The sequence below is a fragment of the Pseudonaja textilis genome, chromosome Z, assembly GCF_049901715.1.
Source record: "Pseudonaja textilis isolate UNSWEBS1 chromosome Z, rPseTex1.2, whole genome shotgun sequence".
Classification (NCBI taxonomy): Eukaryota; Metazoa; Chordata; class Lepidosauria; order Squamata; family Elapidae; genus Pseudonaja; species Pseudonaja textilis.
The window spans coordinates 130,663,181-130,919,077 of record NC_142008.1 but is presented as its reverse complement, the minus strand read 5'-3'; the positions used below and the strand labels follow the sequence as shown (position 1 = coordinate 130,919,077).

Here is a 255,897-nt window from a genome sequence, read left to right as displayed (position 1 = left end):
TATTCATGCCAACCACAGGAATCTTCTCAATAAACCTTTAGCACCTACTATGGGTTAGATAAGGATCAATGGAATTGAAGGAGTTGGACTTAATAACGAGAAACAAGATGATTAGGGGACTGGAGGCTAAAATATACAAAGAATGGTTGCAGGATTTGGGTATGCCTAGTTTAGCTAAAAGAAGGACTAAGGGTGACATGATATAGCAGTTCTAATATTTGAGGATCTGCCACAAAGATGAGGGAGTCAAGCTATTCTCCAAAGTACCTAAAGGCAGAACAAGAAGCAATGGGTGGAAACTAATCAAGGAGAGAAGCAACCGAGAACTAAGGAGGAATTTCCTAACAGCGAGAATTAACCAGTGGAACAACTTGCCTTCAGAAGTTGTGAGTGCTGCACCACTGGAGGCTTTTAAGAAGTGACTGGACAGCCACTTGTCTGGAATGGTATATGGTCCCCTTCTTGAGAAGTGGGTTGGACTAGAAGATCTCCAAGATCCCTTTCAACTCTGTTATTCTGCTTGTGTTTATATAAGAATTCTAGGTTGATCCCTGCCAGTTCTCATACAGGATAGTCCCAACTTTCAACCTAATTATCCCACAGTTGTGAGGATAAAAGATACATTGCTTATCTGTAAGTGTATGAGAAAGTGGGGTGTTCTTCCTCACAGCCTATGGGTAAAACTTCGTTAAAATATTTTGTGTGGTCAATTGACAGTTTGACCATCGTAAAACAAGGTTATGTGACTGTGACATGTGGCAAACAGTCATAAATGTAGCTGTATTGCTGAATGCCCAAAGTGCAGTCATGTGGCCGCAGGGAGACAAATAGATCCAGGTTGTAAGTTTCCTTTTTCAGATAGGCTGTAAGTTGAGGACTACCTATTAAAGTTTTGGAAGGGCAAGGAGGGAGAGACCTTGAGAGATTCCCAATCCACTATCCGTCATGGTTTTTCTGTCCTTCCCAGTTGTCTGATTGTTTTAAAGTCTTTAGATCAGGGATGTCCAACCTTGGCAACTTTTAAGGCTTGTGGACTTCAACTCCCAGAATTTTCCAGCTAGCCATGGGCAGGACATTCTGGCTGGGGAATTCTGGAAACAATGTCCACAAGTCTTAAAGTTATCAAGGTTGGACATCCTCTGCTTTAAATGATGCAATCCATACATTCTGTTCAATTGGCCAATAAATCGGTTAGCCTTCCAGTATCTTAATGGGCTGAACATACCTTAGGTTTTCTTGCCTTATCAATGGGAATGTTAATCTTCCAGAAGACCTACATTTGATCTTCCACGAAGGTGAGGATCTCATGTGCCAGGTCTTCCACTCTCTGAAAGAAAGACTGCAAGTGATTTTGTTTGTTCATTGAATTTCTAAGCTGGTTGACTGCAGAAAGCTCCAGAACAGTGCTTTTTAACCATGGCAATGTGAAGATGTGTGGACTTCAACTCCCAGAATTCCCCAGCCAGCGAGAGAATCCACACATGTTCAAGGTGCCAAGGTTGAGAGATGCTATCCTAGAATGTTACACGAGAAGTCTTCTTTCAGGATGTTGGACTAAGTCCAACTTTTATTTCAGGAATCCTTAGATCAGTTTCAACCTGCCTCATAGGAAGCTTGCAATGAGTTGGAATCTATATCATGAGGAAGGTCCTCAACTATGACAATCAAGATATCCAGATGAGCTAACTGAAACAAATTGTGGATGACAGCCATGTTTTTGTACATTAATTCAATTGTTTGGATCCACAAAACCCATTGAGCTGTAAATTAACCACTAAAGGTGCAATAAATATTGAGCCATAAACTAGCCAATTGCATTGGCCTACTATGCTCTGTGCACTCATCCATAGACTCTTTTGAACTCCATGGGGAAGAGAGGATACAGATTCAATAAGTATGTACACTGATCTAGGATTCACACTTCAAAGCGTGATTTCTTGTAGTGTTAATTCAAACTACCCTTTGCTGTTGCTTAGCTGTATTTTGTGGAATGACAAAATAGAACCACAATTGAGCCCAAAATTTCTGTTGCTAAGTGAGACATTTGTTAAGTGAGTTTTGCCCCATTTTATTATCTTTTTTGCCACACTTGAATCACTGCAGTTGATGAGTTAGTAACCCCCTGGTTAAGTGAATCTGGTTTCTCCATTGACTTTGCTTGTGAGAAGGTCGCAAAAGATGATCACATGATCTTGGGACACAGAAATTGTCATAAGTATGAGTCAGTTGCCAAGCATCTGAATCTTGATCCCATGATCAGGGGGATGCTGCAAAGATTGTAACCATGAAAAACAGTCATAAATCACATTTTTCAGTGCTACTGTAACTTTGAACGGCCACTAAATGAACTATAGTTAAGTCGAGGACTACCTGTGACATTTCTTTTGCACTCACGCTATAGCTTCATTAAGCATGGCAATTATAGAGCTACAAAAAAGAAGATATGTTTTATTGATTTAGGACAGAACACATCCCTAAGCAAATGTCCGTTTTAGGGCACAATGAAAGGAGAGGATAGTTTGCACTCAGGAACTGAGATTTTAGGCACAAAAAGAATGCAAGTAGGTCAAAGTTCACCTCTTTCTGAAAACTGCCCCACTTATTCCCACTTTTGCCTGCCTCTCCTCCTAATCTGACCCTAGTACGTTCCTAGTACATTTGCTTTCCTCCTAAGCTGTTTTGCCTTCTCCACACATTTGTGACATTAAAAAAAAAAGATGTTATCCCACAGTTGCCATCTTGGCTTTTTAAAACCCCACCCTACCCCACCTTATGACACCCATAACCTATTTTCAGGTGGAAAAAGTTCTCGTTCCTCGGTGGTCTCTGAGCTTGGTTGTTTTCTTGAAGGCAGTTTCATTACCCAACTAGGTATCATCACCGATGCTAAAGGGAAAGGGGTTTGCACCGATAATGTTACCTAGTTGGCTAATGAAACATCTGCAAGAAAACAGCCAAGCACCAAGGACCCCACCGTTCAACCCTGAGCTACAAATATTCTCCTTGATTGGTAGAAAAATTATTCCCTCCAAATTGGTTCATGTCTTCAAGCTCATATTGCAGGGGTTTTAAGAATTGGCAGGCAAGCTTCTCGGTCACGCAGGCACTGGAGATGCCAATTTATCCCTTTGCTAGAGATTCCATTTTCACTCCAGATCGTCCCTTGCTTCTAATTTGTCAGAAGAGGCTGAGAAGTTCTGGCCAAACTGTTCAGGAGCCAAACTGGTCCAGAAGTCTCCAGTTGGTGACCTCTAGTCTATGTTTCTCTAAATCAGCTGTACACCATCTTTAGGGCTGCAGCCTGATTCTTGGCCATCTTTCCCAATCCTTTTCTGCAACAAAGGAGTAAGATGGCATCTTACTTGGGTTCAGCCTTTCCCCTGGAATGACATAATGGAAAAGAGAAATGTTATCTCACTGCATCTGGGTGAGTTGAGATCACCAATTTCGGGGAATCCACCGCTCTTCCAATCCACCTTAAATCCACCTTAAATTCCAATCCACCTTAAAAGATCTTCCTCCCCCTCCCTCCCTCAATTGCATCTCTCGGGGTCCCCTGGGTGCGAGGAAGGGAAAGAGAGGAGAAAAGATCTGTGCATTTTAGAAGTGGGGGGGGGAGAGAAGGAGGGGGAGGCGGGTTTGGCTAGGAGATGCAGAGAAGGAGAGAGAGAGAAAACAGGCGAGGGAGGAATAAGAGAAGGGGAGCCCGAGAGGAAAAGAAGGAGAAAGAGAAGGAAGGAGGGAGAGATCTGAAATAAGGCAAGAAGACCCCCCCCCCCCCCAAATAAGAAGTGGGGGAGAAAGAAGAACGACTGAGGAGGACGGCAGAGAAAAAGCTGAAAGAGGGATTGCAGAGAAGGGGAAGGTGGAAGGAGAAGAGGAAGAGTGAGAAAGGGGGGACATAAGGAAAAAAAAGGGGGGGGGAAACAGGTGGAGAAAATAAAAGCGAGAAGAGCAGAGGGAAGGAAAGCAGAAGGTAAGCCGGGGAAAGAAGCGGGGCAGCGCGGAAGAAGCTAGTCCGCGGGGAGGCAGAGAGAGGCGGTGGGAAAGAAAGAAAGAAAAGATAGCGACAAAGAAGTAAAGTTAAGGGCGCCTCGCGGACAGCAGCAGAGTCTCCTTCCCGCCACCCTCCCGATCCAGCGCCAGCGCCCCCCAGCCGAGAAGCGGGCAGTCCCGCCACTCCGGCGCCTGGGGTGGGGGGAACGAAGCGGCGGAGTGGTGGGGGATCTCTTCCAGCCGCTTTCCCCGCTCCCCCCCCGGCGCGCAAACTCTCACGGCCGGAGCTCCTTCGCTTCCCCGGACACCACCCGAGCATCTTCCGCATTAATTGAGGTGGGCGGCGGGGGGGGGGGAGTTGGTGGTATCCCCAGGAGAAAGGGCGGGAGGAAGAGGAGGAGGAAGATGGAGGCGTCGAGTAAAGAGACCTAGGGAGCCGGAGAGCGAGAGGGCATGGAAAGGGCAGGGGGCTTCCGAGGATGAGGGCTCGCTCGCGGGGCGCATAAGAGCCGGCCGCCAGGAAGCTCGACTTCCGTCTCTCTCTCCGGAGGCTGTGAACGGGGTCTTTGCGGCGGGATGCTGAGGAGGGGGCAGCTCCGGCTTTAAGCCCCTCTTGACCCACCAGGATGTGGACCGGACCTGGCAGGGGGCTCTGCTTCCTGGGAGCACCGGGGCTGCTGCTGTTGCTGCTGCTGAGAGCAACTTGTACGGCTGGTAAGAGAGAGAAAGGTATTGGGGGGGGGAGATTAGCTTGGAATGGATTTTTTTGGCTGGGGAGGGCGGGTGGGAGATTGAATTGTTTGCTGTAAGTAGAAAGGAGGAACAAAAGGATGAAGCCAGTCCCAGTGGAACCACAGTCAGGGGTAACTCTCTCACACCTCTTCCACCCCCCCATCTATATACATACACAATTTTTTTCATTCAGATTTGGGAGCAGGTGAGTGCATCTTCCTCCCTCTTTCATAAAAAGACCCTCTCACTTATGGACACTGGTTAATCAGAGATGAAATCAATCAACTGTTCTGAGGGGAAATGATTTCTCCCTCGCATTCTTTCGGTTGCCTCTAGCTTTTCATCCATCTGCTGTATGCATCTTTTAAAACACCTGATCGGCCACAGTTTAAACTGAACCCCAGGCTAAGATCCCACCTGGGCTGTCCTGTTTCAGCCTCGGGACACGACCTGAAAAAGTAGCACCAGTGGAGAGGCAAAAGTGTTTCTGAGCATGTGAAGTTTCTTTCTCCACCTTTCATACTGTTGAGGAGTAGCTTTGATTTGTTCTCATTTTGGGGATGTTTCCAGGGGCTGGGGGTGTAGCCTGCCAGTCCAGGTACCTTATTTCAGCATTTGCAATTTGGATTCTGGACAGTCTGTTCAGGAAGGAAGGACAAAGAGAAGGAAAAGAAGTTTAGATAATCTTCATGGGAAGGAGTGGCAAACAGAGAGGAAGATCTATGCCATTTCTTTGCTCCAGTCCTCTCACCAACTGCCTTTGCTAATTTACCATTTTTTCCCTTTCATTTCCCCCTCCTCCCTCCTTTTTCTAGTGCAATTTGTTCCTGCAAAAACCTACGAGGACTGGTGGGCATACAAGGAAACACTTCATGGAAGCTTTGTGCCAGGTACAAAATTCTCCATGCCTGGATAGTGGTGGTGGAGGATGCTCCAAAGAGTCGCTTGCCTTCCTTAGATGCCCTCTTGAGGTACCCTCATCCTAGATGTTCCATCTAGGTCTGTGACCTCTTCGTGAGGGGGACGTTTTCCACGAGTTGACTTTTCTTGTGATCGAAACACGTATTGGGGCCATTGAATATCCCTCATGTATAATACATGTCTTTATTTTTTTGTTACAACATCCTATTGACCAATGCACTATGAATATTGTAAAGATCCATAGCTGAATCTGAACTGGTATTTATCCTTTTGGCTGATGATTTCAAAGAGGGTTTAGCAGAAAACACTTGCTTTGAATTCAGAAATCCAGCTAGAAGATTCAAAGAGTGACTGAGAAGGAAACTTATGCTGGAAACTCTGCTGTTACTCGGTTTCTTCCAACATGGTGCCATGAAGATGTGCTGGATGATCCTTTCCAAGATTCCCTGATGGCATGGAAATTTTGGGAAATGTAGACCAGCACATTTGGATTTTACTTGGTTTGGGGGACAAATGACCCAATCATTTAAAAGGATCTCCTTAGATTCTTAAAGCTTGGCTAGGGGGCAGCACCAAGCCAAATTTGGCTAATTTCAAAGGGCTTAGACGAATTGAACCTGGCTTGTATTTGCAGAGCAGACTATTAGGAAATTCTAAGGAATTTGGCTAGTCTGGAGAGGCAAAAATAAAAAAGCTTCCAAGATAGGTGGCCAACTACCCCAGTATTATTGTGAAGAAATAAATATGGCAGTTCCTATAAAGGCACTAGGAGTCAACCTTGACTGCAAAATAATAATAATAATAATAATAATAATAATAATAATAATAATAATAATAATAATAATAATAATAATAATCCACCTTTAGCTTTACTTGCCATTACGAAGGTTAGAAGGACCAAGAAGACAGACTGTGTATCAGTTGTTTTAATATTTATATTTGTTTTGGGGGAAATGGTTCTATTTATCTAGGGATCCTTCCGTGATAATAATGCTGAAGCCACTACGAGGCCTGTCACACTGACCTGCAAACCGTTAGCATCGCTGCCAGAAATGACCCCTTACTCTGATCCATCTAAGCATACTTCAAAAAAAAGGGCGGGGGGAGAATGGGGAATTGTCATGAAGACTATTATGGAAAGATGAAAATCTTCTGACCCGGCAGGCAATTTGATATCTGCAGACAGTTCAAAATTGAAGTGTGTAGGAAATGACCAAATGAACGATAAGAGAGGGAAACAAACCAGCAGGCTGATAAAAGGAACTGGATTGCTGGTCCATATTCTTGGTTAAGAATTTTTACTCCTGGGATGACATTCCTAAGCCCAATGTTCAAAGTTTGCACTTTTCCATATCTCAGCCAGAACCAACACAGTCTTGCACATTGGCCCCTTTGATAAATTCTGCACTTCCTTTATTTGACAGGAAGGCATGTCTACCCCCTCATCAGTTGACATAAGACAGCGTGTCCAAGGACAGGCAGCATTTGATAATAGTGGGGAAGGGATGCAGGGGTGCTTGGGGAGGGGAGAGTGACAACACATTCAATATGTTGGCCATAGTCGCGCTCAAAGCTCCTACCGCTTTTTTATTATGCTACATATGCCATGTACGTAAAGAAAGAAGTGATATTTTTATTATATGGTGGGGGTGACCACAATATTGATTTGGGGGCTCTCTCCACATAGATTCCCTTGGGTGTCAGTGGGAATATTTCCCTTGATCAGGACTGGTCTGTTGGTTGGTTTCTCACCCTTCTGTTTGGAAGCATTGATGGCTTTCCTCCCTCTCCTCCCTGCTCCATCTCATTTCTCACCCAGGGTTAGATCACTTTCCTTTTCTCCTTCCCCCTCCAGGTCTCCTGGCTTCTTCCAAACTTCCAAAGATGGTGGTGGGGGAAATCAATTCCCCGTTTCAGTTTAGGCAGATTTAGCCCATGCAAATTTGGAGCGCATCTGCATAATTTATTCTGAGCTCAGGAGTGGGGTTTCCTCAGCGCAGAAATTTGGCACCCCTTCCCGGCAGCCCATTAGAAGGGAAGGCCAGAGGAGAACAGCTGTCTCACGGGTGACCTCTCTCTACGTCGAAGGCTGAGGACGCCTCGCAGAGTCCCAAGGGTGGTGGTGCCGACCGAGGAAGAGGGATGTTGTTGTGGTCTTCCTGTGAGGGAGGGGATGCGCTGGGGGGGGGAGAGCACTACTGCGCCGCAGCTGTACACAGTGCAGAGCTAAGGTGGGGGGCTGGGCTCAGCTTGGCAACTGCAAGAGGCTGCATTAATATTTAATATCTCCCTTGCTTGTTCCAGCAATGCAGCGAACAGGAGGCAAAGAGAAGCAGTCACAGTAGATGGGTGGGTGGGTGGGTAGCTGGGCTGTTGGGATGGGTTTGTGAATGTGGGGCAGAAAAACAGGGGATTCTATTCTTCCATTCCCCCACCTGCTTGACCTGCCTGGGGGAAGGTGGCAAAAGGAAGAAGAGGCAAAGCCCTGGTTGGAAGAGGGGGCGAATTAATAATTAAATGTACACATATAAGTGAGGATACAAAGATCTGCCAGAACCATCAAGGGACTGAGGCTGAATCAAGCCAGCAAACACACATACAGAAATGAGGTATGCCTAGGAAAGACAGCCTAGAAATATAGTTTGACTAAATGGCATGCATACACATTTTCTCTATTATTAAAAAAGGCATCCAGAGAGAAGGGGGCATTTGTGCAGGCACACATTTACTTCGGTGTGTACAGTTCGTGTGTATTGATTCTAATGCACCACCTGATGACAATTTGCATTCTATCGAAATAGCACGGTCTTTCCCATCCTGGTGGGTTATGGCTCCTGTGATCCTTGGGCTGGGGATGATGGACATTGCAGTTAGCACAACTGGGAGTATCCGTTTTGGGACTGACTGAGGCAACCCAAGAACAGATAGAATATCATGCCTATTCAGTGATATCTCCTAAGGCAGCTCAGGAATGGTCCCTGCAAATTAGAAATACATGTTTCCTCTGCTGATTTTATACTTGCAAGTACAGAAGGGTCTTCAGGGAAACGTGGCCATTTCAGACATCAATGCCCTGTTGCTGTCCTTCAGTGCTTCAGATGTAATCGTACATTGATTTGCAACTCCATCCAGCTTCTCGTCTATATTGTGCTTTTTCATATTAGCTATGTGCACAGATGCAACCAGATGAGGAGGAAAACACTGAAGTGCTTGTAATCTTCCTTCACCCGCCCACACATACTGGAGGCTGTTTTCAAACAAATGCACACGCACGCACAAACACATGCACAGAGGTGCATTTGCTGAATGGCTCCCCTGATGCCAACACTCTCCCTTGTCTATAATTGCTCCCTAGAGAGCCAGGGATAAAAATATTTCCTTGGCTGGGAGAATATGTTTTTTTTTTTTATTGCTTGCTCTCTCTCTCTCTCTCTCTTTAGGTCCTCCGTTCTGGGGTCTTGTGAATTCAGCATGGAGCCTCTGTGCCATTGGCAAACGCCAGTCTCCTGTGGATGTCAACACAAGTCAAATGATTTTTGATCCCTTCCTCCCTCCTCTCCGACTGAGCATTGGCGGAAAGAAGGTGCGTCTGGGTCTCCAAGGTTGATGGAAAATAATTCCCAGCTCAGCCTGCCTTGTCTGAGGCTCTCCACTAAAGGTGGAATTGGGGCATTGCCTCTCCAAGCCTTCTGGAGGGCACCAGGTTGGGGAAGGCTATACTCGCAAGCATCAGTGACCCAGGAGTGCAGCCATTATCGTAAAACAAAATGAGTTGCACTAATGGCTAATTTCTGTGGCACCTGAGTGCAAGTAACTTTACCCAGCACTGAAACCTTTGGATTCATTCCAGAGTTTCTCATATTACTTGATGACAGAATCTGAGATCGGCCCTTTTGTTTCGCCCTCCACAGCTAAATCCCCAAGGTGATGTGCAAAGATGAATCTACTGGGAATTTCCTGGGAAGATCCACTCCTTCCCAATCCCTCCCTGGGCTCAGAATTCCTAAAGATGTTTTAATCGCTCCGAGGTTCATTTCTTTGGAAGTAGGCTGTGGGGAAAGAATGGCGTTCCAGCAATAAAGAGGAAGTGCGGGTAGTCCCCAAGTTAGGACCATATTGAGACCAGGATTTTGATTGCTAAGCAAGGCAGTTGTTAAAGAAGTCGTGCCCAATTTTGATCATCTTTTTTGCCCTGGTTGTTAAGCAAGTCAATGCAGTTAAGTGAATCATGTGGTCATTAAGTGAATCTGCTGCCCCTGTTGACTTTGCTTGTTGGAAACCGGCTGAAAAGGACATAAATGACAACCACATGATGGCAGAATGCTGCAATTGTTGTAAATATGTGCCAGTTGCCAAGCGCCCGAATTCTGATCCTGGGGATATTGCAACAGTCATAAAATGTGAGAACTGATCATAAATCTTTTTTTTTTAAATGCCACTGTAACTTTGAATAGTCATTAAACAAATAGTTGTAAGTCAAAGACTACTTTTATATTCTGCCATTCCTTCAAGAGCTGAAGGAAGTGTACATAACACTCCCTCCTATTTTGCCCCACAATCCTATATGGCAGATTGGCTGAGAGAGAGGGACTGGCCTAAAGTCCCTCGGGGCCTTTTACAGCTGAGGGAGAACTGGAAGCCCTCTCCAATCTCAACACCTTTGATATACTGTTGTATATAACAAACCAACTGCTTGTTGTTAAACCAAGTTTGAAGAGTTTCGCAAATCCAGTTTATTCCAGGATTGAGGGGTTTTTTTGTTTTTTGTTTGGCCTTCCACCTGCCTGGTCAGGAAAAGGAATTAACATCTTTTCTGCCCTCACCAGAATGCTGCCAATTGTTTTTGTCACATCTCACATCCGGGTCTGTTAAAAGGTCATAGTGAACCATAAACTCGGCTTGTTGGGCAGTCAAATTATCATACACATCCATTTTATGATCTGTAACCAACCAAAGTTGAACTGTCAAGACACAAACATCACAGAAGAAAGTTGATCTGTAGAGAAAGTACTACTTTACATGACCCTGTCCAAACTGGGTGCAAGGTGCATTAGTCAATGCGGAATAAATTTGATATTTAATAGACAACAATAATAACAAGAACAACTGTGTTGCTTGGAACATCATACATTTTAAGAAGATACTTGGTTGATATCTAGGAAGCAGCAACCTGTATCAACCATTAGCACCAGTCAGTGATATTTGTGATTCATTTTTAAATGTTCAGTTGACTGGGTTTCATGTTTAATGAATAAAATGATGATGATGATGATGATGATGATGATATTGACGATGATGTTGTTGTGTTCCAAATGATGATCTGTTTGTATTCGAAAGTCCCACAGGATCTTCACCTTTTTAAAGTTGTCGAAAATGAGAAAGTGAAGATTTTGTGGGACTTTCGAATACAGACAGATCGTCATTTGAAACACAACAAGCCAGATATCACAGATGTTGAAAACTGAAGAGTACAATTTATTGATATCACTGTACCAGGAAAGGCCAGAGTAGAAGAAAAAGAACTGGGGGGAAAAATCATGAGATATTGTGATCTGGCCATTGAAACTATGCGATTATGGATGAAACATGTAACAGTAATACTCGTTGCCATTGGGGCACTTGATACCATGTCCAAGAATTTTACAAAATACATCAAGAAATTGCAACTTCGTGCAACTTCATACAGTGGAAGTGCAAAAAACTGCACTACTTGGAACATAGTACTTGGCTGATTTCTAGGAGTCTGGCAGCATCCCATATCAACCATTAGTGCCAGTCAATAATATTTGTGATATATTTTTAAATGTTCAGTTGATTAAGTTTCATGTTTAATTAATAAAAAATGTAGTAATAGTAGTAATAGTAGCAGCAGTAGCAGTAGTAGTAGTAGTACCAGTAATAATAATAATGGATCCATTCCATTTCCAACAGGCACTAGTTCCCTCTCTCCCACACCCAACCCTTGCCACCAACAGCACTATGGAGGACTGTTCAGTCATATCCCTCATTAATCTCTGGAATATGGAGGAAATGAGGGTCAGGTTATAGCTAAGTCTCTTCTTCAGTCCATAGGCTGGCAGGGCTCTATGGTCATCAAGAAACCCTGGAAAATGAAGCAGCAGAAATTATGGCTGAAGTGCAGGTGGTAGAAAACAAGAAAACGAGTGGAACCAAACATAACACTACACATAGTGATAACAGTGGCACAATGGACGGGTCTACGACAGTTTGCCATAGCCAACTTGCCGCGGGATAAGTGTTACACTAATATAGAAGAAAAAGATGAATAGAATCATTAAAGAAAGGATGCCAAAAGAGGGAATGAATAAAACGTGAATGATAAAAAATTAAATAATTTTTAAATTATTTTAAATAATTGAATTGAATTGTCCGCAGCGAGTTGTCCTGTGGCAAGTTGGCCATGGTGAGTTGTCCCATTCCACAGTGGAATGCCTTAAACTGGTCCTCTTGAAGGTAACCTGTCCCCTTCAGGGACAGGATGGGACTGAAGATGTCCTCTGGGAATGCCACGACAAGTGTGCTAAACATTTCACTGAAAAAGTCAGCTCACACTTATTCCACTTCGGGAGAAGACAGCAGGACATGGTCTTCAAGTTGATCTGGAAGACTTTTCAGCTTTGCAGATTGAGGCTGAAGTCTGACCAGCCACAGATTGAATTGTTACTTTACTTGGCTTCTTCAGACTGTTAGAAGTGGAATAAGCAATTGGATTTGGAAGACGGATGATGTCCCTGAGGAAGAAGGTGATGCCTTCTTCCTTGAAATAGGTGGTGATAATGCTCACTTTTTATCCAGCACTGATAAAGACCTTCTCTCCCAAACATCGATATTTCCTTTTTAGGAAAAGTTTTATAGACGATGCTTACATGGCAGCTGCAGGTGATTCTGGAAGGAGCACATCATTCTGGATACCCTGTATGTGATATGGAAACAGCCTCTATTGTCGCTCTTTGTGTTCTGCAGATTAGTGGAACCATGTACAACACAGGCCGGCATGTCTCTTTTCGTCCAGATCCGGTACAACTGGTTAATGTTTCAGGAGGACCTCTGCCGTATAGTCACCGGCTCCAAGAAATAAGACTGCATTTTGGCAGTGAAGATGGATTTGGCTCAGAACACTGGATAGATGGTGACAGCTTTTCTGCTGAGGTGAATACAATTCTTGGTTCAAACAGGATTAACACCACTGAAGATGTCCTTTGTAGATTTACTTAAGGTTTCATCAGGGATGTTGATGGGAGGGTGAGGTTGATCAAAATCTGCAAGAAGGAAAGAGTGGCAAGAAAGAGAGAGAGAGAGAGAGAGAGCAACGGAGAGGGAGGGAGGGAGGGAGGGAGAGAGATCTAAAAACGTTCCTTTTTTTACATTGGCCACTCTAGGACTTTGCTTCTCTGTTGGGAGCAAGAAGAGACGGTAACTTACCTCCTGATAGTCCTCTTTTTTTTTTGTTTGCGTGACTCCGCTGCTGAGGAAGGGTTAGTTTAGTTTGTAACAACCTCAGGGCTTTCTTGGGCTAAAATTAATCTCCCATAGCTCTGCAGTTGACTGCATTGTAGTGTTCAGCTACCCATTAGCCTCAGTCATTTAAATAAATTATGCAAACAGGGCCAATGTATACATACTAGCACTGAGATTAAAAATTAGTTTCGCTTGTATTAGAATGCAAATTTATCTCACATTTTTGGGTAAGCAATACCACACATCAACTCAGAATTATTGTTGGACTTAGCTGCACGTGGTTTGTTCCTCTTGTTCCTTGTCTTCATCTAATGAGAACTTTTAATACCAGACCATGATAGTACAAAAATACACTAAATTAGGAAGAATTGTTTGCAGTAACTGTATTAAGCAGAACTGTAAATAAAAATGAATGTTTCAGGAAGTATGAATTAAGAAGAGATACAAATTCTGGAATGGATTTCAAACAGTTCTGAAACTTAATGAATTGAATTTGGTAGATCTGGAGAAACGAGAAAATATTTGTTTATTTATTTACTTAATTATTTATTAAACAATTTTATATGACTGGCCAACTCATACAAAGGTGACTTTGGGTGGCTCACAACATTAAAAATTCACAACATAAAAACCCACAACCCCCCCCCACACCCATGTCATCAGCAACACAATCAAATCAACCTGATGGACTTTATCTCCATTTGTAGTGTCCAGGCCCCTGACAAAACCACTTCTTCGGGGCCTTTTGGAAAAGCAACAGGGTGGGGGCAAATCATACCACGGGGAGAATGATGTTCCCTATAGAGGGTCCATCACCAAGAAGGCCCTTTTTCGTAGACTCACCAGATGTACATTTCTACTACAGTAGATGGGGCCTAAAGCACACCCTGGCTTCCCATCCCAGTAAGCTGGCTGGATCTGATAGGGGAAAGGCGGTCCTTCAAATAGCCTGGCTCCAAAGCCATGTGTAATATTTTTACTATGTAAAACTGAATTGGAAAGAATCCCTTTTTCCTCTTGCCTTTCCCCTTAGGTGCAGTTGATCCACTACAACCAAGAACTCTATCCCAATATTTCAGAGGCTTCACGCAATCCCAATGGTTTAGCTGTCATTTCTATCTTTGCCAATGTAAGTGTCTTGCTGTGGCTGCTAGGGGACGCCAGATGGGACTTGAATAGGCAAGGTGGGTGGGAAGTTAGGCAGCAAAGAGCAATACCTTGGATGTATTTCCATTTGCAGATTGGACCAAATCCTAACTCTTTCCTGACCAGGCTGCTAAACCGAGAAACAATTACCCGGATCTCCTATAAAAGTAAGTGGAACAAGTATGACAGATGTGGATTATACAAGGAAGTTGTTTGCAAAGGTAGCTGAGGATTCAAAATTTAAATTTTTAAGACTGAAGGGGACTGAGTGAGAATTAATACAACATATTTCAACATTCTCTTGAAATATTCATGTTAGCAAAGCTTGACTGTGTCCAGTAACTTGTTGACCTTTGGCAAAAGATTCAGGGAGGATATGACTGTTGTATATGACAGCATGAATGTTTTGAATACGCGCTTCTGTGGCCAAATGGTAGAATTGCTACTTTTGATGTGCTATTCATTAGTATTTACTTATTTATTTAGCATATGGCATATTATTCATGGACTTGCAGTATATATTAACATTTTGCCTAAATTTAAAAACACACACACAATAAATCATGAATGTTAAAAAGATCTATATTCAGATACCAATGTCTAACTGATTCATTAGTTTCTTGGAAGTATTCAGAAAGTTCACAATCGGTAACTAAATGGATCTCCCCAGTTCTGCCTACATTGTTAAGGTAGCCATGATACCTATTTCAACAGATGACGCTTATCTTCTACACGACCTGAGCCTTGAAGACCTTTATCCAGAGACATTTGGTTTTATCACTTACCAAGGATCCATGTCAACCCCGCCATGCTATGAAACCGCTACCTGGATTCTCATTGACCGTCCCATCAATATTACCTCCGTTCAGGTAGGTCTCTAGGACAAATTCTCTTTAATTCTCTTTTTGTCAGTCCCCCAAGCCTACCTTCCCCTGCCCCCTTTGACCCCCATTTGCTGTCCTGGTGTCCTCCATCATTCCTGAACACTTGTTTCCCAACCCTCTGTTCTTCAGATTCACTCCCTTCGTCTTCTCAGTCAGAACCTCCCTTCTCAAATTTTCCGGAGCATGAGTGACAACTCGAGACCTCTCCAGCCCCTTTTACACCGAAGCCTTCGGGGCAACCGAGACCCACGGCGCCCCACTAAACGTTGCAAAGGAGCCTCCTACAGGCTACATGGTATGCGACCCGGAAATTCCATGTTAAGACTTCTTCCGCTACACTCCCATTCCACTTCTTTATCCCTCTTCTTTTTTAAGTTTTCCTAAAAGTTTCTCAAAGTGGAAGATCTTTTTCCTTTGTACCCTCTCAAGTCCCTTGTTTGGTTGAGTTGTAGGGACTAATTTCAGAGCTGAGCAAGGCCTAAACCTGAATCTCCCTTTCCTCCACTAGCTTTCATACAAATAGAACCACTGTTTGGGGGGCTGCACATATTCAGATGATCGAAAACAGATGCAAAAACTCTTGGCACTTTAGTACCAACTAATGATCATCCATATGTTTGCAGTCCAGATCTTGAGCTGTAACAGGGATCGCCAACCTTTTAGACCTCAAGGTCCACCAAACTCATAATTTTAAACTCCGTGGATCACTATTATGAATTTTGACTGACAGTGGCTTGCTGACGTTGGTGAGAAAGTCAGTCCCATATTCCAGAGCTGCGGTAGTCACAGGACTGGCCCTTTGGTCATCCCAGAGCAGCTGTTCCTCCACCCAGATGCACGGACCTGTCATGGACTGGAGGAGCTTCTCTGGGATGACCAAAGGGCCAGTCTTGTGACCAGCAGGTTGGCAGGCCATGTGGTCGGTGCAGCCTTGTGTTCCCGCGCACACAAGGAGGAAGTGCTTTGGAGAGGACCACCAACATTTTCTCATGGACCACCAGTGGTCCCTGGCCCACCACTTGGTTACCACTGAGCTATAACATTATAGGGTGTGGCTTGAAATGTATAAGCTAGACTGCTGCTCTCAGATGTCACCAGCAATGTTGTCACCTTGAACAGACAATCCAATTGGCTTATAACTGGGAAGGGGGAAGTCTATTTTGTCCTTTATCTGGGGAAGCAAAATGGTTTATCCCAACCTGAAGATAAGAACAATTGGAAAATAATTTGTGGGGCCCCTGTAACATAGAATTTTTGATGACTCTGCCCCATCAGGAGCTAAACCTGTCAGATTTTGAAGCCTTTGTGAGACCAATGACAACCAGGCTTAATACGTATCATCCTGTCCTGCTTGTCAAGAGCAAGGAAGGATCACTGGACATAATATATACAATATTTATTTGTTTGTTTATTTATTTGTACAATTTATTGGCCTCCCATCTTACCATTGGGTAACTCTGGCGGAATGGGGCAACTCAACACAGCCAACTCACCACTGTCAGTTCACCATGGCCATCTCGCTGTGGGACCCTCACGTTTCGTTCTGTCCCTCCTTTGGCATCCTTTCTTTAATGATTCTACTCCACTATTTCTCCAATATCAGTGTAACTCTTGTCCCGTGGCGAGTTGTGCCATGGAGAATTGGCCATGGAGAATTGTCCCATGGGGAGGTGGCTGTGGAAAGTTGGCTGGGATGAGTTGTTATAGACACAACTCTAGGTGGCTTCCAGTTACGTACAAGTTAAAACATAAAAAGTTAAAAACAAACCTTAAAACCAGGGGTGAGCGGGGGCGGACAGGTGGGGGATGGGATCTGCTATTACTCAATCAACCACTTCTATTGTGCTGTTTACTCACTGGGGGGCACCAAGCCGAATTGGCAAAACCATTTCTTTAGGCCCTTATGAAAAGATAGGAGGGTTGGGGCCAACCTCCTATCCAGGTTGAGGGGCAAAATATTCCAGAGGGCTGGAGCAACAGCAGGGAAGGCCGTCCTCCTGGACCCCACCAGCTAGAATAATCAGGCTGATGGGACCCACAGCATTCCTCCTCTGCTGCAACAAATGGGATGGGACAATCCCAGTGGGGTGAGATGGTCTCTCAAGCAACCTGGACCCATCCTATGAAGAGCTATCCTCCTCTATCCACCTTGAGCCCACCAGGTGTATCTCCACCCACCTACCAAAAGCAGCATTCTCCAACCTCAAGAAAGGGGCAAGGGGCAATTGGCCACCTACTTTCTGCACTTCATTTCATTATAGGCCAACACACACGTTTAGTGTGTTCTGTGCCAAGCACAACTCCATTTTTCCAGTCATTAAACATTATCCTCCATGTCCATTTCAACCTAGGCTGCCCTACTGGGAAAGAACATTTGGAGTTTTTTGTCTATTTTTCTTTCACTTATTCACATTCTTTTCTCTTTTTCCTTTTTTAAATCAGCCTAACGAATATGACCCAAAATGGGAAAATGACAGAAAGACAGGAGGCTGGTAGGAAAACAGGAGAGGCCGCAAGAAGGCTGTGTATATATGGTTGCACTCATGGGAGCAAGCACGGCAAGGAAACAAACAGATCTTAAATTTCTTGACAACTGTAAAAAAAAAAGAGGAAGAAAGGCCAATTTCCCCCCTCCTTCCTTTTCCCAGTACGGATGTATGTCCTATTTTTCATGGACTAAAAGACCATGATGTTTTTGGCTTGCTAAAGTTTCCCTGTCGTGCTTCCAAGACCTTTGGATCCAAGGCATCTCTTTGGATTGAGTGCAAAGGCTTGGGTGAAATTATGCAAAGTTTGTCAGTTTTCCTTTCTCATTTAAGCCAGAGCAAGAATAGTGAAAGGGATGAACCAGTGAGATGTTCGTTTCAGGAAGCAACAATTGCTCTGTGGAGGCAATTAGAGTAGATGTTACATGTAGTCCTTGACTTACCATCACAACTGAGCCTAACATTTCTATTGCTAAGTGAGAGACATTTGTTAAGTGAATTTTGTCCCACTTTACGATCTTTCTTGCCACGGTTGTTAAGTGGATCACTGCAGTTGTTAAGTTAATGATGCAATTGTTAAGTGAATCTGGTTTCCTCATTGACTTTGCTTGTCAGAAGGTCACCAAACGTGATCACACAAACCTGGGACACCACAACCGTTGCCAAGCCTCTGAATTTTCATCATGTGGTCGTGGAGATGCTGCAATGGTTGTAAGTGGGAAAAATAGCTTTAAGTCATTTTTTTTTTCCAGTGCTGTTGTAACTTTTGAAAGGGTATTATACAAACTGTTGTAAGTTGAGGACTACTTTTACACTCTGAAGAAGATAACTTTGAAAAAGTCAAACTTATCAACCAATAAGTCAGAGTTACTTTTTTCTTTGATATTATTAGGCTGGTTTCATACAACCCGTTAAGTCTTCAACATTGCTTAATACTACAGAGATATTGAGTTGCTCTGATAAAGAAGCTCATTCGGAATATTGTGTTGTCCTGGTCACCCAATACATAAATATGGTGTTTTTCAACCTTAGCAACTTGAAGACTTGTGGACTTCAACTCCCAGAATTCCCCAGCCAGCATAGCTACACTAAAAAAGGCTTGGATTGTTTGCAGCGCAATAAGCTGGGAAAAACCCAGTCGTAGTCTTAATGCAACAGTTCGCAACTTGTCTGACAACTTAAAGATGTGTGGACTTCAGCTCCCCAAAGTTTTTGTTTTCTGAATAACACACAAATAAGTCATTCTTCCAGCCTCTTCAGAGGTCAGAACAGTTAGCTTGAGGATTGGGATGGGACTGGGCTAGGTTTTGGTTACTAACATAAATAAAAGGCCCTCCTGCTTGTGTCTTCTGAAAAACGATTCTCAAGATCTGCTTATTTATTTGTTTGGTTGGTTGGTTGATTGATTTGTCAATCGCTTACAAAATAATAGGTATAAGTATAAACATGAGTAAGAATACAGAAAATAGTTATGATTAAATGGGGACAATAGGACAGGAATGGGAGACACAATGAAGCACTTATGCACACCCCTTACAGACCTCTTAGGAATGGGGTGAGGTCAATAGTGGATAGTTTGAGGTTGAAGGAGTGGGGGTTTGAGGATGTAACTACAGAGTCAGTTAGTGGATTCCAGGCATTGACCACTCTGTTGCTGAAGTCGTACTTTCTGCAATCAAGTTTGGAGCAGTTAACATGGAGTTTGTCTCTGTTGTGTGCTCTTGTATTGTTACGGTTGAAGCTGAAGTAATCATTGACTGGTAGGACATTGTAGCAGATAATTTTGTGTACTACGCTTAAGTCCAACCATAGGCGGAGTAGTTCAAGATTGTCCAAGCCCAAAATTTCAAGCCTGATGATATAGGGTATTCTGTTCCGAGCAGAGGAGCATGGTACTCTTCTCGTGAAATACTTCTGGACTCGCTCAACTGATTCGCATTTTTGCAAGGCAGCATAAACCTGTGAAATGGCAGGAGAGGCCCAGCAGAGGTTAAACGCATTTAATGTAATTTGAGCCCTCTTTGTAATAGAAATTATGCACCTACAAAATTAAAAAGGAGGCCACTTAGGCCACTCAGTCCCCTCTCCTGCTTTGTGGGAGAATGAAAATTAAAGTGACCCTGACAGATGAGCAAGAAAATTATTTTCCAAGATTGGGGCAGGCAGCAGGAAAGGTTAGCCCTAGGGAATGCGGCTGAAACCAAGGAAATAGCTGTTGCTAATTCTTTTCTTCATCTCTCTCTTCCCCTTCCTTTTTGCAGTGGATGGAACACAGCCTCCCAAACCAGGCATGTAGTTTCGCTGCAAGCTCCTGAACGTCCGAGTGTGTCCGTCGTTCAAAGTTCAGTGTCTGACTGAGGAAGCTACAACCTCCCATCTCTGAATGACTGCCACAGCTTCCATTGTGGGAAAGGCACCATGTGGGGTACCAGGGAACCAGGCTGGAATACTTGCCTTGGGATGTTTGGAAAACTCTGATTACAATAGGGTTGGGTTGCCAAAAGTTTAAACAATGAAATGAGGGCTATTAATTTGCAGTATACAGCAGGTCTTCCCCAACATTATAGCCTAATATTTAAAGAAGGCGGGAACATCCAGAAGTGTGAGGACTAGAATCTTTGCGTTGCCTCCTTGCTAAACCAATGCTGTCTATTCTGGAGATCAAATGTATTCAAAATCTCTGCCAAGCATAAATGTCAGGTGGAGGCAATGTACCGCAAATTATACACAGAGCTAAAGTGTATCAGGTTGTATTCCCAATACTGAATGCACCTTAGAATTGCAGACGAATATCCTTATACTAGAGGGACCCCAATATGTTTGGGGACCCCAATATTCTGAGACCTGCAGGAGCCCTGGGAGTCAAAATTATAGTGGGATAGTTTTCTCTGATACGTAAAATGCCTTGAATCTCAGGAAGTTTAAGAGGGGGGAACTGATTATGTGGTATAACCCCACAAACGGCAAGCTTCAGTTGTTCTTTTTAAGAGTTAACTTGAAACTTTAATCTGGGTAAAACTTGAGAGAATCTGGGGTGGAAAACAAAACAAATGTGATATCCCTCTCCACTCTATCCTGGGGTGTGTGTGTGAGAGAGAACTGATAAAATATGGGATTATCATTTCATTCTGAATGGCCTTCAACAGCCCTAACTGTAAAACAGCAAAGGGAATATTTTTATTGCCAAACAAACCCACCTTTTGAATATTGATGAATATTATTAACTTAAGAAAAACAGTGGTTTTCCAAACAAGCTTCGTTTTCTTTGGAGTGAAATTATTTCATTGAGACAAGGGCTTAATCTGTCACAACGAGTGGCAGGGCCCAATTCACACCATGTTGGAATTAGTTACACAGACATTCAAGAAAGGCCAAGAAAAATTGGTGGTGATTAAAGTGCTGCCCCCTTTTTTTTGATGTATGTGCTATAAACACCACAGCGTAAAAGGGGGTGGGGCTGCAAGGCCAAAGCTTTGGCTTCCATCTTGACTTTTTTTTTTAACAGCACCACACTTTGGTGCCCCGATACATCGTAAAAACTGTGATGGCAACAGAAATGGGAGTAACATATTGAACATATTTGCCTTTTCTTCTGAAAAGCAGTGGAGATTCCCAGCTTTCATCCTTCTTATGTAGAGACACATTTATGGCCATGGATGCCACAAGAAAGCTATCAACATGATCATAAATGCTCAGAGATACAATTTCTCCTTTTTCAAATGAAATAAATTCAATCCTGAAAGAGAGGGATGAGCCACTATTAGGTGTCACAGAATTATTGGAAACAAAATTATTAGAAAAATCTAGATTAGCGCTCCCCAGGTTGGTTTCCACAGCAAGGAATTTGAGGACATCTTCCTCCTTCATCTGTAGAACATCAAGGCCTCCGGACATTGTGAAAGTTTCCTTTTTAAAGCAACGAAAGGAAATCCGAACAATAATGTTGCATAGGAAACCTTCCTAAGGTTGGAGAAACAGTGCGAACAAAATAAGCAACCTGCAACTTTCATTCTCCAGGGCCAAAATTTTAAAACTATCCAGTGACATCATGGCCTTGATCCTTACTTAGAAGTAGGAATATATGTACATGCACACCTATATACTGTACATGCATATACATACATAGGAAGTGCTGCAATGCTCACATATCAATAGAAGAGAATATTTGTAGCTGAGGGTTGAACTGTGGGTTCCTTGGTACTCTCTGAGCTTGGTTTCGTTTTCTTGCAGATGTTTCATTGCCCAACTAGGTAACATCATCAGTGTTAGAAGAGAGTGGGGTTTCCTGTCTGTTTATATACAAGTGGCTTGCCCTGTGAATGTTGGTGGAAGTGTTCTTGGTGGTTGCTTGATTGTGCTTTGTTTTCTACAAGAAAACAACTAAGCTCAACAAAAAACAAAGATCCCACTCTCACATTCTGTCTCTCACATACACACTTACATGCACATACACAAACAAAAATGTGCCTTTCCCCTACACTATACAGAGAAAGCCGACTCTTCCTTTGTAGACAGAATTCTGTGCTGATATGCAGACTCACATACGGTAGTTTTTCAATGACAACCCCTACTCAGTTCAGAATTAAGATTCCTTATAACAGCTTCATGGGGAGTTGTTTATGGATAAACTCTATGCACAAACTATGCTGGGCATTTGGAGATCCTGATTAAAAAAAATATCCACCAAAGCTCAAGGGGACCGTTGCAAGTACAAAATTAATATACCAGCCCTACGGCTGTAGGCTTTTTGCTCTATAATGTTTATAAAAAGCCCCTCTAATCGTCTCCCAGAACAATTGATAAAATATTATTTTACACCCACCCACTCACCAATGTGGTATAATGAATGATAGTTGAAATAAAAAGATATTTTTATTGGCATCAAAAAGATAGAAATGATCCCAGATTTGGCCCTCTGGGTTTTTGCCTGCTTGAAATAACACATTTGGAATCTGATTGAACTGGCAGATCAACCAAACTTCAAAATAACCAAAGGATAGCCTTTTTTGCTAATAGATAGAGTGCCAGATAGACCATGTGATATCCCCTTTGTGTTCTGAATCTGTTTCTCACTGCTTCTCTGCAGTTCTCTCTTCTTCCCTTGCAAGTAAACTAGTCCTGATGTTCACAAACACTTGAGTGGGAATCATATCTGCTATTCATTCACAACTCTCCTCTACAACCTCAACCCTCTTTGAGAATCATGTCTATTGGTCACCCCACCACAACCCTCTCTCTGTTAAATACTCATCCTGTTCACATATCTGAATTTAGCACTGCAAGTGAAAATGGGACTTCCTGAGGTAGCATCAGGTGGGATTCTACCAGTTCGCAACTATTCAGTAGAACCGATTGCTAACATTCTAAGCAGTTCGGAGAACTGGTTATTAGAAGAAATTACTGGCCTAAACCTGTAAGGAAGGCAGAAAGGAAACATTCTGGTGTTGCTTACAGAAACTGCCTCTCCGTTAACCCTTATTACATTCTTGGCAGGACTAGACTTCCTATCTAAGGAACTTCTCTGGAGTTTTTTTTTCCTTCCTTTGCTTGTGTGGAGTGACCATTCAAAGTTACAATGGCACTGAAAAAAGTGACTTATGACTGTTTTTCACACTTATGACTGTTGCAGCATCCCCACAGTCATAAGAGGCCAGGTGAGGAGATGCGTGCCTCGATGTGAATGATATTGAGTTGGCCACGCCCAGCCAATAACATGACAACCAAGCCATGTCCACCCAGTCACATGACCACCAAGCCACACCCACCACCTAAGCCATGCCCACAGAACCGGTTGTTAAAAATTTGAATCCTACCCCTAGATTTTGTCTCTTTTTAATTGTGAGGTCCTCTCCATCAGTTTTCTAGTTTGGAGGAGCACAGAACAGACAAAGAAAATTCCATAACTCATTGATTAAATAATCCAGGGACGTCACCAAAATTTCAATGCATTTGAATCCAAAGGAGGATTTTTCCATTCCTGCCTCAGAATTAGAAATAGGGTTAGATGAAGATCCAAATTTGAATTCTCATCCCATCTCAGGATTCACTGGTGACTTCAGATCAGTCGCATCTTAACCTACTTCAAACAAGAAGAATAAATCACTTTAAATTTGGTAGAAGAATTATCAGTAGAAATCTAACGAAGGGTTTTTTTAATGTAGAGTTGTACAATTGTAGTGCAAAACAGTGATTTTCAGCTAAGACAAGGACTTTCCAGAAGGCCAGGAAACAACTTCTGAGGGTGTCTAGGCTTAAATGAGTACCTCTGTTGCAGAGGTGGTTTTCAGCAGGTTCTGACCAGTAGCGGAAATTTTGAGTAGTTTGGAGAACCAGCAGATACCACCTCTGACTGGAGATTTTACAGTATCCTTCTCTTGCCACACCCACCAAGCCATGCCCACCGAACTGGTAGTAAAAAAAAATTGAATCCCACCACTGCTCTGTTGAGTAAACTGGTCTCGAATGCAAGGCTGAGATTAGAAATTGTGTTTTGATTATTCCTTATTACTATTCGTTCTGCCCATCCATAGTATATCTGCTCTAGCCTTCCAGCACATTGGGATTCACAGCAATTTAATTGCCTCATGAAGATCTGGCAGCAGTTGCTTTTCCAACATTAAAAAAGGAAGCACCTGGTGGATTTTAAGATTTACATTCTGCAGAACAGAAATAAATGGTTAAAGTGACCTTATTAACTACTGCTCCCATGGGGCTAGTCATTTCCTGGTGCAAAAAGCAAGAACTGAGAAACTGGGCCATCAGAAATAATTATGTGTAAAGCTGTTACCCCATAAGACAGAATTACCTGAGGAAAAAAGAATTAAGTATGAATCAGCCTAAGATTTAACCAGTGGGAAAATCCATAAAGATGGATTCTACTGCCCTCTTGTGAAACTTGTTCCTAATGAGAGCTCTGGACTCTGAAAGTGGGGGGATTAGGTGCTGTTGTCTAAGATGCAGAAGCTCTCAGCCACAACTGCATCTTAGAAAGATGCTCAAGTGGCAGGAGAAAAGAGGAAGGCATCAAAAACTGGCCTGTTGTGATATAATGGCATCTACTTCTGTAAGCTCCGGTACCAAGACAATTCAGTTTTCCAACTTCTTACTCTTTACTGCAACCTCCTATGACACCCCCAGGAATCTTTCTCAGCATTGCCTATCTCCAAGAAATGTAACATTATCAACCCCAGGATGACAGATACCCCCAAATCATGAGTATGTCCCCTCATCCTTTCAAATTTACCTCTGAACTGTAAAGTTTATTTAGTTAAAATCCACATTCTCAAATATGTAAGTACTAAGGAGTTAACTGCTTGACATTAGTTTCTAATATACTGTGTAGCTAATACTGTAACTTAAATTCATTCAAAGTTCTTCCCCGCCATTAGTTCACTAATTATCTGACTTTTCTGGAGTGTAACTCCAGCATACCGATCTAATACTAGTCAAGTGTTACCCTTGGCTGAATAAAAGTGGTGCTGCTCCTTTTTTAGTGTAAATACCTGGTCTGTCCTTGGTCTCCTGTCGGGCAGAGTCTGTGGTAGACTATTACCATGACAAAGGAGAAGAACTGTCATGGCAACAGGAAATTTCTGCTTGTTCCCTGAAGTTCTACCCCAGGTGGCTACAGCTTCAGACAATGGAGTCAGTTTTATCTCCCCAGGAAAACAGGAATCAGAAACCAGTTATGAATTGAGGAGCTTATGTGATCATCTATGCTTCTTTAAAAGAAAGAAGCATTGGTTGCCTGACTTTATTTATTATATTATATTTACAATGCAATTTCCATCAAGGACAAGGAAGTTCATAGACAGTAGGTTAGTCTTCCCTCCAGGTACTAACCAGATTCAGATGTGCTTGATCTCAGCAAGATGTTCAGCATCATGTATGTTCAAACCATATCTTGAAACTTAAGATATCAGCACTATAGTTTGGTTACCTCTGATATCTTAATCCACCCCATCCCACATATTCCTGATCTCTAACTTCCTGGCCTTAATAATTATCCCCTACTCCCATTCTTCTCCCATGAAATTCAGGAGAACCCTCTAAATAACTCCTGTACCTCCCATAGATGCTCCTACTAATCTACAACATCTTGCACTAAACAGTGAGTATCCTGATAAGTCACTATTTAGTCCAGTGGAGGGCATCACCTGGAAAAAGGCAAATTTATTTCTTGTCCCATGGAAAAGTGAAACTTAAATCTTGTAGACGCTCATTGTAGACTTGGTCAAAACATTCACTCTGTGCCTTAGTCAGGTGATTCTTCCAATCTCCAGAAATCCCTAGAAACCAAAACATAAAATAATAACTCATTAGAGTCAGACATGGTGGGGAAGTATTCTATGGTATTTACTCAAAAGAAATAGGTGACTTTCCCCAAATAATTTGCCCTGAAATATAAGAGTGTCATCTTAAATTGACCAAGAATACAAAAATAGAGATAGACAATATTTTTCTGTCTAATCTTAGTTTTGGGGAAGGTTATCTTAAAATCAGGGTGGTTCCCCTTAGGGATAAATGCAGACCTCTTCTTGTAGCTCTTAAGAAATATTGAGCAAGTAGGACTGTTCTTGACATTTTAATTTTTATGTTTGGATTTTTAAATTATTGTTTTTTTCTTCCACATGGAGGAAATGCATTCAGAAATCCTAGTTCTACAGAGGGCTATCATCTGGCCCTTGGTATAGAAGTCTTAAGAATGTTGTCATCAAGATTACTTTGTTGCTGTTTTTATCAATGCAGATATCAATATAAATATAAAATAAAGGAAAAGGTGTGTGTGTGTCAATTTTCTTAACTATTTTAGTTAAGCAGGACATCCCATAGTACAACAAACTTTGGACTATAAAACTAGGGATCAGTGTCTCCACCCTTCCACTCCTACTGACAGGAACTGAGATACCTTGAAGAGTTGAGTCTCTGCTTTCCAAGAACAACATTGTACCCCTAGGTAGATCAACTTGAGCCAAATTGTTGATCAACATCAACTGAAAAGCTTTGACTACACTTCTGAAGATAATATGCCCCAGGCTGATTTGTTGGCCAGAGAATGGCAGAACGCTTGATTGTATGATGTTAATATGTGTATGTCCCATTATAATTAATTTACTATATTTTAAAGTGTTTTTTCACAAACCTGGTCCCTTGCAGACAAGCCAAACTCAACCCACAGGTGCTTTGAATCCTAAGAGCCCAAAGCAAGTGAATCAGGCTGAAGGAAGCGAATGATTGAAAATCATTTGATTACAACACCGGATATGAATAAGGTGGCATAAATGCTTCCAAAGAAATGCTAAAGAGAGTGTGATAAGTATCTTGGAAAGGAGCTGAAAGAACTGGAAGGACAGAAGAGGATTCTGCCAGATCTTATAGCTCAAAATCTCTGTAGCTGGCAAGGAAAGCAACGAGGTTGAGTTTATGTGAAATAATATATTCCAACCTTGACCATCTCTGGGTTTGGGACTCCAGCTCCCAGAATCCCACTGCCAGCATGGCCAATGATAAGAATTCTTGACATTGAAGTCCATACCCCTGAAAATGGCCAAGGTTGGGAACTGCTGCCCTAAAAGATCACCCTGGTTAAGGCAAATCCAGATGGCAGATGATTCCCCTTTCCATCCCTTCATTACCTTTGCGAAGGAAAGCACTTTTCTTTTGGTTCATGATGAACTTCGGAGTGAGTGAGAAGTTGGACATCTTATTACTCTTCATGGATTCAAAGGAGGCATTCGCAACCACAGAGTCAATGGCTGCATCATCTAAGACTTTGCCTAAGAACTGGCTGATACGAACAACACTCCCTCGCAGATCCTGGAGAACAACCAAACAAGACAACCTGAAAACTACCCTGGGTGGCACACACCTGGCATCATTGAAAGTGTTTCAAACTCATTTTTAACTAGCATGTTTATTCCAAAACCATCAATGCCCTTACACTGATGGAGAAACTCTAGTCCAGAGAGGGGACCAAAACAATTGTGCCCCCAAGCCTTTACCACAATATTGTTTTCAGAATGCTTTTTCAATAAAGCATCCAAAGTCATTAACTAGATTTATACATAGCGCTGAGCAATGTTTAACTGGATGTCTTTTAATCTGCCCCAATGGATTATGTCAACACAACAAGCCAAACCAGAACCAGACAAATGGAGGATTAAGTACAAAGTCAGCCATTCTTTCCCCCCCGCCCTCAAAATTGGTTTGAATGGTGCTGCCTGAGTCTGAGAAACTCTGGATATAAAAACCCTGAGACACTATCTTGACACAATAAATGTGTTAATCCCTATTTCTACCCTGGAAGACCTAGCCAGTCATAATCATCTCTTTTTCACTACAACCTGGATCATAAAGTACTTACTATTATGGCCACTACTGACTACTGTTGTATACAGTCAGGCATTTTGATAGCACAGATTCAGTCTTCTTCATTCCCTTCTTAACTGGCAGAGTATTATGTTAAATGGACAATTGAGTTATACATGTATTAAGCTTGGCATTTCTATAACATATGCATTTCATAAACATACACAGTTTAATTGAAGACAGTATCTATAATATGGGGCTGAACTGTGGAGTTCGTGGTTCTCTCTGAGCTTGGTTGTTTGTTCACTGTTTTATTGCCTAACTAGGTAACATAATCATTGTAATTAGCAGCAAAAACCCCATGCACAACTTGTACTGAAGATATTTCCTAGTTAGGTAGTGAAATGTTTCCAAGGAAACAACCAAGTTCAGAGAACACCAAGAACACATACCTGTATGACAAAATTAATCATATGTTTTCATCTAACCCCAAAAAACTACCAAACCTAGGTGGTGTGATCAGTTTTTGGTTGAATCTTTCATGGAAATAAATAAAATGGGATTAACTGATTACACTGTAGTTGAATTAATCATGGCTTTGAGTGCTGTGAGAACATAGGCATTCAAAGGCACTGTGATTACTGAGCAAACAAGAAAACTTGACTCATAAATATACTTTTCTTGAAACATAGCAAATAATATACTGTTATTTATGAACATTGTAAGCTGCCCAAAGTCACTTGACAGTGAGTAGATGAATAATAATTCCCTCATAAACTCAGTCGGTAGTCTAGCAGAGAATAATCTACATCTTCATGGCACAGACAGGTTGGAAGGTCTCCTCCACAGACATTTTGGAGAGCATAAAGCATCGAATTAGCCAAAGATCTGTGAAAGCAGGACAGTCATCTCTGCTGATTATCACCAAAAGAATAGTGTGAGAATTCCCACACTTTTTAATTACCTTCAGAATCTGACCATCCCAGTCAAATCCAGGAATCGGCTACCCCTAGTTTTTGTATCTCTGCATCTCATAAAACCTAGTTGAACTGACAAGCCAAATAACATAATAACAACCTCTTGCAACTCCTCATATGTAATGAAGAAGAAGTTCTCTTTGTCCTTCCAGTTCATCCAACCTTTAACATGGTCAAACCAGGATCCAAAAGGCACTGTAATTACAAGAGGAAATAGATGGGAAGATTGGGAGAAAAGTAGACATACGGGAAGGGAAGAAGTCCAAAATTTATTCTACACCCATTCACTTACCATCTCCTTTTAGAAAACACTCAAGAAATTGATCCAAGGTACCAGGGTCCTTATAAGGATGAAACATTGAAGCAAAATGATAGAGGGACACCAAGACATCTTTGGGGTTCCTGACTGTGTAGATTATCTATGCACAGAAAAATGTGGGATGGTTGGAAGATGTGAAAAAATTAGACGCAACCTCAGAAAATAGCAGAGCTCATGTGAACAAACATGTCCTCCTCAAAATAGATTCTATTCCTTTCCCTGGTCTGCTAGTGAGTGATAAATGTAGGTAGGGCAAAATAATAATTATAATACAGGCAGTCCTTGATTTACAACCATAGTTGGGCCCAAATTTTTCATTGCTAAGCAAAGCAGTTGTTAAGTGAGTTGCACCCCATTTTTGCCACAGTATGAAACACTGAAGTTGTTCAGTGAATCCCACAGTTGTTAAGTAAATCTGGCTTTCCCCCTTGATTTCGCTCATCAGAAGTTGGCTGGAAGGCCCCAAATGGAGTTCACCTGACCCACAGGGCACTGCAACCATCATAAATATATGCTGGTTACTAAGCACCCAGATTTTAGTCATATGACCATGGGATGCTGCAACGGTCATAAGTGTGAGAACCGGTCATAAGGCATTTTTTTTCAGTGCTCTTGTAACTTTGAATGCTCATTAATGGTTGTAAGTTGAGGATTGCCTGTAATTGTTTCACATCTAAAGGGGGACCACTAGGAATGGAACATGAGGCCAATGAGAAGGTTTTCCCCGAGTTTGCTGAACTCAGAGGCCTCATTCAAACTCTGGTTTGCTTTAGTGCATGAGATCAATATTTAAAACTACCATTTGCCATAGAGGCAGTATTCATTGCTGTTTTCATGGCCTGTTTCTGATTTGGTTTGCATCCCACCCAAGACTCTGTTCAATTTACAGGGATATCAGCCAAACCACTAACATCTGCTCAACTGTAAAATTGATTCTGGCTTGTTTCTGGTTCACTCTACAAACCAAAGTTTTTTTAAAACAAAAACAACAAAACCCCTCAATGATAGAATACACTACACTGGACCTCAATCCTGACTGTGCTCAGTCACCCGAGCTTACTAATAGAGCAATGATCAGAGTTACAGTAAGATGGAAACCTGCCACGAACATAATTTCCCTCTTACCTTAGCTTTGGAATCGAAGAAAGACTTGGCAAAAAGATGGACAGGCAGGTGGGAGCTAATAATGCGTGGTGACTTGTTGGTCAGAGCTGTCCTATATCCTATCACTGTCTCGAACCAGGGACCTCGATCCCAATTGGGTATGGTTTGGCACCAGGTAGGGTCTCCGTTGTTACGGATGAGACTTAAAATCTCCAGCATCCACACTGTTCCTAAAAAAAGTCCCCACCATTCCAAGAAAGCCGTGCTTAATCCATCTGAATTCTGGTTACTTTATGCCCTTCATTTTATATCTCTATATCTCTGTCTGTCTATCTATCTATCTATCTATCTATCTATCTATCTATCTATCTATCTATCTATCTATCTATCTATCTATCTATCTATCTATCTATCTATCTATCTATATGCATACTTGTTTTCGTAGATTTTCACGGGTACAGGTATGTAGGTCTAGGTGTGTTCGGGTCTTTTCCCGGGTAAGATTAAGAGTATCTTGGTGACGTTTCGGCTGGTGTGCTGGGCTGGTTGGCTGCACTGCTGCTGTTTGATTGGGCCAACCAGCGCAGCACACCAGCTCCCCCCAGTATTTATAGAGAGACGGCAGCTCCGATCACACACTGCTTGCACTGGCACGAAGCCGAAAACACCAGCCTGAGGATGGCGAGTGGGACCTCGCCGAAACGTCACCAAGATACTCTTAATCTTACCCGGGAAAAGACCCGAACACACCTAGACCTACATACCTGTACCCATGAAAATCTATGAAAATACACACACACACACACACACACACACACACACACACACTCCATCTTTCTTGAATAAAAATCAGCGTGATGTATAGGTAGCCCTCAATTTTGGTCTCAAAATTTCTGTTGTTAAATGAGATCTTTGTTAAGTTAATTTTTGCCCCATTTTGCCACAGTTGTTAAGTGAATCACTGCAGCTATTAATAAGTTAATATCATAGTTGTTAAGTGAATCTGGCTTCCCCATTGACTTTGCTTGCCAGAAGGTTGCAAAAGGAGATCACATGACCCCGGGACACTGCAACCGTCATAAATATAAGTCAGTTGCCAAGCGTCTGAATTTTGATCACGTGACCATGGGGAGGCTGCAATGGTTGTCAGTGTGAAAAATGGCCATAAGTCACTTTTTTCTGTGCTACTGTAACTTTGGACAGTCACTAAATGAACTGTTGTAAGTTAAGGGCTACCTAAACACAGCTGTATTCCTCTAAACATGAACAAGGCTGGTTACATTTCAGTCAGAAAGTTGCATCATGTGTCTTCATGCCATTAAATTGGTCTAGAGGTAGTCCTTGACTTAGGACCAGTCACTTAGCGACTGTTTGAAGTTCTGACAGACCTATCAGGAGGGTACTTGCAACCTGGATCATGTGGCAACTTGCAGTCACTTAAACACTTTGCTGTTCAGCAACTGGGCCTCATTATAAAGCCCGTTTACATAGTCCTGCTGTCGTATGTCATTTTAAGATAATTTTACTGAAAACTAGTGTTAAGTTTTCGGTTTTCTTGAACTATTGATTCACTTAACACCATGGTATTCATGACATGATCCATTATGACTGTAGTTTGAGAACTATTTGTAAATCTCTTAAAACCTTGCTTGGCTACCTTGATAGCTATCTGTTCTCTTAATATTTAGCAAAAACAGGCCAATCACCTGAGGTCTGGATGGAATTGCCCAGGCCTAATAAAATCAAAATTAGAACAGCTTTTCCCAAGCTAGATGTGTGCAGCAATAACCACACCAGTTAGGGAATTATGGGAGTTGAAGTCACGCATCCGGGGAAGATATTGATGAACTAAGCTTATTTTCAATATTTTCCTTCTGTTCTTCCCTTGCTTTATTAGGTGAAATTCAAACAGGGCTTCCCAAAAATCTATAGAATCCCAATTGTACAATTGCTCAACTTAATTCTGAGCAACAACAAAAATTGCTTTTGTATATACATAATCTCCTTTTTATCTCAGCAATTACATACAGTAATTATGTACATCCTTGTAGAGTACTATATTAATAGTTCTTTGAGAGAACTAAGAAAATTCCTGCCTGTGAAAGCGAGGAGACCCCTCTCAACTGACCTCACTTACTGTCTAATCTAGCGTTACTTTATCTTGAAAATTAAAATGCATAGAGTTTAAGTCCCAGAATTCCCAACCAGCCATGCTGGAGAATTCCGAGAGTTGAAGCCACAAATCTTAAAGTTGTCAAGGTTGAAAAACCCTGGTTTGATCTGAAGCTTGTTGATGCTTCTTTGAGCTTTTTAAAACTACAAATATTTATTTTTATTTATTAGCAAAGTGGTACAAATGCTTCCAAAGGATGCCATGAGTATTATTATTTAACCTCATGCCAGGTAACACCAGCTATTTGCCTCTCTATCCTGTGCTTTATTAAGAAGTTCAAGTTGAAATATTTTACAAACTACAGTAAAATATTAAAACAAATTTAAAAGTTTTTATCTATTTTAAATGTCACATGTTAACTGCTAGTGCTGTCTGCTGTTGTTTTTTGTTCTTATTTTTCCAAAAGCAGTGTTTTGTAAAATTGTTTATGCTGATACTAAAAGTTAGGTCCCATATGGAAACTGAATGGGACACTAACTCTATTTTTCTTTAAAAACACATGACTTACTTTCACCCAGTAATCTGAAGCATTTTCCCTCCCACAAGTAGCCCAAAACATTCTACCTGATTTCTGATAAGTGACATTGAAAATATCATCATCTCGGACTTGGAAATCCTTTTCTACCATCTGCAACACAGATTCTGTATAGATGACTTGAGGAAAACTGATCCCTTTATATTGGAAATACTCCTTGAACATCTTGAGGCCCAGCAGATAACCGGAAAGGTTTGAAAATAAGTGTGAAACTTGGCAGCAAAACCAAATTCAAAGGATTCTTCCTTTCAGCCAGGAGAATTAGTTGTGTCCTCTGAAAATGAGAACAGATTTATGAATGTTTCACAACGAGGAAGAGAAAAGGCATGGAATGGCAGACAGAAAATTGGAACTCAAATCGTCTTGGTTCACGGTCTACTTGCTACTTTAAGAAGGAAAAAAAAAACCCTCCAGACCTCCCAGATATGTCCAATTACAGCTATAACAGCCAGATTTCCATTTGGAGGTTATGGAAAGCTAATGTGCTGTGGCAAAGTATTTCTTCTCCCTCATTAGCCTTTTTCTTTTTATTTGCTCTGTCTTGAGGCAATAAGAATTTGTTTGAGCCTTCTCTCTCTCACACACACACAGAGACAATGGGACCTAAACAGCTTCTTTCGAAGCTTAGATGCTATGTGTAATTCTCAGGCTTCATTTTAAAAAAAATAGCATAAAAATCCCTACTGGAACAAATTAAAACCTCATCTAGGATGTAATGAGAATTTCATTCACATATGGGTTATGGTTGATGTTGTTTTAATAAATTACAGAATTGGTAACTCCTTTTAAAAATGAGACAAAAACTCTAAGCTTTTTCTGAGCAGCATCTGATCCTATTAGGGAGTTGTAACCTACAACAGATTCTGTGCTAGAAATACATTATTCTATCTACTGCGTTTTGGCTGTTGCAGGTTAGTGAGAATTTTGCTAAATTTGTTTTTAAGATAAGTGCTTCAAAAAAATCCACACGTTTATGTATAAACAGGATCAAAAGTAATGTTTTAGGTATATTTCATTACAATGCAAGATTGAAAATACTAGATTACTTTAAAAAAATACAAGAGAAAGCAAAATTGATAGATTAATTCATCTTCAGGTTTTTGTGTATTTCTATCTGTACTTCCTGAAAGGAACTAAGATTGGAATTCCTTCTTCCCTCAGAAGAACCCTGTGAAATAGGTTAGCCTGAGAAGTAGCAATTAACCAGAAGTTACTCAGTGAGTTTCATCACTAGGTAGAACATTGAATTGATTTCCCCATCCTGTTCCAACATTACTAAATGTACTACTGTTCCATCACTAAACCACCCTGGTACACTAGCTATGTCTTGTGTCTAAGGGCTAGTGCTGTTAGAGCAGATAGTTCTAGAAAGCTTAAACATAACAGAAAAAAGAGTTGCCTTGATTGGGTGCTTAATAGCATTAGAATATAAATTGTAATAACAATAATACTTTTAAGATCATCAAACAACAACTTCTGCCTACCCCAAGCCTAGGATAAGTGATTTAAAAATGCCAAATCCAGTGTAAACATCTGGCTGATTGGGCAGCCATTTATAATAATAACAATAACATTAAGAGTGCAGATAAAGTAGTTCAGCAAAAAGACAGGTAGTTCTCGACATATGACCACAGTTGAGCCCAAAATTTCTGTTGCCAAGCAAGACATTTGTAAAGTGAGTTTTGCTTTATTTTATGACCTTTATCCCCACAGTTGCTAAGTGAATCACTGCAGTTATTAGGTTAGTAACACGATTGTTAAGTGAATCTGACTTTCATGTTGACTTTGCCTATCAGAAGATCTTAAGAAGTGAACACAAGATCCCAGGACACTGCAACCATTATACATATGAGTCAGCTGCGAAGCATCTGAATTTTGATCACTTGACCACAGGGATGCTGCAACTGTTGTAAACGTGAAAAATGTTAATTAGTCATTTGTTTCAATGCCATTGTACCTTTGAATGGTCAGTAAATAAATTGTTGTAAGCTGAGGACTACTTGTATCCAAATATCCTTCAAGTTGATATCAAGCACACGAAAATCAAGAAGAAGGTTAGAAGTGAATACATCATGAGAGTGTGAAGGTCTGAAACTACAAATTTAGGGCAAGAAGTACCATCGAGGCAATTAAATCTGGGCACTTCCAAGCATTAGATACACAGCTGGAAGAGTGGAGCTTTTAGTTCTACATAAGAAGACTCGAAAAATAATGACAATGAATCATGTCCTTCATTCATGCAGTGATGTTGACAAACTACTTACCAAGGAGTATACGTGGGCATGAAATGTTTCAAGTACACCAGATAGCTGAAGAAATAAAAAGGGCATTGGGAGAATATCTGAAGGATAGTAAAGAATATGCAGTGAGGTTGGTATACCACAAAGCTTACTAAATCCCAGAGAAACCAAACTAGCTTATAAGAAAGACTAAATGAAGAATTGAAAAAGACGTGACAAGGCAAAGTACTACATAGCAAGTTTCCAAAGAAAAAAACAACCCTAACAGGCAAAGGAGATAAAAACAAAACCTAACACTACTAAGAGCAGGAAAGCTGAAGAAAGTGACACAGGGGCTAATTCTGGCTGTACCAAGCCTTAAGAACAAATACATATAAAGTTGGAATTGAGAAAACAACAACAGACAGCAAATGTTGTCTCTGCAAAGAAGCTGAAGAAACAGTGGACCACCTACTTAGTTGAGAAGATTGCACAGACTGACTACAAATACCCTGTTTCTCCAAAACAAGGCCTATCCCAAAAATAAGCCCTAGCATATTTTACGCATGCACATAATATAAGCCCTACCCCCCCAAAATAATCCCTACTTAACAGCTTGTACAGCTGGCCGGCCACCCATTTCTCTGGTCGCTCATGATGCCACAGCCATGAGGCAAGGTGGGCGTGAAGAGTGGAGCTGCCCCATGCACCTTGCACCAGCTTATCTCAGGGCCCTACATCCATGCCTGACACTTGCCTTACACCAGCAGGACCAGCAATTATCTGCAACAGGAACCCATGTGGTTGCTGGCCCACTTCTGCTTGTTTGCAGTTGCAACAGAACAGGAAGCTGAGTGCTGTGCTGGTGCTGCAGCTGCAAGGCGAGACAGGTGTCGAGGCATTGATGGCCTGGCTGCAGGGGCCCTGAGGTCAGCCAGTGTGGGGCGTGTGGGGCAGCTCCAACCCCCACCTTATGGCAGCAGCACTGGCACACTGTACAGCCTCCTGCCCCGCCATGAGCAAGCAGAAGAAGTGGGCCTCCTGTACATCGGGGAAAAAATAAGACACCCTCCCCAAAGTAAGCCCTAGTGCTTATTTTGGGGCCCAAAAGAAAATAAGACCCAGTCTTATTTCTGTGGGAACACACTGGCATGACGAAAAGAGCATGTAATATAATAGCAAAAAAATTCACTTTCCTGCAAGCAAGAACTGGTTGGAACAAGAAGTAGACAAAGAAATAGAAAATGAAAAAATTATAATGCTCTGCAACTTTATAATACAAACAGACAAGTACCTGTCACATCACACCCCCGACTTAAAAATTGTTGATAAGAAAGACAAAAACGTCCACAGTGGACATGGCAGTAGCTGAAAAAAAGAGACTAGAAGAGAAAGAAATTGAGATGTTCACAAAATGCAAAGACTTTGAAACAGAAGTAGAATTATCGTAGCAAAAGAAAGCAAAGGTAGTACCAATAGTAAAAGACTCCTTGCGTGCAATCCCAAACATCTGGAGCACAATTGGCACTGACAAAATCACCATCAGACAATTGCAAAAGGCAGCTTTACTCGGAACTACATACATTCTGCAACAATACCTGTAATACCATCAAAGAACATGATCTGCCTATGTCAGGTCCTTGATAAGGATAAAAATGCCAAATCTAGTCTAAAAGTCTGGCTGACTGTGCATCTACCCAGCATAATGCTTCAACTTGTTCCTTATTTGCCCTGGCACCTTGTCCTCTAAACTATTTTGCTCTGGAAATGGAAGTCAACTGGAGTCAACTTAAAAATCATGGAGTTATGGTTTTTCCCCACTTCATTCTTTTTCTCTAAAGCCACCTGAAATAAGTTCCACATTCTGGTTAGATGTAACACGAAGAAGTACTTACTTTTTTTTCTGATTTGAACCCAAGCATCAAACAGTTTTGTTGAATGACCCTATCATCTAGTGTTGATGTGTTGAGAGAAAGAGAGAGAGAGAGAGCAAGAGAAGAGATCCTTTGCCATCTGCATCACTGAGCGCCAAAGACAGGATGTGGGATGAAAGCACGCCCAGCACAGGAAAAGCTTTTGATTTCTACTTATTGTAATCAAGCAGGATTCCCTGAAGGGTTGTTCCCCTCCTTCTCACCCAAAACAAGCACTGAAGTGACATTGGAAAAATTAGGCATCAATATTTCAATACTTAAGAGAAACTCGCCCTCCCAGTTGCACCTGACCGGGAGAGGTCTCTTCCCACATGCTGTCATAAATAATACCAAGGGCAGTGATGACTTCCTCCACGGGAGATGTATCTGGGCATTAAGGCAGCTTTTAGCAAACCAGGGAGATAATGCCATTAATATGTCTTGACATCCACCCCATACAATAAAGAAGCTATAGAACATAAAAGGATGTTTTGATTCAGCTACTCAGCAAAACTGTCTTCTGTTTTTCTTCCCACCCACCAGCCACACTGTTAAAGAAAAGACAAGAATGTACAACAATATACAACAAGGATGTGAGGGATTATAGGTGGATCTTAGATGGAGAGATGCAAAAATATGCTTGAGGACAATTAGAGGATGCAAGAATCAGAAAGAAGGAGGCTTCATACTTACAGCTGTACTATCTAATTGATATTAATTACCTTTTGAAGTTGTATTCATAACTAGAATCATTTAAGCATGGTAATTAGATATTACCTTATTCGAATTAATCTTCATGGAGAAACTCATGCAGTTTTCTCAACAAGGAGATGGAAGTGCTTCCCATGGTCTTTTTCTAAGATGTTTTTCCAAGTTCCCAGATTAGATTACAAAGCTGGGATGCCTTTCATCCAAATACTAAACTAAATCAGACTCTAATCAACTTATTTTATAAGATCGGTCAAATGTAAACAGAATCATAGCATTGTTGACCAGTTCATTGAACAACCAGTTGGTTGTCCCAAAGGTGTTTCTTCCAAAAGGCAACTGGACTTTCTGTGTATTTTCTTTGAAAACATTTTGCTTCTCATCCAAAAGGCTTCTTCAATTCTGAAGAAGAGAACTGAAGAAGCTTCTTGGATGAGAAATGAAACATTTTCAAAGAAAACACAGAGAATGCCTTTTGGAAAAAAATGTTTTTGGGACAACCATGAGCTGGATCTCCATAGACAAGTGGTTTGGTTATTTATGATTTATTATATTAAATTACAATTGGCTGGGTTCACAAAACAGGTGGTACCATAAACCCCAATGGGCTGAGTCCATATAACATATTCAAGTGAAACCAAATGTAACTTATAATAACTGAACATTAAGTGCAAACCCAGCTCCCCAGTTGCATGAGGTTTACTCCATCCATCCTGCAGGAAACCTACTACTCTACTCCCATTGTGGCTGGGGATTTTCATCCACTTTGGTTTCAGACAGGAATCGGGCACCTATTCTTCTATACGAATAGAAAGAATAAAATAGGATAGGGATACAATGGAATGGAATGGAATGGAATAATAATAGAACAGAACAGGAGTAGAGTAGAGTAGGATAGGGTAGGGTAGAGTAGAGAAGAGTAGAGTAGGATAGGGTAGGGCAGTGTAGGGTAGGGTAGGGTAGGATAGGGTAGAGTAGAATAAGAATGGAACAGAACAAAATAGAATAAGAACAGAACAGGAGTAGAGTAGACTAGAATAAGAATGGAACAGAACAGAACAGAATACAATAGAATTCTTTATTGACCAAGATTGATTGGACACATAAAGAATTTGTCTCCAGTGATTGCTCTTGGATATGAAATTCAGCTATGAGTCTGATATGCATTCAGGCAGAATTATCAACTGATGGGAAATATCACAACCAGATGTGCCACTTCCAGTGGCTGAAGCTATGGTTTAAGATGCATATCTCAGCAACTAAAATTTATCCTGGTAGGAAGAGAAACACGATTATCTGCCAACCTTCAATGACAGGAGACTAAATAAATGTTGCCTGCTGCTGTTAGAAGCAGAGCTATAGAGATTGGTTGAAAAACTGGCAAACTTATTATGTGGCAAATTTTCTTTTTGAATCCCTAGGCTTTTACATACAAATGAGTTGTTGACTGGATTAACTCACTTCATTAAGCTGTGATTTTTTAAAATTATGGTTTACCAAATAAACTGCAATTGGCCAGTTTTACCCAAACTTAAACCAGACCTAAACCAATAACACCCTCTGTTCATCCCAGAGCTTAGGAGCTGAACTATTGTATGACTGCTCTCCTTTGTATAAGCAAACAATTAAAAGTGGGCCTTTATTTTTGGCCATGCCCTCACTTGCAAAACTCACGTTATCTTCCAAAACAGGTTTGCAGTTATGAAGCATGAAGTAAATAGGTCACAGTAAAAGACATCTGTGTAAATAATATTTGTTCACTCAATTGCACCTTGCCCTGTGATGGAGGGCAGAAGGAACATGGATGCCTGAGGTGAGACTAGATCTACTGCCATCAAAAGCCTCCTCCGACATCCGGTTTGAAGGGCTTCCGCGACAGACAGGAATCCGTGATCGTGCGTGGTTTCTGCCTGGGCTTGCCGCTGGAGCGCCCCAAGCCGGCTGGTTTCAGGGCTAAGCCACCCTGTAGAGGTGGTGAAGAGGGGGCAGACCACCAGCAGGGTCGAGGAGAGCCGCATCTCTCCTCCTCAGCTGGCCATTACTCCCTTTGCCGAAAGCGGTAGGAGCGGTGGTCAGAAATGTCCACCTCAAAGAACTCAACCGGAAAAGAACGTACAGGAGAAAGATAAGAAGTGAAAGTTTTGGCTGACTGGGCTAAGTTGAAAAAGCAACCACTAAGGTACCCTGGAATTTAAATTTTACAAGAAATAACATCGCTCCCAAAGAAGAGTCGGAAGCAGCAAAAGAAAATGAAAAGGGAAAGGTTTGGCTTTTTTTCCCCTTCTCTCTCCTTCCTTATAATGACAACTAAAAGACTAAGAAATTGGAAAAATCTGCTTTGGCATCAATAGGCAATTAAGCTGAAAATATAACTAAATGCCAAAGGGACAATAAAGATTTCTGGACATTAAAAACTTTTTCTTCTATAAGAGGAAGGGAGAGAAAAAGAATAAGGGCAGGATCTGGAAGAGGGAGGAGACTGCCTGGACTTTAAAAGAATCTAAAGTAAAATTTCAATAAGACTTCTAAAAGATACATTTTAACTGAAACTTTGCAACTAAATAGTAACCCCAGGAAGAGAAAGTGGGGAAAAAAAGAAAGAGCAAAGAGAAACAGCTTGTGTGTATTTGGATTACTTGGTGACTTTTGGATTTTTGGTTATTATATTTGAATGGCTAAAATCAATCAGGTGGTTATTTAAAAATTTCTACAATGGTATCACTTTTGGGTGAATTGAAAAGAAGAGAGGGAAGAAGGAAAGGAAAAGAAGTTACAAAGGTCCGGAGCAAGATATAAAGAAATAGGACCTATTTAGAGATAATGGGTGAAAATCTAACTGAAAAAGGGATTCTGTAAGGGTACATAAGATTGTATTGTTATATTTGTAATAGAAATAACTTTAGAAAATTGGAAACAACATATGATTAGAATGAGGGATAAAATAGTTGGTGTAATTTAGTGAAATATTTGTGAATAAAGTAAATGAAATAAAATAAATGAGAAAATTGAATTAGGAAGGAATGGGAACATTTTAATTAGTCAATGTTTTATAAAAGAAGTGAAGGTGGGGAATTAACTATGGAAAGTTTATAATTGCTCCCATAGAAGTATGATTTAATTGAAAAGTAACATGAAAAATGTTAAGACTTTGGTAATGAATATTAATATTAATGATAGAATTGAATTGGAATGGAATGTTGTCCTAATTATATACATTTATAATTTTTTCTTTTTTTTTCTCTTTCCAAGAATACTGTGTGTAGTTTAAGAATGTACCAAGCAGAATCCAAATAGAAGTTATGTATTATATTAAGTATTATAGCTTTAGGGGAAAGATATAAAGGCGTCATATTCCAATCAGTAACTACAGGAGAAATTTTGTTTAATGAGAAAAGATACTAGACAATTGAAACAGGACAGACAAAAGATATAAATATATTTAAATATAAATATAAATAAATTTGAATTGAGATGAAATAAAATAAAATTGAGAAAATTAAAAGAGGGAAGAAGCCATGTAGAAAATGTAAAATAGTAATAAGATATGGAATAAAATATAAAAATGAGCATGAACCTGAATTTGTGTCTGTACGAAGAAATATAACCTGGGATTATGCTGTTTTCAAAAAAGATGTTTCATTTGTATCTCTTCTCTTTTTGTGAAAACTCAAATAAAATTTACACACACACAAAAAAAGCCTCCTCCCCATCTTCTGGGGGGCTACCATCAAAGCAAATGGAAACCAGCTTGACCCCATTCAAGAGCCACTGCCAGACATGAGGGAAGCCTCCTCTAGGATCACAAGAATAAAAGGTCAAAAGAAAAGGAGGAATCTTGCTTCCTCCCATCTGAAGAATGAAATATTTTAAGGAATATTAAAAAGGCAGAATATTATATTTCCCCAAAGGGAGAAATAGAGAAACATGAGGCAGAAAGCAACCCCCACCTTTTCTTAATAGCCCACAGCAGATGTCAGCACTTGAGATAAAGATTTATTGCAAGAAGCCAACTATCTAGGTGGCTCTATTCATAAGCTAAGCAAATACTGCAGGCAGAAATCCATTCAAAACAGGGTGTCTTGAAACCACTTGCAGCAAAGTTCAAAGCTAACAAAAGCAGAATGATAGGATTAGAAAGCAGCCCCTCACCCAAGATCCAACACAGGAGAATATTTGTAGTCCAAGGTTGAACTATGGAATCCTTGGCACTCTCTACATTTGGGGTTTTTCTTGCAGACGTTTCATTACCCAACTAGGTAACATCATCAGTATTAAAAGGGAGTGGGATTTGCTCTCTGTTTATATACAGGTGACTTGTCCTGTCGTTGTTGGTGGGAGTGGTCTTAGTGATTCCTTGATTAGCAATAAGACTTATATACCGCTTCACAGTGCTTTATAGCCCTCTCTCAGCGGTTTACAGAGTCAGCGTATTGCCCCTGACAATCTGTCTTCTCATTTTACCAACCTTGGAAAGATGGAGGTTTGAGTCAATCTTGAGCAAGTGAGGATTGAATTGCTGGCAGTCAGCAGAATTAGCCTGCAATCTGCATTCTGTGCCACCATGGCTCATGTTTAGACTGTTGTTAATATCGAGATTAATAATCAAGCAGTAAACAATGCCCCAATCAAGGAACTATCAACTCAAACAATCAATCAAACAATAAACAAACAAGATATGTACAGTAAATACATATTTGGGGAAAGTACAGATTCCCCTCTCCCAAATGTAATTCTTTTCCCTTCATAGCAATCATTGTAGATAAGCTAGTGAAATTTCGAATAATGTGGGAATTTGAACCTGGTCTTTTCTAACCAAAAAGCAAGCAAATGGCTTGCTGGTTAACTCCTTCTTCAAGGCTTCCAGGTATATTTCCAGCCACCACTGATGAAAATAGTGGTTTTTTCCTTCCATTTTGACACAGGAAAATCTCCTCCCAAAAGATTTAATCTCCTTTTAAACAAGCAGAAAAACCTCAAATTCTCCTTGACATACAACAGTAAGAGAGCCTGCCCACCTACCTTGTGTGTGGCAAATGCTGCAGATGTTAAGTGGATGCTGTGGTCATTAAATGAACACTGCAGTCGTCAAGTGAATTTATGATTCACTGTGGGTGCATTTTTGTTAAAAAGTGGAAGTAGCAGTAGTAACTGTCAAAAACCACAGGATGCTGCAAATGGCTGTAAATTTGCCATTTTATCGAATGCCCAAAGTAAAGGTCTGACCATCAGGACTTCAAATCCAGGTTGCAAGTCCCCTTTTTTAGGGTCAGTCTGAACTTCAAACAGTCACTAAATAACTGATTGTAAGTCAAGGAGTACCTGTATGTGAATCATCTGTATGCAAACCCGCTGACGACAGCCCTCATCCTTCCTCAAAATTTTGAAAACAGACTCCAGTTCCTCAAGTTGTTGACTTCTAATTCAGCTGTTGCATCTCTGGAGTTCTTCAGTAGGCCAAGTACTTAGATCAATTCACTGTTCTGTCTGTGGCTTCTTCCAAAGTGCCTCCCACAAGGGTCTCTGACAATTCGCTGCAGCCAACTTGCCACGGCCAACTCACCATGGTTAACTTGCCACAGGCAACTGGCTGCGGGACAAGAGTTACACTGATTTCGAAGAAATGGTAGAATAGAACCATTAAAGAAAGGATGCAAAAGGAGGGACAAAATGAAATCTGAATGACAAAACTTAAAACATTTATTTATTTTAAATAATTAAATTGAATTGATAAATTGTCCTATGGTGAGCTGTCCCGTAGCAAGTTGGCCATGGAAAGTTGTCTCACAGCAAATTGGCTATGGTAGTTGGCCATGGAGAGTTGGTTGTGATGAGTTGGCTGTGGAGAGGTGGGCATGGGGAGGTGATCCCAGCAAGTTGGCTGTGACAAGTTATCCCATTCCACTTCCACATGGGATGAGTGCAGAGCTGAATCACTGAATCAGAGCCGATTTCTTTAAAAGCCTCATCCCCGTGGCATAGTGGTTAAGGCACCGGGCTAGAAAGTGGAACATTGTGACTTCAAGCCCCGTTTTAGCCATGAAAGCAAGCTGGGTGACTTTGGGCCCGTCGCTTTCTTTCAGCCCAAGTCATTTTACAGGATTTCTGTTATGCGGACAATAGGAGGAAAGCACATTGGATATGTTCGCATCCTTGAGTTATTTGTAAAAAATAATAAAAGCAGGATACAAATAAATAAATAAACAAACAAACAAATAAATAAATATAAAATAAATCCTGGAAAGACAGATAATTCATTTTTTTTCCCATCTCAGGAACTATGTCACAGATTGTCAAATGGACTGTTTTGGGGAAAGCAAAAAAAAATGAGCTTATGACTTATGGTTTTGATGATTAGATAGGATATATTATATAGTAAGAAGAGAGGTGTGTTAAAACTACAGAGTAATAAGTAAACTTATAATTGTATTTATAATGGCTATAAATAGGATTGAAAGCCCCTTCTTTGTATCTTTTTTCTTTCTTTTCTGTTTTTCTTTTTTTTTTCTTGTACTTTTAGCCTTTTCTGATTTATTTCTTACTTTTTATCTTCTTTTAATTACTTTATCTTAATTTTTAATCTTCCTGTTAATTATTTTAAATTAAAATTATATAAAGAAGGAAGGATGCCTCAAATTATCAAACAAAATACATCTTCAAAAATATTAATGCAATTAACTTGTTATTGCATAGTGGGCTTCAGTAGACAAGGTGCAGACCAGCATAGCTACAACAGCATTTATTGACTTAAACTGGAACTGAGGAACAGCAGGCAAATGCCTGTAATTTATACTCTGGGCCCACGGGGGGTGGGGACCAATCGTAATACTTGAAAAAGCCCACCTAAAACAGTTGGAGTTTACAGTTAGGGTAATCTAATGGTTAGTTTCACTTTAGCAGGGCTTAACACAACTATATACTGTATATTCCTCCCACGTGGATATATAGTCTTTGAGATAGGCCAGGGGCGCACCAATCCTGGTGGACTGCTGCAATGTTACTGGAAAGTATGAGCTCCACTGTTCCGGGTGAGTAATATTGAACTCATTGAGCCTTCCCAATTTAGCCATTTTGAGAAGGCCCCATGGTCCTGGTTAATTCCTGTACTGTTGCAGTTGGACCTGGGCTTCACTTCAGAGTCCCAGGGATGGATCCCTCAGGTACTTCTGTGCCTCCAGTGGGTTTTACTGGCAGGTAGGACAGGGAGTGTGGTCCTATCAGGCATATTTACCCAGTCTGACACCCAGTGATTTCAGCATGCCTCCAATGTGGCTTACTGGTAGGCAGGGGTGAGGACTAGTCCTGCCATGGCTTGTTACCTAGCCTATCACCCAGTGACTTCAGTATCTTGGTTAGCAGCAGCTCTCTCCCCTGCAGCATCCCACCTTTGTCGCCACTATTGTGTAGTAGGCTTCAGTAGGCAAGGAACAGACCAGCATAGCTACAACAACATTTATTGACTCAAACTAGAACTGAGGAACAGCAAGCAAATGCCTGTAATTTATACTCTGGGCCCACAGGACCTTAAGCAATCATAAGACTTGAAAAAGCCCACCCAAATATGAATGTTCTAAGTTTCCCTCCAAAACAGTTGGGAATTAACAGTTAGGGTCATCTAAAGGTTAGTTTCACTTTAACACGGCTTAACACAATTATATAGATATTCAACACATAACACCTGTTTCATTATTTTAATGGATTAAAAGAATGGTTCCTCTAGCAACTACCATAAATAACTGCAAGTTTTATTATGCAATCATCCAGTCTCTTTCGTATTATTTTACCAACTACATTGTCCACAATAAAAGTTTTCAATAAAAGCTTCGTGAACTAATGCCCAGCAGATCAGTTTCTAAACTGCTGGGTTTGCTCAGATATCCCATCTCTTTTCTTTTTAGTAGAGAAAAGCTGAGAAAGAGGGAAAGACAAAATAACTGCATGATGATTTTTGATTACTAGTGCCTTTAGGGAGCAACTTCAATCTGAATCTAATCCATCGTATTTCACTGGTAACATTAGGATAAACAAAGGAATTGATATATCAGCATAATCATTATTGTTGCTGCTCTTCCTGGCTAATTTTATCTCTGTCTGCCCTTTAGCTGACAATCCCTTTTTCTTTGCTATAACTTAGGGACTTGTAATCTTTTTCTCTGGAAAAAAAAAACCCACCATGTTTCTTGAGACAAAAGCATCAACCTCCCCCACTCCCCACATTCCCCAGAAGAGGCTGCAAATCTCAAACAACCTGGCAACCCTTTCTCCCACAGGCTATTCTCTGGAGAAATTAAGACCAAACCTTACAGTAGTCAAAATAAACACTCCGGCTCTATTTCTGTTCTTACCACTCTAGCAGCTTTGCCGCTCTAAATGTACAGCAATTAGTGCATTTCCCAAAGTTACTTGCCTGGGGAAAAAAGATGCTTGCATTTGGTGAGCTGGCTAGATGTCTTTGGAGACCCAAATCTCTAGTCCCAGGGGATAGATATTTCCAACCAGCTTGCCCTCCCCTTGATGATCAGGTGCTCCTACCAAAATGACGAAATAATCCCTTGTTCCCAGAAGAGATTCAGGCCAGTAAAAGAAACATACCAAACAGCTCACATAGAAGATCTTGGGGAAAGATTATGTTAACTCTCCACTTCTCTGGGGTTAGAGAAGCCATCTTAATTCCCTAGCCAGAATAAAAAGTGATCTTAATCAAAGGACAGTTTGGTCAAGTGGTTATGTAACTAGGCTAAAAAACCAAGAACAGTAAATTCTTATCCCTTAGGCATGAAAGCCAGCTGACTGTCTTTGGGCCAATTACTAGGAGACTGTGAGTTCTAGTCCCACCTTAGATATAAAAGCTGTCTGGATGACTTTGGGCCAGTCCCTCTCTCTCTGTTGAACTTACCTCATAGGGTTGTTGTGAGGAAAATAGGAAGGCAAACGAGTATTAGGTATGTTTGTCACCTTGAGTTTTTTTTAATAAAAAAATAATAAAGGTGGGATTATAAATAGATTGTGTACAGTACAGCTGTCTTTGGAACCCTCTCCCCCAAGAATTACCATATGGGTGTGCAGAGATATCCTTTCCTTCCAACCAACCAAGATAACAGCAGTTTAAATTAAAACTCTGAGAAGTATAACATGTACTTACATTTCTAAACTACCTCTCCCATCCCAGAAACTTCAAGGCTGAAAACTCCAATGATATTTTTCTGAATGAGGTCACTATGCCATGACCAATACTCAGTTTTTATATACCAAAAACAAATATAGAAATTGCCCAGTTCCCCCTTCCTGGAAAAAGCTATCCTGTGACAATTACAAAATTTAGGCAACAGGGAGATTGTGCAAAGAGTTCATATATCATGTTTCTCCTTGCTACCACCCACTCTTCATCCAGGTGCTTGATTTTTATGAGTAGCTGGGTGCAGAATAAATTCCAGTTTATCTATAGCGTGTAAATAATAGTTTCCTTTCATCAATCCATTTCTGTGGGCAAATTTCCTCCTCTTTCTTTACAATAGACTGAGAATCCATCATCACTTCCAGCTTTTGCAAACTAACAACTTTCAGGTGTTCTAGCCTACCTGGCTAGTGGTGAGAAAAGGCAGAATTCATGGCTTATCCTCCCCCAAAGTCCCTTAACCTACTTTATATTAGGGCTCTCTCTTCTCTTCTCTCTCCGCCTTTGTCTTCTTTTTATTCTGGATTTCTCCCATCTCCCTCTGCTCCATTTTTCATTGTTTTTCTTTTTCTTCCCCCTTTTTTTCTTACCTTTTCTCACTTCTTTTTATTCTTTGCTTCCATCTCCCCTTCCCTCTTAAAGAAACAAACCCTGAAGCTTTCCTACATCTCCCTTTATTCAAGAGATAAAGAAAATGTTGTTTTGGACAACATTTTGGACAACAACATTCCAAGAGCATTGACATACACTTACCTCTTGCACATACCTTAACCTTTACACTAAATCTTGGATGCTACACACCTAGATACAGTCAACCCATCACAATCTTCACCTCATACACACTGGAACCTGATCCAGCCTTCTGCAGCTTCCTACAGGTACTCACCCCTCTGAATCACAAACAGGTTTATTGAAGACAGGTGTTCTCTCTTTATACTCTTGCTTCAAGCTTTGATATGGTTGCCTATCCCACCCACAGGATCTCTTTCCCGCTTACCTGGATTGTGCACAACTGTTTGCCCAGTTGATACCTAGGAGATGTTATAGTTCTAGCATTTTCCCCAAGGTTATACAGTTGATTGACTGTAGAGATTTGCACCAAGAGACTATTGCAGTGCTGGGTGTATTGACTTCTTGGAAAGAAATTAGATGGTTAGCATCCATACCATGCAGGTAGATGAACAGGTAGATGGAAATGTCTCTGGCATTGTAGTTGCAGGATCCAATCATAAGAAAGGAAGATAATGTGTTTTAATTTACAAAAACACATTGAATTAAGGGGGGGGGGAAACCTGCTGAAATTCTTTGTAATATTAAAAGGAGGTTGAAGGGATAAAATCTATACAGGTAGTCCCTCACTTACAACCATAATAAAGCCTAAAATTTATGTGGCTAAGCAAGATAGTTGTTAAGTGAGCTTTGTTCCATTTTACAGTCTTTCTTGCCACAATTGTTAAATGAATCCCTACAGTTATTAAGTCAGTAACATGGTTGTAAAAGGAATCTGGCTTCCCCATTGACTTTGTTTATCAGAAGTTGCAAAAAGGTGATCACCTGACTCCAGGACAGTGCAACTGTCATAAATACATGCCAGTTGCCAAGCATCTGAATTTTGATCACATGACCACAGGAATGCTTCAATAGTCATAAGTGAACTTATTTTAGTGCTGTTATAACTTTGAATAGTCACAGAAGGAGGAGGAGTTGCAAGTTGAGTGCTTCCTGTAAAGTGGGGCTGAGTTAAATTCCCCATATTTCTTTGACATATTGGCGGAGGGTTTCACATCTTAAAGGAAGTGTAATTGTGCCTAGTAAAAACCAGGGCAAATGCCCAATATTATTTCCTTTTCTTTGAATTTTATTAAAGTTGACTATAAGATCAAATACAAAAGAAATAAAACAGAAAGAAAAAAGTAGTAACTTTTGTAAAATGCAAAAAAGTTATAGCGTCAACGTTTTGCTTTAACATTTCTAAATGTTTCAAGCCATTTCTATAACAACAAAGTCATTCTAATCATAAAGCCTAAAATTAGAATTTTATTTTTTTTCAGCTTTGAGTACAAAATCACAAAGCGGTTTCCAAATGGAAACTGAACTAGATATTAAGGATATAAAATGGTCCATGTTGCCATCTCCAGCGACTCTTTACCATCCATTCTTCCGCTAAAGGAATTGGTGTACATTTCCATCTTTGTGCATATAAGATTCTTACCACTGTCAACATATATGCCAACTTTAATTCCAAATCTATATTTAGCATGAATCTAATCACTTTTGATTCCTATTGGACCAGAATGATCTGTTTTTTTCTTAATATCAAATGGTTATCAAGGAGTCTCTGTCTCTCCTTCTCTCTCTATGACTTTCAAAGAAGTACATAGAGCCAGCTTAGATGGTTAAATTTAGACTTGCCATCAAGTTAAGTGGAAATGTCTCATTTATACAGATACACCGCTAGTGATGTCGTGCAACATCATGCAGACTTCTTTTTATCTTCATACTTTCAAATTCATGATTAATTCAGACATCATATCCCAGATTCCAAGATTTAATTCCCATCCATGCCAGGAAAGATAGGCAGCTGACAAAGAAAGTCACAAGGTCAGAATAAAAGTGCATGTGCTTAAAGATGCCCTAAAATTTCTAGTGCACTCAGAAATGAGATTTCTCACCCCACCTGCCCTCTTTATTGCAACTGTCTATTCCAGAGAATAATACACAGATACAAACCAACATCAGAAATAGCAACATTCAAAACCAGTGCCAGAAGATTTCAAATATCTGCAGATGTCAAAGTAGATCTTCTTCAACTAAGGAACATCAAAGGGAGATGCTGGCCTGAAATTGCTGAACATATTGAAAGTCAGGAGGTCACAAAACTAGTTCGGTCCTCCAAAATAGAGGTAGTCCTCCACTTACAAGCACACTTGAGCTCAAAATTCCTGTTGACAAGCTAGACTGTTTTTACATGAGTTTTGCTTCATTTTATGAGCTTTCTTGCCACAGTTGGTAAGTGAACCACTGCATTTGTTAAGTTGGTAACACAGTTGTTAAGTGAATCTGGCTTCCCCATTGACTTTGCTTGTCAGAAGTTCACAAAAGGGGATCCCATGATCCAGGGACATTGCAACCATCATGAGACAGTTGTCAAGCGTCTGAATATAGTAGAATTGAATAGAATTCTTTTTTTATTTTATTTTAATAAAGTTTATTTAAGTTTCATATATTTAAAACATTTAAAAAGAAACAAACAAATATATGTGCGGTATTCAGCTTTGTTTGGGTATTTTCCCACGTCATTATAGTTGTGCTTTTAAAATTGTAGCAACGTTTCGGCAGAATCTCATCTGCCATCATCAGGCTTCTGTATTCTGTTCGTCTGTGAGTCAAACTGTTACAGTTGTTTCAGTTTTAAATTTGGGGCTAGCCTACTGCTGTGCCAGAATGGTTTTTTCTTCATCCTAATTGGTTGGGAGTCTTGGTCTGTGTTTATTGGTCTTGGAGTTTGCTGTGTTCTGCTTGATTGGTGTTTCTAATATCTTCTGTCTGTTTTGTGGCTCTTTTTGTGTCTTGATTGGCTGGCAACATTGTGTTCCTGTATTGGAAGCTTTTAGTGCAGCTTGGCTCCAAGTAAATGGAAGGCTAATATTTGTTAGGAAGCTAGGTTTCATCTGGGTGCCTGGTTGGGGTGTGTTTGAGCTGGAGGTATCAGGGGGGATCTGTTTGTGCCCAGGTGTTTGCCTGGCTAGTGGTGTGGAGATTTTTTTTGTTTGTGAGTGCAGGCTTCCAAATAATTGACAGTATGGTGGAATCATCTCTTCTATTCATGCTTTCAGGTCTTTTTTCAATCTCTATGGCTTCTCTAATAATTCTGTGGCTGGGGTTTTCTATAGTGGCTAGGGTTTTGGTGCCATTGAAGTTGATGCTATGACCTGTGGCTTTCATGTGTTAGACTAGTGAGGAAGTGTGTTCCAGCTTTTTTACTGCATTTTTGTGTTCATCCAGGCGGGTACTTATTCTTCTATTGGTCTGTCCAATGTATATGGCCGGGCATGATGCACAGGGGACTTTATATATGCCTTGGTTTTCCAGGTCAATTTTATCTTTGGGGTTTCTAAGGGTGGCTGCTATTTTTCTGTCTGTTTCGAAGGCAGTCTTGATGTGATGTCTGTGTAGTATCTTACTAATTTTGTCTGTAGTACTCTTATGTAGGGCAGGACAGCTGTTCCATAGGTCTGTTCATCTTCTAGGTCTCCATTATGTCTCCGTGTGTTTTTGTGGATCAAGCCGGTGATTTTGCTTTTGTGGAAGCCGTTGGCTGTCAGTACTTTAGTCAGGGTGCATAGTTCAGTCTTTATGTGTGTCTTGTCTGCCAGGCATTTGGTTCTAGCAATTAGTGTTTTGGCCACGGAGTTTATCTGTACTGGGTAATGGTGGGATTGGGCGTTGAGGTAGCGGTTGGTGTGTGTTTTCTTCTAGTATATGGTGTGTCCTAGTGTGCCATCTGTTTTTTTGTAGATTAGTACATCTAGGAATAGTAGTTGTTTGTTCGTTTCCGTTTCCATGGTGAACTTGATTTTGGGGTGTGTGCTGTTTAGGTGTGTTAGGAAATTGTTTAGGTTTTCTTTTCCATGGGGCCAAATCACAAATGTGTCATCAATGTATCTTAACCATAGTTTGGATTTGTGGGTGGCATTAGCCAGGGGTCTGGATTCAAATTCTTCCATGAACAGGTTTGCAATGACGGATGACAGTGATGATCCCATAGGGGCTTCTTCAATTTGCTTGTATCTTTGTCCGTTGTATATGAAATATGTGTTGGTTAAGCAGTGTTCTGTTAGTTCCATGAGGTGTTTAGCTGGTTGGTATTTATTTATTTATTTATTTATTTTAATTTTTTTTAATTAATTTTCTTTTTTTTATTATAAATAAATTTTATTGAATTTACAATTAAAAACATATCGACATTACATATACAAAAGGGAGAGAAAAAGAAAAAAGAAAAAAAAACGCTCGGTCTTACAAACCGAAAAAAGTTTCTTTGTTTCTTTCTTTCTTTTATATCAATTTTTATTAATTTTCAAAGAGAGTACACAGACAAACAAAACATAAGACATAAGAACATAAAATATCTTTTCTAAAAACTGCTTAACAAAACAAATAAGACATCTCATTTAAGTACAACATAGTTCTAAATTATCACGTTTCCACACACAATTTAATATGCATCTTATATATTCAACTCCATATCTTATTACTGTTTTCCAACTTCTCACTGTTTCTTCCTTTATTTCTGTTCAATTTTATTCATTAAACTTATACTTTCATGTATTTCATATTACTATATTTCATATTATTACTATTTCATATGTTCTTATCCAACATCATTACTCCTCAATAAACAAACATAAACTAACAAAACACATAACATAAAAACATAAAACTTCTTTTTAGAAAGTAGCTTAACCCCGGGTTATAACTTTTTGTACAGACATAAATCAAATTCATGCTCACTTTATATACTATTTCGTATCTTATTTAAAATTCTATATTTTCCATATATCTTCTCCCCTCTTTTCACTCTCTTAATTCTATTTTATTTATTTAATCTCAATTTAAATCATTATACTTGTATCTTTTGTCCGTTCTTTTTCAATTATCCATTTATCTTTCTCTTTAACACAAACTTTTTCCTGTAGTGACTGGTTGAAGTATGACACCTTTCTATTTTCCCCCCAAATTTAACACTTAAAATAATACATAGTTTCTATTCTGATTCTGCTTAGTACATTCTACATAACATTTTAAAATATAAAACATAATAATCTTATAGTATATTAAAAATAATGTTCCATAACAAATTAGTTAATTAAACTAACTACACATTAATTACACATTCCCTACAGTATTCTATTAACAAATACTAAAATACAATCTTGTGTACTTTTGCAGAATCTCTTTTTAGATTATGTTTTACCCTTTATCTCTGAAAAAAAAAAGTTTATTAACATCTTGTTTTAAGCCTTTAGAACTTCCCTTCACTTTATCCCTTCCTTCCTTGTCAAATCTAACCTTTTTACCCCCCTCTCTCAATCTCCAGCTTTTTAGTCTCCCCTCTCTGTTGTATTCCTCTTTTCTGTTGCTTTCTATCATTATATCAATTTTTCACCTTACTTTTCCCTTTCTTGGGTTGTTTTTTTAGAACTTAAATTCTTCGTTTTCTTCTCCTTTTTACCCTTTTTTAAAAGCATATGTCCATTAAAGATGGCTTCTTCTTCATCATCCCAGCCTTTTTCTTGTTGCATTTCCTGATAAGTAGAAATCGTCATTTCTAAAAAGCAAAGGATAGATCCAAAAAAACCCTTGCCTTCTTCTTCCTCTTCTCTTAATTTTTCAAATTGCATTTTCAGTTCTTCAACAGATACCATTGTGAAAGAAAAAAAAATTTAAACAATCCAAATGTTTTCTTAGTCTTTCAAAAGATAGTTAAGGTCCCAAAGTCATCAAGGAATCGAAATCAGCGCAATCGCCACAGTCTGTTTCACTTTCTTCTACTTTTCTCTTCCTAGGGCAGAATTCAATTATACAATTCCAAGGTATTTTTTGGAAGTTTTATTGCGATTTAATCTCTAATCTTATAAAACTCCAAGCAGTCTCTTTCAACAAACGTTAGTATAAATCATTTACCTCTCTTCCTTCCCACTGAAAGCAAAAAGATTTTAATTTTTAAATATCAGTGTTTAGAAATCTAATGTCCCCTTGGCTTCAATTTTGAAAGTTAGTACCTTCTGCTGCCAAAGCGGGTATTTCCGATTTCCATCTGCTGTCTCCGTGGGAAGGAAAGTGAGGAGAAAAAAAACTTTCCCTTTACTTTCCACCGCAGCTTAATGATCTTCTGGGAAACAATATATCACTTAAAAGGCCAAAGTCCCAGAGTATTCAGATGTTAATTGTCATCCCGGTTCAGCCAAAAGCTTTCTCTGTCTTCACTTCCTCCTGCACATAACTTGTCCGGCTGAGAGGTTCTTTGTGACGGCCATTGCTGACCGTCACTCCACCACCTTTGGAAAAGGGAGTTAAGCCGGCTGGGAAGTGGGGGTGCGATATCCCCCGACCCCTGCCCAGATCTCCCCTCTCTTCAGTTATCCCTACAGGATAACTATAGCCTCCTAATCCAGTTGGATTGAAGGCACTCCAGCAGCAAGCGCAGCAGGGATCGCGCACAAACGCGAATTCCTGCTGCCTCCAAAGCCTGACAAACCAGAAGGGCGCTGGTTGGTATTTATTTTTGATGATTTCAAGAGTTTCTTTTATCGGGACTTGAGCTAATAGTGAAACCACATCGAAACTTACAAGCAGATCTTCTTGTTCCACGTGTATATCTTTGATCATTTCCAAGAAGTGGTATGAGTTTTGTACATGTGAAGCTGCTGTTTCAGCATGGGGCTGTAGCTGTTTTGCTAAGTGTTTTGCTAGGTTTTGTAATGGTGCTCCTCTGGAGCTGACTATGGGGCTGAGAGGTATGCCTTCTTTGTGTATTTTGGGGAGGCCATATAGTTTGGGGCATCTGGAATATTTTTCTCCTGGGATGATCGTCTGTTGGATTTCTTTGCTCATGTGGCTGGTTATAATTTTCTTCTTGGCTAATTTTTCCAGATATGTGGTTGGGTCCATGTTTATGGGTTTGTATGTGGAGTCTTGGAGTAGGTCTGTCAATTTTGTTTCGTAGTCTTTTCTATCCATTACTACTGTGGCATTCCCTTTGTCTGCTGAAAGTATGATTATGCTGCTATCCTTTTTTAGGGCTTGCAGCACTTTTAGTTCTTCTTTGTGCAAGTTGCTTTTGGGTGGTTTGCTTGTGCATAGGATGTTAGGACCTTGGTGTCTTATTCTATCAGCTTCATCTGTATTTAGTTTAGTTAGGCTGGATTCTACTGCACGTATGATGGATTTTGTGGGGATTTTGGGGGATGCTATAGCATAATTGCTTAGGACATCTGTTTCTGTTTTGGTGAGTTCTCTGTTGGAAACATTATATACTAATTGTTTCAGGTGTTGTTGTGAGTTGTTGGGGGCTTTCTTGTCATGTTCTAATTTCTTTAGTTTCTTCAAGAGTTTGTCATTTTTGTAAGTGGTTTCAGTTTCAGCTCTCCAAGTTGTAAGTAATACAAACCCATAAACTCCTCTGAAGGGACAATAGACAGTTTCAAATTTTGAGCATAGCTTATTCAAATTTTGAGCGTAGCCACTATAATGTGCAAGATTAAATATTGATATTTTTTTTCTATTTTTGAGACTTACATACCAAGCAAAAAGGTTTTGGGTTCAAGTTTTACATCTTGTTTAGTTACATTTAGAATCCAATTTTTGATATTTTTCCAAAACCTCTGGGCATATGGACATGTCCACCATATATGAAAGTATGTTCCATGGATGCAGTTACACTTCCAACAGTTTGGGGGGAGATTCGGGAATGGAATGGAATGGAATGGAGTAGAGTAGAGTAGAGTAGAGTAGAGTAGAGTAGAGTAGAGTAGAATAGAATAGAATAGAATAGAATAGAATAGAATAGAATAGAATAGAATAGAATAGAATAGAATAGAATAGAATTCTTTATTGGCCAAGTGTGATTGGACACACAAGGAATTTGTCTTAGTGCAAATGCTCTCTGTATACATAAAAGAAAAGATACATTCGTCGAGAGTCAGGAATCATCAGGTACAACACTTAATAATGTCATAGGGTACAATAAGTAATCAAATCATACTAGGAAACAGTCAATATAAACAAGCGGCATACAAGCAGCAAAGTTACAGTCATACAGTCACAAGTGGGAGGGGATGGGCAATAAAGAGTGATGAGAAGATTAATAGTAATAGTAATGCAGACTTTGTAAATAGTTGGACAGTGTTGAGGGAATTATTTGTTCAGGGAAAACCTGTCCTTGTGTCTAGTTGTTCTGGTGTGCAGTGCTCTATAGCATCATTTTGAGGGAAGGAGTTGAAAGAGTTTATGTCCGGGATGTGAGGGGTCTGTAAATATTTTCACAGCCCTCTTTTTGACTCGTGCAGTATACAGGTCCTTGATTGAAGGCAGGTTGGTAGTAATTGTTTTTTCTGCAGTCCTAATTCTGCAGTCCTCTGAAGTCTGTGTCTGTCCTGTTGTGTTGCAGAACCAATTTTGATCAATTGACCACAGGGATGGTGGCAATGGTCGTAAGTGTGAATGGCCATAAGTCATTTTGTAATTTTGCAAAGTCACTAAATGAACTGTTGTAAGATGAGAAGTGCCTGTAATTCTCTGGCTGGGAGGGTCTTCTCTAAATCTTTGGGGGAAGGGATGGGTAATAAACACTTTTTCCACAAAGAGGGCAGGAGAAAAACATGCATAGGGCCATCTGATCATCCGTCAAAAGTTTGGACTCTAAATTCTCAAAAATGGCCATCGTGACTTGGGAATTCTAGGAAATTAAATCCTCCCAGGAAAGGCTGGCATTGATGCCTGAAGAGAGGGGGCTCAGCTAGTACATTGCTCCAGGGCCCATGGAGCTCAAAGGGGGGCCATGAAGAGGAATTGTTTTTTAAATTTATACAAAACCAAATTTTTAAAAAAGAAGAACAGCGGGATGGTGAGTCAACCTGGATGCGCCCAGGCAGGGGCGGGGACGAGGAGGGGCAGCAAAACACTTCCAAGTTGCATCAAATCAACTCATTAGAGATCAAACGGCAAGGAAGGAAGGCGTTTCCTTCCCACACTGCAACAGCAGCAATGATGGCTACTCCCTCCACCTCCTCTTCTCTCTTTCTCTCCAGTTCTTGAAGAATGAACTTCCACTTCTCTCCTTGTTGAAATCCTTCACACCAAAAGGAAGGAGGCGCCACTGTTGGCTTATTCGGGCAAGAGGTGGCTTTAAAACCCCAAAGGATAAACTGGTGGGTGTGTGTGTGCAAGGGAAGCACTACTTTTCTTTCATTTGTATAGACCAGAGGGAATCATTCTTCTCCCAGTTGGAAAAAAAATCTACTTGTGGACTCCAATGCCACTCCTTCGTACTTCGTCCGCAGCTTTCAAAACCCCCACCCTTTTATTTTAAAACGAGCCTCTCCGTTAGTTGGGACCTATGTCGCTGCAGGGAGTAAATCCATATGGTGGTGGGGAGGGGGAGGGGAGATGTTTTATGAGGGTCATGTTAACTTAATGTGTAGGTGAGGGGGTCCATATTAGTCTTGTTCCAGCACTTAATAATCCTCTTGGCAGCCCTGCTGGCATTAGCTACAGCCCCAATCATATACATATACCCTGTTTCTCCAACAATACGGCCTCCCCCAATAGGAAGTCCCAGCCTGTTTTATAGGCATGAAATGAAATTAAGCCCCTCCCCCCAAATTAAGGCCTATATTAAAACATGTGAAATGGGGGGGAATGGTGCGGGGAGCTTGCCGTTAGGAAGTACTCTTGTTGCACACCTGGATATGGTGCTGCCTGCATTGACCCCGATACAAAGTGCCCCACCAATGCCGAGGTCAACATCCAAGCCGTCGCCGCCCACCTGCCCGAAGATGCAAGGGGGGGGGAATTAAGTCACCCCCGAAAAGACAGCCTAGCCATTTTTTCGGGGCTCAAAAAAAATAAGACCCGGCCTTATTATATGAGAAACACAGTAGGTAACCTTCCACTTACCAACACAACTGGGGCCAGAATTTTCATTGCTAAGCAAGTTGGTTGTTAAGTGAGTTGAGTCCAGTTTTATGACTTTTGGCACAGTTGTTAAGCACATCACTGCAGCTGTTAAGTAAATCACTTTGCCAATAAAGGAATAAAAAGAATATCCTATCTTATCCTATCCTATCCTAATTCTGCCAATCCAGCCTCCCCTTTTGAATTTACTTGTCAGAAGCCAGTCTGGAAGATCACATGACCATTGAATATTGCAACCATTGTAAATTCATGCTGATTGCCAAGCGTTGAATTTTGATCATGTGACCATGGGGATGCAGTGATAGTCCCAAGTGAGAGGATCAGTTGTAAGTCACTTTTTTCAGTGCTGTTGTAACTTTGAAAGTTCACTGAAGGACCAGTTGGAAGTCAAGGATTATTCATCCATCCAGTTTCATGTTTGAAACTGCCCATACAGATCCATAATTCCCATTCAGAGTGGATCAAGTGCTCAACTGAAATAAGAGCCGAGAATTATTTTAATGTATTTCTCAGCATTCCTATGTACTGGGTCATTGACTTCAATGGAGCAAAGAATTCATTAGCACAAATTGCACACAGAAAGGAAGGCAAGGCTCCAATAGACTGTCTCCCACCCACCTTCGATCCTCTCCCAGTCTCCCAAAGGCCTGGAAAGGCATCCCTTAAAAAAGAGAAAACCTGTTCACTTAGGGAGAATGGCTTTCATTTTTTAAAAAATGCAAGGTACATGACTGTAAACATTGAAATCCTAAGTCTTTTCCACAGGGGCTGACTTGAGGTGGTTTTCTTCTTATATTTTCTCTTTAAGTCAAGTTTAACTGGGCGGACCCTACAGTTTTGTCTTGAAAGAAAAATCCTCTGCAAAACAGAAAAGGAAAGTGGGGCAAGAACAGGACAGCATTTCAAATGGGACTCTGGATGAGGAAATTTGTAAAAATCTTGAGACTCACATTAATTGAATAAGTGCAAAGCAGAATTTAAGCTGTACGAAAGCTACTAGAAGAGAGACATTATTGTGGCTGCAACATCCCAAGATGCTGTCACTTTTCTTTTTACTGCTCTTTCTCTCACCAAGTGACAGGTCTGAGTAAGGAGTTCTTAAATATATATATACAGCTTCTATATATATTTTAACCTCCTTCTTTCCAACAAGACCGCATTACTTCTTGACTCAATATTTCTTGACGTTATTTTGCACTTAGCAGGGGCTAACCTGCCCAATGCTTTCTTCATCACATTTTATGCAAAAGTAAGGACCAGCTATACATGATGCCATTTGGCTTCCAGACCAAATGTTTGAGTACTTCAAACCTTAGGAGAAGCACAGCTAAACTTACAGCCCACAATTTTGATTATAAATCATGATGGAATAAAACAGATCATCACATGATTCATCACCTATTTTGCAACTGTTTTTAAGTGAATGAGGCAGTTTTAAAGCAAACACCATGGCTATTAAGCAAATGCCACAGATGTTCAACAAACCCATTGTTCGCTATGGGCCGTTTTTGCCAGAAATAAACACCAGTTTCCAGAAAAAAATATTGTGAATTGCAGTCACACGGCACAAGACACTGCAAACTGCTGTAAACATGGGTCAGTTCCATGCACCCAAAATGCAGTCACAGGTAGAGAGGCCTGAACATCAGAACTTTGCATCTGAGTTGTAAGTCTGTATTTTGCGATCCATTGTAATTTTAATTGGTCATAAATCAAGGCCTGCTGTAGATCTGAACTGCAAAAATCCAGATTTCCACTAGATAGCAGCTCACAAACACATACCTCTTTAGAGTTTTACAGCACAGAGCTGGTAGCCTTATAGAATCCATTCAAACATAACTACTGAATTTTGGCATTGTTTTCTGCCATTCTGCCATTGTCTCACCACCATCATCAAAATTAATCTCTTTTTCCTCCCCAAACGAAAAAGACCGAAAACCCTCCTAGCCCCATTTATGTGTACAACCTTATACTGTTACTCTTCCACCCACTGTAGTCTTCTTTCCTCCCAAAAGATTAGGTGTGGCCCCCTTCAGCCCACAAATGTTTGTCTGATCTTGATCTTAAGACTTTAATTTCTTCCAGAATGACACCCAACATTTTCTCCGCCCATGTTTCATCAGGTAACTAACCAGATAGAAAGCAAGATACAAATTTTAAAACTGCACAACATGGAGGTTTGTTTACTATGGAGCACTGAGTTCCAGCAAAAGAATTACTTTCCTGTATCTTTCAAAATTTGCCTTTGCACTTGTCTTCGATCCATTGATAACTTAGTTGTGACCAAGATTTTCTGTCTCATTAGATTTAAAATTATCATGCAAATTACCGTTCTTGGAGTTTGATTCCACCTCTTTTATAGTTACTGAATTTTTCCATCTTCATAATTCCTGTCAAGCATTGAGAAATTTAGAGTAATGAATTTTGAGAAATGTAGATAAATGGAGAAAGAAAGAAAAAATAGAATTCTAAAAAAACTAAGGAGAGATTAGAATGCCTCTCCCTTTTTCCAGATTCTCCTGCTTGATTCAGATCTGAAATATTAGATTAGTTTCCACCTCACCCCAAATCTATTATATCCCCCATAATATCCATTCTATCCATTAGTTCCAGCTGTGAAACTGTAGTGTATTTCAATGCTTCTTTAAAAGAATAGTCTCATTTAAAAAACATCAACTCTCACCTTCAATTTGATTCAAAAGTCATAATAGACACTCCTTTTTCACATCCTATTTCCATGCCGCCTTTGTTCTTCATGCTGTCCAGCAAATTAGAAGGTTGGACTGTATATACATTCAAACATTCAAATCGCGTTGGGGTCTCTTATAGAATGAAATTTCTTGTCCCTTCAGACCACTGCATTAGGATAAGTCAGTCCTAGGATCATTCTCCGGGCCAAAGAAAAATAAATGGACACATATCCAACATTGAAAGTGGCAACATTCAGAAATCAGCAAGGAATGTTTCCATCTCCCAGGTCACCCAGTTGCAAGAAATGAAAGCTACCATTCTTTAACAAAGAACTTAAAAAGGAGATGCTAAAGTAAAACTGAAGAACCAGAATTTGTATGATTCAATTCACTTAGAGCTCAACCAACTCATTACTAGGGCAACACTTGTCTGTAAGGTTCTCACAAAACATAGTCTGCTGATAATAATTTGGAAAAAGGTTGGGGAAAGGTTTGTGAGATAAAAATCCTGCTTATTGTGTACTAATCCCACTCATTTCCTTACTGTTAGCTAGCATTCCAAAATATGTTGTGTACATTTTTTGATGAAATTGGGGTTTATGGTAGGTATTTTTTTGTTTTTCTGAATCAGAACATGCAGCAACTAAGTCTCAAGTGTGCAGAGCTCACCTTTTTAAATTGTTTCCAACCTTAGTTTAACAGAATCAATTCTGGCCACTGAATTATCCAAAGGAAGACCTTATCTGAACATGGATTTGATGACCAATGAGGCTTGTAATTCACTGGGACTTAATTTTTTTTCTTTTTTCCAATATTCTACCTTATCTTTCTTTTCCAGCAATAACTTTTGGAGAGATGAAGTAAGAGCTTCTTTTCTCTTTGCGCTAGGAACCAAACTTCCACACAAACATGAGTGTAGAAGGTTGAATCACATCGATACTCCTTGTATAAATAACATTTAGTTTGCTTTAAGGGTTTGGCTGGACATGTGAAGGGAGAAGTACAAATATGAGGTATCAATACTATTTTTCCATCCTCATATTACCGTGGTGTCATGCAAGATCCTCAGCTTGATGTTTTGGACGTCAACAACACCCACAACTCTCAGACAGGCTAGGGAAGTATAGGGTTACCAAATGTACATGTCTTCCTTTTTGTTCTCATATCTCAGGTCCAACAAGCATAGCCCTTAAATCAAATATTGTTCAGCTTTTTTTTAATATTATTATTACTTTGGACTGAGTTAACAACACTCATTTAAGCTTTCATATATTACAACCTTGCATATTGTCTGATTCTTTCCTTCCTTCAACTGTCAACAGGTTTGGCAGTCTAGATTTACACAATTTAATTTATATCCTGAATTCAGCTATAAGCTTTATTCCATCCCCTTCAAATTTACTGTCATTGTTGTCTGTAGATCACATGACTTATACTTTTCTAAAATGTCAATTCTATATTATTGCTATCATATATTCTTGAAAATAAAGACACATTGGAAAAATGTTGTAATTGAAAAACCCATCTTTTTGCTGCTGGAAAAAATAATTTTATATACACACGGGCCTATATTTTTTTTTCTTTCTTCTTTTTTTCCAATTTTCACTTTAGTTTTTGTTGCAGAGGCCAAGAAAAAGTGTGTTCTTTTCCTAATTTGTCCTCTTATCTAATTGTCCATGCCATCCATTGTTAGATATCAATGATTACAAAAACCAAGCTAGAAAGTCTGGGTGATTTTGTGTCAGTCCCTCTCTCTCTCCCCAATCCACTTTACAGAGTTGTTGTGGGGAAACAGGAGAAGAAAGGAGCCCTGTGTGTTTTTGCTGCCTTGGTTTATTATGTAAATATAGGGCATGAACAAGCAAATTAACTCGTGGGAAGTTAATACAACTTTTGAACATCGTTTAATGAATAGTGACTTTGGACAAACAATTTTATTTGAAACATATATGAACATATAATATTAGATTAGATCAATATTCTTCTCTTCTCTCCCCCCCCCCAAAAAAATATATTCTGATGCCGGCCTTTCAGCTACAATATTGGAAGAAAAGTAAAACTACTAACTCAAAAGCGCGTTTTTATCCATAATGATTCTCTTCCAGGACCTCTTTGAAGGAAAAGTATTTATATGCAGCAACTAGGGCCCAACTTCTGGCGGAACATCTTATCATTTTCCTCCGGTTTCAATGCTTTCCAGCATAATCCCCCATCTTGGTTGTTGGGAACCTCGACTGCAACCCGCTCCAACTTTAACCGTGCCACCAAAAGAAATAGGGCAGTTTCACGTCTATCGCCATTTTGGATCGGAAACGAGGTTGCGGGAGCCAATGGAGAGCGGCAGCAACTGCAGCCGCGTTTTCTCGCAGGTATTGATTGGCAAGAGCGCGTGGGTCTTAACACGTTCTGGGCAGGTAGTTTCATATTTGCAGCTCTAACCCTTTGTCTTTCCTTTGCATCAGTGATCGGGTTTGTAGTTCTCTAAACACAATCGTCTCCCCTATAAGAAGGCCTTCCTGATGCATTAACTATAATTCCCATGACTTTTAACCAGTTACTGGAGTCGTAGTCCAGCCACAGATTAGAAAAGGCTGGTTGATCCTGGGAACCGTGCACAGTTGCTGCCGTTTGTATTCGGTTTGTAACCCGCCTGATTCTCAAAGCAACACTTCGAGACGTGAGGTCGATTAAGCAATTGCAAAGAGAGGAGCAGAATCTTGTGGAGCTTTAAAAAAAATCACCAATGCAATGCATTTCTTACCCTGCAAGTCCTGTTCATCAGAAGCGTAACACCTTGGGACGAGAGAGGGAAGTGTATATTAAACACCTTGGTTTGTGGTGGGAGGTGGGAATAAGAAATAAAATGGAGCACATGCCGATCATGATAATTGACAGTAGCCATTCACAAAAATCAAAGTTATCTTGAGCATTAGAGTGCTTTTGCCACCTGAGAGATTAGTGCTATCTAACTTTTAATTCATATCCAAATCCCCCAGGCTTCCTCGGATACACCATGCAATTGTGATGCACACACTGAGCCAGAGATGAAGGTGTCTGCCAGATCCACTCCAGCTAGAAGGAAGAAAAGGCTGAGCTGTAAGCTCCAGGATGGCTTTGGTATCTCCTCTGATCTTTTTGCATAGATATGCAAGAAATAATAAGCAGGACCAGTGTTTCTCAAGCTTGGGAACTTGAAAATGTGTGAGCTTCAACTCCCATAATTCCTTAGCCAACTCCTTAGGAGTTGAGGGCCACACATCTTCAAGTTGCCAGGGTTGTGAAACATTGAGCAAGAGGCTTTGACAATGTAGCTATTATCCCTGAGGAGCTACTTTGATCTGCCAAGGCTCTCTGGGAGCCATACATTCTGTGTCCCCGTTCCCCCCCCACGTTCCCCCGCCATCCTCATTGATTTTATTTTTCATTTAAAATATTTATGGTCTAATTAGGAGGTCTTGTGGCAGTTTGCAGCTCACAAAAAAAAAGAGAAATTAAAATCAATTATAACTTACTTTAAAAATACAGAATAATAACCACCGTAATACTGATTGAAACACACTAAGGAGAAAAAGGTGCTGTTAGGCCCTGGATGCTTGAATCTCAAAAAAATGGAGTGAAAAGCCAAATCTTTGCCTGGCACTGAAAGGCTGGCCATGTCAGTGCCAGCCTAGCATTCTAGGAAAAGAGGATTCACAAACTGAGATGCCACAGCAAGTGAAGTTTCCCTCTCACATGCGCACATATTTCTTCTAACATGGGACATCAACCAGCCCTTTCCCTGCAAATCTTCAGATTTGATTATTATGAGAATCTCAGGCAGTCCTTGACTTACAACAATTCATTTAGTGTCTGTTTGAAATTACAGTGGTGCTGAAAACAGTGATTTATGATCATATTTCACATTTATAACCATTGCAGCATGATCACCTGATCAAAATTCAGACTCTTGGTAAGTGGTTCATATTTATGACAGTTGCAGTGTCCCGGAGTCATGTTATCTTTTGTGACCTTCTGACAAACAAAGTCAGAGGAAGCCAGGTTCACTTAACAACTGTGTTACTAACTTAACAACTGCAATGATTCACTTAACCATGACAAGAAAGGTCATAAAATGGGGCAAAACTCAAATGTCTCGCTCAACAACAGCTATGTTAGGCTCAATTATGGTTGTATGTTGATTGCCTGTATTTTGTACATAATATCCTACCTCTTCTCTTCTCCACAACAATCGTATGAGGTGGGTTTATTTATTTACTTGTATCCCATCTTTATTATTTTTACAAATAACTTGAGGTGGCAAACATTTTCAATATGCTTTCTTCCTTCTATTTTTCCCATAACAACCCTGAGAGGTGGGTTGGGATGAGAGAGATTGACTGGCCCAAAGTCACCCAGATATCTTTCATGGCTAAGGCAGAACCTGAACCCACAATCTAGCCTAGTGCCTTACTACTAGGCCAAAATGGTTCTGAGAGGGAGTGATAGGCCCAATGTTGCTCAGTCAGCTTTGATGCCTAAGGGAAGATTAGAACTCATGGCCCCCAGTTTCTAGTTCAGCCACATATGTATACCTGTGTCAGCTACTAAGGCCCAGAACATCATTACTATAAAAAAGGCCAGCCAGAAGTGTCTAGGCAACTACTGTAGTTTTCATAGAATTAATGTGAGGTAATGCCTGAAGGATATCAAGCATCACATATTCTGCATAGTAAACAGCTTCTAAGCTATCTCCACAATCAAAGAATGGATTATAATCCCTAAACTATCCTGACCTGGTTTATGTATCATATTAAATTTAACCACGGCGTATTGAATAAACCACCACTGGCTGGGTAAAAACAATGCTAAACCTCCAACAAATGCACCATTGTGTATTTCACGAAATCAAATATAAGGGGCAGATCATAGGACCAGTAAGATATTTATAGGCCAATCTGGAGTTCATTTGACAGATACAGATTCAACTTCATTTAATCATTCATTTAGTGATCATCTGAAGTTACAAGGGTACTGGGGGGAAAAGTGATTTATGAGCAGTCCTTGCACTAATAACCATTGCAGCATTCCCATGGTCACATGATCAAAATTTGAGTGCTTGGCAACTGGCATGTATTTATAATGGTTGCAGTGTCCCAGGGTCATATTATTGTCATTTGTGACTTTCCCAGCTGGCTTCTGACAACAAAGTCATTGGAGGAAACCAGATTCACTTAACTAAATCATTCACTTCACTGCTATGATTCACATAACAACCATGGCAAAAAGGTGATAAAATTGGGGACAATTCACTTAACATCTGCCTTACTTAGCAATGGAAATTTCTATTCAATTGCCATGATTTGAGGACCACTTATATGTTCAGGAGTACACAAATTGGCACATTTGTTCCTTCTATCTTCATCTAGAGTGGTGGAGATTAAAGAATTACTGGTAACCATGATTAGATCAATCTATCAAAAAAATTAAGATGGCAGCCACAACCATGTAAACAAAAACGGGTAAGGCTTTGATTGCATAGTTGTGGCTCCATCTTGATCAGGGGTGGGCAACAATGGCTCCTTTACAAGTTATGGACTTCAATTCCCAGAATTCCTGAGCCAGCCTCAGGAATTCCTGAACCAGCCTCAGGAATTTTGGGTGTTGAAGTCCACAGGTCATAAAAGGGCCATAGTTGCCCACCACTGACCTTGATTTTGTTGATCTACCAGAATTAAGAAAAAAGGAAAGCAATTGGATTCTAGTTGTATCCAAAGAAGAAAAATTAGGCTGTCCCAAAAAACTTTCTGGCGTTCTCATCTTTCATCTACTTCAGGCCTCCACATCATAGTACTCTGCCAGTCTAGTGGACTTCAATGTTTTAAAATCAGCCAGCAGAGCCATCAAGTGGGAGACTATGAGAACTGAAGCCCAAGGCTTCAGAAAACGGAGATTGGAAAAGGTAGCTTTGTTCCTCCCCCTGTCACTCCCTTCCTTAAGCTTTGAGCAAGGACTTTGTGCGTCTCAAACTTTCATTTCTCTGCACATCTGCCAAACCAGCTGCTAAAGATTGGTTGTCAGCCAGTAAATAACATTTGTCACTCCCACTGCAGAATGCAGCAGAATTACCTGCTCTGGGAAAGACAACTGATTAATTAAACTTACAACCCTGCTGATATCAAACAGTAACTTGCTGAGAATAACAGCTAAAAACAAATAGCATTTATTTTGCTGTTTTTTACCACATAATAAAAGTGAACGCAAGAACACAATTTTTAAAAGATGCAACCATTGATAATGTTCACATTAATCTTAGTGGTCTAAACATTTTTTTAAAACTTCACTTGGTAAGAGTTCTTAGTTATAAAAATAGGCTTTATTTTAATTACAAAGAACAGAGTACAAGTAGGACTTATTTGGGAACTGCTATACTAAGATCTCAGTGGCTCACAATATATTCATTTGGATAGGAATTCAAAGAGGTTTATTTCATCCCTCCAGCAATTTAGCATTTATCTGACTGAGAAATGTCACAAGCTGGCTCATTTTTTATTATTTATTAATAGATGCATTCTTATTTTCTCTGGGTGTCAGAGTGGCACATATATCAAAGCAGAGTCTCTTCCTTTCTCTTATCTTCACAATTTCTGAAGATGAGAGTGACTTGATTTCATCACCTGCTTACTCATTTTAATTAATTTTTCTGCTGTTTCAGGGCATAGTACATCAACAGAGCCACATTTTCATACTACACTAGGCTAAAATGGGCCTGGCTAATTGTGGTAAGATGTGTTGTGTGAACATCAATCATCCTAATAACTGGCCTGTTATCCAGACATGCCTTTGGGAAAATAGCTTTGTCACTCTGATTCTCTCTTGTCCCAATTCAGCACTTAAGCTCTATAATTCTTGAAAGGAACCGTATTGTGGAAACTAGCATAAGTTAAGTCCTTGACTTACAACCACAATTGAGCCCAGAATTTATGTTGCTAAGTAAGAAATTTGTTCAATGACTTTTGCCCCATTTTACGACTTTTCTTGCCACGTTTGTTAAGTGAATCACTTCAGTCATTAAATTCGTAACACGGTGGTTAAGTGAATCTGGCTTACCTATTGACTTTGCTTGTCAGAAGGTCACAAAAGTTGATCCTGGGGTCCTGCAACCGTCATAAATATGAACCAGTTGCCAAGCATCCGAATGTAAACCATATGAATATGGAGATGCGGCAACGCTCATAAGTGTGAAAAATCATAAGTCACTTTTTTCAGTGCTTTTGTAACTTCGAATGGTCCACTAAGCGAATTGTAAGCTGAGGACCAGCTGTAATTGTTAAGCAAGTCGTACCGTCAAAAAGTGAATCCAGCTTCCTCCATTGACTTGGCTTGTTGGAAGCCAGTTGGAAGATCACTAATAGCCATCGTGATCCTGTGACCCTCCAACTGTTGTGTAAACACATGCAGGTTGCCAAAGCAGCGGGATTTTGATCAGGTGACAAAGCAGATGGTGTGACTGGTTTGAGGATCAGTCATAAGTCGCTTTTTTCAATGCTGTTGTAACTTTGGTCGCTAAATGGACTGTTGCAACTCAAGGACTCCTTGTAATGGTAATTGAGATGGGTGTCAGTGGATTCTTAGGTGGTGGTGGTGTTCACTTGCTAAGTTGTTTCTGACCCTGTGGACCATAGCATGCCAGGCCCCCACCTGTCCAATACTGTTCTCCCAGAGTTTACCCAAGGTCCTGAGAGATGCTTAACAAACGCATGACAGTTTAAGCACTTGGAATTCCTTCTCTCCATAGCAGAAGCTGCCCCATGCCTTGGTGACTTGACCTTAGCAGGTGAGGGGACAAACCGTGGCAGCCAACCTCTCCTCCATCACCAGCCCAGCCCATTGGGAGCTCTGCACGATCATGCTCTCTATTGCATCCCTGAGGAAGCAGCGGCTCTGAAGAACCTGGTGAGGAAGCTGAAGGACACGGTGTCCCGCCAGAGTGAGCTCGTCTTCAGCCTGCAGAAAACCGTAGAGGACCAGGAACTCCAGTATCGGGAACTTCAGGTAAGGGCCAACCCTGCATGTAACGTCTATGGAGATTCTCAGTCATCCGGGTTGTGTTTGTCCCCAAGGTGCTTTTCCAAGAGGACTTTCGTCTTGGAAGATGTTTCGCTTCTCATCCAAGAAGCTTCTTCAGCTCTAACTAGGTGGTGGGGAATGAAAGGATTTATATTCCTTGTAGACAGCTGGTCATTTGCATTCATTTAGAGTGCCATTGAGGCCACTTGGAGGTTTGTCTGTGGCCTCAGGGTCACCTGAGTAGTGAAACATCTTCAAAGAAAAACAAGAAAGTCCAGTTGCCTCTTGAAAAAGCATTTTTGGGACAACTGTGCTGAGAATCTCAAAGCTATGCCCTTTGGGATGAACACCCTTGAATGGTGCGGGAGTATAAACAGATTTCCAGAAAAATTGCAGACTGCAGGAACCATTTATGCTTCGATTTGAGATGGAGACAATACAGAGTCATCCCTAACAGCCTGCACCTGTGTTCAACAATGAAAAGGCACGGGGCAGAAAGCATCCTGCAGAAAGCACAGCTCCGCAACACAAGCCTTTCTGTAGTTCCAAGAAGGCTTCACACCAATGTGCAACTACTCAGGTGGTCCTAAGGAGACAGACGAGCCTCCAAGTGGCCTCAATGAGTCTAAATCAGGGGTCCCGAAACTTAGCAACTTTAAGACTTGTGAACTTCAAGTCCCAGAATTCTCCAGCCAGCTATGCTGGCTGGAGAATTCTGGAAGTTGAAGTCCACAAGTCTTAAAGTTGCTAAGTTTGGGGACCCCTGCTCTAAATGAATGCAAATGACCAGCTGTCTGCAAGGAGTATAAATCCTTCCATTCTCCACCATCCAGTCAGAGCTGAAGAAGCTTCTTGGATAACAAGTGAAATGTCTTCAAAGAAAAACCAGAACGTCCACTTGCCTCTTGGAAAAGCACCTTTCTAGCATGTAATATACCAACAGTGAGGTGGTGAGGAAAGGGAAAAAACCTGCAATGTGGCTTTTGGCCTTGTTTCCAGGAAAAAGCAGAAGCCAAGAAATGTCATGTTCTCACTGATCTTGAAGCCCATATTTCTCAACTCGAAGCCTGGAACCCAAACCTGTGCTGCCAACAGTACCAGCTGGAGCCTCGGGGGCCACGTTTGCAGAAGGATGCCAGCAGTGCCACCGCCCTCTCGCTGAGCGATCAAGTGAGGGGGCAGCTTGAGGACCGAGCGCGACATGATGTCTTCTCCCTGGAGGGTATCAAGACTAACAGCAAGTGGTTGAAGTTCTACACGGGCTTTGATGGATACCCTCGCCTCAGGGCCTTCTTGGACTTCCTCCAGGAGGGGGAGAGTCTGGAGAATGGCCCTCCCTATGTCCTCAGCCCCGGGAACCAGCTCTTCTTGGTGCTTGTTCGGTTGCGCTTGGGGTTGCTTCTTCAAGACCTGGCGTTTCGCTTCCGTATCTCTGAATCCACAGCCTGCCGCTACTGGCTGAGCTGGATAGAGTTGATGGAGCGGAAACTACGACAGGTGAGTGGCTGTTGCCAGTGCTTCCTTCCCTTTCCTTTCCTTTCCTTTCCTTTCCTTTCCTTTCCTTTCCTTTCCTTTCCTTTCCTTTCCTTTCCTCCTTCCTTCCTTCCTTCCCTTCCTCCCTCCCTCCCTCATCCCAGTCACCTTGAGCTGTCCTAAATATCTTGAGCTAATGTCTCATGGTTGAAAAAGATGGGAATTGTTCAGATACCGAAGCAGCATAGAAAAAAAATGAAGGACGATAGAGAAGCTCCAGACTGATGGTGTGTGTCGGTCTGTCCTTATCTCTCTCTGATGATTTCAGTCTTCTTCGATGGCTGCTTATTGTATTTATCTGAATTTCTCTCAATCCTCAAACAGTTTGTCATAATGGGAAAATCATCATTTTATCTTCCTTTTCTTCCTTCCTTTTTTAGGAGAATTCTTAAACTGAGGATTATCTGCCTTTCAGGTTCATAAAGTCATTAGTTCATCATTTAACTCAGGCTACCTTCCATTAGTCTTTCAAGAAAGTCTTTCCCCTGGAGATGAAAGCTTGAAAGGTTGAATTTTGGGTTAACTTGTGGGTGAGGGGGAATGCATCAGTGGCCTCTGAGAAAAAAATACTTAGATGTTAAATGCACTAAGATTATTTATATGCAAAAACTTTATTTTCCGTATGTGGTGGACTTTAATTTTTCCTTTGAAGGAAGGTTTCTCAACCTTGGCAACTTTTAAGATGGGTGGTGGACTTCAAACCCCAGAATTCCCCAGCCAGCATAGATGATTGGGGAATTCTCGGAGTTGGAAGTTCACCCATCTTAAAATTGCCAAGGTTGAGGAACACTACTGTGAAAAGATGCTATTTATAAGTTGTCAGTATATTTGTCTCCCAATTAAAAAAAAAACTTGTTCAAGGAATAAATGTGGGGGGAAAACAGTAACAGGAGCGGAGCTGAAGTTAAGAATTACATTTAGTTCCCAAAGCTTTGCTACAGGGCAGCTGAAAAGATTAGTTTCTTTAAATGCAGGTCTGCAGTGTCCCCTAGTGGGTCAGGCTATAAAGCACATAGCATCCTACTTATCCAACCCCATATAATTATGTATTTTCCTTCTAAAATCAAACTTTAGGTTGTAGCACACCCCCATCCCTGGAATTATGAATAAAAAATCGTTTCTTGTTTGATCTTGGTTTGTATGTGTGCCTTTGAGTCAGTTTTCTACTCCTGGCAACTCCCTGGATAAGAACTTGCAGTTTTCTGGTCAAGGTTTTTCCCCACAGTGGTTTGTTTCCCTTGCCTATGTCCTAGAGCTGAGAATGAGTGACTGGCCCAAGGTCACCCAGCTGGCTTAGTACCCAAGACACAGTCTCTTGGGTTTCTAATCCAGTGACTTAACCACTACCTCAAACTGGTTCTTCTGTTTGAGCTGCATGGTGCCTTAAATCTGAATTACATTCAAGTATCATTCAAAATTAATGGAATATATTAAATTGCCACAAATTTTTTCTTTTGATTTCAGTGAGAGTTAAATCGTTTCCCTGGACTCTTTTATGCATTTATGCTCCAGTTTTCAAACTCTTCCTTAGTCAGTCAAAATAAAAACAGGACGTCCACCGATACCCCTTCTCACAAAGTCAAATTTATGACTATCTGAATGTCACTGAATATTTTTCTGGACAGTGTACGTTCTATCCTGGATCAGGGTCCCTATCATATTTATCCAGAAGCATTAGATCAGAGATGTCAAGATCTGGCCCGCAGGGCCGCCTTGAAAAAAGCAAAGGATCAGCCCGCGGTGCCTCTGCCAGCAAAAACAGAGCTCAGGAGGGCCACGGCCCTCACGAGCTCCATTTTCGTGGGCAGAGGGTTGCAGGAGGCCGTCACAGTCGAAAACTGAGGTCATGAGCCCATTTTTGCTGGTAGAGTGCTCAGGCCACCATAGGCTCCCAACACGAGTGGCCCTCCAAAGTCAAACACAACCCTGATGCAGCCCTCAATAAAATCAAGTCTGACACCCCTGCATTAGACGGGAGGAAAGGCTTAGATGAGACTTTCCTCTTAACGGTTGGGGCATTGGGTGAAGACAGAATCCCATACCAACTGTGAACAGTTTCCTATTCACAAATCACACTAGTGATCCACTATAGCTTGCAAACTATTTGGTTGTAACTAGTATCTGATCAAAGTTACGTTAAACCTTGGCTTAACAAGAATTATATTCCAAATAAATAAACAGGACCAAAATGAAACTTTTAATAAAATGTAAATATTACTCCCGTATATTTGTTTAGCCCTTTATCAAATTAAACCAGTGTTCTTTAAACATGGCACTTTTAAGAGGTTTGGCTTCAACTGTTGAATTTAATTCAAAGGATCAACTGAGTTGAAGTCCACAAGTTGCCAATTTTGGAAATCTCTGGATTAATCTTTAGGTTGCGGAAGCAACAAAAAAGGGAGTTGCGTGGTCCTCTCAACCCCCATTCTGGGGGATAAAAATAACCCCAAACCATTTGTTTTACCATTATGGGAACAGGCGACTTTTTAGTTGAATCCCAACGATTGCTCATGTTGCTAACCATCCAGCCTAGCTCATATACCGCCTCCCCTCCTATCTTTTTGACTCTAGGTGCCTATTTAATCCGTGGGCGTACAGCAAATGAGTTTTTACTTCTTCTCACCCCTGGCAGGTTCCAGTTGCCTTTAACCAGCGCTACATAGATGCCTTCAAGCCACAACAGCAACTTCAACATCATGACATGGTGCTAGTGGCTCTGGACTGCGCAGAGCTTTTTTTCGAAACCCAAGGACGGACGCGAGGCAAACGAGGTGGCTTCCGGAGTCCCCGGGCCCACTATTCAATCCATGGATCTGCTCTGGCTGCACCTAGCGGCTTCCTCACTTTCAGTGCAGGAACGGGCTGTGAGTTGCCCACACTGCCTCCATTCCTGCAAGCGGGACCTATAGAGCTGACGGCTCAGCAAGAGGCTGCCAAGAGGCAGGTCCTGAGTTTACGTAGCCTGACAGACAAGGCTCTCAGCTTCCGTTTCCTGCGCCTGGTTCACCCTCAGAACATGGAAGACCAAGTGAGGAGGGCCTGGATCATCTCCTGCTACTTGGCCTGCCTGCTGCATGAACCCATGGGACTAACCTAGAGCAAGGATTCCTGTATCCTCAAGACACTATCTTAATAACACCTTACTTTCCACATTTTGATCACAGGACTGTTCAGAGACGAATTCCTCCTTGGAGCTGCTTTCCTTGATCATGGATAAAAACAAAGGCAACATTCACATATTACCTATCCAGTCCAGCAATCCAATATTTCAAAACCTCTCCCAAATTGTTTTCCTGAATTAACGTTGTCATGCTTTCCAGTTCCCTTCCTGGAAATTTGGGGGGACTGGTTTGGGTTTTTTTTTCCTCCCCTTTCATTTTTTGTCAATCTTAACTATTGGTAACTGCCTGGACAAATCCCTAATCTTTTCTTTGCTGTTTTCAGTAGTCTGACACTGCATTTTCCTACGGCTGACAGAGTAGCTGGCCCCAGGTTACCAGCTAGCTTCCTATCCAAGATAGAATTAGAACTCAGTCTCTTCTTTCTAGCCTGGTACCTTAACCAGTACTCCAAACTGGTTCTCTGGGTCTATGTATCTTCTTTTTAAAGCAAAGTTTTAGCTTCCAGATTCAAGCATGATAAATTTCATTCCTTTTTTTTTCCCAGTCTGTTCTCTCACTGAGTTTCAGAAACTGCCTCTAATTCTGGGTCATCATTGGCTACAAAATTAGTGCTTAAAGACTAGGTTGGCAAACTTATTTTTATTGGGGGGGGGGGGATCTTCTAAAGAAGTCTCTATGCTCTGAAATTTATTGCAATTTCAGAAGGTTTTCAAACCACCAAAGTACCACTTTTATCATGCTTATCTGATCCTTAACTAGCCAACATTTCTATTAAATATCTTACAATAATTGCCTTTTTACGACCCTGCTTACCATGAGTTATTAATTACAGAAGGTAAGGATTTCTTGGGAGAAGAATGTATTTTAAAGTGAAACCTTGAATTCTGTTGACTCAATAGGACCTTGCCTGCTCGACTCTAGGAAAAAAACCAGACGCTGTCAGAATATTAATTTGAGCAAAAAAATTTAATTGATTCATATTGGCTTTTACTTTTATGAAACATTCTAGTTTTTGTAGCCTCGACTGGCACGGCGACCTCGAGCACGTTCAAACTTTCGCCCCTTGGATCGGACATATGGCCTGGAAAAAGAGAAAGGGGGAAGGTTTAAGATAAATGGCCTATTGCATACCACTTTTATCCAGAGAACAAAAACATGTATAAGTATTTTGAAATTCAAAAAAAGCCACAAAATGGGGCTTTCTATTTCCAGTCACTTTTCTTCAGCTCCCTAATCCAACAGGATTCTCTCTTAAATGGAATAACAAGTAACTATAGTTTCTAGTTTTCAAATTGTTTAATTTTTAGCCTTTAAAAATTCCTCTAATCACAAGAATAAATGTTTAGTGGGATTTTTCTTATTCCTAAAACACCTAGGTAGTAGATCATGGGAAATTATGCAAGAATAGCAGCCTAAATTGCAGCCCAAACCTGTTAAAATAGTTCAATGGCTGCAGATGTTACAAAGCACAATCCCATTTTTTCACATGGTAAACTTGGAAAAAATCCCTTACGGGGTGGGGGAGGTGTCAAACGGTGGCCCACAAATTGTGTCACATGCAGGCCACGCCCATCCCAGCTCCGTTAATGGGGGAAATGTTGCAAAACGTCACATGACAGCCATGTGACGCCAGGAGTTTGACACCTGTGTCTGAATATATTACATTTAACAAGTAATTGTAAGTCATAGCTTTTCAATTCATGTTAAGCATCTCTTTAAAGTTACTGCAAAATATGCAAATGTAGGAACAGTAGTGTATGAAAACATGTCATAAAATTTCTATCCTACTTTCCAGAAAAGCTAGAAGATTTACTAACATTTTCTGAGGTGATCTAAAAATATAGTGAAATTCAAAAGAGACAAAAATATCTCTTTCAACTTCATTCTGAGCATGTGCAAATTTTTTCCCCAAAGAAAAATATGAGAGCAGAGCTTTAGCTAATAATTTGGTGTGGTAAATTACAGAACCCAGTGTTTGCTCAGGAATTTAAAGCAGACTTTTTTTGTTCTGGCAAATGGAGAAAACTAGGCAAAAATCCTCAGCTCTCAATTCTAAGAACAAATTTCTCACTGATAACATTGTAAAAGTCTTAAGGATGAACAACTGTTACACAAGTAGTCCTCAACTTACACTGGTTGCTGAACGACCATTTGAAGTTACAAGTTTGTAAAGCACTTCTGGCTATCATAAAACGATGTGCCAACAGTCACATGATTGCATTTATGGCGCTCAACATATCGCTGAAATTGGGACTGGATTTCCAGTCCTAAGTCATTGGGATGATTAAGTTGAGGCACCCAAGTGACTAGACACAATTTTACATCCTGTGACAGTCGTTACGTGAATCTGCAGTTGTTACGCAAGCCTCATGATGATAAATGTGAAAACATTCTTCTGAATGGGCATTTTTTTGGCCAGAAACTGGTAAATAGCAAACCATGGTCATGTGATTGGAATAGCACAACCTGAAATGCAGTCACGTGACCCTACATGGGTTGGCGCACCGTCTTTTGACAGCCAGAAGTGCTTTACAAGCTTGTAATTGCAAATGGTCATAGTTACAAGTGGAGTACTACCACCTGTATATCCAAGACCTAAGAAATAACCTTGCCATGCCGTTCTAGTATTTTGGGGTCAACTTGTGCACTTTCTCAAATCTTCCCAGTATATTTAATTGTTATGGGAAACTTTGAAAATGCCTTCCAATTACAACCATCACCCTGGAGCATTAAGTTAACCGACCTTTCCAGGACAATCATTGGACTCACTCAGAGCTTTATGTGAGTTCAGATTTCCTTGAATATCTGAAAACAGTACTTCACAAAGCATCCCTCCTTGAAACAGCCTCGCCTTTCAGAATGCTCAACACAACTGACCGACAAGTGGCTGTTCCTGAATGTGGTGTATGCACAGGTGCATAGTGGCTGTTCCAGAAGTACCATGAAGCTCCCAGATATGCAGGGGAAGGACTTTGATAGTGTTTCCCGCCCCCACCCTTCCAGAAGATACTGGCTGCTGCGTGGCCTGGAAGACACTTCTTCTACCTCCGTACTTTGCTGTGTGTCCCCTTTCAAACAAGGTAGACACAAAACATCAGAAAGTGTGTGAGCTTGATCAGGAGAAGCAAGAATTAGAGCTAGTCCTTCACTTACAACCATTTGTTTCGTGACCGTTCAGTTACAACAACACTGAAAAAAAAGTGACATGACTAAGTTCTCACATCACCATTGCAGCATTCCCCTGGTCACGTGATCAGAATTTGGTCACTCGGCAACTGGCATGTATTTTCATGAGGGTTGCAGTGTCCTGGGGTTCACGTGGTCGGTCCCCTTTTTCTGACCAGCAAAGTCAATGGGGAAGCCAGATTCACTTAGTGACTGTGTTACTAGCTTAACTGCAGCAATTTACTTAACAGATATGGCAAGAAAGGTCGTAAAACTCATTTAACAACTGTCTTGCTAAGCAAGGGAAATTTGGGGCTCAATTGTGGTCATAAGTCAGGGACTATCTGTACACTTAGAAACCCAAAGAGCTAGTGCAGAAGAGCAAAAAGCACAAATTCTACTCAAATTAAATCTTTTAAAAGGAAGTCATGACTTTGAAAATCAGAGATAAAGTAGGGCAAGAGCAAAATGCCCAGAAGAAAACCTAATGGTCTGGAATACTCACTTAGTGTGGCTGTGTGGGGTGCCAGGAGCCTTGCCAAAATGCCGATAAACTTGGCGGGCCTTTCTGGGTCCTGCAGAAAGCAAATTCAGAGAGATCTTTTCAGTCAGGCTGAGATAGCAGCAGCATTAATAAATACCAATAAAAGTTTCACTACTCTTTAAAGTATAATGTCCTCTCCAAACTTACCAGAAAGTAAAACAGTTCCCTGGCCCTTAGGGGCAGCCATGGCTAACTGGTCAAAAGTCATGATCTGGCCTCCAGCTTTCAGGATGCGTCGGCGGGCTCCCTGTGTGACTCTGAGGGCACAAATCTGGGGAAGAGGGGAAAACCCATTTTGCAACATGAGGATCCTCAAAGCCAAAAATAAAAAAAACCAAGCACGGGCAGTCCTTATTAGCTATGGGAGTCATTTTTATTTTTGTCCCATCTTTATTATAGTACTTTAATAATAACTCAAGGCATGAATATATCTAATACTCCTCCATCCTCCTCTTTTCCCTACAACGCTCGTGAGGTGGATTGGACTGAGAGTGAATGACTAGTTCAAAGTGACCTAGCTGGATTTCATGACTATGGTAGGGTTAGAACTCAGAGTCTTCTGGTTCCTAGCCTAAGTGTCTTAACTGCTACACCAAACTAGCTTATCCACATTTGGAAAATATAAATGAGACAATGTCGCCTATCCATAATTTTAGATTATTTTGCACATAGATAAAATAGCAGACAAGCTTGTGCACAAGTAACAACATTCTTGACTGTTTCCATTGTAGTAACAGATAGGAATTTAACCCACACAAATGATAAAACATTTATACTTACCATTTCATCTACATCTTAATTGTTGTAGCTAGAAATCAAATACCTTTAATCAATTGACTACAATGAGACAACTCCATGATTAGTCAGGAAGCTAACGTTCAGAATATTTAAAATATTTTAAAGAAAAACACTCATAAAAATTGCATTTCTGCTTTGGCTAGAACCAGCAGCAAAGCAATTTATCTATAAAACAAGCATTCGCATTCTCATTCTCAAGCAAACAGCTTTGATAAATGATAATCAAACTCAATTCAGGGGTTCTTATGATGGATAATTGATACTGTAAATATTGTTCAGCGTTTACTATATACTCCTATATATAGAATTTTCCTCTAGTTTATGAAATCTGATCTGTCAAGAAATCCATCTCCTCCCATCTGAAGAATTACTCCACCAGTCAGGATACCTTCAGTTTAGGAATTTCCTGGATACGAACATCATCCGTCACTGTGCCCACCACAACAGCAGTTTTGTTTTCCCGCCCTTCGAGCTTCATTTTACGGATCTAAAGAGTAAAAGTGTGATTATATTAGTATGCAGTCCTGACCAATTTGCCTTTATCAACACAGGTTTCACTGGTCCCTTAGCAGCATTTTAGCTACAATCTACCTTAGGAAGGAGGGGAATATCCCTGTGCTCTGAGCTTCCTTGCTTTCCTGCAGACATTTTCTAGCTGGATAGCGAAACATCTGCAGGAAAACTGAGCTCAGACACCAGCAAGGATTCGAGTTACTAATATTCTCTTCTACTGGAATATTACTAATGTTCTCCCCTTGAGCTCATCATTGATACTAACTTTCTTTCTTCCTTCCTTTCTCTCTCTCTCTCTTTTTCCATTTGGTCAAAGCCACAAAAGTGGCACCATCTCTTCCTTTAATAAGAAAAGAACAATGGCAACAACAAGACAAATAGAGAGAAAAGGCTAAAACTGAGGAGTAACTGAGGGACAAGAAGGAAGAGGAAGAACAATAGAGAATTGAAGATTCTGCACTTACCAAGCGAGACACGGACAATGGAGGCCGGTTGGTGCGGCTCATGAATAGCCGTTTGAGGATCACCTTGTTGAATTTGGCATTGGTGCGGCGAGCCAGGAATCTGTAGAGCTGAGAAGGTGGAAATTTCCAAATATACTGCAATCAAATATACTTTCTCCCTGCCCCAAGCTACCTGGAAATTAGCCTCAAATCCAGAGCATTTTATAGCCCACCTCATTCAATATAAGACTTTTGCAAATAGAAGCCCAGCCTTTACTCCAAACATCAACACAAAGAACAGCCCACTATCTCCTAATATTGCTTGGATCATTATGGAAGAGGTCACTACCCAGGCTACTTAATGGAACCAGAGGCAAAATGCTGGATTGAGAGGGGACAAAATCGAAATACTTAATTGCATAAGCATACCCTGGGTTATCCTGTATATACCAACATAGATTCAAGCAATGAATGGTCTAAAATTAAATCTAAACACTGCTAATGGATTTCCACAGAGAATCATATCGTGCAAACATGATTAATAATACCTACAACCTTTATATATACAACACACTGCTGTCAAGTGTAACTCACCCCCCCCACAATACTTTATGTCTTTACATTTCTTCGTATAAATGCAAAACTTGGCTCTCACCTTGACTAAGAGACGAAGATAAATATCCTGACTCTTGGGCTCCTTACGCCGAACCTTACGGTCCTTGTTGTGGCGAATATCAATTCCCTGGTAACAAACGAGAAATATTCAGGTTAGTGGAAATATCTCATATATGCCCTTTCCCTGACAAAATAAAAAAAATATCTTGTTTCTTTATACAAGTAGTCCTCGACTTTCAACTGTTCATTTAGTGACCATTCAGAATTACAAGACTTATGACCATTTTTCACACTCACGGCCTTTGTATCCCCAGGATCATGTGATCAAAATTCTGACGCCTGGTAACTGGTTCATATTTATGACCATTGCTGTGTCCCAAAAGCAAAGTCAACGGGGAAGCCAGATTTACTTAACAACTGGCTTATCAACTGCAGTGATTCATTGTGGCAAGAAAAGTCATAAAATGGGGGAGCGGGGGGAACCTCACTTAACAAATATCTCATTTAAAAACAGAAATTTGGGGCTCAATTATGGCCATAAGTCAAGGACTATCTGGATTTTGGTATTATATTTAATATATAAATTTCTGGTGTCAAATAAGAATTTAGCTTGGACAAAATCAAAATGTTCTAATTAAACTCTAATCAAGATCTGCAAAAAATCAGGGACTGCTGCCAAAGCAGGTATCTCAAAACTTCTGATACGTTTGTATCAAAAAAAGGGGGGGCGTGCATAAGCGGACCAAGGTGCCTACCATCCCTGTCCTATTGTTTCTTTTTATTTTTCTTATATGTATCCATTTCATGTATTCATAACTATGTTTATACTTATAGCTGTTATCTTAAAATCGCTTGACAAATAAAAAAAAAATCTGCTCTCCCGTATAATAACATCTAGTCTATAAGGAACACGTTTGTTCACATGGTAAGGAGGCTGGGTTGACAAATTTGACAGGATAAGCTGCCATTATTCACTCTAGCCCCTGCCAACTTAGCAGTTTGAAAGCATGAAAATATTCGTGGTCTCATTAACGGGGACATGAAATAAGTCCCAAAACTGGGCATCCCTCAGGCAATGGAGACATCACTGGCTGATCCTGATCCAATGCACAGAAGCTCTTTGGTGCTTCCGACATGGAAGGTTAGTATAATATCTAGTCTATGAAAAAAAAATCTCAAGACTGAGAGCATTAATTTGCTTCCCTATACAGGTAGGCCTCAACTTACGACCATAACTGAGCCATTTCTGTTGCAAAGTGAAATAGTTGTTAGTTTTGCCCCATTTTATTACCTTTCTTGACACTGCTGTTAAGTGAATCATTGCTGTTAAGTTAGTAACACAAACAACAATAACAAGTAATAAAAGCCGAGGCCCTTTATTCTACTATCACTGTTTTATAATAGTCACACGGCACCAAAATTACACTTTTCCTGCTTTAGAGGATATTTGAAGCAAACTTTTGTGACACTAGACTCCCCGTTTTTGTATCTAACGTTATTTTATCATAACCAAAATTAGGTGAAACTTAAGAATTCAACCCGGGCTTGTCGCGCGCACGGGCCTCTTTCTCTGCCTGATCTTTAAAGGAGAGCCCGCAACCTGGGCGCTTTCTTAGGCCCGAACGCCATCCCCTAACAACAACCGCTTTCTGCGGGCAGGCCTCCCTAGTATTGGGGTTCAATCCTAGGTCTCCAGGATTTGTATGCTTCCCTCTTTACCAGCACGACACAACCTGCTCTCCAGGCTGCTCCCCCGGAGAAGATTACAACCGATTCAATATCCCCGCGCCCTTCCCTCTCAAGCCTTACCATGATGGCGTCGGCACCGTCAGAAAAAAAGAGACCGGAAAAGGCCGCCGGCGCGCAAGGAACGATGGGAACGAAAGGATTGCGCTCGGGAAACGGAAACTCGGGTAATTCCACCTCTCTATGGTGATATTAAGACCGCCCATGTAACGTAAGGCAGATTAGAGCCACGTTCCTTTGTCAATAAAGCAAGCTTCCGGGTTATCTATTTGATTAATTACATCTCGTTAGAGCAGAGGTCTCCAAACTTGGCAACTTTAAGACTTGTGGACTTTAACTCCCAGAATTCTGGGACTTTAAATGTTTTAATGTTTAAATGTTTTAGGGCTGTGAAGAACGAAATTGCCCTGATCCAAAATGGCCACCACCGCATCCCTCTTCTCGAGACATTCTGCGTTCTTTTCATTTATTAAAGATGGCAGTCCTGGAGGAAGCTGGAAATTTCTTTCTCCCTTGACGTTGCCCGAAGCTCAAATTCTCCGTGTCCCCTCAGCAAAACTTATCGTCGCTGAAAGAAACAACCTTTTTAAAGAACTTTTAAGAACTCAACATTTTTTTGTAACTTAAGCACCTTCGTGAGTGCTCATCCCTTAATTAAGATGGCCACTTTGCTGTTTTATATCCGCGCTGTCGTCAAAGATGGCAAAACCACCCACCAATGTCTGAGGAGGGGGGCGTTGAGGGCGGGACTGCTACGGTTTGCTGACCTCTGATAGGGCAGGAGGAACCTTTCCTCACCCCCATTGCTCATCCTTCCCCAGGTAGAAAAGAACACTTCCCGGCGTAGCATGCGAAGCAATGTACAGCTCAGCGCAGAGGCGAGAACTGGGCTTGGGAAGCGGGAAGAAGAGCAAAGGGGGATGGCGTGAAAAGAAGTGTGGGAGAGGTCCTGAAGACTGGACGTTGTCAGGGGTAGGGAGACCTTGAGAAGAGCCCGGGAGCTTCTCCTCCCCACGGATTCCTTCGTAAGGTCATCTGGCTTTTTGGAGAAAGCGTGCCCGGTGAGAGGGGAATAGTCCTTTCTGGGGGATATATCTCAAACGTCCTTCCCCCTCGCAGCATAAATGTATATTTGTGTGTGTGTGTTATAACAATGGCCACCTCTGGTGCTCTCCTCAAGGTTTTTTTTTTTTTTGCTAAATAGCTTTGTAAAACGATTTCCCTGGTCTCCCCTTTTATGACACTCTTGCAAACATTTGTGAGAAGCTGGGTTTTTTTCTAAACCTAGGGATTGGAAACAGCTGGGCTAAACCGGCAAACGGGGTGCCTTAATAAAAGTACTTTATTTCCGCTTGCCGCTAGTTGATGTCCCTGCATTCTCTTTCCAAACCCAACATTTATTCTTTGTATTCCTTCTTTTTTCATTCCTGAGTGTCTCCTAAATAGATCAATATTTTGTTTAACTTTTCTTATTCTTTAATTGTTCTTTCCTTCTCCCTTGTCTGAATTTTGGGGAAGCAGACTTCTAAAAAAAATCTTAAAGGAAAGAGAAAGAGTTTACTAAAAATGGTTTGTTTTTGTGATCAGCTGGTTTCATCAGATTCTTACAAGTTGGGCAACTTCCTAGTTAATATTTAAATATCTTATCTAAAGGTAAAATCATGCCAAAACAAGATTTTCTACATATGTTTTTGACGAAGCACCTGTTTTGCTAAGAAAAGCCTCTTTTCAAACTTACTAACTCTAGCGTTATACCAAACCTGTAATGAGTCAGACAGGTCTGTGTTCATTCCTCTAGAATTTGGATGACATTTTTCACAAAAGTTGAGTTACGTACATACCTGTATTTTTCCTCTTGTTTCATTTCCTTGACACAAAGATTTCTTGCTCAATAAAAGCAATTAACTCTGGAAAATGCTTAAGCGCTAGTGAGGAAGGAAGTTTCTTGATGAAAGAAAGTTGCATTGGCTGCCCAGCTGACCTAAAGAAAATCTGCACTAATGGGAAGTTTTTAAATCCTGCTTCTCAAATCTAGGGTGCTGGGAGGAGTGGTGAAAAAGGAGGTTAAGTAGTGGCTGGAACCAGCTGTTTGACATATATAAAGCACAACAGTAAAGCTGGGGTTCCATGACAAGATGAACCTGGTACTGAAGACTTGTCGAGAAGGTTCCGAGGCCATCCTCCATGGAGAGTTTGGAGCCTACCCCCCTAAGGGGATCCGCTATGCCCTCAGCCTCACCCGGACTGAATTGCATATCCAGCGTCTAGGTACCCAAGCCGGACACTGATCAACGGACTGTGATACGGCTGATAGATGTGGTGGGTTGCCACACACTGCGCAGCCACACGGTAGCAAACCAGTCAGCATTCTTCTGCATCTATGCCTACCCACTGAAGAAGAAAAAGGTAGCAGTGGGCTCAGGACGGGCCCGGCAACGGATTGCAAAAACTTTTCAAGTGGACGGAGCAGAGCGCTACAAGGACAACCAGGCTCTGGCTGAAAAATGGGCAGCTGCCATCAAGTGCCTAGTTCTGGAGATTCCAATTTCCAGTGAAACAGGTAAGGGGGTGCTTTGTATTGGGAAGTATTGCCTCTCACCTGGAGAGATGGCAGATACTATCTGTTCCTATGTGGTGGCGTTCCTTAAAACTGTTGTTGTGAATTGCAAGTCTTATGTATGTTTGTGTGTTTATCAGTCTTTTTTTTTTAATTAAAGCTTATTGGGCGAGAGTTCATAAACAGGTTCTTATCCTGATAGGATTTTCTAAATGATAAAGAATAAAAGTATGTTTTTTTTTTAAATGTAGGAGAGCCCTCAGGGTAGCTCAGGAGTGAGATGAGTGGCATATAAATTTAAATAATACAGTATTGTTGTGCAGGCCTGCCACACAATTTTATGAGATATCTGAAAAACTGAACATCATCTTGGAATATGCCTGCCAGCAGATGTGTCAATCTTTAGTTAAAGAAGTCAAAATTAATCAGTACAAGTTCTAATGACCTAGAGTATATAAATCTATTTCTGTTGTCTTAGAACATTTTGCTAACTCTTTCCTTCAGTTTCTTTCTAAATTATCTTTACATCATACTTGCCACAAGATTATTAATTATCAATATTTTCATAATATCATAATCTTACTTTCAAATTTCAGGGATTACAAAGTAGATTAATCTCCCAATCTACAAATCCCTGATGTTGGATTGCCCGCAGAAGATGCAAACTTGCATTCCAGGGTGTTACTAGCTTTTGAAATGTTTGGTAATTGAGATGGAAGCAAGTTGTGGCTTTTCTCATATTTGAATAAAATTATTGCTGTGTTGACCTGCCTTTATATAATGGAAGGCAACTCCCATCAGAAATCAGAGGTAGTGAAGCTGAACCTTCCTCAGATTGCATTGTATTAGACCTGTCTTCCCATTGAGCAGTTTTGACTGCTGAAATTGTCATGTTTCTCTGCAATTGCGTTTTTCCATTCTTATTATTGTCCATTCTTCCATTCTTCCATTCTTATTATTGTCTGCTAGAAGTAAGAGGATATATTTTATTTATTTACTTATTTATTTTGTCAAAAGCTTACAATACAATAGAAATAAGAATAAACATAAGTTTAAATATAAGGAATAGGAACTAATAATTGGGGACAATAAGACAGGGGCGGTAGGCATGATTGGGGGCTTATGCACAATATGTGCCCTCTGTTTTTCCTTTTATATAAACAGCCTAAAGACATGTTTTGCCAACTTAATGAATTTTCTGTTTAAAATGTAAACATAAATGTCCTGGGAAGTATACAGTCAAATGTTGCAATGCCCACACATTCCACACTCAAATGTGTTTAACTTGCAATTCATGTAAATGGAAAATGGAAGAAGATCTGTTTATGTTGAACAACTTGCTTACAAACTGCAGCTCTGAATTCAAATGTGTTGAATTCAGTTCTGTAATTTTCAATCAGCACAGCAACTTTAAAGAATACAGAATGTATTGTGTTCAATTAAGTAATATCAGAATGATGGTGATTCTTCACTGAGTATTCTTGTTTATCAGCACCACATAAAACAGCTTATTTAATGTGTAGCAGAGGGACAGGACAGTCAAATAGAAGAGAGAGAGTCCTTGATTTTTGACGGGTCAGTCAGCAAACATTTGAAGTTAAACATGATCTCCCAAAAGACACACACAGTCCAGTTCCAATGGCTGCTGTCCCTATGACCACATTTCGAACACTTGGCAACTAGTCCACATTTTTGGCCAATTGTGGTATCCTACAATCATGTGACTGGAATTTACTATGTTTTTAATAAAATCCAACATTTACTTCTGGTTTTCAGCAAAAACACCCCATAGCAAATGATGGATTTGTTTAACAATCATGTATCAAGGTTCCGAGTAATGCACCCAAATAAATCAGAACTCCAAGGCAGGCAAGCCTCTCAAAGAACATGTTTATTAGATGCATCATGTCTGCACGGCCAGTCAAAACTAACTCTGAAGTTTCTTGGGTTAATAGCATAATTAAAAGAGTAACTGTTCCCCTCTCCAAGTGTCCCAAATCACATCGTGCAATTAAAACAGTCCTCTCCCCTTCAACTGTCACATGCTGGGATGACCTTGGTTCCCATGGAAAGGCTTGTTTTATCTACAGAAAGTCTATCTACTTTACCCGACCCCCAGAGTACATGGCAACTCTGAAGCACCAAAAGATGGCTTCAACCGTGGAAGACCCCCAAAGGGGTCAGGTGTGTAGTCGGGCTCAGGACCCCAGAGAGTGGCTCCAGATGGAGTGGAAAGTTAGGATTGTAAAGTTGTGTTGGCCATATGATGGCTTTACAACCATGATGAGTGTAATTGGCAGACTTAATTGTGGTGTAAGTCTAGGACTATCCATAAATGGCACATAAAATTAAAAGTTATGAAAGCATGAGTGTTGGCTACAGCATGGATGTCTAACTCACTCCATCATGTTGCTGTCACGTGACATTTCATGATGTTTTTCCCCTTCGTGGGGTTGGGGTGGGCAAGGCTTTCACATGACATATCCGGCCCGCAGGCCGCCAGTTTGACATCCCTGGGCTACAGAATAGAAGTATTGATGAGGGCTAATACTAATAGTTGAATGATTACATGAGTTAGAGCTGTGCATCAGATATTATGAAAGTTCAAGGAAAAGATTTAAAAGCTTCTAACTCCAAGAGAAGATTGCATGCTTTAAATACCTTTTATCAAACGGAATAACCCCCCCACCAAAGGTGGCCTCAATGGCTCTCAGAGAGAGTGCTAACAACCAGATGGCTGCAGAGAAATATCCTTCCATCCCTTTTCCACCAGAACCTAACCTTCCACCACCACCACCATCCAGTCACAACTGATGAAGCTTTTTGGATGAGAAGCAAAACTATTTCTTTCTCAAGGAAAAAAACAGCTCAGTTGCCTTTTGAAAAAAAAGCACCTTTGAGATAGCTATGACCTGGATGACTGAGAATCTCCATAGACAATTGTTGCCCCCAAATGGCTGAGTTTCTAACCTCTAAACCAGGGGTGGACAACTGTGGCCTTTTATGACCTGTGGACTTCAACTCCCAGAATCCCTGAGGTAGCATGGCTGGCTCAGGAATTCTTGGAGTTGAAGTCCACAGATTGTAAAGGGGCCACAGTTGCCCATCTCTGTCTAATCAAAGCCTGTTCATGCCAAGTTCAAATGTTCTCCAAGACTTCACAGTTCACAACATGCGGTTTAGCCTAGCAGTGCCTGATTTAGCGCTAGCTGAAACTAGTGGGTGACCTTTTTTTAAAGGACGAAGAACATAAAAATACAGCAATCTCGCCTCCTTTCGCATCTCGCTTTACACATTCCACAAAGAAGTCAGGAATCAGCTGACTGCAAGAAGAATTCTCAAGAACCAAATCAAAATAATTGCTGCTCCATAAGATGCCATACTTTTTGTACAGAACTATATGCCCTCTTAGAATACAAGTGTTTGCTTTCAGAGTTTGGTACCAGGAGAAGGAGCAGGCTTTCTAAAGGATCGTGATGATAATGCATTAAACACAGACAGCTGTACCAGCAATTAAAAAACTGCAGAGGAAATGCTGAACACTGCATAGGAGGGCCAGTATTAAAAGGGAATTTGTCTGAAAGCACATCGTCCACCCCCATTCATTTTAGTTGAGAAGTGGTCAGAAATTTCTATATGACACATTACCCATTGCTGACGGGTGGCTAATGCATTTACTGCTAGAAGGTTTATATGATGCTTTTATGGCGTGGTCAGTGGTTTTGTGGAAGAAGCGTGGCCTGGCAGGGAAAAAAACACACTATGCAGATTTCCTCCTTACTGTGTGATATAGAATTTGTGCTTTGAGTACTTCCTTCAAATGATGCTAAACAACTTTTATTGTTTAACTTATGAATTTTATTCACTCCCCAGATTCTTAGACTTGTTTGGTTAGACAATGTTGTTCTGTTCTCCTCATCCAGAATATTTTGTGGACAGGCTAAAATCTAAAGGGTTGTATTACGCTAGGAATTCAACCTACAGGCTCTTTCGTAATATCATTTCTGTTGACAGTAAATCTGTCGCTTCTGCTTTTGTACCAATGGTATGTTTTTCAACTGAAGTTTTTAAAAAATGAAGAATTTCAGCTACTCAGTCAAGTTGGAAAAGGTGTAAGGAAGATAAGTGTGAGGAGAAAAAGCAGCCCTTTAACAGTCAGTTGGAATTTTTTCTGTACATGTAATCAAAACACAAATGAATCCTGAAGGCAGGTGTCCCTCTGAGCTAAAATCTGTACAGTATTGCATACAAAAGAAAGTATATTGGTAGACACATTTTATATGTCAAGAATATAGACTGAATTTCATGATGACACAACTTTGTTGAAACTTGCCAGTGTCTGGATGGAAAGCTACCTTGAAATACCTGTGCACCCTGAAAGAAAAAAAGGCCTACAAATCATTATTTACAAAGTTCCAAATAACTCAGCCTTATAATTATAGCATTATAGTGATGGAAAACCCTGTTATGCTAGCAATACTTAGAATATTGTATGTAACATTCTGCCACCAAAGCTCCAGTATATAGGAGAGAAGTCATTGGAGAACCATTTCTATCCTGATACTCTCCATTGTGTATATACACATACAAACACAGGCATGCACACACAGAGAGACTACTAATAGGTCTCCACATGGGCTCCCATCATCATGGTAAAGCCTAAGGGATGGTGTAGATCCTCAACATGGCACAACTGGTATACCGTATACTGGAAACTATCCCCCAAAGACTAGAACAGTGATCTCCAAGCTTGGCAACTTTTAAGGCTTGTGGACTACAACTCCCAGAATTCCTTAGACAGCTGGCCAGCTGAGGAATTCTGGGAGTTGAAATCCACAAGTCTTAAAAGTTGCCAAGTTTGGAGACCCCCGGCTTAAAACACAGGACTGTTGCCTCTGATCTCCTTGGGTATAATGGGACTGACATTTCCATCGCTTAGCAATGCAGTTGTAAAGCACAACATTGTGTGACCGCATTGCTTAGCGACAGCAATTCTGGCATTCCCTGTTGCAGTTATTAAGAATTGCAGATCATTAAGCAAGTCCTATCTGGTTTGGGAGAGTGCGAGCAACCAATTGGAACAACTTGTGACTTTTCCTACTGGCTTCTTCCATTGATTGGCTGAGGCGGATGATTGCACAAATGGCAATCCTTTGATTGTGGGGTGCTGCAACTGTCATAAGTCCAAGCCAGTTGCCAAGTGCCCAGATTGCGATTATGTGTCCACTGGATCTGTTGGAACATTTTGAAGACTGTTCATAACTACAAGTTGTTCAGTATCATCATAACTTCGAGCAGTCACTGAATGAATGGTCATTAAAATAAGGACTACCTGTACTTATGGAGCATAAAGCAGAACGTTGGTGGAAGGGCACGTTGGTACCTCCTTTCTCTAGTCTCCAAAACACACAACACAAGGATTGTTGTTGATCTTTGTATGGCATGCGGAGAAATAACAGAGACCAGCAGGAAAGACGTGGGCGTTGTCAGCATAAAGAAGAAACAGCATTTATTTTCAATTGTATTTAATCATATTGTCTATGGGGATCAGTATAATTAAATAGTCTCTGTATAATACATGGGATAATTCAGTTACTTGAGGGTGATCAAATTGATTGCACTCAATCCTATACATTTATTGATGGAATTCTCCTCATAGTCTCCAGGAGAGTTTCCATTTCTGTCATATTAAGAGCTACTAGTTGCTGCCAACTTTTGAAGGGTTTGCATCTGTTGTGCATCTTCTGTCCTTGGAAGAATCACTAGGTATCGATCTATAAAACGCTTTGCTCTTGCTTTGCATATTGTGACCTGAGAGAGTTTCTAGTAGGGTTCAGGGATAGTGACATTTGGGCTGCAGTGTATCCAGACCCCATTGGCCTATCAGCCTAGGCAAGAAATGGTGATGCTAATTTATAAAAAGCGGGCATTTGGGAAAAGAAACCAGAAGTGGAAATTGTTTGGTTGTGCTCATCATATAAAGTGGAAAATGGGGGAACCACATATTTTTCTGAATAGGAATTGCATTTCATTAAATGAAATCGCTGGTCTATTGAGGAGGGTGTAAAGGTGTAAAAGTACAGATAGACCTCGACTCACAATCATAATTAAGCCCAAAATTTCTGTTGCGTAGCAAGACAGTTGTTAAGTGAGTTTTAGGACCTTTCTTGCCATAGTTATTAAATGAATCACTACAGTTGTTAACTTGGCAACATAATTGTTAAGGGAATCCGGCTTCTCCATTGACTTTGCCTGTCAGAAAGTCACAAAAAGTGATATGTATGCAACTGTCATAAATGAGTCAGTTGCCAAGAGGCCGAATTTCATTACATGTCCATGGAGATGCTGCAAAAGTCATAAGTGTGAAAAATGATCATGTCACTTTTTTCAGTACTAGTGTAACTTCCAATGGTCATTAAATGAACAGTTCTAAGAAGAAGAAAAAACTACCTGTATAGGAATTAAGCATCTTGAAGCATGTCTCCTGACTTTGTGGGAGACTAACAAAAAGTTGTGTTGCATGAAAATTGCTTAGCTAGTTTCAGTGTCATTCTTTGGGCATGCCAGTGTAAGTTTAGTAGGATTTGTGAGTTCAATGTGTTCTGTAACAGGTAACAGATTTGTTTAGTTAGATACCATGATAAGGAATGTTCAGTCAAGGAATTGAATTATTGCAGAAAATACAGGTGAAACTCAAAAAATTAGAATATCGTGCAAAAGTTCATTTATTTCAATAATGCAGCTTAAAAGGTGAAACTAATATATGAGATAGACTCATTGCATGCAAAGAGAGATAGTTCAAGCCGTGATGTGTCATAATTGAGATGATTATGCCTTACAGCTCATGAAAACCCCAAATCCACAATCTCAGAAAAATAGAATATTATATGCAATCAACAAAACAAGGATTGTACATAGAACAATATCGGACCTCTGAAAAGTATAAGCATGCATATGTACTCGGTACTTGGTTTGGGCCTCTTTTGCAGCAATTACTGCCTCAGTGCAGCGTGTTATGGAAGCTATCAGTCTGTGGCACTGCTGGGGTGTTATGGCCTTCAGCTCTTCTGCATTGTTCGGTCTCATGACTCTCATCTTTCTCTTGGCAATGCCCCATGGATTCTCTATGGGGTTCAGGTCAGGCGAGTTTGCTGGCCAATCAAGCACAGTAATCCCACGGTCACTGAAACAGTTTTTGGTGCTTTTGGCAGTGTGGGCAGGTGCCAAGTCCTGCTGGAAAATGAAATCAGCATCCCCACAAAGCTCGTCTGTGGAAGGAAGCATGAAGTGCTCCAAAATCTAATAGTTAGCTGCATTGACCCTGGACTTAATGAAGAACAGTGGACTAACACCCAGCAGATGACATGGCTCCCCAAATCAACACAGACTGTGGAAACGTCACACTGGACTTCAAGCATCTTGCAGTGTGGGCCTCTCCATTCTTCCTCCAGACTCTGGGTCCTTGGTTTTCAAATGAGATGCAAAAGTTGCTCTCATCAGAAAAGAGGACTTTGGACCACTGAGCAACAGACCAGTTCTGGGTTTTTTTAGCCCAAGTAAGACGCTTCTGACGTTTGTCGTTCAGGAGCGGCTTGACAAGAGGAATACGACATTTGTAGCCCATGTCCAGGCTCTGTCTGTGTGTGGTGGCTCTTGATGCACTGACTCCAGCCTCAGTCCACTCCTTGTGAAAGTCCCCAACACTTTTGAATGGCCTTTTCCTGACAATCCTCTCTAGGCTGCGGTCATCCCTGCTGCTTGTGCACCTTTTTCTTCCACACTTTTCCCTTCCACAGCACTTTGGGAACATCCAACTTCTTCTGCAATTACCTTTTGAGGCGTTCCCTCCTTATGGAGGGTGTCAATGATGGTTTTCTGAACAACTGTCAGGTCAGCAGTCTGTCTCATGATTGTGATTCCTACTGAACCAGATTGAGAGACCATTTAAAGGCTCAGAAGCCCTTTGCGGGTGTTATGGCTTAATTAGCTGATTAGAGTGGGAGACTTTGAGCCTAGCATATTGAACCTTTTCACAATATTCTAATTTTCTGAGATTGTGGATTTGGGGTTTTCATGAGCTGTAAGCCATAATCATTACAGTTATAGCAAATCACAGCTTGAACTATCTTGCTTTGCATGTAATGAATCTATCTCATATATTAGTGAATTCTCTCATCCTTGTTTCTACTGTGGGATTTTACCCTCATTTGATCCAGGTTATTTCTGCTCTTACCCTTCACCTCACCCCACATATTTCTTATATTTTGTGATAAAGCCACCCAGAGTCACTTCTTCTTAGATGCCATGTTAATGTGATCAATAAAAATAAAGCTCATTCAGTCAGAACCAGGCTTCTGGGAATCCCTTCAGATTTCTATTAGCTTTTCAACACCTGCATGAATCACTGGTGAACATTATCTGGAAGTTTGAGTCCAGTTCTTTTCTATTGACTTTGTATTTTAGGATATTGCCCTATGTCTTAATTCTAGTAATGTTGTGTGAACCATCTTTTGAGGTTGCATTGCCTTTAAAGGCCCTACAAATATATGAAATAAATCTTGAATTAAATACTAAATAATTTTTTGAATTAAATAATACCACAACAGAGCCATGATGGCACAATGCAGTATTGCAGGCTAATTCTGCTGACTGCCAGCAGTTCGATCCTGATTGGCTCAAGGTTGACTCAGCCTTCCATCCCTCCGAGATTGATAAAATGAGGACCCAGATTTTGGGAGGCAATATACTGACTCTACTAACCACTTAGAGAGTGCATAAAGCACTGTGAAGTGGTATATAAGTACTATTGCTATGGGGTTTATTGCTCAAAAAAGCTACAAATGTATTCAGGAGCATTTTATTCCTTGTTAGTGATTCCTCAGCAGGGATGGGATTCTACCAGTTCACACCGATTCACTAGACCCAGTTGTTAACATTCTAAGCAGTTCAGAGAACCGGTTGTTAGAAGGAATTATTGGCCTAATCCTGTAAGGAAGGCAGGAAGGAAACATTCTGGTGTTGCTTACAGAAACTACCTCTCCGTTAACCCTTATTACATTTGTGGCAGGACTAGACTTCCTGTCTCAGGAACTTTTTTCCCCTCCTTTGCTGGCACTTTGCTTGTGTGGAGTGACTATTCAAAGTTACAATGGCACTGAAAAAGTGACTTATGACCGTTTTTCACACTTATGACTGTTGCAGCATCCCCACAGTCATGAGAGGCCAGGCGAGGAGATGCGTGCCTCGATGTGAGTGATATTGAGTTGGCCATGCCCAGCCAATAACATGACCACCAAGCCACGCCCACCAACTAAACCATGCCCACAGAACAATTGATTAAAAAATTTGAATCTCACCCCTGTTTTTCAGGTCTTCCCATCTCCCTCAAAGCAGTGTCCAGAATCCTTTGTCAGAAATGGTCCCCAGATAGGGAAAATGTGGGTCCTTTTTTATACAGATTAACAGAGTTAGAAGGGACCTGTGGGTCATCTAGTCCAACCCCTTGCCCAAGCAGGAAACCCTACACCATTTCTGACAAGTGGCAGTCCAATTTTTGCAATGGGACAATTCCTCCTGCTCCATAACACTGTTTTCTCCTGGCTTCCTTCTGGAGGGCAGTTAAAAGGAGTTATTTGCTACTTAGATTGTGATTTCTGTTGATGTACAGGTAGTCCTCTAGTTCATTTAGTGACCATTCAGAATGACAATGGCATTGAAAAAAGTGACATGACCATTCTTCACATTTATGACCATTGCAGCATCCCCATGATTTATATCTGGATGCTTGACAACTGGCTCATACTTATGACTGTTGCTGTGTCCCAGGGTCATGTAATCCCCTTTTGCAACTCTTCTGACAAGCAAAGTCAATGGGGAAGCCAGATTCACTTAATAACCATGTTACTAATTTAACAACTACAGTGATTCACTTAACACATGTGGCAAGACAAGTTGTAAAATGGGACAGAACTCATTTAACGAATTTCTCACTTAGCAGCCAGGCTCATTTGGGATCATAAATTGAGGATTTAACCTGTATTTCCTTTCCTCTCTACTGTAGAAATTCAGGGTCTTGAAAAAGGGGGATCAAAGTATAACTAATGGTAATAATACAGATAGTCCTCAACTTATGAGTATAATGGTGCTTTCGCATCACAGTTTTAAATCATGACAGTTGTAAATCAGATCACTCACATGATTGATCTGATTTCACTACCTTTTCTTGCTGCACTCATTAAAACAATTGTTCACTATGGGCCATGTTGCTGAAAAGTGGAAATAAATGCCAGTTTTCAGCAAACCTTTGTACAATGCAGTCACATGGCCAAAGAATGCTGTAAATGGCCATAAATGTGGCCAAGTGCCTGGGATCATGTGGCTGAGGAGGAGGTAATCACTGGAACTTAGCTAAGACAAGGACAACCTGTAAACAAACACAGGAACAGCTTGTTCTTCCTTTGGGAAGTTGCACTACACTGCCCAACTGCTATACAAGAGTCCATGATTACCTGGGAGACATCAAAAGACACAGATGCATTATGCAGAGTGACATAAGCCAAGATTCCATCATAGAATCCTAATCCTGAGAGTGTTATGTTTTCTGCATCCCACACAGTGCTGCTGGCATTGCAGTTTAATGGTGAGAAACTCCACAGGAGCCTTTCAGATTGGAGCCAGACTCTCATTTGCAGAGTCACCAGTCTTTCAGTGCAGGGAGTGCTGCTTTCTGGGTTGCGGCTCTTTCTCACAGCAACTGTAAAGGAGAAACTAAACAGGCGTCCTCTTGTATTTTATGGGGACACATTCACTTTTCAAAGCTTGGAGACTTCCACTGTGCAAGAGTGACCTTCACCCAACAAAGCAGGCCAAGAGAGGAGAGGACAATATCGCTTCCTCTCAATACAGGTAATCCTCAACTTACGACCAGAGCTGAGCCCCAAATTTCTATTGTTAAGCAAGACAATTGTTATGTGAGTTTTGCCCCATTTTATGACCTTTCTTCCCTTACAGTTGTTAAATTAGTTATATAGTTGTTAAGTGAATCTGGCTTCTCCATTGACTTTGCTTGTCAGAAGATTGCAAAAGGTGGTCAAATGACCCCAGGACACTGCATCGGTCATAAATACATGCTAGCTGCCAAGTTTTGATCATATGATCGGGGGATGCTGTAATGGTTGTAAGTGTAATAAATGGTCATAAGTCACTGATTCTCAGAAGGTAACAAGATGACCCCAGGACACTGTAACCTTCATGAATATGAACCAGGGGTGGGATTCTACCAGTTTGCACCTATTCACTAGAACTGATTGTTAACATTCTAAGCAGTTCGGAGAACCAGTTGTTAGAAGGAATTACTGGCCTAATCCTGTAAGGAAGGCAGGAAGGAAACATTCTGGTGTTGCTTACAGAAACTGCCTCTCCATTAACCCTTATCACGTTCTTGGCAGGACTAGACTTCCTGTCTTTGGAACTTCTCTGGAGTTTTTTTCCCCTCCTTTGCTAGTTCTTTGCTTGTGTGGAGTGACCATTCAAAGTTACAATGGCACTGAAAAAAGTGACTTATGACCATTTTTCACACTTATGACTGTTACAGCATCCCCACAGTCATGAGAGGCCAGGCGAGGAGATGCGTGCCTCGATGTGAGTGATATTGAGTTGGCCATGCCCAGCCAATAACATGACCACCAAGCCATGTCCACCCAGTCACATGACCACCAAGCTACGCCCACCAACTAAGCCATGCCCACAGAACCAGTTGTTAAAAAATTTGAATCCCACCCCTGATATGAACCCTCACTAAATGAATAGCTGTATGTCAAAGACTACCTGTATTACATCTCTGCGCCCAGTTTTGCTTTAAGTTTTTCCTGCTTGGCTTTCTGGCATTAGAACCAGACTAGGAATGATTGAGAGTAGGTCCAATACAGGTAGTCCTCGACTTGCAACAGTTTGTTTAGTGATGGTTCAAAGTTATAACAACACTGAAAAAATGATTTATGGCCATTTTTCACACTTACAATCGTTGCAGCATCTCCATGGTCACATGATCAAAATTCAGATGCTTGACATTTGATTTATATTCATGAAGGTTACAGTGTCCTGGGTTGTTACCTTCTGACAAACAAAGTCAATGGGAATTCAGATTCACTTAACAACATTATTAAACTTAACAGTTGCAGTTATTTGCTTAACTGTATTAATAAAGGAGAATATCTCTCTCTCTCAGAGTTTAAATGAAGAATCCTGATGCTCTCTGAGCTTGGCTGTGTTTTTTTTTTTTTGCAGATGTTTCATTAGCCAAACTAGATGATATTGTCCTAGTTTCAGTAATGAAATATCTGCAAGAAAAACCAAGCTCATCGAGCATCAAGGAGCCCTCTTAATGACTATAGCACAAAAGATCATAAAATGGGGCAAAACTCACTTAAGACATGTCTCATTTAGCAATTAGGCTCAATTGCGATCATAGTCCTGGACTGCCTGTATATCTGGAAGGTGGGAAATTGGGTAAGGTCACACCTTAAAAAAACAGCAGAAGGGTGCCATGTAAAAAGGAGAGGGTGGATTTCACTTGGCCGCTTCTCGGATAAAGGTTTGTTCCACTTCAACTCTGATGAAAGTCAAAGTAGAGCACAATGTATCTAGTCCGTGTGGCATTTTTCCTGTGTGAAAGCAAACAGAATTGCATTTCAAATTATGGGGTTTCAAGCTATATCACTACAGAAGTGATTGCCTAACCCTAGAAATGGGGAAATTTATTATAATTACAATGTATAATTATTTTGTTTAATATCAATAATTGCTGGGAGGTCAGATTTTTCTATATGGCCCCACCCATTTCTTTGCCTTGGCCCTGCCCTCTGTTTCAAGCACCAACCAAACTTGCTTCTGAAAGACTTAAATGCCTGTTCAGTTCTCACCTCTATTGTTACATTGTGTGCATCTAAAATAAATATTGGGAAGAGTTTCTTCCACAAACCAGCATCCTCCTAGAAAACCTTTGCCCTTCTCTGAGGCTCATCTGACAGGAATTTGGGGAAATGATGAGATGCCATGCTTTGTGGCATTCTGCAAATGTCCTTGCTTGCTGTCAGTGCATTACAGAGCATGGGGCATTTAATTAAGTTGGAATTGTGCCAGGTTGTTGCACTTAAGACAGCATGATAAAATAGATAAAATTGGGATCAGCTTCCATCCAGAATCATGTTTTTCAACCTTGGCAACTTTAAGATGTGTGGACTTTAGCTTTCACTCACAGAATTCCTCATGGCTGGCTAGGTAATTCTGAGAGTTGAAATCCACAAGTCATGGTTGCCCTAATTAAACCAGTTTTAGGTACCACTATAGAAATAGGATGGGCATCTGCCATGTATTCTAAGACAGTCCAGTCCTGACTGACCAGAGGGTTAAACTGTATGATTTTAGGAAAGTATTAAAATCAGAATTGTTCAAGAGGGCTTTTGACATTTGAATACATCTATCTAGTTATTTATTTCTTGCTGGTATTAGAACTTACATTTTTCATGTTCTTTTGTGATGTTATTTTTGGATTTATCTTTTATTTGATCAGTTATACTTTGGAGGTTTTAGTACAGATTTATACCCATTAAATCTCAGCTGTGGGCAGTGACTAAAGTTGAATAAATAATTATCTCTACGATCTTCAAAATCTGATTATATAAAATATTGGCAAATACCAATATGTAATTGCCTAACATGTATATTTGTGCTTTTGAAAATTCATATCTCTATAAAATTTGATTATATATTTGATTAATGATTATGGAAGCAATGTTTGACCTTTTGCTAACATGGCATGGCCTAGATCAGCAAGTTCTCCATACAAATGCCAATCTCTAAATCATGTAAAAGGTAATAAACTGCCCTTGCATTTAGAAGAGTTCTCTATGGTACCTAGTTTCCATCAGTATTGTCTTCAAAATTCAAGATATCTGAAGTCCAGATCTACTTCTTAAATAAACTTTTTTAAAAAAATTTTTTAACCAAACTAATATGCATGATGAGACTCTGCAATCATACAAACAACCATCCCATCTAGGAGAAGAAATTCCAAAATTAACTCTGATAAAGGCAGCAAGAAATTGCTGTTACATTTTTTTTATTTGTCTAATTTATATAACTGCCCATGTTATAAGTAAGTGGCTCTGGGCAGGTTATAACAAAACTAAACAAGTATCTAAAATCAGTATTGTTAACAATTACCAGAAGATTTAAAAGCTATAAAAACAGCCCCCCACAATTCACCTGTCCTGCAGGATCCTCAGGTCTGCTGGCATAAACAGGTCTTGAGGGACCTTCAGAAGCAATGGTGAGGCTATCCTCACTTTATGAGGTAGAATATTCCACAATGCGGATGCCACAAGCAAAAAAGGTCCATCGCCTAAGGCCTGCCAGATGTAGCTTCCTAGACAGAAAAAAAAAACCTATATTATTATTTAGACAGGTCTGTGTACCAGATTACTGAGGAAAAAATATTAAATTTTCACATCCACTCCTCATTTACCAATATTTAGCAAATTCACCCACTCCTCATTTAGCAAATACATCCACTCTTCATTTAGCAACTGACTTCTGTTCCATTGATTAGTCTTTAGCTGAAATGTTCACTGAGTGAAACACAAAACTGAGCAAGAGAAAGACACTGTAAAGATTACTAATTGTATCAGGTGCAAGAAATTAGGAACCAAGGTTGTTCAAATGAGTACAAGTTTATTCCTTGCTGTCTCAAGAAGAATCTGAACTACTAATTGTCAAGGCAAATTTGCAGTAGATAAGAGTCAACCCTGGACTTAGATCTCTTGTGAGCGCAAAGGGATTCCAAACTGATGATATGCTTGACCCCCTCCTTCAGGCTCAGCCTGGTCACCTCCTACAGATTGCTGCTGTCTCTTTCAGATAAAGCTTTCTCCAACGACTATGTCAGTATGACTCAAACAGCTGCATGGCCATAAAGTCATGCATTGGTCAGAAAACGATTTTTTTTAGTACTGTATTTGCAAATGGTCGCTAACTGAAGTGGTCACTAAATGAGGAGTGGATGTACAAGTGATGGTATGGTTAGACCAAAGTTGTAAGGAAGTCTATTCAGAGTGCTGATATCAAAAGAGGAATTTCTTGCTTTATGAGAACTCATGCAAGGGAAAGATGGAGTAGGAAAAGTATGAAACAATTTAAGAGTTGAATTGTCAAAATAGAAATTGATATTTTAGAAATAAGTGATTTCAGATACAGCAGATTAGATCACTTTAAGATGATTGTGTGATTCATAATTGAAGGTATGTCATCTGCAATATGAAAGAATAAAGTAGAGAAATTTAAAAATTTAGCATTACTAAATATGTACAGCCCTTGGTTTTAATCCAATAAATAAAAGGAATATGTTTATTAGAATTAGTGAATATCTAGTTAATATCTATATTAGGGAAGCAATAATGGTGCATACTGGTGAATTATATGGCAAATTGCAAATGGAACTAAAATAAAACATCAGGAAAGCATATAGTATCACCAGTGGTGACTAGAGTAAAATGAAACAAATTGGAAGTACTGAACAGGAAGATTTAGATTAAGTAAATAAAATATTGTTCAATACTTGCTTCAAAAAACATAATTATTTGACAATACACATAATGAAATCACACTGGGATCCAAATTTGGAAAAATGCAAGTCAGTCAGAATATTTTCAGGTGCAGATTGAAACAGACATAAATTATTATTACCAGAACAGATTAAACAAGATTTGGCTTGGAAGTCAGAACCTAAAATCAATGAAAAGCAGATTCACGAGGCTTAAATTATGACATGAACGGTTCTGGGAGAGATTAGATATATTTTAAAAGTTGTGGGGGTGATCTCAAAAATTTTGAAGTGGAAAAATTCAAATGGGTTTTAGAATGAGCTATCATGGCAGCGGAAGAAAGTTGGAGGGCAGAAACCTTGGATAAACCGGAACAGGACAACAACAGAAAATAAGATGGTTTCAAGATTAAAAATACTACAGCTAAGAAAGAATCTCAAGAATACTCTATAGAAGCAAATGAAAGATGAAAATACAGGTAGTTCTTAGCTTATGAACGGTTGCTTAGCAACCATTTGAAGTTCCGTTGAACCAATTGGGGGAGTGGGGTACTTATGACCCAAATTCAAAGTCCCAATGGTTGTCTCCTGGTCATGTGACCTTACTTCTAACGGTTGGCAAGCAGGCCACATATACAGCCAATCACAGTGTGCCATTGGTCATGTGACTGTTTTACAACCATTTTGCCAAAAAACAGTGTTTATTTCCAGTTTTTTGCAGAGCCACACTCATACCAACATAGTTTGCTTTATGATCGCCACAAAAAGGTTATTAAAATCAGGTTGGTCACATAACCATTTTACATCCTTCATAACTTATAGCCATGATGGCTATAACTATCTGTTCTACAGTATAAAATGCTTCACAAAAAAAATGACAGAGGGACAGAATCATATGCAGAGAGATTCAAAAATATAAATGACAACCTTAGACAATAAGGTACAATAGACAATTGCTCTAATGTCAAATTGTCATATAAGAATAGAATAACTGTTGGAAGGGACCTTCTAGTCCAACTTCCTGCTTAGACAGGAAACCCTATATCGTTTAGGACAAATAATTATCCAATTGCTTCTTAAAAACTTCCAGTGTTGGAATTAAGTAAATCATCACATTATTATCAAGTAAGAAATCATTAAGATTAAATGAATTACTATTGAATGTGTAAAGTTGCAAGAAAAAGATGTGGGGTCCTTGGTGATCTCTGAGCTTGGTTGTTTTCTTGCAGACATGTCATTATCCAAACTAGGTGACATTATCAGTGCAAAAGAATTAAAATTTTAACCTCCCTATATCAACCAATGTGAATTAAGCCATGCAGCCAAGAAATTGGGTAATGTACAAATTGGGTAATATTACATATCTATACCAAAGAAATTAGATGCAAAATAGTATGCACATTATTGAATTAATTCCTTATGGAAGTCAAATTTCAATTAAGTACGTACAAGGAAGAATACACAATGTATTGAGAAAGAAAGATTAAATAGCCAGACAGGATTCCAAAAAATAAAGAATGTCATAGCAGAGAGCTAACACAGGATAAATAAAGAGCAAGAAAACATCTTTGTTTTCTTCACAAGAGCAAGGCTGTTTATATAAGGATGTATAAGGCTGCCTTACTCACTCAGTATGACTCTGGACAACGTACAGCATAAACATAGAATAATATTTTTATTTATCAAGTTTCTACCTCACCCATCTCACAAGTGATTCTGGGCAGTTTACAAATAAAATAGTATAAAACACATCTAAAAGTACAGTTAAAAACAAAATTAAAAACAAGGTTAACATTTACAAGTTAAAAGTAATACATCAATGTTAATGATAATTTAAAAACTAACCACAACTGATGTATACATACAAGTGTTAACATGTAAAATGGTACAGAAAGTATTGTAGCAATCATATTAAAATGTAGACTACTGTGAAGCTAATAAACTTATTGATTTTATTCTTATGAAGAAGCTCTTTATGTAAAAAGAACATGTGCTAACAAACTGAATTTAGAGAAATTTATTATTTAGGGAAGGGAGTGAAATGAGGACATACCTCAACTCCATGTTTATTGAGTTGTACACTGAATACATTATTAAAAGGGCAGGACTAGAATAGATGACATCTGAAATCAAAATAATATTAGTATTTTGCCTCAGGCAGGATTTGAACTAAACAATTTCCTGGTTTCTAGCATAATGATCTAACCACTACCCCAACTGGCTCTTAGCAAATTCATACTTGACATCAAAGAACTGAAGATGGTAGTATTGTTTTCTTGGATTTAAGAATATATACCAATGGATAGTATAGTGGTGAAATAAAGAGGAGTTTTGCCTTCCCCCTAAAATCAATAACAGATCAATACAAGATCATGATAATAACAGTCGGAATAGTTAAACCAACAGTCAGAATGGATCTGGAGACAATAAGAATCTGAGAAACCAGATTCTAGAGCAGAGGTGTCCAACCTTGACAATTTTAAGACCTGTGAACTTCAATTCCCAGAATTCCCCAGCCAGTTGGCTGGGGAATTCTGGGAATTGAAATCTACAATTCTTAAATACCTTCACCTTGCACTGGATTGAGGCTGATTTTAAATAGTCATGCATACAAATTCATCAGTACATATGTAGATATATAGATCTTGTATGTAAATACAATATAATTCGGCACATTGAAAAATACCATTCAGGCAGCTTTCAAATGCTCTGAGGTTTCAGCGTAGTAATGCTGAGTGTCTGTGACCTAAAATTAGCGGATTAGCTGTAGATCCTGAGAAGACCAATCAGTTACTTGGAGCTGCAGGCTTCAATTTTCAGGATTAATCTGCCTTTCCTTCTTGCCCGCGGTTTGGAAAAGTTGCTTTTATCTCTTGGGTGTAATTTGAGCAGGAAGCTTGCTCAATATGGAAGGATTGTAACTACTGTGCTGGCATTTTTAGATGCCTTCATGAGAAACCAGACAGCAGACTTTGCTTCCTAAAACATGAATTTAGCTAGTTTACCAGAGGAAATGCTGAAGTGATGGGATGATTTTCCTTGTATTCTAGGAAGATATCCCGTAGTGAATATAATACTATACAGATAGTCCTTGACTTACAGCCATTTGTTTAGTGACCGTTCAGAGTTACAGTGGCATTGGAAAAAGTGACTAATGACTGGTTTTTACAGCATCCCGATGGTCACGTGCTCAGATTTTGGTTGCTTGGCAACTAGCACGTATGTGTGACAGTTGCCTTGTCCCTGGGTCAGGTAATCACCTTTTGCGCTCTTCTGACAAGCAAAGTCAGTGAGGAAACCAGATTCACTTAACAACCGTGTTACTAACTTAACAACTGCCATGATTCACTTAACGTGTCGAGAAAGGTGGTGTTGGAAGAAATGTCCATCTGGATTCAGTTCCAAGTGGGGAAAAAGACACTGGAATCAAGTTGCTTGGAAAGAAAGAAGGTTTACTAATGAACAGGATCGCATGCCTTGGAGCTCCTGGGCGAAAAGGGAAGAGATACTGAGAGTGCCAGGGATTTTATGCCCTCTGTTGGGCTTTGAATTTGAGCTTGTGTTCTAATTTGTTGTCATAGTCCCATGGGGCCATGCAGGGGTAACTTTGTAGGTTGTCTTTTGAGTCCCAGGCTTGGTTGACTCTTGTTGGTTGACGATGTAATGAAAGGGCTTTTGCCAATTCCTATTATGGCTCTGCCTGAAGGAGGTAGATCTTTGTTATGTAGAATAGACTGGCCCAGGCCTTAATGGCCCATTAATAAAGGGAGGGGGCTGAGTTTCTACTTCTCTTTTAGGGAAATATTCTGCCTTTTTAGTATATCCTAAAATATTTCATTTTCCCAGGAGAGGGGTGGGCTTTAACTGCCAACAGTGGTATAATGGGGGCCAGACTCACTTAACAGCTGTCTCACTTAACAAAAATGAAATTTTTGGACTCAATTGCAGTCCAAATTTGAGAATTCCCTATATTCAGATTTTCTTCAATTCAGCCTCGTAATTGACTAAATTTTTCCCCTTTCAGGCATGCACCTAGGTTTGCTTTCTTACAAATCTAAATGTTGACTGTGACCAAATTTTAGACTGTTCTTCTCTCATAGCTATCAGTTTCTCTGCCCTTTGTACCCTTACACCCACTTAACTTATCTTTAGTATGTGCACAAATTAGAATATCAGGAGCTTTTGCCACTAGTCCCTTAATGTGTACAATATGTGAAGTCGATTTTATCATAGCAATGGATTTTGTATTTTATACTTTAGTTTTGCACTAGGTTGAACATAAATCCATAATTACTTATCCTGATGAGGACGGCAGAAAATATTGTTGGTAGTTTACTTTCTTCTGTCCAGGACATAACATATAAGCGCTGTTTGAGCAGGGTCCTCAGTATTGTCAAGGATGCTACACATCCTCTCTATGGCCAGTTTTCCTTGTTACTTTCTAGGAAGGAGCTTCATGGTATCTGAAGCAGAATATCTGGATTCAGCGTATATGGAGTTCCTCAGTCATCCAAAGGTGCTTTTTCAAGAGGCAATTAGACTTCCTAGTTTTTCTTTGAAGATGTTGTGCTTCTCATCCAAGAAGCTTCTTCAGAGCTAAAGGATGAAAAGTGAAACATCTTCAAAGAAAAACCAGGAAGTCCAGTTGCATCTTAAAAAGCACTTTTAGGACATCTGGATTCAGTCACAGCTTTATTCCATATAGTATCAACCCTGTGAATGCTCAAAGTCCCCTCTTTCCACTATATATTGAAAATGGACAGTGGTGTGTGTGTGTGTGTGTGTGTATAGCATGTGTATATGTGTATTATGTACGTGTATGGGTATATACTTTTTTTTAAGAGTGGGCAACAGAATTTCATTTTTAATATATGCCAGTGTGCGCACAGTAAATAAAGCTTGTCTGTCTGTCTGTCTATCTGTCTGTCTATCTATCTATCTATCTATCTATCTATCTATCTATCTATCTATCTATCTATCTAATTTTCTCAGGGCTCCTTGGAAATCAGAATGCTTAAATCTCCTTGTTGTCTTTTCCTACCTTAAGAGATTGACCATAATCTACTGCCACGTTCCCGCCGCCTGCTCCTCTTGCTCAACCCCTTTGGAGGCAAAGGTAACGCATTGCAGTGGTGTCAGAGTCACATCCTTCCCATGATTACTGAGGCAGATATCAGCTTCAACTTGATCCAAACAGGTAAAGCTCCAACAGAGGGGGGGGAAAGTGACCTTAAGAATACTAGATGACTTTATCTCTTGATGGCCTTCTCCATGCTGGTACCTTCCAGATGCCTTAGGGTTGCAGCTCCCAGAATCCCACTGGCCCTGCAAGTTGGAATTATGGGAATCAAAGTCCATATGCATCAGAAGACCAGCAGTATGGGGGAAGTTGTCCTAGGAAGCAAATCATAACCTATAATAATTCCTTTCAAGGGATTAATTTTTTGGAACCATCATGGGTAGAACAAGAATGCAAAACTGATTTAGGGATATATTCAATGACTATGGTTTTCCAGGATGCCAGTGGTGGTGATGAGGATGATGATATTCTTTGCCCTTTTTTTAACTAGAGCAATCCTTATTTGAACTAATTTCTTATAGTAGTTAAGGCAGCAAACTAAAAAAATCAAGAGATTGTGAGTTCTAGTCCCGCCTTGGGCATGAAACCAACTGGTGACCTTGAGCCGGTGATTCTCCTAGGAAGCAAGCAATGCTGAACCACTTCTAAAAATTCTGCAGAGGAAATGGCAGGGACTTCTTCTTGTCCAGGCAATCACTAGGAGTCAACTCTGACTCACACACACACACACACACACACATACACACACACAAAATCCTGCTTATATTACGTGTTTTGATTCTTTTATATATCAAAGTAGTGAGAAACAATATTTTTTGGCAACTGTGGCCACAGAGCATTCTAGGACAAAAGAAAAGAGTTGAGACACCATCAATTCTTGGATCAAAATGGCAAGATTTGTCTCCTCTCACCCTTGCCGCATGTGGCGTAGATCTCTGGTTGATTTATCTGGGTGTTGTTAAGTCAAGTGGTAGAGATTTCCCACTTCCAGTTTTTTTAACCATGAGAACAGCAGAAGAGCTCTAAATTTGACTGGTTTACACTACTGAAAAGAGAAAGCTAGAAATAGGGAAAACTAAGAGTGGGTTGTGGAAAATATAATGTGAGCTCAGTCAACTTTTAACATCCCATGTTGATTATGAGATGGAGAGGAAAACCCAATATTATTGAAATGAAATCTAATTTAGGTAGCCCTTGGCATATGACCATACTTGAGCCTAAAATTCTGCTAAGCAAAAATGTTAAGTGACTTTTGCCCAATTTTACAACCTTTTTGGCCACAATTAAGTGAATCACTCTAGTTGTTAAGTTAGAAGTCGATTGTTAAGTGATTCTGGCTTCCCTGTTGACTTTGCTTGTCAGAAGGTTGCAAAAAGTGATCACATAACCCTGGGACACTGCAACTCTCTTAAATATATGCCAGTGGTGAAGCATCTGAATTTTGAACATGTAACCACAGGGATGCTGCAATAGTCGTCAATGTGAAAAACAGTCATTTTTTTCAGTGCCATGTAAGTTTGAACAGTGCCCAAATGAACTGTTGAAGACTACCTGTATTCTGCACTGTGGGTTAAGGTTGGTGCACTTACTTTATTGCTAAATTGAACCAAGATGCTTCAAAAAATCATCAAAACAGAAGGATAGATGTGTGTTTACTATTCATGTTTTCACCAGGTTAATCTTGGAATGATAGTGGAATTAATCTCCAAACAAAAAATAGATTTTGTTGTGTGTAGAAATGGCTGCAACCAACAGTTCTCCAAAGAAATAAAGCCACAAGTTTTGATGCCCCATTCTTGAAAATAAAAAATCCAGCTGCTAAACTCAATACTATTCTCATTCATTCATATAGTGATCTATGGGGAGAGAAAACATGATGTCTTCTTGGCAGACCCACATATTTAAAAAAAGATATAAAGAAAACTAACAGCTAGAGGATTGGTGAGATTCAATGAAATTGTGCTAAATAGAACATACTTTTTTTTCTCACAAGATGATATGCTTAGTGGATCACAGTTTCTTGTAGAAAACAATGAAACTATCATAGACAATTCTATGTAGCATAAATCATAGACATCTGTGAGTTAGATTAGCGAAAAGAAATCTCAAAATTCAGCATTAGCTATTAGAATTTGGTATATCTGCCTTTGCTTCAGGGTTCTCCAGAGGGCAGGATTGACTATATCTGCAGAATGATCTAGAATGTACTAGGTTTTACCAAATAAACCTGAAGATCTTGTAACATTTGAGAACAGGGGTGTCCATAAGAACACTTATACAAGAATGGAGCAGCTGTGAGGGTATTTTTTTGGGGGGGAAAGTATTTCTCCAGCCAAGCCTTCCCTAGGAAAACTTTAAAGAAATACAATTTCCCTTCCACCTCTGTCCTTCTCTCCAGTGTTTTTCACCACTGAGAATAATTATGCTTCCTGCTGCTGATGTTGCATGTAACATCATAAACACAAAACACCTCACCCAAAGCTTTGCATAATCACTAAAATATGATTAGAATTTATTGTTCAGCAAAATGTGGAAATTACAGCTATTTCTTTATAGCCCAGATTTTCATCCACAGCACTAGTCACACACCACTCTGTACAATAACTTCAACCATTCAGTAATTAATGCAACAGCGTCTCCATCCCATATATTTATAAACAGCCATTTCCTTGTCACAGAAGACAAGTCACAGTTGTCTCCAGGAGACCAGACACTGAAGAGGCTGTCCGGTCAGAAAACAAGAGTTGAAGCTCAGCTACTTAATTTTATGCCTGTCCTTGTCTTCCCCAGAGAGACAGAACCATGCCCGGGAGCTGGTGCAGAGCATCTCTTTAGATGAATGGGATGGTATTGTGGCCATTTCAGGAGACGGACTCCTTCACGAGGTATGGTTCAAACAACAACAACAAAAAGACAATTCATAGCTCCTGCTCAAAACCACTTCTGGTTACCTGTAGAGCTTCTTTGTTGCTTCCCTTAAAACTGGAAAAGCATTAAGTTCCCTGGTCTATTTGGGTGGGATTTGGAGAAGAAAATACCTCTCTCCTTCCACCTTCTATCCTCACTGTGATAAAAATCAATCATCATAATTATTTCAGGGAACTTTTCACAAGCCAATAGCTCAATTTCTAAACAACATTTTGTGTACTATTATTATAGACGTACTCACCTTCCACTAACATATATTTATGGCCAAGTTAAAAATTTAAAGATAGCTGTGAAAACGTATAAAGTGGGAGTGGGGAAAAGACGCTAATTGAGAAAATTGGAATTTCCTGGATTTTGTTTTGTATTTTTCTATCTATGTCTTTTTGCTAAAATCTGGCTTTTAGGTTTAATCTATGTAGTGCACAGGCAGACAGATCAGCCAAAGATTTTCTGTAAATAGTGCCTTATTCCTGAGACAGATTTTTGCTACATTAGCTCATCCTTTCCTCAATTGGCACTCTCCATGTATGTTGAATTTTAATCTCCATATAAAAGAAGTCCTCGTCTTATAGCCACAATTGGGAACAGAAATTCCACCTCTAAGCAATGTGGTCATAAAATAGTCGTGCCCAATTTTACAACCTTTTTTGCCCTCATCATTAAGTGAATAATGCAGTCAAGTAAATCCAGCTTCTCCCATTGACTTTGCTTGTCAGAAACTCTGCTGAGCAAATCCTCAGCCCAAAGTGTGGTTGTGTGACCATGGGAGAAACAGTCATTTGTAGCTTTGAATCTGGATCATAAGTACCCCTATATAGGTCATAGTTTGGAACAGCCACTAAGTGATCAGTCATTAGTCGAGGACTACCTGTATTCACCCTTCTCTGCTTCCCTTTCAGGTTATTAACGGTTTGATGGAACGCCCTGACTGGGAGGAAGCAGTTAAAATGCCTCTTGGGATTCTTCCCTGCGGATCTGGGAATGCCGTGGCAGCTGCTGTTAATTATAGTGCTGGGTAAGTGAGAAAGCTTCACTAAAATGTATACAGTGGGGTATTCCAAGGCTCTTTCTTAGGCCCAGTATTCTTCAATATCTTCATCAATTATTTGGATGAGGGGATAGATGGGGAACTCATCAAATTTGCAGACAACACCAAGCTGGCAGGAATGGCCAACACTCCAGAAGATAGGCTTAAGATACAGAAGGATCTTGACAGACTTGAACACTGGGCACTATCTAACAAAATTCAATGATGAAAAAGGTAAGGTTCTGTATTTAGGCAAGAAAAACCAAATGCACAGGTGTAGTATAGGTGGTACCTGGCTCAATAGTAGTAACTGTGAGAGGGATCTTGGAGTCCTAGTGGACAATCACTTAAATATGAGCCAGAAGTGTGCTGCAGCTGCACAAAACCCCCAATGCATTCCGAAGTTGCATTTATAGAGGGATAGAATCAAGATCCCATGATGTGTTATTACCGCTTTATAAAACCTTAATAAGACCACATCTAGAGTACTGCATCCAATTTTGGTCACCATGATTAAAAAAGATGTTGAGACTCTAGAAAGAGTGCAAAAAGAGCAACAAGGATGAGTAGGGGACTGGAGGTTAAAACATATAAAGAATGGTTGCTGGAATTGGGTATGTCTATTTTAGTGAAAAGAAGGACTAGGGGTGACATGATAGCAGTGTTCTGATATCTCAGAGGTTGCCACAAAGAAGAGGGAGTCAGGCTATTCTCCTGATCACCTGAGGGCAGGACAAGAAGCAATGGGTGGAAACTTAATCAAGGAGACTGAGGGGAAATTTCCTATAGTTAGAACAATTAATTTCTGCTCCAAGATTGAATGCTCCAACATTGGAAGTTTTAAAGAAGAGATTGGACAACCATTTGTCTGAAATGGTATAGGATTTCCTGCCTGAGCAAGGGGTTGGACTAGAAGACCTCCAAGGTCCCTTCTAACTCTGTTATCATGTTTCTGTTCTAAAATCCTGGGAAGGGGCGGCCACTGTCCATCATGATCTTAGCCTTGCAATTAGCCCAGTAACCCAAGCTAGAAGGTGTCAACATTGAATCTTGTGTTCTCTAAGGTTCAGTCCTTGGATAGGTGAACCTAAACCATGCAAGAGTATCAGGGAGCATGCATAGAAAGTCTTCTTTCTTCTCCCACAAATAACAACTTCGTGCCTGCGATTCATAAGCGAAGCTTGCAGGACATGGCTTTGAAACGGATCCCATAATTAATTAGATAAAAGTGGCCTGTTTGAAAAGATGCATAAGCATTTATTAGGGCAGAGAGGAGCACTGACATTAATTGGCCTGCTTTGTGGTGTGGGGTAATGAGTATCATAACCATTTACTAAGTTTCTATCCTGCAAAGCTCCACCCATGTTTCACCCTCCTAATAACTTGTAAGGATCTTGACAGTGAGCAATACTTGGCTGATCATGTCCGGCCTGGCTCCTACTTGGATGGGAGATTGCTAAGAAATAGCAGGGCTGGGTGTTCGAAGAGGATACAGAATTAAGACAATAACATCCCACTTCTGAAATATAACCAAGAAAAAGTGCATTACCAGAAGTTGAGCTTGATTCAGAGACTTTCCCTTTAATTCTGTACTTACCATTTAAATAAGAATATGTTGTTTTTCCTTTTTTTTTTAGATTTTGAAAAAAAGGGGAAAAAATGGATGGGTTAAGTCTCTATAAGAATGTCAACATTTTCAAGCCAAACAGGATGAAATGTTGGTCTTAACCTCCATGTACTTATTTATGTATCACATTTTTACACCACCCATCTTATTTAAGTGACTTTAGGCAGTTTACAATAAAAATTACTCCTCTAGATTTGAATAGAAAAAGCTTATACAGGCTTAAGTCTCCCCCCAAAGATCTTGTGATTAAGAACTGATACAAAAAATCCCCTCTTATTTACTAATAAATAATAACAACAACCTTCCAGTGTAATGTGAGGCTAGAATGAACGGTTCAAGGGAGATTTCTCTCCAGGTGGGGATATGTATGTCTTGAGAAGTATGAGCAAGTGACATATCCTCTGAATCAAATATTATGACAAATGCCTAATTACGTTGATCAGGGACCATTACCGTGTCTGTAGGCAGCCCTCGCCCCAGAAGATAAAAAGCAAAGTTAAAACCCCAAGTGCATCCTCCAGCTGTAAAATGATTGTCCACCTATTTTGTTTCTTAAATTTGCAGGTAAAAGCAGCAGGTAGCCCTCAACTGGCAACCATTTGCTTAGGGATTGTTCAGTGTTGCTGAAAAAAATGACTTGTGACTGTTTTTCACATGACCATTGCAGCATCCCCATGATCACGTGTTCAGAATTCAGATCCTTGGCGGCTGACCCGCATTTATGATGGTCGCAGTATCCCAGGGTCGTTTGATCCCCACTTTTGTGACCTCCTCATAAGCAAAGTCAACGGGGAAGCCAGATTCACTTAACAAATGTGGCAAGAAAGTTCGTAAAATGGGGCAAAACTCACTTAACAAGTTTCTCCCTTAGCAACATAAATTTGGCCTCAATTATGGTCATAAGTCGATGGCTATCTATATATTGTTTCTGAACGCTTATTCACTGCTGATGTCCTGCCCTTTTTGCCCTTTTGAAGAGATGGAGATTGGTGGATTGCATGGCACGGCCATCCACTTGACAGGTGACCGGGAGCAGTTTTCATTGTTCTGTCTCTGTTTTTTTGTCCCATTGGCCAGGTTTGAGCAAGTCTTGGGCCAGGAGCTGCTGACAAACTGCACCCTTCTGCTCTGCCATGGGGCAGTTTCTCCCTTGGACCTGGTCTCCATCACACCTTCATCAGGCTCCCGTGTCTTCTCTTTCCTGAGTGTCGCTTGGGGTTTCATTTCAGATGTGGACATCGAAAGTGAGAAGTATCGGCACATGGGCCCAGCCCGGTTCACCTTGGGGACCATGGTTCGCCTGGCTTCCCTCAACACTTACCGGGGCCGGCTGTCCTATCTTCCTGCTATGGGTTGTGCAACTCATCGGCCGATTTTGCGCAGTATCACCGTGGCTGCCAATGGGAGCCTTCCCTTCCAACGCCTGCCCCTCCACCGCACGGTGTCCGATATGGGCCTTTGTGAGGAGCGCCAAGCCTTCTGCTATCGTGAGATGGAGTCAGCTGAGGAGCCCACTCCCTCACCCAGCTCCCCGCCTTCTTCTTCCAGCTTCCAAGCATCCAACTTCAGTTTTGAAACCTTGTCAGAAGTGACGGTAGACAAGGAGTCCCAGCATACCGGTCTGCCCAAAGTTCTACCAAACCGGTTGCCTTCTGCCCGGCAAATGCATGGTCCTTTGGATGACTTTCTGGCCCCACTTGAAGAACCGGTGCCCAAGTCCTGGGTGACGGTGGAGGATGATTTTGTGCTGGTGTTGGCCATTTACCAGACTCATTTAGGGGCAGACCTCTTCACCATGCCCACAGCTGGCTTTAATGATGGTCTTATCCATCTTTGCTTTATCAGGGCAGGTATCTCCCGGGCAAGCATGATTCGCCTCTTCTTAGCTATGGAGAAAGGCACCCATTTTGATCATGAGAATCCTTATTTTACGCACCTCCCTGTCCGAGCTTTCCGCATAGAGCCTCTCACTCACAAGGGAATCATCACTATTGATGGGGAACGAGTGGATTATGGACCCATTCAGGGACAAATCCATCATGGGATTGCCAACTTAGTTACTGGGATCAACAGATCTAAGCTGTCTACCTTCTGATGGGATGTGTTAATTCTCTTACAGAGACTTAACAGTTCTAATTGTGTTTCCTTCTATCTGTCCTTCAGCCACTAGAGGGCAAGCTGCTTAAAATGACTCATTACCCTTCTAGGCTTTTGAGCGCACACATCATATATCTTAATCAATGCATCTAGAGTGTTTTAACCATTGCTTTCCAAGAGATGCAATAATCTAAAGATGACTTCCTTCCTTCAACTCACTGCCTGGACAGGCCACTTCAGGATTTTCCATCGCTCAGAAGCCACTGGACTCCAAGTCTCTTGATTTGAGTGAGGTGGAACACAAATATAAAGTCCTTATGTCTATTTCTAATCCCTCAATTATTCACCTGGGATTTCCATAATTCCACCCAGCATTTCTTTCTGTCATACTTTACTAACCCTAACTTAGCTCTTCTTATAGGGCTTAGAGGCACCTTGGCAATAGTCTTTCTCACTACTGAAGGTTGGAAACAGTGAGCAGCCATCATTCTATCCACTCTATATTTTTGCCAATACTTTAAAAATCCTGGTTTACTTAAAGCTGTAGGGCCAGGATGATCGTTTAACTCTAGAAGTCCCAGAAGAATTGAACCCTAAAGTCCCCTCTGTCCTTTAGAACTGAAATTTGCCTGATTTTTCAGCACTTGATTTAAAACACTGAACTTTGCATTTAAGAAAAACTTTAGGTTCCACTGGTGAAACGTGCTTCCTCTGTGCCCTTTCTCCAAACGGCCAGTCAGCCTCCTTCCTATTCCACATTTGCTCACATTTCAAAAGAGCTAAAGGATGGGGACTGAGCAAGGCAGACCCTGACGGTTCTGCCCTTGACGTGCACTCTTGATAGGCTACCTATCCTCCATATAAACTCGAGTTGGGAAGCTTAGGTCCTTCCAAATACTGATGGACTACAAAACCCATCCCTGATTGCTGGTCATATGGGCTGGGGCAAAGGAATACTATTTGAAGACCACAGGTTTCCTTTAGCTTCCCAGCCTATAAATACAGGCTGGGAGAATTATGCACCTGAAACTGGACATTGAATGTACTGGGTAACTTGCTAAATGCTGTTTGTTGGAGTGTTTTGTTGTCTGTTTTGTTTAGATACATTAATTAAGGCCAATTGTTTTGTCTTCTCTCCTGGTTTACAGGGGGTTGCACTTGGGTGGTCCTGCTATTTTTCCTCTCCATGGATGACCAAAGCTGTATAAGGAAAGGAAAAGGGCCCTGTTTTCTGAAACCTACAATTGTTGATTTCTAACCAGCTTATGGTATGCTAGAGGGAGCTTGAAGTACCTTCTCCCTTTCATATCATGACTTAAAAGTGGCTTCATTTTAGGAATACACTGGATGAATGTAACTGGATTTTTCTTGTGGGAAGAATTGTGTTAAGGTGGCTGTTTTTTCCCTCCCCACCATGTGGGGGCTAACAAGAAATTAAATTAAACTGTAATAGATAAGTGTCTGATGTGAGACAATGCTTATAATATGTGTCCTCTTTCTCTTTCTTTCTCTGTTGTAATTAATTTCAAACCAGGAGATCAAGTTGGTTAACTTCTCCCTTGTCCAACTTTTCCCAAGTTCATGCAGTGATAATCTCTACGGCAAGTAATCGCTTAAGATTGGATCTCAACTCACTTCAGTTTCTATGCCAACTTTAATAGAAACTGGCTGATTTCAAAAAGCTTTAGCAGGAGTGCCTGATTAATACTTCAATGAGAGACCACATTGGAAAGCCAAAACCATAGGAAAGCTGGAAAAATATCCTGAACCTGGGAGAAAACAGCAAAACTACTTCTGTAACATTTCCAAGAAAACTGCACGGACATAAATACTCCAGGATTCAACATTTGGCCTTCACTGACTTGAGCATGGGGTTATTCTGTAAACATTGGGAAAGATAAACGTGAAGGCATGAGACTTTCTCCTTCGTGTGGATGATTTTGGACATCTACCGTGCAAATTTGGACATGTCCTGTTGCATCAGCCTTTCTTGGCTCTGTCATCAAGCTGCAAGCTGGAAGAAAGCACGCAAGTGAAGCAGCAGCCTAAAGGATAGCTGTTCCTTGTGGTCAGTCTGTCTTCTGGGAGAGTTGCAAGAAGAGGACTGAACAGACAAAAAAGATGACAGAGTAAAGGGGAGGCGGGGAGCGGTTATGAAAGCACAGAATCCAGCCCATAAAAACAAGAGGACAAGGCCAGGAGCTGATACCTTGGGTTGTATTTCATTAACCAAATCTTAGAAGCTTAGGCATTTAGGCCCCTGAGCCCAATCCTTCCGTAGTGCAAAAAAAATCCAAATTAAAACATCCCAGATAGGAGGCTGTGTAGAGTCCAGCTAAAGTATCTAGCAAAAAAGAGCTATCGCCTTCCTTAGTCAATAAGCTTTAATACTGATTATCTCTTGTTAAGAATCCTTTTTCTCATGTTCAGTTGAAGTCTGCTTCCTCATAACTTAAATCTATTACCTCATGTCCCGCAGATTGAAATGAGAGCAAGCTGGTCTTGGACTTTCCTACTCGGGCATTTGAAGAGAGCTACTAGATCTCTGGTCCATCTTGTCTTCTCAAGACCCAGTACTCCCGTTTCAGTCTTTATTCTCAGGAGTTAATTTCTATCTCCATCCACACCCCGCACTACCACCAGGGAATAATCATAGTGTAGCTTTGTAGTTGCCTCAGTTACAAGCATCCTGATGATGCTGGGTCTACAATAAGGATGAGCAGAGAGTAGATTTGGATCCATTGATCAATTGTAGATAGATGGGGGGTGGGGGTGGAATTGTTTAATATTGGCGGCAGCAGGAACAAAGTAACAGCTTCCCTTCCTTAATTTTAGGAAGTGTGCTGGAAATGAAGCAAACCTAGCAAAATAGGGAGTTTTTGGGTGGAGAGTGACCCATATAGTTAATCCTGGACTTAGGATCATAATTGAGCCCTCAATTTCAGTTGTGATGGTCATACATTGGATTACCACATGATTACGGACAACCTTCTTTTGCAGAGGTGATTAAGTGAATGCCATGGTGGTTAAGCAAAACCTATGCTATGGCTGGTTGTTGTTTTTTTTTTTTTTTGGGGGCGTGTTGCCAGAAGCTCGAAATAAAGGCTGGTTTTCAGCAAATATGATATAAATTGTGGTCACATGACCGCAGGATGTTGCAAATGATTAAATGCAGGCTGGTTGTAAATACCGATAATACAGTCACATGATCTTGGTGGTGCCGGGGGGAACGGGGACGGACAGATGTTAGAACTTGAAATCCGGGATACAACTAGCCTTTTTGAGCTCTGTTGTAACTTCAAAAAGCCGCTAAGTGACTGGGCATACGTCAAGGACTACCTGTACATTCCCTTTCTGAGTGCCACCACAAATTCCTTCTTTTTAAATTGCATCCCAATTGAGGCTTTGATTTTCTGCTAAGAGATTTGCTTGATGGAAGGGAAAAGAAAAGGCTAATGCAAGTCTAAATCCCTCTCTCACCTGGACCATATAGAGAGGATCTCAAAGTGTGTCAAAAAAAAAAAATGGCATTGGGAACATGATGGCAAAAGTCACCGCTGCTGGGCTCCAGGTGACTTAGAGCATGTCCTTCCCATGGAGGAGACCCTTTTTCTCTCCTTTTAAAAGGCCATAATTGTTGCTAACCTCCATGGCGGTATATTAAACCCCTCTACTGCTTGTTGCTCTTTAGCAACTGAAATATTTATAAATAACATTGAACAATGCATAAAATTCCTTAGCTTGAACCTGGCTATGAAAATGAGAGGTTGAATAGTTACCATGAAACATTTGTAAAAAAACCGTTTTGCTGATATTTGGCCCCTTCATCCCCATGTTGTAGAAACATCTGAAATGGGTGTGCAGCTGCTAGCTGAATTGAGTTATACTTTTTTCATGGGGTTCTTGATTTCAGAGATGGTGCAAATGGTGGAGTAGCGTTTCTCCACCGTAGCAGCTTGAAGACATGTGGACTTCTACTTCCTATATTCCTGGGTCAGAAGGGCTGGCTGGAGAATTCTGGGAGTTGAAGTCTGCCCATCTTCAAGTTGGCAGGATTTGAGAAACACTGATGTGGAACATGCAACCTGATTCCCTAAGGCAGTGATGGCCAACCTTTCCGTCCTCGCGTGCCAAAAGTGTGCGCTCGCACACATGCCAGCGCCCATAATGCATGCGGGAGGTCCCACACCCCCTGCGCATCTGCACCCCCTCGAATGCGCATCGTGCTTTTCTGAACATGCGTACGTGTCCCCACATACCCCATCCCCCGCACATGCGTAGCAGCTACCCAACGATCAGCTGGTGGGTGGCGCATGCGCCTGTGCAGTGGACTTTCTCTGGGGCGAAGGCTCGCGTGCCAGCGAAGATGGCTCTGTATGCCACTTCCGGCACATATGCCATAGGTTCACCATCATGGCCCTAAGGTATCCTTTGAAGACATCTTACCCCCATTTGAGTGTCCCAATGAATGTTTTACAGTTCCGATGTTTTCCAGTTACAACCCTGATTCAGGGCACTGGAAAACAGCTAGGATCAGCTGGTAGCAGGAACATGAAGTTTTTCTGGCTGTGCTTTGGAGAAAAGGAGATATTTTGGTCCAGATGTCTTGATTGGGCACCCCTCTTCTCAATTGTCCTTAAGGATGGAGCATTTCCTGTGCTCATCTTTCTTATCCGTGTGGCCAAGGATGGTTGTTGCCAACAGCCAGGCAAGAAAGCCAGGGAGCTTTGAAGGATGGGCTTCTTTGAGGTTAAGGGCCCTGGTAGATAAAAAATCCAGCTCTGCTTCTTCTGCTGAGTTAACATTAGTATTACTGTTCTGACCTCTTCGGGAATATTTTTGGCCCTGGTGGCATGGAAGATCATTGAGGGATCTTTTATTTCCTGGACCCATCTCATGTGCAAGGAGCAATATCAAGTATTGTCTTTATTCTGTTAATTGCAGTTAATTATCTCGAGAAGGATACTAGACATGCTCTCAAAGTCATAATATTAACTGCTTGTTTTCTTATATATGCACATAGGAGTAATTCTTGGATTGCTTAATTGATTTTGAAGCCAGTAGAATTGTTGAATTCATCTTTCCCCCACTTTTCTCACTTTTTCCTCTTTCTATGTATACATCTGTGCTTGGGTGCTGGTACTTGCCTTGACCTAATGAAGATTTTTGTTGAAGTCTAGAATGCGAGAAAATGCCTCTCTCTTTGCTGCTAGCCGTATAAGCCCCCTCCTACTTTGGTCTTGGGGCAGGATAAGAGCGCAGTTCAAAATAAAAAGGATAGCAGGCAAGGCTGTGTATCTTCATCTGGGATTTGCTGTAAATTTTGGCTTCCCAAGAAAGCTATTTTTAAGCAAGGTTTTACAGTGAAACCCTGTTTTCCTCCCTCGCTTCTTCCCTTCCTCCCTCTGTCTCCTCCCTCTCTCCCTTCTTTCATCTCTTTCTTCATCTCCTGTCCATCCATTCCTCCTCCCTCCATGTCTTCCATCCACTTCCTTCTTTCCTTCCATCCATCCATCCAAACCTTCTTTTCAATAATTCCTTTCTTTCTTTTTAGATGCCCTTTCTTTCTTGGCCCTCTCTCCCTTACTTTCCATCTTCTGTTTTCCCAACCAAATTCTTTTCCCAGAGATTGATCCTTCGTAGGCCACTTGAAATTGGTTCACAGGCAGCATGGAGCTTATTCCTGTTCCTGCCTCTTGGCAATTTCAGAAGTTTTTGGTAATGGCAAAAATGTGAATCACATTTCTAAAAAAATATCCTGCAACACATGCAATTGGTAATGGGCACCATCTGAAGGCTTATTTATAATGTGTTAATTTATTATTTGATTTAAGACAGTCTCCCAGTTTCTAGCCTGATATTTTAACCACTACACCAAACTGGTTTTCTGTAGGTTTTTTTATTATTTATTAATTATCCTTTCCCAAATTATCCCAGACTGTCCCACTACTTGGGTAGTGTTCATGTTTATCACACACACCACAGCTTTGGTGTATGTAACCCACAGAGTGATTTGTGTTTTAGTGTTGCTGAAATGAAGCAAAGTTAAAAAATGGGGAAGAGGTGTAGGACAGGGGTCCCCAACCACCGGTCCAGGGACCGGGAGCGGTCCCAGTCCGTGGAACAATTTCTACCGGGCCGCCAGTTTGCTGGGCGCCACCATCTTGTTTTGATGAAAAAGTGCTTCTGGTGAGCTTTTCCGGGTAGAAAGTGGCGTTTGGGTGCTGAAAGAATCCTCGCGCCTTAGTTTCATCGAGGGGGGGGGCAGCTTCGAACAAAACTAAGGTGCAAGAATTCTTTCAGCACGCATGACAAGGTGAGCTGAGCGACCGTCCCGAAGCCCATCGACACAGGTACAAAGGAGGAGTTGAAGGTGGCGGGGAGAAGCGGGGGACGGCTGGCTGGCCGGTCGCTCGGCTCGGCTTGCCATGCGTGCTGATGCCGGTACCGGGCCACAGATGATTTTGTGATGCCGGGCTGCGGCACAAAAAAGTTTGGGGACCACTGGTGTAGGAGACCTCTTAAAAATAACTTTTCATTCCCCCACCCCAATGGAAGAAAAGAGGAAATAGAGATTAAATGTGTGGCCAAATACTTAGCTAGTTATATTATTCTTTGCAATTGGAATAGAAGACATTGTAAAAAGAATAAAACAGCTGAAACTCAAACTGCTGACAGCTGCTACAATGTTATGATTGCAGAGGATGCTGGGAAATGTAGTTTGGGTGAGTAGGAAGTGGGCTTAGTTCCTTTCAGTTGTTTCAGTAGATGACATTTGAAATTTTTGTTTTCTCTTCTTACAATCCCATTGCCAGCCCTAGGAAACATTTCCACACCAACACTATCATTTCCATTTTGGATGGCCCTATTAAGTTTGCGTGAATTAAAACTTGGCTTGTAACCCTTTTCTGTTTGCAGAGGTTTTATAAATGTTGCAAATGAACACAGTCTTCTTATTCTTGTATCTTATCCTTTCGACAGTTGAAAAGGCTTGCTTTTCTGATGCAATTCTGTCTGGTCAGTGCAGTTTAAAAGATATTTGTTTTTCACCCATCTCACTCCCAATTGGTAAAAGGCCTTTTTGCTTAGGCTCTGGAATGCAATGCTCCCACTGAGATTAGATTATTATAATTCTACTTTCTAAGGCTGCCTTTAGAGACAACCTGGAAATAAAACCTCCATGTTGTGGCTCTTTAATTTGTAGCTCATTTTTAAGTGCTAGTTTTGGCTTACCAATTTTAGCCAACATTCAGACCCCATCAGTTGCAAAGAAGACCCCTGGTTTTTTTTTTCTTCCTGCCCGCAATATAACTCAAGGGCTTGAGACTCAGCAAAGGGTCAAGTTGAAAAAACAGTTTTTCCAATAATGATCTCACTTCCGGCAGAATAAACTTCCAGCTGGGTTTGGCAAGCTCCATTTATTGCATGTTTTTAATGGAGTGGTTGATTATTTGTTCATGGGTTGTAATGTTTTTCTAGGTCACACATTTAAATTGCCTGTTTTTGCCTGTTTTGCATGAAGGCTTTGTTGTTTGCATTATCGGGAAAGGGGAAAAAAAAAAACACGGAAGTTTTTCTGGCTCCCAGATGACTTGGAAATGCCAAGAATTGTGTACCAAGCTGCTTTAGAAACGGTGAGCAAAAAGGAGAGAATGGCATCAATGCATCTCCTTCCATTAACAAATGCTGCTTTTTACGTTTCTGGCCTTTCACTGTAAAACCCTCACTGTAAAATCCAGGATATGGTGCCATCAGGATAGGCACATCTTAATTACAAGCCATAATTCTCTCTTTCCACAGCATCTATTTATTCTTGTCCCTGAATGCATTTCAGCCTTGCCTGTTTGTTCCTCCATCTCCTTCCTAGACAGTCAACAACTGTGTAACAGAGGCTGTTCTAGTCTCATCCCTCCCCCGCCCCAACACACACACTTTCTAGCCAAGGCACTTTTCTGATCCTTCAGCTGTGGGGATCTTGTCCTCGACACATAACAACTGGAGAAAATGGGAGAGGGAAGTAATTTGGGATGTTTATCCGTCTGAATGTGTTGTAGAGTTTAAATATTTTGTCTCCAGCTGCCCCTGCTGTGTTGCCTGTCAGCTAAATCATGTTTCAAGTGAATATTCTACAAATCAGTAAAACAATAGCAAAGCAAAAACATCATAATGCAATAAAAGCAATAGTATGAAGCCTCTGGTCTTTGTCTTCTTGTGCTGACTTGACAGAACAGAGGGACATTAGTTTCAGGTCAGATGACAACATTCTCCAAGGGTTAGGGTTGGCTAAGAAGTAATATAAGTAGTCCTCAACAACCATTTTTTTAGCGACTGACATTGCAACACCACTGAAAAAAAATCGAAACAAATTAAGGAGAGAACAAACCTAGAATTGAGATGTTTCCTGACGGAAATGATTAATCGGTGGAATGACTTGCCTTCAGAAGTTGTGAATGCTCCAACACTGGAGGTTTTTAAGAAGAGACTGGACAACCATTTGCCTGAAATGGTGTGGGGTTTCCTGCTTAAGCAAGGGGATGGACTAGAAGACCCCCAGGGTCCCTTCCAACTCTTTCTGTTATTCAATTAAACCAGTCCTCAGACAGCTGCATGGAGTTAAATGCATCATCAGCTTAGAATCTTTACATTGCCACAACCGATCCAAATCCAGCCAGCCTTGAATTTCATTGACGCTTATCTGGTGCTGATTCAGATTTGAAATATAGTTGATTAGATTCTTGTATATAAGCTTGAATAATAAATCTAGTCAACTAAAGTTCAAATTTGAATTGGCGCTAGATAAGAGTCAGTGGAATTGAGGGGGACTTGAATCATGTATGGCAGGGGTCCCCAAACTTGGCAACTTTAAGACTTATAGACTTCAACTCCCAGAAATCCTCAGCCAGCTATGCTGGGAGTTGAAGTCTATAAATCTTAAAGTTGCCAAGTTTGGAGGCCTCTAATTTATGGCAATATAAGGACTCTAAACTGATAAACATGTTTAATTCTGCTCCTCAGCTCGGCCTGCTCTTCTACAAAAAGCCCATTATGACATATGTCCAAGCTACCTGAGGAACCATCTAATCTCAATGGGATTAGCTCACCTCACTCAGGTAGAAGGCACCTGCTGCAGACCCCATTCACCAAGGACTTTCAGCTGATGGGATTCTGGAAAGGCCTTTTTTGCCATGGCTCCCACTCTGGGACATCATGTTCTTCAAGGTGAGATCCACCTCTCCTCTTGGCCTTCCAAAAGGGCCTGAAAACTAGCTCTACCATTTACTTTTGGGAACCCCAATGGAGGAGTCTGGCTGGAGTATTCTAGGAATTGAAGTCCACAATCTTAAAAATGGGGAAATTATGCCATACTGTACTGTGTTGAGACAACCTAGAATGGCATTTAATCTTTTTAGCAACCACATCACACTGTCAATTTAGTTAGCACATCTGTTGATGCCCCTAAATTATTTTCACACTTATTTTTACCTGTCTCCTATCTGCACCTCACTTGCTCCTACCTCAATGCAGAATTTTATATTTATGGGTAGCTTGCTTCCTTTATCTTCGGGCTCCTTTCACTCTCCTTGTTCAAATTATTCTGGATGTGGCTCCAGTCCTTGACATTTTTTTGGAGTGCAAATTGAATTACCACCTCTTACCACCTTCATCCAGGTCTATAAAGATGTTCAAAGCAGCAGTATGCCCAAGATTCATTTTTAACTTCTCCCCTGAACGATGAGCTATTAGGAACAGCAACATCTATCATCTATTAATCCTTTTTTATAAGCTTTGATGATTAGAAGTCTGTTGACTTTAGACGAGTTTAATGGTTAACTATAATGAGAGGCTAACAGCTTGTATGCTTATAATCAAATCCAAACCATAAATAAATCTCGACTTAGCAACCATTCATTTAGTGCTGTTTGAAGTTAAAATGGTGCTGAAAAAAGTGACATGACCATTTTTCACACTATCATTGAAGCATCCCTAGGGTCATGTGATCAAAAAATCAGTTGTTAGAACTAATTAAACATACGTTGTCTATCTTAGAAAAAGAAGAATTGGAACAGTGTATAAAGAAAGCAAACCAAAACTTTTTCGAGAATGCGAACAAACCAGGAAGGTGGCTAGCATACAAATTGAAGAAACAGAAAGAAAAGAAATGGATCAACAAATTACAAGATGAGAAGGGAAACGTTTGCTACCAAAATGAAGACAAAAAATATAAAATTCAGGCCTTTTACAAGCAATTATATAAAAAAAACAGAGGAAAAATATTCACCAATACCTGGATAAGGCTGAACTGCTACCAGAAGAAATAAAAGATATGCTTAATGAAGAAATAAGAATTCCAGAACTAATTGAGGCCATCCAAAAACAACAAGAACAACAAAGCTCCAGGGTCCAATGGACTGCCATCAGAATTGTATAAAGAACTTCAGGATAGTCTCTGCTCAATGCTAGTAGAGGTGTATAATGCTGTTCTGACAGAAGCGAAGGTATCACCATCATGGATAGGGGCCAATATAGTGCTGATCCCAAAGAAGGATACAGACCAAACATTAATCCAAAATTATAGACCAATCTCATTACTGAATACAGATTACAAAATATTTGCTTCTATAATAGCTGAACGTTTGAAAAGATTCCTTAACACATTTATACGTATTGACCAAAATGGCTTTCTACCCAAAAGGCAGATAAAGAATAATATGAGAACGATGCTTGACAAATTAGAATTTTATGAAGCACATAATGAAAAACAAGTGGCACTCCTTTTCCTTGGCTCAATAGCAGTAACTGTGAGAGGAATCTTGGAATCTTAGTTGACAACCAGCTAAATATGAGTCAGCAGTGTGCAGCAGCCGCCCAAAAAGCTAATGCAATCCTAAGTTGTATTAACAGAGGGATACAGTTAAGGTCAAGGGAAGTACTAATATCACTCTATAAAGCCTTAGTAAGACCACACCTAGAGTACTGCATCCAGTTTTGGTCACCACATTATAAAAAAGATGTTGAGACTCTAGAAAAAGTGCAGAGAAGAGCAACCAGGATGATTAGGGGACTGGAGGCTAAAACGTACAATGAACGGTTGCAGGAACTGGGCTCGGCTGGTCTAGTGAAGAGAAGAACCAGGGGAGACATGATAGCAGTCTTCCAATATCTGAGGGGCTGCCACAGAGAGGAGGGGGTCAAGCTTTTTTTCTAAACCACCTGAAGGCAGACAAGGAATAATGGATGGAAACTGAACAAGGAGAGATTTAACCTGGAAATAAGGAGAAACTTTCTGACAGTGAGAACAATCAACCAATGGAATAGAAGTTGCCCTCGGAAGTTGTGGGAGTGTCATCACTTGAGACTTTCAAGAAGAGACTGGACTCCCATTTGTCAGAAATGGTGTAGGGTCTCCCGCTTGGACGGTCGGTCGGACTAGATGACCTACAAGGTCCCTTCCAACTCTGATTATCTGTTATCTGTAATCCTAGATACCCAAAAGGCATTTGATAACGTAAATTAGGAATTTATGTTACAGCAAATGGGACATACGGATTTTGGGAGCAGATTTATAAACATGTTTAGGGCAATACATAATATATACAAAACATGTTTAAGGCAATACATAATGTATACAGAACAAAAGGCCAAAGTAATAATTAATGATGAGGTGACATGAGGTTTTACAATACAAAAAGGTACAAGACAAGATTGCCCATTATCCCTGTTGCTGTTTATTTTAACATTAGAAGTGTTGAGAAACATTTGAAAAGAAGAACAAATTAAAGGATTGGAAATCAGACAAGAACAATATAAACTACAAGCCTTCGCGGATGATCTAGTCTTCATTTTAGAGGAGCCTCTAAAGTCTGGTGTGAAACTTATGGAGGAATTGGCAGAATATAGAAAAGTAGCAGGCCTGAAAATAAATAAGGCAAAACTAAAAAGGTGGTCAAGAATATGACAAATAAACGAAAGGAGGAATTAATGAAAGAAATGGTTATTCAAATAGTGAAGAAGGATAGCAAAGAAATACCTAGATATATATTATATATATATTAGATAGATTATAGATGATAGATAGATAGATAGATAGATAGATAGATAGATAGATAGATAGATAGATAGGCAAGGTGCATAACTCTCAGAGAAGACAACTATACTAAATTAATAAATTAAGAAGGATTTAGAAAGATAGGACTTGCATCTTTCCCTAATGGGCAGGATAGCTGTTCTAAAAATGAATACTTTTAGAGTATTCCAAAATATTATATATTTAGAGTATTCCAAAAATACTTTTTTTATTCCAAAAATATTCCTATAAAATTAGAGAAAAGCTTCTTTAAGAATCTGAACCAATTAATGTCAAAATTCATATGGCAGGAAAAGAGGCCGAGAATTAAGCTGAAAGTAATGCAGGACACTAAAGAGAAAGGAGGTTTTGGCATCCCTGAATGGGAGTTATACTACCAGTGGCAACACTCAAGTGGCTAAAAGAATGGATCACGTTAAGGAACAGAAGATTGCTAATGTTGGAAGGTCATGATATTCAAGCGGGCTGGCATGCTTTCCTGTGGTATGAAAAAAATACAGCGTATAAATATTTCCAGAGACACTAAGACAGGCACTATTAACAGTATGGAATAAAATTAAACACCAAAATTATATGGAAACCCCTATTTGGCTCTCCACATTAGAAAGTCTAATACATCCAAATTTGATAAATAGGGAGAAAATTGTCACATATAGAGACATATTGAATGAGCAAAGAAAACTGAAAACCAGATCAGAACTGATAGTACAAGGGGTAAATTTGGAGTGGTGGTCCTATTTACAAATACGAGATATGCACAGGACAGAAAAACATGGATCTAACAAACCTGCACAAACTTCTAATAGGGACTGATGACAAATTAATTAAAGTGCTGTATAGATACCTATTAGAATATAAATTAGAGGAAGAGCATGTTAAAGAAACAATGGTGGCATGGGCAAAAAAAATTGGATATAACCAGGAGTTCGCACCTATGCTCTAGAACCGGTTATTAACATTCTAAGCAGTTTGGAGAACCAGTTGTTAAAAGAAATTACTGGCCTAATCCTGTAAGGAAGGCAGGAAGGAAACGTTCTGGTGTTGCTTACAGAAACTGCCTCTCCACTAACCCTTATTACATTCTTGGCAGGACTAGACTTCCTATCTCTGGAACTTCTTTGGAGGTTTTTTTTTTCTTCCTTTGCTGGTACTTTGTTTGTGTGGAGCACATTCAAAGTTACAATGGCACTGAAAAAAGTGACTTATGACCATTTTTCAGACTTACGACTGTTGCAGCATCCCCACAGTCATGAGAGGCCAGACGCAATGCATGCCTCGATGTGAGTGATATTGAGTTGGCCACACCCAGCCAATATCATGACCACCAAGCCATGTCCACCCAGTCACATGACTACCAAGCCATGCCCACCACCTAAGCCACACCCACAGAACCAGTTGTTAACAATTTGAATCCCACCACTGGATATAACATCAAACTGGTCAAATGGCAGAATATCTGGACAAATAATAAGTTAACAATGGCTACGGTGTATAAGGAAAACTTAGACAAGATGTTTACAGGTGGCACCTCCCCCCAACAAGGCTTGCCAAAATGTATAAAAACTTATCACCAAAATGCTGTAAGTGCAAGGTACATTCTATCACATGTGGTGGACATGTAACTATGCAAGGAAGTATTGGAGATTTATACAGATATGGGTGGAGCAAATGGTGGGAGAGCATATTCCATTTAAGCCAGAATTATTTCTCTTAAAAATAATGACAGAAGGTTATAGGAAAGGCTTAATATATTTAACGTATTGACAGCAGCAAGAATAGTATACACACAATATTGGAAGAATGAAATCATACTACCAGAAAGAGGAAAATAATGGCTTGTGCAGAATCGGATAGGCTATCATTAGAATTGAAAAACAAGGGGGAATCAGATTATTATGAAACATAGAGTAAGTTTTATTAGCGGTTGCAAAAAAGAAGGGAAGGTTGGAACAAAAATAGCTAGGATGAATAGAATCAAAAAGTAAATATTGTATCCATAACATGAATGTTAATGGTCTAGTAATATTTTTGTATGCACTGTGTTGTATACTTATAGTTGTAAAAGTGTGTGTGTGTGTGTGTGTGTGTGTGTTGTTTAACAACTGGTTCATATTTATGATGGTTGTGAAACATTTTGACACACACATGATTTCAAGAGCTGAATACTTTTCAGTGGTCAGGAGGTAGATGAACAACATTCAGGGTGGAACACCAGAACTCTCAAATATGGAACTGTAATTTTGGTGGAGCCATGGCAAAACTGGATTTTTGTTATTTTTCCTGAGGTTTCAAAGTTTAAATGTTTAAACAACAACCTCTGCCTATCCCAGGTTCTTAGGAAAGACTTGTTAGAAGAATACCAAACACAGTCTAAACATCTGACGGTGCAACCAACAAAAATAACAACAGCATTGTTAATGGATCAATGCAATGACAAACAGCAATGGGGAGGACATTCATCATCATTGCTGTTTGTCATTGCATTGATTTCTCTGACAACAATACTGAACAAGTTAGACCATGACTATGAAACAATAAAAACATCTGCCAGGCTCTCTCGCCTTCTTTTCATGGATGATCTGAAGCTGTGTGGAAAAAAACACAATATGAAATAGGTAGAATCATTGGTCAACACTGTCTAAATATGCAGCCAAGATATTGCAATTAAATTGGGACTGGACAAATGTGCCAACCTTATCAACAACAGAAAAAATAGTGAAAGCTGAAGGTATCCAAAAAAATCTAATGGAAATAACAAAAAGAGTCTGAATGAAGAAGACCACTACAAATACCTGGGCATTCTTCATGTTGAGAACATCAGATACATTGAAGTCAAGGCGAAGGTTAGGTATGAATACAACAGGAGAGTGAAGAAGATCTTAAAGTCCAAACTCAGCGGAAGAAACACCATCAAGGCAATTAATACCGAGACAATTCCAGTTATTAAGATACACAGCTAGAAAAGTGAACTGGACTTCAAGCAGAACTAATAAGATAGGAAGACCAGAAAGATAACAACAATGAATCATGCCCTTGTTTGACAGCAAGGAGGATACGTGGGTGTGGAATGTGGCAAGAGCATTAGACAGATGAAAAAGAAAGAAGAGCATTGGAAAAATATCTAAGACGCTGAAGAAGATGCACTGAAGCTAGTGCACCATGGAGGCTGGTGGTCTAGAAGTGGAGCTCTCACCTCACAATCAGAAGGCTGTGAGTTTTGACCCTGGGTAGAGGCTAATATTTGGAATAGACTCTCCTGCTCAAGCAGGGGGTTGGACTAGATGGCCTCCAAGATCCCTCCCAATTCTGTTATTCTATGAAATTAGCTTATAAGAGAGACTACATTAAGAATATTTTTTTAAAAAATGGCAAAATATTAATGGATGGTACAAAGAAACCCCTAATAGGCAAGGCAGATAGCAAGACTTGGCAATGGCTAAGAGCAGGAAAGTTGAAGAAACGGTAAGAGGGCCTTTCAGGTTGCAGAAGGCCACAAGAACAAATCCATACAAAGTCAGAATTGACAAGAAAGTGATTTTTCAACTTTTTAGATTAGAGGCTCCCTTTAGTTATTTTTCCTTTTCTTTAATATATATATATATATACTCTTTCCTTTTTAACTTTTATTACATTTTGCCTGGGAAAGGAGGGGGAAAGTGAGAACAAAGAAACTTTGTAACACTGCCAACTAGAGGCTTGAAAATATTTTAGTTGAAGTTGAGAGAACTGTGAAAGACTCCCTCTCAAGGACACTGCAACTTGATAAGATAGAGGGAAGAGCATGGGAAAGTGTTATTACAGGTGTTCTTCTGGATTTCTATCAACAATTGAAGTTTGGCTTTGAAGCTTGTGGAGAAGAAAATTATAACAAGAGCCTTGGATAATTAAACAAAGTGCAGTGTGTTCTTTTTAATTTTTAGTTGTGCTACCCCTCCTTACCAGCTCTATTCTACTCCTTTCTTTTTTTAAAAAAATCCTTATTTTTGTAATATTCCTACTTTTGCTTTTTATTTTAAAGGGAAAGCCTCGAAATTTTTCCTCTTTCTTTTTTCATTGGGATTTTTGCTTTTTTCATCTATACTTTTGGTTTATACTTACGTTTTATTTTTATTTTTGAGATTCCTTAATTGGATTAATGTGTGAAGAACCTGAAGAATTTTTTCTCTCATCTCTTTTTTTTATTATTATTGGGCTTTTTTCCTCTTATTATTTTTACCTTTTTTTCTTGGACCACAATTGACTATTTCATAATTGGATTAAGGTTCAGAAGAACCTGAAGAATTCTTTTTTTCCCTTTTTTAATTACTACTGGGCCTTTTACTCTCTATCATTTTTATTTTTCACCTTGGATTATAATTGGCTACTGCAACTATTGGATTAAGGCTTAAAAGAATTAGAAGATTTTGAATCATTCAAAATGAGTAGGAAACTCATACCTTCTGGCGCCTCAACTTCTACTTCCGCCTCCCCACCATCTGAAGGGCAACGTTTAATTCAGATGATGTTAAAGCAAGATAAAGAGCAAGAAAAAGTGACTCTACAGATGATTATGCAAGGAATCCAAGACCTTAAAACAAAATCAAACACTATTGAAAAGAGAATAGAGAACATTGAACAAAGAACAGAGAACATTGAACAAAGAACAGAGAACATTGAATAAAGAACAGGGAAGACCAATGAAAAAATTGAAAATATCCAACAAATGATGGTGAAGTATGACGAGAGTTTCCAAAAAATTGAAGAAGATAAACAAAGAGACAAGAAGATTGGCAACATTGACAGTAGATTAACAATGGTTGAACAAGATAAAAGTGGGATGATGAAGTGGGAGATGGATAGATCAGAATTTTATCTCGGATTTCAAAATATAGAAGAAAAAGGACAAAATCTAGCTGTGATAATGATAGAAATACTGGCTGAAGCTTTGGAAATAACAGAGGAGAAGATGATGGATGGAGTAGATGAGGTGTACCAAGTTTTTACAAGGTATGCAATGAGAAATAATCTACCAAGAGAAGTCCACATCAGATTTACAAAAAAACCCATCAAAACACAAATATTACAAGTGGCAAGAGAGAAAACGTTGAAATACAAAGGCAAGGAGATTGTGGTTTTAAAACAAATACCTAGAAGAGTGAGAGAGATGAGAAGAGAATACTGATTCCTGACTAAAATGTTATTGAAAAAAGAGGTGAATTATAGATGGCTGATTCCAGAAGGACTAATGTTTACATGGCAAGAACAAAGACATAGAATTGATTCAATTGAGAAAGCAGAATTATTCTACGCAGAATTTTTTGGAAGGAGAGAGGAAGTGGCAGAAAAAGAGATTTCATTAATTGAATTCCAAGAGGATCAAATGGAGACTGAAAAAGAAGAAGGCGCAGTAGGTGGACAGGTGGAGATCAAAGAACAACGTGAACCAAGATCTACGAGAGCTGTCAAACCTAACTACAAAATATAATCATGGAAGAGAAAAAACTGATTATAATGAATACAAATGGACTTAATTCAGCTGTCAAAAGAAGGAAAAATTTTCATAAATTAGAGAAATTAAAATTTGATATAATCTGTTTACAAGAAGTACATATTAAAAAACAATATGAACAATTGTTGGTACAGCCAAAATTAGGGAAATTATTTACTTCTTTGACTCAATGTAAGAAAAGAGGAGTGGTTCTATACATTAAACAGACTATCCCAGCCAAATTGATTTATACTGATGAAGATGGAAGAGTATTAATGGTGGAAATAATGGACAACAATATGAAAACACTCCTGATTGCAATTTATGCTCCGAATGATAAACAAGAAGAATTTTATAAAAATTTACATATGAAAATAATTGGACTGGACTATGTCAATATAGTTATGATGGGAGATTTCAATGGAATTGTAGACAATAAACTGGACTATACAGCAACAACAGCAAAGCAAAACAGAAAGACTCTCCCTAAATCTTTTTTTAAAATGACAGATGAAATAAACTTAAAAGATATATGGAGAGAAAGAAATGCTAAAACCAAACAATTTACTTTTTATTCAAATAGACACTTATCATGGTCCAGAATAGATATAATTTGGATCTCAACAGAATTAATATCTAACATTCAAGAAACAAACATTGAAACAAGTACCTGGGCAGACCATAATCCAATGACAATTAAATGGAAAGGACAAAAAAGAAGATCGAGATGGACGTTAAACAATACTATTTTAAAGGAAAAAGATTTTACACAATGGATGGAGAAAGAATTGGCCTTTTTCTTTAGAGAAAATAAAAAAGAAGATACTTCAATCCAGAATGTCTGAGACACAATGAAGGCATATGCTAGAGGCTTGATAATAGACTATATAAGGAAAAAGAACATAAGGAAAAGGCAAGCCACTAAAGTTCTAGAAGATGAGCATAAAAGACTTGAAAAAGAATTACAGAAAATGCCACAGAAAAGACATTAAACTAAAACTGGATATAATCAAGCATAAAATGGGTCAAATAGAAGAATTGGCACAGAAAATTAGAAGTGCCAAACAGAACTACTTTGAAGATGCAAATAAACCAGGTAGATGGTTAGCATATAAATTGAGAAAGGAGAAAGAATCAAGGAAAATATTACAGTTAATAGACGACCAAGGCCAAGTTTGTTATGGCAATAAAGAGAAAAAGGAAATTATTCGAGACTTCTATGGGCAACTATATAAGCAAGAGAATATTGATGAGGAAAGAGTCAAACAGTACCTACAGAATGCTAATTTATCTAAGATACCTAAAGAGATTGAAAAAATGTTGGAAAGTAATATAACAATGATGGAATTAACTGAAGCACTTAAGAAGCAAAACAATGGAAAAGCACCAGGTCCAGATGGGTTTCTGGCAGAATTTTATAAAACACTACAAGAATCGCTGAGCCTTCCATTGTTAGAAGTTATGAATGAAGCCATGTTAAATAAGAAAATACCTAAAACATGATCAGAAGCCTATATTACATTTATTCCAAAAGAAGAGGCTGATCCATTGCAAATTAAGAATTATAGACCTATTTCTTTACTAAATGTAGATTATAAAATATTTGCTTCAATTTTGGCAGAAAGACTTAAAAAATACTTAACTTTATTCATCCAGATCAAAATAGATTTCTGCCAAAGAGACAAATCAAAGACAATATGAGAGTAATTCTGGACACTTTGGAATATTATGAGGCACATCCTGAGAAGGAAATGGCTTTGATATTCTTAGATGCGCAAAAGGCATTCAATAATGTGAATTGGAGATTCATGTTATTATTACTGGAACAGATGGGTTTCACCAGAAAATTTATTCAAGCAATAGAAGCCATATACTATAAGCAAACGGCAAAGATAATGATAGAGGGAGAATTCACAGATTCTATTAATATAAGAAAAGGTACAAGACAAGGATGCCCACTATCACCTTTGCTATTTGTATTAACTTTGGAAGTGTTGAATAGAAATGTTAGAGATGATAAGGGTATAAAAGGAATGAAAATAAAAAAGGGAGAATTTAAATTGCAAGCCTTTGCAGATGATTTGGCCTTTATTTTGGAAGACCCCTTAGAAACAGCTCCAAAACTATTGGAAAAGATAGAGACTTATGGTGAGGTGGCTGGTTTGAAAATAAACAAAGATAAGACAAAGATTTTGACAAAGAATATGTTAATAAGACAAAGAGAAGAACTGGCAGATCTATTGAAAATTCGAGTCACGAATAAGGTTAAGTATTTGGGGATACACTTGACACCAAGAAGTAGTACATTAAAAGAGAACAATTACATTAAACTCAAACAACAGATAGCGTTAGACTTGATGAAATGGGAAAATCTACAATTGTCATTAATAGGGAGAATCTCAACAATCAAGATGAATATTTTACCCAGAATTTTATATTAGTTTCAAACAATACCAGTTAGGCTTGGAAAAGACTATTTTGAAGACTTAAATAAAATTGTCTTGAAGTATACATGGTAAGGTAAGAAAGCGAGAATAAAGTTAAAACTTTTACAGGATGCTAGAATTAGAGGAGGATTTGGTCTGCCTAATTGGGAGTTGTACTATCAAGCTGCAAATTTGATGTGGGTTAAGGAATGGATAACATTAAGAAAGACCAGATTGTTGACGCTAGAAGGACATGGTTTGTTGTTGGGCTGACATGCTTTTCTATGGTATAAGGGAACTAAAACACAGGGCTATTTTTAAAAGACATCATATATGGGAGTCTTTGTGGTTAAATTGGGAGAAGATTAAAAGACAATGTTATTTGAAAATTCCAGTCTGGTTATCGACTATTGAAGCATTTTCCTATCCTATAATACAAAAGAAGGAACAAACAGTTAGATATGGGGAAATTTTGAATGAAAAGGGTGAACTTAAATCTATGCAAAAATTAGAGGAACAAGATATAAAGATGAATTGGTTTTCATATGCGCAAATACATTCAAGGTATGATGAAGATTTTAAAACAGAAGGATTCTATGATAAATTGACTGACTTAGATAAGATTTTGACAGGTACTGATGAAAAGGTGATTAAAAAAATTATATGGTTATTTATTGGAAATTAAAGTAGAGGAAGAACAAGTTAAAGAAACTATGATTGCTTGGGGGAAGAATTTTGGATAAGGGATTGATTTAGAGAAATGGCAAAAATTGTGGTCTCAAAATTATAAAATGACAATGTCAACAGCATATAAAGAATATTTGTATAAGATGTTTTACAGGTGGCACTGTCCCCCAACAAGAATAGCAAGAATGTTCAAGAATAAATCTGAAAAATGCTGGAAATGTCATCAGATACCTGGCTCATATTACCATATGTGGTGAACTTGTGAGGACGCTAGAAAATATTGGACTAAAATTCGCATGTGGTTGGAAAAATGACAAAGAAACACATAGACTTGAAACCAGAGATCTTTTTATTGGGAATTTTACCTGATACATATAGTAAAGATTTGAAATATCTGATTGTAAATGTATTAACAGCAGCTAGGATTGTATTTGCTAAAAACTGGAAAAATGAGAAAATACCATCGCAGAAAGAAATCATTAAGAAAATATTGGAATGTGCTGAAATGAGTAGATTGACATTTGAAATTAGAGAACAAGAGGATAAACAATTTTATAAAATTTGGGACCTTTTCTACCAATGGTTAGATAATAAAATACAATAATTGAATATCTAGAATTCTAGGAAATAATGAATATATAAAGATATATTTCCTTTTTTTTGATATCATAGCTATAAAATGTTTTCAGGATATGGTATGATTATATGATTTGTTATAAAATAAACTAAGTAAATTATAGTTATCTCGCAAAGCATGTATGAATAAAATTATAGTCAAATGATTGTTTAATAGTGATACTAGGGCAGGGGTGGGCAAACTACGGCCCGGGGGCCACATCCGGCCCGTTGGTCTTTTTAATCCGGCCCGCCGAAGATTGGTACAGAATTAAGGTTTGATGTGAATGATTGAATGATTGCATTCATTTTATTTTGACTTGTAATGACAGGCATTTCAACACCAGGTGGCGGCCTGTGTGTCAAATTTTAAAAGTCAATGAGGCCACCGAGCCAAAAAGTTTGCCCACCCCTGTACTAGGGTATTTAATTTCTGATTGATAATATGAGTTATTATGTAATGTAACTGTAATTGAGACTACGACATGAATGCACAAGAAAAATGGTAAACCAACCAACACACTGTATATTTATGAAAGAAAGCTGGATGCTTTTATGTTTTGTTTGTTTTGTTTGTCTTTAAAAACCAATAAAATCGTTTTCAAAAAGAAAAAAAGAATTGACAAAAAAGCAATAGACAATGTCACCTGTCTATTGGACCACCTGAGGGACCAAACTCAGTTGCTGCAAAAAGATCACAGATCATACAGACTGATTACAAACAACAGCACCACAAATAGCAGCAATGCTTAACAATTGTTGGTAAGAAAGACAAAAAAAGTCTGGATATAGTAATAGGCATCTTGGGTGCTATCCCAAAATAACTGGAGCACCACTTGAACACCATAGACATTGACAAATTTGCCATCAGTCAATTGCAGAAGGCAGCTTTACTTGAAACAGCTTCCATCCAGCTATGATATCTATAACACCGTCAAACATCCAGATTTATCTATCCCAGGCAAGTGGATAGGACTCGATAGGTAGGCAAAAATGCCAAACCCCATCTGAACATCTGGCTGACTGTGCGATTAATAATAATAATAATAATAATAATAATAATAATAATAATAATAGTAAAATGGGGTTGAACTACAATTTTTGTATGTTCCATGTCTCTAAAGAATGGAAAAGATTTTGTTGGAGGGGTATCGTTCCTTTCCCTCTTTTATCATTTATCCCCTCCCTCATTTCCTGCCTAAGCAGGGGGTTGGACTAGAAGACCTCCAATGCCCTTTCCAACTCTGTTATTCTATTCTATCAAATGTACAATAAACAAGAGACCTAGAATTGTAATTGTGACTTTAGTCACAAGGTGGCAGCCATGCTGTAGATTAATTTTTTATTTTTTTTTCAGCAAATGTTAAAACTGTTTGTAGAGAAAAATCAAGGGATGCGGGGGGTGGGGGCGCAGAGACTGAGCATAAATAGGAACTTACAAATAAAATGAGCTGCAAAAACTTTGTTGTAGCTTTTTTCCACAGTAGGAAAGTTTCCTTCTGTCCTTTGGCCTTTTCCAGTTGAGGGCTTTTCTTGTAAGTCAGCCAAAGGCCATACTAAACCCCTTTATAGAAATCCATAGGTAGTCTTTTCCTTTTCCAAACTCATTTGGACCATGAAGATGAGCCATCATCATTTAATGTAGTAGAATGTTAGCCATATTGGGCTTGAAGTTGGTTTGGTCTTGGTTTCAGGTGGCATTCATACCATGTATCTTATTTAACTGTGTTGACTGTGATTATGGATGATTTATCTTGCGCTACAATAAATAACAAGGGGAGGTTGATTGATTTTGACTCATCTCTCTGTTTCTCTCTCACACACACATACACAAATACTGTTCAGAAGTCATGGCTTGTTTTGAACATGGCTTATTAAAGATTCAATGTATTCCGAATCATTTTATAGATGAATCAAGTTTACATGCTTTGTGGTTTGCTAGTCAGTTCCCGTTTTGCTTCCTCTCCCTTTTTTCAAAAATGGATTTGTATTTTTCTCCAGAGAATTATTTACAGTTTGGGTCAGAATTTTATTTTGTTTTGTTTTTTAAAAAAATAATAAACAAGAGGAAGCATAAACCATCAGTTCTACAGCTCCTTTTAGCCAAATGCTAAGCCAGTGATGTCAAACCTATGATACGTGTGTGGTTATATTTTCGATGATGTGCCAATGTTAACCAATATCCGTCAACAATTATTCTTGAAAGCGTGCCCCCTCCTCACGTGATTTTCGAGGCTGCGGCGGCTATGTGAGAACGGGAGGTCTTGAGCAGCCTGCAGACCCTAAAGTCAGGCAAGAAGTCAGTTGCTTTTTCAGTGCCTCCAGTCTTTGAAAATTGGACAAGAATGGGATGTGCTTTGCATAGATTTCAGAGGCCGTGGAGGAGCATGCTCCAAAGCCACTTTAAGAATAAAGGTCTTGGGCAATCTGGAGCAGCCTTGGATAGGGGGACTGTCAAAAGAAAGATCCTGGGGAGTGCTGAGTTATTGGGGCAATTGTACTATTCCCCAAAACTTGGAGGACTTGGGGAATGCTGAAAGGAGGCCTTTTTGGGTGTGGTGGCTCTAGGACTGTGTTCAAAGCTTGGGCCTCTACTTTAGGCCCAATTGAGTGCCACTCACTCACTATTCAGGGTAACCTAGATGGGGGGGATAGAAAATTGCTCTGTGTATATGTGTGTGTGTGTGTGTGTGTGCGTGATATGAGAGAGAGAGAGAGAGAGAGAGAGAGAGAAGGAGACTAGTAGAATCAAATAGGCATTTTCTAAATTTCTATTTAAAATGTTTGGACCTCTGGCCCAGTTAGTCACGCATCATGCTCTGCCTACAATTCCCCATGCCATTTACGGGTTAGCACAGTTTAAGTAGCCAGAGATTGTCGCTTGCTTAAAAGAAAGGCATACTATATGAATGTTTTAATTTCTTTTGACTCTAACTGGGGTTTTCACAACATATTCCAACTTTTGACAAGGTCCCATCATAATAGTTATTTGGATCTGCTTACACTTTTCAGATGCTGAATTAATATTATTATTACTGTCTTTACATAGCTACCTTGCTTGACTTTCTAATTCATGTGGACTAGCCACGCAACTTTCCCACTGCAACAGTGACTCTGCGAAACAGCAAACAATTCACTTTTAATACAACGGGATGTTGTTGCTCTGATAGTAAGAGCAATTGTTTTTATCACTTTCAGGCTTTCTTTGTGAATGTGTTTTCATTAAAGGATTACCCTCTCCACAGTAATGTGAAGTGGGAGGCCATGACCCAAGTTTGACATATTGCTACATACTTGCCAAACATGGAGTTAGAAGTGCTGTTGCTACTAGTTGGTCCCCTTTCTAATCTGGAGTTCAACTACTAGACTTGAATCCTGTTAGTTATATGGAAGAATAACCAGCAGAAAATGGGCGTTGCAGGATAGCTCATGAAGTTAAGGAGTTAGGAGCAAGTCACTTCCCTGTTATTGCCAAAAGGGTCATGAAAAGGGTCTTTGAAGTCAACAGGAGTGAAGACCCTTTGAGACTGTAGTTTTATTACACCCATGTAGGACAGTGCGAGACACACTTCAAAAGGTTGCCAAAGGCCACTGCTGCCTGGAAGGCTGTGTGTGTGTTGAACATATCTACAGGGATGAGAATGACAAGTCAAAAGAGAGGCTAACGTGACCCCGACAGCAGCAGCTGAAGACAGTTAGATTTGGAATTGTACTCAAATCTCAATGCCTAATATTTTGTCTAGAAGCACAGAAGCCGGAATTTGAGACAAAACATTTTCTGTCGTCAAGCTTTATGTAATGATATATGGCGGTGACCTTGGGGAGTGGGGAAGGAAGATATGCTAAGGAACAATCAGATAAAAGAGACTGCATAGCCCAACATTTCATAAAGGCCAGAGAAAAAAACATTAGAAAGGAACAACCCCAACTTCTCAGGCTGAAAAAAAAAAAAAAGGCTGCAAGAGATCTGCACTACCCGACTTGCAAGATTCTGTTACAATAAAGTAGAATTAACTCATCTGGTTATATCTCCTGTCTGGCAAAGTTGGCATCCATCTTGCAAATCTGAAAATACAACTTTCCTCTTTCTCCTTACAGCCAGAGGAGATTCCTTTCTCTCTCTCTTTGCCCGTTATGCAGTTGCGGGCTATGCCTTCTCTTATCTGATTCTTCTTCATACAGCTTCCTTTCTCCCTCCCTCATCTCCCAAGGCCACTTCTATACAGGTAGTCCTCCACGTGCAAGAGTTCATTTAGAGACTGTTCAAGGTTACAATGGCCTACGACCTGTTTTTCAGTTACGACCTATGAGCTGTTTTTCAGAGTTACGACCTTTGCAGCATCCCCAGGATCATGCGATTAAAATTCAGATGCTTGGCAACTGGTTCATATTTATTGTCAAGCCCAAAATTGACATATGTGTAGCCATTTTATTTAGGCTTAGTATATATTCTTTTTCTTACTTTCTCTTTCCTGACTATGGGGGAGTGGAGATAGAGTTGTTTAGGCTAGGTGATTCGTCTTCCCGTGGGAACACGAACTGACCGTGTTCAGCCCCCTTGAGGTGGAGATTTATGACATCAAGCAATGTTGAATTACTTCTATTGGAAAATATGACTTTTGGGGGTTGTTTCTAACTTCCAATATTATGTGGTGTAATTCGAGGTTGTGTCAGATCTGGAATTACCATGGACTTTGCCAATTTGATGCTTTCCTAAATAAACGAAACTGTTTTGGAAGATGGACTTTTTGCTCTTTTCATTTTAAATGGATTTCATCACTTGGAAACCTGACACTTATGACCATTGCTATGTCCCAAGGTCATGTGATCGATCCCCTTTTGCGATCTTCTGAGAAGCCAAATCAATGGAGAAGCCAGATTCATTTAACAATCAGGTTACTAACTTATCAACTGCAGTGATTCACTTAATAACTGAGGCAAGAAAGGTCACAAACAGGGCAAAATCCACTTAACAAATGTCTCACTTAACAACAGAAATCTTGGGCTCAATTGAGGTCATAAGTCAAGGATTACCTGTATACTATTTTATTGTGGGACATCCCAACAGAGTGAGTGTGGGCTTGCAATGTCCTATTCAGGATTTGATCTGATCAACCCTGACTGGTTTTAGCTATGCTTCTGCTATACCACATCTCCATTCCTTGCCTAACAAACTCCACAAACTGGGAGAGGTTGAATTTTTCCAGAGATCAGGACACCTCTGTCAAGTCTCAACCAACTGGAAAGACGATATTAAAGTAGGGTCCACCAATCTGTAACTTGATTAAGGACCTTTTGGTCCTACAGATAATGCTGGATCTCTTCCAGGTTTTAGCCAGCATTGATATATTTTAGGATAACGGGAAGCATTCAGCATTCAGAAGGCTACAACTTTAAACAGTGCAAGCTCTGTCTTACAAGACACCCTACATTTACCTTTATTCCATGCATTTAATGAAATGTTACTACACAGCAATTTATCTACAAAGATCGGAATCATGCAAATCATGGTATTGAGCGGTCTTTGGTGCTCTCTTGAGTTTGGCTGCAGACATTTCATTACCCAAATCATAATTGATTACCCAAATGAAGTATCTGATGATACTTCATTTGGGTAATGAAACATCTGCAAAAAAAACAGCCAAACTCAGAGAGCACCAAAAGACCACTTATTTCAACCCCGAGCACAAATATTCTACTTTATTGGTAAACCATGGTATTCCCTGGCATTATGGGAGCCAAGGTTGGCCTTTGTCGAAGCAAAAATAGGAAAGAATATTGAGCTCTTTGAACTTTGGTGTGTAGGAGAAGATTCCTGACTGTACCACGAACAGCCAAAAATACAAACCGAGGACTCATAAAAGAAATCAACCCAGTGTTTTCATTTGAGGCACGAATGACCAGGTTCAAATTATCCTACTTCAGACACGTTATGCGAAGATCGTATTCCCTGGAAGAAGACTCTAGTTAGAGTGATGAGATTAAGAGTAAGGGCAGATCATCATGGAGAAAATCTCAACAGTCACTAAGAGTCTGCAATGATTTGATAGCAGGTAATCATTACAAGTAGTCCTCAACTTACCACTGTTCACTTAGTGACCATTCCAAGTTACGACGGATGGCCATTTTTCACACGACCGTTGCAACATTCCCCATGGTCATGTGATCATCTGGCATGTCACCAGATTCACTTAACAATCGTGTTACTGACAACAACTGCAGTGATTCACTTAACAACTAGGATAAGAAGAGTTGTAAAATAGGCAAGACTCACTTAACAACTGTCTTGCTTAGCAACGGAAATCTTGGGCTCAATTGTGGTTGTTAGGATTACCAGTATGTGGCAACATTGTATGTTACTCTTTCAAGTGTCACAAGATGCTCTTATTACAGCCAAGTTGCTTTCCTTGTTCACGTTCTTTCCCATGCATATAAACATTCCCCCCCAACCTTTATAGAAAGGGAATTGTAAAATTTAAATCAAAAAACAAAACAAAAAGGAAAGTGGTTGTTTGATCCAAAGCCAAAATTGGCCCAGCCTGCAAAAATAGAAGCTGGTACAGCACAAAGGAACTATCTCATGTGTATGTCTGCATTACATCTACAGACAGGTATGTGAACAGAGAAAGAAAATTTATTTGGTGATTGCATTTTGTAAAATCCCATCTTCCTTTATTCCTCATTGCGTGTAGCATATCATTGTAAACATCTTTTGGGAGGGTGGGAGCGGGTGGAACTGCCATCGAGCCCTCTCCAAAAGTTCTTAACAACACTGTTACATGGAAAATTAAAAAGATTAGGAATCTCTCCAAAAGAGATTTTACACGTTTGTCCAGCATTCCCTTTCTGTACGAAAGAACCATTCTTCCCTTAATAGAAGAACATAGTTTAATCTCATAAGTCTTGCCTGGAGTGAATGTGGCTGCGTGTATATACATATACACACACATAGCAACCACACATTTTGTCTGTTTTACAAAAAAGAGATGAAATGAAACTATACATATATATATATATATATACCTATATATCTATGTGTGTGTATGTATTCATATAGATTTCATATTTAGAAGGGACACAAATGAGGTCTTGTGTTTTATCATTTCTGTACACATGATACCACACTGGGCAGTGCTGGGGGAAACAGGTGCAGTCACTTGCCTTTTTTAAAACTAAAAACAGAATAATATAACTGTAACGATTAAAACTAACGACCCCTAGCTTTGCCATCAGATGTGAAGTCCCCTTCGGCCAAGTGTGGAAATAAAATGAGTGACCAACCCGTTTGATTTAATTTGGCATTCTATAGACAGAGGAGTCTTGATGTTTACTGATCTCAAAAACAAGGATTTTTCCATTCAGGGAGTCCAAGACTTTGAGGGTTCCTCAAGAGGGCCATGTAAAGTCATAGTGGTAGGGATGAGTCCAGAAAACCTGGATGTCATGTCCACTTTTGTAGCTGGCTTGCCTGTCCCTTAGTCGTAACCCCACAGTCGATGGATGAAATGAGAAAGGGTTAAACTATGTGCAATCATCTGCTGAAAAAAAAACTATTTGTGTGACCAAGCCTAGGCACTAAGATCTGCCTAAAGGGCTCCTGGGTCATCCATATCCAAGTCCCATCCAAATGCCACACAGAACAGTGGTTTGCAGACATTATGGTCTCTGGTTGAATTGTCCTTTGGATCAAGAGTTCACCTACAAGTCAAACCCTAAGATACAGGTGTAGAGAGAATGTGCGTGCACATGTATGTGTTAGTGTGTGCAATACATCTTCCAACATGCTACAGAGCCCTTGTGTCTTCCAGGTATCTATGATGCCCAGCTCAACATCTTGGCTGCTGTCCTGTTCTGGGTGAGGGGCGGGACATGCCCACCCAAGAACTCTCCTTTTTTGCTAACCATGGTTAGTCCCTGCAGGTGGAAAGTGCTCACCGCAGATCTTTCCCTCGTTCCAAACATCTGTTGTTGGATTATTTGTTTGCCTGGTTTGGGAAGAGAGGGGGTCTGGGTTGAAAAACCAGGGTGGCCCTACCACCTCAGTGGCGGGATCTTGGAGAAGAGCACAGCGCCCTACTGTGGATTTTACAAGGTGCCGTGCTGAGATTCATATTTAGAGAGGATGCTGCGGTAGCGGCTTAGTTCCTGGCGGATATTGGCCACTTCTTGCCGAAGGACTGCGTTCTCCTTCTCCAAAAAAGCTGCCCGAACAGTGATTTGATTCTCTTTCAGGCGGCGAGCATCTCTTGAGCGTTTTGCTGCCTCATTGTTCTTGTACCGCCTGTTCCAATATTTTTCATCCTGGTTTAATATGAGGAAAAAAGTGGGGGGGTGGGAGAAGAAAAAAGTGACGTGTAGTAACTTTTTACAGTAGCACATTTTAAGTAACACATAAGCATTGTACAATAGATAATTCTGACAATTTCCCACAGGACTCTGGATCACTTAAATGTCCGTATGCAGTTCCTACATGGACTTGACAACAGTTGGCCCTCTATCCAATTCAGGGCAATGTTGGTGCTCTATGAAGCAATGCCCTGTATATGATTGCAGAGGATACCCATGGTCAAATCCCGAGTCAATCACAAAAAGGCACTGTGAATGAGTGACTTGAAATCTAAGTAAGGTTTGCCTTGCCCAGGTAGCAGACAGCCTTAGTTGATGATCTGGATGATCCAGGAAAGAGCAAATTCTGCCAGGTAGAATTTGGATCTGGCAAGTGAAGGCTGTAAATGCAACCATATCCCAAAAGGCAAGACTTTTAGATGCCTGCAGAGATTTAACTCTTAAAACATTAAACATACCGTGACTTGTATCCTGATGACTGATGGAGCCCAAAATTTATGTTGTGAGAAATTTGTTAAGTGAGCTTTGCCTCATGTTACAACTTTTCTTTGTATATTTGTTAAGTGAATCACTGTAGTTGTTAAGTTAATAACATGGTTGTTAAGTGAATCTGGTTCCCCATTGACTTTGCTTGTCAGAAGGTCGCAAAAGGGGATCACATGATCCTGGGATACTGCAACCGTCGTAAATATGAGTCAAGCATCCGAGTGTAGATCACACGAACATGGGGAGGCTGCAACGGTCATATGTATGAAAAATGGTCATGTCACTTTTTCCAGTGCTGTTGTAACTTTGAATGGTCACTAAGTGAACTGTTGTAAGTTGAGGACTATCTGTACAGTAAATTAAGCAACTCAACAAAAATGGTAAAACGATAACAGATAACCAAAAAAACCCAGACCTATTCAACTTCCATTTTGACTCTGTCTTCTCTAATTTGAAAAGCTGAAATGAGGGAGCAGGACTGAGATAAAGCAAGGAATTACAATTAATCCTCGATTTACAACCATAACTGAGCCCAGAGTAAGACATGCTGGCTGTTAAGCAGGTCACCCCATGCACAGCTTTGTAACCTTTTTGTCGTGGCCATTAAGCAAATGCTGCAGTCACTAAGCAACAGCCACAGTCACTAAGTTGTTAAGCAAATGCCTCAGTTGTTAAGTGAGCTCATTGTTTCCAATGGCTTGTGTTTGCTGGCAAAAACAATAAATTGTGGTGATGCTATGGGCCAGTTGCCAAGCGCCCAGATTATGTGACGGTGGAAGGTGGAGTGGGGGCAAGGGGAGGCTGCTGGAAAGTTGTAACCAGATTCTAAGTACCTTTTGAGGGGGTCCATTGTATCTTTGAAGAATTGCCCAACTACTGGTCATAAATTGAGGACTATCTGTAGCCTACAGTATCGGGCTCCAAAGCAGAAAATATATTTGAGAGCAGGTGTTGCTTGCTCTAACTGTGGGCAGCTCCTTTATTCTTTTACCTGGATTCCTTGTTGCTATCTTCCTAACTCAAACACATCTTTCCAGACCAGGAAAAGTTCTGAATGCACCTGTATTGGATCCAATGGCACCTTTTACACTCTGTAACCAACTGATTACGCACATCCGTAATAGTTGGTTACATTTCTACTGAAGAAATTTGTTTGATGGCCTGGTTGAACCATTGAGGAACCCTGGAGGGCTGACTGATCTAGTGACTGAAGAAGTACACACTTATCCCTATCTTCAAAAAAGGGGGAAAGGAGGATCTAAGAAGTCACAAACCTGTCGTTGATACCTGGGAGAATTCTAGGGATCATAAAGCGATTGATCTATAAACACCCTGAAAACAATGCAATAATTACCTGAAGTCAAGATGGCTACTTCAAGAACAAGTTTTTCTAAATTTATTTTACTTATTTTATTCTAGCTTCCTTGTAGATTAGGGGAATGGCAAAGAGGATTATTTTCAGATTACACAACTAATAGTTTCACTACATCCTACACAGGTCAGATTCCCCAGTCAAATTTGCAGCCAGTTCTTCAAGGGCATTTGCACTTGGGGGAAAAAAAAAACCCAGTGAAACCAAACCAACTGGTTTGGAAAAGATCAATGAATGTGATCCTGGAACAAGGAACCAAGTTCTATAAGGACAGAATGGAAGAACGGGGCACAGCCCTATAGAAATACTTTAAAGGGTGTCATGCGTGAACAGTACAGCAGAATATGGAGTGCTGGATTTACATTACAAAAAGGCTTTGTAGATCAGAAACACACTTCTAAAACACTTTGGCAGTAGAATATGACTCTGGGAGATGGCTTGTTTTCCTTCACAGATGCATTCAAGCAGAAACTGAAAACCAGATTAAGAAGAAGACTTAATCTGGTTTTCTGTGCTGAGCAGGGAATTGGACTAGATGGCACTAAATATCCAATACCCAATCTTTCTTCAACACGGCCTGCAGATGTACAAGATTCCACTCAGAATTCTTAGCAAGGGACATGAAGGTGCCCCAGGTCTTCGGAATGAGGGTGGGATATAAATCAATAAAGAAACAAATGCCAATAAAGGCATTCTGACAGCCAAGGGATATATATACACCACTGATAAGGACCCCAGTTTGGGAAAAGCAATCAAATGAATACCAGATGAAATCCTTCAAGGCAGTGGTCTCGAATTTTTGTGGCACCAGTTTCGTGGATGACAATTTTTCCACAGACTGGGGTGGGTGGGGATTGATGGTTTCACACGCAACCTAGATCCTGCGCATGCACAGATGACGGTTCGCTTGCCTGCCCACTGCTTGCATGGCCCGGTTCCCTAACTAGGCCATGCACCGGTACCAGTCCATGGCCTGGGGATTGGGGACCCCTGCTTCAAGGTGTCTGACCTTTTCTAAAAATTCTCATTCTTTCTGTATCATTCCCCTCCCCCCCGCCCCATTAAAAAAGCCATTACAATGGAGGGATAGGACTAGGGAGATGGGAGTACAAATCCTCCCTCTACCATAAACCTCCCCTGAGATTCACTCCTGTTTTTAGCCTCACTGTTGTAAGTAGGCCTAGGTTTAGGGGAAGGCCTAAACCTCCTATTTTCATTTCCCTGTCTTTAGGGCCATGGACATTTTGAAAATACTTAGACCTAAGCTGACCAGCTCAGGACCTCCCTGCTGTTCATTAAACCATGCATTTTCTTTTTAGCCTGGAAAAGGTCATAGAGGTAGTCTTTGACTTAATGTTCACATTTGGAACCAAAATTTTAGTTACTAAGCGATGCAGTTGTTAAGTGAGTCTTTAAGTGACCAGATCTGTTTTTACTGGAACTGGGTATGTCTAGTCCGATGAAAAGAAGGACTCGGGGTGACATGATCAAGCAGTGTTCCTATATCTCAGGGGCTGCCACAAAGAAGAGGGAGTCAAGCTATTCTCCAAAGCCCCTGAGGGCAGGACAAGAAGCAATGGATAGAAGCAACTAAGGAGAAATTTCCTGACAGAAAAATTAATCAGTGGAACAAACTGCCTCCATAGGTTGTGAATGCTCCAACCCTGGAAGTTTTTAAGAGGAGATTGGATAGCCATCTGTATGAAATGGTGTAGGGTTTCCTGCCTAGGCAGGGGGTTGGACTAGAAGCCCTCAAAGGTCCCTTCCAATTCTGTTATTCTATTCTATTCTATTCTATTCTATTCTATTCTATTCTATTCTATTCTATTCTATTCTATTCTATTGTCAAGCCCGAAATTGACATATGTATTTTAGTTAGGCTTAGTATATATTATTTTTCTTACTTTCTCTGTGGCAGTCATGGGGGGAAGAGTTTTGGGCTTGCCACATTTTTAAGGAGGGGAGGAGTGGAGATAGAGAGAGTTGTTTAGGCTAGGTGATTCTCCTTCCTGTGGGAACATGAGCTGACTGTGTTCAGGCCCCTTGAGGTGGAGATTTATGACATCAAGCAACGTTGAATTACTTCTATTGGAGAATGTGACTTTTGGGGATTGTTTCTAACTGCTAATACTGTGGAGTAATTCTGGAGTTGTGTCAGATCTGGAATTACCATGGACTTTGCCAAATTGATGCTTTCCTAAATAAAAAAAATGGTTTTGGAAGATGGACTTTTTGCTCTTTTCTTTTTAAATGGATTTCATCACTTGGAAACCTGACATCTCATCTCATCTCATCTCTTCTATTCCTGTTTCTATTCCTATTCTATTTCATTCTATTCTATTCTTCTACTGTGATCATTAAGTGAATCGCATGGTCATTAAGCAGATCCACCTTCCCCAACTGACTTTGCTTGTCAGAAGCAAAGTAGAAAGGCGGCAAATCATGATCATGTGACTGCAAGATGCTGCAACAGTCATAAATGCAAACTGTTTGCCACGCACCACATTGTGATCATGTGATCACAAAAGTGACGTGATGGTCATAACTTCAAGGACCCGTCATAAGTCCTTTTTTCCCTAAGGCCATCATAACTTCGAAACTATTGTTAAATGAACCTGTCAGAAGAGAAGGACTATATAAAAAGCTGTTTAAAGAACAGCTGGGCCTGCGCTGATCTAAACTCCTCCTCCTAAATCATTTTCAACCAACTAAATAGTCCCTGTATTTATTATGCGTGCAATGAACACATAAAATTGTTTATGATCTTGTTTTTATTGCTTGGTTTGTGAGTAACTTTGTACTAGTTTGTGAGTAACTTTGTTCTCTCTTTATCTGAATAACATACTCCCTTCCTTAAAGAAACATCCAAGCTATTTCAACCACGTGAAGGAGAATGGGAAAATGAAAGCGAAAGGTCTCTGAACCCCAAAGCAGCGGCCTATCCTTGTTCCCAGCTCACCTTCTGATCATCAGGAACCTGTATTTTCCGGGCCTTTTTCATGATCGGCTGGGGCTTAAGCTCCTCTTCTGAGAACCCGATGCTTGCGAGGGTCAAAGGTCTCGTGGCCTGGAATGCTGGACAATGCCAAATCAGCAGGGTCAGGGTCAAAATTCATGAGGACTTCCACAGCCTCGGGATCTACTGGGCTGGGTGTGCTTCGGGAAACTGGCGTGATAGGACCTGAGGCAGGTTAAGGAAGAAGGAGGGTGAATTTTGCACAAAGAGAGAAAGCATCAACAAAAGTTACCTGCGGGTCCCCCCCTACTCCTTCCTGATGATCATATATCCAACCATCCCCTTTCTACTTCCCGGTGCCCCTCAACTTTTCAAGAAAGGGATTAACAGATATTGTGGAGAGCAACCCAGTACATTTAAGTGCTCCCGAGGCAACTGCACAGACCACAAAGATCAAAGGGGCTGAGGAATTTATGCAGGTTAAACAGCACCCGAACAACCCCATTGAAGTAGAGATGGGTTTTCTGGTGCACTCCATGTCTGACAGGACCCAAGAAACACTCAGAAAGAGGGCATAGCGACAAACTTGTTCAGGCCACCCCAAATCAAGGGATGGTTGATTTAAAAAGAGTGTTTTTCCACTTCAACAACTTTAAGAGGTGTGGACTTCAACTCCTAGAATTCTGGGAGTTGAAGTCCATATCTTTTAAAATTATTGAGATGGAGAAACACTGCTTTAAAAGCTTATTAAGTTACTCTGCCTGGAAAAATCAGGGGATGTGGCAGGGAAGGAGAAGGTTATGTTGTGCTTAGCAGAACCAGAGGTGCCTTGAAGTTGTGCAATGGATGAGGAGAGCACTTGCCAGGAAACAGGGACTCTTAACCCTTAACTCTCCCCCAAGTCCTCAACCTGGAATGCCACCCCACCTTCTAACTCCAAATTTCCTGGTTCCCCCCTCCCTCTTCCTCAAGATTTAGGACCTAGAAACTAGAAATGTAGGTCACAAAGCAATATAACCTTCATAAATTATAATGTGGAGTTTTAAATGCCCACACCAACAACAACCTACAACTCAATCAGATGCTAAGCCCCCATCCTGGAGCCAAAAGCCCCTTTTGTACCTACCCTCCATTTCCTGTTCTAGCCAACGTTTTCCCTACCAGCATTCAAGCTTTTCCTTGTTAGCAAACCATCTCCTCTTTCTCTGTAAACAAATCAATGCTGTCTTTTTCCCTTCTACTGTAATAGAGCAGAGGAACTCAGGTGCTCCTGCCTGCTGGAGAACCCAGGTACCCTGGTTCCCCCTCCCCCAGACATCTGCCGGTCATCCCTTCTAATCTCCCCCGCTTGGAGACCCCAAATGACCGCCCTGCTGGAGTGCTCCACCCGCCTCCCTTTGGAGGAGAGCCCCACAGCTATTCCGCCCCGCTTTGCAAGCCCCTGCGGCTGGCCCCTTGTGGGAAACTGTCCGCTGGGAGAGCCACACAGTCACCCCTAAGAGAAGCCCTGCCTGCCTGCCTGCCTGCCTCACACCGCAGCCCCACGTGCCTGCTTGCCCCGCCCTGCGCTGAGGAAGGGGCAGGCTGCCAGCTGGCAGGAGCGATGAGAGCGAGAGCGCAGAGCCCAGCCGAGCGACATGTGTTCGCAGAGGCAGGGTGAGAAACGTGAGCGAAAGCAGGAGGCTCCATGCACAGACACGAGACTGGGCCTTTCCCAGCAGGGCGTGGTTGACACAGGGCTCTGGCACACCAGTAACACGGGATTCCCCGCAGCCTCCTGGCACGCTAGGGCAGGGCCTCTACTCCAGGACACGTGCAAACACATTCAAACATGCTCTTTGAGGTGGCAAAGAGGGGAGGGGGGGAAGAGACCCACAGCTGATGCTCAGGAAAGGAGAAAACTTCATCCCCAGGAGTTCTCCCTCTTAAACGTGGAGGAAAGGCCTGACGTTTTAGGTTCTCCAGGTTACGGGGCAGTGTTTGTGCAAAAGAGAGGCTTTTCTGTTTTTAAACATTGGCTGCAGTATTCAGGAATGCTAACATAGCTGATGAAGCAACAAAGGTGGTGGTGGAAGGATACGTGGTAGAGGGCAAATATCAGGCTTCCAGGCTTCCTGGAAGGCAAAATATTTTTTAGATGGGAGAGAATATTTGTAGTTTGGGGTTGAATTGTAGGGTCCTTTGTGCTCTCTGAGCTTGGTGGTTTTTCTTGCCGGAGTTTCATTGTCAAACTAGGTGACATCATTAGCGCACTGATGATGTTACCTAGTTTGGTAATGAAACATCTGCAAGACCACCACCAAGCTCAGAGAGCACAAAGGATCCCACAGTGTGTTTAGAGGATGGAGTGACTTAAATGTAAAAACATTTAGAGAGGGGAGGCAATTTGTGTTTAATGTTCTGCCCCTTCCCCACTCCCCCCAGATATAAGAGAGCTCCGGGTACTTTCTTTAGATTTAAATAAAAGAGAAAAATATTTGCAATGGACTTAAATCCACTGATTAATAGATCTGGGTGAATAAAACTATATATGTGTTCATTTCACACAACGTGTTCAAACAATTAAAACTATATGGCATAATGTAATGGCCTGTGCATAAGATGATGGCTTGATTGTCTTTCCATGCTGGGCCACCAAACTCCATGGAGTTTTAGTGTGTTGTGAGAATTCAGCTTATGTCTTACAAGGAAGAGATGGAGCATTCAGAAATGCTGGGTGTTCCAATTAACATTGAGCTAACTGAATTAGAGAAAGTGAAGGATTATAATTGAGAAGAAACTTTATGGGAGGTGGGGGAGATAGGAGGGATGGTGTGTTGTCGAAGTTTGAGGGAGACATATATATTTATCAATTATAGGAATTAGAAATTCACTTGAAAACCTGCATCATCTTGAATATCAGTTTAATTGCATCACTTTTGCACTCTACTGATGACATTGTCTGACGGGATCAAAATATTAGTGATGTGCAAATCAACCTGGAGCACCACTGGTCTGAGTCCAGAGCAGTGTCTCTCAACCTCAGCAATTTTAAGTTGTGTGGACCTCAATTCCCAGAATTCCCCAATCAGCTATGCTGGGAATTGAAGGAATTCTGGGAATTGAAGTTCACACAACTTAAAGTTGCTGAGGTTGAAAAACATTGCTCTAAAGCACAATTCTGGCGTTGCATATCCTCCAGGGAGCTCCAAACACTATGGATGGGATCATCATCCCCATTAACTTGCACTCTTGATATTTTTCACCGTAAACTGTAGGCACCAGTTTTCCATCCAAAACTCTGTAAACTTCCTCCTTTCCTCCAACTTCTCAACAATCACACTTCTAAATGGAAGCCAAAAAGCAATATTCAGAATCAAACCTGGTACATCACTTTCTAAATATTATTCAACTCAAATTTCTTATTATTCTGTTTTCAAAAATCCACACACTCTATCTTTCTATTGGGAATCAGAACAGGGCTCAGTCAGAAATGAAGTCTAAATAGAATAGAATAGGATAGGGTAGGGTAGGGTAGGGTAGGGTAGGATAGGATAGGATAGGATAGAATCCTTTATTGGCCAAGTGTGATTGGACACACAAGGAATTTGTCTTAGTACAAATAAAAATAAAAACAATATTATTACCACTCTGAGGTGGGGTTTGCACAATGCAGTGGATTTGGTTACAGAATTAATCCATTTTCTGATAGTGCTGAACCATAAACTATTCAAACAGGCTAGACTTGTACAACATGCTAATCCTTCTACTAAAGCCCTAAACAAGGTTAATACTAACCAAACTTAGCATGTTGTGCAAATCCAGAAAAAGAAATGGAAGTTTAGAAGTAATTGTTTTCAGCATGGGAGTTGAACACAATACCCAATTCAAACTTCTCAGACATCCCTGGAGCCTATGAGACTGTTAAAGTAATAGTAAAGTTGAGTTTATGCATTAATTTGCAATGTTTTTACTGTTGTAAACTGTCTTAAATCTCCATCTCTTTCTATGTACTTTTTAATACAGTGATTCTATTATAAAATGGGATTTTCATCCATTGGATCAATTCTCAAGAGGTGTATCTCTAGCTGTATGGACTTCATCTGCCAGAATTCCTTGAAATATCTATAATTAAAATTCCCTGACTGGGAATTCTGGAAGTCCACACATTGATAAAGACTTCAGTGAACTTTTGATGAAGTCAGGGTAAACCTATTTTCAGAACATTGTAACTTTAGTTGCTTCTAATCTAGATTATTCCATAAAATCTGTTTTCCGATCCTCTCCACCATAAAAATAACTTCAAACTTCTCCGAAATTCTAAAACTTCCAATAGGTAGAGAAAAGAATTCTTATAAAAATCAAGATGGGATTAAAAATAACGTTCCTTCCTGGGTGCATGGTGTGTGCTAGCAGTACACAATTCGTTGTGTACCAGTCTGTATTTGGCATGTGAAAACTAGACTAGGAATGAGAAGTTAACTTCTCAGCAGCCAGGAGAAGGCTGTCACTGCTACCACAACCAGAAGGTAGGACTGAAAACTATTTACAATTAGGAGGAGATGAAACTGAGAGTTCTTGCCACAATTAGGGAGGAGCACGAAACTGCCTTCCTTCCCCCCCTCTAACCCAGTGAGGGTGCTACAATATTTTTTTTATCACCTCCACACCACTGCTAAGCCTGCATAATACACCATGTTTCAAAGAATAGCCTTTCTGAAGTTATCTGTGGAGATTCTCAGTCATCCAGGTCGGTCATAACTGTCTCAAAGTTGTTTTTTCTCCTTCAAAACGGTTGTGTTTTCCTTGAGGAAGAAGAAGGAAAGAAGAAGAAAACATTTTGCTTCTCATCCAAGAAGCTTCATCAATTCTGATGAACCTATCTTTTCATTCCCCCCACCATCAGAACTGATGAAGCTTCTTGGAATGAGAAGGAAAATGTTTTCTACTTCTTTCCAACTGTCTTTTGAAGAAAAAAAAAAAGCACCTTTTTGTTAATCCAACAATAAATATATTTGTAATAATTTTAGGGTTCTTTTTAAAGTAAGAACTAATCAAATAGGACATACAAGAGTAGCACAAGGGTCAAAATATTTTAAAATTGAGATCTGGAGCAGAGGGAAGAAAAAAAACGTACTTTTCTCTGCTCAGCGCACTAAGTCCTTTTCTCTTCATATAGACTTAGCCACAGGAAGAAAAGTAGCTTGGAAGGAATGATTCAGAAAAGAAAAAAAAACCCTACATACACTCTTCTCTTTTGGTGCTCTTTCATTGCAAATCATGGCTTCCACAATCTATTTTTGTATAAAAAATGCTTGGTTACATGCATCCATTTGTAACCTGGATGCAGGTCCCCAAATCTTTGTCTTTAAAAAAAATGTAAATTACAATATGACGTTGCCCCTTACAACTTCAAAGGACAAGTTTAAATTATGCTTTCTTGTTATCCCATAGAGCAGGGGTGAGGTACAATAGTCTCTTTATGACTTGTGGACTTCATGGCTGGCTGAAGAATTTTGGGAGTTGGAAGTCCACAAGTCATAAAGGGGCCATCGTTCCCCACTTCTGCCATAGGGGCACTGCAAAAGGAAAATAAAACAAGGCATATAGCAATGCAACTCTAATTTGTACTCTAGCTTTATAATGGTGTTCTTTATAATACTATCAACAAATATTTGTGTGGGCAACTAGGTTTTAGGCCTACAATCAGTGTGTGCTGGTTGTGACATCTAAAATATTTGGAAGCTGAGGAAAAAAACCTAGACTGTGGGGTCCTTGGTGCTCTCAGAGCTTGGGAGACGTTTTATTATCCAACTAGGTAATACCATCAGTGCATATGTTACTTGGTAGAGTAATGAAATGTCTGCAAGAAAACCACCAAGCTCAGGGAGCAACAAGGATCCCCACAGTTCAACCCTGAGCTACAAATACTCTCTTCTATAGAAAAAACAGACTTGGAGAAAGAGTTAAAAGGATATTCTTACATTTTTCTTACAAATCTCATCCCAAAAACGGGAGAACCACAGGAGCCAATCACTAAGTTTTCACCTTTTCTTCCCCTATTCACCATCTTCTTGCCCAATGTACAGTCAAATTTACCTGTCTTGCTGCAGTTTTGGTCATAATCACTGCCAACTAGACCTTCACCAGATGAAGAACAGGCTGAAGACGATGACGCACAAGAAGCCGGCCGACTAAGATCCACCACTACCCCACTCGAAGGCGAGGCGGTGGGTTGGCTGCCTGGGGAATAGGACTGATGGGCTGGACTTGGGGGCAAACCATTTTCCAGCAAAAATTCATCCAAGTCGACATACTCAATCTCATTATAGGGCAAGGTGCGTTCCCACAGCAGGGACCCCAGATATGCACAGTGCCCAGGTCTTGAGACGCTCAGATCGTCCTCCATCTTACGTTCCTTGTCTTTGATCACACCTGCAAGGGAACAGAAGCAGCAGGGGAGGGCAAAAAGGAGAAACGCAGGTTAAAGAACAAGATGTATGTATGATCTAAGAATAGGAATGTACTGAAATGCGATCAAAAACAAGACAGGCAATTAACTGGAAAGTCAGAATCTGGAAAATTAGACCAGAATTTGCTCATGCTGCGAGGAGAAGGCTGAAGGTGGAAAATCTGTGATAAGATGCTTAAGGAAACTGCAGTGCTTTCAGAAACAAAGTGGACTTGGACAAGAAGAGTTGTTAATTAATGAATTAATAATTGTTTCCCTGATATACTACATATTAAAGCTTAAATTTTGTACTGTAAAGGGACAAGGGGTATATCTGGCCAAAGCAGCTTATAATTAAAAAAGAAGGAACTAATGTGAAGAGGAAAGGGGAAAATAATGAATGAGTATAAATTACAGCTACGCATATTTAAGCCATTCAGTCAAAGGTGATATTCTTTTAAAAAAGAGGTGGGGCACTATGGCCCTTTTATAACGTGGACTTCTACTCCCAGAATTCCTGAGCCAGCATGGCTGGCTCAGGAATTCTGGGAGTTGAAGTCCACAAATCATAAAAGGGCCGTTGTTCCCCCACCCCAGTTTTAAAGGAAAATACGATTCAAAGGGAATGCAAAATGCCTTTAGCAATGATAAGATCCTTTCCCAAACCAAACGTTAATCCTTCTTCAAAAGCAGAAAACATTAAACCACATCATCTTCCAACTCCAGCAAATTAAAAATGTTTAGCTCCAATTCCATTTATAGTTCTCTAACCTTGCCTTCAGAAGTTGTGGGAGCTTCATCTCTGGAGGCTTTCAAGAAGAGACTGGACTGCCATCTGTCAGAAATGGTGTAGAGTCTCCTGCTTGGGCGGAGGGTTGGACTAGATGACCTATAAGGTCCCTTCCAATTCTGTTAATCAATCTCTCCCTCTCTCTCTCTCCCCTCCCTCCCTCCTTCCTTCCCCCCTCTCCCCCCCTTCCTCTCTCTCTCTCTCTCTCCCTCCCTATCTCTATCCTGAATTTTTGGAAATGGCAATACAGGTAGTCCTTGACTTACAACCATTTGCTTAACTACTATTCAAACATATAACAATCCTGAAAAAGATAGTCTTCACACTTATGACTGTCTCAGTGATTACATGATCAAAATTCAGGCACTTGGCAACGGGCAAGTATTTACAATAGTTGCAGTGCCCAGGGCTCATATGATCACCATTTGCAACCTTCCAAAGGGGCTTTTGACATGCAAAGTCAGAATGCGGGAAGCTGGATTTGCTTAACAACAACAGCAAAAAAGATCATTAAATCAGGCATTATTCACTTAAAAATTGCCCACTTAGCAATGGAAGTCCCAATCCCAATTATGGTCATAAAGTGAGAACTTCCTATATGTAACTGGAGGCTTCAGAATACCAAATTTCCCTTATCATGCCTAGCCTCCCTACTTAGCGCAAGATTATTTAACAAAGTCAAGAAAGGATATGTCTGGAAGGGATATGGAATGCGATGTAAAAAATAAAAATGTTATTATAAGTTATTATAATTTGCCGGTTAAGTAAATTACACTTAGCACAGGTCTGTTTGAATCAAAGAGATGGCTGTACCATCAAGTTACGTACAGGGATTAAAGTGTGTCAAGTAAAATAATCATTCCAAGCTAATAATCACCACAACTGAACAGATAGTTCTCGAGTAAGAACAGTTTATTTAGTGAGCATTCAAAATTACAATGGCACTGGAAAAAGTGACTTATGAACATTTTTCACACTTACAACCTTTGTAGCATCCCTATGATCATGTGATCAAAATTCAGATGCTTGGCAATTGCTTCATATTACGACTGTTGCTATGTCCCATGGTCCTGTGATCCCCTTTTACAATCTTCTGACAAGCAAAGTCAATGCCAGATTTGCTTAACAACCGTACTACTAAATTATCAACAGCAATGATTTAACAACTGTGGCAAGAAAGATTGTAAAATGAGGTAAAACTCACTTAACAAGTGTCTCACAACAACAGAAATTTTGGGCTTAATTGTGGTGGTAAGTCAAGGAATACAGCAAAGATTTTTACAGGTGTAGCTCCATTATTTCAGAGGAAGAAAAAGTTGGCTTGATGTTAGAATATAAGATTTGGAAATATTAATTTAGGCCATCCATCTGCTTGTTCTGTTCAAAGATTTAAAGGTTCCTGAACAGATGGCCTTCCAGCTTTGGCTTGAGTGCCCACACGAGAAACCCACCACATCTCAGCTATGGGCTTCCTAATATTTTCGTTGTTTTTTAGTTTCTCCTGATATTCACTTGCATGGATGCAATTCTGGCAGTTTTTGTTAAAGTATTTACCATTTACCAAGAGCTGCAGTGGCGTACTTGTTAGAATGCAGTACTGCAAGCTACTTCTGCTGATCACTGGCTGCCTGCAATTTGGCAGTTCGAATGTCACCAGGCTCCAGGTTGGTCACCAGGCTCAAGGTTGACTCAGCCTTCCATCCTTCCGAGGTGGGTAAAATGAGGACCCAAGTTGTTGGGGGCGATATGCTGACTTTGTAAATGCTTAGAGAGGGCTGTAAAGCACTGTGAAGCAGTATATAAGTTTAAGTGCTATTGCTATCACCATCTACCATTTATGATACTTAGACTGAAACCACCTACCCACTGCATTCTATAATTAAGGCTTTGTTGGAAACTATTCTAATTGTACATTAGTGCTTCTCAACCTTAAGATGTATCCTAGGAATACATCTAGGAATTCTGGGAGTTGGAAGTCCACCCTTCCTAAAAGATGCTGAAGGTGAGAAATGCTACTTTTCAGGGACCCATAAAATCAGAGGCCCACTATATAATCCAGATTCCAAGCTTTTTAAAGTTTTAAAGTGGTTATGCAAACCAATAATCCCATACGTATGGGTATCTGCAAGAGGGGGAAAGGGACAAATGAGGGGGAAGAAAAATAACCAGAGAAAATCACCACACAAACACCATAACTTACACCCTTGCATCGGATATCAGGATGCAAATGCATAAAGAGTGGCAGCTGTGTGATGGTGTAACCAGGCACATGTTGGTATTTTGCCATCTCTCCTGTTTGCTGTAGATAATGCTGTCCCACATTCTACCTCTGATCTCCTTGGTGGCTTCATGCAAACTCAAAATGAAATTTCCCCCGGGTTAATCGGCAGCTGATACCTTAAAAATTTGACTTTTTTTTTTTTTTAATGTGCAATGCGAAAATCTGTTTTGGGTTCAAAGCTGCCTGCTTCTATCATGTTGCTTCAGTCAATTCTGTTCTGAATTTGGAAGGATCCCAAATGATCAGAACAGCCTGCTTCACCCTTGAAGCAACTGCCTCAGATTAAAAACGGGAAAAGGTTTCAGATCTGAAAGATTCTCCACTCCCTTAGTAACAAATTAAGGATGCCAAATCTTTCCCTCTATCTTTCTGCCATTGTGCCAATCTTTGCCAGGATTTGCATGATTGCTCTGGGGTGGTTTTGTTTTGTTTTTTTGCATTGCAGACTTGGACATGTATCTGCTCCTGTGCTGGATCACGTGTTTTTATCTAGCTTTTTAAATATCTGGCAGCGAGGCCAGATTAAAATGCTCCTAATCTATGGTTGTGGTTAAAACGAAGGACTGAGAAGCAAGGACAACTGTAGATCACTGAGGCTGTAAAATGCAATCGCTGGTATCTGTAGTGTAAAACTGCTGAAATTTGCCCAGGACTAATCTTCACTTTCTCCGCCCCAAGGCCTGCCTGTTGTTCAGCAGCAAAATACAAGCGCGGCTTTACCCCAGCTGACCCCTGCTGCGCTCAGCCGTATCTGATCGGCTTCATCAGTGCGCCTGTTCCTTTGCTGCCCCTTGCCAGCCAGAAGCTCAGAGGAGGCAGCCGGGAAGGCGGCTCTTTTCGGAGAAACTGGCCTTTCAAGGGAACTCACTTCTCAGTGAGTTTAATACAGGCACACACCTCAGAACCATTAATCTAGGGAGACGGTATGGCAAAAACAAGCATTTTCTGCCTGAGGCTAATCCCTGAATCCACTGGGTTCAGATATTATTCAATTTGCTCCTGCCTAGGGGCGAAAGGGATCCATTTTCCACCACCATCACCACATACACGCTGCCCCTTTGGTTGCCCCAGTGTTTACAGCAGACGTTATTCATGAGTGGGCTCAAATAGAGGATAGTGCCAGGAGGTGAGTGGGAGAAGATACAAACATTTCTTCAAACGTCCTTGATGTGACACCTACCATCTACCTACCTACACACACACACACACACACACACACACACACACCCCTGCACCCTTTCTCCACTGCACCTGGGCTGTCTGTGTTCCCTCCTCAAAACACCAGGTCTCTGGAAGCATAGGTGATTGTCTGCTTTATAGGTGCCCAACCCACATGACGAGGTTCAGACAGGCCTGGGAGTGGTGCTCCATACCTGAACTCTTATGCTGCCTGTACACGTGGAAGAGTAGTCCAGACCCAGCTGATGGGCTGTGGCGACACCAACCTGGCGCCCCGAAACTGGGCGAGTCACTCCCAACGCCCCATGATTAGATTAAACCCACATACAATTCCCAACTGTGAAGAGATGCCCCATACAGATTGATCCTAGAATATTTTCTCTCTTCCCTTCCTCCTTTTCCTCCTCCTCCTCCTCCTCTTCTTCCTCCTCCTCCTCCTCCTCTTCCTCTTCCTCCTCCTCTCTTCTTCCAATGCCTGGATCCACCCACACAACTACCTGAAACTGGCAATTATGAACTGCAGGATGAAATCTTGACTCAGTCACGGGACTCATCAGAACAATCCGTGGCCATTTTTTTAAAGCCTCAGTTTTCCCCATCTGTAAAATGGGAACAATGTACTACAAGGATAAAATGCCTGCAGAAGATAAAGAACAGCAAAGAACAGGAGAAAGAAAGAATACTGCTGATATTATTTACAATATGGGAAATGATACAGTGGAAAATAAAAATAATAAATATTGTCTTCATTCCTCCTTTGCCTTTAGTCCTGGTTCTTAAGCATGAAGATTTTTCCTGTGTTACCCTAAAATTACCTCCTAAGCTGCTTCCTCACTCCCCCAAAATTTCCCATAAATCCTCCCCATGGCCAATTTAACGTAAAGCTGGACTTCAGCATGTGAGCCTCGTTTTCTAATTCTGCCCCACTAGCTATTGCAGGGGTGAAAACTGTTTCAGAATACAAAGTACCTCAAGGCTGAATTCACACAATATATTTAACCTGCATTATTCCTAGGTATGTATTATATATGTACAGTAAACAGAACCATCAGGCAATCCTAGCTTAGGGTCCACATAATAATCTCACCCATAAACCACCTAAGATACTACTTTTGTAACTAATGTGGCTCAGGATATTTGGGGATCAGATGCTAAAAGGAATATAATGAAATGGAGCAGGGAAATAGCTAATGCTGACCATTCAGGCTGTGGCGCCATGCGGAGTGAACACAAGATTTTTTTTTAACAATTATTATTATTTTGAACCCAGGCTCGGCCTGCCTGCGGCAGTCATATCCCAAACAAAATAATCAAACCTCCAAACACAGAAGCCAGCACCAAGCAGCCTTCCCTGTGGTTGGAGTTATCAGGAACAAACTGAGCCCCCGCCAGCCAGCGAGCCAGCCAGCGAACGTAGACAACACAAAGAGGAAAAAAACAAGAGCAGAAGGCTCTCCAAAGCAACATAAAATCATGCACGTGGCAGGAAGAAAAAAACGTCAACAACAACCCTTGAACGTTAATACGGATGGTCAAGGTTAGCATCCGCTCCTGAAATCCGAGGGGAGGAGAGGAGAGGGAGGAGACGCACGTGAAAGAATATGTCCCCCAATGCAGGCATCCCTGCAGGACTTCTTGGGGGAAGGGGGGGCTTAAAACACGCAACGGTCTCTCCCCTGTGCACACACGGATCTTGTCTTAATGAGGGTTGTGCAGCTAGGAGGAAAATAAATATTAAATAAGGATTAAAAGGGGAGCCCATAGAAGATTCTGCCCAGGTAGGCGAAGGGATCCAACGGGCACCCTTCAAACCTTGATCTGGCTTACCAGCTGCCCATCCCCACATCATGGTCTCTATGCCGAGATGCCCACCATCTGTATCCTTCTGTCCATCTCTCATCCTGACTGCTGCTAAACTAGAATATAAATGCCAGTTTGTGGAGAGCAGGCGCTCCCTCACACTTTTCTACCCCCTCCCCTCCCCTTCTTTCTCCTGGGGTGGGGGGAGGAGTTTGCTGACCCCGGGGGGAAATGTTGTGATTGTCCCCACAATATCCCGGCTGCTGCCACCTCCACCTCCCTTGCTCGCCCGCCCGTTGTCTGATTGCTCGTGTGAAAAGTCTTAGAGATTGTTTCCTGGAGCGAAGCTCCACGCCGGCACGTTTCGTTCCCTCCTGCTGTGTCCCGTGGCTGAGCTGTGTGCAGCTTTAAGGGATTTACTGCTGCCAGCCAGCAGATGTAAGTGTGTGTGTGTGTGTGTGTATGCACGCGCATGTACAGAAACACCCCTTGATGGATCACCCTGGAAAACCCTGACTAGTTGGCATTTCTCCAGCAGCAAAACTCCAGGAATCCTGGCTCCCCAAACCTTCTCTCCGAGAGAGCCTTAAAAGATCCCCCTCCCAGCTCAGAAATCCAAAATCTCTCTGCTAATCCTCTCCTGGTCCCCTCCTGCAAGGAGACCAGGACAGCCATTTTTCCACCTGAAAACCTGATACCCTCCCCCCACCAAGCCTCCCATAATAATTATTTTTTTTAAAAAAAAAACCCTGTGATGATCCTGGCATGATGAGGCATTAGGGGGGGGATTAGAAAACACTAGAATTCCCAAATTCCGTTTTAAAAAGGAAGGAACCGCAACGGCAGGCATGGCAAGTCCTTTTTAAAGATGTCATTTACAGGGAATGGGGAGAAGGGTAAGTTTTAGGCTTGGAAATTCCTCTCACACACACACACCCCTTACTCCCCCCATTCTGATCTTTAAAAATCCTGGCTCCCACCGACATCTTGGCCAAAGGTTTCTGGAAGCGAGCATCTTTCATATGGGTTGGACTACAACGCCCACCCTCCCCTTCCAACCACTGTTGCGGTCCACTCTAGCTGAAGGGTGCCAGGTTTGAGGAGGGCAACTCAGAAGTGCTGTGTATCTAACTCCACCTATTATACTGTATACTGTTTACAAGGGCTTTGGTCTCCTGTGGAATGCTCAGATCTGAGCCCTTCCCAGCCAAAAGCTATGATAGAACAACCCAACCACCCCGCTTCTTCTTCCAAAGCTTCGTTTGATCCCTTCGAAATTAAAACAGGGCTGAGGCTTCCATGCACAGGAGCTCTTACAAGCAAATTCTTGAAAAAGTATCTTCCTTGAACACAAACCTTGTTTTTGCAATTCACAGCACAGGAAACAGAACAAAAAGGGGAAGTAACTATGGCAAGTTGAAATGAGGACCCTGCAATAATGGCAACACTCCCTCTGTTCCTTTCCCCCCCCTCTTCCCAAATCCAGATGGCAGAAAAGGTAGAAGTGAAAGCAAGCAGAACACCACAGCAAGGAGGCCTTTTAAGTACTGGCGTGTCCCTGTTACTTTAAAAGAGACTGGCCAGGTTGGTATGGAAAAGACAATCCAATGTTGCAAAGAATCCCGAATGGGCAGAGAGATTGGGAAACAATTATAGTCAGGAGGAAAAATGAACAAGATGGAGTGATAGTTGCAATAGTATTTATTATAGGGTCTCTCTCTACCCCCCGCCCCTCTACCCCCGTGTGTGTGTGTGTGTGTGTGTGTGTGTGTGTGTGTGTGTGTATGTGTGTGTTACAGAGAACCCACAACAACCTGATACCATTTATCTTTATTATGACATAAGACACCTAATTTTTTTTAAACTGCATCCATGTTATGAAATTGGCATGTCTCAGGCAAGCTAGGCAGAAAACACTTGGACTGTTAAAATGAAATACTTGGGAAAGGTTTCTCAAAGTTCAAATGGTGGATGAAAAATGATACTGGCCCAGAGGAGAGCCTCACTTTAATTCCATGTGTGCCACAGGCACACTGAATCAGAAACCAGCCAAACACAATGTATCTAATGTGTAGTGAAATCTGGCCAGCCATGTCCAGTTCATGCTACAGTAAGTGGGACAAGCCCATAAAAATGGGTTGAATAAACCATGATTTGGTTCATAACTGCAAATATGGGTAACCTCTTTCTCCCTTTAAGGGTGGCTAGTCCTCTTGGTTCCCAAACTGTAAAATGGAACTAGCAGCAATCCATCAAAGTTGTTTTTGATTCTTAAATGATGGATCATTGTAGATGATAGATAGATAGATAGATAGATAGATAGATAGATAGATAGATAGATAGATAGATAGATAGATAGATAAGCATATAGATGATATATAGGATATATAGATAAATAGGTGAGATAGTTGTAGATACGTAGATAAGATAGATATATAGCATAGACTAGCTAGCTAGCTAGAATGCTGATTGAGTAGATAGATGACAGATAGATGATAGATGATAATCTACACAGAGGCACAAAAAAATTGCTTTAGCAATTTCTAAACAAGCAAATCAAATCTCTCCACTGTGAACTGGCAAAACAGTTGGAAAGCAGCAAATGTTTTGTGTGGCTGCCAGCACAAATGCTGGTTAGACCTGGCATGTTGCAGGCAGTGGGGGTGGGTTGGGGTGGGGGTTGGAATCACTCACATGAGGCCAGATCCTTGGTCCCCCGACGTTCAGGACTCTTGACCGGTCCTTGAAGGAGGCTCTTGAGACTGACCATAGTGGAACTGGGGCCTCCGATCGCCAGAGGAGGAGGAGGAGGAGGAGGAGAAGACATGAGACTGGGTGCCGGACTGCCCTGGGCCATGGTGAAGGTTGCAGCAGCGGGAGCAGCAGTTAACTCCAGGGTCCACGGTGGATTTTTCCTCTCTTTTCGACAATCTCCAGCACTGTGTCCCGACTTTAGAAATATAAAAAAATATATATCAGTAAAAGCATCAAGCTTCGAACTAGAGCCCGACGAAAATCCACCCCCCGATGCTCAGGAGGGGAAGGAAATTTCAGGACCTGGATGATTTCCTGCCCCCCCCCACTTAAAATATTTCTTTCCCGCTTGCCCCCCCCCCACCCCCCTTTCCTCTCTCGTTCTCCTTCCATCACCAGCCTTGAAATAAGCCTCCAGGGCGCTGGCGGACGGCCCCCGCTTTGCCCCGCTCCAAATTTAGCAACCAGTCGGCACCAAAAAGGATCTTCGCAGAAGATCTGTCCGGATCTTGGTGGAGATGAAGAGGCTCGGGTGGCGGTGGGCGTGGGAGAGATTTAATTTTTCAATAAAGCAGGAAACAATAATTAAAGATGATCAGAAAACGGGGGGAATCGATTGTCAGATTCAGAATTTTTAAAAATGGATTTATTTTTGGGAGGGGGAATTAATTACCCTCGGGAGGTTTCTATCCGAAGCCCTAGCCTTTCCCCTTTCTAAAGGAAAAGACTCGGCGATGTGATTCCTTCACAAAGAGATCCTGCTCCCTCTAAACGGCGGCGGTGGATCAACTCGCCTTTTCCTCTTCCAGCTAAATCCTAGAAGCACTGGAAAAAGCAATGCACGATCTCCAACCAGGGAAAAGCGTCTTCTCGGGCAGGAAATGAAGGAATCCGAGATTTTCGCACCTGCTACTCTGCCAGGTCCCCGCTATAATAACGGGGAGAAACCGAAAGCGGATCCCGACCCGTTCCGGAGTCCTATGCAGGCTTCCCCCAGAAGGGAACCAATGCATTTGAGCTTGACGCGTGCAACAGACGAATAGATGCAGATATAAAATTGCAAAAAAAAAATCGCTCCAGTTACTTTCCTCAACAAGCACTTCGCAACTATTTCCGAATTCGCCCCTCCTTTTGCCACAAAGTAGGAGGGGCAGGGCAGCGAAAGTGGGCGGGGATTCGCGAGCCCTTCTCTACCAACCAGACGCCCGAGAGCGTGAGATTTGCAAACACCGCTCCCCCCCCCCCAACACTGCTTCTTCTGTCATGTGCGTCTGCCATGGGGCAGGTGGGGCTCTGACCTAGATTTGACCAATGGGAGGAGACATGGTGGGAGGAGCCTGACCCAGTTTTGGCCAATAGGAAGGCGGCAGGGGGAGAAAAAAGGCGACAGTTCAGCGTAGGAAGCACGCGGAGAGGCACGTGTCGCTGGTGTTGTGATGGGGAGCAGAAAGGGAAACCTGGGTCTTAAAGGGACAGCTGCGAAAGTAAGCGGGGGGGGCGAGGATAAAGCGGTGAATAGATCAAATCTGGAGTCCTATCTGGATATGTCTTTTAAAAAAATATATACCCTTGAGGTTGGATTAGCCTTCAAATTCTATTCAGCTGCCTGAAAAATAGCATGCCCCGTATGCAGAAAACCAACTTTCCCGCATCCTCTACGTTTTGCTATGGAAGCTGTTCAGTTAAAGCAGGCTCAACAACAGGGACAGAAGTAAACATTATTTCTTTTCCTGCTCATCGTGGAATGATACACACATACATTTCTTGGAAGCCTTTCCTGCCAAAATAATGTATTTTTCCCATGGTGATGTCCCAAAGGTACTTTTTCAAGAGGCAACTGGACTTTCTTGGTTTTTTTAAAAAAGACATTTTGCTTCTCATCCAGGAAGCTTCTTCAAATCTGCCTGGATGGTAGGCGATGGAAGGATTTATAATTCTTGCACTCTTGTCTCTCTCTCTCTATATATATATATAGAGAGAGAGTATAAATCCTTCCATTCCCCACCATCCAGTCAGAGCTGAAGAAACTTCTTGGATGAGAAGTAAAATGTCTAAGTCCAGTTGCTTCTTCAAAAAGGACCTTTGGGATAACTATGACCTGGATGACTGAGAATTTCCAGACATCCAATGGTTATGCTTGGCTCAGAGAGATTATATGTATATTAAATGTGACTTTAGAGCAGGGTTTTTCAACCTTAGCAACTTTTAAGATATGTGGACTTCAATTCCCAGAATTCCCCACCCTGCTGGGTTCTGATTTTTAAAGTTCACACATCTTAAAAGCTGCTAAGGTTGAGAAATGTCCTTTTAGACTACAGTCAAAATGTGTGCCTGGTGAGTGAAACAATCATTTTATTTCACAACTGAAAGCAGCCACTAATGTTATACCTTTGGTGTCCAAGAAATCAGCAGTTGAAATTTCTCAGGAAATGAAGGGAAACTTATGAATTTCTACACGTGAAGCTAGTAAACTTGTTTTTTTTAAAATACAACTGGAGCTTGAATATTTAGCAATTGTTAGGGCCTCAAAATATACATTCACTGTGTTGAACAGGGCATGAAACCAGGGCCAACATGAAACTCTGAATTTTTAAATAAATGCATATTTTTAGCTTTCATGGTTGTGACTAGGCCTACAAATTATGGAAGTAGGAAAAGGGAAACTTTTTCAGATTGTTTGATTACCTGTAGAAATTCTTGTTTTCCTGCACACAACTACAGGTAGTCCTTGACTTAGGATCATAATTGAGCCCAACACTTATATTACTGGGATATTTGTTAAATGAATTTTGCCCCCTTTTATGACCTTTCTTGCCACAGTTGCTAAGTGCATCATTGCAGTTGTTAAGTTAGTGAAAAAGTTATTAAGTGAATCTGCCTTCCCCATTGACTTTGCTTGTCAGAAGTTTGCAAAAGGTGATTATAAGACCCAAGGACAATGCAACCACCATAAATGAGTCAGCTGCCAAGCATCTGAATTTTGGTCACATGACCACAGGATGTTGCAATGGTCATAAATGAAAAATGGTCATAAGTCACTTTTTTCAGTGGGCTGTTGTAACTTTGAACGGTCACTAGATGAACTGTTATAAGGACTATCTGAACTTGTCTTTCTGTCAATAGAAGTAAACTGGATTTATACACCAGACTTGAGTCAAAAATGCTTTGATTACATGTTGTGTGAACTCAGTTAAATACAGTTAACTAAAACCACTCCAAAACTGTAGTTTATTCATATAAAACAACAAGAATCATGTATGAACCCATCTGTTTAATTTCCTGCTTGTTTCCTAAATCTGTACTAAAGTGTAAAACCCAAAGGTACTTTGTCAAAAGGCAACTGGACTTTGTTTTTCCTTGAAGACGTTTCACTTCTCATCCAAGAAGATTGTTCAGAAGCGAAGAAGCTCCTTAGATGAGAAGCAAAACATCTTCAAGGAAAAACAAAGCCCAGTTCCCTTTTGAAAAAACACCTTTGGGACAACCATGATCTGAATGACCGAGAATCTCCATAGACACAGAGTGTAAAACAATTCCAGGTATTATTTATACATGCTCACAAGAGAACTGTCACAATAAAATGTGAAAATTAAATATATATTTGTACACATAGCCAAGATAAATGTTATGAGCTAAGGAGGCAGAATTGATGTTTCTTAATAGAAAAATACCAGGTCAAAATATTACCAGTGTCTTCTTTCAACCATCTCATTGAATAACTATAGAAAGATCACATCTGATGCAGCTTCTCAGCTATGTTTATAATTCATCATCTTCTTTAAAATCAGTTTGAAGAATCTTGATTTTGTTCCTTCCCATTCAAAAGGTCAAGGACATCAGATGAAATGGCTGAAGGCATTTTAAAAGATTATCATCCTTGGACCAGTTGACCTAACTGAAAAGGGGATTTGGCTCTTTTATGAGGGGCAGAAGGCCACTGTCAGGGGCAGGATCCATAATCAGTTTCTGAATCTGAAAAAGAAAAGGAGTGGAGAACAGCTGGAGGATAATCCGGAAGTGATCTGACTTGCTTTCTTTCAAGCCAGCAGAAATTCACAGGATCCATGAACATGGATTTCCCCAGAACCCTGCCAGAAGTTCTCACCAAACTTGTGACTGGATATATTATTACATTTAAAATAAGCCTATTAGTTTCAGTCCTAGTGCTATCCAGTTTCTGGAGAGTGGCCTAATAGTCTATTGAAAGAGTTCTTATTTCCTCCAAAAATGTGCTCCCAGGCAAATGTTGGTTTAATTCTGCCAGACCACATTCCCTTGGGCGGAGACACAGAACTGGTTTGTTGAGATTGATTTGCTTTGGTCAGCTGGCCTCATTTGGTTAAATTGCCTTACAGCTAGATAGAGATCAGAGCCTAGAGTGGCTCCACAACAGTCTTCTCTAGGATTTCTGGTAACTAGTTACATCCTTCTCTTCCTCTATGCCAGTGAGCACATGAGGAGATAAGACACGACAGAATAATGTACAAGAAGGATATGTTCTCCTATCACATGCTCATGATATTGCTAATCCTGACCAAGTAACTAAGGGTTTTGTAGTTTTATTATACTGTCAAAAAAAAGAAACACGGCCAACCTGCCTACTTCAGTAAAGGTGGCTGGGATATCACCAAAGATCGCTGCTCCTGATATCAGTGGGGCTGCTTCACACTGAGCTGATTAAACCCCACTGCTTCACCAGGGGGCCATTTATACCGAGGCACCGGCCAACTGAACCAGGTGAATGAAGCTAGCAGCTTGGATGTATGGAAAGAAATTGAGAGAACTACCTCTCGGAAACGTGGGTGGGCCGCATCCCGGACAAGCTGCAGGATAAGTCCCTCGCTGGTGGTAAGGAAGGCCCCGCTCTGACGCAGTCTGGACAGAGCTACGATCCTGTCCACCTGGCTAAGAAAGGGAGGCAGGAAGAAAAAAAGATCCCAGTGAATGAAAGACATGAGGAAAACGGAAGGGGTCGGGTTGGACTCTTCTCCCCGCCCATTCAACTGATCACCTGCGAGAAGAGCAAGCATCCATCACGATGTGAACATCCAGGCCTCGCTCCATGACATCCAAGGCAGTACTCTGGGTAAAATAAATAAATAAATATCAGAAGAAACTGCCTTCAGTTTCTACGAGAGAGCAATCATTCCTGTGGTGGCACTCTTCGGAACTCTGCCACTCCCAGGATTTTGCAACTCTTTCAGTCTTTCAACCATCTCCCACAATTGCCCGGTCAGGAGGACCTCTGGGCTAAGAAATGCTGGGGTGTTTAGTACTAATTGTGTGTTGTGGAGATGACTATGCTGGGTCCTCATCCCCACTGCAAATACACCCATTGGTGGTAAGCTGGCTCCCTGCATATAAAGCAGTCCTGCTGCTCCTTTAATTCGTAGGAGCGAATTATTTACTTATTTAATTTATACTGCTGCCTCTTCGCCCATGGCGACTTGAGGTGGCTTATACAAGGTAAAACCACATTTAAAACAATAAATAAAAAAAAAACAATAAAAACTAACAAAAAGAATCAAATAAATCAATATACAATAGAATAAAATCTGGAAAAAAAAATCACCCCCCAACTCCCACCCTGACGACAGCAGATCACACTAGCCACCTGATGGGCTCCATCCCTCTCTGGGCTCCCCAGGCCCACTGGCAGAACCAGGTCTTCAGTGCCTTTCGGAAGAGTGCTAGAGTGGGGGCCATTCTAATCCCTGGGGGAATAATGTTCCAGAGAGAGGGAGCCACTCCAGGTATACCTCTCTCAGGGATGAGACCCACAACATTCCCTGCCTCCCCGCTCTGATGGGTCGGGTAGATGTGACCAGCAAGAGACCTTCCCTCAGATAATCTGGTCCTAAGCCATGAAGGGCTTTGAAGGTGACAACCAGCACCTTGAATTGCACCCGGAAGCAAATCGGCAATCAATGCAGCTCCTGCAGGAGAGGTGACACATGTGCACACCGGGGTCTGCACAAAAAACCATGCGAGCCGTTGCATTTTGCATCAACTGGAACTTCCGGATGTTCTTCAAGGGCAGCCCCATGTAGAGCGCGTTGCAATAATCAAGATGGGAAGTGACTAGGGCATGAGTGACTGTGAGTAGGGACCATTGGTCCAGGAAAGGATGTAACTGGTGCACAACCCGCAGTTACGCAAAGGCCCTCCTGGCCATGACTGCCACCTGATCTTCAAGCAGGAATTGTGACTCCAGGAAAACCACTAGATTACGCACAGGGTCTGTTTGGGGTAGTGCCACCCCATCCAAGACCAAAGGTGGCAATTCTCCCTGAGCCAACGAACCCCAAACCCAGAGCCACTCGGTCTTGCAAGGGTTTAGTTTCAACTCATTGCTCCCCATCCACTCCAGGCACTGTGAGAAGGACACAGCAACACTCAACTCACCACAGGCCGAGACATACAGCTGAGTATCATCAGCATATTAGTGATACTTCAGTCCATGGTGACGGATGATCTCACCCAGCGGCTTCATATAAATGTTGAACAGGAGCAGAGAGAGTACCGAGCCCTGGGGAACCCCGTAAAGCAGTGGGCAAGGGCTGGATCTCTCCCCTCCTATCAACACTGACTGAGAGCAGACGCAGAGGAAGGAAGTGAACCAGGATAGCACAAGGCCTCCCGCTCCCATCCACCAAAGCTGCCCCAGAAGAACCCCATGATCTATGGTATTGAAAGCTGCTGAGAGGGCAAGTAGAGCAAGGGTGGATGCACTACCCCCATCCTGCTCCCATCAGAGATCATCCAGAAGTGTAATCAATGCCGTTTCTGTCCCAAATCCAGACCTGAATCCTTACTGGTAAGAGTCGAGATAATCCATTTCATCCAGAAACCTCTGGAACTGCTGCACGACCACCATCTCAACAACCTTCACCCAAAATGGAAGATTGAAGACAGATTGGAAATTATCCAACCGGGTGGAGTCCAGCAATGGTTTCTTAAGAAGAGGGAAGACCACAGCCTCTTTAAAGTGCTGGGGCACTATGCCCTCCTGTAGGGAAGCATTAATCACTGCCAGAGTCCACCCACCTGTCCCCTCCTGGGAATCTTTCACAAGCCAGGAGGCACATGGGTCTAAAATACAGGTGCTCGCGCGCATACTCCCTAGGATCCTGTCCACTTCCTCAGGAGCAACAGGGTCAAAACGTTCCCAGATAAAAGGGCAAGAACCTGCCTCAGGAGCTTCCACTGGACCAACAACCACGCTGAAGTCGAGCGATTTTGTCTTCCAGGAAATCCGCAAATTCCTCAGCGCTCCCCTTCAGGTGGACCTCAATCTCCTCCTTCCCCAGGAGGAGGAGGCTCACTTTAAAGAGGGCTGCTGGGCGATTATCTGCAGATGCAATTAGTGTGGAGAAGTATTTACACTTCGCTGCACGAATCACCACAAGGTGGGCCTTAGTAACAGCTCTTACCTGTATACGATCGAGTTCATCTCCTGTCTTCCACCAGAATTAGCTTCATACCTATTTCTAAGTTCTGTAGGTAGTCCTTTACTTATAACTACAATTCAGACCAGAATTTCCATGGCTAAGCAAGACAGTTGTTACCTGAGCTGTACCCAATTTTACTTTTGCTATGGTTGTTAAGTGAATCACATGGTCATTAAGCAAATCTGGTTTCCCCCAGATTTAATTTTGCTCATCAGAATCTGGCTGGGAAAGTGCAAGGACCAACTATAACTCACTTTTTTCAGTGCTCTTGTAACTGCGAATAGTTGCTAAACGAATGGTTGTAGGACTATCTGAATATTATTTGGCCTTCTTAGCTCGAGAAAAAGAACTGAAGTGCTTTTGTTTCACCCCTCCCAGGCTCCTCAGGATTTGAAACTACACATAGTCCTCCACTTATGACCACAGTTGAGCCCAAAATTTCTGTTAAATTAGGTTTCTTAAGTGGGCTTTGCCCCGTTTTACCACCTTTCTTGCTATGGTTGTTAAGTGAATCACTCCAGTTGGTAAGTTAACAATCCAGTTGTTAAGTGAACCTGGCTTGCCCATTGATTTTGCTTATCAGAAAGTCGCAAAAGGGGATCATGTGACCTTGGGACACAGCAATGGTCATAAGTATGAACCAGCTGCCAAGTATCTGAAGTTTGATCACCTGACCACGGGGAATGCTATAAAGGTTGCAACTGTGAAAAACGGTCATAACTTAGTTTTTTCAGTGCTGTTGTAACTTTGAACGATCACTAGATGAATTGTTGTAAGTTGAAGGATTACCTGTATTTGCCAGACCATCTACATCGGTTAAAGATTCAAAGATAGGAAGAAATGGATATTTTCCCAATTTTACTCTGGCACTTAAATCAAACAACACATGCAAGCATTGCTTACTTAGCCACAGGGTGCTGAATAAATTACAGGTGGCTAGATTCACACTACATGCGGAGTCAAAACCAAAGAAGTCTTATTACGTGGCTGAGTATGCTCAACACGCTAGATCAAACTATGGTTTTGAATCAATGAAACCTGTGCCAAGAAACAACCAAGCTCAAAGAACACCAAGAACCTAACAGTGCATTCCTGAGCTATGTATATTCTCTTCTGTTGGTTTGTCTACACCAGGTAGTGCTTGAAGTATGACCGCAATTGGGACTGGCACTTTCATCACTGAAGAAGTCATTAAATGAGTTATGCTCAATTTCACAATGTTTTGCCATGGTTGCTAAGCAAATCACTGCAGTTATTAAGTGCAATGGTCGAAAGTGCAAGGACCAGTTGCAAGTCACTTTTTTCAGCACTGTTGTAATTTTGAAGGGTCATTAAATGAATGGTTGTAAATTGAGGAGTACCTGTACATTGTATGAACCCAGATAGGATAGCTTATAAGCATGGTTTATAGTTTACTCCTTTGGTGAATCCAGGCAGTGATAATTCAGTAAACTGGTTTAGCATGTTCTATTAAAAAAAAGCTATGGACTTATTTGAACAAGACCGATAATCCTGGTCTCTATGGACTTTCTATTTATTTGTCTGTTAAGCTTCTAACCCCCTTTTTCCTCCAGGAATGCAAGGTGATTTAGATAGGAACCTCTCTTCCGTTTAACTGTACAATAGCCCTTTGCTATCCACAGGAGGTGGGGCACAACTGTTAAAACCATGTTGTGCTCTAAGCTCTGCCCTGGGGCAGAGTTTGCAGGATGATTCTTTTTAACTGTTATTTTTGACAAAAGAAGCAAGTTCCTGCAGATTCTGATAAGCTTATAAAGAGCAATGACTTAGCGAGACTAGTTCAAACCCTCAAGAGCTAAATATGGTTTAAACTTGAATCTCCCATGTTTACTCCAAGACCTTATGACCACCACCATATACATATGCGGTGGGATTCTCTGCAGCCAAAGGGGGACAACTCATCGCAGCCAACTTGTCATGGACAACTCATCACGGCCAATTCGCTGCAGCCAACTCGCCATAGGACAATTCATTATGGTCAACTCACCATGGGACAACTCATTGCAGGACAATTCAACAATTCACTTTAATTATTTACAACACTTTACATTTCATTTTGTCCCTCTTTTGGTATCCTTTAATTATTCTATTCTATATTTAGCAATAGCATTTAGACTTATATACCGCTTCACAGGACTTTACAGCCCCAAGCAGTTTACAGAATCAGCATATATTGCCCCCCAAAATCGGGCTCCTCATTTTATCGACCTGGAAAGGATGGAAGGCTGAGTCAATCTTGAACCAGTGAGAATTGAACTGCCAAACTGCTGGCAGTCGGCAGTCAGAAGAAGTAGCCTGCACTACTGCATTCTAACCACTGCACCACCGCGGCTCTTCGACTTTAGGGCAGCTCTTGTCCCGCAGCAAGTTGGCCATGGCGAGTTGTCCCATGGCAAGTTGGCTGCAGCCAATTTGCTCTGGCAAGTTGGATGAGGCAACTCAAACATGATGCGGTGTCGTACACCCCCCTGCAGCACTAGTAGGAGAGCTGAGTTTATTAGCTTTCTGCTAAACATTGATGAAACCAAGCTCAGAGAGCATTAAGAACCCCACAGTTTAACCTTGAGCTACAAATATTCTCTTCTATTGGTACATTGATAAAAGCTGCATAGCTAATCCATCTACCCTGACATCAGTTTTTAACAGATTAACAGTGTTAGAAGGGATATTATAGGTCATCTAGTCCAACCTCCTGCCCAAGCAGGAGACCCTACCCCATTTTGGACAGATGGCAGTCCAGTCTCTTCTTGAAAGCCTTCAGTGATGAAGCTCCCACAACTTCTGAAGGCAAGCTGTTCCATTGGTTAATTATTTGCACTGTTGTGAAGTTTCTCTTTACTTCCAGGTTGAATCTCTCCTTGTTCAGTTTCCATCCATCATTCCTTGTCTAGCCTTCAGGTGCCTTGGAAAATAGCTTGACCCTTCCTCTCTGACCCCTTCCTCTCAAATACTCAAACACTGCTACCATGTCTCCCCTGGTCCTTCTCTTCACTAGACTAGCCATGCCCAGTTCCTGAAACTGTTCATCATATGTTTTAGCCTCCAGTCCCCAATCACCTTGGTTGCTCTTCTCTGCACTCTTTCTAGAGTCTCAACCTCTATTTTTATAGTATGATGACCAAAACTGGATGCAGTATTCTAGGAGTGGTCTTACTAAGGCTTTATAGACTGGTAGTAGTACCTCACTTGAACTTGATTGTATCCCTTCGTTAATGCAATTTAGGACTGCACTGGCTTTTTTGGCTGCCACCGCACACTGTTAGCTTATATTTAAGCTAGGACTCCAAGATCCCTCTCACACTTACTGCTATTAAGCCTGGTTTCACCCAGTCTGTATGTGTATTTGGTTTTTCTTACCTAAGTGTAAGACTTTATTTTTCTCTACATTGAATTTCATTTTATTAGATAGGGTCTAGTGTTCAAGTCGGTCAAGATCCATCTGGATCTTGAGCTTATAATCTAGTGTTGGTTATTCATGCCAGCTTAGTATCATCTGCAAATTTGGTAAGTTCCCCTTCTATTTCCTTATCTAAGTCATTTATGAAAATATTGAAGCGTCCTGGGTCTAAGATGGAACCTTGTGGTACCCTACTGCTTACTTCCCTCCATGTAGATGTAGTACCATTATGGTTTGTCAGCCAGTTACAAATCCATCTGGAGGTGATGCTATCTATCCCACTTTTTTCTAGCTTACCAAGAAGTAGGTTGTGGTCTACTTTGTCGAATGCCTTGCTGAAGTCTAAGTATATTATGTCCACAGTATTTTACTAATTTAGTCACTATGTTGAAAAATTAAATAAGATTGGTTTGGTATGATCTGTTTTTAAGAAACTAATGCTGACTTCTAGTTATTACTTTACTCATTTCTACATGTTGTCAGATCTGTTATTTTATTATCTTTTCCAATATCTTCCCGGATATTGATGTTAGGCTGATTGGTCTGTAGTTTTGCTGGGTGTTTTTTTTTCTTTTGCCTACCCCCAAAATCCAGGTTCCTGATCTCATACCATGATGCAAGCCTGTGCCTCAATCCCACAGAGAAGTACGGATTTCAAGTTGGGAACAGACGCCATCTCTTTTTCCACCTCGGGGATAAGCATGCTGAAGCATGTTTTGCTGTATTTGGGCAAATCTTCAGCTCCCAGTTCCGGTACTGTTGGACCCAAACCTTTGGGGTATTGCTCAGTGACCACAGTGCAAATTTCAAGAACTTTGGCAACCTGTGGGGAGACAAAACAGGGCCTTGGGAATGGGTGCGGTGAAACAAGCAGGACTCCCAGATTGTTTAGAGATGGAGGTGAGCTTTTCAGATGCTGATTTTATGCTGACCCCTTGTGTCCATCTAAGAAATTGCACAAGACTCAGCCTTGCCTTAGCTTTCATGAAGCCCCCTCTGATCAAGAGCATCCCCAGAAGTAAATATTTGGGTAGTGGCAATCCAGAAGACCATTATTATCTTGAGTTTAGTGACATATTTTGATTTCATATTAAGAAAAAGCCTAGAAGTTTAGACCTCTTTCTTGAGCTAGCCTGCTTGTTTATTCCGGTTTGCTAGATCTTCCCATAGAGCTCGACTGACAGTGGAAGTCTCAGGCTTTTGATTGCCATCCCAGTCCATGTACTACCAGTCGAGGTCAGGTCTTGCAATATGCTGACCCTGCAGGGCCATGAAATTATGGTACCAGGCTTTGATAAAAACTTGGATGCTTTGTTCTTTGTTGGGAGCTTCAGCATGGAACCTAGCACTAGGTATCATAAAAATTGGCCACTCTTGGGACATGTCTGCTGCCTTTATTAAGGAGCTCCTGACAGCTTGAAAGAAATTTTGGTAGTATTTTGCTTGGTATATATGCTTTTTATGTTGTGCTTTTACATCTATTTGCTCGAGTTAATAACAGAGCTTCACATCCCTGTATTTACTGAAATTTTCACTGTATTTTGGATCCCAAAGAATCAATTGCTCAGGCACCTGATCACTACCATGACACTTGGCCAAAAAAACCCCACATTTTGATGCCTGGTTTTGCCAACACTGACAGCAAATGCTAAACATTCTAGCAAACAGCTCCCAAGAGTCACTTAAATTTGGGCAATATCTACTTCAAAATTATGGACTAGACTCAGACTTGGAGTAACCTGCTGGGTAACATCCCAAACAGCTAAAGCATGGCTTCCTTGTAACACCTGAATGAATTCTGGAACCCATATTTAGAATCCTGAACCTCTGTATTTTGGGTACTTTGATTGGGTACCCAATCAAAACCATTTAGTTAAATAAGTAATTTCTTCCCTTATCTCTCCAGCTCTCTCTCTCCCCTATCTCTTAGACCAGCCAAACCCCTTTTTTTCCCTTACCCTCCAGTGTTTACCTTCAGCATCCGAGCTGCCACAGACACAATCTGAGGAAAGTAGCTGATGTTGGGGCGGAATTTCTCTTGCATGTCACACAGGAACAAGATGCTTGATTTGGGAACCACTTTTCCAAGCCGTGCCAGGGACATTTCCAAGCTGAGGCCAGATTAAGATATTAGAAGATCGTCAATGTTTCTTTTTGCCATTTTATTAAATATATTTTGCTTGTTTTAAAGCACTACAATTTATTTTGGTAACTTCAACAAAGACTATATGTATATGTAAAGAGTTATATACATAACGGGTTAGATCCAAATGTAGTTGTATAAAATCAACTGAACTCTGATTTTTAAATATTACTGTAAGAATTGTATTGAGTATTATATTTATTCATTCATGATATATTCACAAGCAATTCAAAGTGTTGGTTATTGCCTTTAAAGCCCTGCATGGCATGGGTCTTGAGGAACCATCTCATTCCAATGGAACTAGCCCACCCCATCTTCATTGACAGAGGAGGCCTGCTGTGGTCCCCATCAGTCAAGGAATTTCAGCTGGCAGAGTCTAAGAGAAAGGCCTTCTCTGCTGTTGCTGCTGCTTTTGGGAGCATTTTAGTTCCTGAGATGAGATCAGCTCCTATTGTCCTGACTTTCTGTAAGGGTTTTATTGTGATTCAATTTCTATCATTTTATAAATATTTATCTTTAAGGTTTTAATGCTTTTAATGCTACGAGTATCCCAGAGTTGCTCTGAAATGAGATGGGCAGCAAATACATTTAATAAAAATATATTTATAGACTGCTCCTCCAAAATAATTTGTGGCAGCTTCACAATTATTATTAGCCCACTCAAGCTAATGTAGGATTAAGAACTCCTTACCTGATTGTTATAAATCATAAGCTGCCACACTGGTTCAATATGGGTTGGTAATTTTTTTAAATTTCCCAATCTAGGGCTGAATGAGAGGATAACTCATAGTCACTGGTCAGATTATGTGCTTAAGGAGAAAAGATTAGAACTGGTTTTCCTCATTCTTAGTTCAGTACCTGAACTGTTCCATCACACTGATTCTCATGTAACTATCTCATAATTTGGACTTCATAATTGTTCCATTTGAGATTTTCTGAAGTTTTCCATATTTTATCTACTGAATGTTAACAGACTTTCATATTGGTCCTATTGATACATAAAGGGAATCAGACTGAACAAATACAATCAAATGGTTTTTTAAATTTTATGGGCCATCCCACATTCAATCCCACCTTAAGAATGTTTTAACCAAGAACTTTTCCTCAGGAACATGTTGAATGCTATCCGATCTGAGAGAGCCATTATCTGGCATTATATTGTCAATCATTTAATATTTTCTATCTGTGCAGTTGTCTTGGTAAAAATACAGAAACCTCTGCCTTCTCCTGTGCAGTATAAATTGCTGCCTTTGCCATTATCACTAAAGTAATAATCTGTTTCCAGCATCTTCCTATATTGTTGCTGCACAATACACAGTAGATGCCTGCTTGCTTTAATGGGCAGCTGGGATGACCTTCATACTTTGGATGACCCTGCTGGGAATCTTAAACCCCTGGCATACACCTCCACCCTGTGCTCCCGGCTCATTCCTCCCAGGAATACCCCTTCTTCCTCCCCCATGAAGCAGCATAGCAGGACTTGAGAGGGGAGCCTGGGCTGGGAGACATGAAACACAAGGTTGGAGATAGAACTCGATGAAGAAAAATCTATCTTTGGGTCTGCTAAGTGTCGACACCAACTTGATGGCGCATAATCATTTTTTAAAAAAATCAAAACTAATGCTCAAACTCGCTTATTTTTTCTTCTGGGAACTAAAAACCAGACTAGCATTTCTTTAACTACCATAATAATACTTAAAGAGGATCCCCGCCCCCTCCGTGTGCTTAATAAGGCTGTCATAGAAAAAAACAACCACCAAGAAACACGGAAGCTGACAGTTCTCTCCGCAGTCAGTTCAGGCTTCCACACACCACCCACAGTTACCAATGCAAAGCGCCCGCCCCAAAGTGGCGCTCCAGTTTACCTCGGGTCCATTAGATCAGGGGTGGGCAACAATGGCTCCTTTACAAGTTATGGACTTCAATTCCCAGAATTCCTGAGCCAGCCTCAGGAATTCTGGGTGTTGAAGTCCACAAGTCATAAAAGGGCCATAGTTGCCCACCGCTGCATTAGATGCTACGTAGCCGCTTTAATTGGCTCAGACCCTCCTCATAAGGGTTTCATGATCCACGACTTTACGGAACACTCACCTTTCCAATGCTCTTCGGGGCCACTGCGAACTACTAGCCAATCAGAAGCGGAATCTCTCGCCTCCCTCCAGCCACGCCTTCAGAGCAGCCACTCGCCGACGACCTGACTCGGAACGTCCTTTCCCTTCAGCCAATGGCGTCGCTCCTTCGGGGTTCCACGCGCAGCCATACGGGGGCGCCGCGTTCTAAAAAAAAAATAAAAACCCGCCTAGCAGGAGGTCAAGAAAAAAAAAAGTAGTTTTTGAACTGAGCTGATTGGCGGGAGGGCGGCGCACGTGAAGTACAGTACGGGGGGTGGTGGAGTTCGGACGCTTGTGCGCGTGCGCCTGCGTAAGGGAGAAAAAACAAAAAAAGAGAAATGGTAGATAAATAATACAATTATACAAGGCTACACAGCAGTTAATTTAAACGTTCTTGACATGCTGTCTTTAAAAAATGGAGAATTGTTGATGGCACCATAGATTCTAGAAAGATCATAGTTAAAACTGCTCTTGAGATTTAATGCAAATCACTGCAGTTGTTAAATTAGTAACGGTTGTTAAGTGAATCTGTTTGCCCACTGACTTTGCTTGTCAGAAGGTCACAAAAGGGGATCACATGACCCCGGGGCAAATACGAATCAGTTGTTGAGCATCTGAATGTAAATCACATAACCATGGGGACGCTGCGACAATCATAAGTGTGAAAAATGGCCTTAAATCACTTTCTTCAGTGCCATTGTTCACTTTGAATGGCCACTAAGTGAGCTGTTGTAAATCGAAGACTACCTGTATAACCATAGATTTTGTGGAATTGGGTATTTTTGGTCAAATAACTGCCTTCCTTTCCCGTGTTCTGGGCAAACTATCAGTGCAAAAGCAAACATCTTCACCTCCCTTGCATATAGGAGAGAAAAGCAAGGGGGTAGCTATAATGAGGGCCTGGGTGGTACACTAAAGCAGGGGTCTCCAACAGAGGTAGAATCCAGTAGGTTCTGACCAGTTCTGGAGAACCGGTAGTGGAAATTTTGAGAAGTTCAGGCAGGCAAATACCATCCCTGATTGGAGATTTTACAATATCCTTCCCCTGCCACGCCCACAGAACCGGTAGTAAAAAAATTTGAATCCCACCACTGGTCTTGGCAAGTTTAAGCCTGATGAACCTCAACTCTCAGAATGGGGAATTCTGGGAGTTGGAGTCCCCCAGGCTTAAAGTTGCCAAGGTTGGAAACCCCTGCACTAAAGAATTAGACAAGCAATAGGGAGCAGCACCTTGCCCAAACTTTCTCCTCTGAGATTTTGGACAAGAATGTATGTGACTTTGATCTTCCCCAGGTACACTTCAACAGTCCCTCCAGAATTCTTAGGTTGAGCTTGTGGGAGATTTGTATGGCTTCCTAATGTCCTAAATCTGGGATATAAATAGCTTCCTAATGTCCTAAACCTGGGATATAAATAAAGAAATTTAGTTCAAAATATCTCAAGTTACCCTCCAATGAAGCTGATTACCGGTTACTACTTATTTGTCCATGACTTTATAAGAGAGCTCACTCATTGAAATGAAAAGAGACTAAATATTTATAAACATAGCAATAATACATGAGTCAAGTCTAAATGACAAAAAAAAAATCATAGTGACTAGAAATAATAGGAGTTCTTAAGAATATTAGCACAGCCTTTCTGCATCAGGGTAAGGGCCATTTTAGTCCAGCTTTTTGTTTCTTACAAAGGACAACCAGGGCCTCGTTCAAGCATCCCTCTCAAGCTCTTCTACAGGTGGCATTTGTAGCCACATAATTCTCCTTTATGAGCCACCCCAGTTGACATAGACATTGATTATGTGTTGTGTGAAGCAGTTCCTTTCATATATTCTAAATTTCCCAGATTCATTGAGTTAAAAATTTCCTCTGGCCACTTTATCTGCACCAGAGGGCAACTACTAAAGCAATCATAGGAATGTTTTATTCAGGGATGGGATTCAACCTGTGTTACTACTGGTTCGGTGATTATGTTGTGCTGTGCAAAGCAGCTGAGGTTGAAAAAGCAGGAAATAATGGTCAGGTAAGAGCCTGGGCGGGCAGATGAGCCAAACAACAGCAGACACAGAACTGGTTCTGTGTCTGATGCTCTTCAGAGCTACCAGTTCTATAGAGCCAGGCAGAACCAGTAGCTTCCCACCCCTGGTTTTATTGCTGGAATCCTGATACCATACATGATTTTGTATACTTTGTGTCCTTCAGTTGCCTTCTTCTAATCTAAGGATTGAGACCCAGTTGTTCTGATGATGATGATGTGCCATCAAGTCAGTATTCATTCTTAGAGACTTAGTTATTTTTTCTTCAAGATGATCTATCCCCAACCTTGTTTTCCAATGGTGCACTTACTACCACTGTAATTAAGTCCATTCACTTTGCTGCTGATTATCCTCTTTCCAGATGTTCAAACCTTCTGGAAAAGATAGTTCTACTCTTTTCCATTTTTTTCCTACTGTAGATCTGTTTTCTGCTGTTGTGAGATACAATGTAATAAGTTGTAATTTTCTGTAATGTAGACTACCTCACAATGTTGAGATCCAAATATGAACATATAATTGATTTGTAATAAGGGCATTATAATTTTTGCCATCTCTTTCCTAGTGATTTCAAGCATGGAATGTGCATTCGTTCCATAGCTGAGCTAACATCTTCGTTCAGTTATTTATTATGATTCCAGCAACTTTTCCTCAGTGGTTGCAGATCGTCCCCATCATTGTGATATGCTGATAGAAGAGGTTGCTCCAAAAATGCTTCATTATTACCATTCCTTAAAATACTTTGCCCTTTGATCATTGTTCCAGTTTAAAACATCTCTTTGGAGCTCTTCACAATCAATTTTAGTTTTTACCATCCTGAATAATTTAGTATCATTCACAAATTTGGCCAGTTCACTGCTTACCCTTGTCAACATAATTTATATCTCAATAAAAAAGCATTAGGCCTTCCACTGAGAAAACTGTCCGTTTAGTTTTACTATTTGCTGGTTCCATGCCAGAAAAGGACATCCTTTTATTCCATAACTGGAATGTTTATTCAAGAGCTTTTCTAATGACATGAAAGTTTTTTTAAATCTAAGAATAGAATGCTGGAGGGATCTTTTTGGTATGTCTGCATTGAATAACTTTGTTACTCATTGATTTACTATACTTTTCTATGTATACATTAATTGTTCTAAGGTATTCTGCTGTATCTAAACTGAGGTTATACCTTTCAGTGCAGATTGTGTGTTTCTGTTTGATTTAGCTGAGCTTTTTTCTTGGCCATCTCTAGCCAAACAATAGTGCAAAGCCTTCTTATAATAAATCAAAGAGTTTTCAAAGAGTAAGAATGTGGATTAACACACCACTTCAGAATGAATCTCATAGGCTGGTAGATTAAGATTCTTATGTTGACTTTGTAACCTTAGTCAAATGTCTTTTAAGTATCTACTGTCCTCTGAGCAATTTCAGAAATGGTGTGGAGGCCCCAAGGAATAACTTTGCTAAAAATCATGCAACCTTTTGTGAAAATGCAATAATCATATGAATGTGAATTAGTAAGATCTTTACTAACATATATTATATTCTAAGTAATCAGTGCAATGATGCTAAATATAGTTTCGCCACAGGCCCTTTGATACCAATCTATTTTTGCCTTTTCCAGAATGGGAAGGCCACTAATATAGCTTCTCGGGATAGCATTGAGGGAAGGTTTTACTGCCTTCATCTTCTACATCATCTTTTTGAGCATTTGAACAAAAGTCAGGTTGTGTATCTAATTAATAAATACATATTTAATCCTTTTTATCTAAGCTAGCAAGGCTTGGCATTTGTGAGTGGCTAGTCTGTGCATAGTATGCCAAATTCCAAAAACAGCAATTCCAATATTGGAGAAAAGAACAACCATAGTGAATAATAGAGGTAGTCCTCAACTTACGATCACAATTGACCTCAACATTTCTGTTGCTATGCGAGACACTTAAGTGAGTTTTGCCCCATTTTATGACCTTTCTTGCCACATTTTTTAAGTGAATCACTGCAGTTAAGCGAACCTAAGTCATGGTGGTGTAGTAGTTAGAATGCAGTATTGCAGACTAACTCACTGTTCACTTCCAGTAGTTTGATTCTGACCAGCTCAAGATTGACTCAAACTTCTATCCTTCTGAGGTCGGTAAAATGAAGACCCGGATTGTTGGGGGCAATGTGCTGACTCTGTAAACTATCTAGAGAGGCTGTAAAGCACTATGAAGCGGTATATAAGTCTAAGTGCTATTGCTTCCCCATTGTTTTAGCTTGTCAGGAGCTTGCAAAAGGGGATCACATGACCCTGGGACATTGCACTGCAACTGTCATAAATATGAGTCAGTTGCCAAGCATCTGAATTTGGATCACCAGACCACGGGGATGTCGCAACAGTTGTGTGAAAAATGGTCATAAGTCATCTTTTTCAGTGCTGTTGTAACTACCTGTAACTGGATAATAATAATTAGATGAGAGCCACAAAAACATGCCAGAGCCTGCATTGTCCAAAATAGGACAATCACAATGTACAATAAAAACAACATTTGATTTAATTAGCATTTGATTATGGTTGCAATGATTGCTACCTGCATATTTGATATTTCCCCATTCTGTCATATTAAAAAGTTTCTATGGAGTGGTGCAGCCTTGATAATAAAACTATTATAAATGGGAAATAACTCTCAGAGAATCTTTGATAGCTGCAACATGTGTACTTTTATGCTGCCCTTCATGGATTATAATACGAGTTGTTTCTTGGCGAAGGAAAAGCCTTGGTGCAACCTCTTAATAGTCTGGGTCCCCAAGATTTGCTGGCATTGAATTCCTGGACAATATTGGGGTTCGTTTTGTTTAGTAGAATCTTGGAAGCTGGCCCCAATTCTGTTCTGGCAGTTTCCATAAAGCAAAGATCAGAACCCTTTGTGAAGATGATATATTTATCAAAAAGCAGACTCTTTATGTTCAATTATTGGTTCCTCTTAGCAGTGTCTCTCAATCTGGGCAACTTTAAGGTGAGTTGACTTCAACTCCCAGAATTCCCCATGCAGCAGTTCTGGAATTTAAAATTCCAATATTGCATTATGCTCAATGGCTAAATAGAGGAACAACTAAGCAGATTTTTCAACAGAAATCTCCATCCTGAAATTCCATCACTATGATCTTTCCCAATAAACCAAACATTACAGCAACCTTGCAAATGAAACCAGAAGCCAAATAAAAATACATGCAGAACGCCCAATTATCTGAGATGAATTTTTAATAGAAGTCATACTTTTTCTTAGAAAGTACTTTTTTTTCTTTTTTAACAAAACAAAACAAAAAAGAGCAGGGTATTTGCTATGGCCCTTAACATTAGGATAAGAAAATTCCAAACAGATTCAAACAGCAAAGAAAAAAAAAGTGGGGGGGAAACAAAAATATTTTTAAAAAATGCAAACCCACTGGGTTTGAAGTAAAACAACTTTGTTCAGGAAGGGGAGGGGACTTTTGTTAGAAAATAAAATAGAATAATAAGACAGAATTAAAACAAATTAAGACAAGAAACTACCATGCTGAGAGAGAGAGAGAGGCAGAGAGAGGCAGGCCCACCTCCAGATCAAATCCTCATTCCAGAGAAGCACAAACCTCTGGATGAGTTACTATGAGTCCAAGCTAAGATTTGCAAACCCTTAGTAGTGAACTCTTAAGTGCAGAATTAGCTAGATTTGTGTTTATTTTTTCCTTTGCTACCCATTTGCTGCTACTTTATAAAAGGTGCACATCATAGACTAAGTTCAACCTTTATACCAAGTGAAATCCTTCAAACACATTAAAGTGCTATGTAAGTGCTAGGTATTGTTATTAGGTTCACAACTGGTATTTTATATACTCACCTTGGAGTAAGCCCCTTCTAATGCAGGGATTTCAGCTTCTGAATAAGCATGCATAGGATTGGATTGCAAAGTCTCAAACTTGGGGCCTACCCAAGTACTTGTAAGCTATGGTTTTATCCTAACAAATAAAGGGATGTGCAATGAATGTGGCATGGAATGTGCACCACTACTAAGGAATTAAAATCAGAAGCCGCAGTGGAGCAAAACCAGAGGGCTCTCAATGTGCTTTCCTTCCACATCTTATGACAAGGGCCGCTCCATACAATGGATACTATTTTCCTAGAGGGAAGCAGCAGTTGCTTCCAAAGATGGATTGCAAGAGACATTAATCATGCATTTTCACACATAATATTTTCCCCACATGCTGGTTATCTATGTATTGGAGACAACTGAAGGTGCAAAACAGCACTAGATCTCCATAGTGAGGCACTTGTTATTCCTAAGAGAATGCAAATATTGATCAGGCTTTACAGTGTTGCAAGCAGGGAGCATATAATTTATTTTTGGCAAATCGGGTACGATCTCGATTCTATAATGCAAGAACATCCTGTTGGATTATAATTATACAATATTTAACTCCAACTGTTTTACTGCGAAGCCTGATGTTTGAATTTGGGGGTGGCGGTGATAGAGAATTTGAACTTTATTTTGGTAAGGAGTTATGTAGGTAGCAAAAATAGCCTCTCAGGTGTGAAAGTAAATGATTGTGACAAGTAGCTTACAAGGGATGGAAGTAGCAGCCTATGGAGATCTGAAGAAAGAAGTGGAGACACAACATGGCTTCTTTTTGTTCTCTCTTTCTAATGGGAAAGCAATTAATGCAAGGACACTTAATCCACGAGAACCCTGGATGTCCACAGAGAAGGGCAAGTGATGTTGTGTGTGTCATTTTGATGTTGCTGTAGGTTTTACCAAATGCTTATGTTCAGAACCCAGATACAACATTTGTTGTATATTAGTAGTCCTTGAATTGTGATCAAAATTGGGACCAGAATTTCCACTGCTAAACAAAAAGGTTGTTAAAGAGAGTAGCTCTCTTTTTTTTGCCTCCATTGTTAAGCAAATCACTGCAGTTAAGGGAAATGCGGTCTTTAAGTGAATCTGGCTTCTCTCATTGACATTTGTTTGTCAGAAGCCAGCTGGAAAGGTCGCAAATAGCAATAACATCATCCTGGGATGCTGCAAACCTTTGTAAATAGAAGCCAGTGGTGGCCAAGGACCTGAACTTTGATCATATGACTATGGGGAAGCTGCAGAAATTGTAAGTGCGAGGACCGGTTGTAAGTCACTTTTTTCAATGCCATTGTAACTTCTAACTGTCACTAAACAAATGATTGTAAGTCAGGGACTATCTAAAGTCTACTCACATGCAATTAAACAAGGTGAAATAAGTAAATAAGAGCCTTCTCCAAACTGATTCCCACCCCCGCTTCCCCAAAATGCAATGTCATCCCAACAGTGGGCAGTCTTCCAATTGAGGAAGGGTAGGCTAGGATATAATTTTGAGGTTATCCTGGTTGTTTTTCCTACGAGGTTTGCAAATCCTAACTTTATTGTCATAGTTCTTTCTTTTATTTTTAAAAATCACCCATCACCACCATAGCAGTTTCAGCAATATTATGAGTAAGGGATTGAGGAGGTGACAGATCAAAGTGCTCTTTGGCTGCTGGCCATGATATGCAGAGAGGATGGCATCCAAGTCCCCCTTCAGAACAGAGAAGGCAAGCTGAGATGAATGGTTTTCAGTTCATTTACTCCCGTTAGCCCAGGCCTGGGCAGGTTCTAGCAGCAAATGGAGAGTCAAACTTAACTCCAGCGAGCCAAGTCTGCTGGAAGAAGCAGAGATGATCGAATGTGGAGGAACCTGAGAAGGCTCTGCAGCACGCCCTGTCCCTAGGAGCAAGGAGCCTAAAACTAGGATTGAGATGAAGCAAGGAAGTTGCGGGGACCAGGGGAGCAGAAGGCACCCCAAGCATAGCTGCTTCTCAGTGGTGCATGGAGGGACCGGGGGGCGGGGGGTGTTTCTCTGTGGAAAAGCTGAAGGCATCTCAGTACCAGCAACTTCACTAAGAAGCCGCAGGATGGTGGCAGAGGGCCGTTCTTTTTCCATCCTACGTTGTGTCCGTGAACCACTTGGCTGCCCTGTTTCTTCTCTAACCACGGGCTGGGAATCTTTTGCACGTTCAGACTAGAGTTGGAAAAAGAAGAAGAAAATGATCGGGGAATAAAAGGTGCAAGAGAAAACAAGGGCTACTTGAGTTGCGGGGGCGGGGGGCGCGGGGAGGAAGGTTTCATTAAGGATGACAGAGTGAAAATCCAGAAACAACGCCCCCGCCCCCACCTCCCATTTTCCTTCTCTTCCCCTCCTCATTTTCCACCCCTCAGGGGTGACTGATATTAAAGTGCAGCTGGATACAAAGAAATTGCTGGGAGATCCAAGATTGCAAGTGGGAAGAAGGGAGAGAGGGAGGGAGGGAGAGAAGAGGAGTGTATTCTTTTCTTTAGAGGTGTCAGACATTGTGCAAGGGTAGGGTCCCTCTCGTATCCCACCCCGTCCAACTGGAGTCTGACTCTTCCCATTTATTGAGTCTGGGGAGGCTCTTCGGCAGCAGGTACTGGTGACTGGCCCTGGGAGGGCCCCAGGGGCTGGGAAGGCTGGTGGTTTGTAGATGGGGAGTCGCTCTCGGGGTCCTCAGTCTCCTCATCTGAGACGCCGTCAAGACGGAAGACCTGCCGGACAGTGCGGCTGGTGAAGCTGAGAGGTGTGCGCCTGCGAATGGACAGCAGAGGAGAGAGAGAGAGAGAGAGAGAGATTGCCATGACATCACAGCAAACACACATCACCTGAGCTAACAACATCCTGTTTATAAGTTGGATTTGCCCCATGTGTAACACAAGGAGAAGTAAGTGAACACACAATATTTTGGGGGGGCTGTCTATTTTGTTTTCTTTTGCCAAGTTCGAAGAAGCTAAAAGCATTTGGCCTACAAGGGTTTGTCCAAATCTATGCAAATTCTTAATGCAGCTCCAATTGTCCAGTTTAAAGCCGCAGCCGATCGGGCTGTTAATGCCAAGCAAAGCAGGGCAAACACCAAAGAGATGTGGAATCCTTGGTTGTTTTGTTGCAGACATTTCATTACCAAATTAAGTAATATCATCCGTACTAGTAGGCAGAGGAGTTTGTTCTCATTTTATAAACTAGTGACTTGCTCTGTCAGTGTTGGTGTGAGTGGTTTTGATAATTCCCTTATTGGGATGTTGTTTACTATTAGCTTGCTTAGCTGTTCCTTGATTGGGGTACCACCAAGACCATTCCCATCAACATTGACAGGGCAAGCTATGTTCCTTTTTATTCATATCCATTTAATGTATTCACAATCAAGTTTGTACTTATGCCTGTTATCTAATACCTGCTTGGCAAATAAAATAAATAAAATAAATATAACATGAGAACAAATCCCAAATATTGATGATGTTACCTAGTTTGGTAATGAAATGTCTGCAAGAAAACAGCCAAGCCCAGAGAGCACCAAGGACCCTACAATATATAAAAATATAAGAGAGGATGTGTTCTGTGCATTTTTAAAACTGGAAGGTGGGGGAGAATAGCAACTTTGCACCTCAATATAAAGCCCTTTTCAGTGAATTACAATATCTCAACTTAGAGACTGAAACCTGCACTTGGTTTATTTGGAAATAAGCCAATATAAATAAGGCTTGGGGTTTTGGTTTTTATACTACCGATATGCATTTTAGACTAATGCTAATATGCAAAAAAAAAATGCTTTTGAAGTATATGTTACTGGTATGTACACACATTGATATGTAAAAAGCTTCACCAAAGTAGTTTTCAAGCAATGCATACAAGTTTAAAGGTATTCTTTAAAGTTATTAGCAAGAGAGTTGCCAACTCTGTGCTGCCAAGGACATCACCCACAGTCTTACTCTTTCCCGTGTTTTAATCCCCAACTCTCAAATTGCCAATGTTTTCTGTTCTTACTCCTTTGTCTGAGGATATGGCTATTGATAGATAGCAGCAAAGCCAAAGGAGAAGCATTGTTCCCTGGGAAAGGAGAAAAATGTCCTTGATTGCAGAATATCTTCTATCCATTAATACCCTTGGCTGGGTCTGAAATCCACAGAAGCTGTTCAAAGGAAAGCAGCACTTACCACAATCACAAGGATTCTTGCTATTAGGGAGAAACCACAAAGAAGAGCTAGCACAAGCCTACTCAGCGTTTTTGTATCTCACCCCACTTTTGCTGGGATAGCTAGACACAGCTAGAAGCTCGCACGGATACCAAGCTCTCCCTGCCTCCTCCTGCTACAGTTTAAGCATTCTTTGGCCTGAGATTCAAAGTTGCTAGATGCATCAAGCAAGCATTCCAGCTGTTTTCGCTGAGGGCCAAAGCAGATATATTGGGCCTGGCAAAAAACACAGGGGAAAGCAATGAAAGAGCCCGCAAATCGAATTGATCTGTACAGCGGGACTGGAGGAGGAAGTGATTAAATCTTAAACCTTGTGCCACTGGCCAGTTCTTGTTTCCCAGCTGTTTTAGCATTGGAAAAACAAGGGGGAGTGTAGTTACAGCTTCTCAGAAAAGAACCCTAAAGGCATGGGTTCAAATCACAACTCAGCCATGAAGACTAACCATTCAGCCCTCTTCCTAGATTGTGGTGAAGCTAAAGCAGTGTGAGACAAATAAAAGATCTATGCATGCCTTTCCCATTTCCTTAAAGAATGGGCCAGAAAGCAGATAAGCAGAGGGTTGGAAAATATTGGGAGTATCATGTGGATATCACTTGATCTCCCAGAGTTGCAGTTTAATAATGTTTGTGAATCTGAATGCATGTGTTGTGTGTACATGTGCATGTAAACATTATGGACCGCAACTCAGTGGTATAGTACAGAAAGTCCCAAATCAATTCTTCTACAATTAAAAAAGGATCTTTTATCTCCTCAGATTCTACATTCACAGCCTGAGAAAACTGGATTAGACAAATAACTCGTCTTACATGAGACATTTTCTTAAATGAGAGAAAGAATTAAGCACCCCTTCCTCCAGTCATAAATTGGGAGTGTCCCACGGCCACATTTTGTGCTAAAAAATAAGAACAGGAAGCCAGGAAATCATGGGTCTCTGCTATCAAGTCTGTTTTAACTTTAACTGCGAACAGGGAAGCAGAGAGTTTTTGTGTTGCAAGTGCACACCCACGCATATACAATCCCACCTCAAAACTACACAACACACACATGCAGAACGTGGGGAGGGTGAGCGGGGAGAGTGAGAACATACTTCCGTTGACGTCGCTCTAACTTGCTGTTGAGTCGAGAAAAGGGTGAAATGGAAGAAAGGAAAAAAAAAGGAAAGATGCAAACATGAACACACATGATCTGGAAAGAACTCCACTTTGAAAGAAGAGCAGAAGAATCGAAAAGGAAACAAGAGGGGTGTGTGAGGTCGGTAGTTCAGGTTTTTGGACAGAAGAATCATAAGTAGCCCCAAGGTAGGCATTGTAACATTAAACAGTTGCTAAGTGGTCAGTCATAAGGTGAGAACTACCCGTAGTTGCTTCACCTCTACAGAATTAGGTTGCCAGTACAGAGTGCTGAATTTGACTTAGACAGGTCTAAATTCAAATCAAGCACCCTTGAGGATAAATCTGAGTGACTGACCTTAATCTAGTCACTATGGCCCACCTCACAGACTTCTTGGAAAAATAGCAGAATACCACTGACCCGTATAAAGCTACTGTCACATCAAAATATATTTCAGGCTCCCTAACAATAAGCATATGACTGTTGTTGTCCCTTCTATAGATAAAAGAGAAAACCTTTTAGATCAACTATGCAACTATGACAACTTTACAATCTATGGACAACATGGTTGGCTCAGAAATTATGGGAGTTGAAGTCCACAGGTCATAAAGGTTGCCATAGTTTCCCACCACTGTTTTAGATCTTACATTCTCAGTAGAATTCTTCGAGAAAGCTAAAATTCTATACTGGAAAAATTTATGGGAACTAAGCTCCAACATTTCTGGAGAGAAATAGGTTGAAGAAAGCTATTACGAATGTTCTACACATCCCACATGGTTCATGGAATTCTTCCAGATAGACACACTAAGAAAAATATAATACAGGAAGTCCTCGACTTATAACAGTTCACTTAGTGACCAAAGTTACAATGACGCTGAAAAAAAGTGACATGACCATTTTTCACAATATGATCGCTGCAGCCTCCCCATGGTCATGTGATTTACATTTGGATGGTTGACAACTGAATCACATTTATGGCAATTGCAGAGCCCCGGGGTCATGTTATCCCCTTTTGCGACCTTCCAACAAACCACGTCAATGGGGAAACCAGTTTCACTTAACAACTGGGTTACTCAATTATCAACTGCAGTGATTTACTTAACAAATGTAGTGAGAAAATGGGGCAAAACTCACTTAAAAAATGTCTCACTTAGCAACATAAATGTTGGGCTCAATTGTGGTCATAGGTTGAGGACTACCTGTAAAAAATAATTCACTCCTGTTGTAGACACAGAAACAGAAAATACTACACCGAACAGTTCGATTCTCTGGTGGCACTGCTGCTCTCAAACTGTTCCGCTCTCACTTTTGTCTCCTATTAAAAGGCCACACTGCATCTGGCTGCAGCTTCTTATTTTTAACCAAATGTTCTGAAGCCATGTGGTGAACCCGTGTGGGCAACTTCTAGATGTGAACTTACATCTTCCAGGATTTCCTAGCCATTCTCTCTCTCTCTCTCTCTCTGTCCTTCTGGCACTGAATTAATATTCTATAGTCCAGATGTAGGTACCCTCCAGATGGTTTGGATTTGCATAAGGGTAGGGGAACTTGCAATCCAAAACATCTGGCAGAACCAAGTTGTCTATCCTTGCTGTAGCGTATTTACAAATAGACTAGGGATGGCAGAAATAATGAACACCACAAAAAGAGGAAGGACAGGGAGAAAAATACACAGCGTCCACAAGAACGTTGGGATAAAAAGACACGCGGAGAGAAATTAGCAGGACAATGTTTCCTAGATTGGTTTGGGCTGAAAACATTATAGAGAAGCATACTGCTTTTTAACCCCATTAAATGTGGTTCCTGTTTAACGACCACTTATTTCAGCGACCAGTCAAACTTACAGCAGTGCTGAATGAATGGAAGTTACACCAGTTCAAGCACTTAGGTCTGCTGCAGTGTCCCTGCAGTCATATGACTGCCACTCAGAGCCATCTTTGCTGGTTTCCTACAAGCCCACCAATGAGGAAGCAGGCAGGAGGTTGCTAATGGTAACCACATGACATCCTTGCTTAATGGTCTGCCATGAGTTGCAGAGTAACGGCAACCAGAAGTGCCAGAACTCCCATTGTGAAGTGCCATGGACATGGGACATGTTAACGATATATTCCAGTCTGATTTGCCATTGTTAAGCGAGAACTATCTGTGCTGCCGAGGCCCGACCACACGACCCTACTCACCTGAGGCGATTGCGCAGGCTGGTGACTTCGCGATTCATGGATTCTGCTGATTCGGTGACATCCTCAAGTTCACGCTGCATGCGGCGGCGGCTGGTGTTGGCCCGCGAGACCTCTTCTTCCGCCTCCTCCAGCTGACGCTTCAGCTGTTTCAGGCGCAGGTGGCCCTTTTCAACCTGCCCAAAAACAGCCACAGAAGGGAAGCCTAAATCTCTGCTCCTGAGATGAAGAAACTTACAACATAATTCCCTGCAAATTCAACACTAAGGGGCCTCACCATTTTTGTACTGAAAGTTTTAAAAATGAAAAAAAGATTCCCCAGAAACATCTAGTAATTGCTTTAAATACTTCTTAGGAAGACTTATCTCTACATATACAGTCTTAGCTTTCTTTATGGCATAGCGCGGTTATTTTATTTTTAATGCTTAAAGGATTCAAGATAAAGGCATCATGGGGGGGGGCGGGATATAAGAAAACAGATATTTGCATGGCACTTTTCAAAAATAAGTTTACCCTTTTTACTCTTTCATCCTTTCCAATAGCTGAACCCTGATCCCATTGTCCAGGATGAAAAAATAAGAATAGGTTAGCCCAGAGTTTTTCAAACCTGACCACTTTTAAGATGTAATTCTGGGAGTTGGTGCACACATATTAAAGTGGTCAAGTTTGAAAAACATTGGGTTAGCACATCTACAACATACCTGATCTTTATACTGGTCAGCATTTCTCCTCTCTTCATCAACCTGCAGAAGCACTTCCTTGAGTTTCTTCTCTGCCCTCCTCACAAGTTTTCCTGACAGCATCCTCTCTCTAAGAAAGGAGAAATAAATTTAAGAAGGAATGGATGAACCCATATACCGAATCTTTCCGTCGGCTTTGAGATTCAGCCGCCAAGGTTGTTATAAGGAATGCAAAGGGGGGTGGAGGAGTTGGAAAGCTCAAGGTTAAAATTCCAGATGGAGTTAATTAATGAAGATTAATGAAGTGTAAGAAGGAGGAGAGAAGGTGGATTTTGTGAAATGCGATGAAAATGACTTTAGATTTGGAAATTGCACAGAAGTACCAGAGCTGTTCCTTCTAAATCAGTTGGAGATTATACTTGTCTGGAGTGATTGATTACCATGGACAATTCTGGATGCCTAACACATTCAATATCTAGAGCAGAGCCATTGAAATCACGTGGGTTTATGAGAGTCACAAGTAGTTTACTGTTCCAATGAATTAAATGGGCTTATTTCAGCAATATGAATACAACCAATGAATCCTCCTTGTCCTTCCAGCCACCACTCATGAGTATATTTCTATAGTTCTCCAACTTCTCCAACTTAAGACCTGTGAACTTGATGGTAGCCTGGGGAATTATGGGAGTTGAAGTTCACAGGTCTTAAAGTAGCCAAGGTTGGACAACACTGCCCCTATAATATAGGAAGAGGATCAAATACACACCACATGTGTTATCCTTTATCATACAATGAAAACATAGAACATGGGTAGGTAACATGTGGTGTCTGTTTTCCTTTCTAAGACCTTTTTGGTCGCTATCATGAGCCAGAAAGTATGAAACTGATAGTGTAAGCCTTTTTAAATACTTTTAAAAATTAACACTCCCTCCCACAAAGTAAGGAAGGAAAAGAAAACTGCAGTCCTGGTCATTTACAAGACATGGCCCACCTACTCTGAATCAACAGACCCTGGATTCCACCACCACCCCAACAATACTCAGTGTGACACTTGGCCCTCCAAAGGACCGATGTAGGATCTTATTCTCATGGCTTTCTAATCATTCTGCAAGCCGCCTTCAGAGCCCAGAATTCAGTTCCTGGCAATGTTGCTGTCATTGCCTCACCTGGACTCCTGTTCCAGCTGTTCTTCTAGCTGGGCCACCTTGGACTCCAGAGTTGCAATGGCCAACTTGTACTTGGACTTCACAGATGAGTCCATCTCGCCTAACTTGGCCCTCAAGTCTTTGTTCTGGCGCTCCAGCTGTTGCCGGGCATTTTCAGTCTTCTGAGAAAAGCTGCGCTCCCCTGCCAATTCAGTGGTGATGGTTTCCACCTGCATAGAGGACAGAATGAGAGAGAAATCAGGAGGAGGAGGTTTCAGCATTGGCAGTTCAGATTCCACCCACTTAGAAGCAGCCACCTTACCTGCATGCTGAGCTTACGGTAGCGGTCATTCATGAGTTCCATGTTGCTTTGCTCTTCATCCAGTTCCTCTTCCAGCTGTGCAATTCTTGCCTCCAAGTGGCGTTTTTCATCTAGAAGAGCGGACCTGAAATGGAGATTAAAATAATAGTGGTGAATTAGAGCTTTGTGCCTGGCAGGAAACCAAGAGGGGATCCTCAAGAAGAGCGTTGAGGCTGCTTCTACAATTTACACTGTTAGTTTTTAGCTCCACTGAGTCATTGCTTGTCTGCAATCCAATGGACACAACCTTAAAAGAGACGTTGCTATACCATGGTTCTGTGTCAGACAAAATGGCCATCTAATGACTAAAACCCTCCTGGCATATTCATTTCAATGACCACATTTAGCAAAGATCTCTTTTATTGGCTTTATCCTCCAATTGCCTCCTGTGTGCGGTATGGCAGCATTTCAACAAGCCCCTAATTGTGGTTCTGCCAGCATATTTTCCTTGCTGAACATCTGGCTAGCCTAGCCAATACAGACTGAGCCTGTTACTGACAACTGCATGTTGCCATTTTTAATAGCAGCCACAAAATGGATGAGAACACAACAGGGTGAAAGACTGTCACTAGTCATCTATGAATTCTAAAAATAAGTAACATGTTATGGCAGTTGTAGAATTAATCACTGTAGATCGTTCTCACATAAGGACTGTTCAAATTAATGACTGTTTAAATTAACAATGACCTTGGAAAGGATGCTTTATGCTCTGCAATCATGTGATCACCACTGCAATCTTCTCTGCCAGGTTTCCCAAAAAGTCAGTGGGGAAGGGGGAAAGGAAGGTTGAAAACTACAGTAAAAAGGATTTTAACATGTTCCTTGCCTGCATGCTAAATAAAGCACACTAAAATCCTCGTCTGCCTGCTTCTTTGTACCTGCTGCTTAACCACTGCTTTGCTCAACGACCCCAATTCCAGCCTCAATTGTAGTCAGAAGTTAAGTACTACTTGTAGAATAGAGGCTGTTAATCAATCCAGGGTCAGATTAATTATGAGCAACCCATTCCACACAAAAGGGTGAAAATGGAGCTCAGAAGGTGGGGTTAAGGTTCCCTTGCACTCACTTGCCACTGTTTCCATTGGCCAGCTCATCTGCCAGGTCATCACGCTCCTGTTGTGCCTGCCTCTTAGCTCGCTCTGACGCTGCCAGTTCCTACAAGTAATGGAAAACACGTAGCAACATATGGAGTGACCTGGATGGAAATGAGACATAGCTTCTTGGAAGAATTCTGGATCAATCAGGATACTTCTCACTGCCTCCTATTCAGAACCTTCTGCCAACAAAGCAGAGATTCCCGTCTTACACTTATCAGCAGCTAAGAGGTCCTATTTTGTTAAATAATGTATTTTGGAGGCTCAGACTGAATTAGTATATATGTTGTGCATATCTACTCTGGGACTCTCTGGAAGTTAAAGTTGACACCTCTCCTGGACTCATATTCCTGTTCAACATCACACACTACAGAACTTCCTGCTCACCTCCTGAAGCTGCAGCAGCTCTGCCTCCAGATTTTTCAGCTTCTTTTCACTCTCACGAGACTGAATAAAAATCTCCTCACGAGCTGCCCGGGCTTCCTCAACCTCTCGCCAGAGTTCCTTCATCTGGGCCTGTAATTAAAGAGAAAAATGAAAGCAGCACGAGGTTATCAGTTTTGGGGGGCTGCATCTTATGGCAAAGGCTAGGTGCAACATTGATGGACAACCTGTTGAATCTAAGCTTATGTATGTATGCATGTGTGTATGTATGTACGTACGTATAGTAGTACAGATAGCACAGTTAACAGCAGTAATGAAAAAGTAATTCAATGACCAATCCTCTCATTTACAACCTTCACTGGTCTAAAAAGCAAAGCTGAATTAAGATCATAAGCATAGTCACAGTTTCATTTAGCAAATGCTTTGCTTAGTGACCAGTAACCAATCTGAATTATGGTCGCTAAATGAGGACTACCTGTATGTTCTTCTCTGTCAAGCTCCCAAAACCAAGAAAGACATGCAGAGTGATTTCTAAGCGGTTTCTTTTATTGTTCCTCACTTGTAGACTGAAACCTCGCCAGAGCAAAGCAACTCCTTGCATCATTACTGAGAACTTCTAGGGAGGAGCTGCCTTAACCCTTTTTCTTCCAGTCAAACTATCTAAATTTCGCTGCCTCTTGGTCCTCTGGAATGAGGCCCCTCCCTCTTGGGAATCCAGATTACATTCCACCACATTCCCCTTTTTACTTATTTAAAGATCCCCTATGCCAACATTTACTTGGAAGTTCTTTGGAACAGAAACACAACTTCTTATACAATGAAAACTGAATATGCAATAGCCCTTAAAAAAAAAACCTTAGGATCTCTCTCCCTGGTTGCCTACATCGACAATGAAAGATACCTGCAACTTGCGTAGCTGTTTCAAAGCTTCGTCCCTTCCTTTGGTGGTGGCATCCAATTGTGTCTGGGCTTCCTGAAGATCCATCTCCAACTTCTTCCGGGCAGCAAGCGCTTGGGCCCTTTGCTTCCTCTCAGCGTCCAGTTCCGCCTCCAACTCTCGCACCTGCAAGGGAGGAAGTATCAGCAGAAAGCTGCCACTTTGATCTGCACTGAAGGTTATGTCGTGCTCTGAAACTTCAACTATCCTTCTGCATCTTAGAAGTGGAATAAAAGATGCAGAGGTCTTCTCGGAAGGAACAAGACACACTTTGGTAGAGCAGCAAGATCACTTTTTAGGACTGCAGTGGAAGCAATCCTAAAAGGGGCATTATAAACTAAGAATGCTGCTTTCTGTCTTTTGCAGAAGGGTTTATATCTCTCAGAAACTGTCCAATCAAGGAGGTGAATGGGTGGCAGGACAAAATCATGGCTGTCCAAAGTGCAAAACAGAAACTGAAGGATAAGATTTCTACAAACAGAATAGAAACACACACAAAAAAGGAAGGAATAGCACTGTAGGTTAAAAATATCCATTCCTGCTGAGAATTCCAAATGAATGAATTTGAGAATCTTGTTGAAAAAAAAGATCCATGTATTAAGATACATGGAATGAAAATAATAGTAAAGCTGACCAGTATTTCCAACCCTGACTAATTGAAGGTGAATGAACTTTAACTCCCAAAATTCTCAGAATGTCAATGCTGTCTGTGGAACTTTGGGAGTTGAAATCGATAGACTTGGAAATTAACAAAATTGGGAAACCCAGCTGGGTCACCATTGCTTGCTCAACTAAGGAAAAGACATGGGTTGTATCTTCCCAAAACCCTTCAGAATTGATGTGGGCTAGAAATACTGTCAAATGAACTTAACTGAATTCACAGATGATTTAAAGAGCAACAAAGGGCTCTTTAAGGTTAATAATCTAAAACACCAGAAATTCCTTTATCTTGCTGGCAACTTTTTTTTTTCACAAAGTAAAGAAAGGTACAAGAAGACCAACCAGCCTACATTGATATTAATCAATAGGGAATATTTAGTAAAGGATGTTATATGAGTAAGAACTTGGGAAGTAATCGTGTTTTGATTTTAAGGGATCTAGAAATGAGTGTGGTGAAGTATTAATCCATTTAAAAAAAACAGGGATTAATAAGCCTAGAACAATTATAAATAGGATCAAGTGGAAAGGAGAAGCTTTAGAGAAAAGGATAAGTGAGAGATCCTAAAAAGGAAGATCTTATCAAAATAAAAGTAGGAAGATAAAAATGGAGAACCACAGAAGATGCCAAGGCTTCTACGTAAAAAGTTTAGTGATGATCTAAAAACAAAAAAGGATACAAAGAATAAGAAAAGGGAGAGGAGTGGAGAGGAGAGGAGAGGAGAGGAGAGGAGAAGAGAGGAGAGGAGAGAGCTTGGAACTATAGACCTGTCATGAAACAGAGTTCAGGATGAGCTAAAGTTAGCAAAGGATGTCAAGAATAAGAAAAAGGGTTCTCTAAATAAGTTCAATAAAAGGAAAAGAAAAAAAATCCCTGCAGATTAGCTGCTCAATGAAGATGTCAAAATACTTAAAAGTAATATAGGAAAAGCAGATGTAGTTTGTTTCAACCTTCTCTAGGAAATTGTAAAAAGCCAGATGAATGGATAGAAGTTTGAGATTGACAGAAATATGGTCAAGGAACACTTTAGTTTGAATGAGCATCAAGTGCTTCTCCACATTGGCAGCTTCTCCACATTGGCAGCTGTAAGATGTGTGGACTTCAATTCCCAGGGAATTCTGGGAAGTCCACACAACGTACAGCTGCCAGTGTGGAGAACCTCCTCTTTCCTACCTGCTTGCTGAGCAGTTTCTTCTTGTCATCATTGGCATCATCCCTGTTCTGCAGCTCCCTCTCGTGCTGTGCCTTCAAGGCCTGCATATTGACCTCCAAGCGCAGCTTCCCGTCCTCTGCAGCCTGCAGCTCATCTTCCAGTTCCTCCAGTTGTGTTCGCATCTCTTGCACTTGCTGTTCCAAGGCCCGCTTGGAGCGCTCCAGTTCATGCACCTGATCCCAAAGCAGAAGGGTCAGAGACAGAAGAACGACATGTGTTCTTACAGAAACGCGTGAAAGTGGATAGGGGTGGGTAGGTTGACCAATAGAATGTTGAAATATTGTGCCATCACAATGCCATTAGCTGCAGAGGCTGATGGTCTGGAAACCACAACACTCCTGAATAAGCAAAATATCAAGAATTCTAAAAAGATAAAAATCTCTCGGTAAGAGACAAATCATCTCTGGTCTACCTCATAAGACTGGCGGGGTGTTCCCCTTCAGTGTCAGAGTACTGGGAAGAATCTCTCTTTCATGACTATTGTACAATATCTACCTGTCCCATCCACCAACCACAGAAACTGGTCTTTCTCAGAAGAACCAATTATACCAGTGTTAAAGTAAACTAAAACAAGCCTATTTAACGGGATTACAGCTCTAGATTTTTATCTGCTTTATCCTACCCCCTCAGAACAGGATTCAGAGAAGGAGAACATCTTTCCCGTTTCATCAATCCCATTTTGCTTCTAAGTTTTAACTCTAAGCCACTGCTTCCCTGATGAAATCAGGAGACAGGAAGATTAAATTTATTTATTTACACCCCATATTTCCTATTGTTTTTATAAATAACTCAAGCAGTAAACCTACATCGTACTTCTTCCTCCTCCTAACTTCCACACAACAACAACCCTATGAGGCAAGCTTGACTGAGAGAGAATGACTGGCCCAAAGTCACCCAGTCAGTTTCATGACTAAGGCAGGACTAGAACTCTCGGTCTCCCGGTGATTGGTCCAATGTCAACCAACTGGCTTTCATGCCTAAGGCGGAATTAGAAGCCTCAGTCCCTTGTTTCTACCCCAGGACTTCAGTGCTGGACCAAACTGGTTATAAATAAATAAACTTACATTTTTGCCAACATCATCCTTGGAGCTGACCAAGTCATCCATTTCTGCTCGCAGCTGCTTGTTCTGCCTCTCCAGCTCCTCCCGTATTTCTAAAGCCTCTTCCAAGGCACGGCTCAATGACAACACCTTGGTCTCCTTCTCACGGGCATCAGCTTCTGCGCGGTCCCTCTCCTCAGCATGGCGGGCTGAGATCAGCTTCTCCTCAGCCAACATCTGACAGATGTCCGAACATGACTTAGTTAGTACATATTCTTCACTAAAGATATGTATGTGTGTACCAACTGTATCTCTCAACTGTTGCTACACGAGAAATTTATGCTGTTTTACTATTTGATACTGTTGCAAAGCTTTAGAACACCAAATTACAACTTTCTCTAGATCAATTTTATCTTTAATTATTCCATTCAAATTTGGAATCACTTTTTCTAGTTCTATTACCGAAGTAGTTATTAGCTAAGTTGGTAGAGAGAGTCCTCACTTAATGACCACGGTTAAGCTGGGCAGAAAATACTTGCAGTTGGTTAAGCAGTCGCTATCTGAACTGACTGGGTTTTACAACCATTTTTATGACAGTTGTAAAGCAAATAACCATGATAATTAAGTGAATCACATGGTCATTAAGTGAAGCTTGTAGTGCCAATGTGTCAAACACATGGCTCATGGGCTGGATTTGATCCACAACAGGCCCAGAGTTGCCTCATGGGCCTATCTGGCATGAGGGACCGGTCTGTGCTGCCCTGGCCCACTGGCCACGCCCACCAAGTTGTCCATGCCCAGACGACGGGCACTGTGGCCCCTCAAGGGCAAACAAAATCCTGATACAACCCACAATGGGATCGAGTTTGACACCTCTGTTAAGCCAGGGATGGGCTGCTTCGCGGGGGTTCAGAAGAGCCTCTAAGATTCTGTGCAGTTTGGAGCACCCCTAAATCCCACTCCTGCCTGTTTTGGATTCAGGTTTAAGAAAAACCTGCCAGAAACTGGCAAAAAAAGGCACAAATTGCAGTCACATGGTCATGGGATTGCAGATGCCCAAAATTTGATCACATGACCATGGGGGAGGGGTGATGTACCTTGAGGGCAAGTTGTAAAGTAACTTTTTGGAGTTCTTCGTAACTTTGGTTGCTAAGTAGTTGATTTCTAAATGAGGACCACCTGTACAAATGGTTTGGGTAATTGTTTTCATCGTTGTTTTTCTTACATTTGCTTTTGTGTTACTTTTTTTCTTCCCTTTGTAACTATGCTCAGTATTTTTTTTAATGTGCTGTTTGTTCAAATAAAAAGGCAAAATCAAATAAAACAAACTCAAGTAAACCACTCTTGGTTTCCCGTACTTCAGGGAAGGGTGTGTGTGAGTAAGAATCCAAAATTCCCATATCAAATTTGGGGAGGTTGGGTATTCCCCACGCCCGAAGTTTAACAATTTCACCAAATAAGTAGATAGGCAGCAAAGCTACCTGGCCTGAAGAGGCAATTTGGGATTGAGAATGATGGAGAGGGAGGTCTCTCGAGAGGATACGGAGGGCATCTGTTACACGGGAGTGAATGGCTTAGTTCATGGGGATACAGACTTTTCATTTTAGAGAGACCGAAGTATTTAAGAATTCAAGGCAACACCCAAACATTGTAGGACACAACTATACCATGGATAAAGCGAAGGAACAAAGCTATCAGGAGAGACCTGATGGACGACACAAGGGCCTCACCTGGTCAAATTTCTTCTGCTTCTTCTCGAGGGCAGAGACCACCTGGCGCTGTTGGTCAAGGGCCACAATGACATCATCCAGCTCCTGCTGCAGGCGGGTTCGCCCTTTCTCCAGCTTGTCGCAGGCTTGAACCCGTTCATCGTAGCGCAAGGTCAGGGCCTCCAATTCCTTGGTTGCCCGGCGCCGAGCTTCCTCAATTGATTCTGCTACTCCAGCATCTTCCTCCAGTTTCTTCTTGGTCTCCATCACCTGATTTAAAAAAGCCAAGAAAAATCACACCTACTCTATCCATCTCTACTACTAAAGATGCTGAGAAGCTGTTTCTTGGAGAACATAAAAATCCACTCCTCTCCTCCACGGCCTTCATGGTGTGTCTCCCTATGACGTCCTCACAGAACTGTTTAAAAATATAGGCTCAGGGTGTTTTGTCAAGGTTCTTGGCAGGTTTGGCAGGATTGGGCCTGGAACTATATTTTCCTAATCAAACCCCTGAGGAGAGAAGAAGTCCTGATTGAGGAGAAAAGAGGAAGGAGAAAGAGGAGGGCAGGGGTGGGATTCAAAAATCCCCGCAACCAGTTCGCTGCCCAGCTGCTGGGTGGGCGTGGCCATGGTAGGCGTGGCCTACCAGAACTTCTGGGAGGGCCATTTTTTGTCTTCCCCAGGCTCTGGAGGGCCTCCCGAAGCTGGAAACAGGCCCGTTTCTGGACTTCCAGAACTTCCGGTTTGGCTATTTTTTCGCCCTCCCAGAGCCTCCGCGCAGACCCGTGGTGGGATTCAAATTTCCTTACTACCGGTTCTGTGAGCGTGGCTTGGTGGGTGTGGCAGGGGAAGGAGACTTTAAAATCTCCAGTCAGAGGTGGGATTGGCCAGTTCTCCGAACTATTCAAAATTTCCGCGACCGGTTCTCCAGAACTGGTCAGAGCTGGCTGAATCCCACTTCTGGCGCGGACCCTGCACTTATCTGCCTCCAAAAGGGGTGGGTGTGGAGGCTCCTGGGAGGGGAGGGGTCGGAGGGGCCAGCTGGTTGGTTCAACCACCGGTTTGGTGAACCCGATGTAAATTTAACATCTGGTTCACTCAAACTGTTCCAAACCGGTAGAATCCCACCCCTGGAGGAGGGAGAAGGGCTTTTAGAGAAGAAGAAGACTTTATTAAGTCAATTGACCATATTAAATATACAAAACTGACACAAAAATGCATCATTTCATTAAATTAATCAACTTTTTTTTTTCCTTTGCTAAGTTTTTGCTTGGGTTGTGTTTCCTTTTGTGGCCATTCCTTTTTCATGCTACCCCACCTGTTGCTGCAGACTCTGGATCTGGCGACTGAAGTTGGCCTTGGCAGCTTCTTCCTCCTCCAGCTGTTCCAGGAGAGCTCCTTTCTCCTCTTCCAGTTGCCGGACTCGGGAGCTCAGATTTAGTTTCTGCCTCGTCTCCTCTTGGAGCAATTCCTGGGATGGAAGATGGGAGAGGTGTGGATCAGACACTGGACTCATCCTCTTCCCCTTGGATATACGATCTTCCTCATAGGAATAAGATTATCTCCTTCTCTTCCTGTTTTTCCATCCGTCCATCCATCCACCCTTCCTCCCTCCCTAATAATTAAATTATTTTACAAATAATTCAAGGTGGTTAACATATCCAACATACTTTCCTCCTCTTATTTTCCCTGCAACAACAAACCTGCGAATTGGGTTGGCCTGAGAGAGAGTGACTGGTTCAAAGTCACCCAACTGGCTTTCATGGCTAAAGTGGGATTTGAATTCATGGCCTACTGCTTTCAAGCCCAGCGCCTTAACCTCTAGAACAGAGTATGGCCCCTTTACAACCTATAGACTTAAACTGAGGTAGCCATGCTCAGGAACATCTACAAAATTCCAGAGTAACTTCTCTTTAGCAAGCTTTGAATAATGTTTCCATGTTAAAGGTGGGCTCAGCCTTCTATCCATCCGAGGTGGGTAAAATGAGGACCCAGATTGTTTGGGGCAATAGGCTGACCCTGTAAACTGCTTAGGGAGGGCTGTAAAAGCACTATGAAGCAGTATATAAGTCTATTTGTATTAAACCTAGGACTACATGGAAACCTCGATTAGAAAGCAAAATGAGTGAAAATACATGCAACATCTCTTGGGAGCTTTTTGAACTAGCTGGGGACTTGCACAACTGATGCATCATCTAAGGAAAAGACATAGCTGCTTTTAAGGATTCCCAACAAGGGCTGCATGCAGGATCCAAATCGTTTTTTGCACTTTCAACCCAGACCTCTTTATAGTTCTTTTACAACTAATTAGGAACTATTATTACAATCACATTTATGACCACATTGCTTTTATTTTTTTTTATTATGGCATTTATATATAGCTTTTGTTTTTATGTCTATCTGTACACTGCCCAGGGTTGCTCTCTATGAGGAGTGTTCTCTATGATAAATAAATATATTAATAAGTACATTTATTTATTTATTTCCTTATTTGCAAAGGCTTCTATGCTACTAAATTCCCATGGGCTGTAAAAGACTTAAAAGACCACCAGAAAGATAATAAAAATAATTCCAACATATAAAAGCCCCCCAACCATCCTGAGGGAAGAGATCGAATCTCAGAAAATGATCTGCTTATCAGTCAGACTTTTATGGCCCTTCAGAAATCAAAAAAAGGACTAGATTTCTTCGGAAGGCTCACCCCAAAAGTGCTTGTAGAGAGAGAGCATTGCCCCCCAAAAGAGACCCTCAGCAATCTCTCTCTTTCCAATCTCACTGGGTGGGCAGATTCAATCCCAAGAGACATCTTCTATGTCTCTAGGTCCTGGGACATGAATGGCCATACAAGTGACCAGCAGCAGCTTGAGTTACATCTGGAAGCTCACTGACAGTCAATGCAACTCCTAGAGTAGCTATGCCAATGGGGTAAATTTCAATGTGCTCATAACTGCACAAACAGGTGTCTGCTATAAATTTAAGTCCCCGTTGATATTTTCCTCCTCCAGTCTCCTTCTAAGCTTCCAGGACCCCTTTGAAAATTCACCAACAAACAGGGTATGTTTATGTTTACATCCCTGATTCTTAAACAAACGTTTTCCACCAGCTGCTGAGTTTCTTTTACTCCTGCCCTTTCTATATACCTGAGTATCCTGCAGATGGGATTCAACGCTAGCCAGATCCTTGGCAAGTTTTATTGTCTTGGATTCTGCACTTCCCAAGGTACTGGAGACTCCATCAAGCTCATTCTGATTCCATGAGATAAAAATCCCAGGCAGATAAGGGGGAAAAAAAACCAATGGAAAAAAATGAAAATGCATTAAAGAACATCATCAAATTTTCACAAATGAAAAGCTAAGGATAAAGGCAGAGCTTCATATAATATTCATTCAACGAACATACAAGGACATGGTATCTGGCTGAGAAGATGACATTTTGAGAAACTTGGGTTTGAAGCATGAACATTTCTAGTTCCCATGATACTGCAGAAAACGCTGAACAATCAAACTAACCACAATTGCTGAAGACTCGAAAGCAGAGAAAACAGTGGCCATGGTTTCATAGCTTTCAGTCAGGGCCATGTCAGGGATGCACCCTGGGAACCCCTTTCCCCCACCCCCCCTGTCTGCCACTCACTTGCTCTCTACTTGGTCCGATTGTTCTCATCAATTCATCATGTGCTAATCCTCAAATGTCTCTCCTTAAACATCAATCAGCTAATCAGCATTTCCTTGATCATCTTAAGCAAAATTATGCAAAGAAAAACATTCTTGCATAATGAAACCTAAACATAGAATTCTGTGGGTTGCATGGCAGAAAATCAGCAAGGCACATGAGAACATTTAGGGACATATAAAGAGCCTTAAATAAACCTAAGAAGATGATTCCCATGGCAACCTTCTGCAACCTGATGCCCTCCATGTCCTGATTCAGTTTCTTTAACTGTCAGCTGAAATGGTCAGGCTGGAGATTGATTCAAATGTCCAAGCATCTAGGAAGTGCTTAGTGGGTATAAATACTTTGGAGCAGAACACAGCCATTCAAAATTCAGTTTTTTGTAATTGAGTAAAATATTTGAATGTGCAGAAATGAATAGGTTAACATTGGTAATCAAAGAAAAAGAAGAAATGGAATAATATATGGTATGGAATTTATTTTATCAGTGATTGGAAAATAAAATAAATTAAAATGGACTAGATGAACATATAAAGCAATAAATTAAGATTGTTAAAAATAGATATATTAAATAATAGATATAAGAAAATGTGATTCTTGTTACATGAATAAGAAATGTACTGAATATAACTGTAAGCACAAGATATATGTACCCATATATCGATGCACGGTTGAAATGAAATGGAACTGTTGTAAAATATAAAATAATTTCTCCCCCAAAAGGCAGACTCGCTCATGTGTGGCCTTACGCACCTGCAGTTTTACCAGCCTGTCAGTGAGTTCAGATTTGACTCTCTCATTTTCAGCTGCCCGGAGTTGCAGTTCCTGGACTTGACCCTCTAGCTTCTTGCGCCGCTGCTCAGATTCCAGTCTGGCTCCTTGAAGGATCTTCACTTCCTTCTGCATCTCTATGTTTTCCCCTTCCAAGGTTTGCTTTGCTTTCTCCAGGGTAGTTTTGAACTAGAGAGATAACAGAAGTAAGCTGTGATTCATTTCTCTCCTCTCCTCTCCTGCTCTCTGGCACTACAATTTATACTGGCTCTGATTTTCTAAACGACACATACTCGATTCGGAGTAAGTTTCAAACTGCATTTCCACACTTTACAAGTAGTCCTTGACTCACAACGATTCGTTTAGTGACCGTTCAAAGTTATAACGGCACTGAAAAAAAGTGACTTATGACACCTACAACCATTGCAGCATCCCCATGGTCAAGGGATCGAAATTTGGGTGCTTGACACCTGGCATGCATTTAGGATGGCAGTAGATCATGTGATCACCTTGACAACTTATCTGACAATCGAAGTCAATAGGGAGGCCCGGTTTACTTAACAACTGTTCATTACTAGCTTCACAACTGCAGTAATTCATTTAACTGTGGCAGGAAAGTTTATAAAATGGGGCAAAACTCACTTTACAAGTGTCTTGCTTAGAAACAGAAATTTTGGGTTCAATTGTGTTCGTAAGTAGAGAACTAACTGTACAAAATTACTACAGCTGTACATCTAGGCAGTAAAAAGAGTAGACAAGTTTGTACTATCAGAACTATCAAAGCTAATAGAATAGAATTCTTTATTGGCCACGTGTGATTGGACACACAAGGAATTTGTCTTGGTGCAAATGCTCTCAGTGTACATAAAAGAAAAGATACTTTCATCAAGAGTCAAGAATCATTAGGTACAACACTTAATAATAGTCATAGGGTACAATAAGCAATCAAATCATACTAGGAAACAGTCAATAAAAAGGATACAAGCAACGAAGTTACAGTCATAAGCCCATCAAGTCCTCAGATCTCCCTTTCAAACTTCATTCCCGGACACCTAGCAGGCTCCACTTCGGGCCACTTACCCGTCGTGACTGCTCCAGCTGCTCTGACAGCTCCTCCAGGGCACTGGTGTGGCGCTGGCGCATGTCTACCACCTGTGCTTCATGTGCCTTGATCTCCTCCTCAATGGTCTTCTTGAGCTCTGTCACCTCTAGCTCTCGTTTCGACCTGAGAGAGGAAGAGAACAGATAGATTAGCAAGGGGAGACCACCTGCTTCTGGACCTATTGGTGACGAAAGAGGCCATTTTCTGCATCCAGGTGCCGCAGCTGCCTGTGAGTGAGGTAGACCCCTCTGGCCCTGCCCCTCTTTTACCGTAGCTCCTGCTGTGCGGCCGTGGAATCCAGGGTGTCCTCCAGTTCTGTCTTTAGAGCTTCCAGTTCCTCTCCCAGATCACGCCGTTGTTTCTCAGCTTTGGCACGGGCCATCTTCTCTGACTCCAGGTCCTCCTGCAGTTCTGATATTTGTGCTTGGAGTTCACGCAAGGACTTGAGCACAGCATTCTTCTGGGATGATTCTTCCTCCACTCTGCATGGGGAGTAAGAATGGTCAGAGGGCACCCAAGGACTTGGGAAGTGGGATTAGTAGCACCAAGGTCCCAGGGAGGACAGCACCGCCCAAAGACTGCATCCCCTACATAGTCAAACCACCAGAAGTTTCTAAGATTCTCAGGGAAAAGTCATGACATCACTTAAGGATTGGAGGGTAGGTTTCTTACAAGTGTTCAGTCCTAGAGTTCAGGCAATACATTTCATAATTTTCTATATCTCTGATAATTGACAGCTTTCTTTCCTTTTTTTTTTTAATCCAGAGCAGTGTTTCTCATCCTGATAACTTTAGAACATGTAGACTTCAACTCCCAGAATTCCCCAGTCAGGTGGCTGGCTGGGGAATTCTGGGAGTTGAAGTCCACACAAGTTGCCAAAGTTGAAAAATACTACTCCAGATAATTCCAATCTTTGGCAACATTAAGTCCTCCTTCTAACCAAGTGAAATTTATTTTCAGAAATTTTGTTTATTCTATCAACATGTTCTGTGATTATTGTGAAATGCCTAGACGATTTGGTAAAAATAAGTCACTTTTCTTTTTGTCACCATTTCCGATATCAGAAAAGGGAACATTCAAAGTATTGGAGCCTCTATATGAGCCCCTGTGGGCTTTGTAGAGGGTAAGAAGAAAGCCTACCACAGCTAGGAAGAAAGAGAAAAAGGGTATTGTAACTATCAAATACCGGATAGCTTGGTAAGATCAAAGAAAACAAGACCTACAGAAATTACATGTATCTTTAATGCTAGTCCTGATGTGAATATCAAATCTTGGAAACTTCAAAAGAATTTATAAAGAATTTACAATTTATAAAGAATTTATTGAGGCATAGGTTCCTTGAATATTACTTTCTGAGTTTCTTCCCAAGTTGCCATTTATAAGATAAACTATCAAATAAACTCCTGCCTTTTAATTGCTTGTTACTAATTTCCCTTTTGGCACATTCTCAGCCTCCCACAACCTCTCACAATTGCTTAGATCAATGTTTTTCAAACTTGGCAAGTTTAGGATGTGTGGACTTCAGCTCTTAGAATTCCCCAGCTGGCATTCTGGAAGTTAAAATCCACAGATCTTAAAAGTTGCCAAGTTTTAAAAAACACTGTCCTCTCCCTCAATTTCCTATGTGGAAATCTTCAGGCTCTTGGTTTAATTAATTCACTTTTATAATCTTGATATCATGCTGTTCCCTTCTGCATTGGCCCAGAACTCCAGGAACTACCAATAAGGAGAACGCAGGAAGATTCTCAAATAGACACATTAGCATAATTGATTAAATAAAAAGCAGGAGATGCCTTTTAGGGGATATAATTGATTGTTGCACAACTGGCTTTTTAAAAAGTGAATTGAAGATACAATGGCATTTGAACTAGATCAGAAGTGCATGGAGAAGAATGAATAAAAGAGTCAGTTTGGTGTAATGGTTATGGTACTGGCCCAGAAACCAGGAGACTGAGAATTCTAGTCCCACCATAGACATGAGAGCCAGCTGGCCAGGTATTCCCTCTCAGCCCAGTCCTCTTCACTGGGTTGTTATTGTGGGGAAAATGGGAGGGAAAAATATTACGTATGTCTATCGCCTTGAAGTTCATATAAAAAAGGGAGCATAAAATCTAATAATAATAATTTATAACAGCTGCCATTTGTTACTCCTTAGTACCCACTGCTATAAAAAGAAATAAAGGCAAGTTATATAGTTAATTGCTATAAATGTACTCTATTTTCTGTAATACCATGTTGTATATTATTAGTATATTATTACTGTATATAATATACTATATTATTGCTATCAACAAAGTTCTGTTGATGGTTATTCTGAGAATTCACATAATCACACAATCTCATCTGGCAGCACAGAAAAAAAATATTCTCAATATATTCACTAAAATTGAATGAGTTTCTCTTTTGGATGTATACAGATTTAGAGGGGAATCTGGATGGGGTTTCCCTTCCTTCCCTTTCTCCACTCCATCTCCCTCGCCAATTGCTTCTTCAAAAGCCATTCACATATATTCCAAATGGCTTGAATGTTGTTGCATCTATTTTGGTCCTTGGACTTGAGATGTGCCTTCTAGATATTTATAGTGTGACTTGAAGAAAGCCCTGCACTGATTTCATATCAACAGAAGCTACACAAAGCACATTAAATTATTATCAGCATGTCGCATATTTCATATAGAAAAAAAGAAGTCCTTGTGGGGTAGTGTTTCCCAACTTTGGACATTTTAAGATGTGGAGGCTTCAATTCCCAGCAAAGCTGGTTGGTGTGATGACTCCCCCAGCTACCTCTCTAGATGTCATCTCGGAGGAGGGTGAATCAATTCCAGGCAGGTCTGGAGGAGAGTCGGTCAATGGCTACAAGCAGCCATCTGAGAGGGATTTGGTTGACACACATTTATTTATTCATTTAACGCAGGGGTCCCCAACCACCGGGCCGCGGACCGGTACTGGTCCGTGGAACATTTCCCACCGGGCCGCCGGTTTGCTGGGCGCCGCCATCTTGTTTGATTTGACGAGAAAGTGCTTCCAGGTGAGCTTTTCTGGTTGGAAAGCGGCGTTTGGGTGCTGAAGGAATCCTCGCGCCTTAGTTTCATCAAAGGGGGCTTCGAATGAAACTAAGGTGCGAGGATTCTTTCAGTACGCATGGCAAGGCGAGCCGAGTGACCGTCCCGAAGCCGTCCCGAAGCGAAGCCCATCGACAAAGGTACAAAGGAGGAGTTGAAGGTGGCGGGGAGAAGCGGGGGACGGCTGGCTGGCCGGTCACTCGGTTCGCCTTGCCTTGTCATGCGTGCTGATGCCAGTACCGGGCCGCGGATCATTTTGTGATGCCGGTACCGGGCCGTGGCACAAAAAAGGTTGGGGGCCACTGATTTAACGTATGGCAAATACATGAACTTATAATATGTTAATGTTCAGTCCACCCAGCCATTCAAGGACAGAGTGGTCTATGATGAAAAAATCAGACACTGACCTGGTGTAAACTCTTGATGAACATTCGGACACAATGTGATAGATATTTTTCGAGGAGCACCACAGTCACACTGAGGGGTAGAGTCAAGACCTCACTTAAACAATGAGTCCTGGCAGGCACCATGTTGGGTACGATCCTGTTCAGAGTTTTCCCCCATAATGATCTGCAAAGATCTATCACTGTGCATGTTGTTTATTAGAGGATGGAGGATTTTACAGGGATGATGTGACTCAGTTTGAAAAGCAGAGCCTTCTTCCACACGGTATGGTATGCTGCACAAAGGCTGGTGTACAGCTGCAGCAAGACAGCCCCTGAGGCTTTAGGTTGGAGAAAGAATGCAGCTGCAGCCAGGCAGTAATGAGGAAGAGGAACTGCCTTCTGCACCTGATCCAAGAACCAGCAGGGCCGAGAAAAAGCAGGAACAGAGAAGGCAAGATCGAAGAAAACAAGGCCTACAGAGATTTCATGTATCTTTAATGCTAGTCCTGGTGTGAATATCATATCTTGGAAACTTCAAAAGAATTTATAAAGAATTTATAATTTATAAAGGATTTATTGAGGCATAGCTTCCTTGAATATTACTTTCTGAGTTTCTTCAGAGAAGGTCAGCCAGATTACTTGTGAGGAGAAAGCCTTGCCCTTCTTGATGGGCTGCATCAGAAACGGGCTACTTAGCACAGCAGACAGATGGAAGTGATGCTGGGAACAACACATTCATTTCCTAGCTGTGTTTTTTCTGGTCACTGCAATTCTTGCCTTGCTTTGGACTGACACTGTGCCTTGTGAACTCTGGACTTTTCTTGTGAACCCTCTTGTATTGTGGATTTAATTTTGCCTGGTGGGTTTATTTTGATTGGGAAAGTTTCAACTGCCTTTTGGACTCATTAGCCATTGCTCTGTGACCAACTAGCACTGGTCTGCTTGTAGCTGGACTTAATTGGGACAGTTCTGGGTTTTGGTGAAGGGAGTCGCTGGGAATATTAATAAAACCATTAAACTACAGTTATGTGTGTGTGTGTCTGAGCAGGACAGCACAGCTGGGGAATTCTTATAATTGAAGTCCATACAACTTAAAAATGACTAAGATTGGGAAATGGTTGGGTTGCTGGGTTGCTTCATGGTGTGACATTTCCTCCAGGAGAAAGAAGGAAAATGCTTACCTGGCTAAAGCTGCCTGCAGCTCAGCCTCTTTCTTTGCCAATGCTTGGCGGAGCTCCTCCAGTTGCTGCTGCAGCTCTACCACCTGCTCTTGCAGGTCACCTGCCTCCCCATCCAGCTTCCGTTTCAGCTTCTCCAGCTCCTGGCGGCCTTTTTCTTCCTTCTTGAGCCGATCTGGAAGGATGGGAGGAAAGAGAAATGGGAAAAATCAGACAAAGGACTCGCTGTATTTTGGTTCAGAATCACCTGCCTAGGAACATTAAATGGACCAAAACACTTGTCTGCCTGGGCCCAGAATTGCTCTATCTCAATGGGAAATGGCCCCTCTAGGATCCTATTCTTTATCTGCCTACCATAGAAGCTACAGTCTAGAACTAAACTAGGAATACTTTACATGCAGGTCATGAGGTGTGGCTTAGATGCCAAGGGATGGGGAATAAGCAATGTCTACTTTGCCAGACCAAAGATCCATACTAAATATGATCTGGCATACCTTCCATGTCGGCGATGACAGCTTCATATTTATTGCGCAGTTTGCTCAGGCTCTTCACCTTCTCTTCCTCTTCTGCCATGTGAGAAGAGAACTCAGATAGGCGTTCCTCTGTCAGCTTCCTCTCCTAGTGGAGGCAGTAATCAGAAAGAGAAGAGAATATATGAGGTTGGGTACCTGGAAAACTAAATCTGGGTAGTTATCATGCCTCCTATTGGTCAATGTCCAGGCTCATTATTGGTCTCCAGCTTCCTGAATGCAGCTTTCATCTCTCTTGCAGGGCCTTCAACAACTATACAGAAGGTTTACCCACTGGCTATCATATCTAGCAATTATGACAATTATAGTCTATCATGTTTGAAAGTGCACAAGAGTTAAGGAACTTGTTGCCTCCAGGGCATACCATTCTGCACTAGCTGTGATGGCTTAAGGTTCAGGCACTTTAAAGACTGCTTCCTCCAATAACGTCCCACTCCTGATTTCAGATCAGCTTGGAAACCATGTCTGTGGTCTCACCGGTAGTCTGGTTCATAGCACAATGGCCTGGAGCGAGACCTTTTCATGATAGTAGTCCTGTTGTGGAATCTACTCCCAGAGAGATGTTCAAGAGATTATCTTTTTTCATAAAGCAATTGAAAATAACCTGTTTCTTCAAACACCCAGCTAGGTAGCATTAACTAACCAACTCTTTCTGACCTAGGAAAGTCAAATAGGAATACTCCTTGCTAGCATTTGGAATGACAGACCCTCAAGAAATTCCAAAGATACAGGCCAGCTTGGGAAGTTTTAAAAAAGAATCCCAGAAGGTGCTCATGGCAAACCATCTCTGCACGTTGCCAAGGAAACGACACAGCTATGTCCATGAAGTCATCAGGAGCTGAGCTCAACTAAAGGAGAGCTTCTTTTATTTATGGTTTAGGCATTTAGATGTTAAGAATTAATCTAGGACCAGGCTGCCCTTAATATTGTCATTGATTTATTTTGTTTTTCTTACTTTGTAAAAAATCATGAATTTATTTTTTTAATGTCTGTTGTGGTTTTCATTAAGATTTTTTCCACCTTCTCTTATAAATTTGCTCTTCTAGGAGTGAAAGCAGAAGCAAAATAAAATAGAAATAAATAAATAAACAAACAATACCGGTAAATCACCTTCCTTTTCTAGCACACATAGTTTGGATGACCAAAGATAGATCTCATATTTATGAAGAGAGCCCACATAATAGAAAGTACACTCCGGCACATATTTATTTCCCTTCATGGCAAAATGGAATCTCCACACTCACCTTAAGCAACTTTGAATTTTGGTCTTCGAGCACCAGCAGATCTTCTTCCATCTTTTTCAGCTTGGCTTCTGTGCTGACCTTCTCCAATTGCAGCTTTTGTCGGGCAGCCTCTTCTTCCTCCAGCTGCTCTTCAAGGTCCTAAAGAAGCCAAGAGATACCCAATGTGTCAAAGGGATGGCGACACTTCTAAATCTAGTATTGGGTTTTTCTAGATAAACAGCAAGCTTAGTAGAACTTTCTAAACTCGTGGGGGTATTTATTCTATTGGAGAGCTAGAAAAATGTGGTGTTACTGCGCCTCTTGTCAATGGGCGCCCTCCAAATGTGTTTGATTAACATTTTTAAAATCCTCTGGCCAACATGGTTATTGGTCATATTAGCTGAGGACTGTTGGAGTTTAATACAATATACATTTGCAAAGCATCAAGCTGGGGCAAGCTGTGTTAGAGTATAAGGACAAGATCTGGTTTAAAATCTTGCTTACTCCTAAATTCAATGGGTAGCTATGAAACAGATTTTTTGTCTAACCTCACATCGCTTGTGAAGATATAGCAGATAAGCTACTTCATCATGTGCTTTGGAAGAAAATGGCATTTATATCCCACAAAGCTTATCTAAACGCTGAACGAAGCTTCATCACCTTCTCAGAAAAGGCCCTGGCATATAACAGAACTTTCTAGAAAGTTTCAAATGCCCAATGCCAGCATGAAAAAAAATCCCTATGCTATGTAATGAATAATCTATAGAAGATTATGATTGTATGTGCTGATTGTTTTGCCACTGGAAGGTTGACTTCTGAATAAAACTTATAAAATCAGACAGGACTAGCATCTTCTATGACCATCTTCTTTTTTATTCCTACAGTCTAACCAATCATATTATTTTTCCCAGACTGTATAGTATTCCATGTCTTCTCTATCTTGCAATTTCTTGTAACTATTTCCTTATTTTCTTCCAGTATTTTTTTTGCCTTAGAGTAGGATCCCCTCTTTTTAGCCAACATGGTTTCCATACCTGAACGTGCTGTTGCATCTTCTTCTTGTCTCCCTGTAGCTGCTGGCATCGCTCCTCCTCCTCTTCCACCCGTGATTCCAACTCATGCAGGATGTCCTCCAGTTCTTGCTTCCGAGCTGCCAGCCGGGCCCGCATCTCCTCAGCTTCAGCAAACAGCTCTGTCTCAGCTTGCAGCTGCTCAGCCAGAATGGCCTTCTCCTCTGAGAGCTGCCACAAAAATGGAACAGAATAGAATGTTTTATTCTATTACAAGTGTGATTGGACACACAAGGAATTTGTCTTTGGTGCATATGCTCTCACAGTATGTAAAAATAAATAAATTCATGAAGAATCATCAAGATACAACACTTAGTGATAGTGATCGGTTACTAAATAAGCAGTCCAATCATACTAGGAAACTAAATAAAAATTATAAATTGTAAAGATACAAGCAACAAGGTTATAGTCATAAGTAGAAACAGATAGATACTAGGAAGGATGAGAAAATTAATAGTAATTCGGTCTTAGTAAATAGTTTGACAGTGTTGTGGGAATTAGTGGTTTAGCAGTATAATGGCATTTGGGGAAAAAAACTGTCCTTATGTCTAGTTGTTCTGGTGTGCAGTGCCCTATAGTGTCGTTTTGAGGGTAGGAGTTGAAACAATTTATGTCCAGGATGTGAGGGCTCTGTAGATATTTTTACAGCCGTCTTTTTGAGTCGTACAGTATACAGGTCCTCGATGGAAGGCAGGTTGGTAGAAATTGGTTTTTTTTTCTGCAGTTCTAATAACGGTATATGTTGAAGTCTATGTCCGTCTTGTTTGGTTGCAGAGCCAAACCAAACAATTATAGAGGTGCAGATGACAGAGTCAATAATTCCTCTGCATAAATAAATAGGATATATAAATAGGATCAAGAAAACCAAGCATGAGGTTCATGAAAGCGCTACTTCAGAGCACCACGATGGATGAAACTGCTCTGTGATGTAAGCATCTTGGGTGAAGTTCTTCCTCCACCTCACTTCCTGAGGTTCTTTTACAAGTTTCCCTCGACTTATGACCGTTTACTTAGCAACAATTTGAACTTGTGAAGACCCACCTCGGAGCTACTTAAGATATCTGAATTCGAAGTTCCAATGGTTGCCTCCCACATAGTCATGTAATCAAACTTCAGGTGCTCAGCATCACCGCCACCTTTACAGCGGTTTACAGTGTCCTGCAGTCACGTGATCATGTTTTATAACAGTTTGCCAAAACTGATACTTTCATTTTTTTGTGAGACTACCCCTGTACGAAACTACAGGTTCGATTAAGAACCTTCACAAAAAAAGGTTGTAAAATAAGGTCGGTCATGTTTTTACCCCTATCATGACTTACAATATGATAGGCAGGCTCCGTTGTGGACATAAGTCAAGGGCTACATGTAAACAGGAAATGGTGCATGGGAAATCAAGCTAGCATGCTGCCACCATCCTAGAGAGCCCTTTCTTTTCTTTTTTAAAATTTTTTTATTGGTTTTTAAAAACAAACATAAACAAAGAAAACATAAAAACATCAAGCTATCTTCCATAGGTGTACATACAGCATGCCAGTTGGTTTACAAATTGTTTTGTGCTTCCATTTCGTAGTCTTCGATTACAATTACATTGCATATGATCTCATATTGTCAATCAAAAATTAAATACCTTAGTATCATTATTAATCAATCATTTGACTATACTTTTATTCATTCATGTTTTACAGGATAGTCATAATTTACTTAGTTTATTTTATAACAGTTCATATTATCATCCCAAGTCTATCCTAAAATCATTTTGTAGGTATAATAAGAAAAAAGTACACCTAGAGAGCCCTTATTAAAGATGCTGGAAAGAGAGACTTTGAAGTACAGGCACTGGGACAGAGGGAGGCTGAGAAAATGGAACATAACTCTCCAATGATGAGGGCTAATTGAGAAGAAAGAGAAGCGAGCAATCAAGATCAGGGATAATTAAAATAACTAGCAGAACGAAGCAGAGGTTCAACGCAGAATGCTACTAGAATCTAGAGAGAAGTTTCCTGGCAAGCCAAAAAAACAACAACTTAGAACACCTCAGCAAATTGAGAGAAAGGAGAGAGGGGCATACGAAGAACGATCTCACAGATCCAAGAAGAAAAGTGACAAAGGAATGGATAAGAGCTCCAACTGTAGGAAGACAACAACCGTGTGCTGGAGGGAAGTAGGCCTAGTTCTCAATTATTCCTATTTACCTGTTGGTATTTGTTTTCTAGTTCCTTAAGGTCCAGTTGGGTTTTTGTGTGCTTCTCTTGGACTTTCTGTAGTTCTACTGCCTTCGCTTGCATCACCTCATCCTGGCGTGTCACCTGCAACAGAGGCTTCACCTGGGAGGAAAAACGTACAATAGGTATTGATGTTCCCTTCTATACAATCTGTGAAAGGAGGAAGCTGACATTTGGGGGGGGGGGAATGACCTGTGGCTCTATAAATCTGTGAGATGTTAAATCTGCTTCAGTTTACTAGAAGTGAAATAACCAGCCATCTTCCCTCCCTCCGTCGCCACTCAAGACGCTTTTTAGAAATCTAGTCATTCCTGTCTGCTTTCCCACTTTTCACCAACTGATCTTGCAATGATACGGTCTCCTGCCTAGTAACCGATGTCTTTTTGCAGATCTAACCATCTTGACTCACCTTGGTAAACAGGCGCCACCACTGCCAATGGCGCAGTTTGAGGTAGGCTGCACAGTTGCGTTGCATAACTTTGAGAGCGCTCATCTGCTGCTGCTTTTTCATGAAAGCTCTAGGAGATGAAGGGGGTGGGGTGAGGGGAAGACCATCCATGAGTCCCATGATTACCACACCGACAGCCATGTTTAGGGAGCTAAATGTGCCTGTGCTGGGACTACAACACGCCTTGCCCCTCTCCTATACCAAATGAAAAAGTCCATATAATTTACATTTTATATAGGCTGAAGATTTTAAAAAAGGGGAGAGGAAAGCCAATGGGGGTGGGCTATAGCAGAGGTCTTCAAACTTGACAGCTTTAAGACTTGTGGACTTCAACTCCCAGAATTCCTCCTCCAGTCATGTTAGCTCAGGAATTCTGGGAGCTGAAGTCCACAAGTCTTAAAGTTGCCAAGTTGGAAGACCCTTGGGTTATAGGGAGAATTAAATCTACTACGGGTAAATCTTGACATGACTGCCTGTCACGATTATAAGTTGTGACGGTTGTAAGTCGGGTCACCCATATAAAGACTCTATTTTATGATCTTTTTTGTAATGGTTGTTAAGTGAGCCCCTCCCACCCCCCACTCCCGTTGTTAAGTATGGTCCAATTTTGCTGAAAACCAGAAGTAAATGCTGGTTTTCTTCAAAAGACATCATAAAACATGGTCATGTGACCATAGGATGCTGCAAATGGCCGAAATGTGGGCGGGTTGCCGAGCACCTGACATGTAGTCATATGACCAAGGGGGTGTGGCCATCAGAACTTTGGAACCAGATTGTAATTACCCCTAGGGAGGTTTGTTGTAACTTCAAACTAAGTGATCAATTGTGAAGTCGAAGAGCTATCTGTAAATCTATTAAGTTATCAATTATGGACTACTACAAAAGAAAATGTTATCTTTTAGAGAACAATTCTATCATATCTTCTTTGTGGAATCAGGAAACTCTGGGTCTTCAGATGCTACCAAATTTATATATTTGTTTATTAAACTTATATGCTGCCCACCTCACCAGAGGCAACTCTAGGCAGCTTACAATCATTCAAACTTCAAATATAGCAGCTTAACAGGCATTGCCAATGGTTAGAGCTTCTTCCCTCCCCTCCCTCAGCTTCACACCTATGATGCTCCTAGTTCAGTCTCCTATTTAAAAAGATAATCAAGTAACAAAGTAGGGAGAAGAATCATAATCTGAAAATTCGGGAAGTTCAAATCCATCAACATATAGGGAAGTCTATTTTAGATCAATCCTGTCCATGCTTTTTAGATCTAGGTCATAATTCAACCCAGTCCCTGTTCAGTGCTCACTTGCGAGCTAGGTATCCCCTGGCCGCTGCCTGGAAAGACACAATTATATCTGTAATCTTCAGATCTCGTTCCTCTTCTAGGTGAGCCAAAACGCCAGCCCGGAAGAAGATCTTACTCTGGCCAATGCGGTAGAGATTAGGGTCCAGCTCCAAAGCCTTGATCTGGAATGACAAAAGAGCCAGAAGGACAGAAGAGGATGAGGGATCCACTCAAACCACTCTGGGGGTGGACTCGTTTTAGCCCAGGTTGCCTTGACTGTTCTAGCCAGCAAACCCCATACGTACCATACGCTCACAGGCCTGTTTTCCATCCATGAAGCCTTTGGGAATGGCATTTGGTGTCAGGATCTCGTACCTGTTGAGGAATTTGGGGAAACCAAGGAGTTTCAAAGTGATATTTAGTCACACTACATACAATTCATTTCTATTCCTTTGGGGTTTTTTTTTTCTCATTTTTTCCACACAAAGTCAGTTGAGAGGTTTGTCTTCCATTTTAACAGCTGTTAACAGCTACCATCATTGGGCTGAGAGACAGCAGTTAGTGAAGTTGGACTTCAGTCTATCTCTCCCTGGTCCAAATCCAACATTTTTAACACTCCACTCTGACACACAGCAAAATATAAGCTACAAACCTGAGTATCAACTGGAATTTCATAAGCGGTATCTCCAAATTCTAAGAGCATTAAGGCTGAAGATCAAATCCTAAATAACTGAGAACTGTTTTGGTCTTCCTGCATACGTCCTCTTTTGCTGAAGATCCATCACCAAAATGGCGTACCTTTGGCGGAATTCCTGAAAGATAATGCGATTGGGGAATCCCTGGCGGCAGATTCGAATTCCCTCAAGGACTCCGTTGCAACGCAGCTGGTCCAGTACAAGATGTGGCTCCAGTTTTCCAGCCTGTTAACAAGTGCCAAGGGAAGGATGTGTGAGAAAAGGCCACAGGAGGCACAGGAGGGTCTGTTCCCGAAGAATCTGGATGGGAATTCTTCAGCACTCTAAAGTCAGCCCCTAACAATATCCCTTCTTATTTTTCTTATTTCTTTTTCACCTTTATCGTCAACTTTTTTGCAGATAGCTCAAGGCGTGCTGCTCTCACATTCATAACAATTTTGTGAGATAAATGAGGCTGAAGATACATGGCTGATTAATTCTGTAGAATGGCATGGCTGAGTGAGAATTTGGCCCGAGGCTTCCTTTGATTTAAATTCAATATCCTCATATTATATCACCTACATTCTTTTACACTCAAAAGACACACACGCAATAGTTTCCAATACGAAACACACTTAACTTCCTCATAATTTTCTTCATACAATCAGGCTGACTAATTATTTCATCTTCAAGATATTTTTCTCATGAGGAAGAGTACTACCGAGGGCTGAGTAGTCCTCGATTTATGACAGGATACTTAGTGACTGAAGGATACTTAGTGACTGAAGTTACAACAGGCTTCCTGGGGCGGGGGCGGGAGCACTTACAATCCAGTTCCAACAGCCGACCTCCCTGATGGTCGTATGACTGCATCTCAAGTACTCGGCAACAAGCCTGCATTTGCGGCCATTTGCCTTATTCTGTGATCACATGACCCACATTTTGTAACAGTTTTCCAAAATCCAGCAGTTATTTCCTATTTGCAGCAAAACTGCCCCTTAACATAGCTTAACACTACATTCGCTTAACATCAATCCCAAAAAAGGTCAGGAAATTGTGTCTGTCATTTGGGTGGACAACCATTTTATGGTTGTCAAGACTTACAACCGTGATGGGCAGGCGCCATTATGGTTGTAAGTCAAGGATTACCTGTACTCCCCTGTTACATAGACATATGAAGCTTTTTCTTGGTTAAGATACGGTGTTGTTAGCTCAGGGGTGGGCAATTAATTTTCCAAGGGTCACATGAGAAACTGGGACAGTTCTAGAGGGCCATAGGGCTGTGAACATGCATGCAAGCACAGAGATATCTAAACTGAAAAAAAAAAAAGGAAGTCACCTTTAAAATAAAAGCAATTTACATGGGCAGAACAGGGACTGCCATAAAATGCCCAAGTCTGTGTTAGCTACTGACTAACAACGCTGTTAGTCCACAACACTCCAATGGAACAGCTTGCCCTCAGAAAACGTGAGTGCTCCATCACTGGAGGTTTTTAAGAAGACATTAGACGGTCACTCATCTGAAATAGTATAGGTTCTCCTGATTGAGCAGAGGGCTGGACTAGAAGACCTCCAAGGTCCCTTCCAGTTCTGTTCTGTTCTGTTCTGTTCTACTATACTATACTCTAGTCTACTCTACTCTACTCTACTCTAGCCTTGGAGTGTATGAGGTCACTATAGATGACAAGATAGTAATCTTTCAATGTCTAAGGGGCTGCCACAAAAAAGAGGATCAATCTATTCTCCAGAGCACCTGAAGATAGGACAAGAAGCAATGGATGGAAACCAACAAAGAGTTAGTTTCTAACTAACTATACCTAAAAATAAGGGGAAAAAATTGTGACAATTAAAACAATCAATCCGTGGAAGAGCTTGCCTTCAGAAGTTCTGGGTGCTCCATCCCTGGAGATTTTTAGGAAGGGACTGTCTGAAATGGTATAGGGTCTCTTCTGCCTATGGGGGTGTTGGGGGTTGGGCTGGAAGATCTCCAAGGTCCTTGTAACTCTGCTATTCTATATCTTAATCAAGAAAAATACTTCACATGTTTGTGCTACAGGGGAGATCTTAAGGTCTTCTGATAGGTCTAAGAAGGAATGGTCAACATCTTTCATGGCTTCCTTCAGTCGATGAATGAACGAATCCCAAGCCCCAAAGTTCCCACTCACTCTTTTCTCATGGTTTGGTATGATGCACCGTACAAAGTTGGGATTGGTGTTGCGCAAGGTTGACATAAGTTTGGAGAGCGACTCCTTATACAGCTGTCCCACAGTCCGGAACATTCCTTTCTTTGTCTTGTAGGAGGCGCCAAAGGCCAGGTCTCCCATCCCGCTTACTTGGTCCAGACCCACAATCCGATCCACTAGGGAGAAGGAGAAAAAGCTTTTGATCTCTCCATCCTATTCCCCATATTGAAACTCCAAAAAACATGTTGATTTCCTCAGTTTCCAATTTCCGTCTCAAGTAAACATACATCTATGAGAGTTATCCTGCGAGGAGCAGAAGTTACCCAATTATTGGACTATACTGCATTTAAAGGAGGACTAGATAGGAGATGCAGATAATTTGGATGGGTGAGGAAGGGCAACATGGCCACATCAAACCCTCCCAGTACTCCTTTGCAATTTCCAGACTGAATGAAGAGATTGGAGAGTTTAAAAGCAGTATTTTTCAACATTGGCAACTTTAAGAACACTACACTTGATCTTAGCCAAATGGCCAAAATGTTATGGCAAGTTTAAAATATGTGGACTTCAACTCCCAACCATCTTAAAGTTGCCAAGGTTGGAAAACCCTGACTTAAAGCATCAGGCACCCCATAAACATCTAATCTTTTCGCCAAAAATATTGATGCCGCCCATTCTGGTGATATCATAACATTCCCAGTTGCACCCTCTTCCTTTTAGGGACTTTTTTTTTAAAGTATGGCATTGAGATAGTCCAGTCCAGTAAGATTCCCAAGCAAGCTTCTTTAAGATTTTGGACAGACATTTACTTACCTGTTTTGAAGCCACTCAATTTAAATTGTAAGCAGCATGGAAACTAATATGTTGTAAATACAGTATTATTCGGCAATAAAGAATTGATTTCTCTCAGTAGTACCTGGTTCTTAGTACTAATAAGTCATTAATCTGCCACTATACACTGCGTGTGGAATTGTTATTTTCATTCCACATTAGCAGGTTAGGGGATATTGTATATTTTTGTGTTTATGACTTACCAAAATAGCAATGAACAGAGAAAACCTTACCACATAATTTAAGAAACTGTACATATTGAATTATATGATCAAACTTTCTCCAGTAGGAAAAGTAAGGAATAAACATTGGGAAACATGGTAAGATTGAAGATAGTCTTTGACTTACGACCATTTGCTTAATGACCAAAGTTACCAAGGCATTGAAAAAAGCGACTTACGAGCTCACACTTACAACCTTTGTAGCATTTCCACGATCACAGGATCCAAATTCAGGCACTTGACAACTGGCATATGTTTATGATTGTCCCGGGGTCATGGAATTGACATTTGTCACTTTCCCAGTGAGCTTCTAACAAGCAAAGTCAATGGGGGAAGCTGGGTTTATTTAATGTCCATTTAACAACTCACTTAACAACTATGTGATTCACGTAACAAAAAAAAAATTGTAAAATTGGACGCAATTCACTTAACAACCGCCTTGCTTTAGCAATGGAAATTCTGGTCCCATATATGCTCGTAAGTCAAGGACTGCTTGTACAAATCAATGATAAAATATATTTAAATATCCATGGGAATTTCACAAAATATCCTCATCTAAAAGTGACTTTAAAAAGTGCAGGAAACAGAGTTTTGAATAAAGAGAGGCGAGGGTACTTTAGCCAAACAGCTCAGTCAAAAGAAAAGAAATGGAGAAAGATTTGGAACTTTAATTCTCAAGTTCATTAACAACTTTTAAATGGCCTTTCTAAAACACCTTAACTTGAGGTTCATCCCTATTTAAGTGAATGGGATTTAGTATTTATTTAGCAAATCAAATCCCAAATTAAGACGAACTGATGCATGTCTCACTGTTTCCCAGAAGAGACCTGTCACCTTTCTGACTACATGCAGGCATGTCTTGCATGTTGAAAGGAAGAAACCTACTTTCGGCTGGAACCTGAGATGCCACGGCATAGCTGTCAAAGAAATAAACCTTCTGTATATTCTGGATCTCTGGCGACAGGACAGGACAGAAGAGGCAAGTGGAGAGAAGGGAAGGATAAGGTTTCACAAGATCATCCATTACAGGACAGAAGAAGTGGAACAAGAAAGAAGAAAAGAGAAACAGCAAATAGCAGAGTGGTTAGTATCAGCAGTGACAGGGATTTTCACACACGAGAAGTCACGTTCACATACAATACAATCAGCAAGCTATCCTTATTAACAGGCAACAAATACTATGAAGCTGAGCAGCTGTTGGTTATAGCAGGATTTCAACCCTCTTACCATCTTTCCATAGTTCAGCAGTAAACTTATCCGTGCTCTGATGAAGAAGAGTGGCCACATTGTCATTCAAGGGGTCCATATTTTTCATGAGCCACTCATCCGCTTTGTAATCAACCTTTCAATGAAAACGGGGAGGGGGAAGGAAGACGAGAAAGGATCAAAAGGTTAAACGACGTCAGAACTGTTCGTAGCAAATCCATCTGGCCTTGTCCTGTAGTCCGCAACTTGCAACTGTTTGTTTAGTGACCGTTCGAACTTATGAAAGTGCTGAAGAAAGCGACCAAACAATCGGTCCTTGCACTTACGACCATTGCGGTATATCTGAGGTCCCATGATCAAAGTTTGGGCACTTGGAATAATGGTTGCAGTGTTCCAGGGTCACCTGATCATCATTTGTAACCTTCGCAACAAGAAAAGTCAATGGAAGAAGCTGGAATTGCTTAACAATCACATGATCCACTAAATTACCATGGGGGTTTGCTTAATCTCCTGCTTGGGTGGGGGTTTGGACTAGATGACCTACAAGGTCTCTTCCAACTCTGTTAATTTAATCTAATCACTAAAAAAAAAAAAACAGCAGTTTGGATGCAAATGACTTAGTGGCTACTTGACTTAGCAATGGAAGTTTTGATCTGAACTGTGATTATAAATTGAGGACCGTTTGTACTGTCTACTCCATCCTTTTTCGGTTAAAATCGTCCAAAGGTGTTGAGATTCCGTGTTCTAGAATTTCAAAGGCTCAAGGAATTAAGCACAATCCAGAGTGGTATAAGGTGCAAGAGAAACAGATTTTAGTCTTCTCTTAAGCATGAAAGCCAATGGATGACCTCAAATCAGTCACTCCCTCTCAGCCCTAATCAGCAACAAACTCTGTTCACAGCCTGGCTGAAAAATAAAACCTCTCATCACATCAGCCCCGATAACTTTGCTCTGTGAACTAGGCAAGCACAATGCACAACTAAATGGATCCATCCTGCAATCCAGCAGGACAAACTCCAAAGAAAAAAAACAGCTGGGCAAAGGAATGGAAGAAAAACTGATAGAAAACCATGCTTTCTCCAAAATAGCTGCCCAGTGGCAATTTAATTTTAAAGTCCCAGCTACCATAGTAACTTATCAGCGTTTTCCTTAGTTGCTAACATTAGAGCTGAGGACCCAAAATTGAAATTCTCTCATGATAACCTGTGGCTGAGATAATAACAGGTCATAATTCGCGACATCTGAAAGGTCCCAGTTTGGGAAAGGCAGTAAACATGGATGTGCCACTAAAAAGGGAAGGGAGACAAGAGAAGTTGCCATTTACCCTGCCAGCATAATGGATGATGCAGAAGTCAGCTTTATCCCGCAGCTGCCGGGGTTTTTGGAATTTGGGATGGGACCCCTGCTCCTGGGAAACTTTTTCCACAAAGCTCTTATCGGTGGCTTTAGGGAACCAGCACTCCTCATCTAGTAGAGCCAGCAGCCCTGGAGGGTTTGCCTGGGAGAAAGCGAGATAGACCCAACAACATTAGCAACATTCCAAGAGCTGTAGGTAACTTGATCAGGGCGTGGGAGAAAATGGGTTACAAAAGGAACAACGATTGCATCACACCTGAGATGTTATGCAAACAATCGTCTTCCACTGTGGATTATTTAGAGATCAGATAGAAGTTTACGATCCAAGTTAAAGATCTGATCTTGACTCCCACCCTAAAGAATTGTCAAAAAAAGACCACCCCACCAGCAAGAACAAATGCAAGAACAAGGTGCAAGAACCACTGAAGAGGAGAAAGTTCTCCAAAGAGCTAGAGGCCATCTGTTCTTGGCCCTCCACACGTAACAACTACACAGCATTCCAGGCCACTCACTGGTCTCTCAATGAGATCAATGCAGGGTTGAAGGTCCAAGCCAAAGTCAATGAAATTCCACTCAATGCCTTCTCGTTGATATTCTTCCTGCTCTAGCACAAACATGGTGTGGTTGAAGAGCTGCTGGAGCTTTTCATTGGTGTAGTTGATGCAGAGTTGTTCAAACGAGTTCAGCTGCAGGATGGAGAGAGTAGGAGAAAAGAAAACATTCATAGGGAGTTCAACATGTGATGCATTTTATTGTGTTTTCTCCCTCTGAATCTACTGACAGGTCAAGATAAACCTCTTTGTCATTCACATTGTCAGCTAAAGTTTACTGGGTGACAATGCCCAGAATAAGGATATCAAGGAAGCTGCAGAAAAATAGAAAATTCCTTAATTACAGTTGATACTGAATTATTATAGTTCTGCTTTAAAATCTATTTATTTCTTGCTTTTTACAATACTGACATTAATCCTTTCCTTCCCTGCCTAGAATTCGCCAAGAGTCAGGCAACGTTCAAGTTTAACTTTTTATTATATGCACAAAAGTATGAAATCACAGCTGCCACTTCTTTAGCTGGTGTTGGCTTTCATTTGCATGGAGTTCTTCCCAAGAATGTGTTAGAATGGTGTATGTGTAAATCCAGCTAAAAAATTGACAAGATGGAAATGTTTATTAAAGTGCAAATTTTCTAAGTGTCGTCCAAGATGTTTTGATATGACACCCAGTGTGCCAGTAACCTCTGGGATCACCACTGCCCTAATTTTCAATTCTGATTTTCAGATCTTGATACTTGAGTAACATTCTCCAATTCTTTGTCTTTTGTTCTATTATTCCTTGGTATTGCCACATCAATTGCCCACATTTTCTTCTTTTCAACCAAAGTTACATCTGGTGAACTCTGCAGTAAAACTATTTCAGAGCCTTCACCAAGGACCTTCTGTCTGATGACTTTGCTGTTTACATCTTTTTTCCACAATCTAATGCCCTTTAGTTATGTCCTATGAGAATTCAAGTCAACTCAAGGGTATCATGTTGGAGAAAGCTGATTTATATTAGTACTACAAAACTATTTTAGCATCTTTCTAGATAGCAACATGCATTTACGGCTTATGACCTATTACTGAAGGGAGGATTTGGTATAGAATTATTTTTTGTATAAAGAGACTTAGTGCTTATGATTTATTTTTATTTTCCAAGTCCAAAACATCTTACGTTAGAGAGAAAATATGATATTTAAAATTAATATAATAATCTAAATAAAAAAAACTTTCAATAACTATATAAGGAGTAGAAAAAATAAAACACAGAATAAATTTAAGACACATACATGACATTATATAGCATTTGAAGCCCAGAAAATAGTGGTGTGAATAGCTTTATCATTGGCCAGGAACAAATTGTCCATTGCACACATGATCCATAAAAATTGTGGCAGGATTCTGCTGTTCCCCACATTCGCAATGCCCATTTCCTGTGATACAGCCAGGGATGGGATTCAAATTTTTTAACAACTGGTTCTGTGAGTGTGGCTTAGGTGGTGGGCGTGGCTTGGTGGTCATGTTATTGGCTGGATGTGGCCAACTCAGTATCATTCACATTGAGGCACGCATCTCCTCGCCTGGCCTCTCATGACTGTGGGGATGCTGCAACAGTCATAAGTGTAAAAAATGGTCATAAGTCACTTTTTCAGTGCCATTGAAACTTTGAATGGTCACTCCACACAAGCAAAGTACCAGCAAAGGAGGAAAAAAAACTCCAGAGTCCTGCCAAGAATGTGATAAAGGTTAATGGAGAGGCAGTTTCTGTAAGCAACACCAGAATGTTTCCTTCCTGCCTTCCTTACAGGATTAGGCCAGTAATTTCTTCTAACAACTGGTTCTCTGAACTGCTTAGAATGTTAACAACCACTTCTAGTGAATAGATGCAAACTGGTAGAATCCCACCCCTGGATACCGCCCCATGTTTTCAAGTTCTTCTTACATTGTGACCCCCTTATTCTCAATCTGTTCATATTCCATACGGGAGATGGCACCCAGGCATAGGTTCTTCCAGTGTTTATGATAGTAAAAAATGAGAAAACTGTGGCCTTCCAGCCATAGCTTCCAGCATGGCCATATTTGTTGGGAACTGTTACGTGACACAATAAATCCAACATGCCTTCTCCAAGAACATTCAAGTCTTCCTTGAAGAACATGAAGACTACTAGTCAAGACTCTAGGGTTTCGGTTGGGAAGAACTACAGCTCTGAAACAGGAAAAGTTATGGGTTTACTTAAAAGAGAAGATCAACAATACAATTTGAAGGAAAGGATTGAAAGCAGCTCTGCAGATGTGCCATATTCATTGGGTAGTGAAAAAGGAAGAGGAACCACACTTGATCCCCTTACCTGAAATATTTCAAAACCAGCAATATCCAAAATGCCGATGAAAGATGCCCCCTGGCGTTTGGTACGATCCAATGCACGGTTGATCCGATGCACAAGCCAGCGGAAAAGCCGCTCATAGGTGGCTTTGGCCAATGCTTCCACGGCAAAGTCAGCCTAGGAATAGAAGGGATCAAAACAGGCTCATCTTGGCCCATACATTCCATACATACTTATTATTTATCTTGGCAAACCCTCCTTCAAGGGCTCTTCAGGACCATCCACCAACATGTCAGCCACAGTCATCAGCACCACTGACCTGTTCTTTTGTCTGTGCCTTCTGCACATAGTCTCGGCCGACCTTGATGCGTGGGGTAAGAATAGCACGGGTGAACTCCGTGACGTTCATGCCCAGGAGGTGGCAGAGTTTTTGAGCAGCTGCAAAGGCACAGAAGAGACCAATAAGTTCCTTTTGTCAAGACATTTCCACCAGCTTTCTTCTCAATTTCATATCCCACCCCCTTCTCCCTTTCAAAAAGCGGTTCCTAGCTCACAGGAATGTTAGACAGAAGGCTGAATTTCAATATGGTGATTATGGTGAAACTTAAATTGGAAATACTGTTTCTTAGAGCCAAAGTGGAAATCAAAGTGGAAATTAATAATAATCATGATCATGATCATGATCATGATAAAAATGTTCCCCATGCACTTGCATTGTCTTTAACAGGGTTATATCTTCTACAGCTGACTCCTAAATAAAAAGATGGTATGAGCTCTGATCACAGTCAAGTGCTTAAAGTCAGTCCTTGTTTAACAACCAGTTGTGTAGTGACTGTTCAAAAGTTGTAACAGACATTCCCAGAACTACTTATGATCCAATTCTGGATTTCCGAGACTGCATCTCCCCACATCAGCTTAATGATTGCCATGCAGAGGTGGTATTCAGCAGTCTCTCACCAGTTCTGGAGAACCGGTAGCAGAAATTTTGAGTGAATTTTGGAGAACAGGCAAATGCCATCTCTGACTGGCCCTGCCCCCATCTATTCTCTGCCTCCCATTGAATCCCAACTGATTGGCTGGGTCTTCTTTTGTTGCCTTGCACAGGAAAATGGAGCTGGAAAACAGATTAGTGGGGTGGGAAGGGAATGGGATTTTGCAATAACCTTCCCCCAGGAGTGGGGAGGGAATGGAGATTTTACAGTATCCTTCCCCTGCCATGCCCACCAAGCCACGCCGCGCCCACAGAACCAGTAGTAAAAATGTTTGAATCCCACCACTGTCATGACTTATGACCATCATTCCAGGCTCAACTGCAGTCATAAGATGAGAAATACCTGTACTTGCTAGTATTTCTGAAAAGTCAGCGCTTTCTCACTTAAAGCTACTAATCTGAAATACCTGTGTTATCCGGCATGGAAGCCTGATCTGTATTCCTCTCTTTACGGAAGACAATATTGCCAAACTGCAGCACAGCTGAGACCATTCGCAGCATACCTATATGGACGGAGGAGCATTATCAAAACCACATTTTAAAGATACATACAATGTTACTTTTCTCCAGTGCCCTCATAATTTTAAATAATTTGAATTTTTGGATTGATGAAACATATTGACATTCCCTGTAGCAGGCTGGGACTGCATCAACTAACAAGCAGCATTGAAAACATTTCAAACCCAAAGATCATCATAAGAGCCATTTGGCAACATGGTCATTTCTCTTACTGTTTTAATATTGCATTAATTGTTTTAAAGTTATATAAAATTAGTAAGAAAAATCACAATCCTCTAAAGTTTCTGTGCAAGAAAGAAGTTTTGGGACATATTCTTTATTTCAGATGTCCCTTCAAGTTTAAGTCTCTCACTTGGTTTCTCACTCTTCTCCTTCACTACATGAAGGAATATTATAGGAATTACAATAAAAAAAACAAATCACAACATTCACCATAGTATAAAATAGGGGTCCCCAAACTTGGCAACTTTAAGACTTGTGGACTTCAACTCCCAGAATTCTCCAGCCAGCATAACTGAAGTCCCCAAGTCTTAAAGTTGCCAAGTTTGGAGACCTCTGGTGTAAAACATTCCTTAAAATGGAACTGTGGAGTTAAAAGCAATGCTAAAACTTCTTATTGCAGAAATAGCCTTCTACAATATTTTAAGAATATTAATTAGGTGTACACATAAGAAAAACATGTAAGTTCATATTTAAGACAGTTGCTGTGTCCCAAGGTCATGTGATTCCCGTTTTGCAAGTAACCTCAATGGGGAAGCCAGATTCACTTAAACAACCGAGTTACTCACTTATTGACCGTAGTGATTCCCTTAACAACCATGGCAAGAAAGTTCGCAAAATGGGGCAAAACTCACTTGACAACTGTCTCGCTTAATGATAGAAATTTTGGGATCAATTGTGGTTGTAATTCAAGGACTCCCTGTATTATTTTTGAATGGAATATTTTATCCTAAATCTGTACTGCACTTAACTGAAAGGACATAATAAATAAAACTATGTCCACAATCATAAATGGAATGTTAAGTCAGATCCTTCTTTAATTGCAACCAGGATGCGGCAGACATAGGCACCCGCGTAAAAGAGGGACTCACAATGTATCTCTTCATGTGAAAAGCCCATGATGCGCATGGACTCCATAGTCTCGTGGAAGATCTCTTTATCCTGCTGTCCAGGGATGGGCAGGTATCCATTCGACAGGAAGCGATACTGATTGAAAGGCTCCAGCAGCAGCTCCCCTACAGGGGCATGAAACAAAGCTTATTTCATGGACCTCCCAGAAGGTGGCATACAAAATTTATAGCACTTATTTGCCTGCCTATCTCATACAATGCCTCTAGGTGGCGCACAACAACCCACAAAAGATAATTAAAAGCAAAGGTGCCTTCCCACCAGGCCAGAGCAAAGGACCTCACAGCCTCAACCAGGGCTTCACGGCCTCTGGAAAGCTAAAAAGAATCAAGGTCCCTCTGATCTCATGCGGGAACACAATCCAAAGAGCTGGAATGGACATCTTGGTCAATAATGACTGTACAAAACTGGCAATGTATAAATAGTATATATGCTATTTGTTCTATATTTTAGTGTGCATGGCGGAGGAAAAGTCAGAATGGTCATGCTGTGTTCAGTTTTTCTACATGTAAATAATAAAAAAAAATTTAAAAAAGGCCCTCAGAATGACGACATTTAAGAAGGGAGACCTGGAGGGTGCCAAAACCTGTATAATTGGGCAAGGTAATTGGGCAAGATGGTCCCACAGGTAACCTAACCCTGTGCCACGTAGGGTGTTAAAAGTGATAAAACCTTGGAACTGCATCCAGAAAACAACTGGAAACAGCGCAGCTCACACAGCAGTGGGTGTTACTTGGGTGAAGTGTAGAGCATCCAAAATTGCACACGGCTTCATTTTAGATCAGTTTGACAGACCAAGATTCAGGAGGTTTAAAGTTCCGCTTTAGATTTCTGTAAGTCTTAAGACTCCCTTTTTACTTTTTGAACAACCATCACCCCATGCACAAAATGTTTGGTTCCACCCAAAGGGAAAGTGGTGGTCTGTTTTTACACTTCTGATATTACAACTTACTGCCGTCACTTATTTTCATTGGTTAGGACTTTCTTTCTAGTGAGTTCTTTCCACTCAGGTTAGTCAAAAAGTTCTGAGTATTGTTATTGTTAGCACCAATCAGTTCATTGTCTATCAGCTTTATTGCTGGTCTGTTAAGTGCAGGACACTAAGCCACAGGATGAAGAAGGTAAGGATTTCTATGATGCTTTGAAAATAAAAGGGAAAAACTCACCTCTCGTGTGTTCACCAGCACCTACTAAGAGTTGATAAAAAACATGGAAAGTTCGTTCATCCTTGGCCTGGCGAATGGCACGGGACTTCTCCAAAAGATCTGGGACACTCTAAGTTAAGGATGGCATGTATGGACTATTTCTTTCTCCTTAGACACCCATCAAGGCTTGTCAATCATCCCACCTGGATCCTTCGGCCCCTGGGGGACTTCTAATACTTTGGATCAGACACCTGATATTTTAGCCATCAGGATCTGCTCAGGATCTGATGCCCACTCAAATTCAAATTCTATCCGACTAGAGAACTGGGCCTGCGGTCTCCCGTGGCCCAAACTTACAACTTCTATTCTCTAATAACAAGGATACATGTCTCTATATTGGCTCCAACAATGTAGCCGGCTACATCAAAATTAATCCGAATAAATTTACCCTGTGGGTAGAAAAAGAGACAGGGAAATGAAACAGAGATCAGAAAAACGGTGTGGCTGATACAGAAAAATTGTTTGGTATTTTAAATATTTTTTTTAGTTGCCAGTGAACAGCATAAGCTGTTAACAAATTCCTCTGGTCAATTCAGTTAGCAATGAATCTTTTCTAAATAGAGTAGAAACCACAAAAACAAGAAAAGCTAACATAAAGTAAGAATACCGTGGAATGTGACCCTCAATCGTCTGCCTTTCATCTATGAGGAAGAGAAAACCTTTGTATTTTTCTTTCTTTTCAAAGGAGTGGCTAAAAACCAAAACCCTTTCTCAAAAAATACAAAAGGAAGCTGAAAAAAAAGACTTTCACCAACAAAACTGGTTTTTCTTCCAAAGGAGGTGTATGGAGTTTGCTGGCATAGGATTTCAAAAAGGCATTTATATATTTTGTCCTTTCTAAAGAATGGAATCAAAGAAATGGTACATGAAAGTTTAAGGCTATATTTAAAAGGGGTTGCAAGCATAACCTTTCAAGGCGCTTTTTTTTTTTTTGTTCTCTGAAGTATTTAAAGGAGCAAAGTGGGTATCCTCAGCTGAAGGTGCCCAACGCACCATTAAATTTTCATGCCAAAATATCAGAGCAGTTTTTCCACTGGTGGGCAAAGGGTGAAAATGAGCGCAACACAAGTAGTCCTCATTTAACACGTTCAGTGACTGTTTGAAGGTACAATACTGCAGAGCTAGGGGTACTTATAAAACTAGTCCTTGACGTAGCAGCCAACGTAGCATTCCTTGATTGGGATATTTAGCAGCCAGACTGCAATTATGATGTTGCAATGCCCCACGGTCACGTGACTGTCAGTTTGCAACCTTCACTGGTGGCTTCCAACTAGCAAAGTCAGTGGGGAAGCCGGCAGGAGGTTGCAAATAGTGATCACGTGATTGTGGGATATTGTGATCACACGTGACTCGCACCTAACCATGGCAACTGGGATTGCCAGAACTGCCATCGTAAGTTGGGGCAGTCACATGATGTCACATCTTTCGCCTGTGTTGCTTAGAAAAGGAGTTTCTGGTCCCAATTCGTGCCAAAGCCCCATTTTACCCCTTGAAAGCCATGATAATGCAAAAATAAAGTTACTCCATCCTCTTGAATGCTATCATTATACGCGGTCATATCCCTCGCGGTCATGACCAAGTGAAGCCCTTAGGCCGAAGGCTTGTACAACATTGTAACTGGGCAACCCATTCTTAATTTATGTTTATGAGGAGGAGTTGCTGGAAGCCAATGGCCAAACCAAACAAAAGAACAGTTCTTGGCCTGCTTCCTGTCCTTCAGATCTCCTCATCAGCAAGCCAGACGTAACACTGCCTCTGTCAACCAAGTGGCTGCACAGCTTAACTTTTCGTTTTTTCCAAAACAGAAAGATGATTAAAAAAAATAATAATACAGATTTACCAACATGAGATGATCTACTTTCAAACTTAGAATCCTTTTGGCAAATTTCTGTAACTAGTGTTTTTTTTTTAATTCAGTGGGAAGGTGGGCCTTTTACTTAATAACACCCCAACTAAATGTTGTCAACCCTGAAGTGATCATAGAACATAGAATAACAGAGTCAGAAGGGACTTTGGAGGTCATCTAGTCCAACACTCTGCTCGAGCAGGAGAGTCTATTCCAAACATTAGCATCTACCTACGATCCGATTCACAGCCTCCCGATTTGGCTGAGGCCATCTTGGAGTCTTCAGGGCTGCCTCTTAGGGTTCCAAGTAACAAGCCCAACGCAATCAAAATTCTGAGGCCTGGAGTTTCCTCAAAGTACGAATTTATTAGGAATGTCATATTGGCACAGCTGGTGAAAACCCGACTTTGAAAGACCCGAGGTTTTCCCCACCCAAACTAACCGCAAAGTCCATGCCCCCGGGTCAGATGTCCATCTCATAGTCCAACCAGGTCACCGTCCCAACTCCAGCTGGTTTCAGTCCACGTCTTCCCGGCACCTGGTGAGAGCGACCTTGGTTCTCAGGAGAAAGAAGTTTATTTTGGCTACACATCCCCAGCCATATCTATCTCCGCTCTCCTGTTCCTGGCCTTGCTGTGGCAGCCCTGATGATGCTCCGAAATGACTTACACTGAGCTGACACTGCCATACAGTGGAGGGAGAGGGGAAAGAGTTAGGTGGGGTTTGTAGCCAAAACAATAAAACTTTCCTGTGGGAACCCAAGAACATTCTCACAGGTGACTGGCCAGAGGAGGGGCAAAGTAACCAGCCAGTTCCTGGATTGGGCAGCGTGACCCAGTGATTCGGGGGGAAAAGGGAAAACTTTTACTTGTAATTAGGTGAAAGCCGCAGGAACGTTTACAATCAGCTTTCGCCAGTTATGCCAATAGGATCTACCTGATAAAAAACTGTTCTTTGAGGATCCTGCCTGCCTTCGAGTTCTAATTTCTATGGGTTTATTACTTGGAATGCTGACCAATGTCTTGTATCACAGTTCCCATCTCTGCAACGCATTCTCCATGTTGGCTGGGGAATTCTGGGAAGTTGGGAGTCCACGCCATCTTCAGCTTGCCTAGTTAGAAACACACTGCTGTATACAAACTTTCTCCTCTTTGGTGCTTTGCAGGTGTGTTGGACAATATTTTAATTCCTAGCCAGCTAAGGAATTGTTGGAATTGTGTTCCAACGCACTTGAAATAGAGGAAGAGTGTAGCAGCTTAACAGATTTCAACAGGAGAGATTATCTTACAAGAAAAGATATCCTTATAACATTTGGCAGCTATTGCCACCTGCTATAGTTGTGTGGGAAGCAACCTTAGCCTGAAGATAGGGAGACCACACACACATATAAGGTGACAGAATAATTCACTTAAGAAGGGTGCAAACCACCCAGTAGAACAGTGTTTCCCAACTTTGGCAACTTTTAAGGTGGATGGACTTCAACTCTGAGAATTCAAGTCCACCCATCTTAAAGTTGCCAAGGCTGAGAACTGGGATTTGATGTCCCAGATCTGAAAATATTTTCCACTGCTAAGGAAGATGCTATCTTCTGTCTCAAATCCAGGGCTCAGTTGGTCTGAAATTGGAAGCTGCTAAACAGGATCCTCATTCCATAGATTTCTGAGGTAGATGACAGGGTGGGAGGGGATTTCTCCATCAACGAGACTTACGAATCGTGAGGAATTGTCGTTTTTCACCGTTTTTGCATTGCCGAAGGCCTCCAAAATAGGGTTGGCTTGCAGTAGCTGATGCTCCAGTTCTCCCTAGATGAAGGAAAAGGAAGGAGGGAGGAGGGAAAAGGGGTTAGCAGCAACTTATGCAGGCCTCTGGCCTTGCAAAGCTTTTGGGCCGAGGAAGTGCTCGGAGAAACTCCAGGGTCAGCCAGGGGGAAGCTGTTTCCAAAAAATTACTCACGTAGGAAGCAGGGCTGGAAGTCTATGGAAGTTGGGATGGGGATGACATCACAAAAAAATACAATGGGAAGGCAGAGCAGGGTGCAAGACAGGGGAAACAAAAACAAAAAAATCAAAGGGTTAAATTAGACGATGAACAACACAATGAGAACACAACCACAATAATGTAAGGACATAAACTAGGGACCAGCACAACAGAAAAAGGGGAGGAGTAGGAGATCCCCAACACCTGGCTTTCTTTCCCAGCCCCTCCCCTGAAACCCACTTAACCATGTCCCCCCGTCCCCCCTCCTGCAAATGCGTCATTGTAACTCTGGTAAGGAAAGGGGTTCAAGGAAGCGACTCCGGCAACAAGCAAAGTGTGCGACTGATGGGAAAAGCATCTGAAGAGCAATTCTAAGTGTAGGTGGGACTAGGAGCAGCAGCCAGTGGTAGTGACCCACAATCAGCACTGGAGGATGGGGTGAGGAGTGGAGAGGTGGGGAAGCTGGCATGTCAGCAGCATGCATTGGACTTTCTTGCCTGTTTGGTTTCATTGAGGAACTCCAGCTGAGGCAGCAAGACAACAGAGGGGATATTAATATCATCTTCCATATGGAAACAACCACACACACACAGAACCTCCACCAAGACTGTAAAATTAGGCACAGATACGAGGGGGCGGGGGGGATGGCTTTTCATGCAATCAGAGAAGGGAAGCACCAAAGGGAAAAACGAGGAAGCGACACATTGCACCTAGGAAGTTCCAGGACTGAATGTCAGACAGTTTTAAGCCCCAACACAGAGAGGAGAGGAGTTCAGGTTGGCCAACAGTTCCTTTGGAGCATCTTTGCAAAAAGACAGGGAGAAAGAAACCCTTCGTGATTCCATCTGGCCTCAGATAATGATCTTCTTTGAAAGGAGATGGCTAGAATCACTAAAGCAGTGGTGGCTAACATTTTGGGGCTCCTGTGCCAAAAACTGTGCGTGCGCTTGCATGTTCGTGCTCGCATGCCAGTACCCAGAAGGCAATGCGCCCATGCCCCCTACACATGCACACGTAATCCCCACCCCCGCCACCCCCTTACTTGCATTATGCCTCACAACTGATTTTGGGCCAGTCTGAGGCCTTTTTCGGCTTCCCAGAGGCTTGAGGAAGCCTTCTGCAGGCTTCTGCAGGCTTTGCAGGCTGAAAACTAGCCCTGTTTTGTTACTTTCGGTATTTTCGGAAAAACAAGAAGTGACGAAACGGAGCTAGTTTTCAGCCTGCAAAGCCTGCAGAAGGCTTCCTCAAGCCTCTGGTAAGCCAAAAATTAGCTGAGGTGCACGCATACGCAGTGAGGTAAGTTTGCCTGCAGTTTGTGTGCCGGCACAAATGGCTCCATGTGCCACCTGTGGCGCGTGTGCCATAGATTTGCCATCACACATAACAGAGTGAACTCCCGTTACTTGTCCCAGCTTCTGCCAACCAAGCAGTTCGAAAGCATGTAAAATGCAAGTAGAAAAATAGGGACCCCTTTGGTGGGAAGGTTCCATGTGCCTTCGATGTTTAGTCATGCCAGCCATATGACCACAGAGACGTCTTCGGACAGCACTGGCTCTTCAGCTTTGTAACAGGAATGAGCACCGCCCCCTAGAGACGGAAATGACTAGCATGTATGTGCGAGGGGAACCTTTACCTAAGTTCTTCCTCTAGGGTTGTGTCCACAAGATGCAAGAATATTCAAGAGAAGATCACTAGGAGATCTGCTAGGCCCCTGCAGTTGAACTCTTAAGATTGAGAGGAAGCAACCAAAAGGGCCCAAAACTATACAGCTGAAGAAAAATAGAACAAATGGCTGACCTATTGATTGAAAGGTACGATGTGAAAAGGCCAAGCAAGGACTCGTTTCCTTGTACGAAGGACATGACGACATTAATTCAAACCCAACACTGGCTCTCAATCCTGCCTGGGTGGGTGCCACAGGCTTGGTAGCCAAATTCCATACGGGCAGACTGAGGGTGTGTTGAGTGAACAGAAGAAAGCACTTTTGCATGCTTTTGAAAGGCTCTTCAGGGGATCAACCTTTTCACACATGCCAGGGCCATCCGCTGGTATTTGGAAGAGCTTCCAGACTGGCCCCGGTTCAAATTAGATGCTGGGTTACATCCTAGGCATCAGATGGGGGAGCTCATTGGCTCCGCTTCAGGAATGCAAAACCAGAGCTGGCAAAGGGGTCCTACCCGTCTGCCATGCCCTTTCTGGGTTGGCACCACAAGGGAGAGCAGGCGACTGCTGCTGTGACTGAAACTGGATGTGGTCCCACACTCACCGGCACATTATGGTCCTTCCGGGCTTTATGAGATGAAGCCACATGTGCTAAGTACTGGATCACTTTCTTCGTGTTCTCCGTTTTGCCAGCACCTGACTCACCTCTGCAGAGAACAGACATCAGATGAGAAAACAAATGGATCCCAATCACAGGTCTCCTTCCCAGGGCTGAGCTTAGAACTGTGGTTTCCACAAAGAGTTCAGTATTTTACTTTCTGAATTCTGAAGTTTTGCTTTCTGACCCTGTCCCATCAGCAGCATCCTATCAAAAAGTATGGATGGGAACCAGAAGGTACCTGGCTCCAATTCCATCATGGTCCTAAACGCACTAGGAGAAATATTAACAGTAATAATGCTAAAAACTCTCATGGAAACTGGTGTGAAAAGCGGTTGGATATAGAATTTGGATAGTCTTGATCTAGGGTATCTAGGATAGAATTTGGATAGTCTTGATCTTTGCCTAGGGTCTAGGCAAAGTTGTTCAACTTCTCTAACTTCGAGAAGGGTAAGAAAAAAAAAAATCTTTTTCCATCGGAGCAGATGGAATAAAAAGCAATTTTAAAGATTTGCCATCCCTCTTAAAGGTTTGTTTATAAAGACTGCTGAGTAAAACGTGAGAAGGGATTTTGGCATTCTAAGCAGCCTTTTCTAATTATGTAATCAGAGAATTTTAATCCCATCACATTTGGAGGGCACTAAGTTGCTGAAAGTAGAAGGCAGCTACGCATGATTTTTGTTTAATTATTGACTCATTTTTAATCAGATCAACTTCACAGCTTCCGTAGCAGGTTACTTGGGGCGGCGGGGACAGGACAAATCACTTATTTCCAGTCTGAAGGGAACAGGAATAAAGCTGGCATTTGGCAATGACTTTTTTGAGATTAAACCAGCTTTTGTACAATATTTCTTACGGGACTAAAACAACCGACTGCTTCTCTTCTAAGTACAATTGCATGAAATGCAACGAAAGGCTAGCGCTTTGGGCTACCAAGTTTTTAGAGCCTCTGGTAACACCCATACAGAACGATTTTCACTCTCTCTCTCTCCTCTGAGCATCTCCTTCTACAGCCCCTCCCCGCTGCAAGCAATACTCACGTGCATAAGATCGACTGATCCTCTCGATCTGGGGGCCAGAAAGAGAAGAGAATCAGATCAGAAATGTTTGTTCCCATTTCCTGAAGACCATTTCCCTCCACAAGGGGGCATCAGAAACACACATCCCCCAGCTGCAAAAGGCTAGACTTCATCAGCTCCCTATCTCTAGCCATCTGCCCACTCTATCCACTCTGTACACCCTAAAAGTACTCATTCTTCCCCTTTCTGCTTCAGTCTGGAATGGGGCACTGTTTAAACCTTTCCGTCCGCTTTACTTCTCACAGCCATGTGGGTATCTAATTTTAATCAAGTGGATGTACTTTCTAGAGAGCAAGAAGGTAAGATGAAGAGGGGTCGGGGCCTGAAACAAAAAATTGAAAGGGCCATTTAGGTTTTCTTTTATCAGACCCACTCAAATCCGCTCTCTTAGTCTCTTTTTCCTCTCTGTTTTACTCGCAGCACATTTTAAGACTTGGAGTGAAGCATCTCGGCAGAGGCTTGCAGAATAGCAGTAGCAATAGCACTTAGACTTATATACCGCTTCACAGTGCCTTACAGCCCTTTCTAAGCGGTTTACAGAGTCAGCATATCACCCCCAACAATTTTGGGTCACCATTTTACCCACCTCGGAAGGATGGAAGGCTGAGTCAACCTTCAGCCTGGTGGGATTCGAACTGCCCAATTGTCAGCAGAAGTAGCCTGCAGTACTGCATTCTGACCACTGCGCCACTGTGGCTCAGAAGGCTTTTGAGGGTTGCGATGGAATCAGGCCCAGCCCCATGAGCCTCAAGGGCTGTACTTTGTCCACACTTAACGTGTAGCAAAGCCCCCCCTTATCACCCACCCCAAACACACACCCCTTTGTGAGTCTTCCAGTGTATACCTTGCAGCATGCTTCGGTAGGCAGTCTCGGAGATGGCATAAATGTGAGGCGGCATCTCATGACGTTTTTTGCCCCGATACATCTCCACAATTTGTTCTGTGTAGATGGGCAAATTCTTGTAAGGGTTGATGACCACACAGAAGAGCCCTGAGTATGTCTGCCATTTGGAGAGGGAAGACAGAAAGTCACATCAGAACAGCCTCACCAATGTGACTGCAGTTCCTTTTTGTACACACAATTACACACCTTCCTGGGTCTTACAGCTTACCATCAAAACACTCTCCCTTCTAAAGTTGCTGCTTCAAAAAAAAAAATAGTATTCAAAAAAGATACATTTCTTTCTGCTTCAAGACAAACCTGGGAAAAAAATATCAGAAAATAAAGAGAGAGGAGCCAAGTTCACCGCCTGCTATTTTTAACTCTACAGCATGACAATGACCTAATTCATACAAAATATTAAGCCAGACATGTCATTTGTTTGGGTTCATCTTTACATGAACCCAGACTTTTGGGGCTATTAATCCATGGCTTAGAGCTAAGCATTATGTGTGGATTAAGGCCCTCGAACTTTTCACAAACAAAAGCTTAACATGATGTGCGATCCCAGACAGACAAGGAGACGGTTGTTAGAAACAACGCCTAGTGACCAATTTCTTGTATTTTGCAGGCAAGAAAAGGGAATGTCTGCTTAGAGAAAAACAGTGGTTCCAACCTTGAGATGTTTTTCCTACTGCTGAAATGAAAAATCAATGGGATACTTTTTGATCAGTTTTCTCAACCCTGGGAAGGCCCAATGGCTCAGCAGTTCAGAAGTGATGGCTCAGTGATTAAGATGGCCTGGTTGGAGACCCAAGCATCGCGCAATGGAGTGAGCACCGACCTCCACTTAACTCCTGTTCGCCTAGCAGTTCGAAAGCGTGCAAATGTGAGTGGACAAATAGATAAATAAATAACATTTCAGTGGGGAGGCAATAGCACTCCGCAATGTCATGCTGGCTATATGATTGTGGAAATGTGTTTGGACAACACTGACTCAACAGAAATTATTACTGTTCCCTACAATCGGCAACAACTAGCGGGATAAAATCCGCAGGGACTCCTTTTCTTTCTTTTTTTCTTTCCCAATCCTGGCTGCTTTCTGAAGTACAGTGCTGGCTTGGAAGCCTTTTGCAATCCCAAGAATAGATGGAAGCCAAAAAAGTAGCACCTCGTCTAGAATTCACCCCCCTCACAAAAAACGAATCCTTTCAAGCCTTTGCCTCTTCTTGGTATTTACCTCAGAATGTATTTATATTTACCTCAGAATGTATTTATATTTACCTCAGAATGTATTTACCTTTGAAAAAATTGCTGGCATAAGAAAATTGTTTGCCAACATCCCAGAAATGAAAAGGTACATGCCATCTCCCGGTGCCCAAAGAGGAGCCAAAGTTATCTGGGCAGATTGCAAAATGATTGTTGGAGAGTGAGGGATGGGTTGTCATTAAAGTTTTTCAAGGGGACGTAATATAGGCTTCCTTTGTTCTTTTTAGCCTTATCCTGCTGCATCCTGTAAGCATCGTTTTTGTGCCAAAAGTGGCTTTTCAAGAGGCAATTGGCCTTTCTGGTTATTCTTTGAAGATGTTTTCCTTCTCATCCAAGAAGCTTCTTCAGCTCTGACTGAAGAATTCAGCCGCGCCATTCAAAGTGTCAGGGTTCCAAGTAACAGACCCAACGCAATCAAACCTCTGAGGTATTCCTAGGTATTCCTCAAAGTGCAGATTTATTAGGGATGTCATATTGGCACATCTGGTGAAAAACCGACTCTGAAGGTCCCGCGGTTTTCCGCATCCAAATTAAAGATCAAAGTTCTTTCCACCAGTCCACATGTTCATCACATGGCCCAATCTGGTCCCAACCCCAGTTGGTTTCAGCCAACACCTCCCCAACACCTGGTGAGAATGTCCGTAGTTCCCAGGAGAAAGAATTTTAGTTTGGCTACAAGTCCCCAGCTATCTCTATTCCCCATTTTTGTTCCCACAGCTCCAGCCAGCGTAGCTGTGGCAGCCCTGAAGATCCTCCAAACATGACTTGAGACTTTCAAGAAGAGATTGGACTGCCATTTGTCAAAAATGGTGTAGGGTCTCCTGCTTGGGCAGGGGGTTGGACTAGATGACCTACAAGGTCCCTTCCAACTCTGTTAATCTATAATCTGATCTAAAGCTAAAGAAGCTTCTTGGATGAGAAGTGAAACGTCTTCAAAGAAAAACCAGAAAGTCCAGTTACCTCTTGAAAAAGGCACCTTTGGGGCAACCATGACATGGATGGCTGAGAATCTCCACAGACATAAGCAACATTTTTTATTTGTATCCCACCTTTATTATTTTTTACAAATAATGAATGTACCTAAAGCTATATTATGGTTTTCCTAAAATTTCCTAGTTCGGGGCAGTGGAAAACCAACATTGGAAATTAAGGAATGAGGGGGTTACAGGAGGCATAAAAAAAGATCAAGAGGCATTACTCAACCGGCTAATAAAAGCTGATTTCTACAAGCTTCCATGCACCAATGCCTCTGGGTTTCCCTAACTTGAATCCAAGCGTGCAGTTTTGCTTTTGGCATACTACTGCTAGCCTGCCTATTTTCCAAACAGGTTTCTAGCCGACAGATCCATGCCAACAGATGAATTTTGACCACTTGACCTCAGTCACCGGATGCCATCGACCTTGGCTGACAATAAGGGAAACATGCAGAAATGACCTTCCCTAACCTAGAGTGTTTTCAGGTGCATTGGAATGTAACCTCCCATTATTCTCTTAACCACCTTGCCCGAGGATCTTAGGAACTGAATTGCATCAGGAGCTCAGAAAGTAGGGGAAAGATTGCTGAGGGTGACGCTAAAAATGCCTTTTTTTGCTACAGGCTGGAATACCTGGGAAAGGGCAGGACTGGAGACCAAACTGTAAAAAACAACTGGCTGGATGGAGTGACACCAGGGCAGGGAGAAGCCGATTTACAAGAAAAACACCGACACTGTTATTAAAGGAACTGTCTGGGAAGGCTGAAGAATCCCCTTTTCAGTTGCTGTTTTTTTTTAAAACAGAAGAAGATTGTTTCCTTTTTATCTTGAAGATGGGTTCCATGGGGCTGAATCACACAGATGAAGGCTGCCGGTTAGGAGAAGGCAAGAGTGCAGCTTCCTTCTTCTAAGAAGTGGTGTGTTGTTGCCGTGCGGTGGATGGCGGCGCCCTTGGGAGAATTCATTTCACACCCTGACGACTACTGTTCTGGCTGAACAGGTCTAGTCCGTTCCCCACCCCGATACCCAGCTACAGGGTGGAGATCATCAGAGGCAGCGGGGTGTGTGTGTGTGTGTGTGTGTGTGTGTGTGTGTGTGTGTGTGTAGAGGACGGGCACTGCGAGTCAGAGATGACGTACCGTGGAGGGAATGCTTTGGCCCAATGCCTTCCCGGGGTAGCCTTTTGTGCCCACTTGGGTGCCAGGGAAACCAGCAGGACAAGAGAAATACGTGTCCCCTGCTCCTTCCCTTTGAAATCAGCTCTGCGTGATGAGGTAAAGTAGGTCCAGCCTCGCCCTTTTCGAGCATTGTTGCGCAGAAACACAGAGATACTTCATAAGCTGGGGGAACCAACTTTCTGTCCCAAATCAGCTCTTCTTTTCCAGCCCTGACGTCTGCTCAGAAGGAATAGCTTGGCATCTAACCAAGGCTGCATTCCACTCAAGCAGGGGAAACAGTCCAGAACGTCACTGTTTAAAATCTGGAAGTTTTCTTCTTAAGATGTCCTGATGGATATCAAAAGGTTTGGACCACATAATTCCCATCATGACTTGCAACTGGTCATGCTGGCTGATTGCTGAAGTCCAAACCATCTGGAATATTGGCCAGTGTATTTCTGAGCTGAGAGAGAGAGAGACACACACACACGGCTGCTGCAAACCGGAATTTCTGGATTACATTTGGAATTAAACAGGGGCAAGAATTGTATTAAGTAGCTCTTAGAAGTACTACAGATCCCTAAGTTTATCTCATGAGGAAGATGCAAATGGTTAAAAAAATGTGAGAGACAGGAAGAGAGTGAGACAGAGAGGGAGGGAGAGAGGGGGAGGGAGGGAGGGAGGGAGGGGGAGGGAGGGGGAGAGAGGGAGGGAGAGAGAGGGAGGGAGAGGGAGGGAGGAAGAGAGGGGGAGGAAGAGAGAGGGAGGGAGAGGGAGAGAGAGGGAGGGAGGGAGAGGGAGGGAGGGAGGAAGAGAGGGGAGGAAGAGAGAGGGAGGGAGAGGGAGAGAGAGGGAGGGAGGGAGGGAGAGGGAGGGAGGAAGAGAGGGAGATGGGGAATGGAACCAAACCAGTGGCGACCCCATAAGCCAACTCACATAGATAAGACCCGAGTAGTAGCGGTCCTTCAGATTATGCAACACCGAGGCTTCATTGAGGCAGGTCAGCTCTGCCATGTCTTCCACCTTGGTAAATTTGGGTGGGTTCATCTTCTGAATGTCGTCTTTGGCCACCAGCATCTGACGCCCATTCTCGGTAAGTTCCACCAACATCTCATCTCCCCGTTCTTCGCGCAGCCCAGCCGCCTCAAAGCCATGACGTTCGGACGGGACCCACACCAGGCGTTTGGCCGTCCAATCAGCTTGTGAGGCTGGATTGCCCACATGGTTCCGGTCCACAAACAGGTATCTCTCAGCGGTGGCGTCGCCCCGTTGTACAGGGGTCCGAACAGCCATGGCTGAAAAAGAGAGGGGGAAAGTCCAGGAAAAGTTAGACATGGACGGAGACTCACTTCTAGTACATAATGCTAAATTCTTCATGTCCCTTAAATCTGACAGCTCTCTACAGAGTATTCCCTACCTCTTACTTATCAATTTATCACATGTTAAAACTGCCCATCTCTCTCACAGAGGCACTCTGGACAGTGTACCTTTTATTTTAACCTCACTGTAACAGAATATCCCCAGAAAACAACCCTCTATGCTATAACCTTTTTGTAATGGCTTCAGCAATTTTTATATTTTCTGTTGCTTTCCCCAAACTCGGGAATGCAATGGACAGAAAAATCGGATTGGTACAAGAGAAAAGCAGTATGAAATTCCTCCTCGTCCTCTTGAGATGGAAGTGGAATATTTGTTAGTTTTACTTACTTCAGAATGTAAACCTGTCCCAAATCTTCAGACTTCTTGTATAAACATTTTCATGCCAACAGAATGTATTTACAAAATAATGACTAGAAAAGGGGTGGAGAGGAGGTGGAGACAAAGGCAGTGAAACAGGGCTGGCCAAATATGGCGACTTTATAACCCACAGACTTCAACTCCCAGAATTCCTGAGCTAGTTGGCTCTGGAATTCTGGGAGTTGAAGTCCACAAGTCTTAAAGTCACCATACATGCTCCCCTTGCAATAAAAGGTGTATGGAGTCAAGAGCTCTCTAGTTCCAGTCAGTGTATTCTAAATCCAGCTGTAAAGAACAGATTATCTTCTATTTCTTCTTCCACTACCTGCCCTGGCTGGGACACAATCCTAAGTACAGGTAGTTCATTTAATGACTGCTCCAAGTTACAATGGAAAAAGGGACTCATGACTATTTTTCACACTCATGATCATTGCAGCATCCTCATGGTCACATGATCAAAATTCGGGCACTTAGCATGTATTTATGACAATTGCAGTATCCTGGGGTCATGTGATCCGCATTGGTAATCTTCTCAACTGGTTTCCAACAAGCAAACTCAATGGGGGAACTAACTTCCCTTAATGATTCACTTAACAGTTGCAATGATTTACTTAACAATAGAAGCAATAAAAGGTTGTAAAATGGAGCGCTACTCACTTAACAATGGCCTTGCTCAGCAAGGGAGATTTTGGGCTCAACTGTGGTTGTAAGTCAAGGACTACCCATAACAGATTTTCCTGAATAGGTCATTCTGGACTTACGACCACAATTGAGCCCAAAATTTAATTAAGTGAGACATTTGTTAAGTGAATTTTGCCCCATTTTATGACCTTTCTTGCCACAGTTGTTAAGTGGATCACTGCAGTTATTAAATAAGTAACCCCGTTGTTAAGTGACTCTTGTTTCCCCATTGATTTTGCTTCTCAGAGGGGATGTTACAATGGTCGTAAGTATGAAATACAGTCACAAGTCACTCTTTTTAGTTCCATTGTAACTTTGGACAGTCAATAAAGGAACTGCTGTAAGTTGAGGACTAATTGTAGTCCCTTTTCAGTGTCACTTGTCCTTCCTTTCCCATGAAATACAAGGAAAAACTGTGCAAAATAAAATTTACATATTTTGGAAGACAAGATCCTAATTTTGTAGGCCGTTCTAGGCTAGGGCAAAATTTGTGAAAATTGGAAGAATTCTAGATGATGATAAGCACCATCCTAACCATTTAGTTATGTACACAGAATATGCAAAATCCATTCTCCGTGTGCATTCAAACCCACCAATAGTTAAGAATGTTCCAAAGGTTCGGACAAGTCTTTCTCTTTTCTCCCAGACCCCTCTAACTTTTTTTGTTCCTGCCAGTGGAAGAAGCTCAGTCTTTTTCCAGCTCCGTGTTCTAGCCACAATTAGCCAAATTCCTCTCAGGAGATTTAACCAGGAAAATGGAAATAGAGTTAAGCAACACCAGAAAAATGCAGGCTCCAAATGCAGCTGAAGAATTTAACTTGGCCAGGGACACAAGAAGAGACCCAATGCTGCCTTTCTGAGTACCTACGAGTCTACTTTCTCCTTCCTAAAAACCCACATTGTTCTCCCCTCCGGCCTGGGAACCAATCTCAGTCCAGACTTTGGTTGATGAGCGAGGTTTTCCAGCGCTCTCCCACCAACCCCCACCCTTTCCAGACCCCTGCTGGGCTTTACGGCTAAGCAGCAAACTTGCCTGCCTTATATCGCTAAAGCCAGACAGGCTTGTTTGGCAGAACCCGAGGGTGCTTGGTCTTTCTATGACCAGAGCCTTGTTTTTTGTTTTGTTTTTTTACTTGGAGAAGCAGAAGAGTGAGAAGGTTTCTTTGATTGTCTCTGCTCAAGCAAAGCAAGCTTACAACTCAACACCTTCAACACCTATTGCCGCGCTCTTAAATCTGCTGATTGTCTGTCTGCCCAGAGTCCAAAGCGGGCGTGTTGAGACTCAGAAAAGGCACCTGGAGCATAAACATCAGATGTTTGGGAGCTCATATTAGTTACTCCGCAGGAATGGAATAGCACTCTGTGTAGGCTCCAAGCCACCCAGCTCCTTAATGCCTTCCCTTATGCTGCAGAGATAATTACCGGGGCTAATTAAAAAGCGACTAAAAAGCATTAAGCTGTAACTCACATGCCTTTTAAATAAAATTAATTTGTCAGAAAAAGTGCTACCAAACTTGCCTAATTTTTCTGCTCCGTAGCAAATCTAAACACGAAGGATACAGGAACAAAACCTCCAGGAGTCCGTCCTAAAAAACTTCAGAAGAAATTAAAGAAATTATTTCCTAGGCTAGAGTTTGCTCAGTGTCTTAACAGGAGATACCTATTATACCCTTGAGAAGGCTTCGGTGCACAGCATCCTTGAGCCACAGCTACCATCTCTATAGATAGTCCTCGACTTATGACCACAATTGAGACCCAAATTTCCCTTGCTGAGCAAGGCCGTTGTTAAATGAGTTGCGTTTCATTTTACAACCCTTTTTTGCTAGAGTTTTTAAGAATTTCTGTTGCTAAGTGAAACAGTTGTTAAGCGCATTTTGTCCCGTTTTATGACCTTTCTTGCCACAGTTATTAAGTGAATCCGGCTTCCCTATTGGCTTTGGTGATCAGAAGTCTGCAAAAGGCGAGCACATGACCCCAGGACACTGCAACGGTCATAAATACGAGTCAGTTGCCAAGCGGCTGGATTGTGATCACGTGACCATGGGGAAGCTGCAATGGTTGTAAGTGTGACAAATTGTTATAAGTCACACTTTTCAGTGCTGTTGTGACTTTGGTCACTAAACAAACTGTTGTAAGTTGAGGACTACCTGTATCTCCCCAAATGCCCGAACATTATATTACAGTAAATTAAAGCTGTCGTTCCCAATTGCGAGTCATTTCAGGAGGATCTTGGCAGGAGGAGGTTGTGATATAAGAGGAAAGTCTTCAGACAACACATCACTACCTCCTCCTGAAATGTGGCCCATCCTTTGAATTCCAGACCAGAAGACAACATGGACTTCAAAAAAAACAAAAAAGAATTTACAGATTCTCTTTGATCTGCCTCCCTTCTGATCTCCCAATACTTTGTTTTTACGGAAAAGGCTTCAAGTAACAGGAAAGGTGGGTGTGCACAAGTGGACAGAACAAATCAAACAGTCCCAGGATAAAAAAGGGAGGAAGAGAATCGGCAAACAGCTAAACAAGCTAGAGTTATGGAAAATGGCTCCAGTTATTCCCAGAAGACCAACGGGCGGTAATTGACACCCTTTGGCTTCCAACCAAGACAGGTGCAACGTTGAATGTTCCTGCACCAGGCAACCACCTGCTGAGGCTGCCACACCCCTACCCAGAACCCAGTAACTGCTACCTGCTTTCTGGTTAACACTGGGCTCTTAAGAAACCATACCTGCCATTTTACACAGCGGTTAATTCTCTATTACCCACAAACGGCCTCCCACAGCTCTGCCAGGAAGCTCTGAAATCACTGTTACTTACTCCCCAACCAGTATATCTTCTACTCCACAGAACGGATCGCTTGCATTTACCTGGGATTTATTGTTTTTCATGTTCCCAAATGCTTACCAAAAAGTCAAACACTGGTGCCCAAAAGGTGCTTTTTCAAGAGGTAATTTCTTGTTATCCTTTGAAGACGTTTCGCTTCTCATCCAAGAAGCTTCTTCAGCTCTGACTGGATAGTGGGGCTAAATTCTTCAGTCAGAGCTGAAGAAGCTTCTTAGATTAAGAAGTAAAATGTCTTCAAAGGATAACAAGAAAGTCAGGTGCCTCTTGAAAAGGCATCTTTTGGACAACCATGACCTGGATGACTGAGAATCTCCATTGTCAAATATCGGTGGTCATTTGCTTTCTAAACCTACTAGAATTCTGACCCACACCTGACATTGTGTCATGGCCCAGTTCCTACATCTTTTAGATCTTCTTTTTATAACCCTTTCCCCCTTAGACTATAAACTTTATTTTAATATCAGCTTTCCTCAGGTTGGTGCCTTGTGAATGTTGGATACTAGGGACTTAGGGGCTGAACTGAGTAGTTTTGGGCAGGACCCTATCTCTCAGCCAAAACCACCTCACAGGGTTGTGGTTATGGAGAAAAAAAGGAGGGACAGCTGTGACTATACCAACCAAGTTATTCAAGTACTCTATGGGAAATTTAGTCCTAACATTTCTGCAAGATTGCTCCATTTCCACTATCTCTCCTGGCCTTCTATGATTCCAGAGGAACTCCCAACTTTTCCTTTGAAAATCCCAAAGGTTTGGATTACTGTATTTGATAAACTTGTTTACCAAATAAAAACTGTGCAAGAATGATGGGTAGGAATGCATTGTCTTTACACCACAATTACCAGTTCATGAGGTAAGCCACCCCTGCATTTGGGCCCAGCCTTTGTGCTCGAAGCAGTCGTGAATCCAGAGATGCCAAGCCAAATCCCTTCCTAAACAAACCCAGAGTCCTGAGACGAGACTCCTTTATGTGCTCATTCACACGCCAACTTCCTTCTCCTCCCAGCCCCCAGCACATTCCAGGCTGCCTCCCACTAGGTCACACTCCCACCCCACCTCTGGGGATTGGACAAGACCTAGCCAAACGAGTCAGAGGCGAGACAGGCGCCAAGCTACTCCGAGTCCTGCCCAACAATGCCCAATCGAGTGGCACTAACAAACCTGGCACTAACAAACCGGCAATGCTCTCTTTGGCTCATTAATTTGATGGGCATTCCCAGGGCGAGGCCATTAAGTGGTGGCAAATAATTGCCTGAAATCCTCTTGGGGAATTAATGGAGGAGTCCCTTGCTTGACAATCAGATTTCGTAAAGAAAAAGGAAAGACAATCCCACTAGTGAGCAGTGAGAGAAATGGAAGGGATTTCCATTGGGATTTTAAGAGATATTCCTCCAATCTGGCTTTCCAAGTGCTGCTGAACTACATTTCCCAGCAGTCCATACTAATGGTGATGATGGGACACTGTGGTTTGTCATCATCTGGATCGTAATTCTACTAAAAACTGAGATTGGAACTAAGCAATTTTTTGCAAAAGAAGCCCCAGTAGATACAGGTAGTCCTCGACTTATAACTACAATGGAGCCCAGAATTTCCACTGTGAAGCAAGACAATTATTAGGTGAGCTTTGTCCCATTTTACGACCTTTCTTGCCACAGTTGTTAAGTGAATTACTGCAGTTGTTAAGCTAGTTGTCAAACCTGAAGCTGACCTGACTGGAGCCATTTTTTGACCATTTCAGTGTTGCCACACTGGAGCTGAGGGGTATGGAAGAGGGAATTGAGATAAAGAGGAACATATAGCCCAAACAACATTTTTATCTTGGGAACCAAGGACATTCTCACAACCTGTTCGGAAGAAGGCAGAGTGATGTCACCCGGCTGCCAGTCTGTTCTGTGATTGGACCCTGTGACTGGTTGTTACTGATTGTTAATCTAAGGGGCGTGGCATAAGCGCACAATCATGCCTCCCGTCCCTGTCCTATTGTCCCCATTTATTCGTATCTATTTCCTGTATTCCTACTCATGTTTATAATTATACCTATTATCTTGTAAGCGATTGACAAATCAAATCAATAACTACAAATAAATAAAGTGGAAAAACTTTTACTTTTAATTAGGTGAAAACCGTGGGAGACCTTAGAGTCGGTTTTCTCCAGATGTGCGCCCATATGATAATTCCAAATAAAGGTATTCTTTGAGGAATCTACATGCCTTGGAGTCTTACTTGCTATGGATTTATTACTTGGAACCCTGACACTAGTAACACAGTTGTTAAGTGAGTGTGGCTTCCCCATTGACTTTGCTTGTCACAAAATATGATCACATGACCTTGGGACTTTGCAACTCTCATAAATATGAAGCAATCAAATTTTGATCATGTGACCAGGGAGATGCTGCGTCCTTAGTGTGAAAAACAGTCATGTCACTTTTTTCAGTGCTGTTATAACTTCAAAGAATCATTAAATCAATGGTTGTAAGTCAAGAACTACCTGCAAGGAATAGGAGCTCCAATTCCGTACTTAGCTTGATATAAAGCTGATATAATCCGAATCCTTTTAAAGATAACCTAATGCTCTTTGAATGTTTTGATATTACAGCTCCTATAATCCCTTGCCATTGGCCATGTTGGCTGAGGTTGACAGGAAATGAAATTCAAACTGTTGGATGACCTATAGCTCATAATGAACTCTGGAGTTGAACCCATGCAAATGAAGCTATGTGCAAATGTGCCGATCAACATATTTTCCTATAAATGTACCCTCATTATCTTTGTCCATCAGTCCTGCAAAGACTGATCAATGCAAGCACCTATAGGGTAATCCCTACTCTGTGGCCTGCCCCCTGCAAGCTGCTTGTCAATGCCCCACTACGGTCAATGGTGCCCTAAGACTGGCAGTGCCCGCAGTGGAATCAGAAGAATGCCCTTGAAAAACCCACAACCCAGCTGGCACTGGCAAACACAGCAACCTGATCAGCAAGGATAGCTTCAAGCCCTCGCCTTCCAGGCACCAAATGGACAAAGTGAAAAATGCAGATGGGCGGTCTTGGATGAAGGAAAAGGAAATGAGAGAGAGGGAAGGGGATAACATAAACCTTTGGGACATTTGCATTATACTGAAAAATACAGAGCTCTTAGGCCTAGGGAGCTGATCTAGCCTGCATCTTCCAAAAGGAAGCCACAAGGTATGGCACCATGCCCAGGGGTAATTGGTTCCAAATGCGTCTCCTTCTGGGGTGTGGTGTGGGTAAAAAGGCAAAAAAAAAAACACAGATCTGGGCAGAGGTGCCAGTTGAAATATCACATCTTCAAAGATGAGGAGTCAGAAGGGAGTGGTGCCCAGTATTCAAGCAGAGAGAGAGGTTGGGTGCCAGGACTGCTGAGTTTTCTTGGCCAGGAGAAGATGGTAGCAGATCAAAAGTTGAAATGACAGACTTGAGTGGGTTAAGAACAGGAACCGACATCTTGGGGACTGAAGCTTTGCTGTAATTGTTAGTTCAGATAACCACAGGAGTTTGTTTTGCTTGGGATGACTGGAATATTTTTTGGCGGGGGCTGCTTCTCCTATTGCCTTAACCTCTAGAAGGTGGTGGCCTGAATTGCACACTCTGCTTGCTTGAATGCGATGAATCAAGGAACAACCCATCTCACAGCTAACACACACCATTCCCAAATGAACTTAGGAGCAACATCTGAGGAGCCTCTTCTTGGAACTAGGACAGTAGCTTCCCTCACCCAGCAGGAGCCCAAGGACTTTCACAGTTATCTTAGCTCCATCAACCCAAGAGGTATCCTGTATGACTTTACCATTGATTAAGGACTGTAAATAATAATTGTTTAAACTTTGGTGAGCAAGGCAGACTGAATTTGTCACTAAAGAAAAATAAGTGAGGATTCCCCTTCGATAAGTTGGGGTGTCACATTCCATCAATGACACTAGGAAATGTCTGGGACCCCTCTCTCCCTGCCTCCAACCTATTTACCCATGCCAGGAAGCAACTGCCATGGAGCGAGCAAGCACCCATGGCATTCCATTCTCCCCACCACATTTGACTGGCACAAACAACTGCTTTTGCCAGGTGCAAATAACCAGGAGCATTTGTTGAGTTCAAAGAACAGAAGGTTTTATTATTGCTACCTATAGAGAAGAATCCGGTCAACTAATGGTCAAAGCTAAATTGGCACTAGATAAGGGTCAACAGAATTCACAGGGGGTGGACTTGGGCCTCCTGTGGCTGCGCTATTATTCCAAACAGATGACACATTTAACTTCGCTTTCCAGATCATCTCCTACTGTATCAGCACTCTTGACTTGTTCCCGATTTGGACTACACACATGCACCTTTGAAGGCTAAAGAAAGACAACCAGGAGAGTTATTATTATTATGGCAGCTATCACTCTTCCAGGTCCAAATGTAGCATCAATGACAAAACATATTTGCATTTGATGTACGATAGATTCCTGGGAAAGAGATAGGGAGCATAATTCTTCCTCAGGTTTTGCTCCAGCATATCAAATAATCTGTCACTGCACATAAGGCCACAATCCTGATTTTCTTGAACCTTATGGCCCATTCTTCTTTTCTTTATCTTTTAGATGAAGGCAAGAGAGAGAGAGAGAGAGAGATACAATAAGCACAGCTCTGCATTTTCATACTGCAGTATAATTATTTCACTTTCAAATTATTTGCTTACAGACAAACAAAGTGTGCCTAACAATAACTAAATTATGCCATGGTTCTGTTCCTATAATACAGCACGATATCAGCTGCCACCATAGGAAGTACCAATGCTCCGTTCAATAATTAAGCAGCAAATTCATATTCCCATTTCAAAAATACACATTATCCAGTTTCAGAGGGATTATCATCCATGTTTATGGCCACAAACAGGTACATGACACCTGGCTCTCCAGGTGTGACCATTTCAACACACTAAATCCAATTAAGGCAGTGAGATTCAATTGTATACTCAAGCCAAGCGGATGGTTCTGCTACAAATAAAGTCAATGAACACTTTTAGAAACCTTCTGAATGCATGTCAGGCCTATAAAATGGGACTAATTTGATCCTCCATGCCAGTGCACAACCAGACAGGCCCCACACTATATTCTCTGTAGAGACGACACATATTCAATTTCCTTAAAGCAACATCTCCATCATATATCTCCCTACGGATACCCAGTTCTTTTCTTTCCTTCCTTCTTCTCTCCCCACCCCCTTTCCTAAGTCATCAGGAATCTGAAGTCAGAAAGGCTGCTTTACTCAAAAGGTTATCTATAGCAAGGGTCTCCAGCCTTAAGCAACTTTAAGACTTGTGGACTTCAACTCCCAGAATTCCTCAGCCAGCAATTCCTCAGGGAAGCATTCATGGAAGAAAACTAAATGAGAGGATTATAGTAGCAAGGGGCTGTTCCTTACAGACAGGGCTTTAGGACTTCTTAAAAAGCAAGGAAAGAGGAGAAAAATGACAAGAGGGTAAGTTTTGAATTTGGGATTGTGCAATAAACAATGTAATATGCATGGAACGCATTAAGGCAGGAAGTTTCAAATTTATTCAGGCTGTGGAAAGCTTTGTTTTTTTAAAAGTGATTATTGAGAGCACCCACTCAAAAGATAAAATTCTAATTATTATAAACTGGCTGCCTTTCATTCACACACACACACACACCCCTTAGAATCTCATGAAACTTCAGAGAATTCTAGGATTCTATACAACGTTTGGGAAAACTGATTTAGAGCAAGGAGACGAACAGAACCAACTTTTGGAAAGTAAGCGGCTGGGTGCCAGGTTTGGGAATATTCAAAGGCTCTCTAGGCTGACAGTCACTATCTTTATAGCTGTCACAGTCACAGGCTGAAATAACAAACCCAACTCAAATGTGTGTCACTGCCTGCGAGGACATGTGTGTGTGTCAAGTTTATGTCTGAGAGTATACAACCTCTGAGCCTGCCCACATGGCTCCTACGCTTTTCCCAAGGGGTTGTTACCACAAGCCTACTAATTGTTTTCCCAGGCAGTTCATACAAAGTCTCAGTGGCCCTAATGCTTTCTGTCAAGTTCTCCGTCCCATTCAGGAGGGTTGGGGGGGGGGCAGGGAGCAGGCTGCTTTCATGGCACTCGCATGCCAGTTGCTGCTATAAATATCAATTGCCGACGACCTACAACGTAGCTGTTTGCTACTCAAGTCCTGCATAAACAAGGCCTACAGGAAAAACCCTTGAGAAATGAAGAAAATCAACTAGCTCTCTTCTCAAGTGCCACGTTCAACCAGATTTTTCAGAACCCACTTCAGAAAAAGAAAAAAAAATCTACTCTTCTAGCCCATTACCTAACCCACAGAGGAAAAAAACGCTAAGTCAGCATGTTTCTTGTTAAAGTGGCTGGTTCTTTCACCTTTCCCATAAAATATCTGCCAGCATCTCCGGCCACAGAAACATTAAAACACATGCGTTCCCAATCAAAAATAGAATATTCAGTTCTTTCAAATATGTGGACCCAAACAGCCAGCAAATGTCTTAAACAGCATTTAAATCTGATTTGGGTGTGGTAGCAAATATAAAGGAAAATGAATATTTTACCAAATTAGTTTTAATTAATTTCTACTTTACCATTTCTATGATTTAAAAAAAATCTACTGTTTTAGAAAGGGTGCTTAATGATCACTAACTTCAAAAATCCAAACACTAATTTAATCCTTTGCATATTTTCATCCCTCTTTTCCTTTTGAGGGCCAGCACAGAGTTCAAGAGTTTCCACTCTTTTGTTCATCCATTTACAGAAATTATCCCTAGTTCATAACAGAACTCTATGCCATATAAAGTATTTCTCTTTAAGGGCCAGTGAACACTTTGTTATTTTCTTACTAACATTGCTACCCACCTTTGGAATTCACCATTCTGTTGACATGGCAAGTTCCAAATGCTAAACATTCCAAGATCTGATTTGTTCATTTTGGTGGACAGTCAAATAAAATACCTAATTGGCTTAATTACATTCAGGTTTTTTTCTCAGCTGCTTTAAATTAGAGGTTAGACACATGCAGAAAACCTCAAAACCTCAATTTAAGAATGTCGCCTTTCTCATTCTGGAAAAATACAACCACATTCCTGGAATAGCTGGTATTATTTTGAGAACAACACAGAGAAATTCCAACTGCTTTGTTTAAATCCAAAGAATGCGTGCACCCATCACACTTTGCTGCCATGGGATGACCCGTCCATGGATAGTCTCCTTATTACATACTTGAACATGGTAGATATATACATGTAGACAGTCATGCAATGTCATGAGATTGAAGGGGGGATGTTGCAGAGAATAGCAGAATAGTCTCTGAAACCCAGAAACCTATCTTAAGCTACTTGGGTCTCCACAGCTAGGCCAAGCCTCTTCTTGACATAAGTCCTGCAATATGGATAATATAACAGCAGCTGTAATACATTCTCCTTTGTCATTTCCAAATGCCTCCGAATGAAATTCTCTTTAATGATGCCAATTCACTTAAATGCAAACATCTCTTCTCATTAATCAAGATTCATAATTAGATACAATGACCCACTCAGGAAGCAAAAAAAAAACTTTATAAAGAAAGGCATGGCCTCATAAAGGTATGTTCTCTCTGGCAAGCACAATGATTTCTACCCCTACAAAGCAGTGGCATTTTTATATTACAGAGTCACCGAAAGGAATGTCTATCCATAAGAAGCAAAGCTCAGAAGGAAATTTAAGCAGGGATGGAGGAAGGAGGGAGCTTGCTCAGAAAGGACTCTGCAGAAATTTGGCAGTTGGGAAGGGCATAATGAAGTCTTCCTCGACCATGTATTCTCCTCCCTCCAGATGCTTTTCTATAATCTTCAGCTAACATGGAAGCTGCAGTCTGAAATGTCTGGAGGATACCAGGTTGAGACAGTTAAGAATGATGAAATGTACATATTTAGAGAAGGTCTGGTTGGGGAAAACTGACAGATGAATAGTGAAGTGGATATAAACAGGTAGCAGAGCCACAAAGGGAATTAAAGGCACAGATTGGTGAATAAAAGCTAGGCATTTAGTTAGATAAATGAGGGCAAAGGAAAGCAGGGGCCCAATTTCACCATCAGGGGCCACATAAGTGTGGCTGGATACAAGCTGACTGGTCTTTTCTCACTCAGCCCATTTTCAGGTAAGGTGGATGGGAAAATCATAAGCAATTTGGGTTTAAAAAAAAATCAGGGGAAGCAATAGAAAATCATGTGCTGATTTCTCTAAATCAGCTAAATGCCATCGTTTCTGCCCTTTGAGGGATTTAATTAAGCTCACCCCAATTAACTGAAAAGGACACACCTCTGCACAATCCATCAGCAATTTAGCCTTTCATACGGTAAAGGCAGATTTTGCGGATCCAGAGACTCCCCTCTCGCCGTTTCTGCAGACTCGCCACATTCAAGGGGGAAAAATCCCAACAGACAGCCATACATAAAATTTAAAAGAAAAAAGAAAAGGAGGGGAAAAATAACGAATAAGCTTTACGGTACCTTACCAGACTGCCGAGCGCTAACCCGACACTTCCAAGGCCCAGCCGCAACTGAGCTGCCAAAGGCTAGGGGGTGGAGTCCAGCTTCTGTAACCCCGCCCAATCCAAGAGGAGAGGGTGTGGCCGCAGCGCTGTTCTGAGAGGGGAATCTTTGACTGCAAGAAGAGAGGCTTGAGAGGGCAGGTCCACACAACCCTCGAGAATTGACTGACAGACGAGTTCACCAACCACAGGAAGCAGAGAGGAGGGGGGCCCTTTGAGAAGCTGAATGGGCTTCTTTATGTGGGAACAGTTCGGGGAGAGGGCGGGAGGGGAAGGGGAAGGATGAATGAGGTCTATTGTCTGCTGGGGGGGACTAGGATGACGTCAGAGGCTAGACCCTCAGGGGGAAGAGGGGGAGAAAAAGCAAACCAGGAGCTATGCATTCTCTCTTTTCCAACGCTAGCTCTCCGTCAGGATCCTCCCTCCCTCCCATCAGCCCTTCCTTTCAATCGCAGGATCAGAGTCCCAAACTTCGTACTTTGGAGGAGAAAAAAAACTAGCTGCGCAAGAATGACATCATCCAAGGCTACCTGGGAGCTCCTTTCAGAATGCAGTGGAGGGTGCTTGTTGCAACTCTGAATGAGCTCTTTCTTGCTGATTGGCTTCTCTTACCAGACGGGCTGTCATTCCACATCATGATGCTTTTAACTTTTTTTTAGTCTGTCTCCCAGAGCCAAGTTAGTAGAAAAACTGGGTACAAGTGAAACTTCCTATTACAGCATCTAGGTTGGGTTCATGCAACAACCTCTCTGGGCTAATAGGTTGGATATGTGTGATCCAGGATGTTGTAGGAAACCCTGCCATTGTTTTAGAGGATTGTGTGAATCAAACTATTGTGACTCCATTTTGGTTCCAAGACATAACATTCTGTGAAGGTATTATTTTTTTTATTTTTAACTTTTAGTTTAGCAATTTGAGTGAACACAGTCACAATCGTTCATAGTCCCAGGACTTCTGATCAGGAATCATGTGCCAGTTTGACAATTTTCTAAAAAAAAAAAGTCTATGGTACATTAAAAGTTCAGAAACATTGCACACAAACAACCAGGATGAGTTATGATTGGATTGCTGAGGCCAACAGTTTTGACCCCATTCTTCAAACTTCCTTGTACTGAACCAGTGAGACCTCCCTCCAGCTACGCTGTGAGTGCTGAACTGGCTGGAAATAGATTTCTGAATATAATT

General features: G+C 41.2%; 8 protein-coding genes across 38 annotated transcripts; 3 read left to right on the top strand and 5 right to left on the bottom strand.

Annotated features, from left to right (window-relative positions):
* The first annotated feature begins 3,645 nt into the window (after nt 1-3,645).
* Nucleotides 3,646-20,894, top strand: CA11 (carbonic anhydrase 11 (inactive)). 3 transcript variants are annotated; one of them, XM_087918023.1, is made up of 10 exons: nt 3,646-3,976; nt 4,622-4,710; nt 5,544-5,618; nt 9,090-9,232; nt 12,634-12,819; nt 14,162-14,257; nt 14,369-14,441; nt 14,989-15,143; nt 15,288-15,453; nt 19,906-20,894. In XM_087918023.1, exons 2-10 carry the CDS (start codon nt 4,623-4,625, stop codon nt 19,938-19,940), a joined length of 1,017 nt encoding a protein of 338 aa, XP_087774149.1. In that variant the 5' UTR covers nt 3,646-3,976; nt 4,622; the 3' UTR covers nt 19,941-20,894. The 3 variants fall into 3 exon arrangements, with proteins under 3 accessions (XP_087774149.1, XP_087774148.1, XP_087774150.1); XM_087918022.1 differs by lacking the exon at nt 3,646-3,976 and having other exon boundaries at nt 4,481-4,710; XM_087918024.1 differs by lacking the exons at nt 3,646-3,976; nt 15,288-15,453 and having other exon boundaries at nt 4,481-4,710.
* Nucleotides 19,481-37,438, bottom strand: SULT2B1 (sulfotransferase family 2B member 1). Of its 3 annotated transcripts, none has more exons than XM_087918026.1 (8): nt 37,175-37,290; nt 33,090-33,334; nt 30,374-30,582; nt 29,222-29,348; nt 29,030-29,124; nt 27,280-27,460; nt 25,801-25,932; nt 19,481-19,603 (listed from the first exon to the last, which is right to left on the bottom strand). In XM_087918026.1, the coding sequence occupies exons 2-7, from the start codon at nt 33,223-33,225 to the stop codon at nt 25,817-25,819; spliced, it is 864 nt and encodes a 287-aa protein (XP_087774152.1). In that variant the 5' UTR covers nt 33,226-33,334; nt 37,175-37,290; the 3' UTR covers nt 19,481-19,603; nt 25,801-25,816. The 3 variants fall into 3 exon arrangements, with proteins under 3 accessions (XP_087774152.1, XP_026567688.1, XP_087774151.1); XM_026711903.2 differs by lacking the exon at nt 19,481-19,603 and adding an exon at nt 22,547-23,723 and having other exon boundaries at nt 37,175-37,438; XM_087918025.1 differs by lacking the exon at nt 19,481-19,603 and adding an exon at nt 23,465-23,720 and having other exon boundaries at nt 37,175-37,327.
* A 25,178-nt stretch (nt 37,439-62,616) lies between these two features.
* LOC113443658 (uncharacterized) lies at nt 62,617-74,444 on the top strand. 3 transcript variants are annotated; one of them, XM_087918019.1, is made up of 5 exons: nt 62,617-62,829; nt 63,457-63,556; nt 68,235-68,491; nt 69,506-70,003; nt 72,672-73,950. In XM_087918019.1, exons 1-5 carry the CDS (start codon nt 62,650-62,652, stop codon nt 73,134-73,136), a joined length of 1,500 nt encoding a protein of 499 aa, XP_087774145.1. In that variant the 5' UTR covers nt 62,617-62,649; the 3' UTR covers nt 73,137-73,950. The 3 variants fall into 3 exon arrangements, with proteins under 3 accessions (XP_087774145.1, XP_087774147.1, XP_087774146.1); XM_087918021.1 differs by having other exon boundaries at nt 62,655-62,829; nt 63,457-63,577; nt 68,238-68,491; nt 72,672-74,444; XM_087918020.1 differs by having other exon boundaries at nt 62,655-62,829; nt 63,457-63,577; nt 72,672-74,444.
* On the bottom strand, nt 74,109-81,637 carry RPL18 (ribosomal protein L18). The gene is made up of 7 exons (XM_026712028.2): nt 81,049-81,637; nt 79,280-79,366; nt 78,646-78,753; nt 78,057-78,155; nt 77,018-77,141; nt 76,832-76,901; nt 74,109-74,242 (listed from the first exon to the last, which is right to left on the bottom strand). Exons 1-7 carry the CDS (start codon nt 81,049-81,051, stop codon nt 74,167-74,169), a joined length of 567 nt encoding a protein of 188 aa, XP_026567813.1. The 5' UTR covers nt 81,052-81,637; the 3' UTR covers nt 74,109-74,166.
* A 167-nt stretch (nt 81,638-81,804) lies between these two features.
* SPHK2 (sphingosine kinase 2) lies at nt 81,805-115,285 on the top strand. Of its 4 annotated transcripts, none has more exons than XM_087918015.1 (6): nt 81,805-82,010; nt 83,021-83,545; nt 104,188-104,337; nt 107,011-107,105; nt 108,048-108,163; nt 110,880-115,285. In XM_087918015.1, exons 3-6 carry the CDS (start codon nt 104,295-104,297, stop codon nt 111,895-111,897), a joined length of 1,272 nt encoding a protein of 423 aa, XP_087774141.1. In that variant the 5' UTR covers nt 81,805-82,010; nt 83,021-83,545; nt 104,188-104,294; the 3' UTR covers nt 111,898-115,285. The 4 variants fall into 4 exon arrangements, with proteins under 4 accessions (XP_087774141.1, XP_087774142.1, XP_026567812.2 ...); XM_087918016.1 differs by having other exon boundaries at nt 81,805-82,046; XM_026712027.2 differs by having other exon boundaries at nt 81,805-82,046; nt 82,865-83,545.
* A 25,835-nt stretch (nt 115,286-141,120) lies between these two features.
* DBP (D-box binding PAR bZIP transcription factor) lies at nt 141,121-162,711 on the bottom strand. Its single transcript, XM_026711826.2, is given in 6 exon segments — nt 141,121-141,480; nt 146,343-146,417; nt 146,419-146,564; nt 152,418-152,753; nt 161,514-161,769; nt 162,480-162,711. Coding segments are annotated over 5 exon segments (936 nt in total). The 5' UTR covers nt 161,677-161,769; nt 162,480-162,711; the 3' UTR covers nt 141,121-141,264.
* Nucleotides 162,712-164,787: 2,076 nt separating this feature from the next.
* ISOC2 (isochorismatase domain containing 2) lies at nt 164,788-176,811 on the bottom strand. 4 transcript variants are annotated; one of them, XM_026711829.2, is made up of 6 exons: nt 176,677-176,811; nt 174,415-174,553; nt 173,053-173,265; nt 166,585-166,655; nt 166,361-166,478; nt 164,788-165,545 (listed from the first exon to the last, which is right to left on the bottom strand). In XM_026711829.2, the coding sequence occupies exons 2-6, from the start codon at nt 174,544-174,546 to the stop codon at nt 165,465-165,467; spliced, it is 615 nt and encodes a 204-aa protein (XP_026567614.1). In that variant the 5' UTR covers nt 174,547-174,553; nt 176,677-176,811; the 3' UTR covers nt 164,788-165,464. The 4 variants fall into 4 exon arrangements, with proteins under 4 accessions (XP_026567614.1, XP_087772251.1, XP_026567613.1 ...); XM_087916125.1 differs by lacking the exon at nt 176,677-176,811 and adding an exon at nt 176,451-176,674; XM_026711828.2 differs by lacking the exon at nt 176,677-176,811 and adding an exon at nt 175,444-175,584.
* Nucleotides 176,812-181,927: 5,116 nt separating this feature from the next.
* Nucleotides 181,928-254,734, bottom strand: LOC113443493 (myosin-10-like). Of its 19 annotated transcripts, none has more exons than XM_087916108.1 (45): nt 254,677-254,716; nt 244,839-244,914; nt 241,839-242,197; nt 237,467-237,623; nt 236,584-236,611; nt 235,490-235,592; nt 233,721-233,747; nt 232,956-233,048; nt 229,726-229,789; nt 229,362-229,460; nt 228,159-228,302; nt 226,956-227,051; nt 225,877-225,995; nt 225,582-225,734; nt 223,210-223,383; nt 222,666-222,839; nt 221,363-221,477; nt 221,021-221,089; nt 219,066-219,259; nt 217,025-217,146; nt 216,532-216,601; nt 216,248-216,408; nt 214,905-215,013; nt 214,466-214,597; nt 212,238-212,444; nt 211,225-211,362; nt 209,945-210,068; nt 209,454-209,625; nt 205,094-205,306; nt 204,803-204,947; nt 203,705-203,911; nt 202,420-202,524; nt 200,598-200,750; nt 199,301-199,549; nt 197,595-197,807; nt 196,491-196,703; nt 194,624-194,785; nt 193,726-193,854; nt 193,311-193,399; nt 192,206-192,329; nt 191,905-192,113; nt 190,760-190,868; nt 190,062-190,234; nt 187,859-187,882; nt 181,928-185,331 (listed from the first exon to the last, which is right to left on the bottom strand). In XM_087916108.1, exons 3-45 carry the CDS (start codon nt 242,193-242,195, stop codon nt 185,142-185,144), a joined length of 6,108 nt encoding a protein of 2,035 aa, XP_087772234.1. In that variant the 5' UTR covers nt 242,196-242,197; nt 244,839-244,914; nt 254,677-254,716; the 3' UTR covers nt 181,928-185,141. The 19 variants fall into 19 exon arrangements, 18 of the variants coding, with proteins under 18 accessions (XP_087772234.1, XP_087772233.1, XP_087772238.1 ...); XM_087916107.1 differs by having other exon boundaries at nt 254,672-254,715; XM_087916112.1 differs by lacking the exon at nt 233,721-233,747 and adding an exon at nt 233,200-233,220 and having other exon boundaries at nt 254,672-254,715.
* Between the last annotated feature and the right edge of the window lie 1,163 nt (nt 254,735-255,897).

Bases quoted from the DNA above. Each gene is read 5' to 3' on its own strand.
- CA11 (XM_087918023.1), top strand. From the start codon at position 4,623: ATGTGGACCGGACCTGGCAGGGGGCTCTGCTTCCTGGGAGCACCGGGG. The intron at 4,711-5,543 runs GTAAGAGAGAGA...TCCTTTTTCTAG, and splicing joins GAGAGCAACTTGTACGGCTG to TGCAATTTGTTCCTGCAAAA. The intron at 14,258-14,368 runs GTAAGTGTCTTG...TTCCATTTGCAG, and splicing joins TCATTTCTATCTTTGCCAAT to ATTGGACCAAATCCTAACTC.
- SULT2B1 (XM_026711903.2), bottom strand. From the start codon at position 33,225: ATGTTCAAGGAGTATTTCCAATATAAAGGGATCAGTTTTCCTCAAGTC. The intron at 29,125-29,221 runs GTAAGTGAATGG...TTGTAATTACAG, and splicing joins GTGTTTTCTAAAAGGAGATG to TGCCTTTTGGATCCTGGTTT. The intron at 25,933-27,279 runs GTAATGAAGGGA...TTTGGTTTCTAG, and splicing joins AAGTGCTTTCCTTCGCAAAG to GGATTTCTGGAGATTGGAAG.
- LOC113443658 (XM_087918019.1), top strand. From the start codon at position 62,650: ATGCTTTCCAGCATAATCCCCCATCTTGGTTGTTGGGAACCTCGACTG. The intron at 68,492-69,505 runs GTAAGGGCCAAC...CCTTGTTTCCAG, and splicing joins TCCAGTATCGGGAACTTCAG to GAAAAAGCAGAAGCCAAGAA. The intron at 70,004-72,671 runs GTGAGTGGCTGT...CACCCCTGGCAG, and splicing joins TGGAGCGGAAACTACGACAG to GTTCCAGTTGCCTTTAACCA.
- RPL18 (XM_026712028.2), bottom strand. The intron at 78,156-78,645 runs GTAAGTGCAGAA...TTTACTCTTTAG, and splicing joins CATTGTCCGTGTCTCGCTTG to ATCCGTAAAATGAAGCTCGA. The intron at 74,243-76,831 runs GTGAGTATTCCA...CTCTTTTTCCAG, and splicing joins ACCCCACACAGCCACACTAA to GCCATATGTCCGATCCAAGG.
- SPHK2 (XM_087918015.1), top strand. From the start codon at position 104,295: ATGATTACTGAGGCAGATATCAGCTTCAACTTGATCCAAACAG. The intron at 104,338-107,010 runs GTAAAGCTCCAA...TGTCTTCCCCAG, and splicing joins CTTCAACTTGATCCAAACAG to AGAGACAGAACCATGCCCGG. The intron at 107,106-108,047 runs GTATGGTTCAAA...CTTCCCTTTCAG, and splicing joins GAGACGGACTCCTTCACGAG to GTTATTAACGGTTTGATGGA.
- ISOC2 (XM_026711828.2), bottom strand. From the start codon at position 175,472: ATGAGAATCAGTGTGATGGAACAGTTCAG. The intron at 174,554-175,443 runs GTACTGAACTAA...ATCTGGCCTCAG, and splicing joins AGTGTGATGGAACAGTTCAG to CTTGGAAATGTCCCTGGCAC. The intron at 166,656-173,052 runs GTATGAGATCAG...TATTTTACCCAG, and splicing joins AGGCACAGGCTTGCATCATG to AGTACTGCCTTGGATGTCAT.
- LOC113443493 (XM_087916109.1), bottom strand. From the start codon at position 242,195: ATGGCTGTTCGGACCCCTGTACAACGGGGCGACGCCACCGCTGAGAGA. The intron at 229,790-232,955 runs GTAAGTCTCGTT...TTCTACCCACAG, and splicing joins ACGACAATTCCTCACGATTC to GGTAAATTTATTCGGATTAA. The intron at 228,303-229,361 runs GTGAGTTTTTCC...ATGCCCCTGTAG, and splicing joins TGCTGGTGAACACACGAGAG to GGGAGCTGCTGCTGGAGCCT.